This window comes from Oncorhynchus tshawytscha, linkage group LG30 (assembly GCF_018296145.1).
Source record: "Oncorhynchus tshawytscha isolate Ot180627B linkage group LG30, Otsh_v2.0, whole genome shotgun sequence".
NCBI lineage: Eukaryota > Metazoa > Chordata > Actinopteri > Salmoniformes > Salmonidae > Oncorhynchus > Oncorhynchus tshawytscha.
Genome location: NC_056458.1, coordinates 4,892,362 through 5,135,357, shown reverse-complemented (window position 1 = coordinate 5,135,357; position 242,996 = coordinate 4,892,362). Strand labels below are relative to the sequence as shown.

Below are 242,996 nucleotides of genomic sequence, written 5' to 3'. Positions count from 1 at the left end.
TGCAGTCATCCTGTCCCCTTTGCAGAAAAGCATCCCCAAAGAATGTTTCCACCTCCATACTTCACGGTTGGGAGGGTGTTCTTGGGGTTGTACTCATCCTTCCTCCAAACACAGCAAGTGTAGTTTAGACCAAAAAGCTCTATTTGTGTCTCATCAGACCACATGACCTTCTTCCCATTCCTCCTCTGGATCATGCAGATGGTCATTGGCAAACTTCAGACAGGCCTGGACATGCGCTGGCTTGAGCAGGGGGACTTTGATCCATGACGGAGTAGTGTGTTACTAATGGTTTTCTTTGAGACTGTGCTCCCAGCTCTCTTCAGGTCATTGACCAGGTCCTGCCGTGTCGTTCTGGGCTGATCCCTCACCTTCATGATCATTGATGCCCCACGAGGTGAGATCTTGCATGGAGCCCCAGACCGAGGGTGATTGACCGTCATCTTGAACTTCTTCCATTATCTAATAATTGTGCCAACAGTTGCCTTCTCACCAACCTGCTTGCCTATTGTCCTGTAGCCCATCCCAGCCTTGTGCAGGTCTACAATTTTATCCCTGATGTCCTTACACAGCTCTCTGGTCTTGGTCATTGTGGATAGGTGTCTTTTGTACAGGTAACGAGTTCAAACAGGTGCAGTTAATACAGGTAATGAGTGGAGAACAGGCGGGGTTCTTAATGAAAAACTAAAAGGTCTGTGAGAGCTGGAATTCTACTTATGTCATGCAGTAAAATGCAAATGAATTACTTAAAAATCATGTGATTTTCTGGATTTTGTTTTAAATTCCGTCTCACAGTTGAAGTGTACCTATGATAAAAATGATAGACCTCTACATGCTTTGTAAGTAGGAAAACCTGCAAAATCGTCAGTGTATCAAATACGTGTTCTCCCCACTGTATACATACATGCACTGCAGATATACCTTTGTCCCAATGATGTGCTTGAAGCGGTCATCTTATTTGATTGAAGACTATTTTCTGTTTTGTCATTAAAGCGTAAAAGACAGAAACACACAAGGAATAAAAAAAATGGTTTAAACTTGAGTTTATCAGCTTGTCATATTGTGGATGGGGTGAGATCTTCAGAACCCAATGCTTATGCTCCTGTAAACTGTTGTACCAAAGATTCAAGGAGTACCAAGTATCGTCAGGTGTCACTGTTAAAGAGAAATTAAGATTGCGAAAGAGTATAAAAGCATGGGTTGGGAAAATGGGAGATTATGGGCAAGCTTAGGCTAAACGCAACTAACAGAACATGAGGACAGTTGAACTCGGGCACTTCATTCAGTTGAGTGTCCTGAGATGCCTTTTTAGTCTCCAACCTTCTGCTCCTCATCCTCGCAAACCTCCAAATCGTACATTGCATATGACACTAACATGTGTCCGTTAACTGAGGAAATTCCAATGCACATGTTTGGGGTGGCAGGTAGCCTAGTGGTTAGAGCGTTGGGCCAGTAACCGAAAGGTTGCTAGATTGTCAGCTTGGGGATTCAAGGTAAAAATCGGTCGTTCTGCCCCTGAACAAAGCAGTTAATCCACTGTTCCTCGGCCGTCATTGTAGATAAGAATTTGATTTGACTTTCTTAGTTGAAAGAGCTCTCTCATTGTCCCTCCTATATCCTGTCACGTCGTAATAGTCATGTTCTAGCGTATGCTGAAACTTAAGAGCTTCCCTACAGTTAGACTTGACCAGGGGAGGGAGAACAATGATATCTACTGTAGTACGTTGTCATAGACCCCTTATCCTTGTATTCCCCCCACACAGTCTTGGCCAGAACACAGATTCCGGACTATACCCTAAGATACTTCACACCTGCAAGTAGTGAAATTGGATGTAGTGATTTGACCCCAAACCTGACGTCGATGACCTCACAGCTCAGTAGGACAGGCGAGTTGGATGGAACTAGTGACATAAATAGCATGCATCAGCACCCTTCGCAATCAGAGACATCTGACACCAAGTTCCTTCCTTAAAGTACTTTAATTTTTTCCCTTCTCCAAAACAAAAGTCGCCCGAATGAGTATGAGGGCGGCTTTGCTCCTAGTGCCTTAGTCAATGAGAATAAAAAGGTCCTGACACAAATGCCTCAGTTTAACTACTCACAGTCTAGTGGCCTTGCTGGGCCAAAACATTGCGAAATCATAAACTGCACAGTGACGAATATAGGAATCCTGATATTGTGAAAGTTCATATTTGCTCTCTCAATGGTTCTTGGTTGACCTGATGGTTACTAATGAAGTTCAGGGCATCGGAGCAAAGCCTGTGGGTGGTCTTGGAGTTGGGTGGGTTGGAGGAGGGGCGTGTGTACAGTATGTGGGTATGGTTGGGACAGGGTAAGGAGAACAGAACAGTAGAGGGTCTGGGTTGTGTTTATAAGTCGCTCTCTCCGTACAGGGCACTGGAGAAGGAGATGTAGTCCAGGGCGCCTGGGGGCGCGCCGCTGCCGATGTAACTGGTCATGCGGCTGATGCAGTAGTCGGCCTGCTCTGGGGGCAGCTCCCTGCGCAGTTCTTCCACTGTGATGTATGTCTGGGAGGGGAGGACGCAGGTCAACAAGGGTTATCAAGGGTCCCACCACCGACATCACAAAATCAGAATCAGTGGCTCCATGTGATCAGTGGCTCCATGTGAAAGACTTCGCAGAAGAATATAGGTGCAATACTGGTGCTGCCCAACTCACCTTGTCAGAGGCCAGGATCTTGAATGAGGCCATGACCTGATCGGCGGTGTCTGTCTCGGCCGTCTCGCGGGTCATGAAGTCGATGAAGGCCTGGAAGGTCACCACACCTGTGTTGTTGGAATCCACCAGCGTCATGATGCGGGCAAACTCCACCTCACCCTGGGGGATAGAGAGAGAGAGAGAAAGGAAGAAATTATTATATAAGTACAACAAATAATTACTCACACAGAGAAACTAATGCACTGTATGTCCATTGCCTCAAATGACTGGCTCCTGAACAGTGTTGCCAACAATTTCAGTGAGATCTGCTATTGGCTCCGATGAAGTCACGGCATCAATTTGCCTTGTAAAAGCTGTGGTCCCCGGCATAGCGTTTTCAGCCCCTCTCCTTGTGCTTCTCTGCCCGGCATAGCGTTTTCGCCCCCCTCTCCCGCTGCACACCCCCTCCATTTGTGCTTTTCTGCCAATGTGTGCTCCGTTGCTGTAACTTCTGTTACACAGACAGCTTCTCCCACTCTCATTTGCAGCAGAATTGAGTGAAAAAGTCGCTAAATGCTGTCAAAACCATATAGAAACCCCTCAGTCTCAAAACCGTCCGCAGCCTGAAAAGTAGAGGAATTTGTGGCTAGAATTATTTACCAATAAAAGTCACTGGAGGGCATGTGAAAAAACAAAGTCGTTAAGTTGTCAACACTGGTCCTGAAGCAGTCCGACTCACCAGATCGTATCCCATGGAGATGAGACAGGCACGGAAGTCATCTGGGTCCATCATACCATTTCTCTTCTACAAAAGGAAAAACAAAGATCACTAAGCCACATGGGCAGGAAAGGGATGTAAATGTTAAGCGTAACGATTCCTAGCGCAAGCTCGGTCTTACCCTGTCAAAGTGGTTGAATGAGGCTCTGAACTCGTTGAGCTGCTCCTGGCTGATGCCCTTGGCATCTCGGGTCAGGATCTGGTTCTCCACCTCGTTGATGGTGCGGGCAATGGTGGTCAGGAGCTGCTCCCAGCCCACACGCACATGCTGAGAGGAGGAGAGGGGAGAATATAGGATTATAGAATCAGAAGACTTCACAGAGGTCTACAATACAGACAGGGAGAGAGGAGAGAGAGAGAAGGTGGGGAGAGGAGGACATAAAGATGGGAACCCCGCGGCAATACCTCCATGGTGTAGTTGGTGTGCTTGTTGTCGAAGATGAGGGACTCCTGGCTGAGCTGGTGGTCTCCCTCCAGCTTGTCGATGTTGCACTTGTAGTTTATGATGTTCTGCTCGTACTGCTTCAGGTTGCTCATCTGTTCCTCCAGGGAGCCGGCGATGTCCACAGACACGTGGCTGATCTCCTACAGGAGGAAAGAGGGGCTGTGTTAGAGTACAATGACGATTCATTCATTTAATTTATTCAGCCAAGATAGCAACTGTTTTAAAGGGAGTCCTGGGTTCCATAGAATCAAACCAAACATACACATCACATAAAAGGTGTTAAAATACAGGATTCGTCGACTTTGTCTTGAGAGGATATGCTTGAACACTCATAAAACAGATCTGGAATAATCTAATGAAGATGTGAGTTTGAGCTGTGGGGTATTGGTTACCTCCATCTTGGTCTGGATCCAGGGTCCAATGATGTTGGCCTGGGCAGCGAACTGGCGCCTCAGCCTCTCGTTGGACTGCTGCCTGGCCACCTCCTCCTGCAGCATCTGATCCCTGAGGGGCACCAGGTGTTTCACCTACACACAGCAGATAAAGGACAAAATTGGTTACTGGACCTGGAGCTTGAGGCATCCTGATGGATCCGTGTAAAAAGTTTGAATGATAACCAAAGAATCGTTGCATTGAGTTTGTTTAGAACGTCTCTAGAACGAGAGGGGTCAATCCCTCTCCCTGAGCAGACAATATCAAAAAGAGATGGACATGTACTCACAGCATCCCATTTGTCGGTGATGTCCTGGGGGGAAAGGTTGGTGTAGGGGTTGACTCCTGACAGCTTGATGCCGTAGGTCTGAGCGATCTTCACGATCTCATTCTGGATGCCCATGGTTGCAACGCGCTCCTTATCAGCCTCTGGCAGAGTGGCCTTGAACTGGTCATGGGCTGTGATCAGACTCTGAGGAAGAGGAGGAGCAAAGGGAATGACGAAGAGGAGAAAGTGAAGGAGGGAAGGAATGATAAATGGATGTAACAAGAATGCTGCCCCCCCCACCTATCATGCCCCCTCCCTCTCTTTGCTTCCTACCTGAATCTCCTCAATGCTGTGCACAATGAACATGTCCTGCAAGTCCTCCATGGCTCCGTCCATCCAGTTGTTGAAGGGGGCTGCTCTCTTGGCGAACTCCAGGTACAGCTGGTCGATGGTCTCCCACAGCTTCTCCACACGCTGAAAAAACACACAAAAGCCAGTCGGTGTTATCACCTGGTAATTGAGGTCATCCCAGACTTGTATGGAGGGTGAGAAAAAGACAACTTCCGAAGCCTATTTACTGGAAGTAAGGTAGGTTATATAGAGGGTAGGAAGGCACGGTGTTATGTGGAGGTGAGAAATAGGGTAATGCCTGTCTGTCTCCAGGGTACCTCCAGTGAGTCTCTCCTCTTCTGGGTCAAGGTGCCCAGGTTGTCCCACTGGTCGCAAATACCTTGGCAGCGGGTGTTGATGGTGACGGCGTCATGATAGTCCAGCTCACTAGGACATGAAGAATATGAGATTGGAGCTAGCATCGGAGTAATTTCAGGCCACATCTTTATCATTCGATCAGTCTGTCTCTCAGTGGCTCTCTTTTCCCTCGCTCTTTCTTACTTGAGCTCCTGGGCGATGGCAGCAATCTGCTCCACTCTGTCCTGGTGGGCGGCCAGGTCGCTCTCAAACGCCTCGTGCTTCCTCATCAGGGCACGGATCTCCATCAGTGAGGCAGACTCATAGTCCTTCATGGACAGCAGCTCCACCTTACCTGAGGGCCACAGAGAGACACACACTTGACTAAAACACAAGTAGAAATCCATTTACAGCTATTACAAAGTTCAGAGCAGGATTTTTACAACCTAAACAACACAAACCCTCCACTTGATTTGAGATCATTGAGAGTCTCCCCTCGGAAATGGAAAGAGCCATCTCCCATACCTGAGGTCCAGGACTCATGCAGGGAACACTTCTGCTTGAACTTCTCAGCCAGGTGGTCCAGCCTCTCCAGGCGGCGGATCTCAGTGAGCAGCCACTCCTCATAGCCCTTCTCTACCTGCTCCAGACCCTTCCAGGCATTGGCAATGTCCTGAGGGGAGACAAGTCCGAGACAAACCAGGGGCTCAGTGAATGAGAACACGACAGACAAGGGACCAGATGACTGTAATAAGAGTGGGACCAGATGACTGTAATAAGAGTGAAAGGGCGGGTTAACGGGAGGGGTGGCTGTGGGGGAGGGGGGGACGTACCGACACCATCTTGCCCTCGGAGGGCATGAAGGCTGGCCTGTTGCTCAGCCTCAGCTTGGTCTGCAGGGTGTTGAAGTTAATCTCCAGCTGACACTTCTCCTGCACCTTGGGAGGCTTGTGGACGCGACGGTAGTCACGGAAGTCCTCCAGCTTCTGCTGCATGGCGCGCATGGTTTGCTCGGCCACACGGTTCTCCAGCCAGGGGATGGTGCGACGGATCCACTCCAGCAGCTAAGGGGAGAGGGTAGTACCGAGATGCCTCCACTGAAGCCATCTTAACACAGAGACATTTGGAATGGACCGAGAACGGGTCAAACTAAAAAGGCTGCACACTCACCTCACTGGCCAGCTTCTCATACTCCTCCATGAGTTTCTCGTTCTCCTGGTTGACAGCCAGCACCTTGCAGATCCTATTGGCAGCCGTCTCGGCCTAGGACACAAGAAGAGAGGTCAGGGAGGATGTCCAGGCTGGACCTCTAAGGGGAAAGGCTACGTAGAATGGTGGTCAGTGAGGAAACCTCAAACTATAACAAATAAAAGTGAGTCGCACACTCCATATATAAACTCCCAGTAATTTCTTGGGTGAACCTCACCTGCTCGGCTCCAGCGAAGGCATGATAGAAGCAGGACACATAGGTCATGATGGCTTTCTCGTCGGGCTTTGGGGTGTTCACAATATCTCAAATGGAAAGAAAGTCTAAATTATTGCCATCGTTGTCCAGAGAAAACATTTGTTCCTCATTCTGGTTCAGACAATATGAGCGCTTTTTGTCAGCAACTATGATCCGTCTTAATGCTACAGTGCATTCAGGAAAGTATTCAAAGCCCTCAACATATTTCACATTTTGTTAGGTTACAGCCTTATTCTAAATATTTTTGCAAATGTATTCACACAAAAAAACTGAAATATCACCCTTTAGGCAGTGATTACAGCCTCGAGTTTTCTTGAGTATGACCCTACAAGCTTGGCACACCTGTATTTGGGGTGTTTCTCCCATTCTTCTCTGCAGTTCCTCTCAAGCTCTGTCAGATTGGATGGGAAACATCGCTGCACAGCTATTTTCAGGTCTCTCCATAGATGTTTGATCGGGTTCAAGTCCAGGCTCCTCAAGGACATTCAGAGACTTGTCCCGAAGCCACTACTGCGTTGTCTTGGCTGAGTACTTAAGGTCGTTGTCCTGTTGGAAGGTGAACCTTCGCCCCCAGTCTGAGGTCTTGAGCAGGTTTTTGTCAAGGATCTCTCTGTGCTTGGCTCTGTTCATCTTTCCCTCGATCCTGACTAGTCTCCCAGTCCCTGCCACTGAAAAACATCCCCACAGCATGATGTTGCCACCACCATGTTTCAACGTAGGGATTGTGCCAGGTTTCCTCCAGACGTGACGCTTGGCATTCAGGCCAAAGAGTTCATTATTGGTTTCATCAGAACAGAGAATCTTGTTTTTCCATGGTCAGAGTCTTTAGGTGCCTTTTGGCAAACTCCAAGCAGGCTGTCATGTGCTTTTTACTGAGGAGTGGCTTCCGTCTGGCCACTCTATCATAAAGGCCTAATTGGTGGAGTTCTGCAGAGATGGTTGTCCTTCTGGTAGGTTCTCCCATCTCCATAGAGGAACTCTGGAGCTCTGTCAGAGTGACCATTGGTTTCTTGGTCACCTCACTGACCAAGGCCCTTCTCCCCTGATTGCTCAATTTGGCCGGGCGGCCCAGCTCTTGGAAGATTCTTGGTGCTTCCAAACTTCTTCAATTTAAGAATGATGGGGCCTTTAATGCTGACATTTTTCATTTACCTTCCCCAGACCTGTGCCTTGAGACAATTCTGTCTCAGAGCTCTAACGACAATTCCTTCGACCTTAATGCTTGGTTTTTGCTCTGACATGCACTGTCAACTGTGGGACTTTATATAGACAGGTGTGTGACTTTCCAAATAATGTCCAATTAAATGAATTTACCACAGGTGGACTCCAATCAAGTTGTACAAACATGCTAAGGACAATCAATGGAAACAGGATGCACCTGAGCTCAAATTTGAGTCTCATAGTAAAGGGTCTGAATACTTATGTAAATAAGGTAATTTGTTTAAAAAATATATTTTTTAATTTTTTAGACTTGATCAAATTTCTAAAAAGCCGTTTTCGCATTTTGCCATTATGGGATATGGTGTGCAGATTGATGAGGGAAATGCAGAAGGCTGTAACGTAACACAAATGTGGGAAAAGCCAAGGGGTCCGAATACGTTCCGAATGCGCTGTATAACTTAGATTCTTGGAGTTCTGTAAGAAATGTGGTTCACCTTCAGCATCCAACATCTTGGGGATGTCCAGGTACTTCTCTGCTACCTCGAAGGCAGTGTTGAGATTGCCCATGGGGTCATCCTACACACACACACACACACACAGGACTCGGTGAGTAAGAGGCTAAAGACCAGCACTAGTTCAAACAGACAGGATGCACTCAGACATTCTGAACTACGTCGGCAGCTCGCTTTCTATTGTTTATTTTCTATTGTTTCAAAATACTGTTTGGAACACGGTCTGTTCAAAAGAAGATGGTGCATCACTGTACTCCCTGGCGAAAGCAACGCTGCCGAAACATGTCAGAGTTCTCAAATCTTTGTAGCGTTGAACATTATAAATTGTAATTATAAGCTGTTTAATTATATGAATAGTGCCTTGGTCCTTGTTTTTTGTTGTTGTTTCATGACGTTTAAAGATAATATAACTAAGATTGAATTAGTTATCATAGTCCATCACATTGTAATCACGTCTGAAGCCACTCCATGCATTATTGACATTTTAGTCATTCCCTCAAGATGATGATGCTGGATCATTTCAAGGTCTTTTTTTGTTGTTGTGTCAATTCATAAAACATGCACTGTTTTAAAGAATAGTACACTGAACCATCTCGAGCAGGTATTCGATTGTTACTTCAAGCCAGTGTCTTAACAGAATCGGTCCGTCAGTAATGTTAGCCAAAGCACAGTTCAGTTGTCTATGCCAGTTCCTCCAGCCTCACCACTGTTCAGTTAGAGAACAAAAGAGCTTTTAGAAGAATCAAAATGACCAACAAAAAAAAAACATTACAAAAGGTTCAGAGTAGACTACGGGTGTGGACAATGGTGCGGGCTGTTTGAGTGATGTTTGTGTGGGCAAGTGGAGAGACTGGCTGAGTGTGGACCAGGGAGGTACGGACCAATCATGCAGGGATGTGGGTGGGAAGAGTGACAGCACCTTGCGCAGTTTGGAGTAGTCAATGAGGTCAGGTCTGTGTCTGTGGATGAGGGCACACAGTGCCAGGCCATCCTTCCAACTGAGACACAGACCCAGGGAGAGAGATAGATGGAGAGAATGATATACAAATCAATCAAAGACGAAAAGGAGGAACAAAAAGAGATGAATGCATAGGATCTGTGAAAGAGGTAAACACAGGATGTGTGAAGGAGAGAGAAGAAAATGTGAAAGTGTAACAGTGAGATGAAGAATCTCCTCTAACAACTGCGCAGATTCAGAACATTGTAATGTTCTGAATCAGGATGTAAACCATGACTAAAACACATATCAGTGACTACAGAATGCATGTGACATGTTGTGAGCCAGCTATGTGACCAGAACAGAGTAGTGGCTGCTCACCTGATGTGGAAGTTCTGCACATTGACATTCCTGTAGGGGGCAGTCTTCCTCTGGCACCACAGCAATAGCCCCTCCTTAGCAGAGGTCTCTGAACACACACAATGATGTAAGGTAGAATTTTATTTTTAATGTTTGATCCGTTTATAGCATAGAAATAACCCTAACCATGAGAAATGCCTATTGCATATGTCACATATATGACTGACGAATTGTAAGGTGCTCAGAGGGGATTGTTTTTGTGTCTTTGAAGAGTGCTCACCCTCTACAGAGATGTCCTGGATGGCGAAACGCAGAATGATGGTCCAGATCATCCCCAGGGTCATCTTCACATTACCATCCACAATCTCTGCCGAGGTCAAGGGTCAGTTAGATCGGAGGATAGACACATAAGATGTGGAAATACATTTGCAGGAAGTAGATGAGCAATATGAGAAGTTTAGGGTTTCAGGGTTTCGGGGCAAGTCTCACCCTCTGCGCCGATGGACACCAGCTTGACTCCCTTGCTGCAGATGAAGTCCAGGGCCTTGTTCACGTTGGCGATTTTGTGGAAACGCATTTTGCCTTTGTCTGGCTTGGGAAGCCTTTCACCTGCACATTCACATTCACACACACACACGAGTTAGATTAATGTAAGTGAATGGAAATTGTGAAGTGTATTTAGACATTTCACCATGCAAAAAAGAGTGAAACGTCAATGTTGGACAGTAATTGAGCCATCTGCCTGTGGGGTCCAACTACCTGAGATGACCTCCAACAGCAACATGAGTTTGAGTCCATTCCTGAAGTCCTCCTCAATGTTCTCAATCTGTGTGCCCGCTTTACGCAGGTGAGAGTTGCACCAGGCGGTGAAGGTCTGAGAGAGAGAGAGAGTGTGTGTTAGAATACTTCATAATATTTTAGGCCAAAATCCATTATGCCTCACTTATGACAACGCCTTTAACAGGAGAGCACCATGTGTCTTTTCAGGGGTTTTGGGTCAATATATCTAAGTTACTACTGATCCTACTTTGGTTACTTCAAATTCTAGAAAAATAATCCACTTGAAAGCTGCAGTACACAATGATCTCATAAATGAGATGCCATCTGTCATAACCAATGTAGACGGTGTATAACAGCTGTCGACTGTGTAGAACAGTATAACAGACTTTAAAGCTAAAACTACAACAACCACCCCTTCGGTACGAATGTTATTACAAAGACATAAGAGTAAAACTATGCGGCATAAAAGTCAAGATAGTTGAGGAACATATTTCCGATGTCCCAATAGCATGGCATCAGGTTTATGAACTGATATACAAAAACAGCATCAAATTCGTTCTTTTCAAATGAAGCTATTATGTAAAATCCTCGCTATAACAAGAATGCTCAGTGTATGGGGGCATTGAACAGTCAGAGCGGTGCAGACTCTGCCACGCAGAAACAGAATCGATAGATCATCCCTCTTGATACTGTCCATCGTTGGCTTGTTTTTGGAATCAGGTCCAGGAATGGTTGTGGTTGGACCTGCAAACTGTATTGTTGGGGGATTTGAAGGACCACAGTTAGTCAATAGGAAATATAATTGTGCTGTTGGGTAAAGGGTCAGTTATTTTTGGGGCAATTTCAGCAGAAATGTTGCAGATGGGGAGGTTCAAGTCCCCTAGTGAGACACCATGGTAGAACGGAGAGATGTATTGAAAGAGGAAAATGGTAGAAAGACCATTTACTGGGAAATATGGGTTGATCTGAGTCTGTCTGAAGGTTGGAATTAATACATACACAGTATAAATATTTGAGATCCTCCAATCAGGGGTGAGGGTGGATGTGATTATTGTATGCTTTGCGACGTTATTAATATTTTGTTTTCGCGGTGTAACCTCTGTTACTGCTGGTTGTGGGTGCACTCACTTCCGTGCCCGCCCGGGCGTTGGGCGGGGCTTGGTCCTTCTCGCCCATGGAAAATCCCTTCAGGCTACGGGGTTCATCCTGCCGGTGTCTCGGGGCGAGCCCACCCACTGACCAGAGCACCCACTGATGGGGAGGTACCGTTCGTATTGTCTTTGTATTATATTGTTGAAAAATATAAATCATTTAGAGACAACAAAAAAGCATGGGGTAAATGATACAGTACGCCCATTCATTTATGAGTACGGGATTTACCTATTTTTCTAAGACTGTGATACAGCTTTTATACATTTTGAAGAGTACATAGTAATGGATACTATTTTGAACACGTGAAAATCTGTGGGAAGGACTGATCCTAGAGTGAAGCTGTTGGAAGTTGTGAAGACCAATCTGTTTTGTATTTATCTATGGGCTTAAGAAATCGATAACACAGCATGTGCCGTTTTCCATAAACTGGAGTGAGAGATCATGAGAGGGAAAGAGGGACGAAATGGAGAGACTGAAGAATGCTCAGGCCCAATGTAATTTGATTTAAAGCTGGAAGAGGAGACTCTTCCGCAGCAGGTGTCTACCCCCCAAATCACCCTCTACTGCCATTGATGCCCAATTTTAGACCGGGTTGGAGGAGGGGGGAGAGAAGGAGGAGAAGGGAGGCGGATGAGTGGGTGTAGGAGGCTATATCGGATAGCCAGGGGACAGCTGACAGCACAGCATTCCTGCAGCAGACACTCTCAACCAACAGTGTGGGGAAAGGGAATGCTGGGAAAAAAGAGAGGGGGGCTTTTGAACAACTCTCAATGTTAGGTGTTACTGAAAAGCTATCTCGCCCACTGGAGATTTGGGATGGGAATATACAATCATTAACCTTTTATCCTTTTTAAAATCAGTGAAAGGCAGTGACCACTCTTGCAAAACCTCTTTATTACCGGTGAATTCATTAAAATGAAAACCTTCGTATTGATGATGGATCAACTCCTAACGATCATTATGTTTAATTCACTTGTAAAAAGGAATAACAAAAAATGAACTGTGGAAAGAATATTAACATGGAATGGATCTCATATGTATGACACAGGTAAAAAAAAAAGAGAAAAAAAGAAGACACAAAAAAATGACTTGGACCAAAAGAGGCATTCATATTGACACAACAACATGGCCTATCCCTAACCGACACCTACCTTGTTAAGCAAACTCTGGACTAATTCATAACCAGTGTTGAACTACAACTTTACTGAGTTGTGTTCTGAGCTCGCTGGGGGAGGGGGGGGTGTAACTCATGTCCAAATATCAATTGCACATAAAGCCAGAATAACAAACAAGGCCTCACCACAAAATGAGTGTCTCAATGACCTGTTTCTAAAGCTGAACCATTAAACATTACATTAAACTCACATAACACAAATTCCCATACCGGCACACCATGCCATTCAGTAATTGAGCAACTCTTTCTCTAGCTGAGAGTGACTGTACCAAGCCACGACTATATTACAAGCGCTTGTATTAGCACTGTGTTAATACAACTTCCAGGCTAAACCATCCTTCAGAAAAATGCTAAAACTGAGCATTGAAGCAAAGAAACTCCACCAGAAATGATGCCTGTTGCCGTCACTGAGGGCAACAGCTTCTCCAACCTATTACCTCAAACCAGAGGGAACTATGGGAAAAATAAAATACCTATCATTGTGGAACATGTTGGTAACATAGCGAGTCTGGGGCTTTAGTCCTGCCATGTCATCCTTCCAAGTCTCATTCATCACTTGAATGTGAGGAAGCCTGGGAAACGAGGCTAGGTATGGGGCTAAGGCCAGTGAGAGACTGTGGCCCTTGGTCTGGTACTCCAAGGAGCTGGGCTGGCACTGGGATTAGCACCCTCCACAGGCATGCAGGCCTGAGTCATCTGGCAGGAGCCCACCTGCTCTCTACTAACCCTTGTTGTTAGTGGGGGCATTTCCATGTAAAAAGCCCCATGAGCACTAACATGTGAAGTTCATAGGAGTGCATCAAATTTGGTGTCAATTTAAAGCGAGGAGTCTATTTTTGTTGTCGTTGTTGAAATTAAGGCATATATACATTTTCCCAAAATGTTCCATCCAAAAAATGTGGAATAAGCAAAGGCTTTGATTTCTAGTCAGATGGAAAAGGGGTCTTAGAAAACAGCTAACAGAAAAAGTCTTAAAATGTATTAGAAATCCATCAAAACATAATGTTGAATTAAAGACCCCTGCCAACTAATAACATATATATATATATATATTATATTGCCTAGTGTTGTCGTTCGGGATATTTTCTCATTTCTCTCCCTCATGGGGGAGAATAATGAAAGTTCACAGAAGTAACAAGTAAAAGGAAGACCTACCAATTAGTCCATGTTTTTACTGATAACACTTGGGTTTATGATGTATTAAGGGATTAAAATGCCTCATTCTGTTAGCAGATTGGTAACAGAATGACTCAAATCTGTAACAGAATGACTCAAATCTGTAACAGAATGACTCAAATCTGTAACAGAATGACTCAAATCTAACAGAATGACTCAAATCTAACAGAATGACTCAAATCTAACAGAATGACTCAAATCTAACAGAATGACTCAAATCTAACAGAATGACTCAAATCTAACAGAATGACTCAAATCTAACAGAATGACTCAAATCTAACAGAATGACTCAAATCTAACAGAATGACTCAAATCTAACAGAATGACTCAAATCTAACAGAATGACTCAAATCTAACAGAATGACTCAAATCTAACAGAATGACTCAAATCTAACAGAATGACTCAAATCTAACAGAATGACTCAAATCTAACAGAATGACTCAAATCTAACAGAATGACTCAAATCTAACAGAATGACTCAAATCTAACAGAATGACTCAAATCTGTAACAGAAGGACTGCAACTGAATTGGCTACAATGAGAATTCGTAGTCGTCACAAACCACAGTTGGGTCACCTGCTACTGTCCTCCATTCCACTGGCCTACTGTTATGCTCAGCTCATAATCGATTTAATTTGCCTTATGTCGCGTGGTGGTCAAAGCAAGAGTGTGAAATCAGTCTGGACAACACTCTCCCTCCCGGTCTCTCCAGTCAATGTCACCTCTCCCGGCTCTTACTGACACCTACCCTCTTTCCAGTTACTGTAACAAACCCTCTGACCCATTGCACACCGACTGACAGCGGACTCCCGTGGATGTTAAAAAGTAGTTGTAAAGACTTGGTTCTGCTCAGGACCGACAGAATGTGGTCTTGTTCATTAGAATAATAGCCAGTGTGTAGAACAATCCACAAACATGCAAAGAAGGATATAAAACATTTTCTACCTTTATGTACCTACTCAGGATACATCACCATGAAGAGAATGAGATTCATAATGATGTATTTCTGTATAGTACAGAACAGGGATCCATAATGTCATTCTGTTACCGGGTGTTAATCCACTTCACTTACTGTAGTTCAATAACCCAAATAGATTTTTTTCAAACTCAAGGTGTCATTTGATAGCCGACACCACCATTCTTCCTGCTGACATCTTTGCCTCTTAACTCAGAGTAGATACGTTTTGTGAAAACGTGGTCACAAACGGAGGGAGATGTGACTGTCATTCTGTTACCAAACCTTACATCTGCAATGTTCTGCAAGGAAGTGTTTTTTTGTGGAAATGGTTCAAAGTTGTCCTTGTGCATATAGCTGCATGGTTTTTTAAAACTTTGCAATCAATGTTTTTTGTTTGGCAGTGTGTTAAAGTGAGAAATGGGAGTCTCAGCGTCATTCTGTTGAATTGCCTTGTGGGTAAGAATACGGGGCCTGCACGCTTAATACAATGGCATGGCACACGTAAGCCTGACGGCTCAGACGGAGGAAACAGACAGGTATCTGCACACACAAAGAAAACATGAGCACACAAACACTCATGAATATCTACAATAGCTGGACACACTGACTCATACACGAGGTTGTATAGGCTTAGTGTACACACGCAAACACACCAATAATTGATTTCCATTCAAAATCATATTTTCCCTAAACCTATCAAATATACATTTGAGTCTAGCATTTAGCTAAATAACAGCAGTGTCACCAAATCACTACATTCCAACACTCCCATCATGCAAGAAATAGAAGAGGACCGTTACACATCAGCATCAATATTTCCCCCCAAAATGTATTGTATGTACTGCCACCATTTCCATGACTACCAGTTACCTCTGAGTTGCCAGCATATAATGAACGCTTGGTTGCCAGTCCCTTTCTGCTTGAATTGCTTTGCTAGCACTACTCTAATCCACAATTCTCTATTACTGCCCAGATCAGTTTAAGAATTAGAATCCTTGTCGATGGTCTTTTTTCAATAACAACACATACTATAAGCGATAACATTCCAGTGAGTTTGTGTTTAATATGCGTTTCACAACGCTTGTAATCAGTGTAAATTACTATGGTAATATGCAGTGGACTTCGAAAATATTCAGACCACTTGAATTTTTCCACATTTTGTTACGTTACAGCCTTATTTGAAAATTGATTAGTTTTTCTACAACACAAAAAGAGATGACTAGTCACTCACTTCACTCCTCAAAGGCTTTGGCAAGAGTTGTAAACAATGTATTAGATGATGAAATTAACGTGTAAGGATCCATAATCACAACCTAAAGCACAAAACAATCACGTCAAAGCAAGGGTCTCTTCACCACCGTGGAGATAAATGTATTACATTTAGGTGTACAGCCAAAAGCATGCATGGAATATTGGTTTGTTTGCAGCAGTAAGGGGCTACGAGTAGACGTGTTATGTTGGTACCACAGTGTCATCTCTGAGGAAAGAATGAGAGCATCCCCAAAGCAGGCAACACGGTGCCAAATTGTTCCTTCACTACAAGCATGGCATACCCGTGTTAAGTCTGAGGTGAGTTGTTGAATGGTTATAGTTCCTGTTCCACACCACTTCTTGTATAGGTTTGGTTAATGTTAATGTGTTAATGTTAATAAACCCATTATATAGACTGAGTACTAAGCACCAAGTGACTATCAAAATGCAACAGACATCCTCTATCCTGTCTGCATCTCCATGGAATGATCATTTCTAAAAACATGCGGGAGGGCATCACTGCTATAACATATAGCCATCACTGCTATAAAATGATAATCCCATCCCTACATAGTTATACGCACTACCACATTACATGTCAGACCGTATACAAGAGGTCTCATTTCAGACAGACTACGCAAAATCGAGAAACTGACAATTGTTTGAGATTAGAGTTCGGAATTAACCGAGGTGACAAAATGCCTAAAAGAAAAGTGCCAGTCTGTTCGTGCTATCATGCCAACTCCCCGTCACTCATTGTTATGTTTGGCTTGACAATGACAGCAATGGCGCTGACAAGAGCACAAAGAGATCTGGGACCAGGCTAATTACTATTGCATAATAACTTACAGCATGTCAACTAGTGTGGCGCCCCGGCAGCTCATTGAGTCAACGGGCACTGCGTGCATGTCTGCCAGCATTTGAGAAGGCTGCAGAAACTCCATGGACTATTTATAACTGCTAAAGGGCTAGCGTCAGCATCATTTGTAGGCCTTCTGGTGTCGAAAGTACAGTGAGTCTTATGAGACTGTACAGACATATGGAGGCTTCCATGCAACTATGGATGATGCAACATGGTATCCATTGAAAGACAAGGATTTATAAATGACGCTCACTAAAAAAAAAATCAGATGAGCCAAAAGCATTATGCAACAAGCAACAACGTAGCATTGGTACTACTACAAGCAGTACATTTTGCATCTCATTAGACAGATACCACACAAAATACAATACATCAAAATTCTGCCGTTTACAATTAATGGAAGACAATAATCAGTGAATGAGATGCTTGGAAATGTTTTTATTGGGGCTCTTCTCTGCCATCGCCGAGTTATGCCACCATTCTGGACACTTGCCTAGTGTAAAGTAAGGCCTTTGCCATGCACCCTTGCAATTGTAAAGCAATTCATATGGGGTCATCAGAAATACCTGCGTGACCTCGACTCCTGATACCGATAACTCCCCACCCCCATTGGCCTACTGGGCCACACCAGGCAGTTTATAGAAGCTGGCCCTACAAGGACACCTCTTCCGGAATAGCAACTGCCATTTGATCATACTGATGGCTTTCTCAGCCACCTCCCTCCACAGCCTGTAAGAGGCTCCCCCATCGTGCCCTCCCTCCCTCCCGACAGAGTCAGCCCCCATAATTCCCTGCTCGTCTTTCAGAATGTAGAAAAACGGCTCAAATGAATCTATTGAATGATTTCACAGTCACATAGTTTGAGTTACCCTTGGGAGAAAATAAATAGATATGACAGGTGAATAGGCGAGACAAGATACACCTGATGTTATCACCATTTCTACGAGTTAATAATAGATTGCGTTGACTATAGGAAGTTGTAATTGGCGTATTTGGCTGTAGTTCATTGCTAGCCAGGCTTGTAGTTCATCACAAACAGGGTGGGCCAGGACCACCCAAAAGCATTTACTGCATTCCATCATACTGTATCAGGGTGTTACAATATTCAATGACTATGCAGTGGAGGCATGGAAAGCCAATTGATAACTACGCAATAAGACAATGAGATGATATGGTTTTAGAGGCTGGTAATTTCACACAGCAATTAGTGGACTAGAACACACACATCGCACTGGTTCATGTGCTGGAAAAAGATAAGTGATTGAAACGTGATCAGAACATTTAAGCAGTTGTGGTTCCATAAATGATCACTGACAAACATCCATACAGCAAAACCTTTCAAGTATTACGTTTTGTCACGTGCACAAGTACAGTGAAATGACTCCCTTGCTAGCTCTAAAATGTAATAGTGTGTGAGCAAAGCAATATAACCCAACTCCTTCAGAGATGCTTAAAGGAGTAGTTCCCTATTTTACAACTCGATGTTAGATGGTTCCTCACAGTCACTTCCATTGATTGCTAGCTTGTGCTGGCTAAGGTTAACTGAAGTTTGTAGTGGCCATTTAAAGAACTGAACCGTGGACTACAGTTTTATCTTGGCCCATATAGACTACTTTCAAAGTGAGGAACCATCTAACATCAAGCTGTAAAATAGTGAACTACTCCTTTAAGTGGGTATAACACATAATCGAAATCCCTATGTGAAGCGGAGCATGTCACCTGTGCACCTTAATGCATGTGAAGGGGTGTGAAACCTTGCATGGGAAGCTGCATCCAGCAATCTATGCAGCAACCCTTTTTTAGCGGTCTCCAATACAGTCTTGTCCCTTCGCTACAACTCGGGAGAGGCCGTGCGTCCTCCAAAACACAACCAAGCCAAGCCGCACTTAACCCAGTGCCCACTTAACCTGGTAGCCAACCTTACCAATATGTCGGGGGGAAACACCGTACACCTGGCGACCGTGTCAGCAGCATTACGCCCGGCCCGCCACAGGAGTCACTAGTGCGTGATGGGACAAGAACATCTCTGCCGGCCAAAACCTCCCCTAACACGGCTGACGCTGGGCCAAATTGTGCACCGCCCCAGGGATCTCCCGGGCGCGGCCGGCTGCAACAGAGCCTGGACTCGAACCAGGATCTCTAGCGGCACAGCTAGCGCTGCGATGCAGTGCCTTAGACCATTGCACCACTCGAGAGGCTTTCCAAATAGATATCGAACAGGTGGTAGGTAGACAGACAGACAGTCCTGTGGCAGTCAGGGCCCAGAGACCAGAGGTAGGATCAGACAGCCCTCCATAAACACGGATTAGGTCTAATCCCTAAACTACACCCTGAGCCAGGGGAACACCAAAACACGTGTTACGTCATCAACCATAAACCTAAGATGGATAAAAAGGTGTAGCTGTACATACATAGTATAATACATGAATATGTACTTTTTGCAGGTAAATACTGGACGCAAACACAATTGCGAAAGGTGACCATAGTCGATGCACTGAAATCTCAAAATCCACAAAATAGGGGCCCTGGGCATCTACTTAGTGCAGTGCAACATAGTCAGAGCTGATGTGGTCATAGCTAATTATGTTAAGGCTATGGCGAGAGACTGATTGGGTTCTGGGTGCCGTGATTAATGCATTGATATCTATACATCCCGACTACGCCACTGGTAACAGGCAACAAACACAGAAATCACAAGGCCCACTACGACAAGAATTTCCGTAGGCTTGTGTGATATAAGTTGGCCTGTGCAGTCATCACATTTGTTCTTCACTGTTTGGTGCAAACAGTCCCTAAGCACTCGAAGAGGACCTTCCGGGTCAGATGTCTGCACCCCAAACAGCGTGAATTTAGCATGATGGCTGTTAAAAAGCCTTATTTGCGGTGATACTGACAAACATACAATGGCATAGCAGCACAGGGGCATGGTGAGGCTCTAGAGGTTTTTACTTAAAGAAATGTCGGGCCATTAATGGATAAGTCCCCCACGGTGTACTCTCAAACCCCCAGAGAGTGATGAAGAAGCAAAGCGCTAGAAGTAGCAGTTGGGATTGATGGGCTGAAGGGACATGATAGAAAGGGTGGGGTACAGGTTAAGTATTTATAGTTCAATAGTCTATTTGGAGGTCTGAAACGCAGCAAGCGCTCTTGCCACTTCTACGTTTCACTGTCTTGGTGTTGCCATCTGTTGCGGTCTCTCACTTTGTTGAGTTCTCTGAAATATAGAAACTGTAAGACTGATGGGAAACCAATGTAGCCTACCCCGGTCAATGACAACTATGGGGATACTTGGGATGTCCCTACCCTACCTGATTGAAGTTGACATTTAAAATGGTTAAGGTAAGGACTACGGTTTGGTAGGGGTTATGGTTAATGGGTAGGAATGTCCCAAGGATCCCAGATAGCACTGACCATTAAAAAGAGGCTTAAGTATAAGCTGGTATAATTATGTGCAATCAATCTTCCCAAATCAAACAGGTGAATGAATGACCAGTACTGATTTAGATCAGTGAGAATGTTAACCATCCCCAAAATGTTATTGTGCATGCAATCATTTAATCAATGAGTTCCCTGACAACTCCTTGCATATCCAGAGATCACACTAACCATGTTACTCCCTGCAGGCTACATAGGCCCCGATTATGAATATTGAGAATAAAGTCTTAACGTGATATCAAGATCGAAATGTAATTTTCCATAATGCCAAGCAACCTGTAGGCCAGCCTACTTAATAATATGACCCGATAAAAAAATATTACCTTGCGCTGTTGTTTCTCCCAGGCAGGGTCCAACAGAAGGTCCCTGTCCCAATCATCCTCTTGGGTCATGTAGACTTGCTCCGAAGTCATGTAGGAGCCATATTGCACCTGTGTTTCGATTGCTGTCATTTCGCTGTCTCCTTTGGGAGATGCTTATCCCCTCGACCTAATCAATTTAATTTGCACCTTTCAACTCCTAAGCCAGCAAACTTGTAGGGACACTTTCTGTGGCAGAGAAAGCTGCGCCCGACTTGAGATTCCTGCCTATAGATGCTACTCCCACCGCACGAAGTAAAGACCGCACTCCAACCCCTGGTCAGAGACGACACACGTAACAACCGGTTAATTACGACTGACTCGACGTGAGGCTATTAATGACACACCTAAAAGGATATAGGCATAACTACAGGATGTCCAGAGGTGCATATCCGTGTCTTTACGCCTCTTGAAGATGCATCCATCTACGCTGAACAAAAACATCAACGCAACATGTGTTAAAGTGTTGGTCCCAAGTTTCATGAGCTGAAATAAAAGATCCCAGAAATGTTCCACATGCACAAAAAACGTTCTCAAATGTTGTGCACAATTTTGTTAACATCCCTGTTAGTGAGCATTTCTCAAGATAATTCATCCACCTGACAGGTGTGGCATATCAAGAAGTTGATTAAAAAGGCATGATCATTATTAAACAGGTGCACTTTGTGCTGGCCACTTTAGTTGTCAAACACAATGCCATGGATGTCTCAAGTCGAGGGAGCATGCAATTGGCATGCAGACTGCAGGAATGTCCACCAGAGCTGTTGCCAGAGAATTTAATGTTCATTTTTCTACCAGAAGCAGTCTCCGTTTAAGAGAATTTGGCAGTACTCCAACCAGCCTCACAACAGCAGATCATGTGTATGGCCTTGTGTGTGTGTGTGTGTGTGTGTGCGCACGAGCGCTTTGCTAATGTCAGCGTTGTGAAGAGTGCCCCATGGTGGTGGTGGGGTTATGGTATGGGCAGGCATAGGCTACGGACAACAAAGACAATTGCATTTTATCGATAGCAATTTTAATGCAAAAATATATACCATGACGAGATCCTGAGACCCATTCTATTTTAAGGCATCTGTGACCAACATGCACATCTGTATTCCCAATCCATAGATCAGGGCATAATGGATTTATTTAAATTGACCGATTCTCATATTATGAACTGTAACATTTTTTAAATTGTTGCATGTTGTGTTCATATTTTTGTTCAGTATAGAATGCATGACTTTTCTACAGATCACTTTGGCAGCATTTACACAAGCAGACCAATTCAGAATTTTTTTCACCCCAGTAATTGGTATTTAGACCAATCATATCAGATCTTTCACCTCAACATCTTTTTCCAAGAGCTGACCTGATTGGCCAAAAGACCAATATGTGATAATAAGATCAGAATTGGGCTACCTGTGTAAAATATAGGATTCCCAATGACATTCTTTATTGTAGCCATGTGTGACAGGGCCAGGGGGTAACTGCCACTAACCAGGGGTTGCAGGCTCAGGATAAAAGTCCAATATGAAACGCTTTAATCCACAGTCACCCTCCGCAGTAATAGTGCAACGCAAAACCTTTCAGTAAACATGTCCCTCCATGCCCGTCAAAAAGTAGGCTAGCCAAAACAAACTGGTCGTGTCAAATGTAAATTTATTGAGTCTTACAAGTAACACAGAACAATGGGGTCTTAATTTATCTAATATGTCAAAAAGGTAATGAACATTTCAGGCGATTATCATTTTTAGATTTCAAATAAATGGTTCTGCAATCAGCAACCTGTAGATTTCATTTTCTGTAATGGACAAATATCGCTAAGCTACAGATTTACAGTAGTTTCCCTGATTTCTATTAAAGCTTCATCTTACATATCCTATTCAGTCTCAATCCACATGAGCTCAAACAAGTCCCTTAGTAAAAAATATGTTGTCGGGAATTCCAATGCACAAAAGATTAAGAAGGGGGAGCTGGAGAACAATTGTTTAGTAGTATGTGGTTAGTGGCAATTTAGAACCTGAATGTAACAGATGAGTAAGGAAACTTTGATTCAAAACTGTGCAAGGTATACCGTAGGCTGAGCGCACAATTTCTTTTTAGGAATACCTTCCAAATATTGAGTTGCACCCTCTTTTGCTCTCAGAACAGCCCCCAATTCGTCGGGGCACGGACTCTACAAGGTATCGAAAGCGTGCTACAGGGATTCGGGCCCCATGTTGACTCCAGTGCTTCCCACAGTTGTGTCAAGTTGGTTGGATGTCCTTTGGGTGGTGGACCACTCTTGATACGCACGGGAAACTGTAGAGCATGAAAAACCCAGCAGCCTTGTAGTTCTTGACACACTGGCAGTTCTTGCGCCATACCCCTGTTCTAAGGCACTTAAAACTTTCACCCTCTGAATGACACACAACCCATGCATTAATAGTGTCAAGGCTTAAAATCCTTATTTAACCCGTCTTCTCCCCATCACCTACACTGACTGAAGTGGATTTAACAAGTGACATCAATAAGGGATCACAGCGTTCACCTGGTCAGTCTCAAGGAAAAAGCAAGTGTTCCTAATGTTTTGTACACAGTGTAGTCTGATTGTCAGACCCCAGTCAAAAGACCAATTAGTGGCATAAGATCAGAATTGCACTGCCTGTGTAAACGCAGCCTATGAAATCATAAAGGTATACTTCAGGATTTTGTCAATGAAGCCCTTTATCTACTTCCCCAGTCAGATGAACTCGTGGATACCATTTCTTATGCTTCTGCGTGCAGTTTGAAGGAAGTTGCTAACTGGTGTTTGTGCAATTGCTAACTAGCATTAGCATGCTGACTGGAAATCTATGGTAACTGCTGGCATGCTAGTAGATACCATAAATGTTCATTGTTGCCAACGCTAGCTAGAATTGCCCCGAGAAACATACTGGATGCAGAGACATAAAACGGTATCCATGAGGTCATCCGACTCTGGGGAATTAGATAAAAGGGCTTCATTGCCAAAATCCCAAAGTATCCCTTTAAAAATAAACCACGAGATAACATTAAGGGTTCCCAATCAAGGTATGCAAATTGCAATTAGACAATTTAACCGGGCGATTAGGAAATGTAGAATATACTTTGCAATGCAATATATGGGAGGTATAATACTGAATGGTGTCCTCTCGGCATTCATATCTTCTAAGCCAATGCAGCTGTGGAATGTTCTCTCTAGGCCATGGTGTTGTAGGCCTGTAGATGTATTGGCTATGGGATAAGAGTGAGAGGGTAGGCCGTTGTGTTGCAGATTGAGGGGGGGGTAGGTGGATTTGAGCCGGTCAGTGGTGCATTGGTTACTCACCCAACATGCGTGGGACACAGTTGTCGATAGCCCTACCTCCCTCCGTTCAGCTGGCCTTTTGCATACCACTGCGTCCTTAGCCAATCAAAGCACAGCTGGAACACCTCAGTTTTGAGAGTGAACGCACGTCTCGCTGGAAATACCTCAGAAAAATATGCCACAACACAAACATGCGCAACAACTCCGGCAAACCCCAGCCTGATCATCCTCAATTACAATACGATAGTTTCCTAAATCTGTTTGACTACAGGTTATTTCAATTAGGAGGGACTACTTCAATGTTTATTGAATGACATTATATTAATGGCTCATTTCAATTTGGCTCATTACTTCCTTTAAAAACAAATAGAATGAAAAAAAAAAAAACCCTGACTACTGTAGATGGGTCATCTAATTCCCTTATGGAAAATGGCATCAGAAAGAGGCATGAAAAGGCTGGATGATTTCTAGTCACATCAAACCCACATCAGGTGAGTCTGCAAAGGCTACATTGTGTAAGTGCCTGGTGGAGTTGACCCTTATATGCCATACTAGGACTCCATTGAGGGGACATGACCAGACATTCAGGCCCCTACGTCTGAACTGGGCGGGTTGGGCTTCCAGCATCCCAGATCTCAAAGAAATAATAAGATGGAGTGCCTCGTTGTGCAGGAGTGGGGTCAATGAGGGGAAGTGTATGGTCGAAGTGCAGGCGTGGTCGGGGGCAGAGGGCTTTACCTTTGTGGGGACTGCGTCCACGGCATTGCGCGACTCTAATTCTCTTCCCCGTCACACGCAACATGGCATCCAGGGGCCCAGGAGCCATTTTAGCTGTAATAATTAGCGAGAAGGGAAAATGGCTGGAAGTGCAGTAAAAGTAACAAGGTCATGCACTACAGTTAACATCACAAAAAGCCATATATAACAAATCAATACTTTCCTAACAGAAATCAAAACTGATCCAGTAAGCAACTGTAGTCTACAACGCTACAAAAATAGTTGAAGACCTTCCCAACACCCACGGTTGACATGAGGTTTGTTGAGTATTGAGGTACACTATATATACACACAAAAGTATGTGGACACCCAATAAAATTAGTGGATTTGACTATTTCAGCCACACAGCAATGAAATCTCCATAGACAAACATCGGCAGTAGAATGGCCTTACTGAAGAGCTCGGTGACTTTCAACGTGGCACCGTCATAGGATGCTACCTTTCCAACAAGTCAGTTTGTCAAATTTCTGCCATGCTAGAGCTGCCCCAGTCAACTGTGGGTGCTGTTATTGTGAAGTGGAAACATTTAGGAACAACAATGCCATGAAGTGGCCCACAAGCTCACACAACAGAACCGCTGAGTGCTGAAGCGGTAAAAATTGTCTGTCCTCGATTGCAACACTCGCTACAGAGTTCCAAACTTCAGCACAAGATCTGTTCGTCGGGAGCGTCATGAAATGGGTTTCTATGGCCGCACACAAGCCTAATATAATCATGCGCAATGCCAAGCATTGGCTGGAGTGGTGTAAAGCTCGCCACCATTGAACTCTAGAGCAGTGGAAACATGTTCTCTGGAGAGATTAATCACACTTTAGCATCTTGCAGTCCGACGGGTGTACCTGGGTTTGGTGGATGCCAGAACGTTGCCTGCCCGAATGCATAGTACCAACTGTAAATTTTGGTGGAAAAATGGTCGGGGGCATTTTTTATGGTTCGGGCTAGGCCCCTTAGTTCCAGTGAAGGGAAATCTTAAGGCTACGGCAATCAATGACATTCTAGATGATTCTATGCTTCCAACTTTGTGGCAACAGTTTGGGGAAGGCCCTTTCCCGTTTCAGCATGACAATGCCCCCATGCACAAAGCAAGGTCCATAGAGAAACGGTTAGTCGAGATAGGTGTAGAAGAACTTGACTAGCCTGCACAGAGCCCCGACCTCAACCATCAAACACCTTTCGGATGAATTGGAATGCCGACTGCAAGCCAGGCCTAATCGCCCAACATCACTAATGCGCTTGTGGCTGAATGGAAGCAAGTCCCTGCAGCAAATGTTCCAACATCTAGTGGAAAGCCTTCCCAGAAGAGTGAAGGCTGTTGCAGGAGCAAAGCAGGGACCAACTCCATATTAAATGCCCATCATTTTGGAACAAGATGTTAGACGAGCAGGTGTCCACATACTTTAGGTCATGTAGTGTAGGTGTAATGAAGTGGTAGAGCCCAATTGAGACCGGTTCAAAATTATCGTCACAGTTCATAGAAAATTTTTAAAAATCAAGAATGTAAGAGCAGCAACTTCTCGCCTTCTGTTTCTATTTAGACGTGCAAGGCTGAAACAATTAGTAAATCCTTTGAAAAAACATGGAAACGATTTTACAGCAAGTTTAATCGCATGTCTAATAATTAAGCCGATGGGGCTAACATTTCCCATTTTAATTTTGAAAGATTACAGTTCGCAGGGTGCTGCTTTGTTCTCCAACCAAATCACTCTCATTACTTAAGCTTGAGAAGTGTAACGTTTCATTAGGTACTGAATAATAGGAACAAATGTTTTCGCTCAAACCTGGGGAGCCTAATGGCTCCACATTCCATTTGAGACACTTCCTGAATTTGGTGGTCCAATTGAAGTAAACACGCTTACAGAATATGACTACCACGATCGCACAGGAAGTTCACTTCAACCAACAGAAAACAAAGAAAAAGAAAACCGTCAAAAGTTCGTCCCGTCAAACCACACAATGTACTGTGTGTGAGAAAAGCCCACTCGTTTTTGTCCTTTGGAGAAAAGAAGGTGAGGCCCAAAATGGCAGTTGAATTCCCTCAGATCCTGAAAGGCATGCTTGAAGGAAGCCCTCCGCATGCACCTGCCACATCTCCATTTTACGTTTAGACCAAGAGGTCAAACCAGTTAAAAGTCACTAGGATAGTATACATGGTATAATACAAATAGAGGAAAGCATTCATGTATCACAGGCTGCAAATTAAAAACTAGTTCCAAGAAAATGTGAGTTTGAAGCTAGACTATCAGATACTAAAATGGTCTGCTTTGTTGGCCTTTCTATCTGAGAGGTTTGATCAGATCTAACAGAAGGTCATGTGAGACATGGGCAAGGACTACATTCCCCAGAGGCTGGCTGTGTGCAAGGAAAAAGTGACCCCCCCCCCCTTTCTTCCCCGGTGCAGTAAAGCACCCGAGTGTCTCTCCCAAAGCCCCAGCACCACACTTTATGGAGAGAAAGACTGATGACTGAGGTCTGTGTGTGTGTGTGTGTGTGTGTATTCCTGTGATTGTTATAAAAAGTGACTTATCAAAAACGCTTATATTGTTCCCCTAGATGGTTTACACATGCCCACACATACATACATACATGCACTCACACCGGTCCTTATGTAAAGCTACTTTGCCCCTTGGTTTAAATATTTTTTTTAACACAAGCGCTAAACCCAATAACCACTTTATTACCCAAATATCTACATTACGCTGGAACCTATTGGAACATTGACTTTCCATATTAAGTCTTTGATGAAGGCAATACAAATAAAAACAAATGGAATCTGGCCAATGGAAAAATTAAATTTCTCATCTATACACGTGAACTAATGGTTAAATTTGAAGGAGCTAAAGGTCACCTCGAGGATAGAGGCAAGGGCCTGCTAGCAAAATTCATGGATTGATTTGGGCACCTCCTTTCCATGCTCTCACACACACACACAAAATATTGCAGCTAGGCTTTTAACAAGGCACTCCTCTGGTATGGATGAATATTCTTGCAAATTTGAGAATTTGTTTTGCTAAACTAAAATGTAGGGGATGAATAAGGATTACTTTTAGTTAAAGAGCACCCAGGACAATACACAATCAAGAAGAAACTACCATAACGACTTCCCAATACAGATTACTGTTTTGTGGGGCAGCTTTCTTATCAAGACCAGGCCTACAATAAAGTCAAATTAACTAGTTAGAAATGTGTTCAGATACGAAAAGCTGCAGAACAGGGGACTTATAAATGGACAGTCGGACCAGAACTACTCTCACACACAACATTCAAAACCCACACACACACTGCAATCTAAAGGGTTATCGGTAGGGGGGCTCTGGCATGTGGAGGTGGGAGTAGTCAGGGCGGCGGAGGAGGGGCTCCTTGTGTGATGAAGGTGGCTCATACGCTCTAGCTGGGGCGTAGGTGGCAGGCCCTGGGGGTGGGGCCTCCGTCGGGGGCGGGGCCTGCACGGGCATCTGATGGGTGGCCATCGTGGGGGGCATCTGGGTCGGGGCTGGTGGTGGGTAGCCATACTGGTACTGCTGGTACTGTTGTTGGTACTGCTGGTACTGTTGGTACTGCTGGACCTGCTGATAGTACTCTGCATAGCATCTGAAGTTGAGAAAAATAACACATTCAAAATATCAAAACTGCCCCAAAATGTGCAAATATCAAGGCATTTTTCAGAGGTGCATCACGTACCTGGCAATGGGGTCTCCGTCAGCAGCCGCAGGGTCCTCTGGTCGGCCGGGTGGTGTTGGGAGGAGGGCACGGCGTTTGGGGCGTGGCTGGGGAAAGGGCTGGGGCACGGGGTCAGGCAGCAGAGGGGCGGAGCGCCGCACTGGGCTGCGGTCCCGGTCCCCTGACTTAGTCCCCGCCTGCTGCTCAGCTAGAACCTGCTGGCCCTGCTGGAAGAAGCGGGCCCGTGCTGCCTCAAAGATGGCCTGGGCAGTGGGGTCTGCACCCCCCGTGGAGCCATAGGCGGAGCTACCGTTGTAGAAAGCAGAGGCCCCGCCGTAGGCCGGGTTACCAGCTGCCTGGGCTGACGATGCCTCCCCAGCTGCGCTGTCGTACTGGTTACTGTAACCTGCTGCGTCTGGTGTCGCTGAACTCTGATAGGCGGAGGCCTGGTTGGCTATAGAGTCATATACCTGATCCGCTACAGAGCCGTACACCTGGCTGGCGAGGGCACCGTAGACCGCAGGGCTCACTGGAGTACCATCTGTGGCGCTGGCTGCCGTCATGCCCTTTAGCGCAGCGTAGGTGGGATCAAAGCTTGTTGTGTTGTAGACAGAGTTGTGCAAGCTCTGCTGCACCTGAAGAGGCAGACCTGCAGCTGCAGCAACGGCAGCAGCCAGTACAGCAGCCTGACTCTGGTGGTGCTCCATATGAGGGTTGATGGAGGGGCTTTCAGTGGCATAGTGACTCATAACGGGGACCTTGGCTGTAGTCGTGGTGGGTTTACTGGGCTGCACATTGGAGAGCTCCACAGAGAGGGGTCGGCCTTTGAAGGTGGTACCATGGAGGGCCTCGATAGCCTGCAGCGCATCCTCCTTCCGCTCCATGTGCACAAAGGCATAGCCCGCCGAGGAAGAGAGCCTCGCTGTAAACAAGCACAGGAGGACAACACAGCGAGCTAATGAATTTAACCACCAAAATTCAACTATTTTTATGAGAGGAAAGTATCTGTTGGATTTATAAAAAATATAAAAAATAAACTCCCGATAAGCCTGACAGAAACAGCTAAAAAAAAACGTGTTTCTTTTGAACCTTTAGGCTACCTGCCGCCCAAATTGTCTGTACACTTTCCTAAATGTTTACAAAACAAAATACATGCGACAATTGTGTGTGTGTGTGTGTATAATGCGTGCGACAAACGGTGGATATATATATATATATTATTTTACCAATAGTTTGTATAATAACCATCATAGCGAAGTAAACTTCCATTCACGCGATGCTATGTTGCGTGGCCCTCCTACTATGAGGTGAAAAAGCATTACAGACAAAATAAGTGATGAACTTCACAGCGTGGTTCCATTAAATATCTTAATTTGATGCTGGTAATATGATGATCGGTGCTTGGCTGCCAATTACATCGAGATACTCTTGACAAATAAAAATAATCCTGCTCTTGTCCATAATCTCATCATGTACCCTCTGAACTTTACCCGTGAGAGCACATGCCAAGACCAGTGGGCAAATTGGTTGATTATCGCAAAACCATCAGAGTTAAAAATGGGCTGGCGACACATAGAACTTCGTTTTTTTTAATTTGGCAAATGAAGTTATACGACAGTGCTTTTTATGTGCAGTCAATACGCACAGCTTTTTATCCGCAAAAAGCCAGTCTGATGGAAACAGCTCTGCCATGAAAATGGGCATATTTTTTTGTGCGAATATTATTCGCTTCAATCTTTCGACGTGCCTCCAGAGTGGGACATTGGTCTAAGGCACTGCATCGCTGTGCCACTAGAGATTCTGGGTTCGAGTTCAGGCTGTCGCAGCCAGCGTCGTCCCAGGTTGGGGGAGGGTTTGGCCGGCAGGGTTGTCCTTGTCCCATCGCGCACTAGCGACTCCTGTGGCGTGGCAGGCCTGGGCGCAGTGCACGCTGACACGGTCACCAGGTGCTTCCTCCGACACATTGGTGCGGCTGACTTCCGGGTTAAGTGGGCACTGTGTCAAGAAGCAGTGAGGCTTGGTTGGGTTGTGTTTCGGAGGAACCTTCGCCCCTCCCGAGTCCATACGGGAGTTGCAGCAAAGAGAAGACAATTGGATACCGCGAAATAGTGGAGAAAAAGGCGTAAAAGTAACAAAAAAACATGACAAGTGGATGGAGACCTAGCTACAAACAAGAACATTTAGTCTATTTACCAAATTGAAGTTTTGCTGTATGTAGACAAAGTAAATGCATGAAAAGGTGTGGGGAAACGACATGGCTCACCTTTGACCTTATCACACTCCAGAACTTTCCCAAAGGTCTGAAAGAGCTCTTGTAGGTCCTCAGCAGAACACATGGCACTAAGGTTCCCAACAAACACCTTGGTGGAGTTCAGGGGCCGCCCGCGGGACTCTTCAACCACTAGGTTGCGTCCTCGGAACTCCCGTCCATTCAGTTCTCTTATGGCTCGATCAGCAGCACCATCTCCCTGAAGGTGGATGAAGGCAAACTGCCTGAGTAAACTACAGGTGACCACCTGTCCGTATGGCCCAAAGAGCTGTGTCAGGTCCTCCTGAGAGGTATCCAACGCCAGGTTCCCCACAAAGAGCTTTATAGCATTGTTCTTATCTGTCGACTCCATGGCTGGGCACACCTGGGGAAAGAACAGGAGGGTGTCACTGACCTAGCTAAGTTAGTTTATCTTTCAGCTGGTGGCGCAGCGGTCTAAGGCTTGAGGCGTCACTACAGACACCCTGGTTCGATTCCAGGCTGTATCACAACCGGCCGTGATTGAGAGTCCCGTAGGGCAGCGCACAATAGGCCCAGGGTTTGGCCGGTGTAGGCCGTCAGTAAATAAGAATTTGTTCTTAAATTATATTTTTTTTAAAATGACAGAACTATAAAGGGACGTGTACTCTATAGGCAAATAATGAATATAGTAGTTTAATCGAACGTGACGTGTAATTAACAATATTTTTAAAACATGAAGATAAACTAGTCCATGAAGATAAACTGCTGGCAATGATTCAGTTAATTGGCTAACATTTGCAAAGCTTGCTAGCTAGCATTTGCAATGCTAAGTTAGCCAACTAGTTACTGTTAGTTCCCTCCCCCCCTTATCGAGTCGAGGTGGCATCAATTCGGAGATGCTTGGCAACAACAGACCGGGAAACATGAGATGGTCATAGAATCACTCGAAACTGCTGTATATTACAAAACATAAATTAGCCGAGGTCACAAGATAAATCTAGGCACGCTAGCTAAAATGATCAAATCGGCGCGGATTGGAGTTAGTAGCTAGCCAAGTAGCTAGCCAAGTTAGCTTGCTGGCTAGCTAAGCTAGCAATCTTGCGTCGCGTTGTTTTCATAAGCGGTTACATATATTTGCAACAATTCAGAGTATACTGTACATTTTAACACTCCATTGTGTATTCATAACAATTGCCGAGTTCAACAAAAACAACAATAGTTTAACTCAAACCAACAAAAAAAAATAGCGAAGCACACTGCGCTTCCATCTTACCTAACGCGGTGCAATATTTTCAATGACCACATCCGGTTCCGATCTTTGAGCGAGTGACGTATGATACAACAGACTGGAGCAGAACCCGTGATTTTAATGCTGCACAAGGCTGGCTACAATATTTTTGCTACAATGTGAGCATCAGAACATGAGCAAATTGTTTGAATGGTGTGTACAACAAATAGGCTACCACTTAGTGTTTCAACCATTTAGGTCCTTCTTATTGTTGCATTTAACATGTCTGTCTATATAAGTCTCCGTTGCAAAAGTGTGTGCGCCAAATTAAACGGACATTTGTTCTGTAAAATATTGACCTGTTTCCTGACTGCTGCATACATTTGTTTACAATGGTGATGATGACCACTCAGAAGTTTAGAAATCATTTATGCAGATGAATTATATAACCCTCTTTCACAAAGGACAGAATAAACAATAGATTTGAATTGTGTTTTAGTGGCGATTTTCCCGTTGACAATACTGTATTCAGGAGATGTTTCACAAGGTGGTTACGGGCGCATGCGTATTTAGCCTTGGTCCCAGCCAGGTTTGTTTCTCTCCAAACTGAATGGAAAATATAAGGAAGACAGAGCAGAGGAATGCGAGGAACTTCTGAATCACAGCTACACAGAGAGATCTCTGCCTGGACAGTCCAGACAGCGCCAACATGGCATGTCAATAGATCTCGGTCTATTACAGTTGTCTATACTTTAGACGTTTCTGTGGCATTTGGACATCCAGGGATTAAGTGGAATTTACAGCAGGCTATTCAGCATAACCTCTCACACGACAGGGGATCGGAAAGATTAAGGTAAATTGTGTCATGTTGCCATTTATTTTAAAGTGTAAAATAAGAAACAGTTGAATCTTTGTTTGATTACTGAAATCACGAGACCTGGCACCGATTAACTGAAGGTATGTAAAAAGAGTACATATCACGGAAGTTACAGAGTTTTACAGAGTTACCTCTTACAGAGTTACAGATCGTGTCAGTAAATACAACGTGTGGAGTACGTTGGAGGCCAATACCATGTCCACAAATATGATGGTGTAAATGTATTATTATCATAAAAAAAGATACAAAATAAAAATGTTCTATTTACTGAAATAACCTTTGATTTCATGGTCTGTTATTACAATATAGTCGACGGTTAATTATGCCTATATTTTTCACCTGTGGTTCCCCAACATAAAAAAAATGGTATAACTCCAGTAATAAACCAATAATAAAAATGCTTGTTTGGTATTACAACTTTATGTAGTTCTGGTGATATATTCAGGTCCTGTCAGGTCACATTTGTTTTATTGTCAGTATTACAATAGTCTCATGAGGTTCAAACGTGGGCTCTGGTATAGGCTATTCATTCTGGACATTTTGTTGCATTATTGTGAATTCAAATTGAAGATACTGCCTTACATTATAGACTTGCACCTCTGAGTTGTTTCAAAGTTAGATTTGCATTTTCGCACACGGCTCAGTAGGTTTGGAGTGTTTTCAGTGCCTGTCTCTACCACCTCACCAAGTCTAGACTTGCCAAACTTCTAGCGGGAAGTTGGGCGGCCAGCATCACCACCCCTTCTCTCAAATATTGTGTTGGACTCAGGACTGTCTTATACAGCAGCAGCAAATCCCTGGAGGGAAGTTGGAGGAATAGACATCCTGTCATTTCCCATAATAACAGTCTGTGCATATAAACCACCTCTGTTAAAATATAGCCACACCTTCTCACATTCAAAGGGTTTAACAAGCGAACACAAAATTATACTTCAGTCCTAGCAAGTTCACTGTTGATGGTAGGATCCTTAGGATATGCACACGTTACAACACCCTCGCAATTGTGGTGAGTCTTACTCTGATGACATACACCTTCCAGATTACTCTGAGGAAGGAATAGGGTGTGGGAGTTTCCCAAAATTATGGAGAAGTAGTGGTCAGCACGGAACACAGGGCACGTCATGACATGATGCCTGCTAGTGGCACCAGAAGGGAACAGGAAGAGTGCTGATTCCGAAGCATTGGTATGATGAAGAGCAGAATGGGAAGCATCATTGTGGCAACTTGTCCTTAAAGCCTAACCACATAACTGCATGGTGCATAGATACCATACAGTACCTGTTTGTGCAAGCTGTACACTCTGTTCCACAGATGCAGGAGGACCCGGTGTATGATTTCCCTGAGCCGGTCGGGGAGCTGGTAGGAGAGAGGCGGGCTTGTCCTCAGCGTGGCTCCCTGAAGAACATCAGTGTGCTGGACCGTCTGCTTCTCACACACCCCGTCTGGCTGCAGCTGTCCATCAACTCTGCTACCGCTCTGCACATCCTACAACGGGAGCCGCCTGGGGTGAGACACGCACGCACACCCCACTGACGCGCACACACAAAACACAACCTAAGTGTGTATATCTCTGCCTTTCCGTAGACCTTTCTGGTGCGCAAGTCGAACACCTCGCAGAAGAAAGTGCTGTGTGTCAGGCTTGCAGACGACAGCGTTCCCTCCTTTGTCAAACAATTTGTCCTCCGCGAAGTGGACTCCAGTGAGTGATGAAAGAACAAGGCAGGGATGTTGTTTCTACAGCCTGTTGATATGAATAACAAGGGATTTTAACTAATGACCTTGTTCTTGCTCCTCCGTCTCCCTTCCATTCACAGCCTTCTCTTTGGAGAAAGCGGCTATCGGTTTCCCTGACCTCTTCCGGCTCATTGCCTTCTACTGTGTTAGCCGGTATGGGCCTTTTACTTGGCTTCACAGTTCAAAACTCAAAAGGCACTTGCACATCTGAGCTCTCTTTGTTGCAGGTGCATGGTAACAGTTGAATAAGATGAGAAAAAAAAGAAGAAACCCGCACACTGCTGTTTCCCGATGGCCTTGATGGCTGATACGTAAAGCTAAATAAAGAGCAGTGATTCTTGGCTTCACTGTAGAATGGGTTTAGGACATTTAGACAACTAATGTCAACCAGTGTTATCCATCTAGATCTGCATTATCTCTCATTATTGGTCCAAATCATATCCTACTAGAATTAGACCTGTTTATAAAACCCATGTGCTGTCTATTTCAGGGATGTGTTGCCCTTCCCACTGGAGCTCCCTGAGGCCATAGTCAAGGCTTCATCCCACAAACAGCTGGAGTCCATTTCACACATGGGCGTGGGTAGGTACCACAGAGTGGCTCAGAGGTCTGATCAACCAAGATGATGGCAATCGTTGTAATGCTAGCTGCCATTGTGTACCGTACACTCGTTAAGGATAGCGTTGAGGAAGTATGCTGACACAGTTTTGCTTATTTTTCATTCAGAGTTCTGGAGTTCCCAGCTGAACTTCAGAGGTCCACGCAATGGGCCCCCACCAGTCGAGGCGGCACCACTGCCCCCTAGCCCCACCCCTGAGGACTGTGCCACGCCCCAGGAGAGCCCCACCCTGTTCCAGGAGTTCTGCCCCATCCAAACACGCAGCCCCCGGGAGCTGAACTGTGGGGCAGCAGGTCAAGGGGCTCTCTGTTTCATCAACCCACTCTTCCTGCAATCCCATCCTGCACTGCACAAACGCCACCAGTTCAAGCGCAGCCTCAAGGTGCGTGTCTCGACTGAGAACTCTAGCCCTTTGTCCCCACCAGTTGCCCCTCCACCTCCCCCACCTCTGCTGGCCAAGAAAAATATTAAGAGCAAGAAGGTCCAGCGGGCCAGTGGAGCAGTGGAAGCCAGAGTGGAGGGTGAGGGAGGGACAGCACCTTTCCAGGAGGACTCAGACTATTTGCAGCCATGCTTGGTTCTTCCAGTTCTTCCGCAGAAGACCAGGGTCACACCCACACTGTCTCCCACTGCAGAGGAGGACTACCATGTGCCCTTAGGTCTCCTGCAGGGACTGGCCCATGAAAAAGGAGGTGAGGAGGAGGTGGGTCTCCTGCTGGAGCAGAGGTATGCTCCCTCCCTGAGTGAGCTGGACAGCAGCAGTTCCCTCAGCAGCCTGGAGGAGGCAGAGGAGAGCTCAGAGCGAATTCCCCTCACCAGGGGTACCAGTAACCCCTCACCCCCATGCACCTTACCCCCACGCCAGCCCGTCTCAGTCCTGCGCAAGCTGAGTGCAGTCTTCGTGTCCTTCTTCGTGCCAGAGAAGCGTGTGGCGAGGCTGGTGGAGGACCTGTCCCGTGACAGGAGGATTGCGTTTGGTGTCCTGGTGCAGGATTTCCTCAGGCAGCAGCGGGAGGCGATCAAGCCTCAGTGCCAGAGATCTAGCGTAGAGCTACTGCAGGGCATTCGCTTCTTCCTCTCCCAGGCCAAGACCTTCCTGCTGGACTGTGGAGACCTAGAACCCCCAATTGAGACCATGGTGCCTGATGATGAAAAAGGTACAGCAACATTGATCCCCAATGCAAACAGCAGGCATAAGTCAAATAAACAGTAAAAATATGCTCAGTAATTTTAAATACAACTATTGCTACCATGTTTCCCTCTACAGGTAATGACATGTGACCTCATGAATGTGTGTTTGTGTGCAGACCTGGTGCTGGAGAAAGCCATGTTCCGCTGTGTGCTGAAACCTCTGAAGGGACAGATAGACAGGACACTGCAAACTCTGCATGAGCGAGACGGTTCCACCCAGAGCATGGCAGAGAGCCTGGCTGTGGCCAGGGGAAAGACCCCGTTGGAGTGTTTTGGAGTGCGGGTGGGAGTGCCGGATGCTGCCGGTGTGGAGAAGGTGCGGCAGAAGTTAGCTCTCATGAGGCGGGCTTACTCGCCCATTGACAAGGTTGTGCTGCTACTGCAGGTCTGCAAGCTCATCTATAAAGCCATGACGGACAATTCAGGTGAGGGATTTTTTTATGAGAGAACATGGTAAAGAAATAAACCTTACAGAACCAAAAGCTGCTATCCCTTCCATTCGTGGTAAAGTTGTCTTGTCTCCATGAGCAGGCAAGGAATTCGGTGCGGATGACTTCCTACCAGCCCTGTCCTATGTCATTGTACAGTGTAACATGCCAGAGCTGTCTGTGGAGGTGGAGTACATGATGGAGCTGCTGGAGTCATCGTGGCTGACAGGGGAGGGTAAGGCTGACAGAAAACGACCAAACCGTTAACCACAACTACAGTACCAGTCAAAAGTTTGGACACACCTACTCATTCCAGGGTTTTTCTCATTTTTTAAAAACTATTTTCTATATTGTAGAATAATAGTGAAGACATCAAAACTATGAAATAACCCATGTAATCAGGGAAAGGGGATACCTAGTCAGTTGTACAATTGAATGCATTCAACTGAAATGTGTCTTCTGCATTTAACCCAACCCAGAGAGGTGCGGGGGGCTGCCATAATTGACATCCACGTCTTCGGCGCCCGGGGAACAGTGGGTTAACTGCCTTGCTCAGGGGCAGAACGACAGATTTTTACCTTGTCAGCTCAGGGATTCAAAACAGCAACCTTTCAGTTACTGGCCCAACGCTCTAACCACATGTAGGAACCCCCAAAAAAGTTTAACAAATCAAATATATTTTATTCTTCAAAGTAGCCACCCTTTGCCCTGAGGACAGCTTTGCACACTCTTGGCATTCTCTCAACCAGCTTCATGAGGTAGTCACCTGGAATACATTTCAATTAATAGGTGTGCCTTGTTCATTTGTGGAATTTCTTTCCTTCTTAATGTGTTTGAGCCAAACAGTTGTGTTGTGGTATACAGAAGATTTGGTAAAAGACCAAGTCCATATTATGGCAAGAACAGCTCAAATAAGCGAAGAGAAACGACAGTCCATCATGACTTTAAGACATGAATGTCAGTCAATCCAGAAAATTTCAAGAACTTTGAAAGTTTCTTCAAGTGCTATGATGAAACAGGCTCTCATGAGAACCGCCACAAGAAAAGAAGACTCTAAGTTCTTTAGAGTTACCAGCCTCAGAAATTGCATCCCAAATAAATTGCTTCACATAAGTTCAAGTAACAGACACATTTCAACATCAACTGTTCAGAGACTGCGTGAATCATGCCTTCATGGTCCATTTACTACAAATAACCACTGCTAAAGGACACCAATAATAAGAAGAGACGTGCTTGGGCCAAAACACAAGCAATGGACTTTAGACCTGTGGAAATCTGTCTTTTGGTCTTTGTCCAAATTTGGGATTTTTGGTTCCAACCACCGTGTCTTTGTGAGATGCAGAGTAGGTGAACAGATGATCTCCGCATGTGTGGTTCCCACCATGAAGCATGGGGTGGTGGTGCTTTGCTGGTGACACTGTCTGGGATTTATTTAGAATTTAAGGCACACTTAACCAGCATGGCTACCACAGCATTTTGCAGTGATACGACATCTCATCTGGTTTGCGCTTAGTGGGACCATCGTTGTTTTTCAACAGGACAATGACCCAACACATCTCCAGGCTGTGAAAGGGCTATTTGACCAAGGAGATTGATGGAGTGCTGCATCAGATGACCTGGCCTCCACAATCCCCCAACCTCAACCCAATTGTGATAGTTTGTGCTCAGCATATGTGGGAACTCCTTCAAGACTTGGAAAAGCATTCAAGGTGAAGCTGGTTGAGAGAATGCCAAGTTATCAAGGCAAAGGGTGGCTAATTTGAATAATATAAAATATAAACAAATCAAAATATATTTTAACACTTTTTTTGGTTAATACATGATTCCATGTGACATTTCATAGTTTTGATGTCTTCGGGATTATTCTATGTTGAAAAATAGTAAAAAATAAAGAAAAACCTTTGAATGAGTAGGTAGGTGTGTCCAAACTTTTGACTGGTACTGTATATACACAAGTATTTATGCTTTAAATGTGAAATATTTCAAATAGTATATGATGCCAAATAGCCATCATAATCCAGTGTTGCAATGTTTGTACTAGGTGGGTACTACCTGACCAGTGTGTATGCCAGCCTGTGCCTGATCCAGAGCCTGCCTGAAGAAATGCCCTCTAGCGGGCTGACCCAGGGGGCCAGAGACTCCCTGAAAGACTGGAGTCGGCGCCGGAGCAGCCAGGCTCTGAGCCAGAAAAAAATACAAGAGCAACTGGTACGACTCAAATGATTTATTAGCACCAATGCTGTATAGAATTACACACCTACCACTACCACTAAACAGAAACCAACACATACCTAAGGTATTTGGAATTATATGTGACAGTTGGAAATCCCTGTATCCCAAAGTGACCAGTAGGACTGCTTTGATGTGAACTGTTCTCATGGGAAACTTTCTTTTAATTGTGTGTTGCAGAGGTTTGTCAAGGTTCTGTTTCAAGATGGAGAAAGCAGCTGGATAAAAACCCTGCAGTGGAGGGCAGGAGTTAGTGGGGAGGCCCTGACCCAGCTCTGTGCTGCTAAGTTTGGTGTGGATGACCCAGGACTGTACAAGCTGTACTGGCGGAGTGAGGGGGAGATTCAAGCCCTCCCAGCCCAGGCCCAGATCCAGGACCTACAGGGCCAAGGCAGCAGTGGAACACCCCTCATATACCAGAAAGCCAAACATGATGGACTCAAGACTTGCAAACTAACAAGAGAGGCGGCTGTGGACCTTGTGGAATCACCTTGAGTACCCACGCGTTGTGAACGTTTTCTTAAACCCCACTCAACTGCAAGAAAGACTTGCTTCGTGCTTTATTCTTAAAATATGTTAAATGAAAATTTGCCTGGGTGGATATTGCAAAGTACCTTAGACATTCTGTTTACCATTTTCCCTAAGTGTAAATTATAAACTGGTTGGTTCGAGCCCTGAATGCTGATTGGCTGACAGCCGTGGTATATCAGACCCTATACCACGTGTGACAAAAGTTATTTTTACTGCTCTAATTACATTGGTAAACAGTTTATAATAGCAGTAAGGTACCTTGGGGGGGGTTGTGATATATGGCCAATCTACCATGGCTAAGGGCTGTGTCCAGGCACTCCGCGATGCCCTTATTTCAATGTTTATCAGTTCATTGCAGCTCATTACACAAGTTCCCTGAGATACCTTTAATAATGCTTGAGAAACAAACTGAACAGACATTGATATTAAAAGAACAAAAAAATTATATTTTATTTTTGTACAGGCTGTTTCTTACCAACCTCACCAAGAGAATTTGCAGTACTGTCTACCCTTTCACAAATGCATTGCTTTTGACCATGTCACAGTAGTGCTTCAAGTGCCCTGGACACAAGGGACAAACAACTTACCCAATGAGTAGTATTATTGGGAGGGACTTTAAAAAGAAAAATGGTCAATTTTCTCTAAGACAAACAGCAATTGAAATGTGTCGACATAAAAAGGTTAATATGGTGGTTTAGACTAGATTGACAGATTAGTTGATGGCGAACCGTGTATGGTCCCCTTGAGTCACTTTTCTTTTCTACACCCTGGCCTCGTTTCAAACTGACTCCAAGGTCCTACCACTAGGAACTTTTGAGTTCCTTCAGCTGTCAAATTTGCATGACATTGCTTACACCGTTCCTATCCTTCCTGATACCGTCAGAGGGAAATGAAGAACTGCATAACGATAAGGGCTTAATGTAGTTACAAACTGAGCCTCTGAGGGCGAAGAATGTCTCTAGGCTCATAAATCACAGCCATAACCACCTGCGCATTCCACTCATGACTGATTTGTAAATTCATTTTGACAGTGCACCGAAAGATCAATTCCTATGACAAGTCCACACAGGCCGGGCGTGTCTCAGTCAGGAGCGGGCGTGGGCATGACGGCAGCATGTCTGGGTCTTAGCGCTGCTCTGGCTGTGTATCTGCACCGTTCACTCAGAACCAGCAGGGGGCATCCCTCTTGTTCAGCTCCAGCAGGTGGGCCTCCACCTCCTCGGCATCGTCGGCAAACCGCTCTGTGAAAGAGCAGATCAGTCCAGTCGCGCTGCCCTCGTATTCCACGAGCTCCACACTGTCACCTGCATCAGACAAACACGCAACAAGAATTCCAAGGACACGTGTGCCAGTAGAATGGTTTAGGGTGATACACCGTCTTTCCGTGAAGGTTGACCACTTAGTAGGACGATGTTAAACATGAAGAGCTGTGCCATGTAAATGTGGATAACCCTCTTGGCATTAAGACAGGGAAGACTAACCTTTGACCCTTGTGTTGGCCTGAACAAACATCTTGCGAGCCTCTTTGCGCTGAAGAACCGTCTCCCGCAGGCACAGGAAGTTGTGAGAACCACCGTCGGACACGGCCGAGTAGCCCTCATACAGAGCTCTGCCTCCCTCCACATCGGCTGTGGACTTGAGGACCTGCAGGGACAAGACAATAATGGGTCAAAATGTAAACTTTGTTCAACTTTTATTGTGAATATTGATGGCTGATCATCTATCCCGGTAATCCCAGCCACGATCAAGACATTTCCAAGCCTTCTACAGCTGTACCTGTAGTTTGCATAGGAACCTCTCGATGGCACCCTTGCCCACAGTGTGGATCTTGCTGCGGTCCAGCGTTATAAGGGCATCTGGGCACCCATCTTTTCCTGTGCTCTCCTTCAGGGTCACCAGCCCCTCGCCAGCCTCCAGGAGCACCCGCAGGATCACAAAGCGAGCTTGCATGTGGGCCTGAGACAGAGAACAGTGGGTTTAGTTAAACACACAGCGGGATAAGACACACACACACAGGCAGTGGGGAAGATATTCAATGAGCTATAGAGTCAGAAAGCTAGCATGATCAAGTGAGGATGATGTACTTCGTAAATGATTGAACTTTAGTGTAGCTGACCTGTCTCCAGCTCTTGCTCTCGGAGGTGTAGAACTCGAGTCCCAGCAGGCCAGCGCGCACCATGTTGAGCCAGTTGACGTACACCACCTCCTCTGCATCCTCACCCTCATGGCCAAAGATACTGCAAACCCAGGGACAACATCCTCGTTAGAGCGTCCTGACCCACATAAGATCACCGTTAATACATTCGGCTTTTATATTAAAAATTTAGGTTTAGTGACTACAGAGCACGGCTAAACAGACCAGAGTACGGCTAAACAGACCAGAGCCCAGATTAGCAGACCAGAGCACAGAGCACGGATTAACAGACCTGAGCACGTGTTTGTTGAGACAGAGGTAGAGCCCCACACACTCGGCCCTGCACTCTTCATAGGAGCAAGAAATGGTGGAGAATTTGCTGTCCCATGTTTCGTTGCCTTTGTACCAGGTGGTGATCTGAAGCACAGAAACCATACTCTACACCAATACTCACTTAAACCCCTTCATCGGCAACCAGACATTTTAACATTGGTCACGATCATCAGCCTTAAAAAATATAGTTTACTGAACCACAACAATCCATCACGCTCTCTCAAAATCATTCTCGAGACCAAAGCGAAAGAATAAAGAAAATATACATAAATAAATAAAAGTATGATCCCAAATGACTGAGGCTCACCTTTTCTCCAGTCTCAGGATTGCAAACATTATCTTGCTCGAAGTTGAAAGTTCCCTTCTCATCCTGTACACATAACACGTAAAAAAAACACAATCAGTCACAAAGCACTGTGCATCCCCCGTTCAGAGACTACATAACAGTAAACACAATGGATTTTAAACCAGACGTTTTAACACACTAAAGGGGCAATCCGTTCAAACAATAAAACGGTGGCGCCCCACCACTGTTGTGGTGAACAGCTGGGCGATTGAGCTGGAGAAACGTAAACACTCAAATTCATAGAAAGGGCTATAGATGCAAGGACTGACCATGAACATGAATGGAGAATGCTCTCTCTCACCTGGACAAAGAGCTTTCCACTGCCATGGCCCAGCAGCTCATGGAGGCCAACCTGCACCTCGAAGGAGGGCCCCTTCCACTTAATGTACACATCCTGAAAGAAACAGACAGAGACCATTGAAGGAAAAAAAAGATCTGATGGGCATAATTGTATCCCCCCCATCAGTCTTCGTGGTTATTTGGTATGGCACGGAGGTCATGGTTAGAAAGTTGATTACCTTGTCTTCTTCATCCAGGAAGGTGAGCTTGTCTTTCTGGGTAGCGTATGCCACAGCCAGAACATTTCCCAGGGAGACATTCTTAAAGCCCTCCGACTGTCTGATATCGTCATCTAGACAAACACAGACACACACTCGGAGATAACAGGCATAATTCCATGGTAACAGAATTCAAATGCCCCCCCCCCCCCAAAAAAAAGATTGATATCAATGTTTAACAAACCTTAAAACTATGCACTAGGACTTATTTGAAAGATGTACACGATTCCCCCAGAAACACATTTACTGGAAAAAATGTGCAGGTGCAAAGTTTGGTAACAGACTGACGATGAAAACTCCCTCAGTTTTTACACGACCACGTTTTCTAATAACGGTTTAATATCTACTCTGAATTAAGATCCCAAGATGTCTGCAGAAATAATGGGGTGTGAGCTATATGACACCTCGAGTTACAACAACAACAAATATTTTGGTTATCGAACTACAGTAAGTGAAGTGGATTTACACCCAGTAACAGAATTACGGTAACAGAATTGCATTATGGGTCACTGATCTGTACTATACAGAAATGCATAATTACGGATATAAATGCTATTCTCTTCATGGTGATGTATCCTGAATATGTACAGAAAGAAAAAAAGGTAGAAATACACAATGACATCCTTTACATATATGGGGATTATTCTACACCCTGGCTATTATTCTAATGAGCTCCGCCCCAAACAAGACCAAACGTAGTTGGTCCGGACCCAATCTGAACCAATCATAGAGGTCTATGTTTCAGAAGTCTGGACAACACAGTACAGTAAAGTTCAGTACATTATATTGTACTCTACATTTCTTTACAGTACTCCGTTTCGCTGTGCTGTCCAAAGTCAGGAAACAGACGTCTTTGATTGGTGACTGGATCAAATCTGAACCAAATCAAGGTCGGACCAAAAATGTATGTCTGTGGACGTGTTGAAAACAGGGCCAGGGCGGACTGACCAAATTTCAACTACTTTTAAATGTCAGTAAGATCCAGGAGAGAGAGAGAGAGAGGTACGAGAGAGAGAGCGAGAGAGTACCAGGTGACCTAACTGTGGTTTGTGACTATGATTTCCCACTAGCCAATTCAGATGCAGTAATTCTGTTCCCGATTCGGTAACAGAATTTTGAGTTTGAATCACTAAATTCATAAACAATAAAATATATGAATAAAAACACTAATTGGTAGGTCTACCTTTACTTGTTACTTTGTGAACTTTCATTCAGAAATGAGAAAATATCTTAAAGATGTTGGTTTTTGGTAACTGAATGACAATGTTTCTCACAGAAGGCAAATCATTTCTCAAACTAAACGGAAGTGTCGATATTAGTTGTCAAGGGGGTCTTCAACATGGTGGTTTGATGCATTTGCAATAACTTTTAAGACAATAATAACTTTTAACATCTCTGGTGGATGTTTTCTATGAACCCTTTTCCTGTTTGACCACAAATCAAAGCCATCGTTTAAGTTTTAAGATGGAAAATGGCTGAAAAATGTATCCAAAAACATAGACTCAACGTTCATTTGACATGCTCCTATAAACTTCACATATTGGTGCTCGTGGGTCCTTTTCACATGGAATTGACCGACATTAAGCCAAAGTCATTAGAGATCCTTTCGAGACCCGAACAACATGCGGTGTGGATCGGCCGTGTCAATATTAACTGAATAAAGAGTCAGTTCGGACGTGGCACTCACAGTTGGGAATGTTAATGCCCGCTGGAATGCCGCTGCCAGCGAACGTCAGCACGTCCAGGGAGGTGAAGTCAGGCAGGAGGAAGCGGTCCTTCTCAAAGTCTTTTGGCCATGGCAGCTCTGGCAGAAGCACTTCGGCTGAGCTCACCAGCTTAGCAAAGCGTTCGCTCATCGCCTTGTTCACCACGGCAACAAAACCTGAGGAAAGAGGAGACAAACCCCGATGCGATCACAAAAGTGTATTCAAAAACACGTAATGATAATAGGGGTGCGTTGCCTCTTAATTTGTACCTTCAAACTCTCCCCTGGAACCAAAGGGATCCCTGTAGCTCTCGATAAAGCCAATATAACTAGAAGAGAAAGGAAAAGACAAACATCAAGTTGAGAAAAAAAACGACAGGGGAAGGGATTGCTTCTGTGATCCACAGACCAGAAGGCCAAATCTGAAAGGCAGCGCTCTCTCACCTCTCCACAATGGGCCCCTTGTCTTTGATCCAGAAACGAGAGCCTTCCTTGTGCGCCTCCACGGACCCAAAGGTGAAACTCCGCGAATATTCCTCCAGCATTCGTTTCTGGTTCTCATTGGCCGCGTGGTCCTTCCGTTAAAAGAGAAGACCATGGGACCAGCATGGGACCAAACTTGGCATGTTAAGACGCATTAGTAGTTTTGAGTCACGTACTTTCGTCGATAAGGGATGAACATACATTTTAATTAAAATACTGTTTGAACTGACCTTAGCTTTCTCCAGATTTTCGCTCACTTTCTTCATGAGGTGATCATAGTCTCCCCTGGAAACCGTGAAGACACGGTCCTCAAAGTTATATCTGCCGCACCTAGTCTCCCCCTCCCCATCCACTGCACAGTCTAGAGCAATGACAGAGAAAATTGATTTAATAAAAGAGAGGACTCATTACTGACGTCAACCCTTTACACGTGTAGGAATTGGCCTGTATGGATAGGGCTAAATTGAGATGTTCCTTACAGAAGAAATATGAACTACGTAAACATGGTAGCGATTTTTAAAAAAGGGAACAGTTGAGATGATCAGAAAATGATTGGACCAAAGTTGAGGACAACAGTTCACCTATCAAGACTGAATCCAAACATTGCACTTGATTTAATGTGCATTTTACATTTACTGTACCTCTCGCTGCATTTGTTGACAACGAAATCCGAAAATACTCTGGGATACATTCAGTAATATAAGATAATTCCTGGAAAATGTCAGGTTGGTGCAACATAAGACAACAAACAAATGACAAGGGGTTTGAGTGTGAGGACAAACTGGTGTCTCCAAGGGCCACACATATACACCTCTCTCTACAGTTCCTAAGTAACTTCAATGCACTTATGAGTCTTTAAATATAAGGTGCTTTTTTTGAGCTCTCCTAGGTGTGCCGTTGAGGAACTCGAGCAAGAACACTTGTAGTCGTTTTGTTTGGAACACAACCCTGCATCTCCGCCATCACACAATTATCGTTGTTGTTTACACAATCCAAAAATGGCCCACTACAAAAATCGCGACCTGGGTCAGGTGGGCATCATTTGAATGTTTGTTCTATTGCCAAAACGACTAGCTAATTTATAAAATACCATCTTACAGTGTTAAAGCTTTCACGGGGCAATTCAGAGAAACAGATCGCAATTTTGGCGGGCATAGAAAATCGTCAAGCGTGCGGTCAAGTGCGTGTTCCCCATCATCACAACAGACAAACAGGCTCATTCTGTTCAGAACAACCCAGGGTATGACGCCACGTCATCTTGTAAACTGCACATCAAACGCAGTGATGAGTTTTACGATAAGGAAATGTGACGTGCATTTTCTCGACTCACCGCTGTTTGGGTTTGCTTGCAATTCATCAAAGAGGTATTTATTTGAATTTGCCAACGTCTCATCTTTCAAAATACATCGGGTCCTCTTAAGATGTACAGCATTGCCCTCGCTCAGATCAACGATGTGCAAAAGTTGCCCGATTAGCGGGAGGGATGGGTGCAACTTCTGGTCGCATGCTGGAGGATGCTTAAGTTCAGAATGACCGTCAGTCAAAACGCATACAGAGCTGTGAAGCTCAGAGGTTGAGCTCTGACATCATTTATAGAGCGTCTTTATTTGCATAGCTTTTTTTTTTTAAAGGAAAAAGGAACTCTCACCCTCCTGCACAGCAGACGCAAGGCGCACCTCATAGCAGCTCTTCCCTTCGGATTTCTTCTTGAACAATCGCGTGTTGTAGGCACTCAGGTTCTGTAAGGGAGACAACTCTTTAAATCCTGCAATCCGAACACAAGACAACAAACTTAAATACGCGAACAAACACCTTTGAGTCCAAGAATTTCTGAGCTAACTCGGCGTCCTCCAAACAACAGTTCCCCGAGAAGTACGTGGTGATTCCCTGCGGACAAGAAACAAAGCGACATCATTATCAACAGCTACAGTACATAGGATTTATTTAAGCGGACCCAACACCACCTAAGGCAAACGTGAGGTGAGTGTTTGACACCAGGAGGTCTTACCTTGTCCCCCAAGCCCAGCTGTTTCTGTTTGTCCTCAAGGGAGTAGAGGAGGGTGGAGCAGCTGTCCCACAGGGCCTCCATCTCACTGGGGCTGTCCTGGAAGGCCTGGCTCTGCCACACAAGGGCCTTCAGGTTCTCCTACGCCGCAATGTGTGGTTATTAGAGGACATAAGCATTCCGTCAAGGCTTTTATAATTCAGACATAAAAAAAGTGAGGATTATCTACCTTGGGTAGGTTGGGAATGAACTTGGTGTCTCCAAATGACTTGTAGTTGCCCATGTTGGCATAGAGACCAGCAGCATAAACAAGAAAGGCCTGCCAAAAAAAACCAATAGCTATTATTATCTCAAGTCAGGCTGAGACACAGAAGATGCATGTTATTACAACAGGCTCACTGTGCACTGTCACCTGATGAATTGCTGAGCCTGTACCATCTGGGTGTGGTTAGACATTCCAATTCTACGGTGTATACATTGTTTGACTCATTCTTTCTCCAGGCTCTGTGGGTAGGTGCATTACCTGGTACTCCTCAGGACTGAGTCCAGCTGCAGTAGCCACATTCCCCAGCTGTGCTGGTGGCTGCTTGCGGAACAGCCTCTGTAAGAGAACGAAGATGGAGGCAGACTCGGGCGAGGTCTGCAGCAGCACAGCCAGTCCTCCATACCAGGCAGACCTGGAGAGGTAGTGCGCATAGAGCTGTTCTCTAGGGGACAGCAGGCGAAACGCTTCAGTACAGTCCAGCGCGGAGATCCCAATGTCATTGGGGAGGTAATACTGAGAGTCCACCATGGTGAACAACAGTCTTGATGCTTGCGGCTTCCTTTTCAACGCAACGCTCACAGCTGAGAATGTGTAGCTAGATGTCAACAAAAATGCATGGTATTATTAGCATTAAGAAATAGTTGTAGTTGCATGGGTAGATTTACACACAGGTTACGTCTCAAGTCGTCAAGTGACACATTTCGAGCATCCTTCCTAGCGGCAACTAAAATACATTGCAATCAAAACTAACTAGACAGCTAGTATGTCGGTTACAGTAGGTGCCATCAATTGGGAGCGAAAGCCAGGTTAGTTCGATTAAACTTTCCAGCAAACTAAAGTAGGGGACGCCCAAGTATATACAATATACACTTAGAGAAATTGGTAACCACAAACAATTTCAATGATCTAACAGTAGCACATGGTAATAGCAGTTAGCTAGCTATCCAACTATGCACAGGCTAACAGCTAGCTTCACGTACCTATACCAAATATATTTTTTATAACTAACGTTACCTACAAAAACCACGTGTGTTCGACAAGGCTAGCTACCAGTAGTCAGTCAGCTAGCTAATGCTTTGTGAGTCCTTGTGTAGCTTGCTACATAAAAAAAAAGTGTGTAGCTACCTCTTCCAAATACGCAAGCCTTGAATCACGTTACAACGAAACATCCAGCAGTGATTGTGGTATATTTATTGATGGGACGATCGGTACCGGAGCTCCGATTACGTTTTCAAAGCACTAGTGATCCGACAACAATGTACAGTACTGATGCTCGTTTCAAAGTTACATTATCATCTGATCAATTAGGTCCAAAGCTCAGTTTGATCACGTGTTTCTTTTCTTCAAACGCGAGATTTCGCCGTGGTTCCGGTGCTTTGCTTTCACACACCGACCTCTACTGGACACTTAATCATTCAGTTAGGATTCTTTCATAGGGTCAGTTGAACGGTTAGACAAGGGGTGTTGGGCTTTCTAGCACAACCAGGGATTGGGGTTGAATTAAGATTAAGGCATATTCATTTGAAAAATCGTTTTATGTGAAAATACACTTTCATCACATTGTTGTTCAAACAATTCGTTTTATTGAGTAAAGTATAAACGTGTGCCTTACGCATCCTACATAAATGCCATACATTCACCGTTTCTGAGAACAAAAAAGAAGGGATTCACAGTAACAACAAAAAAGGGGAGCACAATGGAAGGTGCGAACCTGTACGGTAACTGATAGAAGGCTATAGATTTTAGATATATTGTTGAAAACAATTCTGTATGAACATCAACCCCTGCTTTTCATTGCTGACCAGCAGATGTCACTAATGTCGATTGTGTTTAAAACTGCGTAATGAACCGTTTTTTGGCACAATTTGCTGAAAGCCACAAAGGCTTCAGAAAGCCTCGGTTTCACATCACTAGGTACTTGATCTATTTGTGGACGGTTCTGAACAGTCTGAACGTCAAATTGTGAGCTCAGTATCCTTCTTCGGTGGGGTTTAAAAGCAGTCGGCATCCAATGTAAATACTGCATTACGGGGTATTGAGCGAGGAAAAACATCATACAAAATACAAAAATAGACACATCCTGTTGTGGGAAAAAGTACCCAATAACCATACTTAAGTAGAACTAAAGACATCTTAATATAAAATGACTCAAGTTAAAGTCACCCAGTAAAATCCAACTTGAGTAAAGGTTTTAAAGTATTTGGTTTTACATATACTTAAGTATCAAAAGTAAATGTAATTGCTAAAATATACTTAATTAAGCATCGAAAGGAAAAGTATAAATCATTTCTAATTACTTATATTAAGCAAACTAGACGGCACAATTTTCTTGTTTTTTAAATTTACCGATAGCCAGGGGCACACTCCAACCCTCAGACATAATTTACAAACGAAGCATGTGATTAGTGACTCCGCCAGATCAGAGGCAGTAGGGATGACCAGGGATGTTCTCTCGATAGGTGTGTGAATTAGACCATTTTCCTGTCCTGCTAAGAATTAAAAATGTAACGACTACTTTTGGGTGTCAGGGAAAATGTATGGAGTAATTTTCATTTTCATCATTTTCTTTATGAATGTAGTTAAGTAATAGTATTTATTTGTATTTATTTTATTGCACCTTTATTTAACCAGGTAGGCTAGTTGAGAACACATTCTCATTTACACCTGCAACCTGGCCAATATAAAGCAAAGCAGTTCGACACAAACAACAACACAGAGATACACATGGAATAAACGGCTGCACAGTAATGTCTCTTATCGATGGCGGTTATGATGATATCATTTAGGACCTTGAGCGTGGCCATGACCAGATCTGAAGCCAGATTGCATAGCGGAGAAGGTACGGTGGGTTTCGAAATGGTCGGTAATCTGTTTGTTAACTTGACTTTCGAAGACCTTAGAAAGGCAGCGTAGGATAGATATAGGTCTGTAGCAGTTTGGGTCTAGAGTGTCAAAAATATAAATAGTAAAGTAAAGTACAGATATCCCCGAAAACGACTTAAGTAGTACTTTCAAGTATTTTTACTTAAGGACACGTCACTGGACACATCAACAAACAAAACCCATCCTACTCCCTCAGTCACTGTCCAATCCAAAACAGGAGCCTGTGAAGGAAGAACAGTCATCGACACGATTCCTTGCAAGACGTCGGCTGTGAGTGTGAAATCATGAAAACCCTCTAAAAAATTTCAGTCTGCTTGTGCTGTACAGTTTTTGACCATTGCAATAAATGATACCAAAAACAATAACAGCACTTACAGTTGATTAGGGCAGCTCTAGCACGGCAGACATTTGACGAACTGACTTGTTGGAAAGGTGGCATCCTATGATGGTGCCACGTTGAAAGTTACTTAGCTCTTCAGTAAGGCCATTCTACTGCCAAATGTTTGTCTATGGAGATTGCATGGCGGTATGTTCAATTTTATACACCTGTCAGAAACGGGTGTGGCTAAAATAGCTGAATCCACTAATTTGAAGGGGTGTCCACATACTTCTGTATATATGGTGTATAACCTCCGCTGGCATTCGATACTCATCCCATTGGCAAAAATATACTTGCCACATGACCAAATCTGTTTTACTTATGACACTGATTGGATTTATTATGCATAAGGCTCTTACAGGGTATCTCATAGACAACATTCTGTCTTGTAGAGGTCATGAGAGGACACTTTCCTGATTCAAACAAACGCTATTTTCTGCCAGACATAGAATTCAATCCAATTCAACATCGGGTTTCCAGGCAAGAAGAAATGAAGCCAATATTTCTGTAAGGTCCATATATCTCTCCAAATCAAGTCCTATTGTGAATTTTACAACAAATGTAATGGACTCAACTTAACTAACACACTTTGATGTACAGCCTATTAATTACTGCACGTTATTACAATGATAAAGATTTAAACTTTTTAGCTTACTGTACAGTGACCATTCAATCAATAAATGTGAGTTAAAAAACTGCCATAGCTCTGTGGTGCAAAGACTGCTGACAGCTAGCTAGCATTTCCGTCAAATTTTCCGCTGACGCCTATCTTGCACACCGCACAGTGGCAACTGACTGAGATGAGACTGCTTTTCCCACCTTAGAATTTTGTATAAATCTATAGCTACATTAGCTTTACTACGGTAGCTAGTAAACCGGCGCAAAGACATCTAAAAGTTAAACAGTGAAGCATTTAAATGTATATAAACGGATATTTTCTGCAATGACTTTAACTGACGAGGTGGCCGAGTGGTTAAGGCGATGGACTGCTAATCCATTGTGCTCTGCACGCGTGGGTTCGAATCCCATCCTCGTCGATAAATGTTTTTCCAACAATTACTTTTGTAGGTGTTGTTTCGTATCTACGACTGTGTGCAAAAAGTACTTTACATGTGAATTATAACAGCATTTATTTATAATATGAATTACAAAAGCAAGACATAGGCGAATAGCTTTATACAGCCTGGTAATTTAGGCTAGTACTGGGCATGCTGCATTTCCATGTAAAAAGTACTAACTTAAGTACTAACTAAGTACTAACTTGAAGTTAATAGGAGCACATAATATTTATTGTGAAATGAAAGCTAAAATTCCATATGTTTTGGGGGGATTTTGTCGGTCCAAATCTGAACCAAATATATAAAATGTTCAACCATTTTCCATCCTAAAAGTTTGGAATAAGCAAAGGCTTTCATTTCTTGTCAGATGGAAAAGGGGTCTTAGAAAACATCTACCAGAAAAAGTCTTAAAAGCTATTAGAAATATATCAAAACACAATAATGTTGAAGTAAAGACGCCTGTCAACTAATAACATGTATATTTATTTCGTGTTGTAGTACGAGTCCGGTCTCAATTACCACATTTTGAATCTCTTGGTCTTGTCTCAGTGTCGGTCGTAACTCGGTTTCGGACAGCGAGGACTCGTAATTACATCTGGAGACCAGCCGAGAACAGCGTACTAAAACACTCATAATTATCAGCTTTCATTCAGTAAGCGCATAACACTGCTTCGCCAGGCCAAATATATACACTCCTTCCTAAAACATTCATACCTGAACAGTCTTTATATCGATTATAGACATGTTTGCGCAGTGGCGAACCTTTTGGACCAAGGCCTTCAGCGTGCGACAGGTTCATGATGCTGAAATGACATGAACGGTAATACCAACACTTATGTAAAGTAGCGATCCGTGGGTAAAATCACTGGGGAAGCCAGTAAAAAAAGTCATATTACAACCTGTGTTGGGATAATTGCGTTGTTTGCTCTATAATCCTGTTAGTTCATATGATTAAAGGCCGAGACAATAAGAATACAATAAGAATAAATTGAACCACACCTTTGTTTCATCACAAAACTAGAGAACAACCCCTGTCCGGTGAAGTCCACAAAGGATATGGCATGAAACAGACAGTTACATGACCTACATGGCCCACAGCATGGTCAAGCAAGTTAATGTTTCCCTCATTTTTGGACCACTAAACAACTATTAACTTAGAACCACAGAGAGTTGCCGCAAGTCACAAAGAAAACAGGAGCTGCCTCCAGCATCGTTTCATCTTCAACATTTCAACATCATCAAATCACCTATGCTTAGTGTAGTACAGTGACAACAAAAAGATACCATTAAACAATATAGTCCAGTCAAAATAAACTTAATATGATGTGGCTGTCCATTGTTCTGATTTCTGTGTGTGTGGGTCTGCATGCTTGCAAGTAGAAAAACATGTTGACTCACCCTACTTGTAGAGAAATGCCAATGCCATCCTCCTCCCTTTCATGTTGCCAAAACTGTCTATCACTATGTCATACACTATATGCTTTTATTGTTTGTTGTCCTAGGATACCTGTATAAAATGCTTGCTCGCTAGCCTAACTTCCATTCGTGGGCCACTTTAGCTAGTTAACATTAGCCTTCTACATCTACTAGATGATCTAGCTACGCATTGAACTTCCATCTTCTCAGGCCAAGAGCACAGCAATGTATGAATTAATGGTTGGATCAGAATCACTGTTATAATCACTGGCCAGTATGGAGAATTAAGTAAAACAACAAGTCCAAATCCTTATCTGCATCCATGGCTAATTTAGGAAAGGGACAATTTTAGCTAGCTAGCTAGCCACCAGAGTACAACAACACAACGAGATGCAACAATTCAAGTTGTTTCTGTCATTGACATTATGTTCCCAATGCAATTTGATAGGCAAATCCAAAAGGTCTTCCCTTGACACTTTTTTTTTTGGTGCGCCAGGACCACTCACTCAGTTTAGCTCAACGATGATTGGTTATAATTATTATTATTTTTTATCAAGGGAGACCAAATGCTCGCTGGCTTCCCTTGCATTCAATGCTACGGGCATCAACAATGTTATACTCGTTTGGACAGTTTTGTTATATTTTATATTTCAGTCTTCTGTGACGTCTATATAAAGTGGAATATTGGGATGCAACCTCAAAATTGAATACATTTCAACTCTATATCTGACATTGTACCGGTGTCTTCTTTTTTTAAGCCCAATAACCATGTGTGTGAAGTGTATACTTTTGCTTCAAAGTTGATTTGTTTAAGAGTACCAATAATCACTCTGTGTGACCCTGATTCAGCCCAATGTAGTAAAAGGTTAACTTGTTGTTGAAAGTTATTCTTGAAAAGGGAGAAGCTAACAAATTAGCAACAACATCCTCTTCGACAACACCTGCTGCAGTCGCTGCAAACTAGCCTACAACAAAAGATAGATAGTTAGACCGTGGAAAACTACTGCTCACTATTGTGCAGTGCCCCGTTGACCTTAGAGAAGGCAAAAGTTTCCATTCGTTTTTTGTAAAAAACGGTCCCAACCATTACATGTCAAAATGTGATTGGTTGATTCCACTGTCACTCCAAAATGTTGCTCTAATACAGGGCAGATGCCTTCTATTTAGCTTCTGAAGGCCTAGCCAATAGCTGACTTAGCTAGCTAGATTTATCTTCCCGGTGTCACGCCCTGACCTTAGAGAGCCGTTTTATTTCTCTATTTGGTTAGGTCAGGGTGTGATGTGGGGTGGGCATTCTATGTTTTGTTTTCTGTGTTTCTTTATTTCTATGTTTTGGCTGGGTATGGTTCTCAATCAGGGACAGCTGTCTATCGTTGTCTCTGATTGGGAATCATACTTAGGTAGCTCTTTTTCCCTCCTTTCAGTGTGGGTAGTTAACTTTGTTAGAGACATCATAGCCCTGTTAAGCTTCACGGTGGTTTTGTTTTGTTTTGTTTTGTTTTGTTTTGTTTTGTTTTGTTTTGTTTTGTTTTGTTTTGTATTGTATTGTATTGTATTGTTTTTGTTGGTGACATTCTAATAAAAAGGAATATGTACGCTTACCACGCTGCACCTTGGTCCACTTCTTATGACACCCGGATCCTGATTGGAACTTTTTTTCTCTTCAGTGTTAACACTTTCCTTTTAAAAAACTGAAGAGATTAAATCAGAACATCATTGAAAAGAATAGCATAATAATATTTATTATTTTATAGCTCTTCTCTGAAGGTGTAGAAGGCCCTCAATTCTTCCCCACTGTTTTTGGGATAGTGATCATTTGTGTCTAAAGAATATATATATATATTCTTCTGAAATATGAACACAGAAATAATGGACATTTTGAACTCTTATGGTGGCGATTTGACAGAATTACAATCATGATCTTGAATTGGACTCACATTTTTCTGGTCTCGCCTTGATTCGGTCTCGGACACATTCTCCCCCTCCCAGTCTTGGTCTTGAATCGGTCTCGCTTTAGGTGGTCTCCAACACAGCACTGTTTAGTTTAGCAGAAATGATTTGCCTTCTGTAAGTTTAAGAAACATTGACGAGTGTCTTGTCATTCTGTTACCAAAAACCCACATATCTTTAGGATATTTTCTAATTTCTCTCCCTCATGAGGAGGGAGGACAATGCAAGTTCACAGAAGTAACAAGTGAAGGTAGGCCTATCAATTATCTATAGTGTTTTTGCTGCTAACAATTTGGTTTATTACATATTGATTCAAATGCATCATTCTGTTACTAAATTGGTAACAGAATGACCAAAAAAATCTAACAGAATGACTGCAATTGAATTGGCTACAATGGGAAATCATAGATGTCACAAACCACAGTTTGGTCACCTGCTACGTCCTCCCTCCACTGGCCTACTGTTATGTTCAGTGTGTTCTTTCTCTTTCTGTCGTGTGTCCATTTAATGTAACTGCCCTCTCACCCGCTGAGCACTGACCAACACCAGATATCCATGGACGTTGAAAAGTATCTGAAATATAGTCCATCCAATTCTGAACCAATCATAACGCCTGCTTCAAACATTTGGTTTGGACAGCACATTACAGTATAGTACAGTAGAGTGTAGTACACAGTAAAGACAATTAGAGAAGAGTATAGGTCAGTACAATAAAGTACCGTACTGTACTGTACAGTAGAGTTTAGTACAGTAGAGCACACTAGAGTAGAGGACAGTATACAGTAACATATATTGTACTGTACTGTACTGAACTATACTCTATTTTGCTGTACTGTACTGAACTATACTCTACTTTACTCAACTGCATTATAAAGAGGGTATTCACAGGAAGTGTTACCAAAATTAGGAAAAATAAGTAGATGGATATGATAAGCAATTATAGCATGATCACTTACTATAGGCTGAGTAAAAGTCCTGCTGATTATGATGTGTTCTGACCTAATAGATAGAGTCTTAACTTAAGGAGAAGAGAACCCCACATTTTTGGTTCGTGAAAGGGATACAGTTGTAAATCTACTATAATCTTTTACAAATATAGGCCTAGGCCCTACCGCTTGGGGGCGCTGTTTCCCAATTAAAGGCAAAAATAGGCAGATAAAAACACGAATTTCTCTTGCTGTTTTTTTTACCTTTATTTAACTAGGCAAGTCAGTTAAGAACACATTCTTATTTTCAAGGACTGCCTAGGAACAGTTGGTTAACTGCCTGTTCAGGGGAAGACCGACAGATCTGTACCTTGTCAGCTCAGGGATTTGAACTTGAAACCTCTCTGTTGGTAGTCCAACACTCTAACCACTACTAGGCTGTTGGGATAGTCTAAATTACACAATATTCCTAATAATTTCACGGTATGAGGTACATCAATCAAACAAAACAGCAATGGTTTATTGATTTTATTCAAATCCAATGCATATTCAGTGCATCTAGAAGGACACAATTTGATTAGGCCTGACTAACACACGTGGGTAAACATCACAAACGGCAACATATCCAAATATTATATAATTGGAGCGTTTCTTTTCACCTCCACACAATTCATGTGATGGGATTGTTTCTCATCTGGGTTTCTTAAATTAGTACTCTGAAGTTTATTCTGTTTATTATGAGCAGCCTCAACGACGAGGTCTACACCACATAATGCCGTTAACTTTATCACCTGTTGAATTAACAATTACTTAAGATATTTTCTGACGGTGGGCAAAAAAAAGCACCAGCAGTGAAATAGGATCCACTTCCTCTCGACGACGTCATATCCCCTTGTCCTCATGACCATTTATCAGATCTTTACAACGTCAAAAAAAAAAAAAAAAACACTGCTTCATTTAAACGTGGTCGTGATTTTTGGAGCACCAAAAATAAGCATTCTTCCTACATGGACTTCAGAGACGCTGGGATGTTCCACGGGAGTATTGCAGGGGTCCAGTTTCACAAGTGGTGGCGGCAGAGGCCATCAGATGGGTGGTCTGGATCCTGTCTGTGTCCTTTTATTCAACCCTGTTCCCTATTCACCCCCCTCTTTCAGAACTATTCACTAAAAAAAAGTGTCACCTCTAATGGTCAAGCACGAGATTTCGCCTTGTTTTCCCCCTCTGACTTGGAGGTGCTGATCCAGCGGTAACAGTCAGTGATGCTCTTGTTTTGTTCTACAGCACAGCTAGTGCAGTACACAATGCCTAGAGCCAGCATCACCACAATGAAAACACACAGGGGCACCAGGAGTGCTACTAGTAGCCAGCTCTTGTCATCCTTCCTTTTGCCTTTACTCTCAGGCCACTGGGCCCCTGATGCAAACACTGTTTGGGCTGGAGGTGGGACTCTGAGCGTGGTGGTGGTGGCCTTAGCGTCAGAGTCTATGTCTGGGGTTTCTACCACTCTCCCAGCTCCCTTGTCATTCTGGACTGCTGGGCGGTGGCTGTCACTAACCCTGGACACCACTGAGGGATCACTGGAGGAGCTGGGTGAGGGTGTGACAGTGTTCCGAGCGGGCTTTCTCCGTGCGAGAACACCCCATTGTGAGTTATGGCCATCCGACGGCCTGCGACGAACCGGTGTAGATGTTGTCTCCTCATGCGGGGCCTCTGTAAACCAGCCCAGGTCAGTCGGAAGCTTCTCAAGGACTGTCTGCTCGGTCAGCCACTCCAAACGTGTGGGGTCTGTAACCCAGTCTTGGTCTGTAACCCAGGTTTGGTAGGACGAGGTGGTTGTTGATGAATACTGGTCATCGCCTTCTGTAATAGCCATGCAGGAGTACTGGTCTGACTGCAGCTCATACCCTGCCTCACAATAGCACTCAAACCCACCCATATAGTTGAGACACTTCTGGTGGCAGCTGGCGGAGGTCTGGCACTCATCCACGTCCTGGCATAAGCCTGGATCGTCGGGCAGCTCAGTGTAGCCTTGGCGGCAGTGGCAGGCAAAGGAACCGGGTGCGTTCTCACATCGGTGTTCACAGCGACTGGAATCGTTGCATTCGTCAACATCCACACACTCGCCATCTTCATCGGGCTCGTAGCCCTGGTTACAGTGGCACTCGAATGTCCCAGGAGCATTGGCGCATATATGAAGGCAGGGGGCCCGGAGACACTCATCCACATCCAGGCAGTTGCGTCCATCAGGTGCCAGCAGGTATCCGTTTGGACATTTGCAGCGGAATCCCTTAGCGGTCTCCTCACAGTCAAACTCACAGTTGGCATTGCCACAGGAATGGTTCGGCTGGCAGGTCTGGCCGTCCTCTGCCAGTGTGAAGCCGTCAGAACACTCACAGTAATACTGTGTTTCAGCATTCTGACAGAAATGTTCACAGCCACCATTTTCTTCTTCACACCAGTCCTGGAGGCCATCAGAGCAGAGGGGGGAATCCTTTGACCAGCCCACACTCCCGTCTTCCCTCAGCATGCAAAGAACAGACTGGTCTCCTAAGCTGTCTTCATTATCTGGGCAGGGAAGGGTGGCCACTGAGCCAAAGGGAATGTGAGTGAGGATGGTGCTGAGCAGGCTGAAAGGGGTGGTATACAGAGCAGGTCCGCCTCCCTCACTCTTCAGAGAAGGGCACATCCCCCGGTAGGTGTAGTGACACATGAATCCATCCACAGTCAGCGAGCAGGAGCCATCCAGCCACTTGAAGTTGTCGTGCTGCTCCCGGGTGTCAGCAGCAGTGTTGACACTCATGACGACACAGCGGGGCGCGGCACAGGTACTAGGTGAGTCCGCCCTCAGCCAGTTGGTGTACTGCGTGTCCTGTTCACCTGTGATCCATTGGAATCCCCTGAGTGGGCGTGTGGCAGAGCACTGCCTGGGCTGGCGATGGAGCCCCATCCACAGTCTGACCCTGGCCCGTGGTCCGCGTTGCTCCACAGACGACAGGAGCTCATGGACCACAGCCACCTCCTCAGAACTCTTTAGGGTTGCCAGAGAACCACCTTTGTCCTTGCAGAACCTTGCTGACTCCCGAAAAGTCTTGCGTTGGAAATAGACGGCGTAGCAGCCACCTGCAGCGCAGAGAGCATCTTGCTCCTGCAGCTCTTGTCCCAGAGTCCAGGGAAGCCAGCAGGCCCACAGAAGAGCAAAGGAGCGCAAGGCACAGATCATCTTCCCCATCTGTAACCACTGTCTTTTTTCCCACCTCCCTACACCTCTCTCTCCAAGTTAAATTATTATTTTTTTTAATTAAAAAAGTTTATTTCAGCCTTGTTTCAATGTTCGACCACTTCTCCCGAACAAAACACGTCTGTTATTAGTCAGAGTTATTTAGTCCGAGGCCTTCTCCTGAGCTCCCTGCTTGTCTACCTCTGCGTTGTTAGCAGCATTCTAACTGATCTGCAGGAGAAAGAAAAGAGGGGGGAGGGAGGGAAGAAAGAAAGAAGGAGGGTACGTGAAGGAAAAAGGATTGTATGTTTTTGGAAGAGGGGGCGGGTAATGACTGAGTGTGTGGAGGAGGGGGGGCTGCTGTGCTGGACGGTGGTTTTCCCTTGTGCCATATGGTTTTCATAACTTTTAATGGAATTTCTCGCAACCCTGCTACCAACCACATCAACCACTTCAGCTCCATCCACAATAATGGAAACTGTTTCACTATCCCAGTTTTTCAGACAGATGAAGAGTGGCGACTCAGATAAATCTTTGTTTTTGTCCCAGGGACTGATTACTCCTATAGTCTAGTCGTTTAGACATTTTTTTCCCTCCATTCTATTTCTGATGTATATTCAACCGTGAGACACTCCATCACGGGTACTGAATTCCATGTCCAGCTTCTTGTAAACATCTGGTCTTTTTTTGAAAGGTCTGTTGTCTGTGACGTTTAGAGAGTTTATACGTGGTGGCTGGATTTATTCATTATATATGAATACAGTTCATCCTCGGCACACAGTTCATCCTCGGCACACGGCGCCTGAAAATGTGAAAAGACAGGAGGGACAAAATTCATTATGACATTGGTAGAGTGTTAGATGATTGGACCAAGATGTGCGACTACGCAGGTTTACAAAATCGGAGGGAAATGGAAGAGTATGCAGACAAGTACTTTTTTCGTGTGCAGGGCTTTTTTAGGGTCAAGATGAAAAAGAGCAAGGAAGTTAATTGCGGCTTTCACAATACAAGTAGGAACTCTACCATTGTACAGGTTATCCAACAGTCACAGTTCAAGCAATGGCTGTTATTGTTCTCTGAATCTATTCTATTATAGTGGGTAAATTAAGTATACCTTTTGTTTCTGATACTTTAGGGCCCACTACTGCATCATTGTCACGGCAGGTAGCCTGGCTTTGTCATGACCGTCATGGGAAGAAGTGGACCAAAGTGCAGCGTGGTGAGCGTGCATTTTCCTTTTATTAGTTCAAATGTCGCCAACAAAACAAGAAATAACACAAACGACCGTGAAGCTAACAAAGATAACTTCCCACAATGACCAAAGGGAAAAGGCTGCCTAAGTATGATTCCCAATCAGAGACAACAATAGACAGCTGTCCCTGATTGAGAACCATACCCGGCCAAAACATAGACCTACAAAAACATAGAAAATCAGAACATAGAATGCCCACCCAAATCACACCCTGACCAAACCAAATAGAGACATAAAAAGACTCTCTAAGGTCAGGGCGTGACAGTCTTGCTTTTTTTGACCATCCCAGGGGCAAAATACAGTATATTTCAAACAGTCCAATATCTTACTGGTATTTTCCAAGTCAAACCATTTTGGTTCAGGATAATATCCTTCCAGATGGCTACCTGATCGTGTTTTCCATAATGCTAGTAGGCTAGATACAGTATCATGCTGAGGGCTTAGAGTGCTACAAATATAGAGGAATGGGTCTTCCTGCTGTTGATATCTGGATGAATTTGTTTTCTAGGTTATTTCAGGTACATTACCTTCAGGTACTCCACAGATTATTTTTGTCATCAATTCATCTTCATTTTTGGAATGAACAATGTGATGGTCAGGTTAGCCCTTGCCCTTGTCTTTTGACACAGTGGTAGGGAAACAACACTTAGGTCTGCTCCTCTATGCATGTCTGTATATTATGTAAGAGAATCTGATCAAGAAGTTTTAGATGTGTATCAGATTGGCCTGCTCCACTGGCTGGAGTTTCAATGCAAACAAATAGAGAACTTGAACTGTATGAGATCACTTCCTGCAGGCCAACTCTGCAGATCTTATCGAGCATGGAATCCCTTTAATCTCTCTTTTTCCTTCTCCTTTTTTAAAATGTGTTTTTTACAATTTCACCTCTTGATTCTTTTTTTGTCAAAGCCATGCATATATCCATTCCGCAGTTTGAGCTTCCCCTACCTGGTGTTGATGAACACATGACCAAAAAAACTAAATAACTCATTTATTCAAACTTAATCATAACTAAATAAATAACTTCTATTAACTTGACTAATAGAATGGTTTATTTCACTGATTTGGCAACACTGAATAATTTATCTTTGTATAGTTTGAAACTTGGAGTGCAGTTCACATTGAAATTATGCTACACAATTTCACAACTTCAGCAACATCTGTTATATAATACCAGTGATTCAGTATCAGCAAAAATTTGGGTGGGCCAACAAAAAGCAGCTAACTTCCTGCAATTGTACACATTTTGTCATGGGGAAAAGATCAAATGTAGCTGTTTTAAAGCTAATTTCCTGCAATTCTACACATTTTCCATGGAGCAAAGAGGAGCATTTACAATTTTATCGCTCATCTCTGTCACGCCTGCTCCCGCTCTTCCCCCCTGGCGCTTGAGGGTGCCAGGCTGCCCTGCATTATATACTCCTGCACCATCATTACGCACACCTGCCTTCCCTCGTCACACGCATCAGCGATTTATTGGACTCACCTGGACTCTATCACCTGTTTATTACCTCCTCTATATTTGTCGGTTCCCCAGCTCTGTTCACCGCTGCTGCATTAATGTTCGTATGTCATTTGTTACCTGGTTCTGATGCTGTTCTTGTCCTGTTCCATGTCTCACCTATATTAAATGTTCAACTCCCCGTACCTGCTTCTCATCTCCGGCGTCGGTAATCTCCTAATATTCACCAGGCTGAGAGGAGATAGCAAAAATAGGTGTGTTGACTCTGATAAAGGCACTAGATTATCTTTCCTGTTAAAGGGTGGATTCCGACCCGAGTTAAGCGCTCTTAAATGGAACGTAATTCAATGTATTTTTTTGTATTTTACCCCTTTTTTTCTCCCCAATTTCAATCTTGTCTCATTGCTGCAACTCCCCAAAGGGCTCGGGAGGCGAAGGTCGAGCAATGCGTCCTCCAAAACATGACCCACCAAACCGCGCTTCTTAACACTCGCCTGGTTAACCCAGAAACCAGCTGCACCAATGTGTCGGAGGAAACACCATTCAACTGATGACCGAGATCAGCCTGCAGGCCCCGGGCCCGCCACAATGAGTCACTAGAGCGCAGTGAGCCAAGTAAAGCCCCCCATGGCCAAACCCTCTCCTAACCCGGACAACGCTGGGCCAATTGTGCGCTGCCCTATGGGACTCCCGATCACGGCCGGTTGTGATACAGCTCGGGATTAAACCCGGGTGTGTAGTGACACCTCTAGCACTGCGATTCAGTGCCTTAGCCTTCTGTGCCACTCGGGAGGCCCCGTAATTAAATTTTTATGCACGTTTCTCTCTATGTGGATTCTGATCTTAAGCATGAGGATAGCATGCTATTCACCTGCTATTCATTCGGGATGGAGATTGAATATATGAAGGTGAGGCGAAGATGTGTCAACACAGACCGTATTCTAATCTTGATTTAATTCCCTAATAGTTCCACTACCTTTACCCACGAGGAAACCATGAATAACATCTGGTGAACCTACCAGTTCCAAGTGGGAAAATGCATTTACAGATTTTTTCTATAGAAATAATAACATTCTCCATGCACTGTAATTTACAACTGGAAAAGAGCTAAACACCAGTCACAACGTCAACAGTGAAGAGGCGACTCTGGGAAGCTGGCCAAAGAAAAAGCCATATCTCAGACTGGCCAATAAAAAGAAAAGATTAAGATGCTTAAAAAACACAGACACTGGACAGAGGAACTCTGCCAAGAAGGCCAGCATCCCGGAGTCACCTCTTCACTGTTGACGTTGAGACTGGTGTTTTGCGGGTACTATTTAATGAAGCTGCCAGTTGATGACTTGTGAGGTGTCTGTTTCTCAAACTAGACACTAATGCACTTGTCCTCTTGCTCAGTTGTGCACCGGGGCCACCCACTCCTCTTTCTATTCTGGTTAGAGCCAGTTTCCACTGTTCTGTGAAGGGAGTAGTACACAGCATTGTGCGTGATCTTCAGTTTCTTGGCAATTTCTCGCATGGAATAGCCTTCATTTCTCAGAACAAGAATAGACTGACCAGTTTCTGAAGAAAGTTATTTGTTTCTGGCCATTTTGAGCCTGTATTCGAACCCACAAATGCTGATGCTCCAGATACTCAACTAGTCTAAAGAAGTCCAGTTTTATTGCTACTTTAATCAGAACAACAGTTTTCAGCTGTGCTAACATAATTGCAAAAGGGTTTTCTAATGATCACTGAGTCTTTTAAAATGATAAACTTGGATTAGCTGACACAACGTGCCATTGGAACACAGGAGGGATGGTTGCTGATAATGGGCCTCTGAACGCCTATGTAGATATTCCATTAAAAAGCAGCCGTTTCCAGCTACAATAGTCATTTACAACATTAACAATGTCTGCACTGTATTTCTGATCAATTTTATGTTTTTTTTAATGGACAAAAAATGTGCTTTTCTTTCCAAAACAAAGACATTTCTAAATGAAATGCTGTGCCATTATGCATAATTTAAATCGTAAGGCCTTTTAATTTGCAGGGATGGGCACTCTCGAATGTCTTAATTATAGGCTACCCTGACTTTCTCTTTTTCCAATTAGTAACATGTTCAATATTAGCCACTATCAGTATAGACCAATAACTACACATAACAGTATGACTAATAACCACACATATTCAACTTCCAATCTACTGTTAGTTCCCTTCAGTTGGTATAGCCTACATTATCATTCCATTTAATTCCATTCTTTCGTTTACCTTCATTTTCTTCTTCTGTAAACGCTGTCGCGTCCGTTTCGTTGTTGCCGAGGATCATTTGTAACAGTTCATAATATATAAAAACATGTAGGTTATTTCAATTGTTATGGACCCAATGTAACCCAATGCAAACCAAGCCGGAACAGTTTGAACTCGACACACGGCGCAATACTTGGCCGTGTCATCATACAGTCCCATGGTTAGTGCAGGCAATAGACAAGGGCATAACCAACTATTGTACACTATTCTCTCTATAGGAATGATATGTACACTAATTTTCCAACTTTACAATGGGTTGAATAACTGAATGGATACATTTTCAGAATGAATCATACCACCGTTTTCTTTCTTTCCGGGGGTAAAGGCTCTCCAAACCTGTTTTTTTTTATGGTTCAAAAATACTTTCCTAAACCTAAATAATCTACAAGATCAGACTATTTTTTAAATCAACCAATTGGTGCTGAAACGGAGACGAATATGCATATATTTAGATGTCTATCTTTAAATGATCCCTAATATTCTGAACCCGTTCTCACGATATAGTCTAGCGAGTCTGTCAACAAAATTCGAACTAAAAGGTACACCGTATTTAAAGGGATTGCTTAATTAAGATAAATGTACTGGAAACCCTATTGAAAATCCACGAGAAAATCTGTTGGCCAGAGGGTTTTCAGCGATTGGATGAAATGTATTCAGAGCGCGCAAGATAGCCACACTTCCATAGCACTTTACGTGACTGAATAAGATAAGTCTTAATACCAAATACTGAGAAGTGGGTAGGAAAGCATACATTTCTAAGCCTGAATCGGCCCTCTAAATTAACATATGCAATAGGCAGTGGCATAGTGCATATAGCCATAGAAGCACAGTGACATATGTCTCAGTCATATTCGTGGCTTATTGGGGGTGTGGCTTTCAGTTAGTTATTTTTGGCAATCTGTCCCGTGAGAGTGAACATCCAGTTAATATGTTCTCCTATATTTCATCAAATCTGACTAACCCAGTGCACTTCTTGCCATCAAGTATATCTGATGGTGTTTGCATGTTGAGGTAAAAAGACAAATAATGTCCCATTTAGAACAGACAAGTAAAGGGCATTTCTCAATCTGATTGGGTGGGCGTGCCGACGCCCCTGGGCCACGGTAGTTAATAATGAAAAAATGCAGTACATCTCACTTTGTAAACTCCCCCCCCCCATGTTGGAATGGTATATAGGCTACAGTGTGGAGAGAAGGTATAGTCGCCAGACCTGTTTTTTCCCCCCCAAACTCATCTTGGATCAATCTATGAATCAACTAGGCAACCAATAGGAATGGTAAAAACAATTAAACCACTAAGAGCGGACATCTGCCCAAGTGCACACTAGACTAGACTATCTAACTCTAACCCTCTGGGACACTGACAAAACATGCAGGGGGCTTCAGCCCCACATCTCTCCTCCTGACCTTGCCGTTGCACTAAAAGCAGATGGGAGGACACAAGGACATAATACATCTGACCAGCTCTCAGACAGAGCCCAGAGACCCATGCGGACCTCTCTGGTGCAGCTCTCAGACAGAGGAAAGAGAGATTGTATGTGGCAGGGCTTGCTCTTTCTCCTTCTCTTTCTCTCGCTTCTCCTGGCTTTTCAATTAGTCTGCATGAGAGTCTCAGATCTGTTAGCTCCTCCTGCTTCCATATCCAGCCAGAACCCAGCCGTTGCCTTTTTCTGCAAGGACTTCTGGAGCTGCATTTTAGAATTGCAATAGATAGAACAGACAGGGTTATTCACTCAACGTTGAAGAGAATACATTCTATACAAAATATACTAGAATCACTAGGGTCCCCTTCTGATGAAATAGCATTGGGCTTCCTCTCAACTTTATGGCCGATTACACTATTACTGCCCTACCAAGTAAAAAGGCAGTAACTGCTAATTTGGTTGAAAATGAGTTAATGTCACTGCATAAAGTTACAGTGAAACTGTGGTAAACTCTACCTACATGCACATACTACCTCAAATAACCAGTGCCCCTGCACATTGACTCTGTATTATTTCACTACTGCTCTTTAATTGCTTGTTACTTTTTATCTCCTTACTCTTATCTGTATTTTTTTGAAACGGCATTGTTGGTTAGGGGCTCGTAAGTAAGTAAGCATTTCACTGTAAGGTCTACACTTGTATTCAGCGCACATGACTAATAAGATTTGATTTGACTTTGATTTGAAACCGAAGGTAAATAAAAGTCATTTTTATCAGTTCCACGCTATGAGCAGTTACTGCCTTTTTGCTTGGTAGAGCAGTATAGCCATTGCGTTTTAAGACACATATACAGTATGTGTATAGTCCTCTTCTATGTACAGTAAATACGTTGAGACATCATCCAATTGAATAGGTCCCAGGTGTGACATTTTCCTTTTCTCCTCACCACTGACGCAAAGTGCAAGTTATTGCTCCTTAATGTGTAAACCATGTGCTGCCTCCGTCTCCATGGACCTGGTAGCCAACTTACACATACCTCAGACCTTGTCTGGTGTGCAGTGCAGTGCTAAGGCCTTTTAAAGTTATTGATGGCTGGTTGTCTTGCCTTTGTTTAGCTAGTCCTACTGTATGAAGGAACCCTGGAGATACAGTGCCTTGCGAAAGTATTCGGCCTCCTTGAACTTTGCGTCCTTTTGCCACATTTCAGGCTTCAAACATAAAAATATAAAACTGTATTTTTTTGTGAAGAATCAACAACAAGTGGGACACAATCATGAAGTGGAACGACATTTATTGGATATTTCAAACTTTTTTAACAAATCAAAAACTGAAAAATTGGGCGTGCAAAATTATTCAGCCCCCTTAAGTTAATACTTTGTAGCGCCACCTTTTGCTGCGATGACAGCTGTAAGTCGCTTGGGGTATGTCTCTATCAGTTTTGCACATCGAGAGACTGAATTTTTTCTCATTCCTCCTTGCAAAACAGCTCGAGCTCAGTGAGGTTGGATGGAGAGCATTTGTGAACAGCAGTTTTCAGTTCTTTCCACAGATTCTCGATTGGATTCAGGTCTGGACTTTGACTTGGCCATTCTAACACCTGGATATGTTTATTTTTGAACCATTCCATTGTAGATTTTGCTTTATGTTTTGGATCATTGTCTTGTTGGAAGACAAATCTCCGTCCCAGTCTCAGGTCTTTTGCAGACTCCATCAGGTTTTCTTCCAGAATGGTCCTGTATTTGGCTCCATCCATCTTCCCATCAATTTTAACCATCTTCCCTGTCCATGCTGAAGAAAAGCAGGCCCAAACCATGATGCTGCCACCACCATGTTTGACAGTGGGAATGGTGTGTTCAGGGTGATGAGCTGTGTTGCTTTTACGCCAAACATAACGTTTTGCATTGTTGCCAAAAAGTTCAATTTTGGTTTCATCTGACCAGAGCACCTTCTTCCACATGTTTGGTGTGTCTCCCAGGTGGCTTGTGGCAAACTTTAAACGACACTTTTTATGGATATCTTTAAGAAATGGCTTTCTTCTTGCCACTCTTCCATAAAGGCCCGATTTGTGCAATATACGACTGATTGTTGTCCTATGGACAGAGTCTCCCACCTCAGCTGTAGATCTCTGCAGTTCATCAAATCAAATCAAATCAAATTTATTTATATAGCCCTTCGTACATCAGCTGATATCTCAAAGTGCTGTACAGAAACCCAGCCTAAAACCCCAAACAGCAAGCAATGCAGGTGTAGAAGCACGGTGGCTAGGAAAAACTCCCTAGAAAGGCCAAAACCTAGGAAGAAACCTAGAGAGGAACCAGGCTATGTGGGGTGGCCAGTCCTCTTCTGGCTGTGCCGGGTGGAGATTATAACAGAACATGGCCAAGATGTTCAAATGTTCATAAATGACCAGCATGGTCAAATAATAATAAGGCAGAACAGTTGAAACTGGAGCAGCAGCACAGTCAGGTGGAAGTTGAAACTGGAGCAGCAGCATGGCCAGGTGGACTGGGGACAGCAAGGAGTCATCATGTCAGGTAGTCCTGGGGCATGGTCCTAGGGCTCAGGTCAGTTGAAACTGGAGCAGCAGCATGGCCAGGTGGACTGGGGACAGCAAGGAGTCATCATGTCAGGTAGTCCTGGGGCATGGTCCTAGGGCTCGGGTCCTCCGAGAGAGAGAAAGAAAGAGAGAAGGAGAGAATTAGAGAACGCACACTTAGATTCACACAGGACACCGAATAGGACAGGAGAAGTACTCCAGATATAACAAACTGACCCCAGCCCCCCGACACATAAACTACTGCAGCATAAATATGATCACTCATCCAGAGTGATCATGGGCCTCATGGGCCTCTTGGCTGCATCTCTGATCAGTCTTCTCCTTGTATGAGCTGAAAGTTTAGAGGGACGGCCAGGTCTTGGTAGATTTGCAGTGGTCTGATACTCCTTCCATTTCAATATTATCGCTTGCACAGTGCTCCTTGGGATGTTTAAAGCTTGGGAAATCTTTTTGTATCCAAATCCGGCTTTAAACTTCTTCACAACAGTATCTCGGACCTGCCTGGTGTGTTCCTTGTTCTTCATGATGCTCTCTGCGCTTTTAACGGACCTCTGAGACTATCACAGTGCAGGTGCATTTATACGGAGACTTGATTACACACAGGTGGATTGTATTTATCATCATTAGTCATTTAGGTCAACATTGGATCATTCAGAGATCCTCACTGAACTTCTGGAGAGAGTTTGCTGCACTGAAAGTAAAGGGGCTGAATAATTTTGCACGCCCAATTTTTCAGTTTTTGATTTGTTAAAAAAGTTTGAAATATCCAATAAATGTCGTTCCACTTCATGATTGTGTCCCACTTGTTGTTGATTCTTCACAAAAAATACAGTTTTATATTTTTATGTTTGAAGCCTGAAAAGTGGCAAAAGGTCGCAAAGTTCAAGGGGGCCGAATACTTTCACAAGGCACTGTATTAAAATAGCGCAGGTACTCTGTCCCAGTCTGTTTTCAGTTGACATACACTGAGTCTCTGTATTCTCAATTGATCTTTCTAGTTTGGGTATTTTTAAAATATATTTTTTAACCTTTATTTAACTAGGCAAGTCAGTTAAGAACAAATTCTTATTTTCAATGATGGCCTAGGAACAGTGGGTTAACTGCGTCAGGAAGTCCAGGATCCAGTTGCAGAGGGAGGTGTTTAGTCCCAGGGTCCTTAGCTTATTGATGAGCTTTGAGGGCTCTATGGTGTTGAATGCTGAGCTGTAGTCAATGAATAGTATTCTCACATTATTTATTTGCACATTAAAAAATGTAAAACAATATTAATTCAAGTTTTGTCCAGGTGGGAAAGGGCAGTGTGGAGTGCAATAGAGATTGCATCATCTATGGATCTGTTGGGGCGGTAAGCAAATTGAAGTGAGCCTAGAATTTCTGGGATAATGGTGTTTATGTGAGCCATGACCAGCCTTTCAAAGCACTTCATGGCTACAGATGGCACCGGTTGGTTGTCATTTAGGCAAGTTAACTTAGTGTTCTTGGGCACAGGCACTATGGTGGTCTGCTTAAACATTACAGTATTACAGACTCAGACAGGGAGAGGTTGAAAATATCAGTGAAGACACTTGCCAGTTGGTCAGCGCATGCTCGCAGCACACGTCCTGGTAATCCCTGCGGCCTTGTGAATGTAGATCTGTTTAAAGGTCTTACTCACATCGGTGTGATCACACAGTCATCCGGAGCAGCTGGTGCTCTCATGCATGTTTCAGTGCCATTTGCCTCAAAGCGAGCATAGAAGTAGTTTAGCTCGTCTGGTAGGCTTGTGTCACTGGGCAGCTCTCGGTTGTGCTTCCCTTTGTAGTCTGTAATGGTTTGCATGCCCTGCCACATCTGACAAGCATCAGAGGTGGTGTAGTATGATTCAATCTTAGTCCTGTATTGACGCTTTGCCTGTTTGATGGTTCGTCGGAGGGCATGGCGGGATTTCTTATAAGCTTCTGGTTTAGAGTCCCGCTCCTTGAAAGCTGCAGCTCTAGTCTTTAGCTCAGTGCGAATCCATGGCTTCTGATTGGGGTATGTACGTACATCATCGATGCACTTATTGATGAAGCCAATGACTGATGTGACTGATGTGATGTACTCCTCAATGCCATCAGAGGAATCCCGGAAGATATTCCCAGTCCGGGGCCCGCAGAGAGGGTCCCCACACCAGAGGTGCCCAAAGCGGGGTGAGGCAGAGGTGGAGCGGGGTCTACCTTCCGCACCAGAGCCGCCACCGCGGATAGATGCCCACCTGGGCCCTCCCCTATAGGTTCAGGTTTTCCGTCCGGAGTCCGCACCTTTGGGGGGGGTGGGGGGGGGGTACTGTCACGCCCCTGACCTTTGAGAGACGTTTTATCTCTCTATCTGGTTAGGTCAGGGTGTGATGTGGGGTGGGCATTCTATTTTTTGTTTTCTAGGTTTCTTTATTTCTATGTTTTGGCCGGGTAAGGTTCTCAATCAGGGACAGCTGTCTATCGTTTTCATACTTAGGTAGCCCTTTTTCCCTCCTTTCAGTGTGGGTAGTTAACTTTGTTTGTGGCACTTAGCCCTGTAAGCGTCACGGTTGTTTCCTTCGTTTGTTGTTTTGTTGGCGACTTTTTAAAATAAAGTAAAATGTACGCTCACAATGCTGCTCTTTGGTCTACTTCTTTCGACGGCCTTGACAGTGTTCTACAGCTTATCATGAGATACTCTATATCGTGCACCAGCTGTTATTTACAAAAATACATAGCCCTCCGTCCCTTGTCTTGCCAGGCGCCGCTGTTCTATCCTTGCCAGTACAGCGTATAACCAGCCAACTGTATGTTGATAGTGTCGTCGTTCAGCCACGACTCCGTGAAGCAGAGGTTTGAATTGAAATGAATGTCATTGAGAAAACAGAAATGTGTCAATGTATATTTTCATCCTATCTGAATAAAAAAGTAATCCAAGAAGTAATCATCTAGTTTTTCAAAAGTATCTGTAATGGGATTACAATATTTTAGCTGGTAATTTAACTGATTACATTTGTTTTGTAATCAGATTACATGCAACTTTACATGTAATCAGTAACTCCCCAACCCTGCCGCTGGAGACTCCCATTAGACATACTGAAACAATTAACTAAAGCCATATGGTCAACTAATGGAAGGGAACAAATTCCCATTGATTTTGGTATGGAGTAAAGGAAAAATTGAATAATTATATCCACATCTTATCCACACCCTGTCTCAAACAGTTTGCAATTAATAAGAAAATGTTTCCAGGGTATCACTCTTTCACAAACAAAAAATCCACATTCACATTCAAAATTCAAAACACTCATTCAACATTGAAACCTTGACCGTGAACAGTAGTTTCATGGAGTTAATGTGTCCATTGTGGAATTCCCTGTTTATAACCCCGGGTTCCTGCTGTTAATGACGGGGGTGCATAGACGTCCCATCAGGGTGGCGTGTCAACATGATAGAGCTATAATGAGCTCCCAAATAGGACCTATTTATCACTATAGGAAATGTCTACACCATAGAATTACATGTAAATGATAGGATCTATATGGTCCACACAGCTATCTAAGGCTGCAGATACAGCCTAGTGTGAGAGTACAAATACATGTAGTTCAGCTACAGCGGGGTTGAAGCCCCCTTGGGTTCCTGCTAGGAGAGATGAGTGGAGGCTCCGGGCTATATCTGCATATAGAGGATGACCGTATTATAGTGTAAGTGTTTTGAGTGCTGAGATGACAGATACCAGAATGGCAGATGTTTTCCTCCAGTCTTAACTCTGTTCAGTCTCAATTCTTGCGCCAAGAGGTGGAAATGGAGAACCTCCTCCGTTACAGTGCTTAATACGTCCCGGATAGTTGCAGTGCTTTTTTAAACAGGGGAAAATACTCCGATTCCTGGGCCAACACTGAAATCTCTGTCCAACACATTAATGATATATCTGTTTCCTTCATCAACATTTTTTTAGGCTAGCTATTAAGACTTATCTTTGGTGGGAAATGATGTAAATACTTGATCTGTGTTTGTGTATCAGTGGGTGGCTAAGATTGATAAAGATTGCCCTACTTTGAGCAGTACTCTCCCAGAGACTGATTTGTTCTGTCGTTCAGACTTACACCCGTGAAGAGTTCATTGAAACGTTCTGATTATTATCACCACCTCTTCTCCACACGGGATTTTGTCAACACATTTGCGACGGGGCTCTTGCTGAAATGCTCATCTAATCTTTATAGTTCTGTACGTCCTGTACTCACAGTTGCGCATATTTTATTTCACGCTACAGTGTGATGCCGCGATTAACGTTTAGAGTTTGGAGATGTATCACTTTGGTGATTTTACAGTGAGTCCAGCCAGACAGATTTACATGTGCAAATCATTACAACTGTAAGCAAAAGCAGTAACATATTCTGTTGCTGTCCTTTTCAAATGGCTATCATTCCTCCTCTCTTAAGTCATATCGAAAGGAATCACTGCAGTAAGAGAATATTCTGGGTACAAAATGACTCATAGATCATTCATTTACCAGATGAGAGAGCCTCAGCTTTTCCATATTTCACGATCATCAGTGTGTCCTTCTGTGCCTTTCTGAGGGCTGGAAAGAAAAGGCCAAAAAGGACTACGTGAAGGACTATAAAATGTCTATGTGAATGGATCATGGTAAATGCATTAACAATAGGAGGTGAAATGGCACATTAAAGCTTTACGGAAATCAAATCCTCAGACTATTGATGGTTGCCTGTGGGGAAAAAAAGTCCACAGACTTTCCCTCTAAAGGATAGGGTGGAGGATGCCCTTGATACTGGTTACCCCAAGAGATACAAAAGGACCAAGTTCACGCTCTACACTGTTCTCCTGTCGAAATGCTTCATTTTTCCCCCGTAGTAATATATTATTGAGCTTCCTGTGTGGCTCAGTTGGTAGCTGTGGGTTTGATTCCCATGGGGGATGACTAAAATGTAAATGGTTGGTTCTGGAATAATATTCGATGGTCCTTGAGCATTACGAAACTTTTCTGTCTAAAGAATATGTTGTGCTAGCTTTGCATAATTCTTACCAAGTGATCCAACATTCTAGATTTTTAAATATCCCAGATAATTGTGTTATTGTTTGACAGGGGTTGACAGAGCACTCTTGATTTTATTGACAGTTCTGTCTTGATTTGTTTAACATCTGTATGCCTCTTAACCTCTCTCTCTTATTCATATAATAGGGGAGGGGACATTTATTTATATCGGCCATTATTGTTCTTTTTTTTTTAACAAGACCTCATGCACAGAGAAACATGTACATGCTCACATACACACCCCACTGATCTCTGCTTGTGGTCCTGAACCCTCTGCCTATGGATCACTGGGATGTCCCTGGGGGCCCTTGGCCTGTGAACTGGCTATTAGCGGAGCTTGACGGTTGCCGTATGTTAATACACTCCAGGCAGTCTCCAGTTACTTCTCTGTGATGCGGCGTCTTTGACCTTGTGCTGTTGCCACAGTGCCTCATGAGGACGCTGGAATGAAAGTTTCCTGGATCTTGAGTCTTCCTAAGCGGCCTCTCTGAGCCAAGTTCTCTCAATACTGAGAAAACAGAGAGAATGGAAATACTCGTTGTCGAACTGAAACCATCTTAAAACAATTCTTCTGAGTCCATTTAGAGACACTCAAAAACATATTTCTGTCGTTTTGAACCCACATCAATTGATAAGTGTGGTTTTTATGTGAACCCACTCAGATGACAAGACACCTTGGGCAGAAACTGTCAGCTGCTAAACACATGCCTTTACACTCAGGAAGAAGGAAAATAACCACGGAGTATAACATTCCAGTCCATTTAGAGAAAAATGTACATGACACAGGGTCAGTGAACAGCAGCCTTTGTGCATTGTACTGGGAGAGCAGGGTTTCCAATAGCACAAGTCACAGGAAATATTTAAACACATTCGGGAAATGTCTGCTCTTGCACAGCTTGGTTGTTATCACATTTTACTGTCTTTTCAACAACAAAAAATACATCTGGTGGCTGATATTCTACCCAGCATTGCTTTGATTAATATACACTGTTGCCCTCTAGGACCAAGACGGGACTGGAGTGCAGTAGTCCACACTGACTAAACACCTCCCTCTGCAACTGGATCCTGGACTTCCTGACGGGCCACCCCCAAGTGGTGAGGGTAGGTAGCAACACATCTGCCACACTGATCCTCAACACTGGAGCCCCCCAGGGGTACGTGCTCAGTCCCTTCCTGTACTCCCTGTTCATCCTCGACTGCATGGCCAGGCACGATTCCAACACCATCATTAAGTTTGCAGATGACACAACAGTGGTAGGCCAGATCACTGATAATGACGAGACAGCTTGTAGGGAGGAGGTCAGAGACCTGGCCGTGTGGTGCCAGAATAACAACCTATCCCTCATCGTAACCAAGACTAAGGAGATGATTGTGGACTACAGGAAAAGGAGGACCGAGCACGCCCCTTTCTCATCGATGGGGCTGTAGTGGAGCAGGTGGAGAGCTTCAAGTTCCTTGGTATCCACATCACCAACAAACTAGAATCGTCCAAACACACCAAGACAGTCGTGAAGAGGGCACGACAAAGTCTATTCCCCCTCAGGAAACTAAAAAGATTTGGCATTGGTCCTCAGATCCTCAAAAGGTTCTACAGCTGCAACATCGAGAGCATCCTGACTGGTTGCATCACTGTGTCATGACGTTGGCCTGGGGGATAGATTTATGACAGTCATAAATACCTCTTCCCCCTTTAATCCTCTCTCTACCCTACTGAGGTTACATTTAAAAAACCCTTGGTTAACAGAGATTCTGGGAACATCAGAATGTGGGGGGAAATGAACTATATTCTGGTAATCCGAACAATTGAACATATGCGGTGGTACTTAATGAATATGATGTCAGTTCGGTTGTCATCTGAGACATTCTCATCAATGATAAGATGACATAAACTCTACAGTGGAAAGTCTACACATCAGAGTTATCAGATTCACATGGAATTGTTGTTCAATTTAAATGTTTGAATATGAAATGATTTGTGATGGGATGAAATGTGATTTTAGCTTCTAAAATGTGGGTTTTCATAAGATATTGCCGCCACTCAGTGGCCCGCCCACGTGAAGAGACAGAGGTTGTAAACTATGAAACACACCCCATTTCTCCCTTCCTATATAAAGCCTTGACAACAACATAACTTCCTGTTCCGAGGACGTGAGGACGACGGTCCTATGTCAGAATGGTTCAGATAATAACTACAGAATGAAGCCAACATAAGCGTGAGCTTTGGTTGCGAATGGTATGAACATTGAACTCTTATTCACTACAGAAGTGATATCTCCTAGCCGTTGAGTTAGCAACCGCAGCTGCAAACGCAGGTTAGGAAGGAACAGACAGAGTATCCCGTCTACCACACAACGACGTTACTACAACATATCCAATTGACCACCAGAGACATTCTTCAAAGGACAAAGGACTCGGTTTGGAACACGGCCTTCCATCTACCACCAACCTACTGAAGCGCAGCTCAGAGTAAATATTTATTGCATTTTCCTTTTCCAAATGGGCGGTAATTTAGAATGCATAAGACACTGTATTTATGATAGCACAGCTTTTTCCCTTTGTTCCTCAGTCTCCCGCTCTTTCACTCAACCCAGCCCCTTTTCCTTTGTGTAACAAGCTGTCATATCTGTTCCGCCCGCTAGGGACGTTTTCCTTTATGATGTAATTTGTAATCAAGTTATGATTAATTGTGTGTATGTGTAATTAGTTAGGTATTTAGTAAATAAATAATTAAACCCAATTTTGTATTGCTGATTCAAATTGTTAGCCAGGGTTCGTGCAGATAAAAGAATTTACAACTTTCAGATGAGCCTGAATTAAGATGACAATTGATATTGACGTCTATTGTAAAATATTACTAGGTCTTTAAGAGTTTATTCGGAAGATAACAGCTCTATAAATATTATTTTGTGGTGCCTGACTCTCTAGTTAATTACATTTACATGATTAGCTCAATCAGGTAATATTAATGACGGAGAAATTATTTTATAGAATAGCATGTCATATCACTTAATCCGGCATAGCCAAAGACACGACAACTGCCTGGTACGGCAATTGCTCGGCCTCCGACTTCAAGGCACTACAGAGGGTAGTGCGTACGGCCCAGTACATCACTGGGGCTAAGCTGGCTGCCATCCAGGACCTCTACACCAGGCGGTGTCAGAGGAAGGCCCTAAAAATTGTCAAAGGCCCCAGCCACCGCAGTCATAGACGGTTCTCTCTACTATCGCATGGCAAGCGGTACCGGATTGGCAAGTCTAGGACAAAAATACTTCTCAACAGTTTTTACCCCCAAGCCATAAGACTCATGAACAGGCAATCAAATGGCTACCCGGAATATTTGCGAGCCTACCAGACGAGCTAAATTACTTCTATGCTCGCTTCGAGGTAAGTAACATTGAAACATGCATGAGAGAATCAGCTGTTCCGGACGACTGTGTGATCCCACACTCTGTAGATGTTGAGTAAGACCTTTAAACAGGTCAACGTTCACAAGGCCGCAGGGCCAGGCGTATTACCAGGATGTGTACTCCGAGCATGCACTGACCAACTGGCAAGTGTCTTCATTGACATTTTCAACCTCTCCCTGTCCGAGTCTGTAATACCAACATGTTTAAGTAGACCACCTGTACCTGTGCCCAAGAACACTCAGGTAACCTGCCTAAATTACTTCCGACCCGTAGCACTCACGTCTGTAGCCATGAAGTGCTTTGAAAGGCTGGTCATGGCACACATCAACACCATTATCCCAGAAACCCTAGACCCACTCCAATTTGCATACCGCCCCAACAGATATACAGATGATGCAATCTCTATTGCACTCCACACTGCCCTTTCCCACCTGGACAAAAGGAACACCTACGTGAGAATGCTATTAATTGACTACAGCTCAGCGTTCAACACCACAGTGCCCTCAAAGCTCATCAATACGTTAAGAACCCTGGGACTAAACACCACCCTCTGCAACTGGATCCTGGACTTCCTGACGGGCCACCCCCAGGTGGTAAGGGTAGGTAACAACACATCTGCCACGCTGATCCTCAACACAGGGGCCCCTCAGGGGTGCGTGCTCAGCCCCCTCCTGTACTCCCTGTTCACTCATGACTGCACGGCCAGGCATGACTCCAACACAATCATTAAGTTTGCCGATGACACAACAGTGGTAGGCCTGATCACCAACAACGATGAGACAGCCTATATGGAGGAGGTCAGAGACCAAGCCGTGTGGCCAGTCCACCTGGCCATGCTGCTGTTCCAGTTTCAACTGACCTGAGCCCTAGGACCATGCCCCAGGACTACCTGACATGATGACTCCTTGCTGTCCCCAGTCCACCTGGCCATGCTGCTGCTCCAGTTTCAACTTCCACCTGACTGTGCTGCTGCTCCAGTTTCAACTGTTCTGCCTTATTATTATTCGACCATGCTGGTCATTTATGAACATTTGAACATCTTGGCCATGTTCTGTTATAATCTCCACCCGGCACAGCCAGAAGAGGACTGGCCACCCCACATAGCCTGGTTCCTCTCTAGGTTTCTTCCTAGGTTTTGGCCTTTCTAGGGAGTTTTTCCTAGCCACCGTGCTTCTACACCTGCATTGCTTGCTGTTTGGGGTTTTAGGCTGGGTTTCTGTACAGCACTTTGAGATATCAGCTGATGTACGAAGGGCTATATAAATAAATTTGATTTGATTTGGTGCCAGGACAACAACCTTTTTTATTTATTTTATTTATTTTACCTTTATTTAACCAGGTAGGCAAGTTGAGAACAAGTTCTCATTTACAATTGCGACCTGGCCAAGATAAAGCAAAGCAGTTCGACAGATACAACGACACAGAGTTACACATGGAGTAAAACAAACATACAGTCAATAACACAGTATAAACAAGTCTATATACAATGTGAGCAAATGAGGTGAGAAGGGAGGTAAAGGCAAAAAAGGCCATGGTGGCAAAGTAAATACAATATAGCAAGTAAAACACTGGAATGGTAGTTTTGCAATGGAAGAATGTGCAAAGTAGAAATAAAAATAATGGGGTGCAAAGGAGCAAAATAAATAAATAAATAAAAATTAAATACAGTTGGGAAAGAGGTAGTTGTTTGGGCTAAATTATAGGTGGGCTATGTACAGGTGCAGTAATCTGTGAGCTGCTCTGACAGTTGGTGCTTAAAGCTAGTGAGGGAGTAAGTGTTTCCAGTTTCAGAGATTTTTGTAGTTCGTTCCAGTTTGTGCTAAAATGTCTAAAAACCTGTTTTCACTTTGTCATTATTGGGAATTGTGTGTAGATCGATGAGGAAAAACATTTATTCAATCAATTTTAGAACGAGGCTGTAACGTAACAAATTGTGGAAAAGGTCAAGGAGTCTGAATGCTTTCCGAAGGCACCGTATGTTTGTATTTAAGTGCATGCGTGTATTAAACGTGTCTGGTTTCAAGGCTTCTGTAACTGTTTGCCTTACGTGCAGGAGCAGGATAACTGCCAAAGTGTCTTCTTTGAGGTGCAGCTGTTCAATAACATGGTGGAAATGGGCTGCAAGTGTTGATGTGAAACAGAGATGGGTATAGTAATAATGGTGGAAATGTCAAGCAGTCTACTAATGTCTATAAGCTGCATTGCTCTACCCACGCCAAAGAAGAGAGGAACGATGAAGATGGCAGTGGTGGGTCCAGTGCAGGGCACTAGCATGGGCAGCATACAGCATACACACCAGTTCCTCAATCAGTGGTGCCACCACCTGGTTCCTCAGCCACACCAGGTTCCCCCCCACACATCCGCCCAGGACCTGGGGTTCTGCAGCAGGGTGAGTATCGTGATGGGTACAAAAAACACATGAACTCGTGGTCATATCAACACCGACACACTGCACAGACTCACTAACACCAGGCCAACTCTGGAGAACTTATACACCAACACTGACAGTAGCATGCCAACAGACATATTGATGCTTATGCATGCTTGATCAAACTCACCAAGGCCTGATCTAATTTCTGTGGGGTTTTCCATAGCTGACTGGGCCAGGGGACCAAGAAGACATCAGAATGCAGTTGAGAATTTCATAGGCTACAGCAGATCCTACTGTACTAGCAAATATCACCCTGACTAATGTTTCAGATTTAGACTGTTGTAAAATAGCATGGTTTCATACTTTCACATTTATTAGTGTGGGAAGCAGGGGCACAACTTTCACTGCGGACAGGGGGAGGACATGATTCTGAAATTGCATTTTCCTCATTGGAATGTGATACAAAACGAGCCAACGGTGTACTTCAGGACCATACAGACGCCTCCGAGTGGTCGGGTAGGCTGTTTGGAGTGTTTGTCCAACCTCCACTTCTAAAACTATAGTTGCGCCCCTAGTGGGAAGTAGAATGTAAAACAGGCTCACTGCTATGGTGAGAATGGAGTCTTCCTGGGGCATACATATATACGTCTACATTATAACAAATATATACCTTTTTCCCCCCCAGTGCCGGCAACAATTTAGCTAAATGCATATAGGGGAAACACTGAATACTACACAATATTACACTATGGACAGACAACTGTGATCCAGTCCACACAGGTACCAGTTGGTACTGTAGCTTGCTCGTCCACATACAGGTAACTGCCAAAATAAAGGAAACACCAACATAAAGTTTCTTAATAGGGCGGTGAGCTACCACGAGCCCCCAGAACAGCTCAAGCCTTGGCATAGATTCTACAAGTGTCTGGAACTCTATTGGAGTGATGCGACTTTCTTCCTCGAGAAACTCCACCATTTGGTGTTTTGTTGATGGAAAACGCTGTCTCAGGCTCCGCTCCAGAATCTCCCATTATTGTTCAATTGCGTTGATCTGGTGACTAGCACACACACACACTTTAAACCCCCTATTCTCCGTTGAGACCCCTCTTTCAAAGTAACTGAGACATCTTCTTCTAGCCATGATAGCCAAAATAATGGTAAACTGGGAATTTTTACACATGACCTTAAGCAGGATGGGATGTTAACTGCTTAATTGACTCAGGAACCACCTGCTTTCAATAGATTTTTTATTCCTAATTTACTCCAGTGTTTCCTTTATTTTGGCAATGACTTATATGTAAGAACAGGCTAAAAATGAACAGGATAGAATGGACACCCTGCACACTCCATCCAGCATCGACAAACTATCTTTACATTAATCATCCTTGTGGCATATGTGTGTAGAGATCATGCTGTTTTTAAGTCATTCCCTGACATGAAAAAGAGTAGGCCTACGAGAGCTAGAAGAGGAACAGCATGAGCATGCACAACTCTCTGATGTCAAATGGTGTAAAACTCGCAGACGAGCTATTGTTTCTGTGCTGACTGACCTCTACTGGTCATTACAGGTATCACATTCACCTGAAAAAATATGTACAAAACAGATACACAGTAAACACACAATAATGGCAATAATAACAATATACTTTATTACTATGGACTCCCAATATCTTCTGGGCATTAAGAGCATGTTACATTGTCCACAGCAAAGAAGAAATAACCATCGTGCCGCAATCTTTCCATTATATCGCTTCCCTGACCAAAAGCCAAATGATTGAATTAGTGGATTAGAAATAATCTATTTGTCATTTAAAGGGGAAATGTAAACCAGAGAGAATATATTAAGGAAGCCAACTATTTAAATGGGTCAAATTTCACTAAATGGAAAAACCCAGCAACCTTTGTGTGTTTACCAACCAATCGCAAGATACTTCTTCATCAAAAAGGCAAGGATATCAACGGTGATGCTTAAGAAAGTGGAATTCCCACAGTCATCAGCTCTACAGTATTTACTCAGGAAAGCAAAAGTGTTCCTCTTGCTTGAAATCCCATACTAATTTGAGACGCTGGTGATTTTTTTTTCTCCGAGGTCCATTCTCTCTCTTCCCCCGAACATGTCATTAGAATAGACATATCCGAAACTAAAAGTTTGAGGAAGCAGTTAAACGTGAAAACAACTGTAGCAGGCTACGTAATCTGCCATACTCTCCCCAAAATATTGTCTAACAAATATCCAAACCTTGTTGCAATGCTGGACCATGGTGACTAATGGCATGGTTGAGTTAGTACTGTAATATGTTACCTTATCAACCAGAGGGTGTCCATACGGTATTATAGTGAGCATGTAAAAGGTCTGATGGTACTGGTACAGGAGCATTGTGACTTGAGATCAAACTCAACGCTAAAGGATTGGACATGCCTGAAAACTCCTGATGCTTACAGCCAGCTACCACTCCAGACAGAAAGGTCAACTGCATTTGGTTCTTCGGTTATGCTCTAATTCATCAAACAGCAATAACACACTTACTGCTTACACACAGTCTCGATTAGAAGAGAGAATCAAAACAAAATCACAGTGGTAAAACCACCATGTAATAATAGTATTATATAACAACGATTAAAACAGACATTAAAGATGTGGACGCCGTGATTGCAGATTTCCATTTGCCATGTTGTCCCCACTTTGAACTTTGTTTTGATAGAAAGCCTGTTATTTACTTCACCCAGTCTTCTCTTTCTCCTCAACAGCAACCCTATTACAACCTATATATTATGCGCATGGGCCCAATGACAACTTCCCAATTTGAATCTCAATTCCCGAAAGGACAGATGACACAAACAGCGCTCGTCTTCACTATTTTTCCTCTGGAGTGTGTCCATAAAGCCTCTGGTTTAACTGGCACAATGGTCCTCTTATTTCACCTTCAACGATCAACAGTCTGACTAGGAACCACAAAGGCCATCAAGGGTAGTTATGTAGTCAGCCATTGTTGAAAGAACATCCATGATTTCTTTCGACCGTGTGTGTGTTTAAACAGCCAGTGCTACAGATAGATACTGGATTAGTGCTTGAATAGCTAAAAACATTTTTCATGCCTAACAATGCCAACCACATTTTTCAAAGATGTTTCTAATTCTGTGCATATTTGTGAATAAAAAGAGTGTGTTGGGGGGGAGGGGAACTGCTCCTTGGACACAAACCCTTCTCACTTAATTATGGGCATAGGTCAAGATGAGAAAAAAAATAATGAAAAAAATTTCAGTCAGTTCTTGAAGATCCCACCACCTCCATCACCATATTTTCCTGTTCTGTCAGCTCCACCCCAGTACTGTCACTCTACCCCTGGGCCTCTGGAGTTGAGAGGAGGGGACAGGGCAGTCCTAACAGCATCCTCCTCCAGACTGCCTTACTGGGGTGCTATCAATCTTCAGGTTGGGTTTGTCTCCTCCTGTCGTGGCCCCGGGCCCCATGCGCTTCTTAATCTCAGCCGCCATGGTCATGAAGGATTGCTCCACGTTGGTTGCGTTCTTAGCACTGGTCTCGAGGAAGGGGATGGATAGGGAGTCAGCAAATTCCTTGAGGAGGGTGAGACACATGTCAACCAGTCTGACTGCAGTAGTAGGGTGCTTCCATTGCAAGTAAAACACAGTGTGTCCTAACAGTTGATAATAAAGTGTACTCTAGCGACATGCTGAATTCAAGTACTGTGATTCATCTGTATCCGATTCCGCATGTTTCCTGTGGACTCACCTTGGCTGTTGTGTAGTCTACTACTTTCTTGGTGGTGAGGTCACACTTGTTACCCACCAGCAGTTTGTTGACATTTTCGCTGGCATAGCGGTCGATTTCCTGCAGCCACTGCTTTATATTGTTGTAAGACTCCTAGAAAATACCTCCGTTATATGTGGTCAATAAATAAACGTTAACTCATAGATGTTAAGGAATCTCCTTTGTGGAGAGGCGTCACTAACCTGATCTGTTACATCATAGACAACGATGATACCATGGGCTCCTCTGTAATAGCTGGAGGTGATGGTGCGAAACCGCTCCTGACCAGCAGTGTCCCACTACAGACATAAGACAAGAAAAACAAGATGTTAATTTTCCAAAAACACTACATGGCTGCAAGCATGAACTGCAATGACACTTCCCGACAGCTGCCAGGCTTGCTGGATTCAACTCACAATCTGTAGTTTGATTGTCTTGCCGTCCAATTCAATAGTTCGGATTTTGAAGTCCACGCCGATGGTGCTTATGTAACTTTCCGTGTAGGTGTCATCCTGAAATGCATCATTTAAAAAAAACACACACGCATATATAATCAACAAACTCGACACAGACACACAATATCCAAATGTTGATTGAAAGCTGAAAACTGATCAACGTGCCAATAACACTGATCGTTTATTTTATTTTTTTACCGCAAATCGAAGCAGGAGGCAAGACTTGCCCACCCCTGAATCGCCGATCAGAAGCAGCTTGAACAGGTAGTCACTACGGGGAAAACCAGGTTTTAGAGGCTAACAAATAATGGTTAGAGACTAACAGATCTATTCTATCAAACCGCCAGCATTGACTTTTCATTTAGGTCTCTGACGAGTTAGGCTAGTTTATAGTCATTTCCATCTGAAATTAGTTTATTATAGCTAAACTACAGCTGCAAGGGTGTACAATGAAATGTCCAAGAGGAAAACGTGGAAGAAAGAGAAAGGCGACGAGACTCATATCTCCACTCCAATTCATTGGTTCATTCAGCATACCACTGCTGACTTGCTCCTAAAGCTAAGCAGGGTTGGTCCTGGTCAGTTCCTGGATGGGAGACCAGATGCTGCTGGAAGTGGTGTTGGAGGGCCCGTAGGAGGCACAGTTTCCTCTGGTCTAAAAAAAATCCCCAGGGCAGCGATTGGGGACACTGCCCTGTGTAGGGTGCCGTGGTCCTGACTCTCTGAGGTCATTAAAGATCCCATGGCCCTTATCGTAAGAGTAGGGGTGTTAACCCCGGTGTCCTGGCTAAATTACCAATCTGGCCCTCAAACCATCACGGTCACCTAATAATCCCCAGTTTACAATTGGCTCATTCATCCCCCTCCTCTCCTATGTAACTATTCCCCAGGTCGTTGCTGCAAATGAGAACGTGTTCTCAGTCAATTTACCTGGTAAAATAACGGATAAATAATTCAGCAAACTAGCTAACCAACGTTAGATCAGCAATTTTATGTCAACATAGCTATTGGTATGATGATGACAACATTGTAGCTACTATGTAAAACAACCCGATATTATAGCAGATGTTCGGGAACAAATATGTAAACAAGTGATGACGCAATATATTTTGTTACGCGTTTGAGTTAGCTAGCTACGTCTCCTCATCTGCTGTTACTGGACACGGAGCTAACAAAAACTAAATATCACAAACTTCACTCACTATTCAGGATTCATGGTGTGTCCAAAATACGTGATTTCTCGGCTCTTGTCTGGGTCACACACGCGTATCCTCTTGGTAGCTAGCTAGCTGCGTTGCTAACGCGTAGGAAGAAAGAATACTTGTTAACGACGTTAGCTAGCTCGCCAAACCGCGTTTGGCAAATTCTTCTACAAATTCACGAGCCAAGAGGCTGTGTATACTTCGTTGGTTCGCTGAGTAAGTGTTCAGCGACTAGAATTCGTTTTGTTGCTTGATACACATTCCTTTCTTTCGCGTGTTGTTTTCCTCTGTCTCCCTTTTTACTTGTCTTCCCTGGTCTTTTGCGGCACTGTGCGCAGGTGTCATTGAGTGATGACGTCAAATCGTGGTCCTACACAAATGGGAAACGTAGTTCAGTCAAAAGCCCTTCTTACGTTATCTGGTTCAGCTTGCTCCGGGGATTCAACTGTGGCCTGTAACAGTACACGTTGACACGTTCTTACCAAAGGAGGCGTATTTATTCATCATGCACAAATGTTATAAATATACTGAACAAAAATATAAACGCAACATGTAAAGCAGGGTTACCAACCATTTTCGTTTACTGTACCACCAACTGTATTTTGCTCTGCCTGCATTACCCCTTAAGTACCTCCTCATGTGCATTTTACCAGTAAGCCTATGGTCTCAGGAGTCTTCAAGTACCCCCAGGGGTCCTAGTACTACTGGTTGGGAACCACTGATGTAAGGTGTTGTTCCCATGTTTCATGAGTTGAAATAAAAGATCCCAGAAATGTTCCATTAGCACAAAAGGCTTATTTCTCTCCAATTGTGTGCACACATTTTTTGTACATCCCTGTTACTGAGCATTTCTCATTTGACAAGATAATTCATCTACCTGACAGGTTTGGCATATCAAGAAGATGATTAAACAGTATAATCATTACACAGGTCCACCTTGTGTTGGGGACAATAAAAAAACACTCTAACATGTGCAATTTTGTCACACAACGCAATGCCACAAATATCTCAAGTTTTGAGGGAGAGTGCAATTGTCATGCATGACTCCAGGAATGTCCACCAGAGCTGTTGCCAGAAAATTCAATGTTCATTTCTCGACCATAAGCCGTCTCCAACGTCATTTTAGAGAATTGGGCAATATGTCCAACCAGCCTCACAACCGCAGACCATGTGAAACCATGCCAGCCCAGGACCTCCACATCCGGCTTCTTTACATGCGGAATCGTCTGAGACCAGCAACCCAGACAGCTAATGTGTTTATATCTGTAATAAAGCCCTTTTGTGGGGAAAAACTCATTCTGATTGGCCGGGCCTGGCTCCCCAGTAGGTGTGCCTGGCTCCCAAGTGGGTGGAGTCTATGGCCTCCCAGGCCCACCCATGGCTGCACTCCTGCCCAGTCATGTGAAATCCATAGATTAGGGCCTAATGAATTTATTTCACATGAAGTGTAACTCGGTAAAATCATTGAAATTGTTGCATGTTGAGTTTATATTCTGTTCAGTATAATAGCGCACGATCACGATAATATAGATATTGAGGAATGACTCCTCATTCACAGAACACAATGACATCACTTTTTTTCATGGAGGGAACAAGTACCACAAAGATATGAGAACAAATTAGAGGAAACTTATTCAAACAGACTCCCAATTTTCTTTTTAAACTTCAAAAATGTATTATTTATCATTCCCTGGTTTAAACAAAACATATTGTGTTCGAATGTCCTTTTTAAAAAGAGGCTGGGACAAAGTAATACGCCATTGCATTTTCAGTTGGACCAGTGGTTAGTAACAAATCATCATCATCATCATCATCATCAGTGATAATAGAAATGTGAAACTAAAGGTCTTTGCTAACAAACAAAAAAACATGAAAAGAACTGCAGTGCCAGGTTATAACAGAGTATAAATATTAATATTTACAGGATGGTATTTATTGTCCTGTATGTATTCCAAGTAGTACTACTAGCTTCTCTCTACAACTAAAGTCTCACGTTTTGTTCACTGTCCTCTTTTCCTTTCATTTCGGAGTTGATTGATTGACTGTTCATATATGCTCAATATGACACACACCGAACCCAAACATTTCTCATGCAAAATGTCCAAACCATAAATAAAAGAAGGATTGAAAACACATTCGACACCAGAGAAGCTCAATACGAGGTACTCTCACAAACTTGAGTCTGTCGTCAAACATCTGGGTCCAAAGTAAAACACAGAACGGTCAGTCCTCCTGTGTACAGAGCCCTTTTAATATTTTGCGCGAAACCACCAGACCGTTGTTTTAATAGCCAGTTCCACCAAAGCATTAAGGCAAAGAACAAACTATCTAATATAGTTGATTATCGTATATTGTCGGACCAGATAAGATCAATGACATGTTTACAGATGTGAGAGTAGGCACTTAATTACGGAACCACTTATCTTCTCGGTGGGCTAAAGGTACACACACACACACACACACACACACACACACACCTGTTGGTACAGTGGGCTTTCTGTCTACTGAATGACAGAGTAAGGCATATTGACTGACAACTGTACAGGTCCTCGTTTTTTCAATCAAAAGTTTGAAGTGGATGAGGGACCTTCACCGTACAGGGGGAAATTTGGTTCAAGTATCTCCAAAGGGGAAGGCACACAGCTCCAGTGTCCCAGGGGACGTAATTGATCATTAATGACCAGTCCCAAAATCCCAGTTAAGGAGAGAAAACACTGCTTGACAATCATCCCATCGGTGCAGAGGGCTTTGGATTTGTTGCTGGGGTGGCAGGTTCCTAGGGGTATTTCATACTGTAGGATGCTGAGTGAGTGAGAGCTTGGTATGAAGCAGGGATTATGGAGGTTTAGTTCCTGGATGGGTTGGTATTTGTCATTGTTGTCCCTTCTCTCACTGTAGCACACACTTGTCTTTGTTGCTGAACTTCCTGCGTCTAAGCTCCAGCCCCCGCTCCAGGCGCTCATCCTCCTCAACGGCCCTGAGGACACACACACACACACACACACACACACACATAAACAACCGGCACGCTACCTCATCATATCAAACATATGGAACATGCGCGTGTAGCACATGGGGACGTGTGAAACGTACCCCTCGGCCTTAAGTGTCCTGCTTGCGTCGCCTCGTTAGCTAGCTTTTGAGGCGGCGCGATTGGCTAAGACGCTTGAGGGAGGGCATGTGTGTTTGTGAGGCAGAGGTCCCCGAGTTCGCACCAGGTATGGGCCCGAATCGGGAGGGAGTGGCACTCGCTAAGGGAGCACCGTGACGTCCTATACACATGCTTGGTGTTTCAAACTGTATACGCAATGGCTGTAACAAACAGATGGGCTAGTCTCACCCTCGCTCTTTGGCGTCCATGTCTCTGACCAGCTCGTCCCGCTGGTTGACCAGAGAGACCAGTTCCTGCAGCAGGAGCTCCTCCCGGTGTTGCTGGGCCTTAGTCTTCTGCCACTCTGAAGAGAGGGAAGACGAGGGAAGATAACATCACAGTAATTATGCACGGCCCGACTGCTTTGGGTCTACAGTCGTCTCACCGGTTGTGCTCAATGTAAACAAAGGTTCTGCTTATGCACGGGACTAACCTTCATTGGCCATCATGGCTCGGAGTTCTCTATTCAGTAGCTGAAATCTTTTCTCCAAGTCCTGCTCCTCCTGCCTGTGAATACAATACATTCGGTTAGCTGCCCTCTGCTGGGTACACAAAACAGAGCATACTATGGCACATGTAGTTAGACGGCAAATTTCATGTCAAAACCATTTGCTAGTAACATGAACGTGTTACGTATTCTTAAAAATAATAGATGTGTGAGTGGTGTGTTGTGTCTTACAGCAACTCCAGGTGGTCCTGTCTCCTTATAAGGGCGTTCTTCTTGTTGACCAGAGTGAACCACTCCTGGATCAGCTTCTCTTCCTCGTCCTGGTCGCTACCTGGAGCAAGTGCACAATGTCCACAGTTAAAATGGCACCTTAAAAAGGTGTGTTTTTTTGTTGTTGCTGTATATACTGAGAAAGTGAATCTGTTGATAAGCACACATAGCGGTATGCCTGACACGGTTCACGTTAGGTTCAGCACCCTTTTGATACCTTTCGTCATTCTCACCTGATTCCATCAGTCTTCTGAGTCTCCTCTCCACGACGCCTGCTCGGTTGTCGATGTGCTTCTGTTCAGTCTCCAGGGCTTGCAGCTCACTCAGCACATACTGACTGGTGTCCTGCAGACGCTGACCATGAAGATACAGAGACACACATTGCCAAAACGAAAACGGACAACAGACAGATGGGAGGACGTGTAAGGAGAGACGCACAGATGAACATAGATAGATGACATACAGGAAAAGGCCAGAAGATTAGAGGGAGAAACAGGACTAAAGGCAAAGAGAAGACCAGGAAATAAATATGATAAAAATTAAGAGTAGTGACGGACAGGTTAAGCCTTGGACTAAATGCCACAGAGGCCTAGCAGTAAAAAGGTAGTGACAGACAGTTTAAGCCTTGGACTAAACGCCACAGAGGCCTAGCAGTAAAGAGGTAGTGATGGACAGGTTAAGCCATGACTAAACGCCACAGAGGCCTAGCAGTGAAGGTAAAAAGAGAAGCCCAAAGAGAATACAAATGTAAACATTCAAGTGGATAATAACATGACGTAAAGGTTTGAACTGACCAGAGTATCCTCCTCCTGGCTTGGGACACTGGACTCCTGGACAGGCACTGGGCTCATTGTCTCTGCATACAGATCAAACAGTTGGTCATTAGAATATTTACTGAACAAGGAAATCACAGAGACTGCAGCCTTTCATATCACGCTTAAGCACTGTGTCAATTTCTGTTGTCATCTCCTTCAGTTCAGGTAAAAAACCTCCTGGTAAATCTCCTACCTGATTCTGAGGTGCCGTTCTTCACTGCTCTGTCTGATACACTTTCAGCTGACTGGACAGGAGACACAAACACAATAGATGTTATAGGTAAAGAGAAACGTGGCCTTGTGTCAAGAGCAAAACGTTGACAAATGAATAGAACATCAATCTCCGTTCAAATGCAAGAAAGGAGTTTTAAAAGATGGGAAAATGGCTTGGGAGAAAAGGCCGCATTCAGCATGTACCTCTGTGCTCTTGGATGTGCTACTCTGTTGCTCCAGCCCATCCCCTTCATCCATAGACTCACTCTTCAGCCGCAAGCGCCTTTTCTTCACCAGGTCGGCATCTCTCACGTGACCAAATCCGGATTTCGCTGCAGAGGCGTGTGACCTGGGTGGAGGCACTGGGGTCTGTGATCCACCCGCTCCCCCTTCCAAACCCCCAGCTCCGCTCCCCTTCTCATCCCCCTTTGTCAACCGTTTCGTCCGAGGCGGTGGCACTAGGCTCCCATTGGGCTTAGAGGCCTGTTCTGTCGCACCGTCCTCCAGGGAGATGCTACCTTCCTGTAGCTTGCGGGCACAGAAGCGAGCAGCAGCGTCCACATCAGAACCCTGACTGGGCTCAGTCACTGCATAGCTGGACTGGCTGCTGTTATGCTCTATCTGAAGCACACTCAGCTCCTGCCCTGTAAAGTGGGTGCGGATCTGACTCAGGTAAGTCATGACGATCAGGCGGTCTGGCACAGAGAGCAGTACCATGTCTGAGGGCTCCATTAGACGGGAGATGCCCAGCGCGGCAAAGCCATCAAAGGCCTGAGAGAGAGAGAGAGAGAGAAGGGTCAGGACAAAAATGCTGACTTCTGTGTTCCTTATAGACGTGACGTGTGTTTATTATTATACATAGTGATGTACAGTAAATATGACTTTTTCACCTTCTTGTTGTTTAACTTGATGTCGTTGGTTTCCAGTGCCTCAAAATCTCTGAAAAAAACCCACCCGTAGTTAATAGAAGGACACGGATGGAACTTCCTGATACTATTTTGTGAGGACTTCGGCTGTATCCCTGTACAAAGGTGGAATAATTATTCAAGTACATGCATGGACTCATAATAAAGTTGCGTGACTTTCCACGTTCCGACTAGGACGGAACATTGTCGCTGGGAATTTAACTGATTAGCGATTAAGTGCTTACATCTTGTCGGGATAGAAGTGGTGTAGGATGGCGCAGAAAGCCAGGCCATTACGCCAGGAGGTGTTAAAGTTGGTGACCCTCACTCCCTTATACCCCTTCGTAACCTCCTGGCACCACTCCAGCAGAGACTTGCTGGAGGTGACCAGCCCAGGACTGGGCAGTGGACCTGACATCTGAGAGGGACAGAGGGAGAGAGACCTGTTATAGCTACTGACAGTCTCATTGACATATTCCATGTTCAGCTGTGTTTGAAATATAATGAACTGTTGATACCTCTTATGAAAAGGAAATATGAGAATCAAATGTACCTCCTGTCGGCTGAGGACTAGCACATCTTTAGTATCGGCTTCATCCTTGTCCGCCATGGTAGTGGAGGACACCGGGGCAACTTCCTGAAGGACCACGGGAAAGGAAAGGGTTTTCTTCTTGCTGCGTCGGGGAGGTACAATCGTGTCTGACGCTTGACCAGAGGTGACCCCCTTATCTGCTGGGGTCTGTCCATTGGACTGTGGCTCTTCACTGCCTGGGCTGGTGGCTGGGGGCTGGTCGTTCCTCTGGGTTGTGGTGTCTGGTGCGGATGGCTGGGTGGCTGAGCATATCGTTGGGACAGCCAGGTCACCGGACGTCTTTCCCCCCTCAGCCGTCTCAGATCTAAAAAGGGACAGAAATGGTTGAGATAAGATGATGGGACAGCCAAGTAAAGTTAGCTGATATGTATAAACTTCTGATCTCGTTTCAGTTACTCTATTGTCCTGTAGACATACAAAAACAGCTTACAGTTATGCACTGATCCAAGTCAATAGTATTCGTCAACAGTATTCAACTGGGCAAGGAGTTACAAGAGCCCGATGACATGACCTGATTAACATCAAACCAGGCCACGCCAAAGCTAGACAATGTCATGGGTTGTCCTGCTAACTTACTGTTCATCCACCCCGTTCACTGGTGTAGCTACAGTGCACAGAGTAGCATCTTGTTCTATCTCAAGACCATCCTCCTCCTCGACCCCTGATTCAGGCACCTTCCCAATGAGGACTGTTGCCCCGGTTTCAGTCAATAACAAGCGCTCCTCTTGGGCAGGGACACGGTAAACTGTAGAGAGCGCACCGCTGTCTACTTTCAACCCTGTGTCAACAGGTACCCCATCTGTCACCGTCTCTGTCATCGGGATACTTTCCTCAACCTCCACTGGCTCCTTTGAACGGACTGTCGAGTTCACAGCAGAGTCTGATGATGTCATACCCTCAGTGGTTGCCACCACCGGATTAACCTCTGTAATCGTTTCTGATGGGCTACGATTTGAGGAGGAGGCGGCTATGGTGGAGGGCTCACTAATGATTTCCTGCCGCCCTTTCCTTCCATCTAGATCTAGGAGGTTTGGCTCAGGCCTGTCTAGACTGGCTTCCTGAGGGATCATTGGTAACGGAGTCTCTTGTTCCTCACTGGCTTCGGAGGCTGGGAGATCTTCTGGGTTCAGAAAAGAGTCGTCCTCATGGAAGGAGGGGATCAGGCGTTTCCTGAAGTGCGTGGCAGGCACAGGCACAAACACAGGCACATCTGATGGCTCTTCTCCTGCCATCTGACTAATCTTAGCCAGCAGCAACATTTCCTCCTCAATTAGGCTTAGGTCCTCTTTGGGGGGTTCCGTAGTGATTACGTGAGGGACCTTGGGACATGTAGTAGGTGTTCCAGGTTGAGAGGGCCGTAGAGGCCATGGGACTACTGAGCTGACAGAGACATCTTTCTCTGGGACATCTTTCTCATCCTTTGCTAGATGAGGCTCGTCATTGGCTCCCTTCTCTCTGGCTGTCACCAGAATGCTATCTGAAAAAGTTGTTTCCATGGCGAGGACTAGTGGTTTTGGAATGTCTTCCTCTTTAGCGTCAGTGTTAAAAGTCTCCTTTAAGCTAGATTTGCTGCTCTCTCGTGCCATTGCCTCACTATCCATATTATCGGGTGGTGGAACAGTTTTCTTTTTGATTCGCTTTGGTGGAGCCAGGCAACTGGCAACAGGTGCCGTGTCTTGACTAACTCTCCCTGGGCCTACTTCCTGAAGAGGCACTGGAGGAGTGCATTTTTTTTTGTTGCTGCGACGACGGGGAAGTGGCCCCAGTTCAATGGTTCCAGTAATAGGTCCTGCAGGGTGGGACCCCACTGATGTGGCCTGCTGTGTGGACACACTATCAGGGCGGTTGACCTCGTGTGGAGCAGGTGGTGAAGAAGAGAACACCGCTCGACTGTGAAACAGAGATATCAACGTTAGCCATCTGGCAAGGCTACGATAGCAATTTCCCCAAAATGCAGACGGCCACACAATCCTTGACCACGCCACAGTCAAAAGGCAACGGTCCAACAGCCGAGGTGTGGCAACAGTAAACATCAACACGGCAAGCTCACTATCAGTTATGTCCAACATTTCACTGGGTTCAGTTTAAAAGTTGTTTGCAAAAACACTTTCACATGCAAATGCACATTCAGAGGACTAACATCCAACAGTTAAACCCTCGCCTCAGGCATGGTAGTAGACTGGACACAAAGATCTGAAAATCGCAAGTTCATGTGAAATAACTTGACGAGAAATCCGAAAAAAAGATCATTCAAAAATAAGCAAAGACAACTAATTGTACCACTCCAGAAGCCGGAGAACAAAAACCCAGCCACAACCTGACAGAGCTCCATTCCTACTACATGAATACAATCTGTCTCACTAAGCCATGCAGGAAAGGAGTGCAGAGAGCGACAGGAGCTCAGGCACTTACCCTGCATCCATGTACAACTCTGCTAGCCACACTGTGCCTATATCCTCCTGCCCCATCTCAAACTCCAACTCATCTGAATCGCTGTCAGGCATGAACACTGTCTTGGTCTTTCCCTTGATTGTCTCTTTACGGGCTTTAGTGTAGTTAACGATAGGGGTGGCGTCGTCATTGTCTTCCAAGCACTCCTCATAAGCTATTTCATCCAGCTCTGCTTCTCTCAGTGGTGGGAAATCGTCTGTACAGCTTTTTGCATCCTTTTCATTTTCTACAGGTGGTAACACAGGTGGACGAACATCCTTCTCTGGTTTACCCTTCGCAGTGTTTGTCTCCTTCAGTGGTTCTGTGCTCTCCTTCAGTGGTTCTGTGCTCTCCTTCAGTGGTTCTGTGCTCTCCTTCAGTGGTTCTGTGTTCTTCTTTAGTGGGTTTGTGCTCTCCTTCAGTGGTTCTGTGCTCTGCTTCAGTGGTTCTGTGCTCTGCTTCAGTGGGTCTGTGCTCTCCTTCAGTGGTTTTGTGCTCTTCTTTAGTGGTTCTGTGCTCTCCTTTAGTGGTTCTGTGCTCTCCTTTAGTGGTTCTGTGCTCTCCTTTAGTGGTTCTGTGCTCTCCTTTAGTGGTTCTGTGCTCTCCTTCAGTGGTTTGGTAGTCTCTTTATGTGGTTTGGTGGACTCCTTCAGAGGTTTGACCTCTTGCTCAATTTTTGTGATTGGATCCTTGAACATCTCTTGCTCCACAGCAGCTAAACACAAAGTCTCCACTAAGCTTAGCCTGCCAGTCTCTTCAGTCGTTTCATTCTTGTGGGCCAACTGGACCGGTGATGAGTCTGTGACCATGACTGGGAGTTCCTCCAATGCATCAGAAAAGGCTTCAGGTGGTAGGATCTCAAACTCAGATGGAGAAAGTGGTCTTGAGTCTGGTTCTCCTACCTCATCATTAGACATCATTAGGCCAGATGGCTGAAGTATGGAAGTCACAGTCTCATAACTAGGGAATGGGGATATTTGAACAAATATTTAGGGGATATTTGAATTATGTTTTTAGGTCACATGTACAGCAGGCATGGAAGATGCAGTTCTTTTTCAATGGACTTTAAGACATATTTCAAGGTGACATTGTACAATTCAAATTTCCATCAAATCTTTGAACATATACACAGAGTACAAACCATTAGGAACAACTTCCTAATATTGAATTAACACCCCCTTTTACCCCCAGAACAGCCTCAATTCGTCGGGGCATGGACTCTACAAGGTGTCGAAAGGGTTCCACAAGGATGCTGGCTCATGTTGACTCCAATGCTTCCCACAATTTTGTCAAGTTGACTGGATGTCCTTCGGTTGGTGGACCATTCTTGATACACACAGGAAACTGTTGAATGTGAAAAACCCAGCAGCGTTGCAGTTCTGGACACGCTCAAACCGGTGCGCCTGGCACCTACTACCATAACCCGTTCCCCCGTTTAAAGTCACTTAAATCACACTCTGAATGGCACACATTCACAATCCATGTCTTAAAAATCCTTCTTTAACCTGTCTCCTCCCATTCATCTACACTGATTGAAGTGGATTTAACAAGTGACATCAATAAGGCTTTCACCTGGATTCACCTGCACAGTCTGTCATGAAAAGAGCAGGTGTTCCTAACGTTCCTAATGTTTTGTACACTCAGTGTAGATGTGAAATCTTTCAAATTGGTTGAAACAAACGTTGCTAATTAAGCGTCGCATCTTATTGACGACATGTCTTCACAAGCAAAAGCCGGCGTACACAAAAATAGACACATTTCAGATTCAGCCGCAGAGTCAAGAGCACTTAAAGAGTCCCTAAAATGCCTGTGGCCATGCTGATCAAAGATGTCAAAGCTGAGCAAGCCTCGGTCGCCCATCAGACTTACCCTCTGTACATGGCCCTCACTAATGCTCTCATGAAGACATCAACATCAAGACCCTCCTCCTGTACAGCTACGGGAACCTGCGCCAGCCTCCCCAAAACCTGCTTATCTTCCAACTCTTCTCTTGTACTTAAATCTGATGCGTCCACGGAACTTTTCTTCCACACCGGATCTAGCTGCTGCTCATTGTCGGCTTGTCCTGGACCGACCATGGAGGAACCAGACTCACTTTCACCTTCACTCTCAGTGTTGACAACAGCACATTTTTCCAGGTATAATTGCTTCTTCTTCTTATGAAGGCGAATGGGGGCCTCCTCCTTTGATGGCGTGTACAATTCCACTGAACTGTCACAGTCAAAGTAAATGTCTGTTTCTCTATTTTCCTTGGAGGGAGATGGGAGGGGAGTGTCCTCTAGGTACTCAGTCAAGTGGATCTCTGCTACAGATCCCTGTCCAGATGGGCTGCCACAGACAGATATGAAATGAGACACTTGATTGGACACTAGTCTGACACCAGCACAAGGACCAGAATCCATAGAGATTTCTACTAAGGGGAATACGACTAGTGTCCAGAAAAGTTATAGCCTAAACGCAGTGTTATTGGCACTTTTGGGTGAGCATTAAAACATGTATGAAATGTCAACACCACCACAAACATGCATGTCTAATGTAAATGTACCTCACACGGACACTTCATGCCATGCCATGAGGAGTTTAATCCCCAGTAACTTACACTGTTTGCAAGGTACTCTTTGTTGCCTCCAATGTGCTCATGCCTACTCCCTCGGTCCCTTTCTCCTTAGTTTTCTCTTCTAAAGCAGCCCATAGAGGCTTCTCTGCCTCTACAGCCCCCGTGCTGGGAGGACGCTTCATATCGCATAGGTCCTCTTCGTTTAAATCTGACTCTCCAGCTGGAGAAATGGCTGCTTCCAATGACACAAGCGTGTCTATCTGCAATGAGCGCTTCATGGTGGAGCTACTGAACACCTTCGTGGGGAGGTGCCGAGGGGATGTAGACGGTGAAGTTGATGGTTCACTGTCTTTACCCTCCTCTACAATAGTCTCCTTTAGAAGTGATTCAGGACACTGGGGTGTGGGCTCTGGGGTAGGAGGCATTTGGAACACCTCTGATTCATCGGAGGTGATTGTCTTGTGACCCTCATCTCTGCTAATGCCAGCTTCTGGCTTAACAGCTTTGTCTGAGCTGAGAGGACAAACATATGGGAATTACCTCAGTATTACTGTATAATTAGCCTACACACAGTGAATATTTTGCAAGTTCAGACACACGGCCAGGCATCGTCATACATTTGAAGTGTTGCCAAGGATACCCACCAGACTATAATTCACACCTTTTTACGTTAAGCTTTAACTCTGAGGTCATCGATTCCTCTCAGTGGTATAGAGGTGCCTTCCTTCCACACTTACCCTGTCTCCGGTGATTCTACGTCCGGCACTAGCATGTTCTCATCGACTTTCCCCTGTTCCTCTCCAAGGACTTCATCTTTGATCGTCTCCTCTCCAGAGTCCTGCTCTGGTTTCGGATCCTGAGCGTTCTCCTCCAGGGCCTCCCAGAGGGGAAGCTCTGCCTGCGCCACTGCATCCTCAGCTATGGTCTCTAATGTCAAGCTGGATTGGACCATAGGTTCAACAACTTGATATTGAGGGGGTTCAGCCACAGTCTCTAGGCTTCCTGGCGTGGCATCCATGGTTTTCACTATAGAAATAGCATTACTGATATTTGATAGTAAATCTATTTCTATGGTTTTATCTACACTGACACTGCCTGACAAGGGAAATGTGTCTGCTTTTGATGACACGTGGTCAGAAGAACTGAAAGAGAGACGGAAGGTGAGACGGAACAGGATATGGAGTGGGACAGAGGAAGAGAGAGTTTAGACAATGAGAAAGGTTGACAAGGTTAAAAGGACATTTCGTAGAGAGAAAAAATGTAAACAAAATGTGCTCTCACTTACCGCTCTTTCTGAACACAGCCAGTATCCCCTCTGTGGGCTTCCGAAATGCCTGCCTCCTCTTCCGTTGAATTCCATTCTGAACTATGTGACTCCTCATCACTCCTGTTAGCTTGGACTTCAAGGGGGGCCGATTTGTGCTCATCAGCTTGTGATAATGAGGCCTTCTCATCCTGGGGTTGATTGTCCATCTGTTTCTTGTCCTCCTCTTTGGAGCCCATAACCTCCTCAGCCCATGATGGCCTTTTAGCTTTGATTGGCTTTTTCTCCAGAGGAGGGAGCTCTTGAGTATGAATACTGGATGACTCAGCTGGTGTGGATGTCATACTGGGAGGACAAGCCTCCAGGGCAGCCATGTTTTTCATAATTTCCTTGTCTTCATCTGACTTGTTGAGGTCATATAAACAGGGAAAATCAGGTGTCGGCCTTTGTTTCTCCTGCTTCTTCTCCACGGGCTTCTCTTGGCCTTTGCCGTGCTTCTCGGCTGTGTCTTCACACGTGATGTTTACAATCTCTGGAAGTAGCTGCGTGTCAACTGGCCTGTGCTCTTTTGATGTTGCCATTTTTGAATATGGTCCTGCCGTTGAATTTACATCAGCTTCCTGTTCAACACTGAGAGACAGGGACACTGATGTCAAGGGTTTGAGCGTCAATGGAGATATTATTCTCAGAAGTGGGTGTGTACGTGTGTGGTCGTGTGCATATATGTGTGTGTACGTGTGTAAACACATTTGTGTGTGAAGAAAAGAGGTGCCATTCAATAAATACTTAAAGAGTGCCTGTATATAATATAGCCAAGTATAGCGTTCAGGCTCGTAAGGATGAGGATACATCGTCACATAAGGATGAGGACGGAAAAAAACAACTTCTCTAAGAGGCTGCCTTGAGAGGAAATACCAGCACTGTCTGCTTGCTGACAGAATCTCACACTTACCCTCCAGCCAGATGTTCCATTTGAGTCTTCAAGATGCTGAATGGCGACCTCTTTATTGTGTCCGCTTTTGATCCCTCTTCGCCTGCGTTGTCCTCCAAAAACAAGTTATCTGCCGTGACTGATGGATCAGGCGTCTCTATGATTAGGTCATCAAAGTCGAGCTCAGGCTCAGCCAATGGCGGCTTGTCTGCAATAAAAGGTGTTTTGTCCAGGGATGAGGGAGAGGAGTCCTCTGGCTTGGCAGGTTGATAAGGCACTTCCTTGGTCTCATTGGATGTCTGTTTGAAGCCAGACTTCTTTCCGGCCAATGGCGGGTTATCAACACTAAATGCTCCCAGGATATTGGTAGAAGGCTCTTTAGGGGTAGTGCTCTCTGGTGCTTCTGTCTCCGGGCTAGAGAAAGGCCATGGAGGAGGGAGCGCTGGAATAAGCTCTGCTGATTCAGAGACTTCTGTGGGCGTAGGGCCAGGGATACCAGTTGCTGGGCTGCCATCTTGCCCAGAACTGAGGAACAAAGATACTTGGTGTCAGAGCTCAGACGTTCGAGAGCAGGGAGGTTTCCCGGGGCGCACAGCAGGCAGGTCACACACACACACATCAGGGTCATGATTGGAAGCACGCAGTAGTGTTAGGGAGGGTTGTGTGTTTTATAGTAGGTGAAATGAAAGTAGCAGTAACAAGACAGAGGAAGGGGATGAGTAATCGTGGGTGGGGAAGCATGCTATGTAGCTGGGTATAAATGGAAAACAAGACCCTACATACATAAATTCCACTCTCATGCCACTCTCTAACACTCCTCCCTGTTTGAGGCCATAAATAGGCCTATTTCTGCCCTTTATGAGTCAACAGAGATCCATCAATCAGGAAATCTCCCTACAGCATGTCTCTGCAACATTGCTGTGAAGCTGAAAGGCGGGCAAAGATTTCTTTCACTCCATTAAACACTTGCAGCCATTGGCAACCATTTTGCGATTAGTCTCAAAATCATAGCAACCAATAGCAACGAAAAGGCTAAAGCTGCCCCATTTGTCAAACAATTGTGAAAAACGATTCATAAAAAGTGGGGCTTTCAAAGTCAGCACACACAAACCTCATGCATGTGCTTATCTCAAACTCACAGCAGACATGTTCTTCTCATGCTCATAGTGTACCACACACGCACAAGCTTAACAACCATATAACCTCGAACACTGTCTCACACTTCAACCACAGCATTTGAAAATGGAAGCGTTGAGGTCCCAGCTGCGAAGTGGCTGTACAGTACACCACCCACTAGGAACTCACCCTTTAATGGTCCCGCCATCTTTCAACCCCACGGCTTTCTCTGACTCCGGTCGGCTCTCCCGGTCTCTCTCCAGGGACGCAGAGGCTTGTTGGTTGGCGATCCTGATGGTGCCAGCAGTTCTGGGGGAGCGGAGAGACTCGTCCCCTCTGTTCAGGGCCAGGGGAAGGGTCTCACTTGAGACAGACAGGCTCTGCTGCTCTGACAGTTTCGGCCCTGGAGGGGGTCGGGAGGCATAGACCAGTCAAACAAGGTTTAACAGCATTCTTGGTTATTATAGGGAAAACAACATATTATGCTAGAATACAATCCAGTACTTCAATATATTCTGTAAATATAGCAAGAACATGGCAGAATATCTCACCAAGTGTAGCAGGACTGTGGTATTCCTCTTCTGTGAGAGTATTTAACTCCCTCTGGATCTCTGTATAAATAAAAAAGAGGCACGCATAACGTCATGGGGATAACATAGAACAATGTTACTTCCGTTTAAACATTGCATTAGTGGGTACAGTATGACATTGTTGACACTCAGCGGTGCATGACGTGGTTCACAGGAACGTCTTGTCTGGACTAAGATATTACTGGCAGTGGTAACAGAATGCTCTCATCCATTGCAGCTGCAACAGGACGTATTGTGTACTGTCTACTAGTCCATGAGACCGGGGGGGGGGGTTTCGGTTGGGTTCACTTGGGGTGACGATGTCTCCTAGGGATTTTTTTTTTTAAGGTCCATGTCCCTAGAGTGGGAAAATGTGTGATAGCAGTGCAGCAATTGGAGCAATCTCCGGATATCCCCCTCTTTCATCCCTACCAATGGCCTGTTAAAGCTACCGCCGCGCAGTTCATTTTCTTTACGGAGAGCTTCTTTGGAAGCGGTGCGTTGATGATATGCTCTTATCTATTCAGTTGTGTGGGTTCGGAGTTGGACACGCTCTCTGCTGTACGACAGACAGTTTAGTTGGAGTTGAGTCGGGTCTCTCTCTCTCGCTCTTCCCCATGTGGTGGATATCAAGGGATCTGTCGAAGTGCTCACAATAGTTTCCTACTTCTATTTTCTATTAGTTTACAATTCTAAACTTTGGTGAAGAGCGAGAGACTAGAATGAGATTTCATACAGATATGCTCATGCAAAATGGATCCAATAAGACCCCAGTTTGGCTATAAAATGGCTGTTTTAGCTCTGTGTCTCTCAATTTCATGCTTCTATCACCAATGTTACGATCCACAAACATAGCTGCCCCACTACGTGGCACTCTGTGGCTAAGCTTCCAACATTCTAATGCCAATGGCACAATATGGCCGATTGCGGGTGCTTTCAAAGTTGGCTATATTGTATATCATTTGAAAGGTAATTTCATGACCTTTCAGAATCACTTGCTTGTCGAATAATTTATACCAGGTCATTCTGATATGCACCCTAGAGGTCAAAGGTCAGAGTTCTGTTGAACATTCCCCCCAAAAATGTGTCTGACGGATAGCTGGGAGTCTAAGCATTCCAAATGATATATGATTAAAGGGTATATGTGAGCAATAACTTGTTGTATACTGACGCTGTTTGTAATAAGGGTCAAATCCCTAGGGGGAAAAATGAATGGGATGGAGAGATGAAAGAAAAAGTGATAACCCAATTGTTGTACTGCCATCACAACTCCAGAGACCTAGACCTTCCAAAAAAATCCCTGTGAGACATCCTCACCACATTTGGGGGAATGGCTCATGGACTATACAGACAACTGGGCCTTTGTGCAGGATATATTCTTAGCTAATTACACCACTTCATTGGTACTGTGCCTTCAGCACTGTGCATAGGCATTGAAATGAATTTAGTAACAGCTAAAATTGGCAGTGGAATAGTGTGCTTGTCTCAGTCCTTTGCCAACAGGCAGTGAACCGCAAGGGACAAACTGGCCAGAATGGTTTTATTGATGAAACGAGGCTGATGTCATAGACCTAGTCTCCCCCTCCCTCCCTCCCTCCCTCCCCCCACCCTGATGGTATTCATGCTGTGAGACCTGTTGGTTCAGTACCTGACTGGGAGGCGGTGAGAGCTGCAGAAGCAGAGGCACAGACAGTCGCAGGAAGCAAAGGGACAGGCTTGGGTAGAGGGTCAGAGAGAGGGGCAACGACTAGGGCACGTTTACAGTGGTTGTTAGAGCGAGGAGAGGGAGGGTTGCGAGAGAAAAGACACTTGACGGGAGGTGAGGACTTAGGGAAAGGGATGGAAGGAGGACAGTGAGGGTCACACAGAGCATCCAGGTCTGGGCTAGTCAGCAGAGGGACAGGGGCCATGGAATCCCTGGGAGACGGACAGGAATAGGAGGGGGACAGGCCAGAGACAGAGGGGCCACTGGGGACTGACACAGGCCTGGGCCTCCCCCACTCCCTTTGCCGGATGGAGGCTGAGAGCAGAGAGTTGATGAAGGGGAGAGGTGGGGTGAACGGGGAGACAAAGATTCATGATTCCGGGTAAACAGAGGAAGAGGGGAAGAGAAAAAGTATATAATTAGCTCATCAACCACCATTAAGAGTACAGACACAGCAGCAAGTAAGCGTCGGCACACCCTCCAAGACAATACAAGGGAAGAGAAGCAATCTACACAAGCTATAACCACTGAAGTTAAGTAACACAAAGTGGTCAGCGCTAGAGATAGAATGTGTTTCCATACTTGGCGGAGTGTTGGGGAGCTGAGGTTCGGGTAAGGATGGCTCTGCCTGAGACAGGGCAGTAGTAGCAGTGTTTTTGTCTTGAAGAGATGCAGCAGAGGAAAAGATAGAGGGGGAGGATGGACGCTGTTGAGTCGATACAATCTGAGGACGGAAGACATTTGAGCGAGCTGCAGTAGAGGAAGAGAGGAAGAGAGGGAGATAGGGAGAGCGGGCATCAGGCATGAAGGATAAGACAGAACAGAAAGCTGATAGTGAAAAACTAGAGCATTAGACACTCAAACCGAGTCGAACTTAAAGACATAGAATAGCCAATGTGATAAGCAGGTGGCGTTTGACCTTCCATGCATCCGGTACCTCTCTGTGGGCCGGAGGGTAGAGAGGGGTGTTGAGAGAGGCCAGAGGCCAGGGGCTCAGCTGGTCTAAATTGGGGCCGATCGGGGGCCACTTGACCAACACCCCGGGGCTTCAAATCCACTGCAGGGCCACACAAAGCCCCCGGGAGACTACTCAGAAAAGACACAGGCGCTAGGAGCAAGAAGAAAAGGAAAATAGGGAAGAAAAATAGCAGAAATAGATAAATAGTATAAACCAATGGGTGAGAGCGAGGACTTGGTGGAAAGAGGGATACTGCAAATAGACATGCAGTGATGTTACTTTTACTTTCCTTAACCACAGTTTCCTGTTAATAACGCAGAGAACATTTCTGTTAACTTACCGTAACACTGGTATTCTCTTCAGAAAAAGTCTTCAACACAAGCAAGCAGGTTCAAAAGTGCCACTGGTCGATGCTGCTAGTCATTTGTACGTTGCTCAAATCACTCTCATAAGACAGCCCAACCCCAGACATTACTACACCATGCTCTTGCCTGGGGGATACTTTTGTTGAATAAAATTAAAAGGCAATTCATAAGCAATTCAGGGAGTACCATCATGCAGATTTAGAAACAAGTTAAGCTTCATTAAGCACTTGTCAAGGCAGCATCATTCAGTCCATCTGCCTGGCTGCAGGTACCTGAGCCGCTGCTGGGACGGAAGATTTTGGGCAGTGCCGGTGGTTGATAGTGGGTAAAGGCAGGCAGTGAGGGCGCTGATGATACGGAGGGTGGTTGATGGCGGGTAAACACTGGTACTGAGGGAACTGGGGGTCCTAGGGGCCCTAATGGCACTGAGGGAACTGGGGGTCCTAGGGGCCCTAATGGCACTGAGGGAACTGGGGGTCCTAGGGGCCCTAATGGCACTGAGGGAACTGGGGGTCCTAGGGGCCCTAATGGCACTGAGGATGAGGGCACCAAGGGGACTGGGGGCACTGGTGGCCTGGGGGGCTCAGGGGAGGGTGGCACAGAGCGTGCATGTCTGGAGCGGGTTTGAAGACGGGGAGAGGGGGTCAGGGGGACAGGCAGCGGGGGCCTTGAATGGAGGACAGGGACAGTGCCAGCTTTGCCACTCTCTTTCCCACAGGCTATGGGATGAAGAGGGGGATGGAGAGATGGAGGGAGAGGTAGATGGAGAGGAGTATAAATAGAAACAGATGGAGAGGGGAAGGGGAAGGAAGGATAAAAAAAGACAAGCAAAGAAGTGGAATGATATGACAGGTTAAAAATGAAATGACTGTCATAAATCAGATACAACTTCACAACTGACATTTCCAAGAGAACCAGCTAGCTGCTGCATAGCATATACATAGTTTCTAAGTAATACTGTTGCTCTCTATTATTTGTTCTTGGCAGTCCGATATCTTTGGGGAAAGTATCTGATTCAATGGAACATTTGACGAAGCAATGTGGTGACTAATGTAGAATCACATCGCTGGGGGATCCATCATTTTGTAATGTTACAATTGTCACTTGTACGGAAATCCATGGATATGGTTTCTCTTTCAAAATGATTGAAAATCCTCCATACGTGAGGTACTATGGTGGGATGATGGGAAAGGAGTCAGAGGTGAAAACCAAAGGCTAGAACAAGACGAAGAATAAGAGGAAGAGAGGTAAGGGTACCTATGACAGGCGGATGTTTTAGAGGAGAAGGCCTCCTTTCCGGGAGGCGCACTGGACGAGCAGGAGGAGCTGGCAGAGAAAGTGGAGAAAGAAAGCATGAGAAGGAAAAGTAGGCAGGAGATTATGATATGATTATGATAGAAAAGTGAGGATGCCGTTATTCGAGTCATGTGACAGAAAGAAAGGCAGATACAGAGCGCCAAAGAAGGTACGGTTTTGATCTCATGACATTTATGATTCATGTATACCTGCGGCCGCTTTGCTAATGCTAGCTCCAGCACTGAACCTCCTGTCGTCCTCCTCGTCGCTCTCGTTGAAGTCGTCAAGGTTACCGATATCTGTGGGTTTGACGCTCATCAGACTGGCCAGACTCTGCATGTCCTCGTCACTGCGGGAGAGCAACACAGCATTGCCACCTCGACACGTAATGGAGTCGTTACTGACGGCTGGTAATTCTGAATCTACCGTTAGCGGGCTGTTATGGGACGGACTCACGTGGCTTTCCCTTCTCTGAGAAACACACAGGACAGAGAGAGCTTCAGAGTGGCCTCCAGCACCTTGACAGACAGCGGCTTCAGCTTCAATGTCAGGTCTTGCTGAGTGGGAGTGGGACTGGCAAACTTCTTCATGTTTACGTCCACTGAAGCCAACACCTTACGTTGGCCCTTCGTCTCCTGCAAGACAAAGCAGCAGGGATACATTCACGAGTGGGCTTTAGTGGCACCGCTAGCTGGCCTTTTAATGAACGTTCATATTTCAATGCCGGCTGTTGTGAGCGACTGTAATTAGATTGAGGCAGAAAGTACACTCACACTCTCAATGACAAACGTCCAGTCTTTGTCTTCAAACACATCGGAATGGGGATCCTAGTGGGTAAGCATAGGGAATGAAAATAACAGGGAAATATGACATGTTCCACACATTTTTGTACGTTGTCAATTTACAATAGAGATGTATACAGATGAATTATCACAGAAAAAAAACAGCTCTAGAACAGTGTACTCATGAATAGTCGTGGGATGAAATTTACCCTGAAGAGGGTGAGGGAGATATCCACATTTTCAGGTACGGGCCACACCACCATCCCCCTGTATGGGTTCTTGATGCCCGGCTGCCATCCATGAAGCTAGAGCGAGAAATTAAGACAACAAGACTACATCAAAATGTGATACAAGTTACGGCAATGCATCCTTGCCATCCAAGTGGGATAAGAGATCTGCTGTTTATCTTTTAAGTACATCTGGGTGAGTATTTACCTTGGAACACATACGCCTATTTCTTCTGGTCCAAACCACCCTCACTTTATCTGGTTGCCTGAAATCATAGAAAAAGGATGATGCATCAAAACATGAGACAAGAGAGAGTGAGAAATGCAAGAAATTGTTTTGTAACTTCCTTGCATCTCGCAACATACGAGAAACGGTTGAGCATGAAAAACCCCAGCAGCGTTGCAGTTCTTGACACACGCAAACCAGTGCGCCTGGCACCTACTACCATAACCCGTTCAAAGGCACTGAAACATTTTGCCCCGCCCATTCACCCTCTGAATGGCACACATACACAATCCATGTCTCAATTGTCTCAAATCTTCTTTAACCTGTCTCCTCCCCTTCCTCTACACTGTCTGAAGTGGATTTAACAGGTGACATCAATAAGGGATCACAGCTTCCACCTGGATTCAACTGCTCAGTCGGTCATGGAAAGAGCAGGTGTTCCTAATATTTTGTACACTCAGTGTGTTTCAAAAAATTGCAAACACCAACACACAAGTTCTGTATTATTTGTTTGTTTACGGAACAATTGTCTGAGAAGAACGGGGAATGCTCCCCCAGTCAGTGTCATTACTGGTGGTTAGGTTACAAAGTATGGTTTGTTTTACACAAACAGAACAATGCAACGGAATCGAGCCCAAACAAATGTTATTATTCACCAACAGATGAAGAAGAGGATGGATAGCAAACAGTAAAGGGGATCTTGTGAGAGTCACATGATCACAATCAGCTGTCAATGCCCAGGGGCTGGAAGAGACACAGTGTGTGTGTGTGTGTGAAGCCAGGGATCCTTGCTACTACAGTTTTATGCTACGCAACATACTGTAGCTTTGGTCCAGACTTCCCTTACAAATGCCTTTCAGATGCATCACTATGGAGAATGCCAAACATTGCCTCATACACATCCTCCCAGCAGTACCGTATCAGCAAGCCATTGGTATCGCATGGTGACTACCTCATTTAACACATGTGGACTAATTCGTAACATCACACAGACTTTCTCAATACATCTCACACCCATGCCAACTGATTTACTGTAAAACATAATATGGTTTTCTATATGTCTATTGGTGAACTACCAGAGGTGAATGTTGCCATTATTTTTTACATGACATAATAATGCATTCCTGAAATATGAATACATGAAATATGTCATACACTATTCTATCCTCCCTCAATATGTAACATTATAACAGTGTCACCCTGACTGGGAGAAGTTTTCAAACCATTGTTTTGGCCCTTGTTTTTGTTAGAAAGACGATGAAGCTCTGGCTTCTGCAACACAGGAAGAATGGAAGGAAACTGCAATAAGGCACGTGACCTGGCTCATGCCACTGTATTCTTGAGGGCTTTTGAGGGTGGGGTACCTCACAAGAGGAAGGAACCATATTTCTCAATCCCTTTTAACCTACAGTGCCTTTGGAAAGTATTCAGACCCCTTGACTTTTTCCACATTTTGGTAGGTTACAGCCTTATTCTAAAACTGATTCAATTGTTATTTTCCCTTCATCAATCTACACACAATCCCTCATAATGACAAAGCAAAAACAGGATTTTAGAAATGTTTGCTAATGTATTAAAAATAAAAAACTGAAATATCACATTTGCATAAGGATTCAGACCCTTTACTCAGTACTTTGTTGAAGCATCTTTGGCAGCAATTACTTGGGTCTTCTTGGGTGAGACGCTACAAGCTTGGCACACCTGTATTTGGGGAGTTCCTCGCATTCTTCTCTACAGATGTCTCAAACTCTGTCAGGTTGGATGGGGAGTGTCACTCCACAGCTATTTTCAGGTCTCTCCAGAGATGTTCGATTGGGTTCAAGTCCGGGCTCTGGTAGGGCCACTCAAGGACATTCAGAGATGTCCCGAAGCCACTCCTGCGTTGTTTTAGCTGTGTGCATAGGGTTGTTGTCCTGTTGGAAGGTGAACCTTCGCCCCCCCCCCAGTCTGAGGTCCTGAGAGCTCTGCGGCAGGTTTTCATCAAGGATCTCTCTGTACTTCGCTCTGTTCATCTTTGCCTTGATCCTGACTAGTCTTCTAGTCTCTGCTGCTGAAAAACATCCCCATAGCATGATGCTGCCACCACCATGCTTCACCGTAGGGATAGTGCCAGGTTTCCTCCAGAAGTGACACTTGGCATTCAGGACAAAGAGTTCAATCTTGGTTTCATCAGACCAGAGAATCTTGTTTCTCATTGTCTAAGAGTCTTTAGGTTCCTTTTGACAAACTCCAAGCGGGCTGTCATGTGGCCACTCTACCATAAAGGCCTGATTCATGGAGTACTGCAGAGATGGTTGTCCTTCTGGAAGGTTCTCCCATCTCTACAGAGGAACTCTAGAGCTCTGCCAGAGACCATCGGTTTCTTCGGCACCTCCCTGACCAAGGCCCTTCTCCCCGATTGCTCAGTTTGGCCGGGCGGCCAGCTCTAGGAAGAGTCTTGGTGGTTCCAAACTTCTTCCATGTAAGAATGATGTTGGCCACTGTGTTCTTGGGGACCTTCAATGCTGCTGACATATTCGGTACCCTTCCCCAGATCTGTGGGTTGACGCAATCCTGTCTCGGAGCTCTACGGACAATTCCTTCAACCTCATGGCTTGGTTTTTGCTCTGACATGCATTGTCAACTGTTGGGACCTTATATAGACAGGTGTGTGCCTTGTGGAATGTGGAAAAAGTCAAGCGGTCTGAATAATTTCCAAAGGCACTGTATAGTCCATGATTTCTTATGGTATAAGTATCCCCTCCCTCTTTGTATAGCTTTATAATGTGTATCCAGAAAACAGTTGAGCAGATTGCTCACTTATATTGGTTGTAAATTGTAATACAAGCAAACAGAAGGCTGTGTTAAATATATTTAACATATATTCGAAACATATTGGAGTTCCTCTGTAAGAGACTCCTTCCTAACACTAGAGAGTTAATAGGCTAATGGAGCCTGTTGAGGAGAACATAGAAAAGCAGGGCCAAATTCAGTTCTGTCTCGGGTTGCAGGCTAGTTATAGCAACATAGCGAATGGGAGCCAAAGGGCATGTTTGGGTGGGGAGGGGGCTGGTTTGAAAGCATAGTGGCATCACAGGGCACATAAATAGACTGGCAGACTGGGACAGGCAAAGCCATTAGGACAGGAGGAGGCATGTCCATAGTCCTGAATAACCAGAGACCAATATGACTCACATCAAAAAGCAGCCCGCTGTGTCATACTCCAGCTGTCATAAACCCAACCAGAGGCAAGACTGATCCTTGGTTGAGTCTGAAGACTTTGACCCACCTGCTAACTAAAAGCTACAATCAATAGCGAGGCTGTCTCTCAAAAAACCTCCGCCCTTCATTGGTTCTCATGTTAGAACAGCTTCTGACAAAACATGAGATGGACAGTTCGATCACTCTTCCTGTTTGTGTTATTATGAGTGATATCCAGTTCAACTGTTGGGTGCAAGGCTCCAAGGAATATGTATGGATATTGTATCAGATTCAAACAGTCTTAGTTTAAGTCTACATCTTATCTATTAAGAAATAATGATCTAGTCACACTAATGCAGAAGACACATTTCAATTGAATAGATTCAGTTGGACAACTGACTAGGTATCCCCCTTTCCCTTTTTAATTTATTTTACTGTACAGTACACAATAGCATATACTATTGCTCTGTGGCAACATGAAAAGATAAGCAAGAACGTGGCATGATTGGCAGGCCTGATTGCAAACTACATCGTCGTTGTATAGCCAACTATGGTGCAACTCAGACACTCATTGAAAGATCCCCCGTTATCACGGCTAATGGAAAATAAAAGTGCCAACTAACTTTAGTATTCTGCTAAGAGTGTTGTTTTAATTGTTGTTTTAATTTCATCAATTAGTAGGGTTTTGACCGAGGCTCTTCTCCTCTTTACTTAACATCAAAGGGTAATTGATGACATGTCAACACCGATGACATCAATACAGGTATCCTTATTAACAACACAAATGAATAAATACCAACAAATTCAATCATGGTGTAAAAAGGAAAGCTAAACGTTATATCACTCTGGAAAACAATTGCCCTGCTACCCAGTATCTGGTCATGTCAGGGCATCATAATCATAATTCATAATGATCCAGATCCTCCTGCCAGTTGAGTGGACTGAAGTAATGGCTGTCATTAATCGGTCTGACAGTGATGTAGTAGGCTAGGAGTATTGATGCCTATTGGGTGCATAAAAGCTACAGTAGGCCTGTGCCTATTGCCTACTATAGGTTCACTAAAGTAAACGTGGAAATGTAAGGGCTCGATGAGCTTCTGTTATTCATATTACTGTATCAGAGGAAACCAACCTGGGCTGTAATTCAGGACTCTTCAATTCGTATAATATGCTATGGTATGTATTAATCTGTGCTGTGAATGTCCATCATTCATCTTGTCTGATATGTGACGAATTGTGATTCGTACAATATACTACAAATTTGCAAAACGTATGATATCATACGAAATCCAATTTGTTGTGGCTAACGTTAGCTAGGTGGCTAACGTTAGCTTGGGTAAGGGAAAGGGGGATACCTGGTCAGTTGTACAACTGAATGCATTCAACTGAAATATGTCTTCCGCATTTAACCCAACCCAGAGAGGTGCGGGGGGCTGCCATAATTGGCATCCACGTCTTCGGCGCCCAGGGAACAGTGGGTTAACTGCCTTGCTCAAGAGCAGAACGACAGATTTTTACCTTGTCAGCTCGGGGATTCGATCCAGCAAGCTAGGCTATGGGTTAAGGGTAGGGTTAAGGTTAGGAGATGGGTTAAAGGGTTAAGGTTAGGGGTAGGGTTAGCTAACATGCAGTTGCAAAGTAGCTAAAAAGTATTCAGAAAAATATATATAAATGCAACATGGATCAATTTCAACTATTTTTACTGAGTTACAGTTCATATAAGGAAATCAGTAAATTGAAATAAATTCATTAGGCCCTATAATCTATGGATTTCATATGTCCTCCCAGGCCCCCAATGGTGGGCCTGGGAGGGCATAGGCCCACCCACTTGGGAGCCAGACACACCAAGTGGGGAGCCAGGCCCAGCCAATCAGAATCGTTTTTTCCCCACAAAAGGGCTTTATTACAGACAGAAATACTCCTCAATTTCATCAGTTCTCTGGGTGGCTAGTCTCAGACAATCCCACAGGTGAAGAAGCCGGATGTGGAGGTCCTGGGCTGGCGTAGTTACACATGGTCTGCGGTTGTGAGGCCAGTTGGACATATTTCCAAATTCTCTAAAATGATGTTGGAGGTGGCTTATGGTAGAGAAATCAACATTAAATTATCTGGCAACAGCTATTCCTACAGTCAGTATGCCAATTGCACTCTCCCTCAAAACGTGCGACATCTGTGGAATTGTATTGTGTGACAAATCTGCACAGTTTAGGGTGGCTATTTTATTGTCCCCAGCACAAAGTGCACCTGTGTAATGATCATGCTGTTTAATTAGCTTCTTGATATGCCACACCTGTCAGGTGGATGAATTATCTGGCAAAGGAGAAATGTTCACTAACAGAGATATAAACAAATTTGTGCACAAAAGAAATAAGATTTTTGTGTGTATGGAAAAATTCAGGGATATTTTATATCAGCTCATGAAACATGGGACCAACACTTTAAATGTTGCGCTTATATTTTTGTTCAGTATAGTTGCAAAGTTGCTAATTAGCTAAAATTGTCAGTGATGAGATAAAAACACGCAATCTTTGGGTTGCTGGACGTCCACGTTATACACACACACACACACACACACATCCACCCCTGCTTTCCCTTAAGTAACATTCTGTTTTAAGTAACCCTACCAAACGTAATTAGGTGTCCCGGTACTAATTTAGGCGTCCCGGTTTTGCGTTTATTATGTTAAGTCTTGCATGTGAGACCAGCAAGGTTGCAACCAGGCTGAGGAAACAACGAACCACATCTCCTTCCTGAAAGTGTAACTATTGTCACTTGTAATGACGGACTAGGGCCCGTTATGGGTTTGATCCGATGGTTTTGATCAAATAATGGAATAAGTTATTTGACATGAAGCATAAACAGTGGCCATGTTGTTAGGCTGCGGAAACCTACTTTTAAAATATAAATATTACAAGGAAGAAACGCCCGTAATGGGAGCAGTTCAGACGACGTGCATCAATTGGATGTTGTGAAAAGTAGCCTAGTTACTTTTAAAGCAATAACATAACCTACCATTTCTTAGTACATTCCAACACAAGTTCTTGATAGGACGCCACAAACTGGAATTTTGACGCTTTCTTGCCAACGCGTTGTAATCTTTTCCAAACCGAAGTCATAATTTAGTTGAGGTAAATAAAAAAGTTTTTAAAAAGTAAGTTCCTCTTCTCTCTCCTTTCAACGTCGGCTAACCTACGGATGGCTGTACAATGACAGTTCGTGGTGCGTGACACCGATGTCTTTAGGCTGCGGTGTTCAACAGGGACACGCCGCCGATGAAGTTTCATCGAGTTGAGTCAACTGTCGCCATATCAACTAAACGCATTGAAGAAAAAACATGTGGCACGAAACTACGGTAGCCTCACTATTTAACAATTTATACGCGGAACCAAATCCACTTCGTCCTCATCTCAACACTTCCACATGATTCGAATATGAAAAGCAAAAAAAAAATGCAACAGGTAGTCAGTCCTATTCCCAAGGAAATCCGTGTCGACAATCCGTTTAGGTATATAATAGTTATCATTCAGCCAGCCAGCCAGGGATAGAAAACTGTCCGATAAGCCACCATGACACATTTTACATTATAGATTATAGTAAATTGAATACGCTCCCCAAGTGGTAGCCTATCATTTGTCATTTGTTGCGTCTGTGTGGTGCAGATAGAGAAGGGGAGCGGTATGCAAAGCATTGATGATGCGGCAGTATGCAAAGTTGTCTCTATCTTCTGCCTATTGGTACAGCAATGGTAACAACTATAACTCCTCAGACTTTGGATTGGTCCATTGTACGCAGCCACTGCCAGTATGATGGCCAGTGAAGAGCATAGACATTAAGGGTGAATCAGACTAATCCAACTAATCCAATTTTGCTGAACTTTATTCAAAATGAATACTATATGCTGAATTGTTCACTCAACTATCCTAGAAATTCTGCAAGATACATTGAAGCCATGTGTAAAGTGCTCTTGCCTATTTGACACTTTTATCCTTAATGGCTTATTTACATTTTAGGAATAGCATTTAATTTCCTTACTTCTCTAAAAGGTTTTGTCATTCAGTTTGGGTCAAGACACATTGTACAATAAGATAATGCATGAGTTTCCATGAGGAAATATGTCCTGGCCCACCATGCGTATTAGGAATAGCCTTGCATAGGGATTTTCCCTTGCTGTGTGGAGTATATTTTTAGGAAGGAGAGGAGGGATGGATGGACAGAGGCAGCTGGGGATAGAGGAGTGTGATTCATCAGTGACCTAGAATCATCATTCGACTAGAATCCCTATACCAGCAGCAGCTTACCCGTAGGCCTACCTCTCCTTTCCACTTTGCAATACAGTCTAATAACAACACTGACAGAGACAGGAGGCACGATCACAAGCTCTAAAATATCAAGGCATTCTGTTGATGTTAGGAGTTTCATTGTGCCCGAGTATGTTCAAAACTCTTCATTACTTAACACAGGGAATTTAAAATATATATATAATGTTTCCAGTATTCAGGGCTGAGTAGAGAGCTGGCTAGAGCTGAAATTTTCCTAACTCAACCCACCTTGTTCTTGGATGTGCAAGTCATGACTTAACATGTCATTTACTGTGACTCAGGTGGTAAACACTTCACTATTAATCAGTGTCTGAGAGAAATAAGGCCACTGACATTTGCACCCTTTAAGGACAAATCCCAGGAAGAAATTGAGATCTAAATCTATTTGAATGCAGATTTCGCAGACAAAACCATTAAAAGTAGGTTATTAAAACTGGGTGATACTGGTCATGTATGTCCATGGCCAACCAGACTTAAAAGGGTCCTCAGACAGGCCCCTTGTTGTGTCTAACAATATCCATAGCATCTGTGGCCTATTTATAGAAACACATGGGAATTTCTAAAAGGAATATAAAAGCTCTCACCCTTGTTTTAATGTTCTGTTGCTATATGAGTAGTAAAATTAAATGAGAACTGACCGCCAATGGTAATAAGATATCAGAGACTGTTACTACAAAAATAGAAACAAAGGGTGGGATATTGTGGCCTTGCACGGCGGCCATGAGGAAAATAACGATGGATGTCTGAGGGATGTAGGGGGCATCCTGTTTTCAGTTAGTCATTTCCTGGTGGTTAGTGGATCTTTAAAGTAGCTTGCTTAAAGGTATAGGTTTAATCTATTCCTGCAATTACCCTGTCACAAGTTACTATGTGCAGTTGAGCAGTACTTGCCTCTGACCTTTTGTATGTTTTCTTTGAAGACAGAATCCAAATGAATAGTAGCAAGTACTATCTGACTGCATGTGTACTAATATACTTATTACACTGTGGTTACAGATATTATTCCATTATGCTGGCATAATGTCTGTGTGATGTATATGGACATGTGGTAGAAAATGGAAGGAAATATGTGGAGACAACAATAGGCCTGGCCTACTGGTAGGCCAGTGCTATATTGCTTGATTTTGACCTTGATAAAAATAGAGATGCGTTGCCTTACAACTTTGAAAGTCACTGGGGCAATGTTTTACACTAAATATGATGGCAAGATAAGTTACCTGGGATGCCCTGCTTGTATCCCTTTAATTCACCTTAATTTACCCCACATGTAAAGGGTGTTTCAAGTTTAAACATTACTTTTTAAATCTTTAATTCAAATTATCTTTCAACCACTCAAGAAGTAGAAATATTAGATGTTCAGGGTTAATTCTGTAGTAATGAATGCATGATGATGGCATTTGTAAATCTATTTCAATGTTTTTCAGCGCCTGTGTTCTGGGCTGCTCCTCCTTCTCCCCCAGGAAGAGTACAAGGATCATTACCTAATAAGACTGTGTGTGGCTGGAATGGTTTGTTTATACTGGCCAGACAGTGGGAGAGTAGTGATCTACTGAACCAAAACATGCAACAGCACAGCCACTGAAAGTTAACCAACTTTATCCACAAATAATTCTAGGAAACGTTTTTGCCTTCTGTGAGACATAGTAGTTTGGCATAGTTAGAAACGAAGTTGCATACTTTGCCATGAGCCAGAAAAACATGAACTATAGCACAGTTTCTGAAGCTGAAGTTCTTTCTGGCTTAATTTTGGGAAGCACAATATTTCAGGTTTGCAATAGCAGAATGGACCAAAAGCTGACATCTCTCAGGCACAACAAATGTTGCCATCTAGTGGTTAGAGTAAGTCAACAACCCTTTCCAAACCAATACATTACAGCTGAGCTTGACCCATTAGCCCGGGCCAATGAAGTAGAGTTATGAGACATAGTAATGAGACATATGTTACCATAGCATTTTTATTTTGGGACGAATATTTAAAATAAAATAAAGTTAAATATATAAACTGCACATACACAACAAACAAAAATGAGTAATACAGGCTTGTGTGTATGTGGCTACGTGTCTAAGACCACATTCAATCTTAAAATTAATTGTAGGCATTGTGTACTTACATCCAATCGTAGGTAACAAATGACACCAAATTCAAATGCCTCCAATTCATCAGGTATCTGAAATACTGTATGGCTTTTCTTTTCAAGATGGGCACAATCAGTCCAAATATATTAGCAAGGTCTTTTGAATATAAATTGTATAATTACAAGGTTGTTGTAGAAAATGTCAGCTCCTTGTGTGATGAAGACAGTTCAGATCAGAATGGTGCCCGTTTGAATATGTCCTTCTGCCAATAACCTAGGTGGGTACCAGTATAATACATAATATAAAGGCTATACAGAACAGGGAACAGTTAATATTATGTAAATATTGAGAAAAATATGTGTAAGTTTATAAGGGGATGTGGAAAGACTCTTTGATCCATTGGTCACGAGAGTTTTGAGTTGGCTGGAGAGTCAGTGAAGTGCCAGGTGGATCCCTAGGTACATTGTCAACATCGTTGTCCTCCTCTTCATCATCCTCCTCTCCCTCAGAGTAACCATTTTCTGTAGTGAAGGTGCACTCTGAAAGCAGAGAGGATGAGATATCCTGGAAGGCTCCTTTATACTCCTGGATAGACTCATAGAGAGACCACAGCTGACAGAGCAGAGACATGTCCAACTGCCTCAGGCCCACCTAGGACACAACAGGAACAGATACTTGTGTCAATCATCTCATACATGAACTATAGCAACTTTGTCAATTGTGTAGAAGCAGCTATGATTCTATTTGGAAATGAAATATTGCATAATACCTATAGTCGTTTTCTAGAATAATTGTGTTTGAAATGCGATGTATTTGCTTACAATATCCAAAGAAAAAGCAGCAGTGACAAATGAAACTGTCACTGTATATGACAAACAGGGCTGTGGCCAGGGTCTGAGTTTTAGTGAGGTCCGAAAGTGGGGGTAGGACATTTTAAGAAATTTAAATTGCATTCATTAATTTCTATAAAATGTTAAAACTCAAATGCTATTTGGACAACAGCAAAAACAAGCAAAAATTACCCCAGCCATTATCACATTGGTAGCTGTAGCTTCATTAAAGGGATACTTCAGGATTTTGGCCATGAAGCCCTTTATCTACTTCCTCAGAGTCAGATGAACTCTTGGATACGATTTTATGTCTCTGCGTGAAGGAAGTTGCTAACTAGCCAAAGCGCAATTACTGAAAGTCTATGGTATCTATTAGCATGCTAGCAGTTTCCATAGACTTCCAGTCATTGTGCTAAGGCTAGTCACACAGAGACATACAATTGTATGCAAGAGTTTATCTGACTCTGAGGAAGTAGATAAAGGGCTTCATGGCCTTTAACCTCAGTCGATCTACAAACACATAGCCTATTAGCTATACAGTTAACCACTACACATTAACTCACATTTACTCAGCACTAGGATTAAAAACTATAATTTATTACATACAGCGGGACCTATGTTAGTAGAAAAAGTATTTTATTAACAAAAGCTAAACAAATATGTTTGCTGTACATTACTTTTTGTGTGTGTGCAGTTTTATAGATAATTTAGTACAATTGTACACATTTTGCCATGGGGTGGTGACACATTTTTGCAGTTTTAAAAGCTAATTTCCTGCAATTCTACACATTTTGCCATGTTAATTTGATCTCTGAGTCAGTGACTAACAAAATCAATGGGTGCCCCCTGGAGGTCAAGGCCAGGTTGCATAAAACATCTATAGGGTTTCCCTTATGGAATAACTTTACCTAAGGGAATTGTTTAAGGGCGTTGCATAGAGCCCCTCAAATATTACATTAGGTCAAATCAAATCAAATTGTATTGGTCACATACACATATTTAGCAGATGTTATTCTGGGTGTAGTGAAATGCTTGTGTTCCTAGCTCCAATAATGCAGTAGTATCAAAAATTTTAAAAAAAGCACAACAATACACACAAATCTAAAAGTAAAAGAATGGAATTAAGAAACATAGAAATATTAGATTGAGCAATGTGGGAGTGGCAATGATTAAAACACAGTAGAACAGAATACAGTATATACATATGAGACAAGTAAAGCCGTATGTAAACATTATTTAAACATTATTAAAGTGGCCAGTGATTCCAAGTATATGTATTTAGGACAGCAGCCTTGAAGGTGCTGGGTTGTGTAACCGGGTGCAAGCCAGCTAGTGATGGCATACTCAAGGGGTTTTACAGTAGTTTGAAGGCATGTATGGCAGAAAGAGTATCTGGCTACCATGGAGACAGCCTGGTTCACTGATTAAATGCCTCCTCGAAGAGATGGCTCTTATTTTGTGAGATAGCAAGATAGAACTTCTACAATCAAGACAGGATAATAAACCACATTTCTTGTAGTTACTGTTTTAAATTACTTTCTAGTATTTCAAGCTAGTTTACAGAGTAGCTAGCTAACTAGCTTTGTAGCCATAGATTGTGCACCTTCCATTGTTAAGATAGCTAAGTAACGTTAGCTAGCTGGTTGATGTTTTCCTTTTGTAACCAGAACAGATGAAAGACACATTCACCTCCACAAATGCTGTTTACACATTGATATTCATATTGAATGAAGCATTTAAGGGGCCTCATGGCCAGCCTTTACCCTTTCCCTTCATTTAAGGGGGGAATTCACATAACATGTTTTGTGCAACTGACTTAAAGTTATTAAGGAAACTTTAAATCAGTTGCACTGGTGGGTAATTCGGCCATGATTACTAACGTTAGAACTTTACACTAACTAGACCAATTTACAAATCTATGTAAATTACTGACATGGACTAATTGAGTGACATATAACAAGAGGAAAACTACTGATACATAACCAAGTTTCACAATTGCATCTTGTGTATTCTACTATACTACAGTAAATTGATACCCCGACTGAGGTCCGGTTCGAAAAAATAACGGTGTCCTCATATATAGCTAAGACCCTGAAGACAAATTACTATCAGAAATGGCTTTCCTCATACCATTTCTTTGCGCAGCACAGCGAGCGCTGCATCCAGACTTGGAGGCTTGCTGAGGCCAAGAGAGTTGCTCACTCTAGACTTGCTGATGTCGGCCTGAATGCGTGTTCGTTTACTGTATACTTTTTCAATGTCTCTCCATGAGCCACCACTGGAGTTGAGGATGCCGCTGAGGCCTTTTGGCAAAGGGGGTAGTCCTTCGATTGAAGAGACGCTCCCTGGACATTCAGGAGGACTGGACTGGAACCCATTCATTTTTTTCTAACTCTACATCAATGTCTTTTTGAAAAAGAAAAAACCTTGCCGCGCGTTAAATTATATAGCCTAATATAACTGCCAGAAATATTCAATCGTATAGAAAATTCTGAATTCAATAATGGAAGAACACTATCACGTATGTGATTTCAAAATAGTCTTCGTTGATTGCCTCAGATCAGCGTTTTACTTCTTCCGACAATGAGCGTTTAGTTACAACAGAATATTTTGCATATGTAAAGAGGGAATAGGTCTACCGCAACATTGTTTCAATAAAAAAAAATCGGTTCACCTTCACGCCTATTATTGTAATTCCAACGAGTCCTCAATAGTACAATAGAGGCGCCGTGCACACAGTCCATTGTTATGTGGATGAAAAATTACTTTGACCATGAAAACATTATCGTATGTTTAAAAAAAAACTGTTAGCAAGATTAATTTATTCCTCGTTTCCTTTCTTCTTCTCCAAAACGCTTTCCTTTGTCTCAACTGACAACCTCGCCCCTCGATAATATCCCCGCCCCATCCCACTTCATCGCAGCGAGGCGCTTCACCGCTGTCAAAATCACTCACTATATTTGGGGATAGAGGAAACAGGAGGATGTCCTTAGGAACAATAACGCTGAGGAACTCAACTATCCTATGTGGATGCCCGTGTTTGATTTAATCCTAGCAATACCAAATTCAAATTTCTAAATGCCTTTAGACATCAAGACACACAAAAAAAAAACCTTTGAAAACTCCCACAAAATATTGCTATTCATAAATACAGAATATTCTAATATTGTTTATAGCTCCTTTACCTCAAATTCTACACCATTCCATTTTTTCCAATTATACAAACAAATTGAAATTCATCCAATAGCCTACTACATAAGTGACCCTTATAATTGACACTAAAAACTGTCCTTATCAAAAACATCCCAACTGCTTCAACACTTAATATTCTGTCTTGTGGTAGTAGTGAGAGTTAAGTATTTCATCTAGTATAAATTGCTACTGTGTCTACAACACTACACAATTACATTATATGGAAAATCGTTTTAAAATGAAGTAATAACCACAGAGAAATTATGAATAACGTGGATAAATTCTGATTTTATAAACAATTGCCATACATTAATACCAACCAGTCAAACACCATTCAACTATATTTAGTTCAAGATATTCGACCACTCAGAGGTGCCCATTGTCATCATGCAAGTTTGTGTCAAAACGTTACCCTGCATCCACAGAAGACTGCAAATAAAAAGTAACAGCAATGTATAAACAAAATATAACTACAGGTCAGGCCCTCAAAATGCAAAGTATGCATATGCAGACAGTTGTCCAAGTTTATTACAATAACCTTTACCGGCGAAGCAGCTTCAACTTGTCACAAAAACCTTTGCAAGGGAAACAAGCTGCTATAACTTCCGGTTTTGCTTATGTGAGTGAGTGTGTGTTTATGCCTTGTTTCTGTTTTTATTTTTTTATTCTTTTTTAGAATTGCCATCAGTTCAGTCTCATGATTGGTGAAGCTCTTTCAGGCTGCGCAGTGAATCTGCACAGCTGCGGATCAAGCTGCACAGCTGGATACTGGCCTCTACTGAGGCTGAGTGCTGGAGCTCCTGTGTGGCCCACCGCAGCTTGTGCAGCACTACTTCCTCAGCACTGGATAGGGCTGGGTGAGGTGCAGGGGCTACTAGGGGGGCTGGCACCTGGACTGGCTGGATGGAAGGGGTGGACGGAGGGAGGAAGCTGGGGGTCACGGTGGATGCAGGAGAGGGGTTGGCTGGTGGAGGTAGAGGTCCTCTCAGTCCTGACGCAGCCCCCTCACAGTGCTCTGGTCTGGGCTGCCCAGTGATGGAGATGGGGGCGTCGCTGGAGGGTGCTTCATTAGCCTGAGGGACAGGCTGAGAGGCCAGCTGTCTCTCTCGGACCTGTGACAGGGCAGCTTGGGCATTCAGAGCTGAGTGTGAGAGGAGAGTAAGACAAAATAGGGAAGAGAAGGATATGAGAGAAGAAAGTTTAGTTGCAAACCGAGTCGTAAGTTATGACTCATAATCAGGGCCCAGCATTAGATAAGGAAATTCCTTTCCTAGCCTGACTACCCATACACATCACTCCAGCCAAACGCCATGCCCAATTGTGTTTCTTCTCCACGATGAGTCTGGATTTGCTTTCCCCGCGGACGTCTTATAGAATGCTAACACATTGACTGTTCTGATTGGACCCAGAAACCAATGGTTTGGGCCAGAGCAACACCTCTCATTTTGACATCAGCACAAACTACTTCTAGGATGACTGAATGTATGGAGCGATCAACTTAGCAGTGGAATTCAATTCAGGATGAGCCGTCAGGCAACTCTTTCACCTACTCATAACAAAAATGATCCTAACCCTGCACACTCTTACCTGGGTTGTCCTTGTCTACATCAGAGTCCAGCTCCTGACATGCAACACAGTAGTTCTTCTTCTGCTTGTCCTGAAGGAGAATCGTCTGGAAGCACAAAATACAAATTCTTCAACACAAGACCTAATGTCATACCCCTTATTAGTGAAGCTACTTAGATGCTGACTAAAACATCCAAGTACAAGATTAATAAATCTCTTTAGCATAACATAATAAATATATTTAGCTATAGATCTCACTATAAATGAATGTTGGCTAACATGTGGCAAATATACACTGCTCAAAAAAATAAAGGGAACACTTAAACACAATGTAACTCCAAGTCAATCACACTTCTGTGAAATCAAACTGTCCACTTAGGAAGCAGGAGACAGGCCAGTACATCAGGAGACGTGGAGGAGGCCGTAGGAGGGCAACAACCCAGCAGCAGGACCGCTACCTCCGCCTTTGTGCAAGGAGGAGCTGGAGGAGCACTGCCAGAGCCCTGCAAAATGACCTCCAGCAGGCCACAAATGTGCATGTGTCTGCTCAAACGGTCAGAAACAGACTCCATGAGGGTGGTATGAGGGCTTGACATCCCCAGGTGGGGGTTGTGCTTACAGCCCAACACCGTGCAGGACATTTGGCATTTGCCAGAGAACACCAAGATTGGCAAATTCACCACTGGTGCTCTGTGCTCTTCACAGATGAAAGCAGGTTCACACCGAGCACATGTGACAGACGTGACAGTCTGGAGACACCGTGGAGAACCTTCTGCTGCCTGCAACATCCTCCAGCATGACTGGTTTGGCAGTGGGTCAGTCATGGTGTGGGGTGGCATTTCTTTGGGGTGCCACACAGCCCTCCATGTGCTCGCCAGAGATAGCCTGAGTGCCATTAGGTACCGAGATGAGATCCTCAGACCCCTTGTGAGACCATATGCTGGTGCGGTTGGCCCTGGGTTCCTCCTAATGCAAGACAATGCTAGACCTCATGTGGCTGGAGTGTGTCAGCAGTTCCTGCAAGAGGAAGGCATTGATGCTATGGACTGGCGTGCCCTGAATCCAATTGAGCACATCTGGGACATCATGTCTCGCTCCATCCACCAACGCCACAGACTGTCCAGGAGTTGGCAGATGCTTTAGTCCAGGTCTGGGAGGAGACCATCCGCCACCTCAGACCATCCGCCACCTCAGGAGACCATCCGCCACCTCATCAGGAGCATGCCCAGGCGTTGTAGGGAGGTCATACAGGCACGTGGAGGCCACACACACTACTGAGCCTCATTTTGACTTGTTTTAAGGACATTACATCAAAGTTGGATCAGCCTGTAGCGTGGTTTTCCACTTTAATTTTGAGTGTGACTCCAAATCCAGACCTCCATGGGTTGATAAATTTCATTTCCATTGATAATTTGTGTGATTTTGTTGTCAGCACATTCAACTATGTAAAGAAAAAAAGTATTTAATAAGAATATTTCATTCAGATCTAGGATGTGTTATTTTAGTGTTCCCTTTATTTGTTTGAGCAGTGTATTAACTGGGTTGGTCTGGATTATCCCCCACTCACCCCACATTGCTCACAGCATTCTCCTAACATCTTGTAGCCTTTGAGGAGGTAGGCACCCATGAGCTTGCTTATCTTGTCCTGTCGTTCCCGCTGTGCATGAATAACCTTCATCTCAGATTCTGAAGGGGGTGTCCACTCGAAGTCATCATCATCTGACAGGGCAACCATGGTGGATGAGAGGAGTAAACCGACATTAAGGCAACCAGAACTCAGTCATATGGACACAGCTGGCTGGCTAGCTGTTTTCAGAAACGTCTGTGTGTATTTGCATACACTAGAATTTCTTTCAATTATATTGACACTAGGTGTTTTAAATGTTTTTATTTAACTAGGCAAGTCAGTGGAACAAATTCTTATTTACAATGACGGCCTACACCGACCAAATCCGGACGACGCTGGGCCAATTGTGCGCCGCCCTATAGAACTCCCAATATAACTTCAAATCAAGGCCAGTTGATATATACAGCCTAGAATCGAACCAGGGTGTCTGTAGTGACGCCTCTAGAGCAGTGGCAAGCAGAGAGGAAGTGGGTCTACAACAGACCCACGTTTGGAACATATGTTTAATAATATCACCCTTTTGATATGTCTCTAATTCCCTCCACCGACACAGTAGCTAAGTTGAAACGGAATTGTATTTCACTTCTGGCGGACTGTTTCTGTGCAATACACCCGCGTTACTAAAAGCACCTACAGTAGTACTGGCTGGCTGGCTTGCTCATCACGCAGCTAGCTAAATTAGTTATCGACTATCAGTTTGATAAGCTTTCAGTTATCAGCAGCTAACATTATCTAGGTTAATATCACTTTAGATAAGTGAGTTAACTCGATGCCTAGCGAGCAAGTATCACGCGACGTCAGTTTGTGCTAACTGAACTGGAGACACCGGTAGACCAAAACAACTAGCTGGCAAGCTAATTAGCCAACTAGCTAACGTTAGCTGGCTAAGCTAACCATGCTAGCTGTCAAAGTGGGCTTTCAGGCAAAACTTTAATTCCCCAAAACGTCGGAGTCTGGCATTCCGAAAGACACTTAGCAAAATAAACTTGTGAGAACGCCAACCAAAATAAAACATGAGTATTTGAGAAAATAAGTTGTCTTATTTACCTGCATTCAGTGCCATAATTCCACTGCTATGTCTGGTTGCTGCACGCCGTTTCTTCCCCAAAAAAACGTTGTACACATGCGTGCACTGACTTAGCTTTAAGGTGTAACGGTTGAGCTCCGCTACCGCCACCTTTCGTACTGGAAGAACACAGCCATCTCATAAACTGAAGTTACCGCCATATTGATAAGAAAAATCAGATAAGTAAAACAAAAAAATACTGTATAGAGAAATACCGATTTTTTTTCATATTCATTCTCCACAATGTTGTAACATATGGCCATCTGGACTTTCAGCTCTTTGTTGTTTTGTTCGAGAGACTATGACACCAATTTTTGCCCTGTACAACCAAAGCATCAAGTTAGGGCAGAAATGCCTGCTAGTTTGTGCTTTGCATTTGCTCCTCCATCATCACCAACCACGCTATCCTCTTGTCATCCCCCTTGCTACAAACACTCTATCCAGTGGACAACACTGTCATCCCAGTCTCCTGGGAGCAGCAGTGAGGTAGCCCATCACGATGATGATAGCTACTGCAGCCACTCTGACCTGGCTGAGCTGTGGGGCTGCAGCGACAGCCCCGCAGAGATACAGTAGGGGTCAGGCATAGTGGAATGCTGTTTGAGATGTCAACAATGACCTCAGGAAAACATGTATGAAGAAATACCATTGTTTCTCTTGATTTATTAGTGGGGTTTTATTTAAACAGATACATCTAATTATTCTGTACCTGTATTAGCTGGGATACTTGGTAACATTCCAAGAGAAATAAGGGTGGAGTAGGCAAGCACACTTCCTAGATTCACCAACACATTAAAAGCTGATGATGAGAGGGGAGGGATACGATTGAAAAATGTGCTAATTTAATATCTGGACAGAAATGAGCAGTGGAGTGTTGCAGAGGAGCAGGGAGGCCTTCACGCACAGTGTGTCCCAGAGGATGTAGTGGGTTAGAGGCCAGTACTCCACAGTACCCCACATAGGACAGCAAAACACCAGCTGCATCTCTCCCACTCACTTTCTAAACGACACCTGAAAACAACGAACACACGAATATGTCTGCCCGCCACAACAGTTAAGATTTTCCTGTTCTGAACAGGAAGAAGTCTAATGTCCATGAATGAGTCGGGCGATGACCTGTGTCGGGCGAGGGCTGTGGTTGACGCTGAGCCTACTCCCAGAACCACTCCTGTGATTAGTTAGGAGAACTTACGCAGCCGGTTAGGAGATTTAGCGTAGCAGGTTAGAATAATAAGGTTAATGTTAGGAAAAGGGTTAGGATTAGCAAAAAAAATCTATATCACCAAAGCTGTATCCCGTCGAGATATGACCACACCCCTAAGGAGGTGTTCAGAACATAGAGATAGTTAGAGGACCCAAAGTGGCCAAAAACGGAGATGGCCTCAACGGCGTTTCTGCGCGCTCACAGACGCCATAATGGGACAGAAACAGTACAAAGAATAGTCCTCTATCATTCTCTTTTGTTCAGAACCCTCAAATATTGGCACTTTCATTTTCTGACTGTTTTAACACACTGCAAAGGGGTTTGGCTTGAAGTTACTGTATTTAATTTTGCAGTACAACAACTGTAGTCTAAATACAGTATCAAAACAAGTACTGTGTAATGACGCACCTTACAATACCCTTACCCTGTTGTACTGTAAAAAAGCAAATGCTACTGTTATCATAATAAATGAATGGATTAATTCAATTAATTGAAGGGCTTGAGGTTTTCACAGTATTTCAAACATTTTCCTGAGTTACAGTTCAAATAAGGAAATCAGTCAATTGAAACAAATGATTTAGGCCCTAATCTATGGATTTCACATAACTGTTAATACAGATATGCATCGATTGGTCACCGATACCTTAAAAAAAAGGTAGAGGCGTGGATCAGAAAACCAGTCAGTATCTGCTGTGACCACCATTTGCCTCATGCAGGGCGACACATCTCCTTCGCATAGAGTTGATCGGGCTGTTTATTGTGGCCTGTGGGATGTTGTCCCACTCCTCTTCAATGGCTTTGCAAAGTTTCTGGATATTGTCGGGAACTGGAACACGCTGTCATACGCGTCCATCCAGAGCATCCCAAACATGCTCAATGGCCGGGCCACATGTCAGATGAGTATGGAAGAACTGGGATATTATCAGCTTCCAGGAATTGTGTACAGATCCTTGCAACATGCTGAAATATGAGGTGATGGCGAGGGACGAATGGCACAGAAATGGGCCTCAGGATCTCGTCACGGTATCTTTGTGTATTCAAATGGCCATCGATAAAATGCAATTGTGTTCATTGTCCGTAGCTTATGCCTGCCTATACCATAACCCCACCATTCTGTTCACAATGTTGACTTGACATCAGCAAACTGCTGGCCAACACGTCTGCCATCTGCCCAGTACAGTTGAAACCGGGCTTCATCCGTGAAGAGCACACTTCTCCAGCGTGCCAGTGGCTACCAAAGGTGAGCATTTTCCCTCTGAAGTTGGTTACAACGTCGAATTGTAGTCAGGTCAGGACCCTGGGGACAACGAGCATGCAGATGAGCTTCCTTAAGACTGTTTCTGACAGTTTGTACAGAAATTCTTCGGTTGTGCAAAACCACAGTTTCATTAGCTGTCCGGGTGGCTGGTCTCAGAAGATCCCGCAGGTGAAGAAGCTGTATGTGGAGGTCCTGGGCTGGCGTGGTTACGCGTACTGCCAAATTTTCTAAAATGATGTCGGAGGCGGCTTATGGTAGAGAAATTAACATTAAATTATCTGATAACAGGTCTGGTGGTCATTCCTGCAGTCAGCATGCCAATTGCACACATCTGTGGCATTGTGTTGTGTGACAAAACTGCACATTTTAAAGTGGCCTTTTATTGTTCCAAGCACAAGGTGTACCTGTGTACTGATATGCCACACCTGTCAGATGGATGGATTATCTTGGCAAAGGAGAAATGCTCACTAGGAGGGATGTAAACAAAATTGTGCACAAATTTCAGAGTAATAAGCTTTTTGTGGGACCAACACTTTACATGTTGCATTTATATTTTTGTTCAGTATACATGGGATTTGTGAAAACAGATTGGCTGCCCGGTGATGTGCTTACACATGACAGAATATCAATGAATATTATAATATTATAACAAAGGCTTCTAAACTGGCAGCAACTAAAGGGCAACGCAGACCAAAAGAGCTAAATGCTCAACCATTAAAGGCTTAAGACTTGCTGCCACACCAATGTGTTCCTTATACATTTTAAATTAATGGGGCATTACTACGACCACATACCAGTTAAATTGGTACATTTGGAACAACACAAATAAATAATCATAACATTTAAAACTATATAAATATAAAAATATATACAAAAATAAGACTCAGAAATAAAAAAAATAAGTACAAAGACAAATAGAAACAAATTGTGGTATATAAATTCAAATAAAAAATAGAATCAAATTATTACACTATTACCCTATTGCTAACAAAATACACACTAAATTGCACAAATCCTATATCACACAAATACACAAATAGAATTACACACTTATAAAGAAGAGAACACAAACTAAATTGTACTACTAATTGCATTAGTACTGTACAAAGTTAGAGGTGCACTTTTCTTTTTTTTCTTTTTTTGTGAATTTTACCCCTTTTTCTCCCCAATTTCGTGGTATCCAATTGTTAGTAGCTACTATCTTGTCTCATCGCTACAACTCCCGTACGGGCTCGGGAGAGACGAAGGTAGAAAGTCATGCGTCCTCCGATACACAACCCAACCAAGCCGCACGGCTTCTTAACACAGCGCGCATCCAACCCGGAAGCCAGCCGCACCAATGTGTCGGAGGAAACACCGTGCACCTGGCGACCTTGGTTAGCTTGCACTGCGCCTGGCCCGCCACAGGAGTCGCTGGTGCACGATGAGACAAGGATATCCCTACCGGCCAAGCCCTCCCTAACCCGGACGACGCTAGGCCAATTGTGCGTCGCCCCACGGACCTCCCGGTCGCGGCCGGTTACGACAGAGCCTGGGCGCGAACCCAGAGACTCTGGTGGCACAGCTGGTGCTGCAGTACAGCGCCCTTTTTGATAGATTCCCCCGCTCCCTCGTACTTCTGAGTGGGAGACCTTCCCAGGCAGTAGCCTGCCTAGCTCACAAACTAGAATCAGGGTGCCCACTCTGACGAGGTTAATTGACCCACAGTCCCCCACGGTGACATGATATAATTGACATGACATGCAAATGAACGATAGAAAACCAATTGCTCAAATGTAACCATTCCAAATGTTTTTTTTTTGTTATATTATTATTATGCGCCTGCCCATGTCGCCTATACCTAAATTTGCCACTGCTTACACCCACGAACATTTTAAATAATAATTACAAGCATTTCGTTACACCCGTAATAACATATGCTAACATATGTGACCAATAAAATGTGATTTGATTTGATTTTAAGTGGTCGTTGAGACCGATCCAGGAGAGTAGAAAGATGAAGGCCTGGCTACAGCAGAGAATGGTGCTGGCGTCGCCTGCTGAGATGCAGCGGAGGGCCAGCAGATACAGATAGCCTGATAAGACTCCACAGCACCGTTTAGGATCACTCTCACTATCATTTTCTCCTCCACCAGGAAGCTCCTGCACTGCCTGAGACACAGGAAGACAGGGAGACACCTGGTGACCTCGTCTGCCCATAGGCCGCACTTGAGTTTCAAGTTTGGGGAAGCAAATTTTGACAATAAAAATGCACCTTCATAAATAAAGCATTCCATTCGTCATCGCTGTCACCCCCTGACCATAGAAAGCTGTTTATTCTCTATGTTGGTTGGGGCGTGATAGTGACTAGGGTTGCTCATCTAGGTGAATTGTATTTCTATGGTGGCCTGATATGGTTCCCAATCAGAGGAAGCTGTTTATCGTTGTCTCTGATTGGTGATCATATTTAGGTAGCCATTTCCTCATTGTGCTCTGTGGGATCTTGTCTACAGATGATAGTTGCCTGTGTGCACACAAGTAGTGTCATGTTTCGTTTGTGCGTTTCGATTTATTAAAATATGTGGAACTCTATGCACGTTGCGCCTTGGTCCAATCATTTCGACGAGTGTGACAATTGCATTTGCAGACTTATGTAAGAGCCTATATTCATAAGGTGATGAGTAGATTGGATAGTTATAATTTAGGTTAATAATATAACTCAATCGCCGTTCGCAAAAAATAATGTTCAATGCATGTCTGAGCACATATAGCCTAGTCTATAGGCTACAATGTATTACATATACATTTCTTCTTTCTTTGCACTGAAAACATTTGGTATTTTATAAACACATTTCATGCAATTCTACTTCATTTTATATGACACAAAAACAATAGCAGCCATTAAACTCTATAACTGTTTTAAAATCACCATTGGCCTCATGGTGAAATCCCTGAGGGGTTTATTTCCCTCTCTGGCAACTCAGTTAGGAAGGACTTGGAAGCCTGTATCTTTGTCACCTGAGTGGGTTGATTCACTGTTGTGGTCATCCTGTCTGGGTTGGCGCCCCCCCCTTGGGTTGTGCCGTGGCGGAGATCTTTGTGGGCTATACTCAGCCTTGTCTCAGGATGGTAAGTTGGTGGTTGAAGATATCCCTCTAGTGGTGTGGGGGCTGTGCTTTGGCAAAGTGGGTGGGGTTATATCCTTCCTGTTTGGCCCTGTCCGGGGGTGACCTCGGATGGGGCCACAGTGTCTCCTGACCCCTCCTGTCTCAGCCTCCAGTATTTATGCTGCAGTAGTTTATGTGTCGGGGGCTGGGGTCAGTTTGTTATATCTGGAGTACTTCTCCTGTCCTATTCGGTGTCCTGTGTGAATCTAAGTGTGCGTTCTCTAATTCTCTCCTTCTCTCTTTCTTTCTCTCTCTCGGAGGACCCGAGCCCTAGGACCTGAGCTCCAGGACTACCTGACATGATGACTCCTTGCTGTCCCCAGTCCACCTGGCCATGCTGCTGTTCCAGTTTCAACTGACCTGAGCCCTAGGACCATGCCCCAGGACTACCTGACATGATGACTCCATGCTGTCCCCAGTCCACCTGGCCATGCTGCTGCTCCAGTTTCAACTTCCACCTGACTGTGCTGCTGCTCCAGTTTCAACTGTTCTGCCTTATTATTATTCGACCATGCTGGTCATTTATGAACATTTGAACATCTTGGCCATGTTCTGTTATAATCTCCACCCGGCACAACCAGAAGAGGACTGGCCACCCCACATAGCCTGGTTCCTCTCTAGGTTTCTTCCTAGGTTTTGGCCTTTCTAGGGAGTTTTTCCTAGCCACCGTGCTTCTACACCTGCATTGCTTGCTGTTTGGGGTTTTAGGCTGGGTTTCTGTACAGCACTTTGAGATATCAGCTGATGTACGAAGGGCTATATAAATAAATTTGATTTGATTTGATTTGATTTGCTTTGAGTAGAGACTGGATGTATTAATGCACCATCTAAAGCCAGTTAATAACTTTCCCACGCTTAAAGGAATATTCAGTGTCTGCTTTTTTATTTATTTTTAACCCATCTACCAATTGGTGCCCTTCTTTGTGAGGCATTGGGAAGGCTCCCTCGTCTTTGTGATTGAATCTGTCCTCGAAAGCGTTCCACAGGGATGCTGGTCCATGTCGAGTCCAATGATTCCCACAGTTGTGTCAAGTTGGCTGGATGTCCTTTAGGTGGTGGACCATTCCTGATACACAAGGGAAACTATTGAGAGTGAAAAACACACCTTGCAGTTCTTGACACAAACCGGTGCACCTGGCACCTACTACCTAATACCCCGTTCAAAGGCATTTAAATATTTTGCCTTGCTCATTCACCCTCTGAGTGGCACAAATACACAGTCCATGTCGCAATCATCTCAATGCTTCAAAATCCTTTTTTTAAACCTTCTCCTCTCCTTCATTTACACTGATTTAAGTGGATTTAACAAGTGACACCAATAAGGGATCATAGCTTTCAGCTGGATTCACCAGGTCAGTCTATGTCATGGAATGGGCAGGTGTTCGTAATGTTTTTTTAGACTCAGTGAAAAATCAAGACATTTCAGTTATTTGTAGACATTTACATAATGTTCTTCTCACTTTGACATTATGGAGTTTTTTGTGTAGATCATCGACCAAAAAATCCAAGGGGGGTGAGTACTTATGATAGGCACTACTTAAATGTTTTTTATTGTAGAAAAGTATTGAAAAAATGTACATGGTTTGCTATAAAACATTTACTGCTATGAAGACCCCTCTACCTGATGCCAGTTCAGAGCCATGGACATCTCACCTAAATGCACTGCAATGAATGGTTGAAAAAGCAATCTTAGATATGTGGTGTTTTTATTTGGTTTAATTACTTATCAGCCAAAAACATACATCTCACAGAAAAACACAATTCTTTGAACATGATAAACTACCGGACACCGTGTCGGTTGGAGTAGTTTATGAGTAGGATTTTATTGACAAACCAATAAACCCCCCTGTATGTTAGATGCAGTGGCAATTTTAGCATGTCAATCTTGTTGGGGCCAAAAAATATATATCATTATGCATGCAAGGAAAGCCACTACACAACACTGAACAATATATTCATTGCACTTATATCGGTGACAAATGGTGCCCACAAACTTTTATGGACTGCATAAAGCAGAGCTTTCTTATCAGCACTATGGAGTGAATCCTTACCACAGTTACACCTGGCTATCAATAGAGATTTGTCTGGCAACGAAACAGGTAATTCAGCCTCATTTACTGCCTTTTCAAAAAACAATGTAACTATTTGTTTAGCAAATGTACAGTGACATAATTCTTACAGTATTCTCCCTGTACACCTAGTCAGAACCGTAGGATAAATAAAGGGGGCATATAAGCAGACAATGAAAGCTCTTACAATATTTGATGATGACATTTCTCTAAAACAGGCTATAGGCTACATGTGCACCATCAAGTCATAACAGTAGGCTAAATTATGAAGGAGGAAAGGGACCACATTTTTAGGGTGAGAGGCACATGGGAAACTACCAGCTTACTACACAACATACTGTACACTTAATATTACTTTCTTGGCTACAGTATACATATTTCCCTGGCTTATTACATAATTTATGCAGCAGCAAAAAATACATTTTTGGACTCACCTTGTTGTGCTGTGCTCACTTGAACAGGAAGGTGGCGCGGCAGTCTTTCTAGTGGGCTCTAGAAAGAGGCCCGAAATTCCGACTTGGAATTCTGAGTTGAATGACCATTCAAACTTATTTTCTGTATTTCCCAGTCAGAGCTGGTTTTATCTGAGTTCCCAGTCGTCTTGAACTCACTGAAGTCTGACATTTCCCCCTTTTTCCGTGATATCCAATTGGTAGTTACGATCTTGTCTCATCTCTGTAACTCCCCTATGGACTTGGCGAAGGTTGAGAGCCAAGCCGCAATGCTTCTTGAAATGCTGCTCACTTAACTCGGAAGCAAGCCGCACCAATGTGTCGGAGGAAACACTGTCAAACTGATGACCGAAGTCAGCTTGCAGGCACCCGGCCCACCACAAGGAGTTGCTACAGCACGATGAGACAAGGACATTGCTGCCGACCAAACCCTCCCCTAACCCGGATGACGCTGGGTGCCGCCTTATGGGTCTCCCGGGCACAGCCGGCTGTGACACAACCTGGGATCGAACCCGGGGCTGCAGTGAGCACTCATTGTTGAATTTGCGATTTCCAACTTGTTGTGTAATGTCCAATGGCCGATGAGCACCGATACGTTTTATCTGTAATTTCTCTTCAAGGATTGTAAAGGATTTGGCAGTAGATTACCGACTTGATGCATAATGATGACTGCTTGTCTAGCTTGCTAGCTAAGATTTTGAAAGTATGATGTTCACATGATCAGTCCAATCAAAGCTACGGTAGATATAACGTGATTTAACGTCATTTTATCTGTGGCTAATGACCTTGAGCCTTCTTGGATGGGCACTTCTAATGTATGTCTATGGCAGCACTCAAGGGGATTGAAATTTCAAGCTCCACCCGTAGATTTTTCGGTGACATAGTGTCCCCATGAGTGACAGAACACTGAGGCAATCATGGCGCAACTAGAGAACAAATCCTACGCTCCATATTTTCCGCTGGCTGCCCCACCACCATAAAAAGTACTGAGCTAGGCTGAAACACCTGCATATTGGAGCTGCCGTGCTCAAGAAAGCAAAAAAAAAGACCATGTTTTACATTATTTGCAAACTGATATGTGACACGTATGAATGCCAAAATAGCATGCAAAACAGGCTAACAAAAAAAAAACTGGTTCAAAACGGCCTCAGCTGCCCTGAATGATGCGTCGCCACTGGTTGGATGTGATCGTTGACTCCCCCCATGGATTTATGTGAGAAGTACTAAGTGAATGGTAAAGTGATATGATTCAGATGCATGGCTGGATATCAACATACAGTACAAGCTCACAAAACCACAACTGAGGACATGTCTGTAATAGTCAAATAAATCAATATCGTGTGTTTTTGATGGATGGTTCTTCTTATGAGGTATTCCTGTTTCTTCTTTGGTTTGTTCGTCAGTCTCAATCTGAGCAGCTGTCAACGGCGTTGCTCCATTCGTCTTTGCAGTCCCTCTTTCTTTTCTCTACTGCTGAGGGAATTTACTCAACCTCAAGGGTAACTTCCCTTCTGGGGATTCACAAAACATATACAATCAATATCGCTGTCACAGATGACTACAGTGAATGACATGTGAGCTGAGGCAGTGAACTCTGGTCCTGAAGTAATGCCATGATTACAATGATTTGATTTAGTCACAGGATCACCTGAGTAATCTACAGTTTTTTGTTGTTGTTTTACTTCATTGAAATACAACACGCTAATTCTATCCAGGGCAAAGCCTGGCCTCTATAAAGACCAGAGTTCAACAGCCCAACAATGAACAACAGGCACTTCACATCAAAGGTATGTCTACTGTACAGTAGGGTCTATAAGTCTGTCGGATAGAAGATCACCTTCACCCTTAGAGGTTTCTACTCTGGGTGGGGGGAAACATGAGAACAACACAAACTCATAAGGCAATTCAAAAAAACAACACTTAAGCTGAATACTGTGGTGTATGCTACTAATACATGCTTGTTCGTTGTATTCTATAATTTTATGCTCACACTTCTGTTCGTGTAATAGGGTTCATTATGGTAGAAGGGAAAAGAGTAGAATAGTTACATTAGCAGCAACTCTGAATGAGTAGAGAGAGAGACATTGCACCATCAGCCCATCAGCTCTACTTTGACAGAGTTTATTAGACATGGCAAATCGTATTATTTATTAGGTCATACTATTCGTTTACCTTGGGGTTTGGGATGCATGAGAATCAGCGGGAGCTCCACCTGTATGTCACTGGCTGTCAGACCTCCCAACAAGCTGAATGGGGGTAAAGAATATAGCAGATTAGAATGTGTTATTTTCCTCCAATTCAATGGAAAGCATGACATTGGCTTACAAACAACAACAAAAAAACTTTTAAGCTAAGCCTTTACCCTCCTGAAGACACCATCAAGTTGACCTTGATTTTGTAGGAAACCAAGATTCCCAACACTTCCTTATCCATACCGGCTCTAATACTAATTGGGGGAAAGGAGAAGACGGTGAGAGATGCTCAGGTTGTTCCAGTCTAGATCTGAATGTGATAATATTAACGGACTGCCACTCACATAGTGTTGGAGGCCAGGTTCGTGTCCTCGTCCTTCAGTCTGCCTTCCAGCGCCAGGCCGCGCTTCTTCTTGTTTTCGGCCAGTAGGGGGGTGATGGCAAGGGATTTATCGAATGTGCTATTGGCATCTATTGTCTCTCTGTAAGAGAAGGTTGGAGTTGTTAGGACCCAAAGCATCAGGGGAAGAGCACTCCATAGAAGACGAGGTGTAGAGGGACATTGCCTGAGGGTGGGTTTCTGTCCACTCACCCAAAGTCTTGAGAAAGTACGGTTTTGGTGTATTTGTCTGCGGAGTAGAGAACCACGTCTGTAGTCTGCTCAACTGAAGGAAAGAGACCACCGTTACCAAATGAAGTAGACCATTTTAGTTTAGAATCAGAATCAGTGGTGATAGACTTACCTATGATTTTGATTTTTGTCACTGTTCTGGAGGTTTCATTTTTGACTTTGATGTTGACGTTGATCGGATCTCCATGATAGTAGATCTGACATCAATAAGAAGGCAAAATTGTCTAATATCTGCATCCCCTTTTCATTATGTTTTCCAATAAAGTTGCTACGGTGGATGCGCTGTAGAATCCAGCGAGGCCTTCTGTGTAACTCACCTCCTTTTCCAGCGAGGCCTGTAGGTGGACAGGCTTGTCCGACATCATGAAGCTCTTGCAGATGTCGGCCCTGGGCCCAGGAGCACCAGTCGCGTCTGGGGCAAACTGGATCTTACGGACGGTCATGCGAGCAGTGTCCCTACAAAAGACGGAGTGGGAAATGAGCAAAGTGAAGAAGGGAGGGAGACAGGGAGGCAGAGAGGAAAAAAGGTCAGAAAGAAACAAATTGGTTTTAACATGCACAGAATCCCTAATGTGCGTAACATATTTCAATAAACAACACAAAGATTTGGATAGCCACTCACTTCCTATCAAGTTTCTCTTCGGGGTCTGCCTCAGTTGCAATGTACGTCTTGACTTCAAAGTCCACACCGCAAGCCTAGGTGTACACAAAAGGTCATTGTAAATATAATGAATCGTGGAATTCTATCTATCTGGGGTAAAAAACAACAACAACAACAACAACTATTATCAAGGCAAGGGCCTACCTTTCCAGCATTATCTGGTCCTGGCTGGAGTGTAACAGAGCAGGGAAGGTTTGTGGCAATATCGAAAGTGAAGGCACGGCCTTGCTCTCCTGCCTTCTTGAGCAGGCAGACGTGCATGGGAGTGAGGTTGGGTTTGTGGCCAGCATCAGGGTACAACTGGATGTGCTTGACCCAGATGTCTTTCCTAAAGGACAGTCCAATGACATCCAGGTCCTCACGGCCGTAATGGAAGGCACACGCCAGCTTCACAAACACTGGAGAGAACAGGATAAACATGAACCAGTGTGTTATCATTCCGCAGAATTGCTAACACAAGCAACTTCTCTGTAAAAAAAAAAAGAAGGTATTTTGTGAAAGAAAGTGTACCTTTCCTGCCTGCAAGGCCTGCAGGATCAAGTTTCACCACTCCCTCTGTAACACCGATGGGTAGAGATTTGAGAGATTTGCCCCTCAACACAAATATCGAAACTGGATACGATACATAAGTTGCGAAGTCTAATAAGTAAGACTTACCGATAGGGTCCACATTCTGAACATGGTCGACATAGTCTCTCTTTCCCAGGTAAAGGGTGAGCTGAAGAAAGGAAGACAACAACAAAAAAATGTCAACACAGAATGTAACTGGAGCTCTTTCACGTTCATCACAAATAGGTGATGGTCTCTATTTCCGTGGGGCAAGTATTATTAGGGAGACGGAAAAAGGTTTTCACTCACTGTGCCATTCCCAGAGGTTTTCTTGTATAACCTTAGCAAAGATCAAAGACAAAGGAAACAGTCAAACTCAGAAGCATTCAAACCGTTTCACTGTATAATTGGCACATTCTGAAAGGATAAAAAAACACACAAAGTTCATTCCAAGTAGTGAAAAAGACAAATGGTCAAATCAACAGTTCATCAAATGTGTGCAGTTGTGCAACTGATGACGACACAACCTGATATAAACATATCATTTATTCTAAATGATGATAACTGACATGTTTTGTCCAAAATGTTTCCCAATCCTGAGTTTGTAAAATGTGTTTTGTCAGGCCAGGCTGATGGCAGGGGGGCGTAAGTCATGGTCATATGTCGTCTTACAGAGCAGAGCTGAGGAATTAACCCTTGAGCGTAGTTTTACCTAACCGACTGGATTTGACTTGGGCTGTAAGCCACTCTGCATGAGTGACCATTCATCACATAGTGCTTGGGGTAATCACAGATGCTCAAGTCAAAGCTGCAGGCTTATCTGCCTCTCTCTCCAATACTGTTGAACTGAATGGAGCCCTCCTTTCATAATTCATCAGGGGAAATCTATTCATTGACTTTGATTAGCACCTTCTGGCAACCAATGTCATAAAAACCTTTGGAAGAAACACTGCTCTATGGAGTTTTTCTTATGAGAGATGAAAAGTCCGAGGTAAGCCTAATGTCTCCGACAAAACAGACAAACCCTTTGTGAACGGTAACACTTTGTGTTATTAATATGCATGTGCTCAGCGTTGGATAGGACCCAAGTTATTTCTGGTGTGAGCTTTCTCCGGTTGGAGTCAGCAGTCCTCTGAGCTCTTAAAAGTATTGCTTGCCATATTTGTTAGAGACCTTTTGTTATTCTGCTCCATTTAAAGTATACCAGCAAGTAAGGTTATATCAGCTAGGCCTACATGAAATAGAAAGGTATGTAACATGGAGTGTTGCTACCCTGTAACAGAAAAGGTTTGACTCACTTAGCCATTCTACAGCCACTTCAGGTATATTTCTGTGGAAGACAAAAAACAAACAAAAAAAACATGTGCAATGTGTGACTTTGTAAAAATGACACAACAAAAAGGTGAATGTAGATCACAATCAGGAATAACCCCTAATCCAGCAATGAGACGGAAGGATGCTCCGTCAGTGTCGAGTGCCAAGGGAAAGGCGGATGGCTAATCTGGTGGAATGAGATTAGAGCATCACTGTGAGTTACCTTGAGCCAAATCTTGGCTGGGGATTGTCTTTTCGCACTGCTGCAGTCTATTGGATGACAAATCTCATCCAATAGACTGCACAGAAAACCGGGACAAAACCTCAAAGTACCCGGGCAGGAATTACACGGTAGCGTAATTCTTATGTCGCACTATTCTTCTCACTGCTCAAAGTCAATCTAAAAGGAGGGTTTTCATCCTCACGTCCCTGATGGATTCCACACACTGACAAGTCCCCCCCAAAAAAAAAAAAAAGCATTTACAAGGTCACAAGGTGTCTTATTTTCCTGAAAGATTTACAACAGATAGATGAATATAATGACATGAGATCATAACAGTATCAATACACATAAGAGGAGTAAAAAGAAGAATAAGAAGAATCTCATTTTAGTCGAACTGAAGAATAAGTTTTAGTCAGTGACGGTCAGTGCCGTTTAAGATGAGGGAGGATTAGCATGGCCTTATTTCTATTACAGCATATTGGATGACTGTCATTCGTATTCCATTCACCCAGCTCCATGTAACATCGATAGGTTTAGGCTACCACATGATACTCTGATTTCCCCTGATACTCTGATTTCCCCATGAAGGTTTACAACGTAGATCATTTTGAATAATCAAGGTGACATTCAACACCGCCTTGCACACTCTTGCCTGCATCTAGCTGATCTAGGGAGTAATCATTAGTCCAACAGTCGCAAATGTGAATTTCTATGAGACAAATTTCTGTATTTTTTTAATCCCCATTTCGTTCTGTTTGCTTTCGTTTAAGAAAGGTTTTTCAACAGAACCAGTGGAATAAATGCACCCCTGATCACACGCAAACACAGTTCACTTTCATAGCAGCCACATAAAAACAGCATGATCACTTTGTTCATTGTATATATAATTATTTCTCGCAAACTATCTACGCACCCTCCTCCTCTCAGCTTTTCCTTTCACTTGTGTACTTCAGTGCACAACACATCAGCTATCTTTGACCAGGCAAAAAAACCTTTCCAAGCTAAACCTTCATATCATGACCGCTATAACTGCTACACACAGCCTACATCGTTGTCACGTCATAGTCAACATTGCTACTAGAACTAACGCGTTAGCTACAATCATGCAGTACAGTGTACAGTCAGAAAGCAGTTTAGCAGTGACACCGGTGGGTCCCAGTGGCAATACATTAATAAAACCAAAAGTTTACCTTCACTTACCTTCACTTGGAAGAGTTCCAGTGTTGGATAGCCATAGCCAGCTAGCTAACATAGCATCCCTCTCTGTTTGCGTTTGAGTAGGCTAAATTAGCTAACTGCATTCTCTAGCTAAGCAAACGTTTTTTTTTTAAATACAACCAAAAATTTTTGGGCTTCTACCTTCATATTGGAAGAATTGAATTTGTTCATAAGTGTTCAACTATGGTCTTTCTCTCTCTTTGAGTCAACTACTCACCACATTTTCTGCACTGCAGTGCTAGCTAGCTGTAGCTTATGCTTTCAGTACTAGATTCATTCTCTGTTATTTTGATTGGGTGGACAACATGTCAGTTCATGCTGCAAGAGCTCTGATAGGTTGGGGGACGTCCTCCAAAAGTTTCCATAATTACTGTGTAAGTCTATAGAAGGGGGTGAGAACCATGACCCTCCTAGGTTTTTTATTGAAGTCAATGTACTTAGAGGAGGACAGAAGTGAGAACTATATATGGAAGGGGGTGAGAACCATGAGCCTCCTAGGTTTATATGCCCAATGTACCCAGAGGAGGAAAAAAGCGAGAACCATGAGCCTCCTAGGTTTTGTGTCATGGTTTAGTGGTGTGAATATATTTACTATAGTTTTATCTATGTTTCTCTTTTTTAATTTAATTCAATTCACTGAGGGGGATTGTCTTCACTTTCCTCCACTGGTTTTAGTCAACTACTCACTACACACTTAGACAAAAAGGTTTCCCAAAGGGTTCTTTGACTGTCCCCATAGGAGAACCCTTTTTGGATCCAGGTAGAACCATTTTTGGTTCCAGGTAGAACCCTCTGTAGAAAGGGTTCTACATGGAACCCTAAAGGGTTCTACCTGCAAACAAAAGGGTTCTACCTGCAAACAAAAAGAGTCCTTCAAAACGTTCTCCTATGGGGAACACCGAAGAACCCTTTAATGTTCTATTTCGCACCTTTTTGTTCTAAGAGTGTACAAACTGGGCCACAGACGTCAATTCAATGTTGGTTCAACATAATTTCATTAAAATGACGTGGGAACAATGTTGATTCCACCATTGTGTGCCCAGTGGGCATTATCATTTCTCGTGTTTGTAATTTGGTACTGCATCACTTTCTATACTCAAGAATGGTGCTGTCCATGGTCCGATCTCAATACCATGCCGGTATTCAATCAATTGATGAGATCAGGACCATGGAGAGTGCCCTTCTCGAGTTGCATTTGGAGAGTGATACAGAGACAGTGCACCATTTACAGGTAGTAGTTGACTATATTTCAGTCATCTACATGAGGTTAAGACTGGACTGGATTGTCAGCAGTCAGCTGTCTTCATAAGAGAGATATGTCCCGCAATGGAATTGTAGTACATTTCTCCTACAAATGGCGGACAATACCAGAAGGCTGACAGAGATTGAACACACCTACATTTCCAGTGTCAGATATCAATCAATGAGACCGAGTAGTTATAAACCTGAGTTTTGCAAACGTTATGCAACTACAGGAAGGATGAAACGCTGCTTTTCCATCGTTGACCTGAAGGACCAAAATAATCCTTACCAAGTAATTCACTAATACCTTTTACTATCCCCTAGTAAATCAGACTGACATGTATTAACAGGCTAGACACGAGTGTTTTCGAACATAACATTTGAGGCTCATGTTTGTGGAGCGTGTAATATTCAATTAAAGGCAACAGTTCACTTTCAGCTCTGCAGATTTTGCTGCCTGGCGCTAACTATGCAGATAACACTACTGGGTGATCTGAAAAGTCATAGTCAATCGATCAATAATATAATAATACTTTTAGCAAAAAAATTGTATTTTCAATTTGCAATATGCAGAAACAACTTTTGTGAAACATCACAGCACAGTTGAATATGGATGGTGTTAAGAGATAGATGGGAGGGGTTGAATGGAGCTGAAGGTTGGGACTAATAACAACAAATAATAACAAGATAATTCATGTAAAACATACGGTGTCCGTAAAACGTAAATGGGTTAGGAACTTTTGTGAAAGAGCACAGTTTGAAAGAAATGGCAAATGGAAATCAAACCGGATGGACACCAGAAATAGATGGGAGAAGTTGAGGGTCGAGGAAGGATATCAGAAATAGATGGGAGAGGTTGAGGGTCGAGGAAGGATATCAGAAATAGATGGGAGAGGTTGAGGGTCGAGGAAGGACATCAGAAATAGATGGGAGAGGTTGGGGGTCGAGGAAGGACATCAGAAATAGATGGGAGAGGTTGAGGGTTGAGGAAGGACATCAGAAATAGATGGGAGAGGTTGAGAGTTGAGGAAGGACAGGAGTAAAAACAAACAAAATAAAACTATTGTCAAATAAACTGTGTCCATAAAATGTATATGGTATGTATAATCTGAAAGTAGAACCCTAAGCGTTGTTGTTCACTATTTTACTCCAATTTGGGGATGGGTGGTAGGGTTAGAAAGTAATAAAGGAAAATATATTTTAAAAAGGTACGTATATATGTATGTATGTATATGTATGCATGTATGTGTATATGTATGTTTTTATATGTGTATGTATATGTGTGTATGTATAAGTATTTATGTATATATATATATATATATATATATATATATATATATATATATATATATATATATATTATCAAAATATATATGGGGGATTGGAAGTGATGCAGACAATGACATTGATGGAAGCTACAATCTATCTGCAATATGAAAGCTGATATATATATATATATTTAAATCAAATAAATAAATAAATCAAAATAACAGTTCACTTTACCCATGAACACAGATGTCCCAATTTCAAAATGTAACTGGAGGGCTACATTTATAAATGAAAGCATTTTCCAACTTCTTTCAGCTACATTACAGAGGTTTTGTCAGTATGAATTTGAGACTCAAACCAGAAGAAGCAAAAAGGATGGCGATGTCTTACCTTTTCCTAAAGGTATCAGCGCACCTCTGATGCTCAAACTCCTTGTATGTGTCCGGTGGTCAGAGAGTGTAGTCTCTGACTGCTGACATCACTCTTTATACCCGGACCTCATCCTCCTTCCCCGGCCTAACTCTCTTGTTTTAGACGCTGTTGTCCGTCTCTCAATCCAATTATTCAATCAGCAAACATCTTTTTTTTTCTTTTTTTTCTTTTTTACCAGAAATGGTTTAAAAATACCAACAGCCAACTGAAGTAAAATGCTCCATAAATGTAAAAAAAAGTTTTACTAGGCAAGTCAGTTAAGAACAAATTATTATTTACAATGACAGCCTAGGAACAGTGGGTTAACTACCTTGTTCAGGAGCAGAACAACAGACTTATAACCTTGTCGGCTCCGGGATTTGATCGGGCAACCTCCGGTTACTGGCCCAAGAGTCTAACCATTATGCTACCTGCCGCCCCAGTACCCCCAGTGACAGAGTCAGGACCCTGATCTAATGTAAATATGAACAACAGTGATGTTCCACAGCCTGTTGTTGGTGCTGTGGCTGATCTTGAAGGTCTAATCCTCACAGGGTATTGAAATGAATAGGAAAGAGGTCACCCCCCTTTTGTAATCGACAACAAAACGTTGTAAATTAACTCAGCTTTTGGCCTTTGAGTTTGCTTAACATGTATGATATTATTTTGGGATTTTGGCGATGGCAATTATCTACAACCCCGAGTCAGATGAACTTGTGGATACCATTTGTACGTCTCTGCGTCTAGTATACAGTAAGTTGCTAACTAAAGTAAGTACAATTGCTAACTAGCGTTAGCTCAATGACTGGAAGTCTGTGGGACAAAAATAGCATGCTAGCTGTTCCTGTATTCTTCCAGGCATTCTGCTAATGCTAGTTAACATTGGCTTGCCAAACTACCTCTAACGTCCTCGATACTGGACGAAGATATATATCTGAAAAATATCCACAAGTTCATCTGACTCTGGGGAAGTAGATAAAAGGCTTCATTGAACTATCCCTTTAATCCCATTTGGTCTCACATGCCAAGCATCAGGCTTTGCTTACTGATGATATAGCTATACCATTACTAAACCAAGAGATCATCGGCCACAGCTGATAGTGTTGTTTATTAGTCTGGGTGGCTAGATGTCCTAAGGTCTGAGACACAGGAAATGACCCATTTGAACATCAGTTAGGAAGGTGTTTGTGTCTTTGAGTATGTCCAGGTATTTCTGGTAGAGTAACCTGGTGACATCACTAGTTCCCTCAGTGCAGTGAGGGCATGACAGGAGAGCTGTTGGACCTACTGTTATTCAAGAATGGGCCTCACTATGTCTGTTCAGAGAGTATGTTCAAACAATAAGAATAAAAAGGCGACATTATGTATGTTTACATTGGTATGAATCAACTATGTGAGGAAGCTCAGAAGGTCCAGCATGCAGGAACATGTTTACACAACAGCGTGGGGTCATCAATCAGGTACACCGCAGAATCAAGAGAGATGACTTAAATTGGCTCCTATTTCCTTCCAACTACACTTGACTGAAAGTAATTGGATTTGAAAAACAAATTTTACAGTGTTCTCAGGGAATAACCAACTATTAAAATACATGTATCTACAGTACCAATCAAAAGTTTGGGCACACCTACTCATTCCAGTGTTTTTCTTTATTTTTACCATTTTATACATTATAGAATAATAGTGAAGACATCAACACTATGAAATAACACATATGGAATCATGTAGTAACCAAAAAAGTGTTAAAACAAATCATAAGAAATGTGAGATTCTTCAAAGTAGCTACCCTTTGCCTTGATGACAGCCTTGCACACCCTCAGCATTCTCTCAACTAGCTTCATGAGGTAGTCACCTGGAATGCATTGCAATGAACAGGTGTGCCTTGTTAAAAGTTCATTTGTGGAATTTCTTTCCTTCTTAATGCGTTTGAGACAGTCAGTTGTGTTGTGACAAGGTAGGGATGGTATACAGAAGATAGCCCTATTTGGTAAAAGACCAAGTCCATATTATGGCAAGAACAGCTCAAATAAGCAAAGAGAAATTATAGTTCATCATTACTTTAAGACATGAATGTCAGTCAATGCGGAAAACTTCAAGAACTTTCAAGCTTTCTTCACCTGCAGTCGCAAAAACTATCAAGTGCTATGATGAAACTCTCTCTCATGAGGACCGCCACAGGAAAGGAAGACCCAGAGTTACCTCGGCTGCAGAGGATAAGTTCATTAAAGTTACCAGCCTCAGAAATTGCAGCCCAAATAAATGCTTCACAGAGTTCAAGTAACAGACACATGAGACACATGAGTCCAAATATGTTTTTTTTGGTTCCAACCGCCGTGTCTTTGTGAGACGCAGAGTAGGTGAGCGGATGATCTCTGCATGTGTGGTTCCCACCGTGAAGCATGGAGGAGGAGGTGTGATGATGTGGAGGTGCTTTGCTGGTGACACAGTCTGTGATTTATTTAGAATTCAAGGCACATTTAACCAGCATGGCTACCACAGCATTCTGCAGCGATACACCATCCCATCTGGTTTGTGATTAGTGGGACTATCATTTGTTTTTCAACAGGACAATGACCCAAAACACACCCGCAGGCTGTGTAAGGGCTATTTGACCAAGAAGGAGAGTGATGGAGTGCTGCATCAGATGACCTGGCCTCCACAATCACCTGACCTCAACCAAATTGAGATGGTTTGGGATGAGTTGGACCGCAGAGTGAAGGAAAAGCAGCCAACAAGTTTTCAGCATATTTGGGAACTCTTCATGACCGTTGGAAAGCATTCCAGGTGACTACCTCCTGAAGCTGGTTGAGAGAATGCAAAGCTGTCATCAAGGCAAAGGGTGGTTACTTTGAAGAATCTCAAACATAATGATTTGTTTAAAACTTTTGACTGGTACTGTATATTTGTTGAATGGCTATGACTTCTTCCCTAAACCCGTGTCACTTTGGATCAACTAAAGTGAGATAACTAAAATGTTTTCGTTGTGGTGTTCTTTTGAACGAATAAACTATTGCAATTATTGCAGCCATTCCTACATTCGTGGACTTCCACTTATAAGACTTTGGAGCAAAGAGACGGCGTTTGACTGGTATCTTGCCTAAATGTTGGTTCTATAGAGCATATCAGAACACTCATGCAGGTCTTCTATGTAAAATAGTCTCCCTAAAACCATCCTAAATCTAACCAATATAATCTTATTCTGGTCCCTTCTGGCCTCTCACTCAGATTAGCTCGCCAAACCCCAAACACGAACACTAACACTAACCACGTTTCAATCCCACCATTTAAAGTCGATGAATTACCTGACACATGAAAAAGTCACGACCGAGCTGATGGAAAGATTAAATTCCAGTACAATTTTATAAATGCCGACTGGCCTTAAAACTGCATTGTTGGTTAAGGGCTTGTAAAGTAAGCATTTAATGACAAGGTCTACCTACACCTGTTATATTTGGCACATGTAGCAAATTGGATTTGATTTATACATTTGAAATTGATTGGTACTATAACGACATAGAAGTTCAATTGATACCGTATTAATATAGCCTCTTACAAGGCATGCCTCAAATAATATGAATGAGCCAGAAACAGCATTAACATGCACTAGTGGTTAAAAGGTTTCGGGCACTCCAAAGATACAGTAGGGTAATGTATCTGTGAGGTGGAATTACAGTACCATTTGAAATACAGCAATTCCTTCCTCGCCCACAACAGTTTCCCACAATGCACCATAATATACAGTATGCTGCAGTAAAATGTTTCAGACTATTTTAATGTTGATAATGTTGATTACCGTATATTATTACAGTTTTCCGTATCAGTGTAAGCCTCATAATCTCTCAAAGGCGATCAATCCCCTTGAGTTTGACTGGGAGACCCCTAGTACACAACTCTGATACACAACACAATCCGATTACAGGCTAAGTGAGACGGGGGATTGAGTGAGATTTATCTCTTAATCAATTTCAGCCACCTATATATAGACAAGCCCCAGCCAGTACCCTGCTCTGAACTTCAAACACGGTTACTAGCCGGATACCACCCGGTACTCTACCCTGCACATTAGAGACTGCTGCCCTATGCATGTACATCGTCATTGAACACTGGTCATTTTAATGATGTTTATATCCTGTTTTACCCACTTCATATGTATATACTGTATTCTAGTCGAGGCTCAACCTAGAGCGCATTCGAAAAGTATTCGGACGCCTTGACTTTTTCCACATTTAAATTTTTTTTTGTTAAAGAGCAGCAATCTACACACAATATCCCATAATGCTGATGCAAAAACAGGTTTTTAGACATTTTTGCTAATTTATTTCAAATAAAACACGGAAATATCACATTTACATAAGTATCCAGACACTTTCCTCAGGACTTTGTTGAAGCACCTTTACAAGGTGCTTCAACTTGGCACACCTGTATTTGGGGAGATTCTCCCATTCTTCTCTGCAGATCCTCTCAAGCTCTGTCAAGTTGGATGGGGAGCGTCGCTGCACAGCTATTTTCAGGTCTCTCCAGAGATGTTCGATCACGTTCAAGTCTGGGCTCTGGCTGTTGGAAGGTGAAGCTTTGCCCTAGTCTGAGGTCCTGAGCGCTCTGGAACAGGTTTTCATCAAGGATCTCTCTGTACTTTGCTCCATTAATCTTTCCCTCGATCCTGACTAGTCTCCCAATCCCTGACGCTGAAAAACATCCCCACAGCATGATGCTGCCACCACCATGCTTCACCGCAGGGATGGTGCCAGGTTCCTCCAGACTTGACTCTTGGGATTCAGGACAAATATTTTGGATTCATCAGACCAGAGAATCTTGTTTCTCATGATCTGAGAGTTCTGTAGGTGCCTTTTGGCAAACTCAAAGTGGGAGTTTACCATAAAGACCTGCTTGGTGGAGTTCTGCAGAGATGGTTGTCCTTCTGGAAGGTTCTCCCATCTCCACAGAGGAACTCTGGAGCTCCGTCAGAGTGACCATCAGGTTCTGGTTCACCTCCCTGACCAAGGCTCTTTTACCCCAACTGCTCAGTTTGGTCGGCCAGCTCTAGGAGGAGTCTTGGTGGTTCCAAACTTCTTCCATGTAAGAATTATGGAGGCCACTGTGTTCTTGGGGATCTTCAATGTTTTGGTACCCTTCCCCAGATCTGTGCCTCGACACAATCCTGTCTTGGAGCTCTACGGACAATTCCTTGTTTGCTTGTTTGCTTGCTTGTTCTGATATTTCTATATTTCCTAATTCCTTTTTTTCCTGGATTTGCGTGTTTTATTTTGTATTGTTAGGCACTGTTGGAGCTACAGTAGGAACAGAAGCATTTCACCGCACCTACAATAGCATCGGCAAAATAGGTGTACACAACCAATACATTTGTATTTAATTTGAAGACACATTGGGACTGGCAACCCTTGTTTCCAGAATGCATGAGTCCTGATCAGACATGTAACATTTCTTTATTTCTGTGTGGTACTGTGCCAGCCAGGAGGACAGCTTCTAACAGATGTTTGGGTCGACAGTGTCAGGAGCCTGGCAACCTGCATTCTAAATATGGTCATTGGCTTAGCATAGTGAGCAAGCATATCCTCAGAAAGAATGACACTAAATACTACTAAACTAAATGTAGTACTTCAAAAAATGACCGAATTGCCAAGGGTAAATATGTATATCAGTATTAGAGAGAATTAGAGAGTATTATGTCAGTATTAGAGAGTAAAATATAGAGTAATGCTAGTTCCACCTGAGATTAATGTAGGCTTACTATTATTACCTTATGGACATAGGGTACATTTGTGGGTGCAACAATTCACACAGTTGCTGAGATATAGTAGACTCAAAGCCACTGCTAACAATTATTTTGCTAGCTATATTTTTTTTTGCATTTTTCTGTTGTTTTATGACAGAGTACTTACTGTGTGGTATAGTCTGGCAGCACTCTAGAATAGCTATTTTATTATGTGAGGTATAGTGCCACCTACTGGCCGAACAATATTGCTTCTGATCCAAGGACTATATGAGAGATCAGATCACTGTCCAATGTCATGTTGTTTCAGACAGAGGGAATTCCACTGCTGTCCGTGGCGCTAAATCTCAGCTATATGTTGCTTGGTTAGCTAAGCATTGGTCCTTTTCCACTTGACAAAGTCACTATAGGCTAAATCGGCTTCTTTACTCGTCCCAAAACTTTAATATTACCAGCACTGAATTCAGTAATCCATCTATGTGAACGGATAGTAATGGTGTTGTACTGGGTGACGCTTCGGTTAGTAACCGAAAATACCGAACAACGAAATTACAGAGTTATCCAGGAAATCCGCCTAGGCCTACAGGTTTTGATTGAATAGGAACTTGTCAGGAGTCTAGTCAGAGATGAGTTTAGGTGAAAAGTTGAGTTGTTTGGCTCAAAAGGGACAAAAGGACCCAAACGTGTACAATGTGTAGGTCAATGTGTGATTTAATTCTATTTTGGTATTTTTGTATTTTCTTAGGATCCCCATTAGCTGTTGCAAAAGCAGCAGCTACTCTTCCTGGGGTCCACACAAAACATGAGCCATAATACAGAATGACATATACAGAACATCATTATAAAAGAACAGCTCAAGGACAGAACTTCATACATTTTTTAAAAGGCACACAGCCTACATATCAATGCATAGACACAGACTATCTAGATCAAATAGGGGAGAGGCGTTGTGCCACGAGGTGTTGCTTTATCTGTTTAGGTTTGATGTTTATTTGAGCAATATGAGATGGAAGTTCCATGCGATAAGGGCTCTATATAATACTGTACACTTTCTTGAATTTGTTCTGGATTTGGGGACTGTGAAAAGACCCCTTGGTGGCCTGTCTGGTGGGATAAGTGTGTATGTCAGAGCTGTGTGTAAGTTGACTATTCAAACCATTTGGAATTTTCAACACATTGTTTCCTATAAAAACAAGAAGTGATGCAGTCAGTCTCTCCTCAACTCTTAGCCAAGAGAGACTGGCATGCATAGCATTTATATCAGCCCTCTGATTATAGTGAAGAGCAAAACGTGCTGCTCTGTTCTGGGCCAACTGCAGCTTAACTAGGTCTTTCCTTGCAGCACTGGACCACACGACTGGACAATAATCAAGATTAGACTAAATTAGAGCCTGCAGAACCCTCTTTTTGGAGAGTGGTGTCACAAAAGCAGAGCATCTCTTTATTACGGCCAGACCTCTCCCCATCTTTACAACTATTGAATACATATGTTTTGACCATGACAGTTTACAATCTATGGTAACGCCAAGCAATTTAGTCTCCTCAACTTGTTCAACAGTCACACCATTCATTACCAGATTCAGCTGAGGTCTAGAACTTAAGGAATGCTCCTAGTTTTAGAAATATTCAGGACCATTACTGGCCACCCATTCCAAAACAAACTGCAACTCTTTGTTAAGGGTTTCAGTGACTTCATTAGCTGTGGTTGCTGATGTGTATATGGTTGAATCATCAGCATACATGGACACACATGCTTTGTTTAATGCCAGTGGCAGGTCATTGGTAAAAATAGAAAAGAGTAGAGGGCCTAGAGAGCTGCCCTGCGGTACACCACACTACATGTTTGACATTAGAGAAGCTTCCATTAAGGAAATGAATGAAAACAATTGCTCACTGTTTGTTATTGGCATTTCCTGCCTAAGTTTGCCCACTTTGCCAATTAAATAATAATTAAAATAATTGGCAACATCAAATGGTTTTGTGATAAATAAGCCATCTGATTCGATGAAAGATGGAGTTGAATTTGTCTCTCTGCCCATAATTTCATTTAAAGTACTCCAAAGTTTTTTCCCATCATTCTTTATATCATTGATCTTGGCTTCATAATACAGTTTTTTCTTCTTTTTGTTGAGTTTAGTCAAATAATTTCTCAATTTGCAATAAGTAAGCCTGCAATGTTGTCACGTTCTGACCTTTATTTCCTTTGTTTTGTATTTATTTAGTATGGTCAGGGTGTGAGTTGGGGTGGGCAGTCTATGTTTGTTTTTCTATGATTTGGGGATTTGTATGTTTCGGCCTAGTATGGTTCTCAATCAGAGGCAGGTGTCATTAGTTGTCTCTGATTGAGAATCATACTTAGGTAGCCTGGGTTGCACTGTTTGTTTGTGGGTGATTGTCTATGTTGAGTGCTTGTGTCATCACAGTTCTCATTTAGCTTCACGGTCGTTATTTGTTTATTGTTTTGTATAGTGTGTTTCAGTGTTCAGTGTTTTCGTCATTAAATATCAAGATGAACACAAACCACGTCGCATTTTGGTCCGCTTCATACGACGAGCGTGACAAATGTGCAGGCAGATTTATTAGCCACTCCTTTTGCCTCATCTCTTTCAACCATACAGTTTTTCAATTCCTCATCATTCCATGGAGCCTTAACAGTTCTAACAGTCAGTTTCTTAACAGGTGCATGTTTATCAATAATTGAAAGAAGCAATTTCATAAATTCATCAAGTGCAGCGTCAGGATGCTCCTCATAATGGATTCTTCAATCAAAATGAGCTGTTTCCTGTCATGCTGTTCCTTATTTTATCTTAGTGTATTTCTGTATTGTTTTAGTGTTTCACCATAGTGAAGACGTAAAGCTAAGGTTTTCTGGTTCTCTGTGTTTTTAGTTGGATTAGGTTTCTCAATTTCTTTCTTAGGTTTTTACATTCTTCATCAAACCATTTCTCATTGTTGTTAGTTGTCTTAGGTTTTCTGCCAGAATTTTTATTTGATATATTAGCTGATATATTGTTCAAGCTTCCTACTGTTACGTTTACAGGAGACTACATTTGGGGCGGCAGGGTAGCCTAGTGGTTAGAGCGTTGGACTAGTAACCGAAAGGTTGCAAGTTCAAATCCCTGAGCTGACAAAGTACAAATCTGTCGTTCTGCCCCTGAACAGGCAGTTAACCCACTGTTCCTAGGCTGTCATTGAAAATAAGAATTTGTTCTTAACTGACTTGCCTAGTAAAATAAAGGTACATTTAATTTAACACCTTCACTGTTGCAGGAACATATTTTGTCCAAGAAGTTGTCTAGGAGGGATTGGATTTGTTGTTGTCTAATTGTTTCTTGGTATGTTTCTACACTACCTTCCTTCCATCTATAGCATTTCTTAATAGTGTACAGTTTGTTTGGCTTCGATACCTTCGATGTTGATTACTGCTCTGTTTAAGTAGATTGTGATTTCGCTGTGGTGTCAGTGGGCTGACTGTGAACGCTCTGAGAGACTCTGGGTTGAGGTTGGTGATAAAGTAGTCTACAGTACTACTGCAAAGAAATGAGCTATAGGTGTACCTGCCATAGGAGTCCCCTCGAAGCCTACCATTGACTATGTACACATACCCAATGTGCAACAGAGCTGCAGGAGTTGTGAACCTTTTCTGTTGGTTATGTTGCCGTAGTTGTCTCTGGGGGGAATATGGGGGACATAATGCTGTCTTCTCCAGGTAGGGTGTTTGTCCCACTGTGCGTTGAGGCTATCAGGTTCTTGCCCAGTTCTGGCATTTAGGTCATGTTTAGGTCATTGTTTCTTGTAGGATAACAATGTCTGTATTTCTAATTTCTTTGGTGAAGTCCAGGTTCCTGTTCTTTAGGCCAAGGGCAGATGACTTCAGGCAATTGGATATTCCAAGATGGTAGTGAAGGCTTTGCGTTCCAAGTGTCCAATGTTGTTAGTCATGTGGTTTGGCCTCAGACCAGTAATTGTGAGAAGAGCCTGCTGAGCATATGATACATGCCATTGGCTAGGGTAAGAGTGGAGTGGGGTGCATAGACCAGATCTGAGGGGGCCTTTATGGGGTGTGGGCATGGTTGGTTTGGGGGGTGTATTGATTGGTCGGGGTGGGGGTGTGGAAGTGTCTGGTGGTCCTGTGCTCTGGATGTAGGTCCTCTTGTTCTTTCTCTCTCTCTCTCTCTCTCTCTCTCTCTCTCTCTCTCTCTCTCTCTCTCTCTCTCTCTCTCTCTCTCTCTTTACCATTCTCGCTCTCTGGTTATCTCTCTCTCTCGGCAAGAATTGTTTTAAGGTGGAGATATGGTTCTTCTGTTGTAGTCATGCTCAATGCTCTTAACTGAAAAAAACATGCTTATTTTATTTCATAATATACAACATTTAAAACAGCCAAACTCTATTCACAACAGTATTCAGTTGGTAAGAGACAGACATTCAGTAAATACTAGGAATAGATTGTCCACCATCTATGTGTTATCTAGACAGAAAAGAGAAAGAGGCAAAAGAACAGTTCGATTTAGAGCAATAAAGAAAGGAATAATTTATCTGAGCAAACTAGAAACCTTTCAATATATAAATTCAAACAATACTTTAAACCCATTGAAATACTGTATAATACAGTATAATAGGTATAATGTATCATGTATAATAGGAAAGTTGTGCTGGAATATGGTAGAGGAATAATCACTCTATCTTCTAGACTGTTCAAGTATTTATCTGGTCAATATGTCAGTCTGTTTGTAACAGTGTGTTATAGGAAATGTGATCGTATTATAAATTGCATTTTAATGTTAAAGGACTCCTGGAAGATTAGTCCAAATTAAGAGTCCAAATCTCTCTCTCTCTCTCTCTCACACACACACACACACACACACACACACACACACACACACACACACACACACACACACACACACACACACACACACACACACACACACACACACACAGAGAGAGAGAGAGAGTCCTATAGAAAATATTGCTCACACACAGCATGGCATAGGGAAATACATTTTTTGTAGAAAATGATAAAGGACATAATTCATATTATTTACATGAATTTGATTTTGCAGTTGACGTGAAATGCGCGTGACAGTGACACTGACACACCCCTATCCCGAGTGGACGCAAGTGCGTTCAAGGTGTTGCAGACAGACAGCGCAGCCTGTTACTGGTGATGGGTAATTCCGAGTCTTTTCGGTGAACCGGATCATTTGGCTCCTTTCACCTAAAAAGAGCCGTTCATTTGGCTACCAAACGGCTATTCGTTCAGTAGTGCTTGCAAAGTGACCTTAAACCATAAAAAAATTGCCAATCTCTAATTTAATGCCTAAAACGTTGCCTACCATTAGGTCAGATCGTGAAATGCAAGTTCAACTATATTTTTACCAAACCAAATATATGAACAAATATAATGCAATGAAAAAAATTTGCGTTGATCAGAATGAGGCTCTCTCCTCACTATATGGTTCCGGCATTGAGGAATGACCATCTTCAGATAATGTTTTTATAATTTGTCTGCAGATAATCGATGTCTGGAGCTGAAAAAGCAACAGTAACAGTATGCAAATAAGGGAGCCAAATGAACGGCTTTTTCACAGATGCAATTCGATTCCCAACGTTCACCAAAAACAGCCGTTCAAAAAGAGCCGTTCGTTCGTAATCACTACCTGCTACCCACCCGGCCACTGCAATGCGATGCTGCGGCTGCTCACTACTGCCGAGAGTCCCGCGCAGTACTGATGGAGGGAGGGAAGTTGTGAGGCGGCGAGATATCCCCTTAAAATAGGGTGATATCCCCTAGAAAGGCCAACCCAAAACCATGGCGGAGGCCAATCCTTTTAGGGGACTGCCCCGTTTGCGGAGGGCCGCGGTAAGGTGTTTACGATATAAGTATTTATTTGATGTTTCCCGAAATTAGGAATCAGGATCTGTCTATTGCAGCATAGCGAGGCGAACACTGCTTGGCCGGAATGTGCCCTACTGCGGCATCAGCTAGAAATCGCATGCGACTTAAGGCATATACAAATGTCAGATAACACTCGAGTTTCTGTCTGTTCTAGTAAGCGTGAATTTCAAAAATAGTTTACATAGTTGCACGTCTATACATGTGTTTGGAGATGCGGGGGTCGGACAGGACATACCAATGACAAAATGGTGTGTATGATAAGTCTTGCGGGATAACAACAGTAACATTAGTTGAAACAGGTCTTTAGGCATTGAAGAGTGATATAACCTAGTGTTTGTTGTAGGAGGGTATTATCATCAGTGTTATCTTTATCGACAGAGAGTTAATGAATATTGTATGACCTTAAAATATTATCGCAGTAGCCTAGTTGCATTTCTACAGATGCCTGTATGTATCCGTCTGCATCATTCATATACAGTTAGCTAATAACTGATATAGCCTATTGTACTATATTTGCTCTGTAGTTCACCACAGGGCATCACAGGCACCACAGCCAATTCCTACTTTGGCCGCCTTTCCTTCCAGTTCTCTGCTGCCAATGACTGGAACGAATTGCAAACATCACTGAAGCTGGAGGCGCATATCCCCCTCACTAACTTTAAGCATTAACTGTCAGAGCAGTTGACTAATTATTGCACCTGTACATAGCCCATCTGTAAATAGCCCACCCAACTACCTCAACCCCATATTGTTTCTTTGCACCCCAGCATCTCTACTTGCACATTCATCTTCTGCACATCTATCACTATCACAGTGTTTAATTGCTAAATTGTAATAATTTCACCACTATGGCCTATTTATTGCCTTACCTCCCTAATCCTACCTCATTTGCACACACTGTTTCTAGACTTTTCTATTGTGTTATTGGACTGTACGTTTGTTTATTCCATGTGTAACTCTGTGTTGTTGTTTGTGTCGCACTGCTTTGCTTTATCTTGACCAGGTCGCAGTTGTAAATGAGAACTTGTTCTCAACTGCCCTACCTGGTTAAATAAAGGTGAAATATATATATATACATACATATATATATATATATATATATATATATATATATATATATGTACTGTAAGCAAGGTATTTCACTGACACAGCAGTGTGGTTGCAAACGATGGAGACAGAAAAAACTGTATCTCATAACACATGCATTATGTGATGGTATAGGGGTCTATTTGAGATGTGTAATAGGCCAAAAAACTGTTGATATGCATGTTTCTGATCTGTGCTGCAGTGGTCAAACTAATCTTCAGCATGTCTCCACTAGGATTGACTGAGTGTGAGGGAAAGCTGATAGGCTTGGTGTCGCCTGGTGTGTTTCATTGATCACCTGTCCTGCAGACATTCAGATTGACTTTGCCTTATATCTATTTGCATTCACGCTGCTGCTCAAAGCTGCCCCTTGGATCACAGTGGCCTGTACATGGAAGTACATCTCCAATTGGCCTATGCAAAGTTCCATTACTGAAGGCTTATTCATTTTTAGTGCTTGAGCCTGAGGTGCATTTGCCTCAAACATCTGAAGAGAGTCTGACATAGAACAACAGCTAGTTGGTCACAGGGATGTTATAAGAGTCTAAGGACCTCCACTGCTGTTACAGTATGATGGAGGGGTTGCAGTATGATGTTGGAGGTGTTGCAGTATGATGTTGGAGGTGTTGCAATATGATGTTGGAGGTGTTGCAGTATGATGTTGGAGGTGTTGCAGTATGATGTTGGAGGTGTTGCAGTATGATGTCGGAGGTGTTGCAGTATGATGGAGGTGTTGCAGTATGATGTTGGAGGTGTTGCAGTATGATGTTGGAGGCGTTGCAGTATGATGTCGGAGGTGTTGTATGGTGTTGAGTATGGTGTTGAAGGTGTTGCAATATGATGTTGGAGGTGTTGCATGTATGATGTTGCAATATGAGGTGTTGCAGTATGATGTTGGAGGGCGTTGCAGTATGATGTCGGAGGTGTTGCAGTATGGTGTTGAAGGTGTTGCAGTATGATGTTGGAGGTGTTGCAGTATGATGGAGGTGTTGCAGTATGATGTCGGAGGGCGTTGCAGTATGATGTCGGAGGTGTTGCACTATGATGTTGGAGTTGTTGCAGTATGATGTCGGAGGTGTTGCAGTATGGTGTCGGAGGCGTTGCAGTATGATGTCAGAGGTGTTGTAGTATGATGTCGGAGGCGTTGCAGTATGATGTTGGAGGCGTTGCAGTATGATGTTGGAGGCGTTGCAGTATGATGTCGGAGGCGTTGCAGTATGATGTCGGAGGGCCTGCTGTTACGGAGTCTAGTTGATAGGTGTCTGTCTTTATTCCTTTATCCAACATATCATACTGAAACAGATGCAGTATAATGTTGGAGGTGTTGCAGTATGATGTCGGAGGTGTTGCAGTATGATGTCGGAGGTGTTGCAGTATGATGTTGGAGGTGTTGCAGTATGATGTTGGAGGTGTTGCAGTATGATGTTGGAGGTGTTGCAGTATGATGTTGGAGGTGTTGCAGTATGATGTCGGAGGTGTTGCAGTATGATGGAGGTGTTGCAGTATGATGTCGGAGGTGTTGCAGTATGATCGGAGTTGTTGCCGTATGATGTCGGAGGTGTTGCAGTATGGTGTCGGAGGCGTTGCAGTATGATGTCGGAGGTGTTGCAGTATGATGTTGAAGGTGTTGCAGTATGATGTTGGCGGTGTTGTAGTGTGATGTTGGATTGTTGCAGTATGATTTTGGAGGCGTTGCAGTATGTTGTGAGTTTCTCTGCTATTCCAGAGACAGTAGAAGGTTTCTATTTGACCGGTATTTCTCCTCTTTCTCTATCACTTGTTTATTTTAGTCATCATGTAGAGACAATACTTGTCATACGTGTTTTGCAATGCTTTAAAATGAACCGGAACCTATATTCCAGTGGAATTAGAGCCCATTACATTCATCCAGAGCCATATAGTTAACATGTGTAAAATATGTATCAAAATATATCTCTGCATTCATCTATCCATGCAACATATGGGTTAACATTTCTTCCAAACATCAACATGTGCGCTGGATGCGCGCTGTGTTAAGAAGCAGTGCGGCTTGGTTGGGTTGTGTTTCGGAGGACGCATGGCTTTCGACCTTAGTCTCTCCCAAGCCCGTATGGGAGATGTAGCGATGAGACAAGATAGTAGCTACTAACAATTGGATACCACGAAATTGGGGAGAAAAAGGGGGTAAAAATGTAAAAAAATATAAAATAAAAAAATAAACATGCTGACTTAGATTTATTCACTCGTCTAGTGCGATAGGGAGGAGGGCTTTATGTAAGAGTTATCTAATGAGCTAAGAAGGTCAACGCTGTGAACGTCCACACTTACTGAGTAGGATGAAAACTAAGAAGAACCGCTTGAGAACGGTAGTGAGGCAATAACCAAGTAGGAATTAAACAGAGCAGGCTGACACAACAGTCATACCACACAGGCAATAAGGTTCAATGATATCAATTATCTTAACTGTTGTTCTCTTCTCCTGCTGTCTTCTTTCTGCAGATGTCCTTCCCGGGGAATCTCCACCTGGTGTTGGTTCTGCGGCCCACCAGCCTCCTGCAGAGTCCCTCAGGCACCGGCACTGACTTGGGCTTCCGCTTCAGCCAGGATGACTTCATGCTCAAGATGCCGGTAAGAAGTGGAAAATGACGAAACCTTGTTTGAAATGTTGAGCAAATACCCGTACAGAAAGTGGTTAAGTGGTTATTCGGGCGATCCCAGTAGTTGTTTCAACAGTCGGACAATATCAGGGGCTATGAAGGACTCTCTTAGGTTGTGTTTACCCACAATCTCTCTCTAAGATGTATTACTGTAAGGTGAGGAGTGATTATGATCGATTCTGGTTGTCACGGTGGTTTTGTGCTGTACACCTCGGTCTGCTACTCTGCGTTCTTCCGCAGGTGGTTATGCTCAGTTCGGTTACGGACCTGCTTCGCTACATCGATGAGAACCAGCTGACCTCAGAGTTTGGTGGAACTCTGGAGTACTGCCATAGTGACTGGGTTGTCCTTCGTACGGTAAACATGCTGTCCCACGGTGTCACCTGAAGCAACACATCGATTTATAGGCAGACCTGGTATTTTGGTACACGGACCTTCGTCAACAACATGTAGACAATTACACCGCAAAGCAGCCTAGATGTGCAGTGTGGCAGAGTACATGACAATATCGGTGTTTTTGGTATAAGGCAAGACGTTCATTACTATTTGTCTCCCTCTGTAGGCTATTGAGAGCTTTGCCGTGACTGTCAAGGAGATAGCCCAGTTGCTGCAGTCGTTCGGCACCGAGCTCGCCGAGACCGAGCTTCCAGATGAGGCCGACGCCATCGAGTTCCTCCTCAGATCCCACACTGACAAATACAGGCAGCTGAAAGTAAGACACGCCTCCCATGACAACCTCGGAATTATTCTTTTGAGTTTTTGTTGTTGTTGTCGCAAGGCCGTAGTAGTGCATGTTGCTGTGATGTCCCGTGAATAACTGAATGGCAACGATTGCAGGATGACATCAGGTCAGTGATGCGGGAGGGCCGTCACTTGCTCTCCAACTTGGAAGCCGCCAAGGCAGCTAAAGCTGATGGCCAGGAGGACAAAGATATCAAACAGGACTGGGACACGGTGCAGAGGTACAGTACACTGTTAAAAAAAAGATGGTTCAGACAATTGTGTTTCTTCACATGCCGTTGGTGTGTCTAGTTTCATTTATCTCGTGTTGTCTTTGCAGTAGCTGCCATGGGATGGGGTTCTGGAGGAGTTATCGTTTTGATAAAGTGTTTGACCTTTAGCTTGTGGACCATCTGTTTTCTTCAGGCTTCTGGCCCAACTACGGGACATGGAGATGGCTTTTGATGGCTTTTTTGAGAAGCATCACCTGAAACTGCAGCAGTACCTTCAGCTGATGAGATATGAGATGAGCTTTCATGAGGTACAGCCAGTTTACAGTGGTAAAAGGGAAAAGTGTCAATCTGTACTATTTCCTACATTTAGTGCCAAAGGTCAAACTTCCTTTTTGCTGTTGCTCAGATGGAGGAGATCCTGGACCAGCTGTCTGGTCAGGAGAAGGAGGTCGCTGCCGTGGGCGGGACTGTGGTCCAGACAGAACAGCTATTAAAAGATCTGGAGTCACTGGACACCCGCGCACAGGTCAGGGTCCCACGACACAAACAAACCTCTCGCTTGACCCTTATCGAGTACATCTTGAGATTTCTGACAGAGAAACGTAAACTGCTCCAGATAGGTGCACCTATGATGGGGATCCTTGACTGTTTTTTTTGTTGTGTGATTGTGGTGGTTGTCAGGAAGAGATGGGCCGCGCCCAGATCATCATCCTGCGCGGCCACCAGCTGGCCACCGGTCACCACTACGCTCTGGCCCTGATCGTCCAGCGGTGCAACGAGCTGCGGCACCACTGTGACGTGCTGACCACCGCTATCCGAGCCAAACGGGCTACCCTCACTCGCATACACCACCTGCTGCTGCGTCTGGAAGAGGCATGCGAGTGCACGCACGCACACGCACACACACACACACACACACACACACACACACACACACACACACACACACACACACACACACACACACACACACACACACACACACACGCACACAATTGTAACCCCCATCCTCCCATATCCACTCATAAAGCTTGTAGAGTCTGTGATGTCTGTGATGGTCAGTGTGTCATGCTTCCATGCGTCTCTGTGTGTGTGTGTTTGTGTGTCTATATCTGCCTTCAGGCCCGGCGCTGGTGTGACGAGGGGGCTTACCTCTTAGCCAATCAGCTGGTGGATAAGTTCCAGTCCAAGGAGGGAGCTCAGGGAGCGCTGCAGGATATAGAGAGACTCCAGGAGGAGACACCGTTGTGTCTGAGCCAAAGCCCTGATGTCCTCAGTCTGGAGTTTGAGGCCATCCTGACCCCTCAGCTAGAGGTATGCATCCCTGTTCCATAGTGTGTTCTTTGGCATCAGTCACATTTCCACCCAGCCTGGCTCCAAGTCATACCGTGCCATTTCCTCCCGTTATCACCGTATAATTTCATCCCAAAGCTCTTTGGTGCGACGACAACATCCTGTCGACACGGCAAACTTGACACGTACTCTAATACTACAACTGCCACAAGCGTAGGGTATTATTATCAACAACCTGCTGTTGCCAGCACTTTCCACCTTTCTCCTCCCTCATGCAGATCCAATAGGCCTGTCGATCTCTATCAGTAATCTCTCTCTCTCTCTCTCTCTCTCTCTCTCTCTCTGTCTCTCTCTCTATCTCAGTCTCAGATTGGGGTGGCCACTGAGAAGCTGTCTGCCATGCAGAGAATGATCCACAACAGACAGGCATGTCTGAGGAAGCTGGCTGACATTCAGGTGCGGCCCATCCAGCTGGTGGCCCCTCGGCCTGAGCACTCTCCCCGGTGCAAATCCCCTCTCTTCTCCCCCAAACACAGTACGTTACCATAAATACACAACCACAAAACTCTTACCGAGGCCTAACGGACGCTGAATGTGAGTTAGTTCTCGTACTCTGATTATTAGGTGTGTGAGAAAAGGTTTTTCAAGGATGATAGTGGACATTCAGCAGCCTGTCTTCCTCAGATCAAGTGTTCATACTTGAAGTAATAGTCTTTTTTAAATTTTATAATCATTCTGTGCATTTTCATGCCTGCAGGTGTAGATTTCAACTCGGTTCTCAACTCAAGGTTCTCTTTTGACCTCTTACCTGGCAAGAGGGCAGCTCGGAAAAGCCCTCGAAAGGTGAGAGTTGGGTTGTGACACATACAGATCAGAAGGTTCCTTAAGATCCACTGCATTCATCAAGTGTCTGACACGCACGAGACCTGTATTAATATAGGACTTTGGCTATGTGGTTGTTTCGAACCGGAACACGTCCGTTTTTTCCTCAATCGACGATTCGAATGGGATTCGTTTTACCAAACTGCCCCGGGAAATATATCATTTTTCTCATTCAAAATGGACCATCGTGACGGGAGACAGGAGGCTGTTCTAGGTGTGAATATATTTCGACTTACCTGCGTGAACTGTATGCAGTCATTCAATTAGCTGACGTAATTGCCAATTGATCAATTCATTGGCACAATATCATCCGCTTAGACGTTGAGTTAAAGTCTGTGCCCAGCAGGCGGGAAAGTTGGTACATGACAAAGCAGATCCAACATCTGTACGCTACGCGCGTAGCGCTTTGTTTTAAGACTGCGTGCAGCACCTGTTCAACTCTGTAACATCCCTCAAAACACAGGGATGACGATTCACACGGGATACGTATTAGCAGAGAACCTGGGGAGTCTGGAATAATAACCTTCCCGCCAAGTAAAAATGACTGACATGGCAGATACGGACAAGACTAAAATGACGGATGTGGTGTTTTGTGCTCGTGCGGATAATTACATTACCCGACCATCCCAACCTCCCCCGTCCCAATAGGGCTAAAGAATGTCTCTACTTTACACTTCATGTCAACACGATTTGCATTTTCTCCAGTGTGGGATAGCATATCCAGTGTGGGATAGCATATCCAGTGTGGGATAGCATTTCTTTTTTTTTTTTAAATCTGGCCTCCACATCATCTTTGTCCTACAGAGTGGCTTATCACTGTTTCAGCTTGTCATGTTGACTAAATTCATTCTTGCCCTCTCTCTCTCTCCCCCTCCAGATAGAGGTGATGCATGACTATGAGGAGAACCGCAACTCTCTCTCCTACGGCCAGGAGGGAGAGGAGAGCCCAGACCAGCTGAAACGGTGAAACAGAACCCCACTCATCATCAGTCTGCATGTACTGTCTGATTCCAGCTTGGTTTCATCAACTGTTTATCTGTCTTTATCTGTTGTCTGCCTAGAAAATGTAATTGCATTTAATTTAATAAAGGAATTTCCCTTACTGGTGCCTCTCTGTCTCTCTCTCTCTCTCTCTCTCTGTGCATCTTGCTGACTGTGCTTTGTGTCTTCAGACACATAATCAAAGAGCTTATTGAGACAGAGAGGATCTATGTAGAGGAGCTGCTCTCTGTCTTGCTGGTAAGGTGTTTCATTTAACAGTTGCACAGACACACAAACCATCCCAAAGGGTACAATATAAAAAAAAAAAAACAAGTCTTCATTTCTGTAGGGTTACAGGGCAGAGATGGATAACCCCGCCCTCTCCAACCTACTGCCCTCTGCCCTGCGCAGCAAGAAGGAGGTCCTCTTCGGGAATATGCCAGAGATCTACAAATTCCATAGCAGGCAAGGAAGTGCACAAACACTCGCTCTTTCACACGCACTGAGGCACTGATAAGCAAAAGCTCTGTTTTTACAGTGAGGAGAGTATTGATTGAAGTCATGCCTCATCCGCCACTCCTCTCTACAGGACCTTCCTCCAGGACTTGGAGGGGTGCCTGGAGACTCCCGAGAGGGTTGGAGCATGCTTTCTACGACGGGTGAGCAAGCTTCTGATCACCCCTCTCTGACTTCATGTGGTATGGGGTCATCAGGCAGAGCCCCCTGTAAACCCTCTACAGTCAGTTGGCTTGGTTTTGACGTTTTCTCTGTCCGTTTCAGAAAGAAAAGTTCCAGGTGTATGAGCGTTACTGTCAGAACAAGCCGCACTCCGAGTTGCTATGGAGACAGTGCTCTGCTTCCCTCTTCTTCCAGGTACTCTGGCTAAGTGGACTGCCAAACTGTTTTTTTTCATTGAAGAGAGATGCACTTCCCCTTACCCCCCACTTTTGAATCCCCTTTCACGTGTTGATAAAAGTGATATAGTTTTGACGAACGTTGCGTCTTCTGGATACATTTGAACGATTTCTTCAGTCTTTACGTCTCCATCCTGTGCAGGAGTGTCAGAAGAAGCTGGAGCACAAACTGGGGTTGGACTCGTACCTCCTAAAGCCTGTCCAGAGACTGACTAAGTACCAGCTGCTGCTGAAGGTAGGGCTTGGGCTCAGCCGACATCTTGACTTACATGGTCCGTGTGTGTGCTTTAACATTCCATTTGAACACATTGGGGCCTTCCGGGTTCCTGTCTTTCCCGACAGGAGCTGTTGAAGCACAGCGCAGACAGTGATTATATATCTGAGCTGCAGGGGGCACTAGAGTCCATGCTGGATCTCCTCAAGTCTGTCAACGACTCCATGCACCAGATCGCCATCACAGGTTATGAGGTAAAGCATGTGACTGAGAGAATGTATGAGTGACTAAGTGAGAATGAATGAGAAATGGACAGATGTGCATTTTGTTTTTCTCTCCAGGAATTTTGTAATGATTATGTCTTACCACATCCCAACATGCTGGGTTGTGTTGTGTCTGGCTGTGTCCCCAGGGGGAGCTGAGTGACCTGGGCCGGGTGCTAATGCAGGGCTCCTTCAGTGTGTGGATCAGCCATAAGAGGGGCCCGACGAGGATGAAGGCCCGTTTCAAACCCATGCAGAGGCACCTCTTCCTGCATGAGCACGCTCTGCTCTTCTGCAAGCGCCGTGAGGAGCATGGGGAGGGCCACGACCGCACCCCCTTCTACAGCTTCAAGCACTGCCTGAGGGTAAAGGCCCGCGGGGGGGGGGGGCAGGGCACGTCCGGCACTTCTGTTCTTATCATATGGACACCGTTCGCTTTGATTAAAGAGACAGTCAACACACTCGCGGTGGTGAATTGTGTTTTCTCTGCAGATGAGTGCTGTTGGCATCACTGAGAATGTCAAAGGAGACGTGAAGAAGTTTGAGCTCTGGTACAGTGGCAGAGAGGAGGTGTACGTTGTTCAGGTGAGGGCCACATTATGTATCGTTTGATTTTGATTATCTTGTGCTCTCAGTTTAGTCTGTGCCTTGGCAAGTGATGGAGTGGGCTTGGTCTGGGCTTCTTACTTCATATGTATTCACTGTATTCTAGTCAAGGCTCACCCTAAACAACTACTGCTGTGCCCGCCTTTTCTATTCCAACGCTGTCCATAATGTCTATACACACACCATCCTGTACATTGATATTCCGGACACTGACATTGCTCGTCCGGACATTCCTCAATTCTTTTATTTTATGTTTGGTCGAAACACAAGCATTTTGCAGCACCCGCGATAACATCTGCAAGATGTGTACGCGGCCAATACAGTTTGGTTTGATTTGACTCGCTGACACACACGCGGTACTGATGCCCGTGGCTGTGTTCCCCAGGCCCCGACGTTCCAGATCAAGATCACCTGGCTCACCGAGATCAGGAAAATTCTCACCAACCAGCAGAGGCTCCTCCAAGGTTTCTACTTTGCGTCTACTTGTCTGTCAGCTTCCATGTTGGGTGTGTTATCCATTCCCCTTGTCTTCTATTGTGGTGTGATGTGACTCGTCTGTCTGCATGCCAGTAGCTTGGTTAAACTACCTGGAGGTCTAAAATCACTTTTATCTGCCCTCTGCCCCCCTCCCCTCCTCTCTCTCAGAAGACATTCCCCCTATTCAACTCTCAGAGCAGACTCCTCTGTCTCCTCCCTCTACTGACAGGTGATGCTCTTTGCATGTCCTCTCACGTCCTCTCATGTTCTCTCATGTCCCCGTGTCTCACAATTTGCATGATGAACAAAGAGAACGTTGGGGATTTCCTGGAAATGTTTGAAAATGGTGCTCGTAGCGTGTGATTCGTTTGTGGTCGATTCCAATCATAGCTTAGTTTCAAGTCATCTCCAGCCTAGTGACTCCCGAAATGTCAAGCTTGTTTCTCTGGAGTTGGTCTGGAGAACGGTGTGACTTAGCCAGTGCCTGAGGCCAAGCTTGTGACCATGTGGATGTTGTGTTTCTGCCCCCCGTTCCTTTGCGACGCGGGACAGTCTGGCTCATATGTCGGTGTGCATGCCGTGGAGTCCCAGGCAGATCACTGGCTGCTCAGGTTGTTTTGATGTCCTTCCTCACAGTAAGCCTCCAGACCAGTCCCTCAGCACGGAGGAGGCCGAGTCATCAGGCCGCACCAGCCCCGTCCTCACAGACCCCGTGGTCTTCTCCCCTCAGCCCCAGCACAACAATCGACGCAGTGAGTATGCGTGGAAAACAGCAGCCATTTTGTCTCACACACTTTAGTAGCAAAGTAGACTCCAAGTCTACTGGCCAATTGGGGCCGGTCGGTGAGGTTTTGACACTGAAAAGTCCAGCATGTCATCGCAGTGGAATTGTGTTTTTGTCATCAGTGGGAAGGTTTTGAAAGTGAGAGGCCTTTGACTTGCAGGGAGGGTTGTAATCAAGAGCTTCTCTCTGTAAAACGTAGGTTGGCCTGGCACTTCCCACTCAGTGGACATCTGTGAGGGTCCGGAGGACTGGAGCACCACTGACTTGTCCAACCTGTCAGACTCTGACGAGGAGGACGACCCTACTCCACTGGTGAGCCGGTCTAAACGTCACCCGGCGTTTTATTGTCAAGTGTTCCTGCAAAACAGTTTGTGGACGTAATTGGACATTGGAGTTAGAGCACGATGTAAAATACGAGGCTATTGTCAGTCTGTTTTTCTGTTTATTTGGTCTTAAGGGGACATGCTTTCCTCTCACAGGTTCCTGGGAGGTACAGGGCCCTGGTGGAAAGTAGCGTGTGCAGTACAGATGACCTCATCATTAAGTGCGGCGATGTCATCCAGCTGCTGGATCAGGACACTGTAGGGAAGTGGTGAGAAGCCCCGTTACTAACATCACTACCGCTGTTGCTGTTGCTGTTGCTGTTGCTTGCTGTCGTTACTACAGCAGTACTCCTGATTCTCTCTCTGTCAGGCTCGTGAGGAATGTCAGTCGTTGTGATGAGGGTCGGGTCTCAGCTGATAACCTGCACAGGATTCTGGGAGAGAGTGGCCGTGCCCACTCAGGCAGGATGGAAGGTGAGGGGCTCCTCGTGGACCAGTAGTAGAGCTCACTGTTCTGGTGTTTGTAGCTATTAGCATGGATGAATAAGATGTCCTCATATCCACAAACATACCTGCACATTACGACCTTACTACCTGTTTGTTCCTCTACATATCTGCACATTACGACCTTACTACCTGTGTGTTTCTCTTTCAGGGAATCAGAAAACCCGGAAGCTCAGCTCTCTCTGAATGAAGCACGTGCCATCCACCCTCTGTCCGGACACAACCTCGGATCCCACAACTGTCGTTCTGACATCCTTCCCATCCAAGGTCGTCTTTCCTGGAGTCTCCAGGGGCCTTGAACATGCTGCCAGAGACCGACCAGTCATCAATCAAACCAGAGGATCTGAAGGGTCGACTTTGCCTTCTTTTAACCGTCCATCTCCAGAAATGTATAATAATCTCCACCATATTAATACCATGACGATAAAACCACAAGGACGTCTTTTTACATTTCCTCCAGAGGGTGCATGTGTTGCCGTGGGTAACGTCCCTACCCACGTCAAAAGCAAACAACCTCGAGCACAAGGCAGTGGACTGAGTCTACTTTCCGACCCCCGGGCAGCATCACAACATCACCTTAAAGAACTGTCACCCCGGGAGATAGAATCTCCATGTCTTCATTTTCCTGGATGAGATGCATGAACTGTTTCTAGTCCACTTTATAAATACATTTACTTAGAAAAGGACTGTTTTACTTCTGTTACAGTGAAAGTGAATCCAATCTCTCTTTTTTTTACATGTGTGTGTAACTATCATGGTTCATGATAGACCATAACAGATTTCAACATATCGTCAATGCCAGGTTATGTGCCAAAACATGCTATTGTACAGTTTCCCTGTCTGCTTTATTTGTTAGAACAGCCTCATTTTGTACCACTCTCATTATCCCCAATTACTATGGTAAATAGCTGACATTTCAGTGTGAAAGCTAACAGCAAGCAAACTGTGCCAAGCGTTGTACTTCTATGCTCACTATTCTGCATGAATGTCGACAGGGTGATGCAAGTGGTCAGTTCCAAGTTGAACATTGCCGAATGCTTCTTTTTATGTGCACTGCAGTTTTGTGCCAGTAGGGGGTGGTGTGTCAGTCGTCTGACCATTTGACGTGGGAGGAGGGTCCCGCGGTGCTGCTGCCGCTGCTGCAACTTCTGCTGCTGAGTGAGTGTGATGATTGGATGTTGCAGCTTCTATGTAAATTCTCCACATAGACGGATGTTGGGGATTCATGCGAATCTACAGAGAATTTCATATATGATATGGATGGAAATTATTTTACCAAATACAAGCACAAGAGGATCTGATGGGAGAGTCTTTCTTTACATTCTAGTAATTTAGCAGACACTCTTATCCATTTTCATAAATGTTTTTTTACTATGTCTTAACTTTATTTTTTATTTTTTTATCTTTATGGGTGTGGATGTGCATTTTGTAAATATTGACTGATACTACTGTACAAGGCGTAGGCCTCTGGGTCAGTCCCTAATGTTTCTGAATCTGCCTGACTATTTTGAATAACTTACAGAAGACATTCAAAGAGACATCATTTCCCGGATCCCTTTTAATTAATCAACAAAGAGTAAATCAGCTCAGTTAAACATTACATAATGGTAATCATCCAAAACGTTAAGTAACGTAAGGGCAGGGGGGGTCTTGGACCTCTCAGACATCAGGCTCAGAATTGGAACCAATGCTTCTAAGCCCAGTCACGTTGGAGATCCACGGGAAGTAACGTGACACACGTGTGTAGATGCCATACTTCCCTTCCTTGGCGCACTCCTCCCCCCAGCTCACGATGCCTGTCAGAAACCAAGTGTCCCGGTACTGGGTGACATGGGGACCGCCACTGTCCCCCTGGCATGAATCCTTCTGCTCGCTGCGGTAACCGGCGCAAAACATGAAGCGGGACACCCGTTCTGCGCTGCTGCCCTTGCACTCAGTCCTGTCCACGTAGGGCACCTCCACCTTCTGCAGTATGGAGGACTCAGGGCCCTGGAAGCGCATCCTGCCCCAGCCACTGACCACCGAGCTAGAGGCCTCCCTCAGCAGCGTCTCAGTGAAGTCCTTGGGCCCCAGACAGATGGGGAGGCTGTAGTCAGAGAGGCGTGCGGGCGTGCGGAGCTTGAGCAGGGCTATGTCGTGGTTGTACTGACTTATCTTGGCGTCGTATCTCGGGTGCATGTGATGCTCAGCCACAGCGTGGTCATGCTCCGTCCCCTCCTTGACCTGCATGTTGTGCTCCCCTGGCGAGAGGCATTGTGATTAGATGAACATTATTTTGAACGAATGAAGCACAAATACCAAATAGGCAGTCACTCCTATTTGGTTTGACTCACCCACTCTGATGAAGAAGGTTCCAATCTTGCCCTCGTTCAGGCAGTGGGCAGCGGTGATGACCCACATCTCACTGAGGAGGGTGCCACCACAGAAGTTCTGCCCGGTCAGCTTGCTCATCAGGGACACCTGGCAGTGTCCCGGAGGTTAGCACAGACAACCGCAGTCTAAACACATTGACTGGAGGGGCTTAGTTACACTCACACACTCACACGACTGGCCTACCTGCCAGGGGATCTCCCCAGGTTTCACTGTGTTTCCCCCAACGATGCGCTGGTCGCTGGATGTCTCTTCCTGGATGGTGGGCAGTGTTGGGAAGAAGGCCCAGGAGGGCAAGTCCCCCAGCACTGAGGAAGAGTGGCTGCTACTGGTGCTGCTGACTCGGTGGGGGGTTGTGGTGGTGGCGTTGACCGCAAGAGAATCCAAGGTGTTGTTCACAGAGGCCTCCGGTGTCTCAGTGATGTTGAGGGCGTTGTCGTAGGACTGCCGAGTCTGATCAACATTTACGGCTGTGATGATCGACCGAGAGGACAGTGTTGCGCTTATAGCCTTGCCAAGATGACCACAGGGGAATGGTCCTGGCCAAAACAAACATAGATGAGACCGGTTGAAAAATAGATGATAGATGATTTAAATCGACGCAAAGAGAACATGGTGCGAGGATTTATATGCAGGATCAATCAGTACCTTCTGGTTCGCAGGTGGTCTTATCCGGAGCCAGTATATACCCTGTGGCACAGTCGCACACTGCATGCTGGGCGTTCAGCACACAGAAGTGGGAGCAGCCACCGTTGTTAATGTCACACTGCTTAGCCATCTCTGAGTAGGGAGAATCCATGAGAACAGAGGATTAGGAGGCGAGTTGAGTTTGAACAATGGGGGGGGATTAATGAGGTTAACATGTAAGCTACTATAAGGTAAACATATGCAATGTTCAGGTTAAAACAGGAATATCTGCAAATCCAATCGAATGCCAAGTGGATGACAAGATAGTTGACGTTACTGCATTTGATTTGATTTTAAACAGATTACAGGGACCGCGTTGCTCACCGATCTCACAGTTTTTCCCATTGAATTGAGGTAGACACCAGCATACGTAAGCACTCATGGCATCTTTACACTTCCCCCCATTCTGGCATGGGTTGGACTCACACTGGTCCCCGTCTGTAGGGGCACATAGACAAAGACTTGACTACAGGTAGATGAGATAGATTATACCAATCAGCTCATTGTACAACTCTACTATCTCTACAGAATATCGATTTATTTTAAATTTTTAGCCTTAATGCTTACCAAGGTAATTCGCCCAGAATTGCATCTAAATCAAAAGAAACACCATTATTGATGCTGTCCATCACTTGACATGGCAGAGCCTAATGGACAGATGGACTTCATGTGGGGTTGTAGGGGATGCTACCTACTGTTTTCTCCTCGTTCTCAAACACTTCCCTCGCCTCCTCCAGATTGCAGCGCTCCTCGATACACTCCCTCTCCAGGTTGTCCTTCTTCATCTCCTCGAAGGCCCCCGTGTTGTAGCGCTTCTGCCTCCTCAGGAGGGTGTCTGCAGACTGCCTGGACAGAAAGACTGAGGCTGGGGAGGAAACGAGGACAGAGAAACGAGGACAGATATGGGGGGGTCACTAAATGAACAATTGAGTTGAAATGAATTCCGCTTATAGGTTCAGGTTGGCAAAGCATATGTTGTTTCCCATGAAGAAGAAAATATCATCATTGACATAGAGAAAACGTCCCTTCCTCTGACTCTTCTCATCCTCGCCCTTATGCTCTCATCCTGTATCTGTACCCTGAGGTTTATACAATGTGCCAATGCATTTGACTGACAACTGAACTGGAAGGAGCAGGGGTGTCATGCACACCAAAAATCGGAGGGGGCAGAAAGTATGTGAGGATGACTAGGGGGGAGTCTGGAGGGGGGCTAGGGCCCCCATCAGGAAGTTGAAGAATTTTGCATTTTCAAACACTTTAAAACAGCTTTTTCCTGCAATCTAGAGTCATAATCATTATGTTTAATTCTATTAAAAAATATATGCTTATTTTTCTGCATGTCTAAGAATACCTCTTGAGCAATCTGTATCCTCCCGACTGGTGGTTATTTTTTAAAGAAACTAAATACACTAATATATACAAACGTATGTGGACATAACAATCGAGCACACAGCCATGCAATCTCCATAGACAAACATTGGCAGTAGAATGGCCTTACTGAAGAGCTCAGTGACTTTCAATGTGGAACTATCATAGGATGCCACCTTTCCAACAAATCAGTTCGTCCAATGTCTGCCCTGCTAGAGCTTCCCCGGTCAAACTGTAAGTGCTGTTATTTTAAAGTGGAAACGTTTAGTAGCAACAACGGCTCAGCCGCAAAGTGGTATGCCACACAAGCTCACAGAATGGGACCGCAGAGTGCTGCAGCACGTAGCACGGAAAAATGTGTCTGTCCTCAGTTGCAACACTCATTACCGAGTTCCAAACTGCCTCTGCAAGCAACGTCAGCACAATAACTGTTTGACGGGAGATTCATGAAATGGGTTTCTATGGCTGAGCAGCCGCACACAAGCCTAAGATTACCATGCGCAATGTCAAGCGTCGGCTGGACTGGTGTAAAGCTCGCCACCATTGGACTCTGGAGTAGTGGAAACGCATTCTCTGGAGTGATGAATCACGCTTCACCATCTGGCAGTCCGACGGATGAATCTGGGCTTGGCGGATGCCAGGAGAATGCTACCTGCCCGAAAGTATAGTGCCAACTGTAAAGTTTGATGGGGGGGGGAATAATGGTCTGGGGCTGTCTTTCATGGTTTGGGCTAGGCCCCTTAATTCCAGTGAAGGGAAATCTTAACTCTACAGCATACAATGAAATTCTATACGATTCTGTGCTTCCAACTTTGTGGCAACGGTTTGGGGAAGGCATTTTCCTGTTTCAGCATGACAATGCACTTGTGCACAAAGTGAGGTCCATACAGAAATGGTTTGTCAAGGCCTCCCGAGTGGCGCAGCGGTCTGAGGCACTGCATCGCAGTGCTAGAGGCGTCACTAAAGACCAGGGTTTGATCCCAGGCTGTGTCACAGCCGGCCGCGACCGAGAGGTCCATGAGGCGGCGCACAATTGGCTCAGCATCGTCCGGGTTAGGGGAGGGTTTGGCCAGCCGGGATGTCCTTGTGCCATCGCGCTCTAGTGACTCCTTGTGGCGGCCAGGTGCGTGCCAGCTGTACGGCGTTTACTCCGACACATTGGTGCAGCTGGCTTCCCGGGTTAAGGGAACAGCGTGTCAGGAAGCAGTGAGGCTTGGCGGGGTCGTGTTTCGGAGGAAGCATGGCTCTCGACCTTCGTCTTTCCGGAGTCCGTACAGGAGTTGCAGCGATGGGACAAGACTGTTACTACCATTTGGATATCACGAAAAAGGGGTAAAACGTGGAAGAACTTGACTGGCCTGCACAGAGCCCTGACCTCAACCCCATCAAACACCTTTGGCAAGCCTAATCACCCAACAGCAGTGCCCAACCTCACAAATGCTCTTGTGGCTGAATGGATGCAAGTCCCCACAGTAATGTTCCAACATCTAGTGGAAAGCCTTCCCAGAAGAGTGGAGGCTGTTAAGGCAGCAAAGGGCAACTAACTCCATATTAATTCCCATGATTTTGGAATGAGATGTTCGACAAGCAGGTGTCCACATACTTTAGGTCATGTAGTGTGTGATTCCCTTCATCTATACTAACTTCTGTGTAAAAGATCGAAAGGAATGTGAGTCTTATCCATTTAGCTATTGCGTTTCTTTTCTAAAGCCTACCAACCTTGCCAGCAGGCATGCCAGCTAAGATAGTTATACAAGTAATCTACTCTAACTTGATAGTCTGAAATGGCTTCTTGGTAGCTAGTTATAAGGATGGGTGATTGAGAACCTATCTGGGCTAGCTAAAACAACTTCATAAAATTGGTAGATGGCTAGGTATTACAGAGAAACAACCACAAAAAAATGCATGAAATGATAATAGATATATATTTTTAAACAGGACAAAGCTGAGGGGGAACATGCCCCTGTGCCCACTACGGGCATGAGTTATCAGGGAAGAAGTGAGGCCAGTTTACTGAAATCAAAGTCAAGCCCTTGTTTGGGTTTATGTGAAGCAGATATAATAGAAAATGTTATGTGAATAATATGTGAATCAAACATCACATTCGTACGGTATTTCTATACTATCATAAAGAATGATAAAGAAGCACTTGTGAAAAGCGTAGAATACTATTTGTCGATATCTGTTTTTTTGTTAAATGTGTGAAGCCTACCTCCAGAAGTGAACTCGTTTTCCACCATGAATACCGCAGTTATGACAAATAAACAAATCCTTGTCATCTTGTTGCTCTAGGTAGTTATTCTTATTGATATCCCACCAAACAGAAAAGACCAAAAAGGAATGGACAAACTTGACTCTAAACTCCAAAGTACAGGAGACTATTTGCACATGACCACCTGGGTAAGCGAATCTCTCTCTCTGTCCCTTTCGCTTTCTCTCCCTCTCTCTCGCGCTCTCTCCCTCTCTCTCGCGCTCCCTCTCTCTCGCGCTCTCTCTCTCTCCGTCTCTCTGTAAGTCTGTATAAAATTCCTCTTCGAGTTTAAAAAAAAAAGTTGGGTGGCTTGAGTTAAAACCTAACTGTTATTATTAAATCTATTGGTCTATATATTTTGCTGATTCAAATGTAATTGTTCATACATTTTTACTAATTGAAGACAAATGTGGTCCAAACTTGGGCAACATAACAAATATTGACAGTTGCTGCCTGACTTTTGTCAACCCTGTGTTTGAAGTGCAAGACCGCTGAATAGTGGTTATTCAACCACAAGGTTATTTCCACTCTTGATATAAAGGTTAAAAACGGCTGTTGTCTCTTCCTAGGGACGGTGCCAGCTCAGGCTGATGAAATTCTGCCTCGCTAATTATGTGTCTTTTCCAATATCTAACTGCCCTGCTGTTTTCCCCGTCTGAGCTTTCGTGACCTTTGGATGATAAGAGTATAAACAGGGCACTAGGCCTCTAAAACAGGCTACACGCAGTCACAATGTGAGTGTGGTACTACCAGCAGAACAGGCAGTGTGAAAGCATCAGAACAAAACATAGTACATGGAAACTATTGGGAATATTTCTAAAATGTACAACTACAAAGTCCTTATTAACCATTATATAGTTTTGCACAGCTAACAGAATGTAAGATTTATCATAGACGATGCTGTCATCTCCCCAATGGACATTGACAGCACCTGTATTCAAGCAATGATCTCGTTCACAGATAAATATATTTTGCGTAGAAATTACAATGACGAGCTGAAATATGAATTTGGTTCCTGTTTATGAAAGCTTGGCCCTTTGAGTCGGTACCAATGATGTACTGCATATTAACCCTGAATTGCTGATGCTATGCATTGGCCATTGAGAGGATATGAAGCCACTGGTCGGCCATATTGGCACTATCCAGTAGGAGCAGTCCTCCATAGGAATGAATGGAATTAAATGTTTCAAGGACAAAATTACATCTATTTAGGTATATTTGTGTTGTAGTGGGGACAGTAACATTAGTACTCTCTAAAAAAATACTTTAAGGAAAATGTTTTATGTAGTTACACAATGAGTAAGTAAATACACAATGATTAACTAAAACTTGACTATATACACGGTGCATCAGTACCAAGTCGATGTGCAGGGGTGAGAGGTAATTGAGGTAGATATGTACATACAGTATACTGTAGGTAGGGATAAAGTGACTAGGCAACAGGACCAGCAGCATATGTGATGAGTCAAAAGAGTTATCAAAAAGATTCAATGCAGATAGCTAAGTAGTTAAGCAATAGCTACCCGGACTATCTATTTAGCAGTCTTATGGCTTGGGGTTAGAAGTTGCCGTATGGTGTCAGAGAGTCTTTGATCATTTTTAGGGCCTTCCTCTGACACCGACTGGTATAGATGTCCTGGATGGCAGGGAGCTTGGCCCCAGTGATGTACTGGGCCGTAAGCAATACCCTCCCTCTATAGCGCCTTGTTGTTGGATGCCAAGCAGTTGTCATACCAAGCGGTGATGCAGCAAGTAAGATGCTCTCAATGGTGCAGCTGTATAACTTTTTGAGGATCTGAGGGCCCATGCCAAATCTTTTCAGCCTCCTGAGGGGGAAGAGGCATTGTCGTACCCTCTTCATGACTGTTGGTGTGTGTGGAACATGATAATACCTTAGTGATGTGGACACCAAGGAACTTGAAGCTCTCAACCTGCTCCACTACAACTCTGTCGATGTGGATGTGGGCGTGCTTGGCCCTTTGTTTCTTGTAAGTCCACAATCATCTCCTTTGTCTTGATCACATTGAAGGAGAGGTTGTTGTCCTGCCACCACACTGCCAGGTCTCTGACCTCCTCCCTGTAAGCTGTCTCATCGTTGTCGGTGATCAGTCCTACCACCGTCGTGTCGTCTGCAAACTTAATGATGGTGCTGGAGTTGTGTGCGGCAACACAGTCGTGCGTGAACAGTGAGTACAGGAGGGGACTAAGCACAAACCCCTGAGGGCCCTGTGTTGAGGGTCAGCATGGAGGATATGTTATTGCCTACCTCCTGTCAGGAAGTCCAGGATCCAGTTGCAGAGGGACGTTTTTGAGGATCCTTAGCTTAGTGGTGAGCTTGGAGGACACTATGGTGTTAAACACTGAACTGTAGTCAATGAACAGCATTCTCACGTAGGTGTTCCTTTTGTCCAGGTGGGAAAGGGCAGAGTGGAGTGCAATAGAGATTGCGTCATCTGTGGATCTGTTGGGGTGGTATACGAATTGGAGTGGGTCCAGGGTGTCTGGGATGATGGTGTTGATGTGAGCCATGACAAGCCTTTCAAAGTATTTAATGGCTACAGATGTGAGTGCTACGGGGCGATAGTCATTTAGGCAGGTTACTTTAGTCAGCTGGTCAGCGCATGCTCTGAGTACGCATCCTGGGTATCTGTCTGGCCCTGTGGCCTTGAATGTTAACCTGTTTAAAGGCAGGCTAACTCACAGCTAACTACACTTACCCTGAATGAAATTACTAAGTCAACGGGTTGAGGACCAATGAAATCAGAATCCCTCCCTCTTGCAAAGATTGCGTCATCATCCCCTTCATTTTAGAAAGACGACTGATTAAATATTTTATTCAACAAATGTTTTTTGCTGTTGTAAAAACAAAAATAGTCATGTTAAAATATATCACATTACACATTTAGTAATGACAGAATGTATTTGAAACTTCACACACGGTAACACTTTCGTATGACTTAACATTATTGCTGTAACAGCTGTCGTCGAAAATGTACTTTAATCTTGTTGCAACATAATATCCCCCCCAAAAAATGTTGATTGTGGATGCTCTATCAGAAAGCTATTGGAATCCTATTGGACTGCTTTCTTTCATGGACATCAAAAGTAGGCTCATCCTAACGGATCCTGTAGGATTCTCGCAATGCTGTAAGATTTTGTATCGCCTCTATCAGAATCCTATTAGTGTATAGCTATGGTTTGAGGAAAAAAATCCTTAAGAATGTAACATAAATATATATACAATTCCCATAAACAAAATGTATTTAAATCCTATAGGAGAACAAAAAAAACTAGAAATCCTATAGGATACTATTGGATTCAAATACAAGGATCCAATTACAATGCAATTAGAATCCATTAGAAAAAATATTATCAGATTTTGGAACCAGTCCTATTTGGACTGGTAGGATTCTATAGGATTCTATCCTATAGGATTTTATATACAATAATCTCATTTAAAAATCCTATCAAGGTGCTGAAGTCTGGTCCGGACTATGGATCACATATGCCCACTCCCCCCACTGTCTGTGCCCTTCACCACTTTATGTAACCCTCTCTAATATCTGTCTCCCTATCTGTCATTTCCTCTGTCCTGTCAACAAAAATACAATGAAATAACTCAGACCCCCCCCGAAAAAAAAAGTCATTATGCCTATTCAACAAATGTTTTTGTCAGTCAATCTACTCTGCCCTTAATCTTGTAGGCTGTAGTTTTGAGCCAGTTACTCTTGATTAGTTCGTTAGTATAAGAACTAAATGGACCTCAGAAAGTCATAATGATCATGACAGGAAAGACAGCCAAGACTAAGATAATAGAATGTTCTAAGTAGGCTTACCACTAAATACTTGTGATTGTATAAGCATTCGTAGTCGTGATAATCACAACCTAAAACGAAGAAGTATGACAGATGATGATGAGGATGATGATTCTGATCACGATGATGATTAGGCTGTCACGCGTTATTGAAGTCCTTTTTGGAAGAGGCTAGTGCCTGTATTGGGAGTAATAATACAAATACGGGGAGTACTCATGCATTTCAGATGATTTAAAATGTCGTTTTATTCATTTTGACTGTTTTGTTTCAATGAAATCTCTTTAAACAACTTGACACTTGCACTGTGAAGTTGGCTCCTTGGAATCTTGAGTCCCGGATAGTGTTCTTCAGAGTCTCGCAGGCGCGGACCTGTGTGGCTGAGTGGCGGCTGCGTTGTCGGTTCTTGTGGAAGGACACCGAGGGAGGTTACTCAATCTTGGTAAACTACCTCCGTTCACTTGTCATTTTGTATCACCTGCTATCAATTTGACACCTTAGAAATATGATCATTTGTATCAATGTGTGTATGTCTCGGTTATGGCAGTTTTGCTTTGCTTGCAAAAACGTGGCGGAGTGGTCTGAGTAATCGAACTGTTTTATGTGGTTTACAACAATGCTGAAAATATCTTCTTTAATATTACATTAAGATTACGTGTTTTACTGGACACTGAATTCACATGGTAAATTATGTTTTATATATTACCTCTCTCAATAAATCAAGTCAGCAGACTCCCTGGCTAAACGACCAGTAGTTTACGGTCAAGTAGCTTATCCTTAGTGTTTTTGTGCCACAGAGCCCCACCTGATGATAAATAAAAAAATCTGAAACCGCTTTACATATTCTTGTAATTCGAAGGAGAACCAGTGTGGCGTTGTTCTGCTGGGTTGAAGCTTTACCAAAACGGCTCTATGAGTGCGAAAACGGCGAAACAAGTGACAAAGGAGGAAAAGGAACATGCAACCAGAGGTGAGTGATCAGCCTACCTAAATGACAGAATGTATAGCCTTTAGGAATGCTTTATGTCACTTTCACTGTAATGTAGGGGTTTAACATGAAGTCGGTTAATGATCTTTCAACTAAACGAATTCAGTGCACCTCATCAATATAATATCACAACGGTTTTGACTATTATCAAGGTTACCTACACACAGTCGATACGATATACAAATAACAAGGAGAAACGACTGGATAAAAATGTAAACAGTGTAGGCTAAACAGAATATGCCGTGTGCATGGAGAGGAGAGACAGACACCCGGTCTGTTATGACAACTGTAGTGCGTAATGGAGAGGTTATGGTGGTTCACTGCGAGGTGCGCGTTCTGGACAAATATTTATGTCATGAACAGAATCTCCGCGGGAAACGCCGCAATGGAAGCTGGGAAAATAAAATTGCCATGGAGACAAAGGAGGTAGTAGACCGCGAGTTCTCACTGCTTTCACTACAGGGAGTACACCAAATGATGTATATAAACCCTGGATTGCTGATTCTATGTATTGGCCATTGAGAGGCTTTGAAGCCACCGGTCGGCCATGTTGACACTCCCCAGTTAATGTATTTCAGTATTTTTTTGTTGTAGTGGGGACAGTAAAATTAGTCATCTCAAAAAAATATATACTGTAAGGAAAATATTTGTATATATTTTTCCCTTTCGCATTTTTAAGTTTGCAATAAGTTGTCTGAAAAATGTGGCAAAAAAAGAATGTAGACGTTAATAAATGCATTTCTATTAGGTTCCAAAATATTTTTACACTGTGGGGGAGTGCCAAGATGGAGGCACGGTGGCTTCAACACAGCCCCTTAATAGTCATCTAGTATATATATAATTCATTGAGTAGATCTCTACAGGGAGTAGACCTAACAGGGTTTAGACTAGGAGATCTCATAATGACATCATATTCATACATTAGAAAAACAATGGTTCATTCATAGCATTCACATGACTAGAATGACTAAATAGTAGCCTAGGTGGCTACTAGGTAATTGTAGCTACTCAGAGTAAGGATAAATCAAAACAGTTATCCTGTAAGGGTACAACAAAACATCTCTGCTCGCTCTCTCTCTTTCTCTGGTAGAAGGTTAGATGTCCTTTAGCCAGTTTCTAAGGACCCCAAAGGATCTTACATTTTTAGACTTTGCAGCGGGTTTTAAGTTAGTGTAGACTGTAGACACAAAGTAATTTAACGTTTATAAAATCATGTGAATTAAGGAGGTTAAATAAAGTGCAGATAAAGGAACAAAACGGTTGATAACATAAGGATTTGAAGTTGAGATGATGCCACTTTCAATTGCCTTTTTCCTTAAAGGATGCTAAAGGTGGGTATCTTCGGTAATGTTTCAGCTCAGCATCCATACTCGATTTTTCCAGACGGACTGTCAAAGGGGTGTTTTGTGTTGTGTTTCAGGCTCCAACATCTTCTATAAACAAATGTTTTTATATATATTTTTTGTCCCATATGAATTGGTGCTTTAAAGCCCTGTTCTACGCTTTAGACATGAACACAAGTGACTGTCAATTGTGACAGCGTAAGCCACATTATTGTGGACTGTTATTCGGCAGATGGAGGTCTGCCTCTGCCCATAGCCACAGCAGACCCTAGGGCTGCAAGACTGCTGTCTCTCACCGCCCACTGATCATGTGTGGACACTAACTGACACTATCCATCCTGGCAGTTTATCATCAGTTTATCATCAGCATTAAAGTGTAGGAAGCTGGAGATAATGTAACTCACCGCAATTTAACTACATGCATATATTTTTTGATTCTGATTATTACCGTTTCAACATATCCATTTATGCCAACTGATCATTTATCCAAAAACACAAAGCAAATTTTGTATGGACAAACTAGAGGTATCAAAAAGGCTTTTATTGAAGACATTTAAATCCCATTTACACCAAAAACCCTCTGTCCAAACTCCTTCGCCACCGGGTTACACATGACAGGAGCCCATCGACATGTGTCTTGGCAGCACAGTCACTCATCCTGAGTACTGGCAGTGCCTAGTCACCATTTTCCAGGCCAAATGGTGTGCATTACCTCCAGAAGAAAGATGCTCGGGCAAAAAGATAATGGACACGGGTGTTCTTCCTTGATCTCGCAGAATATTCTGCTGTCTCTGGTGAGAGAGGGTTATATAAATCCACGTCTTACTGTGTGTGTGTGCAGTATGTGTATTGTTGGTGCACAATCGAACTCATTTTATGGTAGGATATATTATAACCACGGTGCAAGATCCTGGATTATGTTCGGTTACGGCAGGATTCTAGCCAATCTGTGGAGGTGGTGATTATTGAGTCCCCCTGCCGTAATACGTGTCACAAAATCTTCTGCTGTCGATTGAAGCAAGCCATCAGAATGGGAAGAGAAATCTCTCCTGAGGGTTTGTCCATGAAAATGTCATGTTTGCACCTGGTTTGTCTTTTTGATATACATCTTTGGGCTTTGCTTGAATTCAGTTGTCCTTTGAATGGCATGTTGATGTCATTCAACAGGATTAGGATGTGCTTTTTTCCCAGCATTCGAACCCCCCTAACCCCAGCCTGGATGCACCACAGTAAACCTTCAATGCTTTTTTTCCTTCATGGGAGAAGTAGTAGGTGATGATGTCTTGGACCACATTTTTGTTTGTACATAAAGTGTGTCAGAGTAGTAGTGCTGATCCTAGATCAGTACTCATATCCTGACCCACTTTATGAATATGGACCCTGGAGCCCCACTCACTCCTAAATGATTTTACTTTCATTTGGCTCCATCTAGTGGAGAGTGTTCCAGTTTGACGAGTTACAACTCAACGGGGATAAGTTATCACCAGTTTGTAATACTGCACATAAGAGGGCATACCTGGTATGCTGGTGTCCTTATAGCCTACCTGAAAATACAATCTGTAGACTAAAGAATCTGAATCGGATTGGAAAAGAACGCCCCTGCCCTGAGATGAAGTTAAATTGTAGAGATTTAATGGTAGAAATTGAATGGAAATGGTTTCCGGAAAGCAGGCTATTGTGTCTACCTTGAAGTTTTCCCCCAATGACTGTGGAAATGTTTATGTTTGTGGTCAGTTAGACTTTCTATTAGAGTTACCTAATGATAGACAGGGTCGCAAATATGACTGCAGCTTACAGATTGTAGTTTATATATACTATATAGCCCACTCCCCGCACTAATTATGACTCATTCTAATTATTGAAAGATCTTTTTTCATTTGATCATTTCTCTAATGCAAAACCGTTGGCCTACTGTTCACCACGATGACGACCATCTGTGTCGTAACAGGAAGAAAGAGCATGTTAATATAATTGTTCCGAGCTGTAGGCCTAATAAGACTTCCTTATTACTTCTGGATTTAATGAGTTGCGAGTAAAATCTTTAAAGCTGGAATCCTTAATGGTGAAACTGCCACGTTCGTTTGCGATATTACAACAAAGAAGTTACTCCAGAAAATGAACACTTGCAATAGAACAGAAGCATGTATGTACTGTACATTTTGTTTGCCATGATGCGCAACGTTCCCCCAGCGCTCCCCACCTCTGCTTCATCAAAAAAAAAAAAAAAAAAAAAAAAAAAACGGCTGTGGGGCAGAAAGTGGCTCTGTTCCCCCCTAGTGCAGAATCCATCTTTAATGGGGGTGGATTGCTTGGCTTCCCCTTTATTTCCACGGCTGTTGTGGGAGTGTTGTAGTCTATGTTATGGATACCTGCGATCTATTTGATGTTTAGATCAATTCAGCCATGAAGACATCAATGTCACAGTCCATAACATTCACACTTTACAGTACATTTAATGCCAGGGTGAATAAAATAAACATTTGCCATAACAAAGGATAGACTTCTAAGCCAGTATATGTTTGTAAAGGGGTTCCCTTACCTTCCTGCACATCAGCGTAGGCTACAGTGGCCCAGTGATATGCATGTTTTTTTTCCCGATCAGCGATACCTTGGGATAAATCATTAACGAGCGTTTCTAAAGTCATATTAATGGCCTTCCACTAATGCTCTATAATGATATCCCATCACAACCACGTGCACAGATTTAATGGATGGAATGCCTTTGAGAATTGTCGGTTTAAACTTCGGAAAGTCCTGCTGAAACATTAACAAAGGACTCTTCCTTGGCGAAGCATGACTCTCCCTCTGCGGAGATCAGCATCAGGTACGCTCACTTAAATACGTTTTATTGTTAAAATATAGAATCATCTTTATGTTTTTAAAATAAAATAGCAAAAAATGAGTTTTGGGGCGGGGGGGATTTAGCTAAAAAGTATCGTACTTTTCCCATTCAATTCAATCAAATATTAGGCCTAGCCCACACTCTTAGCAAAAAGGATTTCAAAAGGGTTCTTCGACTGTCCCCATGGGAGAACCATTTTTTGTTCCAGGTAGAACCCTTTTGGGGTTCCTTTTTCCTTTTGGGTAGACTCTCTGTGAAAAGGGTTCTTCATGGAACATAAAAAAGGCTCTATGTGGAACCAAAAGGGTTTTTACCTGGAACCAAAATGTGTTCTTCAAAGAGTTATCCTATGGGGACAGCCGCAGAACCCTTTTAGGTTCTAGATAGCACCTTCCTTTCTAAGAGTGTACTGAGCCTACATAGCCTAATGCTCTTGTTGGCATACTGTAGGTTGAAATAGGTTGACGTAGTTTTCCCCTCCTGGAGTGCCTGTTGTGAGTACGAGTGTTGTCTACGGTGCTGATCTTAGAGTAACGGTTCCTGTCCATTGTGCTGAGCTCAGAGGTAACATCCCTGTCCCTGGTGCTGATCTTGTGACGTTTTTGCTCACGGTGCTAATGTAGTGACATTCCCTGTCAAATATAATTTAATAGGTATTTCATAGAAATAGTAGTGTACGTTTGCGCTGTCCAAGGTGCTAAAGTTAAGTGACGCTCCCTGTCCAAGGCACTGAAGTCATAAGTGATACTCCCTTTCCAATGCCCTGAAGTTATAAATGACGCTCCCTGTCCAAGGTGCTGAAGTGACATTGTGTTGCCTTCCTGCGATATGTGATGTTAAAACATTTATCTATTCACAGTTTAACTGTTGTTGTTGGTATGGGTGAGGTTGTTATTTTACTGTTGATACGAGAAGGCAAGAATTAGGTCATTCTAAGTGTGAGTGATTCTCTGTGAACTGCAGGTGATGCAATTGAAGAAATGATCTGTGTTAAGGGCCTTAGAGAAGGCAATTGAACACCAGAGGAGAGTAAACAGAAAATCAAAACAACAGTGCCACTAGTATAAACCTAGATTTATACCACGAATCAAGCAACTAAAGGGCTTTAAAGTAGGGTTATATATGGAAATCATTCATCCAAATACAAAGAAAGTTATAATAGGGGAAAGTTATACTAGCCTACGTGGACATTTTATTTCACATTAGATCTCATTAAATCTCAATCGAAGAATATGATTGGTTATGCTTTAATTATTCATCCAAATAAAACCAGGAGACGCCACTCATTGATCCTCGAACTTTCATTGACCTGAAAGGACCTATAGAATATATGGCGCCAAATCCGAAACCACAAATACATTTTAAATGCATTTCAATCTGATGACGGGTGTGGTTGTTACCTGAGTGAAGACAGGCACGGCATTGACGTTAGATAGATTTTACCTCAGGATGAAGACCTATACCATAGTCCTTCTGGAAACCGATGAGATCTCGGTTTATGTTCTCGGCGCTTCGGGAATGCACCGATTGAATGAACCTTTTGGAAAGTATATTATGCAGATTCATATCACATGACCGCATCCCCGTTGGAGAGAGGACAGGGAGCTGAATGAGGCATGATCTGCCGCAAACAAGTTAGTCTTAGCAGAAAACACTCAACTGGACACATCTCCCTCTCCTGATTATTTTTGCGATGAGGACATATGCGACATCAGAGCTATCTATATATATCCCTGGATTTATGCAATACAACGTTTTCTTGAATTGTTTTTGGATCAGCGTCTCATGCCTGTCATATGCTTATATTCAGTTACCCGTTTCTCCTAATCAATTTGGACAAGACTCCTGTCTATTGCGCAATTCATACCGCAGAGTTAGGGAGGTGGAAAGAGTAATGGCACCACTAGTATTCTGCCAGCAGCACAAGTTATGGCGTCACTTTATATGGTCATGAGGAAACCTTCAAAATATAAGCCCACCACTTTTCAACATAATTTTCACACAGCCATGAAGACATCAATGTCACAGTCCATAACATTCTCCATTTACAGTACATTTAATGCCAGGGTGAATTAAATGAACATTTGCCATAACAAAGGATAGACTTCTAAGCCAGTATATGTTTGTAAAGGGGTTCCTTTACCTTCTGCATGTGATGTTGAAAAGTGTCCGAATTGCCCTTTAATAATGAAATTATATTTAAATATACATTTGTTATTTATTTAATGTAGTGGTAATTTTGATAAGTCGATGAGATATCGATATTGTTTGATATCGATATGAGCAAGGCGTATCGTGATATTGGTTTATTCTTCAGTGTTCTGTAAAAAAAAGCTTACATAACTCTTCCTGCATGCGCAACGCCCTCCAACAGACCTTCTCACTGGCTGCTTCTCATTCTTTAAAAACCTCCACTAAACCTGAAACAGGTTCCTTAGCATACTTAGTTTAAAACTGTTTAGATAGTTTTATGCCACCATAGCACACCTGGCCCAATGGGAAATCCACAAGCAGTTGTCTGGACTATACAGAAACATTCAACACAGTCGCAATGTGTTAATCTACAAACCGGCATATCAATATTGAATCGAAAAAGGCAAGTGATGTCGATATAGATTTTCCATATCGGTGCCCATCATTCATTGTATTTATTTATTCAATGAGTGATTGAAACGAATCATAGAGTGTGTTAGACCTTGCATTTTTAGCCTAAACATTTTATGAAACGGGGGACTGAAATGAATGAATGTATCCCAGTGTGTTAAAACGGGAATTAACTGACACGTTTTATTAAATAAATTCCAGTGCTTCTCAAAATATTTTCTCTTTCGATTGTTATTGTGGATTGTCTCACGTAATGCACTTTAAACTCAGAAAAAATGCCTTTGCTGACGTTCATAGACAATCACCATAATTTAGATTGTAAATGATCTTCTCTCTGTTGTTTTTGAAAACTAGTTAATAGACCTTTACTGTATACTGCTAACCTTGTTAGGTAAGCAACACATAAAGGCCTGTAACTTGTAAATGATTGTGTCCATTGCTGTTCTGAAACCGTGATTATACTGTGTACTAATAGCCTGGTTGATATTCATTACGTTGACCTTGTAAATAAACACGATTTTCATTTTGAATAAAATGTTTGCAAAGTGCGTTTGTTTTTTGAGTGTTGATTAGTTCTGCGTGTATATCGGCATTGACTTCAGGACCACGGATAGCACCAGATCATTGTAAGGCGGTTTAACCTACAATGTTCCTATTAAGTAGTTGAATTACTGAGGGTTGTTGATAAAGGTCGTCCTCGTACATTTCAGACCCACATTTCACGACACAGGTACTCTACTTTTAAAAAAAATCTACAGTCAAAAATGTCTTCTGTGTTTCAAGTGCAGCGTCATCAATTAATTGCAGTGCATTGAGGAGGAAGAGAAGAACGTGCTGCTGGGTATTTAGACCACAGTCCCCCATTAAATTGCACCATATATAGATAAACTATATGATGTATCTTTCTCTATAAACCCATATGTAATTGCTGGGGACCAATGGATTGGTTGTATTAGAAAGTCCTGCTGGGTATTTAGATCACATTTCCTCATGAAATAACACCATACATAGATTCTACAGACCCCACTGAGTAATCCCAACCCCCTTTTTACCTCGGCACATTGGATCGCTTTTTCTATATAAGCCCATATGTAATTCATACACAGTGTATGGAGAGGGTGGATTAAGGAGTCACTAGCACTCTGTATTAAACCCAGACCAATTTAAGTTTTGCAGACTCTATTGAGTAATTCCAGTTACATATATTTGTATTTTATTAAAAGTGTATTTCTTTAAATATAGTCTACACAATAGCTTTCAACGTACCAGTATTGGTGTAAGCCTTCTAAAGTGGTTGCAATGCTGTGAAAAACATTTGTACTGCACTAGAGTACTAAATATATATATATATATATATATATTTCTAAAGTTTAGCGTGTCTTTGCAGGGGGACTCTTATTTTTAAATAAAATAAAAACCTGTGCTCTTGCAGCCAGCATAATATCCTGCTGCTAGGAGAACGGTAATAGGGGAACCTCTGCACCAAAATGAGGCTAGACTCTCTCTCTCTTCTCTCTCTCTCTCTCTCTCTCTCTCTCTCTCTGTCTCTCTCTCTCTGTCTCTCTCTCTGTCGCTGTCTCTCTCTCTCTCTCTCTCTCTCTCTCTCTCTCTCTCGCTGTCGCTGTCTCTCTCTCTCTCTCTCCCTCCCTCCTACTCTCTCCACAGCATAACATACATGATTTTTATACCTCATGGCTTTAACAGGTTCTATTTACCGTAAGCCATTACTGTACGTGGCATTGGCTCCAACCCGGAGGAGAGGATTGCTTGTGGTTGCTGCATCAATGGCACACACAACTATGACAAGAGTTGTTTCATTGACTGAAAAACAATTTGAGGACTGCATTTTTCTCACGTAGAGTGGACACATCACAGCCATTGCGTGCATGCAAGAGAAGCTGCAGTGATCAACAACAAATCAAATGTATGAATTGGAGGGACTAGCTGTTGATTCACAGCTGAAGGTTTTTCTGCTTGGAATATCCAGAATCTTCTTTTCCAGCTTTGACAATTAAAATGTGTAGGCTAATATAATGCTTTTATTACACACCTGAAGGCTATCATGGATTATTTGGTTGACTTAAAAACAATACTACAAAGACTGCATTGGATAATATTCATTGTTTGGTGAGCGGAGGATCTCAAATTTTCTCCTGGGACGTTTTGTCATCACCAAGCCGCCAAGCTGGCTATGGCCGCGGCGATCGCCAGCTCCCTCATTCGGCAGAAGAGGCAGGCGAGGGAGCGGGAGAAGGCGAATGCCTGCCGCTGCGCAAGCAGTCCGGATAATTGCAAAGCAGGGGACAGGGGACCCTGTGACAAACCGAGCAAGCTGAACGTGTTCTCACGCGTCAAACTCTTTGGCTCTAAGAAACGGAAGAGAATAAGGCGACCAGGTGTGATCTTTCGACTTAACACAAAAAAAAACGGTTATCATAACCATCATCATCATCAGCGGTGTAGTGATGCCTGGAGAAGTGGGTATACTTTCATTTTGCTAATAATTTCCCAAACGGTCAGCCTGGAAAAAGGAAAGGTGCACTGTGTGAAAAATTCTATGAGAAACAGTGACATATACTCTGAATGACCTAAAAGGATGAATCCCATATTGGTCATTCACAGTCAGGCCAACCCAAGCCGTACAGTGCAATTAGGCTAATTGTAGGCCTACTATTTGAAACAGATAAATGAGGCTGTCAGAAATGTACAGGTTTAGCATTTTTCCCATTTTCTTCAGGTTTTTGGTCTCACAGTCACACTTTTTTAATAGGAAAAAAAACGACAACATTTCATGTTCTAAGTCGATAACAAACCTTAAACCACATCAGGAGACCATTTTGGAGGTTTGGGAAAAATCTAAGAATTTTAGATTTTTAAGTGCAGTTACCGTTTAATTCAAGTGTGCAGGCACCTAGCACTGTTGTTTGGTTAGTGGTGTTTCTGTAGCACATAAGATGGAGTTTGCCAAAGAAATTGCCAATGGGATTGATGCAAATAATCATGATATCATTCTGCCAGGTAGGCATAGGCTACTTTGTAGCTATTTAATATTTAATTGAGAAGGTTTATGGGAAAGCCTTTTTCGGCTACCAGAAGCCGGTTAGGCCTATCATCGCCATCGTTACATTTTTCCTGTTCCTTAATTGTTGAAACCTGGATGTTTTACTTCATATTATGAGGCATGTCTTACCTTGCTTTAAAGTAGCCTATAGCCAAAATCCCACCATAGAAACATGGAGGCAAGTATTTTATAAAGACTTCCTCATTATGCGTTCTCCTGTTCTGTTGGTTTTCTTTCCACTTTCTTTCATTGTCTAGCAGCCAAAGGCATTATCCTAGTCATATTAGCATCCCATGATAGTTGTTGCATCTTTAGATCTCCCCTCTTCCTAAATTTATGCTCACGTGCAGTACGCATTTTTAGAACAGTATTTATCCGCAAATTGCACTTCGGAACATTTGCACATAAGGCCTACCGCTGCACCTAAAATGTGAACCAATAATAGTTGGCCAACATTTTAAGATAAACATTCTGATCTGTTCAATTAGCCTTATTCATTGACAATGGCACGTACCTCCACCACACTACTCTGATATGCATCGTGGGGACTACGAAGTGAGTATACGCAATGCCCGCTGAAAAACAAGTCGGTATATCCTTCACTACACCACTGATCATCACCACGAATGCCAACAGCACCACTTCTATCCCACTTTAAAGCGTGAAGACCTTGGAGTAAATGGCACCTCTGTCCAAATGGTGATGTTATAGCATACAGTGGGGCAAAAAAGTATTTAGTCAGCCACCAATTGTGCAAGTTCTCCCACTTAAAAAGATGAGAGAGGCCTGTCATTTTCATCATAGGTACACTTTAACTATGACAGACAAAATGAGAAAAAAAATCCAGAAAATCACATTGTAGGATTTTTAATGAATTTATTTGCAAATTATGGTGGAAAGTAAGTATTTGGTCAATAACAAAAGTTTATCTCAATACTTTGTTATATACCCTTTGTTGGCAATGACAGAGGTCAAACGTTTTCTGTAAGCCTTCACAAGGTTTTCACACACTGTTGCTGGTATTTTGGCCCATTCCTCCATGCAGATCTCCTCTAGAGCAGTGATGTTTTGGGGCTGTTTCTGGTCAACACAAACTTTTAACTCCCTCCAAAGATTTTCTATGGGGTTGAGATCTGGAGACTGGCTAGGCCACTCCAGGACCTTGAAATGCTTCTTACGAAGCCACTCCTTCGTTGCCCGGGCAGTGTGTTTGGGATCATTGTCATGCTGAAAGACCCAGCCACGTTTCATCTTCAATGCCCTTGCTGATGGAAGGAGGTTTTCACTCAAAATCTCACGATACATGGCCCCATTCATTCTTTCCTTTACACGGATCAGTCGTCCTGGTCCCTTTGCAGAAAAATAGCCCCAAAGCATGATGTTTCCACCACTATGCTTCACAGTAGGTATGGTGCTCTTTGGATGCAACTCAGCATTCTTTGTCCTCCAAATACGACAAGGTGAGTTTTTACCAAAAAGTTATATTTTGGTTTCATCTGACCAAATGACATTCTCCCAATCCTCTTCTGGATCATCCAAATGCTCTCTAGCAAACTTCAGATGGGCTTGGACATGTACTGGCTTAAGCAGGGGGACACGTCTGGCACTGCAGGATTTGAGTCCCTGGCGGCGTAGCGTGTTACTAATGGTAGGCTTTGTTACTTTGGTCCCAGCTCTCTGCAGGTCATTCGCTTGGTCCCCCCGTGTGGCTCTGGGATTTTTGCTCACCGTTCTTGTGATCATTTTGACCCCACGGGGTGAGATCTTGCGTGGAGCCCCAGATCGAGGGAGATTGTCAGTGGTCTTGTATGTCTTCCATTTCCTAATAATTGCTCCCACAGTTGATTTCTTCAAACCAAGCTGCTTACCTATTGCAGATTCAGTCTGCCCAGCCTGGTGCAGGTTTACAATCTTGTTTCTGGTGTCCTTTGACAGCTCTTTGGTCTTGGCCATAGTGGAGTTTGGAGTGTGACTGTTTGAGGTTGTGGAGAGGTGTATTTTATACTGATAACAAGTTCAAACAGGTGCCATTAATACAGGTAACGAGTGGAGAACAGAGGAGCCTCTTAAAGAAGAAGTTACAGGTCTGTGAGAGACAGAAATCTTGCTTGTTTGTAGCTGACCAAATACTTATTTTCCACCATAATTTGTAAATAAATTCATAAAAAATCCTACAATGTGATTTTCTGGTTTTCTTTTCTCATTTTGTCTGTTATAGTTGAAGTGTACCTATGATGAAAATTACAGGCCTCTCTCATCTTTTTAAGTGGAAGAACTTGCACAATTGGTGGCTGACTAAATACTTTTTTGCCCCACTGTAAGAAAGACCTTATTTGACGACCTATTCCATCAAACTCTGGTGATCCTGCAAGTCCATGCACTCATCATTTCATTACCTCACTCGAACACTTAAGACACCAGCAATACGTTCAGTGTCATTATCGGATACGTGCACAACACCTTCACACTTCCATGCTTCTGTTGTGCATGAAATTATCATCTAAACAAGCGTTACATTCAAAATACATTGCACCGTATCCAGAAAGCTAGTGCACCTTTTTTTGGATCTATGAATGAGCATCTTTTCTTTCTTTTTTTTTGCATGGCCGGACACCACGATCCCAGGTACCCATCACACTGTCTGGGTTTGTGCCTTAGTGTGATGTCTATGGGATGCCTGAGGTTCCCCCGGAAAGTTTACTACTGACTGTGAAGCCGTGGCAAACGAGTAGCGTTGGACTATAGACTTGGCATATGTCCAATCTCTCCTCTCCTCTCCTCCTCTCTTCCCTCTCCTCCCGTTCTCCCATTCTGCCCTGTCGTCTCCACAGAGCCCCAGCTGAAGGGGATAGTGACAAGGCTGTACAGCCGCACAGGCTTCTACCTTCAGATGCAAGCTGATGGAACCATCGATGGAACCAAGGACGAGGACAACAGCCATGGTAGGACTGTGTGCATTTGACTGTGTTTTTGCCTTTAATTCGTGCCGAATTCAGATTATTGTTATGTCGAATTCAAGAAGAAATGTTGGCTTGATTTTTTTTGCTCAAACATTTCCTGTAGCTGTATTTTCACTATTGCATATTGAGTATAATGTTTCTCTTATACAGTATACCCTCTCTCTTTTGTATTCCACATTGCAGCTGTGTTCAACCTCATTCCTGTTGGGCTGCGAGTTGTGGCCATTCAGGGGGTTCAGACCAAACTCTACCTGGCCATGAACAACGATGGCTTCCTGTATACCTCTGTGAGTCTCCTTCCTTCCCAACCACAACATTGGGTCTCCTACACGTGACACGCAGGTTGTACAGCACATTCGGAAAGTATTCAGACCCCTTGACTTTTTCCACATTGTTACATTTACAGCCTTCTTCTAAAATTGATTAAATACATGTTTTTCCTCATCAATCTACACATAATAACCTGTCCGGCCAAACTGAGCAATCGGGGGAGAAGGGCCTTGGTCAGGGAGGGGACCAAGGACCCGATGGTCACTCTGACAGAGTTCCAGAGTTCATCTGTGGAGATGGGAGAAACTCCCAGAAGGACAACCATCTCTGCAGCATTCCACCAATCAGGCCTTTATGGTAGAGTAGCCAGACGGAAGCCACTCCTCAGTAAAAGGCACATGACAGCCCGCTTGGAGTGTGTCAAAAGGACTCTGACCATGAGAAACAACATTCTCTGATCTGATTGAACTATTTGGCCTGAATGCCAAAAGTCATGTCTGGAGAAAACCTGGCACCATCCCTAAGATGAAGCATGGTGGTGGCAGCATCATGCTGTGGGGATGTTTTTCAGCGCAGGGACTGAGAGACTAGTCAGGATTGAGGGAAAGATGAACGGAGCAAAGTACAGAGAGATCCTTGATGAAAACCTGCTCCAGAGAACTCAGGACCTCAGAACGTGGCGAAGGTTCACCTTCCAACAGGACAACAACCCTAAACACACAGCCAAGACAACGCAGAAGTGGCTTCGGGACAAGTCTCTGAATGTCCTTGAGTGGCCCAGCCAGAGCCCGGACTTGAACCCGATCTAACATCTCTGGAGAGACCTGAAAATAGCTGTGCAGAGACGCTCCCCATCCAACCTGACAGAGCTTGAGGGGATCTGCAGAGAACAACGGGAGAAACTCCCCAAATACAGATGTGCCAAGCTTGTAGCGTCATACCCAAGAAGACTCGAGGCTGTAATCGCTGCCAAAGGTGCTTCAACAAAGTACTGAGAAAAAGCTCTGAATTCTTATGTAAATGTGATATTTCGGGTTTTTTATTTTTAATACATTTGCAAAAATGTCCCAAACTTTTTTTTTGCTTCGTCATTATGGGGTATTGTGTGTACTGTAGATTGAGGAGGGAAACAAGCAATGTAATACATTTTACAATAAGGCTGTAACGTAACAAAATGTGGAAAAAGTCAAGGGTTCTGAATACTTTCCGAATGCACTATATATCACAGTATAGTAATTACCTGTGTTACTGAGCTAGTTGATTACATTGAAAGTCACCTTAACAGCCATGTTAATTCTATTTAAGAATCACTTGTTGCTGTGAAAACACAAGTTGGTTCCATTTGTTATGTCCCCATTGGTAACCTGCATCTTATTGAGAGGGCTGGTTTGTATTCTGGAAGAGTTGCAAGTTACCATGGAGACACATGAGTATGGCAATGCTAATGTTAACCCTCTCAAGTTGTTCTTGTTTCAGCTTTGGTAAGGTTATTTAGCAATCTGGATGGATATTGAATTTCAAACACTTTTTTAGGTTCATTCATTGTGTTTATTTATTTATGTGTGTGTGTGTGTGTGTGTGTGTGTGTGTGTGTGTGTGTGTGTGTGTGTGTGTGTGTGTGTGTGTGTGTGTGTGTGTGTGTGTGTGTGTGTGCATGTGTGTGTGTGTGTGTGCATGCGTGCGTGCGTGCGTCACTGGATATCTCGTGCCAGAATGTGGTTTTGTATCAATCTTTACCAATGAAAGTATTGACTTTTGTCTGGCAATCGAATGAGTCAGTGTTTTCATAGCATGCAGTTTAAAAGTCACAATCTGAGCAAGCTGTGAGAGTGATGGATGGCTCATGGTGGCTCCAAAAATCAGAGAGATTCCCATCCTAGGCTTATTCCCCTAGTATGGCAAGCGAGTTCAATTCAGCTCACCAGTCACAACTGAGGTTTTCGCATTGTAGATTTGCTGCTGGGCACTGTGTGGCCGGCCTATCCTGACTTGTACGTAAAAGGTTCCCAAGCATAGAACTGGAATTGGTCCCAACTGCATTTTAGCTCAGTCTTCTGTGTCCGCTTTCAACCCGATTCTGTCAGTGTTTCATTCCAGTTAGTTGTTTCCATCCCTTCTGTCGTCATTTACTCCCCCTTTGGGCATTTGATATGAATGGATAGCCTAGGTGAGAGTGAAATGACTGAAACTAGGTGGAGCTTTCTTTCTTTCTCTCTCTCTCTCTCTCTCTCTCTCTCTCTCTCTATGTCTGTCCATCTGTTTCCGCTCTCTCTTTATTTATTTTCTCACATACACACATTCCCCCTCCTGTCTCTCTCTCCTCGCTGTCCCCCTCTTTAGGAGCACTTCACCCCAGAGTGTAAGTTCAAGGAGTCGGTGTTTGAGAACTACTACGTGACCTACTCCTCCATGCTCTACAGACAGCAGCAGTCAGGCAGGGCCTGGTACCTTGGCCTCAATAAAGAGGGGGTCATCATGAAGGGCAACCATGTGAAGAAGAATAAACCAGCGGCCCACTTCATCCCTAAACCACTGAAAGGCAAGTGGGCCTTTTTCTGCGAGGCTTTGTGCGTCTGTGTTGAAGTCTGTTGGTGGGAACCCTGAAGTGGCTCGCTAGAAAGACTCACCCTAGTATATTTTCTTTTGGCGTTTTACGGAAGAATGTTTGTCAGAAGCATAATCAAGTGTTGGGGAAGCTACTCTGGAAATATAGTTTACCAAGCTACCGGTTACTTCACACCGGCAGAAGTTCAGCTACACTAAAGCGACCCTTATGAAACACATCGTTTACTTAACTAAAGTTACTTTGAAAAAGTAGTTCCCGACATCCAAATTACTTTCGATGCCAATAAAGAAAGGAAATTCTGGCCTACTTTATCCATATTTACTTTCTGCAAAAGAAGTAGTGCGTAGTTCCAGTAGTTAGCTACACTGCTACATGGAAAAACAAAGTATTTAACTACTGTAAACACCACCAAGATTTGAATGTGGTTCAACTACCACCAAGCTGGAGCAAAATGTAATTACTACTCCCCAACACTGTGCATAATACAGATAACCAGACTTTATCTTTACCAAACGTGAGCTCCTCTCTGCCTCTTTCTCCTCCAGTTGCCATGTACAGAGAACCCTCACTCCATGACCTGACCGAGTTCTCCCGCTCCGGCAGCGGTACTCCCACCAAGAGCCGCAGTGCATCGGCCTTGCTGAACGGAGGAGGGAAGACACTGAGCCAGAACGAGCAGTCCACATAGCTGTGGGGAGTCCGTCTCGGGCAGAGGGCGGCTCTCCCAATCGTACAGTAAGCAGACACAACTGATCCTCGTCTAACTGATCAGGTGGAGAGCAAGGGAATTAGCTTAGCTTAGCGTGTACTGAAACCACTGTGACAGACTATGACATCATCAATGAAAAAATCCATGGGTTTCTGCGGGTCAAATTTGCTATGAACTTTGATACAAAAGGCCTAAACCATTTTGCTGGTCTGGAGTATATATTCTTCCTTGGATTATTCTTGAGCATATGTAGCGTATTAGCCATGTATCTCTTTCTCCAAGGGTCTTGAGAGGGAGAGTTACTGGCCAGTAGTTAGGTGGTCCGTGATCGGTCGCTTCCATGCCTCTTAAAAAAAAAAGCTCTTTTTTGGGGTGTTTGAGTCCAAGAAAGCTGTACATATCTGCAAGCCTTCTGCATCGGTCCTACTATCTGCCATATACATTGCTTGCCAGCCATACCAATTGCGTTCATTTGTTCCTGTGTACCAAAGACTCAAACCTGTTTCTCTGGTTTTGCTGAAGACAAAAAAAGTCAGAAAAACTGTGGACTAATCGTACTACATACTATTTACAACATACTGTTTGGCAAAAAATGTATACAATAAGTAACACATTTCAACATACTAGGCTCACTCATACTGAAAATGCCTCATCTAATGCAGAATGCAGAACTCTTCCCCTTATCTGATTATCAACTGTTGCCAAGCACACGTTGGTCTGAAAATATGTTTCTCTCCCCCGCCCCAATAGCATGTAGCAAACTCGTACTAGATGAAACGTGAAATGACTATGACATCGTGGCATTTAAAGCGAATAACATTTTCGAAATTTGACACCCTTTGTGTCGAACGCAAGTAGACTATGAGTAGGACACGGGTAATTGGACACGGCCAATGTGTGGTTTATAGGGACTTGTTTTCACAGACCCTCCTCTGTTTATCTATATTATTTGAAGAGTCTGTTTCCATCTTCGGTTATTACATCCGAAAGCCTAACTAGAGACCTCTTGAGTTTTGGGAGATGTTTGAATAGGCCACTTATATCAACCCTTTTACAGCATTGTGTCATTAGTAGGCTCCTTTTCCATTCTAGGGGACATAGCAAACCATGAAGGTAGTTTCATAGTGTATTTAGATGTGTTTCGTCATTTGTTTACGTGTATGTGTATTACGTGCTTGCTTTCGTGTATGTGCAAGGATAACAACATAATCCTCGATTTAAAAAAAAAAGTACAATCAAGTGGGGATTATTAGTGAAATGGAGGGCTCGTCCAGATAAAATGATTGTATGTATTCTCCTGCATTGTTTTTTCCTTCCCTGGGGCCAAATGCACTGAACAAAAATATAAATGCAACCTGCAACAATTTCAAAGATGTTACTGAGTTACAGTTCATGTATGGAAATCAGTCAATTTAAATGAATTCATTAGGCCCTACTAAATCTATGGATTTCACATGACTGGGAATACAGATGTGCATCTGTTGGTCATAGATACCTTTAAAAAAAGGTAGGGGCATGGATTTAAAAAGAAAACTGTCAGTATCTGGTGTGACCACCATTTGCCTCATGCAGCGTGACACATCTCCTTCACATATAGTTGACCAGGCTGTTGTTAGTGGCCTGTGGAATGTTGCCCCACTCCTCTTCAATGGCTGTGTGAAGTTGCTCAATATTGTTGGGAACTGGAACACACTGTCATACACGTTGATCCAGAGCATCCCACACATGCTCAATGCGTGACATGTCTGGTAAGTATGCAGGCCTTGGAAGAACTCAGACATTTTCAGTTTCCAAGAATTGTGTACAGATCTTTGTGATATGGGACTGTGCATTATCATGCTGAAACATGAGGTGGTGGCGGCGGATGAATGGCACGACAATGGGCCTCAGGATCTCGTCACAGTATCTCTATGCATTCAAACTGCCATCGTTAAAATGCAATTGTGTTCGTTGTCCGTAGCTTATGCCTTCCCATATCGTGACTCCACCTCCACCATGGGGCACTCTGTTAACAACGTTGACATCAGCAAACCGCTCCGCCTCACAACGCCAGACACGCTGTCTGTTAATTGCCCGGTAAAGTTAAAACTGGGACTCATCCGTGAAGAGCACACTTCTCCAGCGTACCAGTGGCCATCGAAGGTGAACAGTTGCCCACTGAAGTTGGTTACGATGCCGAACTGCAGTCATGTCAAGACCCTGGTGAGGCAAATGAGCATGCAGATGAGCTTCCCTGATACGGTTTCTGACAGTTTGTGCAAACCCACAGTTTCATCACCTGTCCGGGTTGCTGATGCTCAGATGATCCCACATGTGAAGAACCCGGATGTAGAGGTCCTGGGCTGGCATGTGAGGCCATTTGGATGTACTGCCAAATTCTCTAAAACAACATAAGAGAAATTAACATTCAATTCTCTGGCAACAGCTCTGGTGGACATTCCTGCAGTCAGCATGCCACTTGCACGCTTCCTCAAAAGTTGAGGCATCTGTGGCATTATGTTGTGTGACAAAATGGCACATTTTAGAGTGGCCTATTGTCCCCCGCGCAAGGTGCACCTGTGTAATGTGCATGCTGTTTAATCAGCTTCTTGATATGCCACATCTGTCAGGTGGATGGATTATCTTGGCAAAGGAGAAAGGCTCAGTAACAGGGATGTAAACCAACGTGTGCACAAAACTTGAGAGAAAGAAGCATTTTGTTGTGCGTGCCGGAACATTTCAGGGATCTTTTATTTTAGCTCACAAAACACGAGACCAACGCTTTACATTTTGCGTTTATATTTTTGTTCAGTATAGATGCTGATGTCTACCATTTGGTTTGATGCATTGATTTATTGACACTATTATTGCATGGGACACTGTGGACCTCTGGGAACTAGCAGCATGATGTACTACTGTAGGTCTAGTGTTCTTATTATCTATCTGTTTTGGACCCTGTGTTCCAGTCTGTACCAGACTACTAGTGAATGATCCATAGCACAGACACATGTTTAATCTGGAACCTTCTTCCAGTTTGTTATTTGTTGTTCTAATGAAAAAGCACTGAATAAAATGTTTATAAGGAAATGCGATTTTGCTTATGCTGTCCCTCTTTTCCACTTGTTGATACTAGTGGCCCCTCCCCAGCTATGAAAGGGTTAAACCGCTGTCATCAGTGCTAATACTGAGAATACAATATCCTGGGCGGTGTAAAATGTCCATCCATCCATTATGGATGGGCTAGCTAGATCATCTTCAATGAATCCTTAGGGAAGTGATACACCCCTCTTCTAGTGGTGCTAAAGACTGAGAGGCCATTAATATTGATGGTAATTCCTCACATGTTGAAATCCAAGGCCATCTCAGCAGGGAGGGGTAGCCAATCACGCCAGAGTGGAGCACAACTCTAGAGCTCTACTTGAGATGGGATAGACCTCAGTACAAACAGCGCTATAAATGTGAGTGCCCGCAAACCGAGAAAGAGACAGAGAGGGTCAGGAGAAATTGTGCAGAATAAAATAAAATATTGGCAAAAAAAACAACATCTGTTTTATATTATTTGGTAGAGCATGTCTATTCGCCACAGAAATAAAGAAATGTAGTACTGTGGGGAGAGCCCTTCCGTGCAGTGAGGGTGGAGGAAGCATACAGATGTAAGATCTTAATTTGAGCCAGTTTGCTACAGCAGGAGAAAAATCTTGCAGCAACACGAAAAGTGAATTATTATATGGATTATAATTAATAGACATTTTTTGTTGGGGATGATACATTTTACATTTGGGCAAATCAAGTTTGACATTTCAAAATGGAAATTACAACTTTAGAAGCTTTTTAGACCTTGAATACACTATAAGTTAGCATTTCCCGCTCTCCGGGGGAAGAGTCTCACCAACAAAAGAGCGATCAGATTAAGATCATGAGTTGTACATGGTCAAGACCAAAGGGACTAACTGTCACTCATGAAACAGGAAGTACCACTAGGCTCATAAACGTCCTGCATTGGAATTGATTATGGTATTGATGACAACACAGAGGACAGTGCACTTCCTTGACAACAATCGATAGATGGACCTCGAGCCCTGGGTTCAAGGGTAAGGTTAACATGCCAGAGCAGTGAATAATAGCCCACTCTTATCAATCGCTCTGGAGGGGTCAATGAAGGGTCAAATGGCAGTGAGAGGAGAATGTTATTTTCCTTACATTTCTAAGGGCTCAAGTCAACCTGTCAAGCTGAAGCGTTAAAGACTCGACCATAGAAATGTCAAGGTCGTTTCTGATTGAGCTGACATTATCCAGCGGTCACCATGAGCGCCTTCTCCGCCAGCGTGTAGAACATTGCCTTTAATTAGGCTTTAGCGCTGAGTTTCCACGATCCGGATTGAATAGAGCCTCACGTCAATGAGGAGGCCCTCTAGATAGCCATTACTATTGGCAGATACATACCACAGCACAATGGCTTACTTCGATCAACAATTGTGTACTTTATTTTAACAATACTTTCATAGATTAAGGGCCGCACTGTGTGGTACTGTAATCTTTCAGATCCTGACCTCATAAATTCTGAGCTGTTACTGACCACTCATTTTGCTACCCATTGTTATGTTTGTTGGGAAACCTTTTCAAGTCACACACTTAGCCTCAGGATAAAATGCATTACTGTCTTAGTATCTTGTGAGGTCAACTCTTTCCTCAAATCTCATTTATTTTCTTATGATATAAAACACTGTTATTTGGTAGTTGTATGAGTTATTCAACAATATTGACAGATTCAAACGAGAGACTTACTGTGGCCACAGTGCTATTACCGCAGACATGTGACTGGCTTTTCTGAGGATATAGAGGAGACAGCTAGATTTTACTGAAGGCATTTTACTGAAGGCCTTTTACTGAAACCTGAGTCCCAATCAGTGCAGGGAATGGCTACATAAAGTATGTGGATACGTGAACATCTCATTCCAAACTCATGGGCATATGGAGTTGGTCCCCCCTTTGCTGCTATAACAGCCTCCACTCTTCTGGGAAGGGTTTTCCCAGAAGCACGCCACCATTGGACTCTGGAGAAGTGGAAAAGCATTCTCTGGAGTGATGAATCACGCTTCACCATCTGGCAGTTCAACAGGCAAATCTGGGTTTGGCGGATGCCAGGAGAACGCTACCTGTTCCAATGCATAGTGCTAACTGTAAAGTTTGGTGGAGGAGGAATAACAGTCTGGGGCTGTTTTTCATAATTTGGGCTACGCCCCTTAGTTCCAGTGAAGGGAAATCTTAATGCTACAGCATACAACAGCATTCTAGACGATTCTGTACTCCCACCTTTGTGGCAACAGTTTGGGGAAGGCCCTTTCCTGTTTCAATATGACAATGCCCCCGTGCACAAAGCGAGGTCCATACAGAAATGGTTTGTCGAGATTGGTGTGGAAGAACTTGACTGGCCTGCACAGAGCCCTGACCTCAATCCCATCGAACACCTTTGGGATGAGTTGGAACGCCGACTGCAAGCCAGGCCTAATCGCCCAACATCACTGCCCGACCTCACTAATGCTCTAGTGGCTGAATGGAAGCAAGTCCCCGCAGCAATGTTCCAACATCTAGTGGAAGGCCTTCCCAGAAGAGTGGAGGCTGTTATAGCAGAAAAGGGGGGACCAACTCCATATTAATGCCCATGATTTTGGAATGCGATGTTTGACGAGCAGGTGTCCACATACTTTTGGTCAAGTAGTGTATGTCAGAGACAAAAAAATGTCAGAACAAGGGGTGCTGTCAAGGTAGAGATGGACCTCACTAGAAACAAACATCCTACCATGATATAACAAATGATTGATTCTGAATTATTGATTGAATTGAATTTGGCCTAATAGGTTCAAATTAAATGGTTGTGGTTAGCCTACACAAAAGGCAACCGATGCAAGGTCAACCGATGTAAGGCCTTGTGTTGGGAACATGACAATGACTTCTTGTGAATAGAGTGGAATTAATTCTCCATGGGGCACACGCCTGAAGGAACGCAGATGTGTAGCCAAGATTTGAGAGGAGTTCTGCAGCAGCCTCGCCATCGTCTGTGAGTACCAGAGTCGCCATCTACTGGTGAACAAAGGGAGCCACCCATTTAAATGGGAAATCTACCATTAAAACAAAAACAAAGCGCCTACCCCAGCCACTTTCGGGGAAACAGCTGAGGGATGGGGCTGGAAAAATGTCACCGCTTTGAAATTCATAGACAGAGCTATGGATGCAAGGACTGACCATCCATGACGTTACAATTACAGTCTTAACCATGTTTTGGGGCTAAGTCTTTGTTTACAAGCAAAGAAGTAAAACGAGTTTATATTTTGGGTTCTGATTGGGTTAGACAGTTGAACTAAGCTCACGAGGCCTTTCTAAGTTATATTCTTCAAGAATCAAAGGCTGTGTAGGGTGAGAGAAAGAAATGTATGTAGCAAATGCAGATTGAACCTTTAATGTAATGTAGAGACGCTCGCCGACTGGACAATGCTCTTTTCGGTTTAACTCCTGCGTCCTCTCTCCTCGGTCTACTTTCGACTCCTTTTGAAAAAGTTCGAAGGAGAGGCGGCCAGGAGACTGAACGTGGGCGAAAATGCGCTTGTATGAAATGAAAAGCGCCTTCCTCACTGAGCACACACTGGTTGAATCAACGTTGTTTCCACGTAATGTCAATGAAATGACACTGAACCAACGTGGAATAGATGTTGAATTGACGTCTGTGCCCAGTGCCCACTCGCACATCACCAGGCAAAAGATGTTTACAGGGGTGGGATCCCAAAATAAATGTGCAAAGTGATAAAAACAAATGCAGTTAGTTGTGCAATACATGTTTATTATTAAGTAGAATATTGTTTTTAAATGTAGACTATGCATGCTTTTCTCCTACAGTACAATATAACATCTGATTCAAAGGGTGATGGAAAAACTACTAAATTGTCATACTTGAGTGAAAGTAAAGATAGCTTAATAGAAAATGAAGTAAAAGTGAGTCGCCCAGTAAAATTCTACTTGATTAAAAATCGAAAGTAACTGGTTTTAAATGTACTTAAGTACAGTGGTGGAAAAAGTACTCAATTGTCATACTTGAGTAAAAGTACAAAGTACACTTAAATGCTAAACATCAAATCCCTTTTATTTAGCAAACCAGACGGCACAATTTTTATTTTTTATTTACGAACAGACAGGCACACTCCAACACTCAGACATCATTTACAAATGCAGTATTTGTGTTTAGTGAGTCGCCAGATCAGAAGCAGTAGGGATGACAATGTGTTATATTGATAGGTCCGTGAAGTGGACCATTATTGCTGTCCTGCCTGAGCATTCGAAATGTAACTAGTACTTTTGGATGTCAGGGAAATGTATGGGAGTAAAAAAGTACATATTTATTTCATGAATGTAGTGGAGTAAAAGTAGTCAAAAATATAAATTGTAAAGATACCAAAAAAAACTACTTAAAGTAATACTTTAAAGTATTTTCACTTAAGTACTTTACACCACTGGGTGTGGCAGATATCAAAAGTATTCCGCAGTAGGATAGACTTCTGCTTCCTCTCCAAAAGGAGGCTATCGAGGAGGGGACGACCGTTTTCCATTTGTCTGCTAATGAATTGACACAGTCCTCGACTACCTATTGGCATCCTGGTCACGTAGGACAGAGAACGGAGGACAGACTTTTGCCCAAATGAGAAAAGGCCAAGGTATGGCCATCTGTGCACTTCTAGAATTTGTTAACCCTGTTATTTGTTAACTCTCTCTTTCTCTCCATTGCAGTTAGTCGGTGTAATGATTAGGGCTCATTCACTTGTTCAAAGGTGCAGTAAGAGTTGTATTTGACACCTGGTTGTTAAGGATTTCTGCTGTGGTTTTGGAGTGTGGAGTCAGGGCTTGATTCATGCCATCTGGGTAACTGTCTGTTTGGGTCGACTAAAGCCCACCAACAGGGTCATTATCTCAATGCAGTAGAATCCCACTGGACAGCCATATCATTCTGGTTTGAGATGTGTCAGGGCCACTAGGGGCCATTGTTGAGAACAACGGTAGGATTAAGTTGGGTTGAATCAATTTTCACGGGAGAATACAGCAAAAGAAACAGTCACACAGCCATGGTTGGTCACTCCGATATAGAGGGATTTAATAGAGCAGCCCCCATCCCCCCCTCTCTTATCTGCCTCAGAAATGCCTTACCTCAACACATACATGGAAACATGGACCTTCCATCCTTCCAGCAGAAGTTGCTTCTTCAATTTGTTCTATAGGGAAGTGATTATGGATTCATCGGGAACCATTTTGATGGGACAGAAAATGTGAAAAAAAACTTGATGTTCCTGTGTTTTATATTTCCTCGCTATGAGATTGGAATAATACTGTGAAATTGTGAACATGATGATAATGCCCTTTTAGTGTAAGGGCTGTTTGAAAAGACCGCCTGAATGTTCAACCTGTTTTGGTGGGGTGGAGTTAATAGACCAATAAGAAAGAGAGTTCCAAACTCTCGGCCAATAACAGCTAGTTTTCAGTTTTCCCCCTTCCCACTCAGACCACTCGCAGACAGTCCTAGCAAAATTCTTATTTGAGGAATTTCTCTTTGCTAGGAAGCTATTTTTCTTTATTTTTGACCATTTGAATTGAAAAAAATGACAGTAAGGTACTTCATTGTTACCCAGAAAGGATTTGATATTGAGATAAAAACAGCTGCATTGAACCTTTAAGATTGAGTACCGAGCTCAAGATAAATTGCTGCATCAACCATAGTGCACTAGTTTTAGCTATGCAGCAGAGGGCACTCTCTTCTAATGTAAATGTCCATTTTCTGCTACCTTTTGTGCTACTATTTTGAATAGTACAGGTAAAGTGTAATATAAATGGGATAAAATGATATGTGCCATCATGTAAATATGATGACATATCCAAAGATTTCATTTATTTATATTGAAACCAAACCCACAAATCGTCCAAAACCCATTTTGGACTACTAAGGTTTTTAAAATCATAGTTAGTGTTGTGAACAGCATCATAATACTCTCATCATCTCACATAACCATTAATGGAAAAAGACAATAGAATGACAGAACTAGCCAGTAGGGGGCATAGCTTTCTGTCTGTCCCCTGTTTTGTGACGAGAAAGGCCTCTAATCTATATCATTTCTCTCACATCTCCTCTCCCCTTTTCATCTATAAACAGATAAATAATCACCTATTCAATCTGTCAGCCATTCAACTGTTTATTCTCTTCTGTCAAGTGGTAGGCCTGCTATAGATTGATCATCACAATGAGCAAGACCATAGTTATTTGTATAACTGTGTGGGGGACATTTGAAAAGAGACAAAAACCGCAAGAGCTCCTTTTATAAGGGAATGGGACACCACTACTTTAATACCCTTCCACCTCCCTCCCCCCTCTTCTTCCACATATGCTGTATGATCAGATCCTCGATCTGTACTTTAAAAATAAACCTAAAGTCCAATATCGTTCTCTTCTGATGGCTCATATAATGGAGGTTTAATGTGCCATCCAAATTCTCACAAAGACTCCTTAGTATCTCATCATAAAAGCTACTGGCCCAAATAGAATCTGTAGTCTTAAGTGAGTGGTCCATTGTCCTGTATGCTTATATTGGGGATAGGCACCGGAGCCAGCAGTGAAATATAGAGGTGCTCCTCCAAGGTACTGTACCCTCTTCTCACTTTTCTCCTCTGCGATAAATAACTTTTAGAGGGCAAAGGGTTTGGGGATGGTTTTAATGTGAAAACATTTGAAATACATGGACAGATTTTGTGGTAATACATTTTTGGGTAAGGATTATGTTTGGGACAGGTTACAAGAATGCATGTACAGTGTTCAGTTTCCGTTTTACAAACCTCATCTCATCTCGGATTGCAATTGTTCAAATAATAGCCTGTGCATTTTGTCATTGGGTAATGTGATGTTAGCTTGTTCAGGTTTTGTAAACTGTTAGGTTTATCGTCAATACAGGTTTGTCTGTGTTCATGGATCATACTTTGTAGTATGAATGGCAGGTCATTTGATAAGGGATATTAGAGATAGACTGTAATTGTTGCTGTCACTGGCAGCCAAAGATCTCAATACTTATACTCAACAAACTCTGAGCAATCACGGGTTGGATGACACATCACTGATAATGTACATGACGATGTACTTTGTTTGACCTCTGAACTGGTGGGTTTGCTGTACGATTAATACTGGTTAGGCTAGTGGTTTACTTTCTCTTCATTGACTTTGTCTTCACATGAGATTCAATAAGAACACAAGCAATACGTATGGATATATAGTAAATCAATACCTTGAATACTACTGTTGAAGACTCAATACTAGGGATTTTCCTTTTTTTTCTCAAATTATTTTAAGCTTCACTATTGATGCTGCTTCTGCTTTTTGCTAATACGAAAACACACAGGGACATGGAAATTTAACCGTAGTGTCAAAGATAATATTTACCCATCAATTATACAATGAGCATATTGTGACAATAGTGAGTACGGTTCAATTGATACATTTCTCATAAGTAACACAGAGATGAGACAGTCACAAATATCCTTTGTTCTTACATTGGCACTGCTAGTATTGGAATAGTTTCAATTACAAATGCTCTTCCATATCAAAGGCTGTGATCAAATTAAACATTAGAAAATCAAAGTCACGCCGTGAGTAATATTTCAAATCTTTCTCACTGACAAATATTTCAATAATATTCCCAACTCATTGAAACATCAGACTCTCACAAAACACGGAGGATCCTGATACTACACCTGCATTGCTTGCTGTTTGGGGTTTTAGGCTGGGTTTCTGTACAGCACTTTGAGATATCAGCTGATGTATGAAGGGCTATATAAATACATTTGATTTGAAATTTGATTTGATGCAACATTTCATCCTACCAGGGACAAGAACATCTAAAAATGGCTACCATCCCTGAGTCATATTTTTTCTTGACAAATTCATGCAGTGCATGACAGCTCGTAACATAATCTTAGCCTTTCTTTACATACACAGACATCAAATAAATAAAACGTGTTGGTTGGGTGCGTTTAGGGATGCGTTCGTTAGATCTATTTAATCCATTTGGCCAGTGAATGACTTTGATCAAATTCAATCTATGCTACTGTGTCTGTATTTAAGATCAGGCTCAGAGATGTTTCAGCTTCCTGATGCCTCAACATCCTTTGTCTCGTACTGGTGCCCTTAGGATCATGAGAGTGTTTTGATATTGATTTAATAATGGAACTCGGTTACTATGAACTGAATCTCGTATGCTCAGTACTTGACTTGGACTGAATTAGGTGCTGGTATTCATTTTGGATGCTGGTAATGTTTACATTTAGATGCAGGAGCTCCACAATACTTCTGAGCTAATGTTCTATGAGGAACAGGAGATCAAGCAGTAGAATATTTGAAGTCATGTACTGAGCTCCGGTGAGCTCCTGCCCAAGGCAAGCACTGTGAACGCTGCCTTTTGAGTTTTGAATTATTAAGGAGCTTGCTATTGAGGCCTGCATTCAATGCTTTGCATTTCGACCAAAGACAGAAGGAGTGATCATCAACAAGGAATTAATTCATGTTTACTCTGTGGTTGCGGGGAATTCCTTTTCAATGCCAAAGGCCTCTGAATAGTAGTTGCATGAGATTGCTGATACCTCTGATGCAGAGGCCACTTGAACGAATCTGTATATAACGTCCCAACACGCTAGATTGGTTAGTGCACATGTTTATTGCCTATCACAAACATAATATTACCAATCCAATTGTCGTTGTTTTTTGTTGCGTGAATTGTATCAATTTGTTGCTTATTGAACACACCTTACTTCTGAGAAATCTGCGCGAGCCCTCGAACCATGGATCACAATGGTCACACTGACTCCTCAAATAGGAAACAGAGGGGACATCCCTGCAGCTAGCGGATGAGGGAAAAAAACATAACTAGGGGCTGGCATTTCTTAGATGGCCGAGAAAGTAGATGGATAGCAAAGGGAGATGCTTCTTGCATCCAAAAAGGAGGTCCATGTTAATGATGGGGGAAAGCTTCAGGATTTCCTCATTTGCACGTTTCGATCCGCCAGACCTATCGTTTCCAATGGCTCCAAACTGTTTTTACAACAATGGGATTACGATTAAAGGCACCATTGAACGTCTTCAAATTTTAGCTCCGTTTTCCCCGAATTAGAAATGTCATAGACCAGGATACCTGGATAGTTCATGCTTGTATTGATTTATTCATTTCGTTAGAGCTACGGTCTGCTGCACCTGGTACTCTATGTGATATGCTACCTACGGAGAGCCACCGTAATGCCCCAATCTGATCCGTGACACCACCTGGAGTTTGTTAAACTTCATTGGCGCTTGGATTGGAACCGATGCTATGGTTAAATAATAACATGAAAATAAAGCTCTTCGGCCACGCACACCATTTATTTATTATTTTTAATTGAACCTTTATTTACCCAGGCAAGCCTGTTAAGAACAAATTCTTATTAACAATGACAGCCTACCCCGGCCAAACCCTAACCCGGACGACGCTGGGCCAATTTTGCGCCGCCCTATGGGACTCCCAATCATGGCCGGTTGTGATACCAGTGGTGGGTTTGGTATTGGAAAAAATAAGCATATGCAGAAAAGTGCCTCATACCTACGGTAAAATATTGTGATGGATTGTTGATGTTATTTTAGTCAAAAGCCTGGTTGCCTCTTTCAGGAGTATGTCACTTGGCAGCAAGTGGATCTTCCAGCAAGACAATGACCCCAAACACACATCAAAATCCACAAAGAAATGGTTAATTGACCATACAAATAAACATTTTGCATTGGCCATCTCAGTCTCCAGACATGAACCCCATTGAAAACCTGTGGTTTGAATTGAAGAGGGCAGCCAATAAGCACAGACGAAGGATATCAAGGATGTGGAAAGATTCTGTATGGAGGAACGGTCTACGATCTCTCCCAAAGTGTTCTCTAATCTCACAAAACATTTTAGAAAAAGGCTCAGTGCCGTCATCCTCGCAAGGGGAGGGTGCTGGAGTAGTACTGAAAACAAGGGTGCCAATAATTTTGACCCTTATCTTTTAAAGTTATTAATAAACAACATATTTTTCTGAGCAATTGTATTAGTATAAAATATTAATATACAGTACCAGTCAAAAGTTTGGACACACCTACTCATTCCAGGGTTTTTCTTTATTTGTACTATTTTCTACATTGTAAATACTAGTGAAGACGTCAAAACTATGAAATAACACATGGAATCATGTAGTAACCAAAAAAGTGTGGAGGAAAAAAAAGTGTTAAGAAAAAAGTGTTAAAAGTAGCCACCCTTTGCCTTAATGCCAAGAGTGTGCAAAGCTGTCATCTCAACCAGCTTCCCCTGGAATGCTTTTCCAACAGTATTGAAGGAGTTCCCACATATGCTGAGCACTTGTTGGCTGCTTTTCCTTCACTCTGGGGTCCAACTCATGTCTTAAAGTAATGATGGACTGTCGTTTCTGTTCTTGCCATAATACGGACTTGGTCTTTTACTAAATATGGCTATCTTCTGTATACCACCCCTACCTTGTCACAACACAACTGATTGTCTCAAACACATTAAAAAGGAAATACATTTCACATATTAACTTATAAGAAGGCACACCTGTTAATTAAAATGCATTCCAGGTGAATACCTCATGAAGCTGGTTGAGAGAATGCCAAGAGTGTGCAAAGCAGTCAAGACAAAGGGTGGCTACTTTGAAGAATCTCAAATAAAAAATATATTTTGATTCGTTTAACACTTTTTTGGTTACTACATGATTCCATGTGTTATTTCATAGTTTTGATGTCATCACTATTATTCTACAACATAGAAAATAGTAAAAATAAAGAAAAACCCTTGAATGAGTAGGTTTGCACAAACTTTTAACGGGTACTCAAATTTTCACACAAAAAATTGCATGCAATAGAGCTCAGTGTGTATATTTATTGTGTAGTATTTTTGCATATCTTTATCAAGGGTGCCGATAATTATGGACCTGACAGTATATTCCTCAAGAATCAATGGGTATATGTCATTAATTTATAAGTAAAAAAATGGATGTAGCAACTAAGGATTCTAGCTTTTAAAACCTTGAATTAATCACACATGCACCAATGCAAATTGGAATGTTGTCTATTCTTAGGCTATATTTATTGAAATTGTGGTTCAGGGTGATATTGAACTTTATGTAGGTAAAAACTATGATAATAGGCCAATACAACAAAAACGTTTTTTAGTAACTATAGTCATTCAGCTAACCATAGCCCGCCCCTAAGGCATATTTTAATTTTGTTTGTTTGAATTTTTAACTGTCTGGTCACACAGTTATAGCCTACCACTGTAACCTACACGTGGCAGCAAAACTGGATGAAATCGCTCAATTGCTCTGAAACAGAAGTGATTCTTGGGATAAACAAATATAGTCTAAACCTCACGCTACATAAAACCTCCCTGAAATGTCCCATTTTTTAAAGCCTATGCGCACATAAACAGTCCTTTCAAATTATGTGTAAATGATTGGTTATAAAATATTCAATAATATATTGTTGCATAAATACATGAAATGTTAAACAGTGTGTTAAACAGTAGCCTAAGATATAGCAATTATCTCGATTTTTCGGACATAGGGCGATTCATCTATTGGGGCCTGTCTATAAATTCAGAAAAGAACACATATTTACACAATTGATAGGCTACTTGTGTTATGAATTCTGTAGCAAAATATCAGTTGTCTCAAATACACTACTTTTATTTTCAAACATGCATGGGGGGTGGGGGAGGGGCGGACAGGATCAAACGTCCCAGATATTTTTATGTACAGTGAACAAAAACATAAACGCAACATGCAAAGAGTTGGTTTCATAAAAGATCCCAGAAATGTTCCACATGCACAAAAAGCTTATTTCTCTCAAATCTTGTGCACAAATTTGTTTACATTCCTGTTAGTGAGCATTCCTCCTTTGCCAAGATATGCCACATCTGTCAGGTGGATGGATTATCAAGAAGCTGATTAAACAGCATGCTCATTACACAGGTGCACCTTGCGCCGGGGACAATAAAATGTGCCGTTTTGTCACACAACATAATGCCACAGATGTCTCAACTTTTGAGGGAGCGTACAATTGGCATGCTGACTGCAGGAATGTCCACCAGAGCTGCTGTCAGTGAATCAAATGTTACATTTTCTACTATAAGAAGCCTCCAATGTCGTTTTAGAGAATTTGTGGCATTACGTCCAACCGGCCTCACAACCGCAGACCACATGTAACCATGCCAGCCCAGGACCTCCACACAAACTGTCAGCAACCATCTCAGGGAATCTCATGCGCGTGCTCGTCGTCCTCACCAAGGTCTTGACCTGACTGCTGTTCGGCGTCGTAACCGACTTCAGTGGGCAAATGCTCACCTTTCGATGGCCACTGGTACGCTGGAGAAGTGTGCTCTTCACGCATGAATCCCGTTTCAACTGTACAGGGCATCTCTTTCAAACATACAGTTTTTAAATTCCTCAATTTGAAGATTTCAAATACAGGAACCTCAATTTTTTTCCTCTAAGGTCATCAGAGTAAAAGGAAGTGAAGGACCTTTTTTATTCTTCAGATATGCTTATTTGTGTTCCTCTGCAGTCAAAACATTTGAGGTTGTGAAATGCTACATTTTACAATAATATTCTACCCTCTTGGTAAACCTCAATGTTTACTCCTACGTGGTTATCTTGTTATCTTATTTTGTTTTGTGTTGTCAATGTGAACTGAAAATGTATGATGTCCTGTAATTTGTATTTTTTTAAATCATTGAATGATCTTGTATGGCGTTGTGTGGGAGAGCGGTTTGCTGATGTCAACGTTGTGGACAGAGTGCCCCATGGTGGAGGTGGGGTGTTGGTACGGGCAGGCATAAGCTAGGGACAATGAACACAATTGCATTTTATGGATGGCAGTTTGAATGCACAGAGATACTGTGACGAGATCTTGAGGCCTTTTGTAGTGCCATTCATCCCCCGCCATCACCTCATGTTTCAGCATGATAGTGCACAGCCCCATGTCGCAAGGTAGCCTGCATGGCCCCTTGTCAATGTTGTGAACAGTGTCCCATGGTGGAGGTGGGTTATGGTATGGGCAGGCATAAGCTAGGGACAATGAACACAATTGCATTTTATGGATGGCAATTTGAATGCACAGAGATAGCGTGACGAGATCATGAGGCCCATTGTCGTGCTATTAATCCGCTGCCATCAGCTCATGTTCCAGCATGATAATGCACAGCCCCATGTCGCAAGGATCTGTACACAATTCCTGGAAGCTGAAAATCACCAGACATGTCACCCGCTGAGCATGTTTGGGATGCTCTGGATTGACGTGTACGAAAGTGTGATCCAAGTCCCGCCAATATCCAGCAACTACGCACAGACTTTTGAAGAGGAGTGGGACAACATTCCACAATCAGCCTGATCAACTCTATGCAAAGGAGATGTGTCATGCTGCATGAGGCAAATGGTGGTCATACCAGATACTGACTGGTTTTCTGAATCAAGCCCTTACCTTTAAAAAAAAGTATCTGTGACCAACAGATGCATATCTTTATTCCAAGTCATGTGAAACCCATAGATTAGAGCCTAATTTATTTATTTTAATAGACTGGCTTCCTTATATTTACTGTAACTCAGTCAAATCGTTTTAATAGTTGCATGTTGCGTTTATATTTTGGTTCAGTGTTATCATTTTGCAACCGGCACGAATGTAATATTTATTTGGAGGCATTTTCATGGGCATGGGCTTAAAGACCTGTCCGGTAACACGTGAGAGGTTACGGTGTAAATACCTCAGTGCGGGTTTGGTTGAATGACCCAATACTGAAATTCCAAACATTGCCGATCTAAAGCAGCAGCAGCATCATTGCAGGTAGTGGTGGTAATTAGGGTCAAGCGTATAGCAATGACGCAAAGCAGAGTCATGGAAGACATGGGAATAAAGGTACACTTTTTGATAGACAAGAAATAGGAGAGCTGGCCGGGTTTGGCGTCACTACAAACGCTTATGGGACATGCAGGCTACCAGTTTGCAATGAGGAAATAGCTTGTCAATGAATTCACTGTGCGAAAAATCACGTGCCAAGAGGTTATCTTGGATGTCATTGGTTACTGTATGGGTGCTGCTGTTGTCGTATTTTGGTAGAGTGATTGACTTGATTCGACCAAATACATTTAGGCTACTATAGCCTACGTAATGGAAAGTGTTAGGAGTTTGACCCCCTCTCACTTTGTACCCTCTGAAAAGCTTGGTTTCAATGAATTTTGTGGGTTAGCCAACATTTAACAGATTGGAAGCATACATACGATTTTCGCGCAGTATGGCCATGTTGGAGACCATTTGGCTGTTATGAAGCTGTAAAAGGTTTCCGTATTGTTTTATTTATTTTCCATCTTCTGCGCTTCAATGACCAAGCTAGTTGACGATGGTGCGCAATTCTCCGCGCTTGTTGTCGGGGGCGTTGGAATACCAAGACAACATGAACCGGGGGACAACGACGTTCGGTTAGGGATCAGCCCGTATGGAGAGACCTCTCACTTCGCAGCCTTCAATTTCATTGCCCCCGCACAGAAGTCCCAGTTTATTCCCCAAGTCTCCGGATACGCAGCTGCGCTAGGAAGCCACTGCGGAGGGCACATCGGTTCACATGGATACAGAGCTATCGATTCCAGGAATATTACGTTTACCTATCGCACTCCAGAGATTGTCGATTCCGCAGCAAGAGATACTCGACACGGATTTTTAAGCCGCACCGCAACAGGAAGTGTGCGAATTCCCCCAAGGTTCTCTGAAAACCGAGCGCACACTCTCTTTTCATCTATAGGTGAACAGAGCGCATTCCCAAATGGATACATGGCGAATAGCAGGGCGCATTTGGGTACACGGGGAGACATATTCGTGGGAGCAGATCCGCATCAACCTGTCTCGAGCCCGCACCCGCATTTCAGCGATACCCAGCTCCACTTTGATCACAATGTGGACATGGGCATGAGAGTGACAACACAGACTGGTCACGGTGCTTTCTTTCGATACATGCGACAGCACTCTAAGCAGGATGTCACTTGTAAATGGATAGATGCGAATCAGACGAATCAACTCCAAAAAACGTGCGGCAAGATGTTTTGCTGTATGTCCGAGCTGGTTACGCACGTCTCCGTGGATCACGTCGGCGGTCCAGACCAGAGTCTGCATACTTGCTTTTGGGAGGATTGTCCGAGAGAAGGCAAATCTTTTAAAGCGAAGTATAAATTAGTCAACCATATTCGTGTACACACTGGAGAAAAGCCATTCAATTGTCCCTTTCATGGCTGTGGGAAAATGTTTGCCAGGTCGGAAAATTTGAAAATACATAAAAGGATTCATACGGGTAATGAGCCAGCCATACATGCTATAAAACCAACCGGGTTATAACACGCAATATTTAATGGTTCATTTGAACTTGGAAGTTACAATGCTTTTGTTTAAGACTGCTATGGGTCCAACTTGGGCCAATTACCAGTCAATAGGCATATCCAACTGCAATTTTGACCTACAACACATTACAATTTCTGAACTCCACGTCTGTGTTAAAATTAGGCTACACATTTTCTTTGGCAGGTGAGAAGCCCTTCAAATGCGAATTCGAAGGCTGCGACAGGCGGTTCGCAAATAGCAGCGACAGAAAAAAACACATGCACGTTCATACCTCAGACAAGCCATACATCTGCAAGCTGTGCGACAAGGCCTACACTCATCCAAGCTCTCTGAGGAAACACTCGAAGGTAAGCCATTTTTTTCTGGAGAATGAATGCAAACGTACAGGTAACTGCCAAAATAAGGAAACACCAACATAGTGTCAATAGGGCGTTAGCCATCAGGAGACAGAACAGCTTCAATTAACCTTGGCATAGAGTGTCTGGGGGTTGCGACACCATTCTTCCACGATAAATTCCATAATTTAGTGTTTAGTTGATGGTGGTGGAAAACGCTGTCTCAGGCACAGCTCCAGAATCTCCCATAAGTGTTCAATTGGGTCAAGATCTGGTGACTGAGACCGCGGTGGCATATGGATTACATCGTTTTCATGCTCATTAAACCATTGTGATCGCTCCTACCTTATGGATGGGAGCATTGTCATCCTATGGGGGCTATCTAAAGTAATGGCCTGCCCAGCATTTGTATACTTTACCCTAAGCATGATGGGACGTTAATTGCTTAATTAACTCAGGAACCACACCTGTGTGGAAGCAACTGCTTTCAATAGACGTTGTATCCCTCAGTCACTCAAGTGTTTCCATTATTTTGGCAGTTACCTGTAGGCCTATATGACCTAGAAATCACGTTTCTGCATTGTTATTTCAATGTTTTTTTTTAAACACACACAAAATATTACAAAAACAACGGAAGGACCACACAGGCATATTTTGTTTATCAAAAAATACCCTTTTAAATGATCAAATGTACAATACATTTTCTCACTTCGCAGGTTCACAAATCTCAAACCTCCGAGAACTCCCCAACGGAAACGTCTGGATATGAGTCGTCCACGCCACCAGCTCCGTGTAGACCTACATCCTCAAACATCAAAGACTCGACAAAAACATCTACATCTATGCTGCTGGTCAAGCGTCATAAGTCAATATTTAAAAAGGATCTCTCAACCGATTTGGTTGAATGGTACGTTTGAAAGGGTTAACTGTCCAAGTGTAAACACTAAAACGTCAATAGAATTAGGAACACGGGCCTATCGGCCTATGTTTGACAAGTTTTCAACAAAGTTATAGAAAAAACAGGGTATAGGCCTATGCATTGCCTTAGTGTTACGCTTTAAAGGCGCCATCATAAAATGCTGTAATTTTGGAGTAATTTCTATTCTGTGTCCTCCCTCCCAAATGTTTGGAAAAGTCTTATCCTTGGAATAGGCTACACATTGACTGTATAACAGATGAAAATGTGAGCCACGCAAAGCCTTTAAATTAATAGGCAGGCCTCTCTGTATAAGCCTATAGGCTACTGATAAATAGACAAATAAATGAATACATGATGGAAGACAAAAATATACGAAATGAATAAGCAAAAGTCAAATAGGCCTATAGAAACCAAATGTATAAAAAGAAAGAAGGAAAGCAGATGACCGATGAAATATATGAATAAATAGAGTTGAAGAACAGTATAGGCCTATTTGCATTGTTGATAGGCTAGCGCTATTTGAGCTATTTTGTCAGAATCCGTTTTCAGACAGAAAACGATAGGTCTACTGTGGTCGACATTCCATGTCGCCTTTAGAAAAGAACAGCATACAAATGAATGCCTTTATTTCTCTATCTTAAAATATACCGTTTATAATATCATTTATTTCATTGTATTTTTGTTGGAACGTAATTATAATGTCGGTGTATACATTTATGGATATAAATAAATCAAATACAAATTATATTTCTAAGAGGCATGCAACTTGAGTCAACTTTAATAAGAAATATGTTTATGGGCATTTTATACGATGTTGAGTCTAATAACTTAGGTAAGATAAGATCCATTTGTATAGATGTTTAGGCGTTTATTTATTTTTTTAGATTCTGGAGTCGTAACCTACCTTTTGCTAAATGATTCCCACATCCAGTGTTTGAGGACAATGCTAAAGTTGACAACCCATTACTGCCCACAAGACACAAAATAATCTGAAAGTATTCAGTTGAACGTCAAGGGAAAGGTTTTAAACAAGCAATTTAAATACATCTGGTACAGGACTAGTATGTTGTTCAGTTCGTCAAAACTAGCATCAGATTTAGACTCAAGTAGGCATCTGTTGTTTTCCCCGCTGGAATTCAAAAATTAAATGAAAGCTAAATGTAAACTACCATAGAACAAGGCAAAAGTTTCATAAATATCAGGAAGAATATAATAAATTACATAAATCTGACCTTTAAAAACAAAACAAAAATGGTGGCCTTTATTTTATGGCTCGTTGATTTGTTGGAAAGGATTCTATCGGTGCAGTGTATCCCAAATGGCCAATAAATTGGTACTACTTTAATTTAGCCTTCCCTGTTTATTTATCACGATGCTGTACATTGTGTAGATCCGTACACTAATCTGCTCTCAGTATAGCCTATGATATCGTCTGCTTAGAAAATTAAGAAATTGTGTAGAAATACCCAGATATCCTTTATCAGTTTATTATAATTAATGCAATTTTGACGATGAGCACGGGAGCAGAGAGAACCCATATTTAAATCAATGCACTGCACCTTTCATGTATTATCTATTCCAAGTGTTTATTTTATTGTTGGCCTTGAACGGGCACACAACAGTTACTCACCTCCTCAACCTAACCTTCGGCTCTATTCGTCTAGATCTGCTGGCTTAGCTCGTACTACGTTCTAAGAGGATCAACCCATAAGCATTTTCCAACGGCCCTTTGTCACGCAAGTGTCTGTATCATCGTTGAGGGTGTCTAGTCGTGTTGATTTCTAAAGAATAGCCTGGCTGTGCCAATGTCAACAGACTTCCTGTCGGTTCTGCGTTTTGGGGGACAACCTCACAAGTATAAAATGCGTACTCAGTAACATCACCGCAATTTCACAAGCGATTGAGTAGTCATGCTTGCCACATTTGATTACATTTTTTTTTTTGATTTCCAAAATTCCCCCATATCTTCATCTTCCCTGTTCTCTTGCTTCCTCTTCACCATAATCATCCTCATTGACCTCCACGACACTGTTCTGAGGAGACTCCTGTCATAGGAGAGGAGCAGTGGTGCTTTGGAGTCATTTCTATTCTGTGTATACCCATAGGCCTATACCCACCACCACCATGTGGTGGTGGTGAAGGTTGTGGTGACAGACTCGAGCCTGCAGTAATTGCGCCCCTGCTGAGGTGCTGGCCTGTCTTGGATCAGGGCCCAGCAGGAGGGGGGCCCCCTGACCCTGCAACCATGGAAACAGCCAAGGGGGTAGGAGGAGGTGAGGGGCCATACCAGGCACAGACTAAGACCTCCTACTGGCTCATCTCTCATACTCACTCAACTGAACAAAAATGAATCTTACACCTCTTTGGAAAATTTGGGAGAAGAGAAACTGATGAATAAATATGAAATTCCATCTCCAGTTGAGGCGGACGAGGAGGGAAAGGAAGTTAAAGAGACCTAGCATTCACAAAACCGTTTATAGTCAACTATAAGTTGGTTATCTGAAGATCGATGAGAAAGAGAAAAATAAACTATTTGTAAAACATTATAGGTCCTCATCATTCAATTCCAAAATGTCGTTCCGCTTTTCTGATTCCAAAGTATTTTTCCCACGTCTCTGTGTGTGCATGCATGCATTTGTGTCTACTCCCCTTCATTACTTTTCAACTTATTTTCAGCTGTCTCTCCTCTCATTGCCAGACCAAGCCTCCAGGCTAGTAAGGTACACATCTACCCCTGACCACCTGCTGGGCTCAGAGCACTGGCCCACTGCCCCCCCCCCCCTCCCTCTACAGACATTTGCTCTGGTCCCTATTTTTGTCCACTTCCCTATCTTCACATTTGGGTCATTTTGGACAGATAGATGAGCTATCGCTATATTATAAGCCCCCTCGTACAGTAGTAGCTGTATGCAGAAAGAAGAGGAAGAGTCAACTTCACAGGACTGTCACATAAAAATAGGGCGGATACATCATGAATCACATGGGTTTGAAGTGGGTCATGTCTAGATGGGATTCCAGCTTTTGTCAAATTGATCTTTAGATGCATCTTTTCTTTTTGGCATTTTAGCTAACCCTTTCCTAACCTGCCACGTTTATTGTCCTAACCTGCTGCGTAAGTTCTCCTAAACATGCTACGAGAAGTCAATTTTGACAAAAACGGAAACTCTTCCAGCCATGACCTTAGAAGTGGTTTACCTCTGCTCGTGGCATTCCATTTTGAGGTGTGGTTCATTGAAGTGATAAAAGCCCATTGGGACTCAGTGCCATCTAGTGGTGAAAAGGAGATGCAGCGGGCAGCCTTTCAGCAGTGTGACGGTCCAAATAACACTGAATCTTACTTTACACATGATCTTTGTAAAACATCTTTATTAAACAGGTCACTACATCAATGATAACTCGATTTCAAAGTGTAACAATGTTCATAGATGAAGAAAAGGTTAGGAGCCCCTTATCAGAGCCTCTTAATAATGTGACAACCATCTTGTAAAAGAATGGTGATTCTCAACATGAGTAGCGGGAGCGTTGTGAATGTTACTGTGTTTGAACATGCGTACACAACAAGGCATCCGGGTTCTAGTTACATGTGAGAGAGAGAACCCGTGATGAACAATGGGTTGCCATCTCATAATCTACATCGGAAACACTGCCATCAAGTTCTGCAGCCACATCAACTCACCGACCACTTGGTACAAAGATTATATACAGGAGATCTTACATCTGGTGGTATGTAAGGGCTGGGTTTACTAAGACGGATGAATGTTTATCTCTACAGACTCCAGCATAGGTCAATGTTACAGCAGGCTGCCACCTTGTGGCCGAACAGCACACACTCAACCGCAGGGTGAAGGAAAAGGTTGCTGCGATATAAATGACAGAGCATTTACACATCCAGGTGACAAATTACACCATCTAATGAAAAGAGATACTTAATGTATCTCCAGTTTGCAGCCGAATAGATAACTTCCTCTATCATATCATATGTTGCAGTGTGGGGCACCATGTGTTTAGGCTCTTATGAGCAGGGGAGTGGGCTTTTTCTCCACGGCCCAAAATACCTCTGTTCCTCAAGGGGTGTAGTGCACAACCAGGACCAGGTCACGTTTGTCTCTCTGCTGGCCACGTGTCTGAGTCTTCGAGGAGGTCCCACTGCCGTCCAGAGGCTCGCGTGTACCAGGCTCCTCTGGGGCTGGAGAGTTGCCATTAGGGCCAACCACTCGGCTGCTGGGCACGGTGTGGAGGGTGTGGCTGCCTGCTGCCTCTGACCCACAGCTCATGAAGGCCAGGAAGCACCTGTAGAACTGGCACACATGACATCATCAATGCGTCCACTGTGTAATAACGGAGTACTGACGTTAAAGGTTTTTCTCCATTTCCATATCAGATCGCTAAGAAGTAGAAAAATGGCCAGAGTCCCATTGATAAGCCGTTACCTGGTTATTTAAAAGCCCATATATGACAGGGTTGAGAAAGGTGCTACTTTTGGCAAGGATGGAGGGGACAATGCTTGTGGTGGGGCTGACCAGGCCAACCTGGCCGAAGGTGGCCAGCAGAGCCACCACCCCGTAGGGCATCCAGCACAGCAGGTAGCAGGACACCATGGAGACAACCATCACCAACACATGGGTCTCCCGCCGCTGTGCAGACGACTGGTTGATTTTGGCTACCTGAGGAGAGAACACATTTTTTTCAAGTTACTTACCAAAGCCTCACTACCATCGGGTCATTAACATTCTCAGTGGTCAGGTTTAGGTCACAGTGACAGCAGTGTGAAGGCTACCTCGTGATTTCAGTATGTCAGGGAATGAACACATAAACCACGCTTATTTCATGTTTACGCAGGGAGATCATATAACCATTACACAGACAGTCATAGGGTGTGAGCTCTAACCTAAAAAAAACAGGCATAGAAGCTAGAGGTCATGGTTAATAATGGCTAAAGGGTGGTGGCCAAATCTCCATGTAATAGGCTCGAGTCCTGAAAATCGAATGGTTAAATTATAGAAAACAACACAGATTCTGAGATGCGCATCAGTCCCCGTTGTGCAGTAAAACTATACGATCATTGATTTACTCCTTGAAGTCTATACATATTCTGTTTGCCCACTTAAGAAACGATGATGTCATGACCTCCAATGTTTTTCTGCACAAGTATTCCCATGAAATCTATAAATAATTTCATATGCTGCATTTGACTGATAGGTAATGAGAATAGTGGGGTGGAGATAACTTCTTGTTGATGGATGTGGAACAATATTACACCCCCCCATCAATTCCAATTTAGCAACGCAGATGTAGACTACCTAGTAACCAAATTGTCGCATTTTTCATCAAATAAGAAAACATGTCTGAAACAGAGAAATCTGGCTAAAAGAAATCTCAACTTGTTTACATGAATGAAAAGTAATCTCTCATCTTAATAATCGAACCACAACAAATATACGGCACACTGGAGTGGAACAAGCCTTGACACCTGACAAAGGAACTCAAACACAATGGGGGGGTAAATCAACAACCTCGTGTCAATTTCTGCTGTCATTCCAACTTGTCAGCCACCTACAGCGCAGTCATTATTGAGTCCTACGGAATTGCTGAGAAAGTCAAGCTGTACTGAAGACTGCCTAATGCATAAAACCACAGTAGGTCTACATTGTATAAGCGTAGCAAAACTGGTGCTCAAAATCATACCCAAGCGGCATGCATTTGTGGCCCAACGCCAAGAAAACGTGTTCCTAAATGGCCACAGGGAGTATTGATCTGAATGAAAGGAGAGTGAACAAAGACTTATACGTTTATGTTAGGATAAAGGACACGCAATGTGGGTACTCCTCCGAGCGTTTGGTTTCAGAAGGGTCTTGAGAAATTCTGGTTACCATGAGAATTTCCTCAACGGCAGTCAGTCTTCTACAAAACACTTCTGATGTTGTCTTGTCCTTGGTCCCTCTGTGTGACATGGGTATAAAACAAGGAAGTCAGCGGTACCACAGGTTGTCGTCATTAGTGACCAATGATAGACACATTCAATCTGGATTAAAAATAATCCCCGGGATGATTCATTCATGAGACCTATACGAGCTCTGGCCACCAAGACGGACGACTTTCAGACAGCTGCTGATGCAACCTCTCTCAATCAACCTCAGGTCTCCCCGTCTCCCGCCCAACCTTCCGCCACAAGGCGAAGGACACCACCTCAAAGGGCACCGTGTTGTGGATGAGCCACATTTGAGTTAAGGCTGACAGCCTGTTGTAAACCTGCCCTCTCTAAGCATATTTTTCCCCCTGGAGGAAAGACAGACGGTGCCATTGCCACAACTGCTGTTACTCATCTTCTATATATTTTTCACAAAAAATGTGTGAGAGAAAGGAATCTTTATGTTTTCATTTGTTTATGTCCCAAATGTCTCACTATTGCACTAGTGGAAAGGTGGACTAGTAAGCCTGCCTCGCTTTCAGAGTGAGGACTGCAAGCTGGCAGAACTGAGCCTTAATGATGTTGGCCACTAGAATTTCACAGCTGTCCCAACATGATAAATGGTTTCAGTGGACTGAACCTGTGGTTCAAGGATTTCTTGCTAATATATTTAACTAAGGTCTGCTATACAAACATTGAGACATTTCCACTTCCTGCTTTTTAAATTATTTTCTCTGTCTTTAACATTTCACCATAACATGTGGAATCTATTCATTCTGCTGTGATCACACAGTCCTGAAGATCACACAGTCTGAAAGATCACGCCGTCCTATAGATCACACATCCCTAAAGATCACACAGCCCTAAAGATCACACAGTCCTAAAGATCACACAGCCCTAAAGATCACACAGCCCTAAAGACCACACAGCCATAAAGATCACACAGCCATAAAGATCACACAGCCATAAAGATCACACAGCCATAAAGATCACACAGCCATAAAGGCTACATAGTCTAGTTTATATATATTTTTTATTTATTAACAAAACACATTAGGAGGTATGCAAAAATTCCCTTCAGTAACACGTCAGAGACATGATAGGAAAGAGAGTGTAAGTGCTGCAATTCAAGGACCGTTTTTAAAAATGTATTTGTGCTGCCTTGATCTTAATCAGTTTTTTACACGTCAGGCAGCAAGCTGAAGCACTCTGAGGAGTCTTTTGGGAGCGGTCTGGGACAGGGCCGTGGCAGATTGATGGCTCTCTGGAGAGGGAGATGAAATATGCTTTTTGAAAGATAGATGCTGCCATCAGAGAGAGGTGAAGATGTTTACTCAGGGCAAAGCCATTTGAAGACTCCTTCAGCACATCAACGACATAATCAACCTTGACATGATTATCATTGTGTCCATTGTTTTGTGGCGGCAGGGTAGCCTAGCCTAGCCTAGGGTAGCGTTGGACTAGTAACCGAAAGGTTGCAAGTTCAAATCCCGGAGCTGACAAGGTACATATGTCATTCTGCCCCTGAACAGGCAGTTAACCCACTGTTCCTAGGCCGTCATTGAAAATAAGATTTTCTTCTTAACTGACTTAGTTAAATAAAGGTCAAATAAATCTTCGCAAGCATGCCCACCACCATCATCAAAATTCTCACCGTGATCAATATAATCCGTACAGCGTGAACCAACGACACTGACTCACCCCACGGATGGCAAAGAGGATCTTCCCATAGCAGAACATCATGAGCAGCAGGGGAAGCAGGAGGCAGAAGATGAAGAGGCAGGTGACATAGGAGATGTTCCCAGAAGAGCGCTGGTGCCACTGCACTGAGCACGTGGTGCCTGGCCCCTCTGGACCGTAGCTGCTCCAGCCAAAGAAAGGTGGAACCGTCCACACCAAGGAGTAGAGCCAGGCGCCCGCGATAGCCAGCCAGGCCTTCTTGTAGTCAGACGGGTCAGCCTTTGTGTAACACAATATCGTGGAGTAGCGCTCGTAGGAGAGGATTGCCAGGGATACTAGAGAAACGATGCCTGCACAGAGAAATGGATGGAGGTAGAGTTGTAGCTGTGGTGAGCATAATGATACATTCTTGCTGTGGACTTCGTCAAACGCCAAGGTTATGCAATACACTGTCCAGAATGTCTACATGGAGTACATTACCAATTGGCCATTGCAATGCATGTGGCACACACATTCACATGCTTGAGCATAGAGGAAGTAAATGTTTTCACATTGCAATCCTTAACTCATACCCTTGCACTCTAAAACCTGTAATATAAATTACACTATGTCTCCAGATGTCAGCATTTTAAGTCCTAACCAAGCCCAGGTTACTCCACTTGGTGTATGAAAGGCATGCAGAGCATGCACAAGAGCACAATGTTGATCATTCCCGCTGTGGCAAAAAATCCAGTCAGCTAAATATGATGTAGGTATGATTCTAATGGTTAGCAGACGCCTTAACCAAGGTGACAGTTTGTATATTGTTGAGCTATGGACAAAATACAGAGTAAACTTAGGCCTGCATAACAAAATAATACAAACATGTATCAAGAAAGACTGGTTTGACTCGGGAACATTTGGCTCAAAATACAGTATCTCTTTACCAGTCAAACTGACTGTAGCCTGTCTCGAAGATCAAAACTGTTCGTTGCTTATTTACTGTTATGTTAATTCATCATCCATCACATTCAAGACTACATGTAGCACCTCTCACACAGGGCAGAGAGCATGGCGTGGGGGACCTGTTGAAACATGGGATTACGTACTTTTCTCCATCCGATTCCATTCTCTCTGAAACGTTACCAGTATGAATAGGATAGGAAGCTTATAGATCATCAAGTCAACTCACCGAAAAGCGAGTTGGCGAAACCGTACCATTTGCACCCGTGGGCTCCAATGAGCCATCTGCCATAGAGGCTCGCGGCAAAACTAAAGGGAGTTCCGAAGATACACACCAGCATGTCGCTCACACTGATGTTGAGCAGGATGAGATTGATGGGCGTCCTCAGCACCTGAAACCGTGCAAAGACGAGAAGGACGAATAAATTGCTGAGGAATCCTAACAGGAAAATGACACCGAGAAACACGGCTACCACTGTGTGCCCTGTCCTGCCGAGGTCGGACTGGTCCCTGGACGTGAGAGTGTCGCGGACACTGTCTTTCGGGCTGAGGTTCGTCCCGGAGCTGTCATCGGTGCTAAAATTTAAGTTGCCGCTCTCAACTACCATGGTGTAGCACTTGCGGAGTTGGTGGCGCTGGACGAGTAATTTCAAGGTGCCGGGGGAGAGTTGTTCTGGATCTCCCACTCACACCTTGTCAGTGCAAACATGGGCAATAAATATCAGTCGTCTGCAGATTTCAGTTTCTCCTGCTCTCGCTTGCAGCTCTACAGATGTAGGCTCTTAATTTGATCACTCTTTTGTTGCTGAGAATGTTCCTGCACAGAAGGAAATGCAAATTGATAGTGTATTCGAGGTTTAAAAAGCCTTCGAAATATTGTAATCTTCCATTTAAAATGTCAGACTTGTTTTGCCGAACAAAAAATGTAACCAGTACAACAAATATCCATTCGGCCTGATTATAATACTCATAATTCACATTTCCTGTTGCTTTAGGGTTATTTTACTGTTGTAGAAAACTGGCTCAAATTAAAATCATACATCTGTAGCTATACACTTCAAAAGAGTACGAGGCTATCTATCGACAAAAGCTCAAGCCAACTCTTTATTTATCTCACTGTCCCATTGGCAGCTGTCTTCGTTTTTGAATACCATGCTACGCAAAGAACAGGGCATTACTCTAAAATACACTGAACCACAACATAAACACAACATGCAACACTTTCAAAGATGTTATTGAGTTACAGTTCATCTAAGGAAATCAGTCAATTTAAATAAATGCATTAGGCCCTAATCTATGGATTTCACATGACTGGGAATACATATGTGCATCTGTTGGTCATAGATACCTTCAAATAAAGGTAGGGGTGTGGATCAGAAAACCAGTCAGTATCTGGTGTGACCACCATTTGCCTCATGCAGGGCGACACATCTCCTTCGCATAGATTGTGGCCTGTGGAATGTTGTCCCACTCCTCTTCAATAGCAGTGCGAAGTTGCTGGATATTGTTTGGAACTGGAACACGCTGTTGTACATGACGATCCAGATCAAACATGCTCAATGGGTGACATGTCTGGTGAGTATGAAGACCTTGGAAGAACTGAGACATTTTCAGCTTCCAGGAATTGTGTACAGATCCTTGAGACATGGGGCCGTGCATGATCATGCTGAGGTGACTGATGTGGATGAATGGCATGACAATGGACCTCAGGATCTCGTCATGGTCTCTTTGTGCATTCAAATTGCCTTCCATAAAATGCAATTGTGTCCGTAGCTTATGCATTCCCATACCAGAACCCCACCACCACGATGGGGCACGCTGTTCACAACGTTGACATCAGCAAACCCCTCATTCTGTATGCCGTCTGCCCGGTACAGTTGAAACCAGGATTCATCCGTGAAGAGCACACTTCACCAGGGTCCCAGTGGCCATCGAAAGGTGAGCATTTGCAACGCCGAACTGAAGTCAGGTCAAGAACCTGGTGAGGATGACGAGCATGCAGATGTGCTTCCCTGAGATGGTTTCTTACAGTTTGTGTAGAAATTCTTCGGTTGTGCGAACCCACAGTTTCATAAGCTGTCCGGGTGGCTGGTCTCAGACGATCCTGCAGGTGAAGAAGCCAGATGTGGAGGTCCTGGGCTGGCGTGGTTACAGGTGGTCTGCGGTTGTGAGACCGGTTGAACGTGCTGCCAAATTCTCTAAAACAACATTGGAGGCAGCTTATGGTAGAGACATTAACATTCAATTCTCTGACAACAGCTCTGGTGGACATTCCTGCAGTCAACATGCTAATTGCACGCTCCCTCGAAAAACTTGAGACATCTGTGGCATTGTGTTGTGTGCACATGTATTGTCTCCAGCACAAGGTGCACCTGTGTAATGATCATGCTGTTTAATTCGCTTCCTGATATGCTACCCCTGTCAGGTGGATGGATAATCTTTGCGAAGGAGAAATGCTCACTAACAGGGATGTAAAGCAATTTTATTTCAGCTCATGAAACATGGGACAAGCACTTTACATGTTGCGTTTATATTTTTGTTCAGTGTAGTTGTATTAACCAACAAGGGTAGGCTATGGTTAATAGACTAATGTGATTAGACGAACACCTAAAATCGTTTCTATTCCATGAAGAAAGCATGCTATTGCACTAATGCACAGAGTGTATTTTTACCACGAGCCGTGAGTCATGACGGAATACAAGGTTTTCTGTTAATTAGTCACAACCTGCACACTTGGATATATCATACTTTTCACAGTCAGATAATGTTACACCTATGTTCCTGTAAATATAAAAATAGCTGCATGCAAGAAGATCTGTGGCCCAAGGCTTTTATTTGAATGGAGCTCTTCTTCCTGTGGTTGAAGAAAGAGGCATCTTCTGTCTGAAGTGCCGTGATACTATCCCATCTCATGGGGCATCTGACTTTCCCCATACAGAGACACACTTCTTATCTATTGACCATGTGGAACCTGATGCCAGCGCTTCCTCCATCAAAACAGAAAGCAAGACAATACACTTGAAATAGTCTGACTATCTCTTCTGGCTGTCAAGTAGAACTGCATTTCAGTGTAAACAATACTATTGTACCTCTAGCTTTGAGTACATTGGACTAGTAACCGAAAGGTTGCAAGTTCAAATCCCCGAACTGACAAGGTACAAATCTGTCGTTCTGCCCCTGAACAGGCAGTTAAGAACAAATTCTTATTTTGTGGGTTAACTGACTTGCCTAGTTAAATAAAGGTTAAAAAAAAGAAAGTAGTACTTACTGTAGAATTCTGTGGATAAACTGTAGAAGGCTACACTAAACACTGTATTATGCCAGAGTTTTAATTTGCATATACCCATCCCCCATATCCCAATATGTTCCATCCATGAGTGAGAAACCTATATCCCAAGTATAGACCATATATTGTGTTCCCAGCCATTTAAAACATGTATACTTACTTGCAGTGACCTATTATAAAAACAACACCCCAAAACATGCAGAAAAGTCTTAAACAGGAATACCGATACATTCCAAACCGCCATGTGCCCAGTATGTTGCTGCTCTGGGGAAGACCTGTGTATAATCCCCTCAACCAACTCCTCACAATCAAAGCACCAGGTCCTCCCAGGAACCTGAAGAGCAAGTTCCCCTCCCCAATGTTTTTTCTTCTTCTTCTGATAAAGACATTAAATCCCAAACCACTTCCTATTCCCAACACCCTAAAACTAAACCCTTACCCGAAATCGGGTCTGTATCCCCTACCCAACCCCTCTCTCTTTAATATATATATATATATATTTAATCTAATGGGGCAAAAAGTATTTAGTCAGCCACCAATTGTGCAAGTTCTCCCACTTAAAAAGATTTTTACAATTTTGTTTCTGGTGTCCTTTGACAGCTCTTTGGTCTTGGCCATAGTGGAGTTTGGAGTGTGACTGTTTGAGGTTGTGGACAGGTTTCTTTTATACTGATAACAAGTTCAAACAGGTGCCATTAATACAGGTAACGAGTGGAGGACAGAGGAGCCTCTTAAAGAAGAAGTTACAGGTCTGTGAGAGACAGAAATCTTGCTTGTTTGTAGCTGACCAAATACTTATTTTCCACCATAATTTGCAAATAAATTCATTAAAAATCCTACAATGTGAGTTTCTGGATTTTTTTTCTCATTTTGTCTGTCATAGTTGAAGTGTATCTATGATGAAAATTACAGGCCTCTCTAATCTTTTTAAGTGAGAGAACTTGCACAATTGGTGGCTGACTAAATACTTTTTTGCCCCACTGTATATTTTTCTTCTTTACGTTTAATTATACAATGAAGTTTGTCTTAATTCAAATCAAGCCCCCGTGTCCCTTGCCAAACCTCACCCTTGACTGGACGGACACACTGAGAAGAGTGGTGGAAGCCCTGAGTCCTACAAGCCCCAATTCTCTTTACTTACTTACTACAGCTTATGGGAAATGTGCTCTTTTAGTATATGTCCAGTGGTTTTCCTTAAAGAGAGAGGGCCTAAGGGAAGTGCCAGCCCAGACCTTATGGTCTTGTGCCCTTGTGTGCCTGCTTGCTTCTCAGGATGTCCTTCCTCCCCTCTACAGACCCAGATCCCGACCCAGCATCAATCCGGGTTCCTGTTTCCAAGTTCCCTGCCCCAATCCCTAGTTCCAGTCCCAGCAACAACCCTGGACACAGGAGCAGACACCACAACTGCCACCTCCATCCAACCACTGCCAGCCCAGAACCCATCCCCTACACAAGGACACAGACACACCGTCAACCACTCCACCAGACCAAACTCATACAAGATTAATTCCGCAACAGACTTTTGAAGAGAAACACAGAAATACAAACAGTGTGAATACTTATCTTACTGATTTCCTTATTTTGCTTTGAAGTTTTTTTTGTTGCTTTGATGGTGATTCGTTGCTTTTTCCTTCTGGGATGACAGTAACCTTTGTTGTGTTGATGATTTCAAATCAAATCAAATTGTGTTAGTCACGAGCCGAATTACGAGCCCCTAACCAACAATGCAGTTTTAAAAAAATACAGATAAGAAAAGTTGCAAGTAATTAAAGAGCAGCAGTAAAATAACAATAGCGAGACTATATACAGGTGGGTACCGGTACAGAGTCAATGTGCGGGGGCACCGGTTAGTTGAGGTAATATGTACATGTAGGTAGAGTTATTAAAGTGACAATGCATAGATGATAACAACAGAAAGTAGGGTGGCTGGAGTCTTCGACAATTTTTATGGCCTTCCTCTGACACCGCCTGGTATTGAGGTCCTGGATGGCAGCAAGCTTCGCCCCAGTGATGTACTGGGCCGTTCGCACTACCCTCTGTGCCTTGACGTTGGAGGCCGAGCAGTTGCCATACCAGGCAGTGATGCAACCAGTCAGGTTGCATGATCTCTATGGTGCAGCTGTAGAACCTTTTGAGGATCTGAGGACCCATGTCAAATCTTTTTCAGTCTCCTCTTTTCAGTCTCATGCCTTCTTCACGGCTGTCTTGGTGTGCTTGGTTCATGTTAGTTTGTTGGTGATGTGGACGGTTTAATGTGTTAGAATGTTTGTTAGGCGGTTTAATGTGTTAGAATTTATTTGATGTTTAGTTTTGACTGTTTGATGTTTGAATTTGACTATTGCTTTTGATTGAACAGAGAAAAAAACGTAATGAATTTAGGAAAAAACATAAAGACCCCACTACGATGACTAAGATAATAAAACAAGAGTAAATACTATATTTGTTTTTTTAACTACAGTATTTATACTATAGTAAATACTATATTATACTACAGTAATATATGCAAAAAAAACAAAAATGATGTACTGAGTGTACAAAACATTAGGAACACCTTCCTAATATTGAGTTGTACCCACTTTTGCCCTCAGGGCAGCTTCAATTTGTCGGGGCATGGACTCCACAAGGAGTCGAAAGCATTCCACAGGGATGCTGGCCCATGTTGACTCCAATGCTTCCCACAGTTGTGTCAAGTTGACTGGATGTCCTTTGGTTGGTGGACCATTCTTGATACACACGGGAAACTGTTGAGTGTGAAAAACCCAGCAAGCAGCGTTGCAGTTCTTGACACACTCAAACCAGTGCACCTGGCATCTACTGCCATACCCCATTCAAAGGCACTTAAATCTTTTGTCTTGCCCATTCACCCTCTGAATAGCACAAATACACAATCCATGTCTCAATTGTCTCAAGGCTTAAAAATCCTTCTTTAACCTGTCTCCTCCCCTTCATCTACACTGATTGAAGTGGATTTAACAAGTGACATCAATAAGAGATCATAGCTTTCACCTGGTCAGTTTATGTCATGGAAAGAGCAGGCGTTCATAATATTTTGTCCACTCAGTGTATAGTGAATACTACAGTATACTAGTCATATCCGCAACAAAAAAACTAGAAAGAAATACTACAGTAATGTCCGCATAAACACTAATACTACAGTATTTATACTACAGTAAACTATAGTATTTCTTCATGTAGGGCTGGCAGCACTGTGCTCTATAACAAACATAGCCATATTGTACATGTACTGTCAACCCCACATTGACATTTCAGATGAGGCTGGCCTGCGAGCAGGAAAGTAACAGGATGCATTGGATAAAACAATACATGCCAGGCTAGCGACTGTCTCTGATGTTCTAGAACACAAGACCGGTATAGGTTAAAATTGGACAGGAGAAATCGGAAGAATTCTTGTCATTGTCCATCTAAAAACTCCATCTAGATGAAACAGATGGAGGAAACTAATATTAGTGCCAGGGCATCAATAATCTACAAGAAGGCATGTTGAGATGTCTGTCCTTCCATCTGTGGCTCCATTACTGGCAGCCATGCTGGCCAAGCCTATACAGTGTGATGGGGACGGGGGGTCCATCCAAGCCCAGTCTTGGAGCTTCGGGGTGCAGGGTCATCTGTTGATACAAGGTCCTCATCACCGCAGTATCCAGACTGGTCACAGGGTCATGGAGAGGACAATGGCTGGGGCTTCAAGTTCTTCTATTCTACCCCTTTGGTAATTTTAGTGGTTGGTCGTTGGTGTGGCCTATTATTATGGGATGCAGTCCCTTCAAGTAACCATTGCAAATCCAGAATCATTATTTACCTCCGTATATATACAGTGGAGCAAAAAAGTATTTAGTCAGCCACCCATTGTGCAAGTTCTCCCACTTAAAAGATGAGGCCTGTAATTTTCATCATAGGTACACTTCAACTATGACAGACAAAATGAGAGAAAAAAAATCCAGAAAATCACATTGTAGGATTTTTAATGAATTTATTTGCAATTTATGGTGGAAAATAAGTATTTGGTCACCTACAAGCAAGCAAGACTTCTGGCTCTCACAGACCTGTAACTTCTTCTTTAAGAGGCTCATCTGTCCTCCACTCATTACCTGTATTAATGGCATCTGTTTGAACTTGTTATCAGTATAAAAGACACCTGTCCACAACCTCAAACAGTCACACTCCAAACTACACTATGGCAAGACCAAAGAGCTGTCAAAGGACACCAGAAACAAAATTGTAGACCTGCACCAGGCTGGGAAGACTGAATCTGCAATAAGTAAGCAGCTTGGTTTGAAGAAATCAACTGTGGGAGCAATTATTAGGAAATGGAAGACATACAAGACCACTGATAATCTCCCTCAATCTGGGGCTCCACGCAAGATCTCACCCCGTGGGGTCAAAATGATCACAACAACGGTGAGCAAAAATCCCAGAACCACACGGGGGGGCCTAGTGAATGACCTGCAGAGAACTGGGACCAAAGTAACAAAGCCTACCACACTACACCGCCAGGGACTCAAATCCTGCAGTGCCAGATGTGTCCCCCTGCTTAAGCCAGTACATGTCCAGGCCCGTCTGAAGTTTGCTAGAGAGCATTTGGATGATCCAGAAGAAAATTGGGAGAATGTCATATGTCAGATGAAACCAAAATATAACATTTTGGTAAAAACTCAACTCGTCGTGTTTGGAGCACAAAGAATGCTGAGTTGTATCCAAAGAACACCATACATACTGTGAAGCATGGGGGTGGAAACATCATGCTTTGGGGCTGTTTTTCTGCAAAGGGACCAGGACGACTGATCCGTGTAAAGGAAAGAATGAATGGGGCCATGTATCGTGAGATTTTGAGTGAAAACCTCCTTCCATCAGCAAGGGCATTGAAGATGAAACGTGGCTGGGTCTTTCAGCATGACAATGATCCCAAACAACATCGCCCGGGCAACGAAGGAGTGGCTTCGTAAGAAGCATTTCAAGGTCCTGGAGTGGCCTAGCCAGTCTCCAGATCTCAACCCCATAGAAAATCTTTGGAGGGAGTTGAAAGTCCGTGTTGCCCAGCAACAGCCCCAAAACACCACTGCTCTAGAGGAGATCTGCATGGAGGAATGGGCCAAAATACCAGCAACAGTGTGTGAAAACCTTGTGAAGACTTACAGAAAACGTTTGACCTCTGTCATTGCCAACAAAGGGTATATAACAAAGTATTGAGATAAACTTTTGTTATTGACCAAATACTTATTTTCCACCATAATTTGCAAATAAATTCATAAAAAATCCTACAATGTGATTTTCTGGATTTTTTTCCCTCATTTTGTCTGTCATAGTTGAAGTGTACCTATGATGAAAATTACAGACCTCTCTCATCTTTTTAAGTGGGAGAACTTGCACAATGGGTGGCTGACTAAATACTTTTTTGCCCCACTGTACAGTGTTCATGTAAGATTATCTTTAATGCAAATGTAACAGTGACGTCTACTAAGCTTAAAAAACGCTGCTATACCTCCTGAAATACAGTGCACTTTTTCCACATTTTGTTCCTTTACAGCCTCATTCTAAAATGGATTAAATTCCCTTCCCTAGATCCGTGCCTCGACAAGGTGTGCACATTTTGGGGAATATTCAGGGTTGGAAACTTCCGTGGGAATTAACGGGAAAATATGGGAAATAATGGAAATTAATATTAATACCATTTAAACGTAGATGTTTTTGGCATTGGATATACACTACCATTCAAAAGTCTGGGGTCACTTAGAAATCTTGTTTTTGAAAAAGAAGCTCATTTTTAGTCCATTAAAATATCAAATTGATCAGAAATAGACATTGTTAATGTTGTAAATTACTATTTTAGCTCGAAACGACATATTTTTTATTGAATGTCTACATAGGAGTACAGAGGCCCATTATCAGCAACCATCACTCCTGTGTTCCAATGGCACGTTGTGTCAGCAAATCCAAGTTTATAATTTTAAAAGGCTAATTGATCATTATAAAAGCCTTTTGTAATTTTGTTAGCACAGCCGAAAACTGTTATGCTGATTGAAAAAGCAATAAAACTAGCATTCTTTAGACTAGTTGAGTATCTGGAGCATCAGCATTTCTGGGTTCGTTTACAGGCTCAAAATGGCCAGACACAAATAACTTTCTTCTGAAACTCATCAGTCTATTCTTGATCTGAGAAATAAAGGCTATTCCATGTGAGAAATTGCCAAGAAACTGAAGATCTCATACAACGCTCTGTATTACTCCCTTCACAGAACAGTGCAAACTGACTCTAACCGGAATAGAAAGTGGAGTGGGAGGCCTCTGTGCACAACTGAGGAGAGGACAAGTACATTAGTGTCTAGTTTGAGAAACAGACGCCTCACAAGTCCTCAACTTGCAGCTTCATTAAGTAGTACCCGCTAAGTCTCAACTTCAACAGTGAAGAGGCGACTCCAGAATGCTGGCCTTCTAGGAGATTTTTTAAATTTTATACATTTGCAAAATAATCTAAAAACCTGCTTTTGCTTTAGCATTATGGGGTATTGTGTGTAGATTGATGAGAATGTTAAAAAATATATATATTTTCGAATAAAGCTGTAACTTAACGAAATGTGGAAAAAGTAAATCGGTCTGAATTAGAGGTCGACCGATTAATCGGAATGGCCGATTAATTAGGGCCGATTTCAAGTATTTTTGGGCGCCGATTTGCGGATTTAAAAAAAAACTGTTTACACCGTTATTTAATCTTTATTTAACTAGGCAAGTCAGTTAAGAACACATTCTTATTTCAATGACGGCCTAGGAACAGTGGGTTAACTGCCTTGTTCAGGGGCAGAAAGACAGATTTTCACCTTGTCAGCTCGGGGGATTCAAACTTGCAACCTTACAGTTAACTAGTCGAACGCAATAATGACCTGCCTCTCTCTCGTTGCACTCCACAAGGAGACTGCCTGTTACGCAAATGCAGTAAGCCAAGGTAAGTTGCTAGCTAGCATTAAACTTATCTTATAAAAAACAATCAATCATAATCACTAGTTAACTACACATGGTTGATGATATTACTAGATATTATCTAGCGTGTCCTGTGTTGCATATAATCTGACTGAGCATTCAAGCATACAAGTATCTAAGTATCTGACTGAGCGGTGGTAGGCAGAAGCAGGCGCGTAAACATTCATTCAAACAGCACTTTCGTGCGTTTTGCCAGCAGCTCTTGGTTGTGCGTCAAGCATTGCGCTGTTTATGACTTCAAACCTATCAACTCCCGAGATGAGGCTGGTGTGACCGAAGTGAAATGGCTGGCTAGTTAGCGTGCGTTAATAGCGTTTCCAACTTCACTCGCTCTGAGCCTTGGGGTGGTTGTTTCCCTTGCTCTGCATGGCTAACGGTGCTTCGATGTGGTGGCTGTTGTCGTTGTGTTGCTGGTTCGAGCCCAGGGAGGAGCGAGGAGAGGGACGGAGGCTATACTGTTACACTGGCAATACTAAAGTGCCTATAAGAACATCCAATAGTCAAAGGTTAATGAAATACAAATGGTATAGAGGGAAATAGTCCTATAATAACTACAACCTAAAACTTCTTACCTGGGAATATTGAAGACTCGTGTTAAAAGGAACCACCAGCTTTCATATGTTCTCATGTTCTGAGCAAGGAACTTAAACATTAGCTTTCTTACATGGCACATATTGCACTTTTACGTTCTTCTCCAACACTTTGTTTTTGCATTATTTAAACATGTTTCATTATCTACTTGAGGCTAAATTGATTTTATTTATGTATTATATTAAGTTAAAATAAGTGTTAATTCAGTATTGTTGTAATTGTCATTATTCCAAATACATTTTATATATATATTTGTTTTGTTTTAATCGGCCGATTAATCGGTATCTGCTTTTTTGGTCCTCCAATAATAGGTATCGGTATCGACGTTGAAAAATCATAATCAGTCGACCTCTAGTCTGAATACTTTCCAAATGCACTGTAGTTCCCGTCTGAGTTAGAACAGTCATGAATTCTCCACTTCCATTTTACGTGGACAGAGCACAACGAATTAACTGACAATTAGGCACCTGCAGGCGTCAGAATTGTCACCCTCTCGACTGGGTCTGAGGGCTGTGTGCGGGAAGAAAAGGAAATCCCGCTTTACACTTCGTTCCCCTCTCGTTTCTTTACTAACCTTGTGGGCACACCACATCTTGAGGGCGGGGATACAACCACAAATCTCACGTGCAGTCTCACCCAACACGCTTCCCATCTACACACAATTTAGGGGCATTGTGACGCGGACGTCCGGCTTGCCAGGCTATTTAAGATTTTTTAAAACATTACTTGGGAGATGGACAATCTGTTACAGTTAGAGGATGGGGGCAGCAGCATTTTGTGTGTGAAAGACAATGGCTATTGGCGTGACAGCGCATTAGGGCACATTATTAAGAGGCTGCACGTGAGCTCGTCAAGAAGCTGGAGGTGTTGGGAGGCCTTGACCCAAGTGAACCTGCCTTCAGTACAGCCAGCCTGCTACCGGGAGAGTATACTGATATCTATCTCTTTCTCCCACACAGGCTGAAACCTCAACACTTCCCACTACTTCCCCAGTGTCTGCTGCCCTTTCTATCATTCCACAACTCTTATTGTATTTTGTTACTTTGTTCATGAGACATTCACACACACACAAAACAAGTCTACTGCCTCACGGCAATAGCTACACAGAAATCAATAACATGGGTGAAAGATTACACACCATACCATGCACGGTTGCCACTGGTAACGTTGCGTTTATTTTCCATCTCAAAACAAATCATGACAGGACAGGATGGAGTTTTAGCTTTTACGGTTGAAATCGAGTTCGCTGCTGAGAAACTAATGTAAATCTTTTCAGTTTCAGACCTCTCCGAAGCTTGGTCCCTAACTGCGTATCCATTCCCAGCGTATTCAAATCAAGACCAAGATCATTTAGTTCATACACAAATTCCTAGTATAAAAGACATAAAAGTGATGTTGCAAATTATTGAGGTCAATCAATAAAACAGGTCATTGTGGAGGGAAAGAATTGAAAATATACAAATAACTTTTTTAAATTATTCATCACTAAGTATGCAACAGAGTATTTCCATCCCAATAGCCTTATTCCTCAGTGTGTCACTTTCCACCAATCAAACAAGGTGTGGGGGCAGTTTAGCAGATGTCAGGCAAGACTGTCCTTTTATATGCTGAACACAAGGTGTACAGTGATGTCTGTGTGTCTGTCTACGTGTCTTCTTCATCACTTCCTGCCAGGCTGCTGTCAGTGGAACTTACTTCTGCGTCCTCAGAGGTCTTTGGTTCCACCCCAGGGTCTACTGCTGCCTTTGCTCCTGCTTCCTGGCTCTGAGAGTTGGAGGGCTCTGTCACAGGCCCCTCTGCCTTGCTGGATGACTCCTCTGTGGTTGTGGTTGGTCCCTCTGTACTCCCTGGCGGTGCCCCCGGCGGTGCAGGCCCCTTGCTCCCACCCTCTAGGTAGGCTGCCCAGCCTTTCAGTCTCTCCTCTCGCTCCCTCGTGGTTTCCTCCACCTGTAGACAGACACACGGCAAACACAGTTATTTTCGCTAGGGTACATTAACCGAGTTGGTTGATATGTTCCCCGGAAACAATTGACGAGGTGCTAAGCCTCTCTCAACTCTAACGTGAGAGTGACCTAGCAACTGTACTACCAGTCGCTGCCTCTTCATGAGCCCCATCTGTGCTGACATGTGGGCCATAGCAGCTTCTAATGTTGCAACAGCACACGGTTCTTACCTGGTAGTCAGTGGATCCATCCCACAGCTGTGCTGATAACTTCTTGCCACCAAACCAGCGGCCGTCCAGCGCCATCTGACACACGTCTGCATCCTCTGGCTCTTTGAAGGCCACCGAGGCCACTCCATCAGGATGTCTCTATGGAGGACATAGGAACCATGTCACTAGCTAGGTTTCCCCTCCAAAATTGGCCGAAAGATTTGAATGCGAAATTCCCCCCCACCGGAGGTGTTTCCTTCTAACTTGCTGGTTTGCGAATCAAGAGCTGCAACCCAGTGACGTCACACGTGACAAAACACTCATTGCAGAATCTTTGATTGATCCATTTAAAAAGTTTGAAGGGTTTCAATTTGATTTTTTCTGACATGGTAGCCTACATGACAGCGAGGCACCGATCATCACGTTACTACCAGCAAACAAATACCCAGGTGACGTGAAAATGCAGTCCCTTCACCACCCTGTCACCATAACTTACTTCAGTCCGTTCAACTGCATAGCCTAATAACCTCCATGGTTATCCACGTCGTAGTAGTGGGAGGAGAACACAACAGAGCTAGCTTGACTCTTAAGTTTCCTTCGACAAAATATCTCGATTTAGGCAAAAAAAATAATTTCCACTACCATTTGTTGCATTATCTCAATGACAAAAAACTACCCACCCCCATATAGAATATATTTTATGTTGTCAACATTCTGGAAAGTTCCCGACAATTTACTGTTTCCACCAGGCCTGCTGTGAGTTTGTTTTATGCAACAGGGCATTCACTGCATAAAAATGGTTGGATAGAAACATGGCTACTGTCAGAACACCATAAAGATATGGTTCCCAATTGACACCTTACGGAGGACATGTTTTGGATTTTGGAGTGTGTTATTTTGCTTTATAAACTGGATGGTTTGAGCCCTGAATGCTGATTGGCTTACAGCCGTGGTATATCAGTCCGTACACCACGGGTACAACAAAACTTTTTTTTTTTTAAACTGCTCTAATTACGTTGGTACCAGTTTATGATAGCAATAAGGCACCTCGGGGTTTGTGATATATGGCCAATACACCACGGCTAAGGGCTGTGCCTAAGAACAGCCCTTAGCCGTGGTATATTGGCCATATACCACACCCCTTCGGGCCTTCTTGCTTAATTATACCAGAGTGACAGAAATGAAGTGAGCTGATTCCCATCAGTAGGCACTTACATCAAAAATGATGACCTTCTTCACCTGACCAAATTTCTCACATTCAGTCCGGAGGTCGTCTCGGTACTCATTTAACACCAGGGGGTCTTCCTGTAGGACAGAGATACAGTACACAGGTTTACTACAGTGCAGAAAAGGACTGGAGGTGAAGTGTTGGGATGTGAAACTAGAACACAATGATTCCTGAACTCTTACGGAGAAAGACTCAAGCTTGACTCCCTAAAATACCACAGTGCTGTAGATGGTAAGGAGTCTAAATCAGTTTAAACAACTCATTGCACTGGGGGTATATGCTGTCCTCACACCAGTCATCTATATCTATTCACACCAGCTCTTCGTGGTCGTGAGTGAGTGAGAGAGGTATTTGCTCACCTCAAAGTCACTGGGGTGGAACATGTTCTGGATGATGAGCACACGTTCATGCCTCTTGCGCGCCTCCCCTTTCTTCTCTGGCCTCCAGTCCAGCTGCCTATCAGTCAGATCAATGGTGAGAGATGAGCCACACAAAAGCGAGTTAAGGGACACCTAATGCCCAGAAGCATTGAGCTATTCCAATTCCGGTTGCAGAATTTGTCAGGACGGGACATACTTCTGCTGTGCCTTCATCCTCTTGCGGTAATCCTTGCTCTTCTTCTTCTTCTTACTGGCGTCGTACTGGCCCTTGAGCTCGAACCTGGCAGCCTCCACGTGGAGCTGATACCCCCTGATCTCTGACTCGTCAATCAGTCGCTCAGCCAGGGCCACAGACTCCTTCTGCAAGGGAGGGGGAACGGAGAAGCATGCTGAATGGAAACGCCACACACACACACACATCCTCTCATGGAAATAGACGCATAGCAACAAAGAGATCCAGCGAGACATTTCACACTAACGCTGGGAGAACACTAATCGTCTCGATTACACTCCTCGTAAGACCACAACGAACCATGACAACACTAAGCCCAGAGCACTCACCTTTAAGTAACAGCAGAGTCCGTCGCCTTTCTGGTTCCCCTGGCCGTCCCTGTAGAGTTTGACTTTGTACTCCTCGGAGATGGGGTCCCTCATAACAATGCCACACTTAGACATGACCTCAACAAACTCCTCCGTGGTGATGTCCGGTGGAAGACCTGAGGAATAGAAAATAACTTCCCTGACTGAAAGGACAGTAGGAACTTGCCTGAACAATTCATTTCTGCCGAAACAGTGAAACTCAATTGTGTTGGTAGCCATCAGATCTGGGTTCAAAAGACACGTGTATTTAAATATTTGTATTGCTTATTTTTCTGTGTATTTGAGTATTTTCAAATATACTGGCCAAAGCATAGCCAAAAACAACTACTTATATTTGAAGTAGTTGTAAATACATGCCAATACTTTCAAAACATATTTCCAAATCAGGGATCCAGACTGCGACCATTTAAATCGCACCACCTCACTAAATACATCCTATTTTTGGGGGGAGGCTCAAACCATGATTTGTAATGAAAGTGTCTTCCTGCCCCTGTTCCACTGGGCCCTGATACTGTGTTGAGCGAGTCGCGAGTCTCTCTCTCTCTAAAAAATGCTCAGAGGTAATTTTGTAAAAAACATTTTAAAATCCAACTGCGTATAAAACACAGCTATCCTGTTGTCACGGTTGAAGAGAGGTTCTCAGATTTCTATAGGTATAAAATGTTTGCTTTTTTCAACTCTCAATGTTGAGCTCAATAGCAACTATTTTACAGCCAACATATTTGATATGGCTTTGAGATACAGAGTGCTAAATGGGTAACAGCCATTACGATTGCATAGGCCTCAATTAATTGTTAGATTAACGCATGGCTACTAGCAGTGGGCATTAAATTTAGAGCTAGCGATTTAGCTAACGGGTTTTGCGTTTCCATTTACTCAGGTCGTGATTTGGCCTTTGATATTAGTGCACATACACTACCGGTCAAAAGTTTTAGAACTACTCATTCAAGGGTGTTTATTTTTACTTTTTTTTTGTTTAACACATTTTTGGTTACTACATGATTCCATATGTGTTATTTCATAGTTTTGATGTCTTCACTATTATTCTACAATGTAGAAAATATTAAAAATAAAGAAAAACCCTTGAACGAGTAGGTGTAGATGCAGGCAAATAGATTAAAAAAACCCATGTAAAACAACTTTCTAAAGGCCTATTTTAACTGTAAAATATAACAACAAAAGCATACTGTCAACCCACAATTCATGACATTAAATGGATTAGGTTGCACATCTAAATATTCAGAATCACAACATGTTAAATAAAACAACTTATTTATTGAATACCATCTCATTAGTCTATTACACTTTTTATTAAAGCACTGTGAATAACTTTATATGAAGATTATACGTTTTCTAATGCGCGACGCTGCAAAAAACATTGGAGCATGGTGCCACCAAGAACTTAGTGGTACCAGGAGAAAATGTTCGTCTGGAGCCCTGCAAATACATTCCAATATTCAACTACTTGTATTTTCAAAGAAACTTAGTCTAAATAATTGTTTTGAAATGTATTTGAAAGTACTGTATTCAAAATACAGTAAATAGTATTTGAACTTAGGTCTGGTAGCCATATTCAGAGAAGGGAGACTTACCTGACACGTACACATTGGTATTCTTGTCGGTTTCCACATCAAACCAGGCTGCAAAGACAATGACATTTGTTTGAGTATTCCCTTTGAGGGCGCACAAAGTCACATGTCGATTTCACGCTAAACACATGTCTGTAAAACATCCTGTACCTGCAGTATCAGCCTTCCTTTTCTCTCCTTTCTCCTTTTTGCCATCTTTCAGCTGTTCCGTGTCAGTGCGCTTCTCTGCTTTCTTCCCCTCCTCTGGCTTGGCTGTTGTGTCCGTGTCAGGTGCACACGCAGCATTTGGATCATGCTGCCCATCCTTTGTGAAGCCGTAGTTAGCTTGATACGCAGCAAGGAAGTCCTCTGTTATCTGGACAAGACCAGAATTAGCCCAACCATTTCACACAACATATTCTCACAACCAAAAGGTGATCAATGGAAACTGACAGAGGGTCATGGCAATTCTAAAAGAATCTAGAAACATAACATTAAAACAGGGATGGGCAACTTTGCTGGGGGTGGGGCCATCAAAAAAATCAGAACTCGTCATGAGGGGCCGCAGTGGCACGTGGGTCATCTCCCACCATTTCTCGCAATTCTGCACATTTTGCCATGGGGCGTAGAGAAAATGTTGCCGTTTTAAAGCAAGTTTGCTGCAATCCTAAACATTTTGCTATGGGGAGGAGAGACAAATGTGCTGTTATTCAGCTAATTTCCTGCAATTATACACATTTTGTCATAGAATGGAGAAAAATGTTTGCAGTTTTTTTAATATGATAACTGATGACCAAGGTCGGTTTTTCGACCATGCTTACAACACGTTATGATAGCTGGCCGCTAGACTAATTAACCAATCTAAAAATGTTTGCTGACATGGGCTAATTGAATGACTGCTGATGCACAAGCACAAGGGGGGAAATTGGTCCGCAAGCCTACAAAAAGGCGGGCCGCATCCGTCCGCCAGTTGCCCATCCTTGTATTACAACATCAAGTTGTTGCAGACAGAAATTAAAGGTTTTATCTAAGCAAAAGACGTGAAGGTAACACACTTTAGGAAACCATGCTTTCTTGTCATGGTCCCAGTCATACACTGTCCCATCCTCTGGGTCCACGAAGGTGTTAGGGTCAGCTCCGTCCCCCGGTCTCTGGCCATACAGCTGCTGCAACCGGAGCTGCTCATGGAACTCCTTATTTCCATCAGTATCACCACTCATCTAAACAACACAGGAAAACACAGGTGGATACAAGAACATACATTGAAGATCTTGCTTGTTTAGAGGACATGTGTTGTTGTTGAATGGGCCACTACTAGCTAGAATAGTGGGCCAGGCAGCCAGCCAGCTAGAATAGTGTGCCAGCCAACTGGCCAGCTAACAATTTAAAACAAACGTAAGACTTGTGAACTGTCAAGTCAAGAGTTGCAGCTAGCAACCTGTCGATAGCTATGTGGACAGCTAGCTGGTTAGCTAACGTTAGTGAACTAGCTTTAAATCTATACTGAACAAAAATATAAACGCAACATGCAACAATTTTACTGAGTTACACTTCATACAAGGAAATCAGTCAATTTAAATAAATAAGTCCCTAATCTATCGATTTCACCTGACCAGAGGGGTGCAGCCATGGGTGGGCCTGGGAGGACATTCGCCCACCCACTTGGAACCAGAACGACCCAACCAGAATGAGTTTTCCCCCACAAAAGGGCTTTTTTACAGACAGAAATACTCCTCAGTTTCATCAGCTGTCCGGGTGGCTGGTCTTAGACGATCCCGCAGGTGAGGAATCTGGAAGTGGAGGACCAGGGCTGGCGTGGTTACACGTGGTCTGCGGTTGTGAGGCCGGTTGGATGTACTGCCAAATTCTCTAAAATGGCGTTGGAGGCAGCTTATGGTAGAGAAATTAACTCTGGTGGACATCCCTGCAGTCAGCATGCCAATTGCACGATCCCTCAAAACATCTGTGGCATTGTGATGTGTGACGAAACTGCACATTTTAGAGTGGCCTTTTATTGTCCCCCAGCACAAGGTGCACCTGTGTAATGCGCATGCTGCTTAATCGGCTTCTTGATATGCTACGCATATCAGGTGGATGGATTAGCTTTGCAAAGGAGAAATGCTCACTAAAGGGATATAAACAAATTTGTGCACAAAATTTGAGAGAAATACGTATTTTTGTGCGTATGGAACATTTCTGGGATATTTTATTTCAGTTCATGAAATGAAGACTTTACATGTTGCGTTTATATTTTTGTTCAGTATAGTTACAGTAACGTTAGCTAGCTAACGAGTGAGCTACGTTAGCTAGTAGCCCATGGGTGCTGCGTGACAATCTGAAATCAGACAATGAAAAGTATATTATACACATCTTTATAACTACTAACGTTACTAATATCTAGCCAATTGACTGGACCTAGCTAGTTAGCTTTGTTTATTTATAAAAATTGTAGCTACTAAGTTAACGTTAGCTGACAATCAAGCAAGTGTGCCTAGTTAGCTAACAAGCTAACGTTAGCAAACTCTGCTTTGTGTATTTAGCTTGGAATTCGATTAGAAAGTAACGTTACATAACATGCCAAAGGGAAGCAATGCTTGTCTTTGAAGATAAATTATTTGTATGTGGATTATTGATTAGTTCGCTAATTAAACGTTAAAACATTAGCCAGCTCAGCTACCTTTGGCTTTGACGGTCCGCCGCCAACGATGACTGAAGATACACTTCCGGTGTCAAAGAAGAACTTCTGGTAGTAATAAACCCATGGAGTCAAGGTTAGAACGATTCCAGCTTTTGGAAAACTCAAAACGTCAAATGTTTTTTTTAAGTACAAAAAATGAAGCATTTTAGCTAACCCTAACCTGCTACGTTAATTCTCCTAACCTGCTATGAAAAGTGAAATCTGACAAAAGCTCGAGGCTTTCTAGCCATAACCTAAACCTGTGTCGTCACCAAGGGAGAACAACTGCCTCTCAATGAAGCCAGAACAAACAAAAATTCGAAAATTCTATACCAAAATTACAATTTTTTCTGATTGAATTGAATTATCTTATTAAAACACTAACCCTAGTGAATAACAAAAAGAATAACATCTTCATGAATCATTTATAATAAGATATTTTCAGAGTGAATATAATTGCACTTAAATGGTTTCTTTTTTGTATTTTATTTATATTTTTTGTATATTTGAGCATTGTTAATACCTGTGTTTGGTTTGCTAGACATGTTTGATGTAGCTATGTAAGTTGATTTTTGTATTATGAATAATAAAAATAATTAAATGATAATTAAAAAGCCACGCAATTTCAAGGCCGACCGTGATACATTGTTTGCAGAAAACAAGATCCCCCAATATAGTCCACGGAAGTATGGCGATTTTCATGACTTTTTATGGGCAAAGATGGTGGTATGTGTAATTGCAATAGTCTGTAAAACAATGGACAAAGCAATTACTGATTATGGTCCAAACGCGAAGTAGACAGGCTTCTGAGTGGCACAACGTCTAAGGCACTGCATCTCAGTGCTAGAGTCGTCACTACAGAAGCTGGTTTGATTCCAGGCTGTATCACAACCGGCTGTGATTGGGAGTCCCAACGGGCGGCGTACAATTGGCCCAGCGTCGTCCTGGTTAGGCGGGTTAACTGACTTGCCTAGTTAAATAAAGGTTAAATAAAATAAAAAAGACAGCACCTTGAATGACGTTTTACATCGTCACATCCGAATGAGCCTTGATCTGAGAGGCAAAGTCCTTGTTGGAAATCTTGAAATTGAGCCCAAAAAAAACAACCAACCTGAAGCTATTGATGTACCTAGCAAGCTATGGTAGCTAGTACTCATGTCAGGATGCTGGCTACAGTTAACCAAAGCTGGCTATCTAGTTTTATAGTTTGGTTATTTATTCCAAATATATTTTTATATTTATATGAAGCTAGCTACGTTTTAAAGGTTCCTATGAGTGAGTGTCATATTCCCATTTGCCTCTGCTAAAAATCAACGCTATCTATATGTATATTTTTACCTAGCATCATCATTTTGTCTCACATGCCAAAAAAATGTTGCATGTTGATTTAATTTGACACTTGGAGATCAAAGTTGTTCACTTGCTCCCTCAAGCTAAATCGAGGACCAGGGGGCAACTTTTATAAATTGGACCGCAATTTAAGATGGCAATCTCACTCCATCCAGTTTCAACAGAGATTCCCCCGAGGGAAAGTGGCTAGCGTGTGGGCTGTATATATGAATGGACAAAGCCATCGATCACTTTACACCATTCATTCATTTGTGAAGACTCAATAGCGCATTGAAGCCAAATAAAGTTGGTTAATGGCGTCTCATGGAGACATAGGGAGCATTCCTCTGTCCATGTGTTGCTGACGCATTCCAGATCTTACAACGCCTGGATAGGTATTTTAAGTATCAGCGAACCACATTATATATATTTTTTTTATTATACATTTATTTTATTCATAATACAAAAATCAATTTACATTGCTACATCAAACATGTCTAGCAAATCAAACAATGCTCAAACATACAAAAAATAAAAATAAATGACAAAAAAGAGACAATTTAAGTGCAATTATATTCACTCTGAAAATATCTTATTATGATTCATGAAGATGTTATTCTTTTTGTTATTCACTAGGGTTAGTGTTTTAATAAGATAATTAAATTCAATCAGAAAAATTTGTCATTTTGGTATAGAATTTTGGAATTTTTGTTTGTGTATAAAGTATTTGGCAACAAGAATTTAAAAAAATTAACAATCATTTCAGTGGTTTTGTTATCATTGCAATAGTAACATATTATATATTTTATGTTAAAATTATAGGCAGTGTTCATAATGGTAAATAAGTACTGTGCAAGGTTTTCCCAAAATTCTGACACAAATTTACATTAAAAGAACAAGTGAGACAGATTCTCATCTTCTTTTTCACAGAAAACGCAGATATCATTAATAGCCACAAATTACATGGATATATCTTATGCAAAATGTTGAAGTGCACTTCCTTAACTTTGGTATAGAGTATTTGTAAGGCCTTAACCATGCGTGTTAAGTGTTCCAGAAAAACTTTCCTCTCGGTGTAAGTTGGTTTTGTGAATGAAGAATTTGTATTATATATTTTTTACAACAAGATTTCTCAAGTAAGCCCACGCCTTCCAATCTGAGTTCTGGATAAACTTTGTCATCATTCACAAAATTAAGATTACTTTGCATAAGTGTAGTTAGACCACTGGGAATGGCTTTGATTACAGAAATAAACTCTCTGAAAGGTATTGGAAACTCTTTCAATGTTATAAATTGTTCATATGTGAGAATATTAGCCCTGTTGTCGAAAATATCAAGAACATAGTCAATATTCCTCTCATGCCAGCTGGGGTAGAACAATGACTTATTTCTTACAGTTATGTCTGAATTATTCCACAAAAGAGCTTTATGAGGGGAAAAATTGTGCAGGAAACATATTTTCCAGGCCAGTAAAGCTTGTTGGTGTAACCTAGCCAATTTAGCAGGTAATCTTTCAGGAATATAATTACATTTTCATTAAAAATTGAAGGCCTCCCAATTTATT

At 43.3% G+C, this 242,996-nt stretch overlaps 15 protein-coding genes, 1 long non-coding RNA gene and 1 other non-coding gene across 46 annotated transcripts; 6 read left to right on the top strand and 11 right to left on the bottom strand.

Moving 5' to 3' along the window:
- Positions 1 to 1,957: 1,957 nt before the first annotated feature.
- Positions 1,958 to 21,171, bottom strand: LOC112228938 (alpha-actinin-3). The gene is made up of 21 exons (XM_024394745.2): positions 20,813 to 21,171; positions 10,460 to 10,574; positions 10,190 to 10,309; positions 9,981 to 10,067; positions 9,722 to 9,809; positions 9,323 to 9,401; positions 8,386 to 8,467; positions 6,692 to 6,777; positions 6,436 to 6,528; positions 6,099 to 6,329; positions 5,791 to 5,938; positions 5,470 to 5,620; positions 5,247 to 5,355; positions 4,912 to 5,052; positions 4,600 to 4,782; positions 4,271 to 4,405; positions 3,839 to 4,018; positions 3,555 to 3,701; positions 3,395 to 3,460; positions 2,677 to 2,835; positions 1,958 to 2,525 (listed from the first exon to the last, which is right to left on the bottom strand). Exons 1-21 carry the CDS (start codon positions 20,939 to 20,941, stop codon positions 2,367 to 2,369), a joined length of 2,688 nt encoding a protein of 895 aa, XP_024250513.1. The 5' UTR covers positions 20,942 to 21,171; the 3' UTR covers positions 1,958 to 2,366.
- Positions 21,172 to 26,425: 5,254 nt separating this feature from the next.
- LOC112228951 (RNA-binding protein 4B) lies at positions 26,426 to 32,171 on the bottom strand. 2 transcript variants are annotated; one of them, XM_024394767.2, is made up of 4 exons: positions 32,075 to 32,171; positions 30,835 to 31,204; positions 28,593 to 29,493; positions 26,426 to 28,502 (listed from the first exon to the last, which is right to left on the bottom strand). In XM_024394767.2, exons 2-4 carry the CDS (start codon positions 31,190 to 31,192, stop codon positions 28,208 to 28,210), a joined length of 1,554 nt encoding a protein of 517 aa, XP_024250535.1. In that variant the 5' UTR covers positions 31,193 to 31,204; positions 32,075 to 32,171; the 3' UTR covers positions 26,426 to 28,207. The 2 variants fall into 2 exon arrangements, with proteins under 2 accessions (XP_024250535.1, XP_024250536.1); XM_024394768.2 differs by lacking the exon at positions 32,075 to 32,171 and adding an exon at positions 31,962 to 32,068.
- Positions 32,172 to 32,621: 450 nt separating this feature from the next.
- On the top strand, positions 32,622 to 40,085 carry LOC112228939 (ras and Rab interactor 2). Of its 2 annotated transcripts, XM_024394746.2 has the most exons (10): positions 32,622 to 32,882; positions 34,218 to 34,412; positions 34,491 to 34,605; positions 34,721 to 34,793; positions 35,131 to 35,222; positions 35,367 to 36,416; positions 36,567 to 36,875; positions 36,982 to 37,113; positions 38,920 to 39,086; positions 39,288 to 40,085. In XM_024394746.2, the coding sequence occupies exons 2-10, from the start codon at positions 34,218 to 34,220 to the stop codon at positions 39,600 to 39,602; spliced, it is 2,448 nt and encodes an 815-aa protein (XP_024250514.1). In that variant the 5' UTR covers positions 32,622 to 32,882; the 3' UTR covers positions 39,603 to 40,085. The 2 variants fall into 2 exon arrangements, with proteins under 2 accessions (XP_024250514.1, XP_042165698.1); XM_042309764.1 differs by lacking the exons at positions 32,622 to 32,882; positions 34,491 to 34,605; positions 34,721 to 34,793 and having other exon boundaries at positions 34,277 to 34,412.
- Positions 40,064 to 48,815, bottom strand: LOC112228944 (dipeptidyl peptidase 3). The gene is made up of 18 exons (XM_024394755.2): positions 48,592 to 48,815; positions 47,725 to 48,061; positions 47,431 to 47,520; positions 47,205 to 47,342; positions 47,009 to 47,083; positions 46,845 to 46,935; positions 45,427 to 45,557; positions 45,158 to 45,288; positions 44,984 to 45,042; positions 44,696 to 44,890; positions 42,970 to 43,082; positions 42,753 to 42,845; positions 42,413 to 42,475; positions 42,065 to 42,189; positions 41,755 to 41,875; positions 41,415 to 41,594; positions 41,120 to 41,282; positions 40,064 to 40,942 (listed from the first exon to the last, which is right to left on the bottom strand). The coding sequence occupies exons 1-18, from the start codon at positions 48,633 to 48,635 to the stop codon at positions 40,800 to 40,802; spliced, it is 2,292 nt and encodes a 763-aa protein (XP_024250523.1). The 5' UTR covers positions 48,636 to 48,815; the 3' UTR covers positions 40,064 to 40,799.
- Positions 48,816 to 50,481: 1,666 nt separating this feature from the next.
- LOC112228968 lies at positions 50,482 to 74,669 on the top strand. 2 transcript variants are annotated; one of them, XR_002950110.2, is made up of 3 exons: positions 50,482 to 50,619; positions 60,434 to 60,517; positions 74,308 to 74,669. It is a non-coding gene; the product is annotated as an uncharacterized LOC112228968 (long non-coding RNA). The 2 variants fall into 2 exon arrangements; XR_006080460.1 differs by lacking the exon at positions 50,482 to 50,619 and adding an exon at positions 60,034 to 60,308.
- trnas-gcu lies at positions 51,684 to 51,765 on the top strand. Its single transcript has one exon. It is a non-coding gene; the product is annotated as a tRNA-Ser (tRNA).
- On the bottom strand, positions 56,592 to 59,547 carry LOC112228945 (endosialin). The gene has a single exon (XM_024394756.2). It carries the CDS (start codon positions 59,308 to 59,310, stop codon positions 57,271 to 57,273), a length of 2,040 nt encoding a protein of 679 aa, XP_024250524.1. The 5' UTR covers positions 59,311 to 59,547; the 3' UTR covers positions 56,592 to 57,270.
- Positions 74,670 to 80,710: 6,041 nt separating the features above from the next.
- LOC112228962 (ras-related protein Rab-1B) lies at positions 80,711 to 84,856 on the bottom strand. The gene is made up of 6 exons (XM_024394782.2): positions 84,511 to 84,856; positions 83,507 to 83,579; positions 83,270 to 83,365; positions 83,057 to 83,152; positions 82,836 to 82,967; positions 80,711 to 82,660 (listed from the first exon to the last, which is right to left on the bottom strand). The coding sequence occupies exons 1-6, from the start codon at positions 84,522 to 84,524 to the stop codon at positions 82,466 to 82,468; spliced, it is 606 nt and encodes a 201-aa protein (XP_024250550.1). The 5' UTR covers positions 84,525 to 84,856; the 3' UTR covers positions 80,711 to 82,465.
- A 1,309-nt stretch (positions 84,857 to 86,165) lies between these two features.
- On the bottom strand, positions 86,166 to 112,182 carry LOC112228935 (EH domain-binding protein 1-like protein 1). Of its 16 annotated transcripts, XM_024394729.2 has the most exons (32): positions 111,523 to 112,182; positions 105,313 to 105,370; positions 105,087 to 105,182; positions 104,869 to 104,922; positions 104,552 to 104,730; positions 104,305 to 104,444; positions 104,057 to 104,125; positions 103,315 to 103,518; positions 103,072 to 103,278; positions 102,396 to 102,584; positions 102,059 to 102,226; positions 101,420 to 101,791; positions 99,754 to 99,813; positions 99,392 to 99,605; positions 98,108 to 98,611; positions 97,177 to 97,785; positions 96,629 to 97,033; positions 95,934 to 96,404; positions 95,204 to 95,662; positions 93,317 to 94,294; positions 91,481 to 92,794; positions 90,866 to 91,208; positions 90,558 to 90,730; positions 90,298 to 90,346; positions 89,612 to 90,178; positions 89,388 to 89,439; positions 89,174 to 89,235; positions 88,613 to 88,733; positions 88,341 to 88,440; positions 88,095 to 88,168; positions 87,851 to 87,965; positions 86,166 to 87,487 (listed from the first exon to the last, which is right to left on the bottom strand). In XM_024394729.2, the coding sequence occupies exons 1-32, from the start codon at positions 111,624 to 111,626 to the stop codon at positions 87,400 to 87,402; spliced, it is 8,598 nt and encodes a 2,865-aa protein (XP_024250497.2). In that variant the 5' UTR covers positions 111,627 to 112,182; the 3' UTR covers positions 86,166 to 87,399. The 16 variants fall into 16 exon arrangements, with proteins under 16 accessions (XP_024250497.2, XP_024250494.2, XP_024250495.2 ...); XM_024394726.2 differs by having other exon boundaries at positions 103,072 to 103,518; XM_024394727.2 differs by having other exon boundaries at positions 88,613 to 88,724; positions 103,072 to 103,518.
- A 2,588-nt stretch (positions 112,183 to 114,770) lies between these two features.
- Positions 114,771 to 118,775, bottom strand: fam89b (family with sequence similarity 89 member B). Its single transcript, XM_024394783.2, has 2 exons — positions 117,866 to 118,775; positions 114,771 to 115,556 (listed from the first exon to the last, which is right to left on the bottom strand). The coding sequence occupies exons 1-2, from the start codon at positions 118,115 to 118,117 to the stop codon at positions 115,272 to 115,274; spliced, it is 537 nt and encodes a 178-aa protein (XP_024250551.1). The 5' UTR covers positions 118,118 to 118,775; the 3' UTR covers positions 114,771 to 115,271.
- A 420-nt stretch (positions 118,776 to 119,195) lies between these two features.
- znrd2 (zinc ribbon domain containing 2) lies at positions 119,196 to 123,326 on the bottom strand. The gene is made up of 4 exons (XM_024394779.2): positions 123,168 to 123,326; positions 122,061 to 122,212; positions 120,515 to 120,599; positions 119,196 to 120,068 (listed from the first exon to the last, which is right to left on the bottom strand). Exons 1-4 carry the CDS (start codon positions 123,181 to 123,183, stop codon positions 119,623 to 119,625), a joined length of 699 nt encoding a protein of 232 aa, XP_024250547.1. The 5' UTR covers positions 123,184 to 123,326; the 3' UTR covers positions 119,196 to 119,622.
- Positions 123,327 to 132,329: 9,003 nt separating this feature from the next.
- LOC112228954 (arrestin-C-like) lies at positions 132,330 to 141,137 on the bottom strand. Of its 2 annotated transcripts, XM_024394772.2 has the most exons (15): positions 141,005 to 141,137; positions 136,647 to 136,678; positions 135,658 to 135,688; positions 135,457 to 135,517; positions 135,310 to 135,354; positions 134,944 to 135,197; positions 134,761 to 134,834; positions 134,456 to 134,594; positions 134,251 to 134,335; positions 134,100 to 134,172; positions 133,852 to 133,989; positions 133,678 to 133,761; positions 133,488 to 133,561; positions 133,306 to 133,309; positions 132,330 to 132,826 (listed from the first exon to the last, which is right to left on the bottom strand). In XM_024394772.2, the coding sequence occupies exons 2-15, from the start codon at positions 136,652 to 136,654 to the stop codon at positions 132,799 to 132,801; spliced, it is 1,098 nt and encodes a 365-aa protein (XP_024250540.1). In that variant the 5' UTR covers positions 136,655 to 136,678; positions 141,005 to 141,137; the 3' UTR covers positions 132,330 to 132,798. The 2 variants fall into 2 exon arrangements, with proteins under 2 accessions (XP_024250540.1, XP_024250539.1); XM_024394771.2 differs by lacking the exon at positions 133,306 to 133,309.
- An 11,240-nt stretch (positions 141,138 to 152,377) lies between these two features.
- On the top strand, positions 152,378 to 165,872 carry LOC112228183 (proto-oncogene DBL). Of its 6 annotated transcripts, none has more exons than XM_042309591.1 (27): positions 152,378 to 152,619; positions 156,220 to 156,348; positions 156,618 to 156,734; positions 156,940 to 157,089; positions 157,215 to 157,339; positions 157,524 to 157,638; positions 157,737 to 157,856; positions 158,012 to 158,203; positions 158,453 to 158,644; positions 158,987 to 159,158; positions 159,381 to 159,466; positions 160,383 to 160,468; positions 160,678 to 160,744; positions 160,836 to 160,951; positions 161,076 to 161,145; positions 161,267 to 161,359; positions 161,543 to 161,635; positions 161,743 to 161,868; positions 162,027 to 162,242; positions 162,370 to 162,462; positions 162,869 to 162,947; positions 163,132 to 163,189; positions 163,597 to 163,712; positions 163,944 to 164,056; positions 164,224 to 164,336; positions 164,438 to 164,541; positions 164,723 to 165,872. In XM_042309591.1, the coding sequence occupies exons 1-27, from the start codon at positions 152,569 to 152,571 to the stop codon at positions 164,755 to 164,757; spliced, it is 3,027 nt and encodes a 1,008-aa protein (XP_042165525.1). In that variant the 5' UTR covers positions 152,378 to 152,568; the 3' UTR covers positions 164,758 to 165,872. The 6 variants fall into 6 exon arrangements, with proteins under 6 accessions (XP_042165525.1, XP_042165522.1, XP_042165524.1 ...); XM_042309588.1 differs by having other exon boundaries at positions 163,513 to 163,712; XM_042309590.1 differs by having other exon boundaries at positions 163,129 to 163,189.
- Positions 165,873 to 166,114: 242 nt separating this feature from the next.
- On the bottom strand, positions 166,115 to 171,419 carry f9b (coagulation factor IXb). The gene is made up of 8 exons (XM_024394764.2): positions 171,209 to 171,419; positions 168,324 to 168,493; positions 168,196 to 168,220; positions 167,953 to 168,066; positions 167,590 to 167,721; positions 167,128 to 167,480; positions 166,905 to 167,031; positions 166,115 to 166,811 (listed from the first exon to the last, which is right to left on the bottom strand). Exons 1-8 carry the CDS (start codon positions 171,273 to 171,275, stop codon positions 166,231 to 166,233), a joined length of 1,569 nt encoding a protein of 522 aa, XP_024250532.2. The 5' UTR covers positions 171,276 to 171,419; the 3' UTR covers positions 166,115 to 166,230.
- Positions 171,420 to 175,241: 3,822 nt separating this feature from the next.
- On the top strand, positions 175,242 to 193,836 carry LOC112228956 (fibroblast growth factor 13). 3 transcript variants are annotated; one of them, XM_024394778.2, is made up of 6 exons: positions 175,242 to 175,501; positions 175,919 to 176,029; positions 188,729 to 188,839; positions 189,041 to 189,144; positions 191,468 to 191,666; positions 192,239 to 193,835. In XM_024394778.2, the coding sequence occupies exons 2-6, from the start codon at positions 175,972 to 175,974 to the stop codon at positions 192,379 to 192,381; spliced, it is 615 nt and encodes a 204-aa protein (XP_024250546.1). In that variant the 5' UTR covers positions 175,242 to 175,501; positions 175,919 to 175,971; the 3' UTR covers positions 192,382 to 193,835. The 3 variants fall into 3 exon arrangements, with proteins under 3 accessions (XP_024250546.1, XP_024250545.1, XP_024250544.1); XM_024394777.2 differs by lacking the exons at positions 175,242 to 175,501; positions 175,919 to 176,029 and adding an exon at positions 184,485 to 185,232 and having other exon boundaries at positions 192,239 to 193,836; XM_024394776.2 differs by lacking the exons at positions 175,242 to 175,501; positions 175,919 to 176,029 and adding an exon at positions 184,485 to 185,313 and having other exon boundaries at positions 192,239 to 193,836.
- Positions 193,837 to 209,461: 15,625 nt separating this feature from the next.
- LOC112228953 (zinc finger protein ZIC 3-like) lies at positions 209,462 to 212,855 on the top strand. The gene is made up of 3 exons (XM_024394770.2): positions 209,462 to 210,800; positions 211,031 to 211,194; positions 211,899 to 212,855. The coding sequence occupies exons 1-3, from the start codon at positions 209,840 to 209,842 to the stop codon at positions 212,097 to 212,099; spliced, it is 1,326 nt and encodes a 441-aa protein (XP_024250538.1). The 5' UTR covers positions 209,462 to 209,839; the 3' UTR covers positions 212,100 to 212,855.
- A 2,594-nt stretch (positions 212,856 to 215,449) lies between these two features.
- Positions 215,450 to 240,352, bottom strand: htatsf1 (HIV-1 Tat specific factor 1). 4 transcript variants are annotated; one of them, XM_024394747.2, is made up of 14 exons: positions 240,104 to 240,352; positions 238,482 to 238,646; positions 237,598 to 237,802; positions 237,451 to 237,498; positions 235,820 to 235,974; positions 235,455 to 235,618; positions 235,238 to 235,334; positions 234,866 to 234,955; positions 233,672 to 233,809; positions 233,194 to 233,445; positions 220,861 to 221,023; positions 219,711 to 220,039; positions 216,532 to 216,765; positions 215,450 to 216,399 (listed from the first exon to the last, which is right to left on the bottom strand). In XM_024394747.2, exons 1-14 carry the CDS (start codon positions 240,266 to 240,268, stop codon positions 216,166 to 216,168), a joined length of 2,439 nt encoding a protein of 812 aa, XP_024250515.1. In that variant the 5' UTR covers positions 240,269 to 240,352; the 3' UTR covers positions 215,450 to 216,165. The 4 variants fall into 4 exon arrangements, with proteins under 4 accessions (XP_024250515.1, XP_024250518.1, XP_024250516.1 ...); XM_024394748.2 differs by having other exon boundaries at positions 216,155 to 216,391; positions 240,104 to 240,349; XM_024394749.2 differs by lacking the exons at positions 215,450 to 216,399; positions 216,532 to 216,765 and adding an exon at positions 219,175 to 219,273 and having other exon boundaries at positions 240,104 to 240,344.
- Between the last annotated feature and the right edge of the window lie 2,644 nt (positions 240,353 to 242,996).

Coding starts and splice junctions, on each gene's coding strand:
- LOC112228953 (XM_024394770.2), top strand. CDS start 209,840: ATGACCAAGCTAGTTGACGATGGTGCGCAATTCTCCGCGCTTGTTGTC. Junction 210,801..211,030: donor ACATAAAAGGATTCATACGG/GTAATGAGCCAG, acceptor TTTCTTTGGCAG/GTGAGAAGCCCTTCAAATGC. Junction 211,195..211,898: donor CTCTGAGGAAACACTCGAAG/GTAAGCCATTTT, acceptor CTCACTTCGCAG/GTTCACAAATCTCAAACCTC.
- LOC112228945 (XM_024394756.2), bottom strand. CDS start 59,310: ATGGGGAAGATGATCTGTGCCTTGCGCTCCTTTGCTCTTCTGTGGGCC.
- LOC112228956 (XM_024394776.2), top strand. CDS start 185,028: ATGGCCGCGGCGATCGCCAGCTCCCTCATTCGGCAGAAGAGGCAGGCG. Junction 189,145..191,467: donor ATGGCTTCCTGTATACCTCT/GTGAGTCTCCTT, acceptor CCCCCTCTTTAG/GAGCACTTCACCCCAGAGTG. Junction 191,667..192,238: donor CATCCCTAAACCACTGAAAG/GCAAGTGGGCCT, acceptor TTTCTCCTCCAG/TTGCCATGTACAGAGAACCC.
- LOC112228183 (XM_042309586.1), top strand. CDS start 152,569: ATGGCGGAGGCCAATCCTTTTAGGGGACTGCCCCGTTTGCGGAGGGCC. Junction 159,159..159,380: donor TCTCTTCTCCCCCAAACACA/GTACGTTACCAT, acceptor TCATGCCTGCAG/GTGTAGATTTCAACTCGGTT. Junction 161,360..161,542: donor CTGCTTCCCTCTTCTTCCAG/GTACTCTGGCTA, acceptor CATCCTGTGCAG/GAGTGTCAGAAGAAGCTGGA.
- LOC112228954 (XM_024394771.2), bottom strand. Junction 134,595..134,760: donor GAAGAGAAACTTGATAGGAA/GTGAGTGGCTAT, acceptor CGTCTTTTGTAG/GGACACTGCTCGCATGACCG. Junction 133,562..133,677: donor TTGATGGTGTCTTCAGGAGG/GTAAAGGCTTAG, acceptor ACCCCCATTCAG/CTTGTTGGGAGGTCTGACAG.
- LOC112228951 (XM_024394767.2), bottom strand. CDS start 31,192: ATGGAGTCGACAGATAAGAACAATGCTATAAAGCTCTTTGTGGGGAAC. Junction 29,494..30,834: donor GGAGTGTGATAAGGTCAAAG/GTGAGCCATGTC, acceptor GCTTGTTTACAG/CGAGGCTCTCTTCCTCGGCG. Junction 28,503..28,592: donor GACGGAGACCCCATTGCCAG/GTACGTGATGCA, acceptor TCTCAACTTCAG/ATGCTATGCAGAGTACTATC.
- LOC112228944 (XM_024394755.2), bottom strand. CDS start 48,635: ATGTTTCGTTGTAACGTGATTCAAGGCTTGCGTATTTGGAAGAG. Junction 47,521..47,724: donor TCAGTCCTGAGGAGTACCAG/GTAATGCACCTA, acceptor TTTTTTTGGCAG/GCCTTTCTTGTTTATGCTGC. Junction 47,343..47,430: donor TCATTCCCAACCTACCCAAG/GTAGATAATCCT, acceptor ATTGCGGCGTAG/GAGAACCTGAAGGCCCTTGT.
- LOC112228935 (XM_024394726.2), bottom strand. CDS start 111,626: ATGACTTCGGTTTGGAAAAGATTACAACGCGTTGGCAAGAAAGCGTCA. Junction 87,966..88,094: donor AGCCATGATGGCCAATGAAG/GTTAGTCCCGTG, acceptor CCCTCTCTTCAG/AGTGGCAGAAGACTAAGGCC. Junction 87,488..87,850: donor ATGGACGCCAAAGAGCGAGG/GTGAGACTAGCC, acceptor GTGTGTCCTCAG/GGCCGTTGAGGAGGATGAGC.
- f9b (XM_024394764.2), bottom strand. CDS start 171,275: ATGACAAGGATTTGTTTATTTGTCATAACTGCGGTATTCATGGTGGAA. Junction 168,221..168,323: donor TTGAGAACGAGGAGAAAACA/GTAGGTAGCATC, acceptor CTTTTGATTTAG/ATGCAATTCTGGGCGAATTA. Junction 168,067..168,195: donor ATTCTGGGCGAATTACCTTG/GTAAGCATTAAG, acceptor GTGCCCCTACAG/ACGGGGACCAGTGTGAGTCC.
- LOC112228938 (XM_024394745.2), bottom strand. CDS start 20,941: ATGACAGCAATCGAAACACAGGTGCAATATGGCTCCTACATGACTTCG. Junction 5,939..6,098: donor CCGAGGGCAAGATGGTGTCG/GTACGTCCCCCC, acceptor GTCTCCCCTCAG/GACATTGCCAATGCCTGGAA. Junction 4,019..4,270: donor GGATCCAGACCAAGATGGAG/GTAACCAATACC, acceptor TTCCTCCTGTAG/GAGATCAGCCACGTGTCTGT.
- htatsf1 (XM_024394747.2), bottom strand. CDS start 240,268: ATGCTTCATTTTTTGTACTTAAAAAAAACATTTGACGTTTTGAGTTTT. Junction 233,446..233,671: donor ATGGATCCACTGACTACCAG/GTAAGAACCGTG, acceptor GTCTGTCTACAG/GTGGAGGAAACCACGAGGGA. Junction 221,024..233,193: donor AGACCTCTGAGGACGCAGAA/GTAAGTTCCACT, acceptor GCACGGTTTCAG/GTGCTGAGGACGCCCATCAA.
- LOC112228962 (XM_024394782.2), bottom strand. Junction 83,153..83,269: donor AGACAATCAAACTACAGATT/GTGAGTTGAATC, acceptor TTATGTCTGTAG/TGGGACACTGCTGGTCAGGA. Junction 82,968..83,056: donor TCTATGATGTAACAGATCAG/GTTAGTGACGCC, acceptor GGTATTTTCTAG/GAGTCTTACAACAATATAAA.
- LOC112228939 (XM_024394746.2), top strand. CDS start 34,218: ATGCAGGAGGACCCGGTGTATGATTTCCCTGAGCCGGTCGGGGAGCTG. Junction 34,794..35,130: donor GCCTTCTACTGTGTTAGCCG/GTATGGGCCTTT, acceptor TGTCTATTTCAG/GGATGTGTTGCCCTTCCCAC. Junction 39,087..39,287: donor AAAAAATACAAGAGCAACTG/GTACGACTCAAA, acceptor TGTGTGTTGCAG/AGGTTTGTCAAGGTTCTGTT.
- znrd2 (XM_024394779.2), bottom strand. Junction 120,600..122,060: donor AATGCTGTGAGCAATGTGGG/GTGAGTGGGGGA, acceptor TTGTGCTTCCAG/ACGATTCTCCTTCAGGACAA. Junction 120,069..120,514: donor TGTAGACAAGGACAACCCAG/GTAAGAGTGTGC, acceptor TCTCACACTCAG/CTCTGAATGCCCAAGCTGCC.
- fam89b (XM_024394783.2), bottom strand. CDS start 118,117: ATGAATGGGTTCCAGTCCAGTCCTCCTGAATGTCCAGGGAGCGTCTCT. Junction 115,557..117,865: donor CTGTGCTGCGCAAAGAAATG/GTATGAGGAAAG, acceptor GTTGTGTCCTAG/GTGGGCCTGAGGCAGTTGGA.